We start from the raw sequence: 268,217 nt of genomic DNA, 5'->3' as shown, positions 1-268,217 counted from the left end.
TCTTTTAGTTATCTATTAATATATTATCTTTATTTTATTTTATTTTACTTTTTTTCTTTCTTTCTTTTTCTGCTTACCCGATTGGGATTAAGATTATGAACAACTGAAATTCTGGTGTGAATTTGGGGCTGATAGAGTTGGGATTGGATTCAAAGATTGAATCCAAATCTCAAAGGGAATTAGGATTGATTAGAAACTCTTCTAATCAATCCCTATAAATAGGTGCTGGAATAGAACAGAAAACACACTGACGGAGAGAGGGAGAGCAAAAGAGAAGAAAAAAAGGCGTTCAGAAAGGTCAGAAGCAATTTTAGGATTTTTTTTAAAAAAATTGGAGAATTTTAAGCGAATTTTTTCTTAAAATTTTTAAAAAATTTCCAAATTTTGGTTGAATTTTTCGGTGACTTTTTCGGCACCGATTGAATTTTCGGCTAGCTACCCAGTTTTCGATAACTATTTCTAGAAATCGATCAATTTTTCGACGAACTTTCGATGAAAAACCCAGATTTCGATGATATTTTTCAGAATCCGATGAAATTCAATCGGAGTTCTTGGTTTGGGTAGAGAGAGGGAGGAGGAAAGGAAGGGAAAAGAGAGAGAATGAAGGGGAGATCTGTTGAAAAATAGAGGTTAGAGTTTTTTATACCTATTGAAAACAACATCGTTTTGGTGTTACTATTCCCAGAAGATTTGCGCATTTTGAAATCGGACGACCCGACCCGAGCTCCAACCCGCGTTTGACCCACGTGTGACCCGAGTGCTACCTGTTTTCAAAGTCGAGCCGAGCCGAGCCGCATACTCCCGAGTCGCGTCTTCGAGCCGCATACTCCCGAGTCGCGTCTTCGAGCCGCATACTCCCGAGTCGCGTCTTCGAGCCGTTTCATTCCTCAAGCCGAGCTGAGCTGAGCCGCTAAGCCGAGCCGTTCCAAGGTTTTTTTTTTCCATATATTTATTTATTTATTATTATTATTATTTATTGATTAGATTAGAATTATTAAGTATTTCTTATTTTATTTTATTTTTATTTTTATTTTTATTTTTATTTTATTTTTTTATTTTCTTTAAATAAAAATTCTAAAAACTATATTTTTGAGGAGAAGTTGAAAGTATCAATTTTCCTTGAAAATAAGTTTTTTAAAAAATATTTTTGAGGAAAAGTTGAAAGTATCAATTTTCCTTGAAATTAAAGTTTCAAAAAAAATATATTTTTGGGGAAAAGTTGAAAGTATCAATTTTTCTTGTACAAAAGCAATGAGTTTTTGAAGAGAAAAAGATTTATACCTAAAGCTGAATCATTTTTTTCTTTTTTTTTTCATTTTATTTCTTTTCCTTTTTGTTCTCTTGAATTTTCTTTAATGTTAAATAATCCAACGATAGAGCCTCTGCAAGTGAAACAATAGTCTCCTTGAATACTCTTGAGGTGAAAATTTTTTTTTAATTTTCTGCTAAAAGTATTAGAGACAATTGAGAATAATTTTTAATAGTTAATTACTTAGTAAATTTTTAAGGCTTATTGGATAACACAAAATTAAGTCGGTACCATCTTTCGATAGGCATTGTGAGGGTGCTATAACCTTCTTCACACGTAACCGAACTCTCGAACCTTGTTTTGGTTAGTAGACCTGAACCTATTCTTTTAGGGACTCTTAAGCTTAGGTGTTCTTTAAAAGGATAGATTCTTTAGGTGACTAATCGCACCTAGATAAAAAAGATTGGTGGCGACTCCTTAAGTCAATGTGTAGCGATAGATCCCTGGATCTAGATGTTATGACAGTTTGGTAACTCCATTGGGGACGTCTGAGAGTCAGGCCAGCAAATAAATTTGTGTTATCCAAAAGCCTAATAAAATTAAACCTTTTTGTATAGATTTTTTTATTCATTCATGTTTATTTACTTTATTAATTATGTCATTCATATGCATATACGTAACATAAGCTCTATACCCGAGCTCCATCCCTCTAGGAGGGAGTAAAGTACCTATTGCTTTTGTGAGGTTTAATGCCTCCGTAGTGGCTAGCGAAATACTCCCACTCAAATTGAACATTTTTCGCTTGTAGCCTATAATAGGTGAGGATTATGGTGTCTTACTAGTCTGTGATGGACAATGATGTAAGGAGCAATTTGGGAACCTTTAGACTTTAACCTCAAACCACATATAATGAACCTTAAGAATGCCTAACCTATAGATAGAACCATCATTCTTCCCTTTTAAAATTGACCAAAAGCATAGGGTTCATTCCTCTTATTCTGTATGATGTTTTAATTTACTTAGTTATTTATTTATTTTTTTGGGTATACTAACCTTTTCTCTCATTCTTTTGCATTACTTCATGCTCATATCATAAAGTTGCATAAAGAACATTTGCTTGAAAAACAGTTTTCAACAAAAATTTTTCATGGATTCCACAGAATGACTAGTTTGTTCTTCATCTGTATTAGCTCCTTACGAGTCACCCAAAGAAGTAATGGTCTAGTTAGAAAAGATTCAACTGAAGATGGGGGATTGTTTACCAATCGAATATGATTCTACCTTGTCTCAAGAAACATCTATCCTCCTTAAACAAAATAATCTATAGGGTTTGGTTGATATATGGAAGAAGATGAGTTCGTCAAGACAAGAGCAGTTTTGCCAAAGGCACAGGCATATAGCACACATTTTCGTAGTAGTTGTCGACGATCATCTAATCAGAGCTACAACATAATTTTGAGATCTAGCATACAAGTGTTTCATCTTTAATGAAGTTGATATGACTCTAACCATCAAAAAATATTTGACTTTGTTGGGTTTGCATCTCAAGGCTCCTGATAAGATATATGTCAAAAAACACAAGTCAGAATTTCGTAAGGGTTTGGCTCAACTCATGGGGATAGATAAAGAAGTTGTGGATTCTCATACAAAAAAGAAACAAAAATAGGTTTGCCTACATTGGAAGTTCTTTCATAAGTTTCTAGTGTAACATGTCAACAAAAAATAAGGGTTAGATGTATTTGCCTTAGCTATATATGGAATAGTGATATTTTCAAAGGTTTTGGGTTATATTAAGATAGCGGTGGTTGACTTCTTCAAGAGTGTGATCAATGGTTATAACCCTTCAACGGTAATATTAGCAGAGACTATTAGATCTTTGAGTTACTATCATCGAAATAGAGGGCGCTTTATAGGCTACATACAGTTATTATACTTATGGATGAAAAACCATTTCGAATGGAGAAAAGGTGCTTTCTCGAAGCTTTATGTCTGTAATCGAGCTTCGATCAAGAAATTCTGTGAAAGTGGGTGGTCAGAACAAAAGTCTAAAAAAGAATGGAAACTTTCTTACAAAAATTGACCAGTGCCGAAGTAAGATGGTTGGCCCCGTGGATGAATCGTGAACCTATGTTGTATCAGTGTGGGGATAATACAATGGTCCCACTTTTGGGTTTATGGGGAGCGACAAATTATGCAACACTCCTAGTGAGAAGGCAGTTTAGGGCAGAATAGTTCATTCCTATGATGCATAGGCTTCATCAGTTAGATTTCTCTTATAGTGAACCAAAAGCATTTTAAAGGATGAATGAGATGATTAAAGCATGAAAAAATCCCCAAATAGTGAGTCCTGAACCATTTACTGATAAAGCCACCTTAGGGTATTTACCTTGGAGAACAAGATGACGATAGGAAATGATATTCACTTATGAAAGCTTTCAACTGCCAACAGGAGGAAAGCTTGAAGAGACACCATCAGAATTAGAGCTTACGACAAAAGAGTTTGAGTCTGAAAAGGATAAGTTAAAGCAAAAAATTCAGAAGCTTCGAGAAGAAAAAGATCAGTGGAAAGATAGAGCTGAAAGTCATGAAGCCAAAGTTTGCAAGATTGCTAGAGAACGTGATATAGCTATTGAAGACTTAGCAAAGCTACACCAAGAACATAAAAGGTTATGTGTGAGAGAAAGTGCCAAAGAGATAACAATTGTTGAGCTGATTGAAGAAAATGCAAGATTGAAACAAGAATATGCTGAATTGAAAGAAGAAAGTACCCAAGTACAGACAGAGAATAACATGTTGAATAGCTATCTAAGTAGGCTGAGATAAAAGTTGAATGAACAAGAAGACCATATTTCTGTATTGGTTAGAGAGCATAGAGAGTTATCATACTAAGTTTGGTGTGGTAAAAGAGAGAACTTAGGAAGACAGAAATACATTGAGCACCTAGCAACCCAAATTTATAAAGGGGTATGCAAGGCAAGAGAGATGGTAGAAGAGGCAGAGGCATTGAAACAAGTAGTAGCCCTAGTAAGAGAGCATTGACAGCATCTATTAAACTTCATCGAAAAAGTCAAGGCCCAATATAAGCAGATCAAATGATTTTATGGTTATAACTCTAGGATGATAAACTCAATGTAAATAAAAGTTTTTTGGAATAAATGAAATCTTTTAGTTAAATACCGTCTTAAGGCAAATGTTCTTTGTATATATGCATTTTCATTCATTGCATTCTCACTCATTACACTTAACAAAGTAACCATGAGATAGTCATATAAATTTGCTAATTCTAAGATATGATATTCAAGGTTCAAGGATAGCTCAATCTAGCAAGAACCTTGTCCATCGATATAACATAAGAGCCAAAGCCAGACAAATAGAGCAAAAAAATTTTCATAGATTTGAAAAGTTGGAGAAAGCACAGGAGAAGATTGAGAATGAGTTGAGCAAGATTTTAGATGCTCTCAATAAGCTGAACTAAGGAAAAAATAAAAGAAAACACAAGTCAACAAGGCCTCCCATCACAAGAAGTGGCCGACCCTTTGTATCCTCGAGGTTTCGATCCACAATAAGCCCAGCCTACATAAGATATTCCGCCAAAATAATTCTCACATCCTGTATACCCTGAAATACCATCAACTTCGAATCCAGGGCATTACCATAGCTATGTAAATCCTGTATTTATTGAAAAGGTAGTAGAACTAATTTCTAATCTAGATGACTTGAAAAAAAAAAAAAGAGGAAAAAACAAAGGTGATAGAGTCTTAGGAAGATCCAAAGATTAGTATGCTTGAACAAAAGTTACAGGCTATAAAAGGGATTGGATTTTATGGTTCTATCAATGTTGTTGGGCTGTGCTTAGTTTCGGATGTAGTCATTTTACCAAAGTTTAAAGTACCAAAATTTGAGAAATATGATAGTACGAAGTACCCAAAAACTTATATCACCATGTATTGTCGGAAGATGGCAGCCCATGCCCATATTGAAAGAAAAATTATTAATGCATGTTTTTCATGATAGCCTTACAGGCTCCGCTGCCAGGTGGTATATCCAGCTGGATAGAACCCGTATTTATTCTTGAAGCGATATGGCTCATGACTTTATCCATCAATATTGACATATTATCGATTTGGCTCTTGATCGTTTGTCTTTACAGAACCTAGAGAAAAAGGCAAATGAGTCTTTTAAAGAATACGCCCAAAGATAAAGGGATATAACTTCTTAGGTAAAACCCCCTCTGACTGAGAAAGAGACTACAGTGCTGTTTGTTAGCACTTTGAAACCTCCTTATTATGAAAAGATGATAGGAAATGCAACCAAAAATTTTGTTGACATGGTAATTTTGAGAGAAATTATTAAGAGTGCCATCAAGCATGGTAAGCTAGAAGGAAGTGAAGCATCCACTAAAAGGGCCTCGAAGAAAAAAAAATTGAATCTCAAGCTGTGAGCTTTGACAGGTAACAATTCAGGGGTTATCAACCCTACCCATCACAAGGATACCCTTCATACTATCCTAATGTGAATAGCACCTCTCTTTATCCATACCAACCCATCCCACAGCCATCCTACCCCCAAACATATCAACCTTTCTTTCGACCTTAGAATGTCACATACAGTCCTAACACTCAACCTACCTCAAGGCCTCAGACCCGTCCAGCTAGCCCAATGGTTGGTTCATGGGAGCAACGAACTACTCATAAAAAATCTGTATTTGACCTAATCCCAATGACCTATATAGAATTATATCGTGAGCTTTACAACAATCATCTGATTGCTCTTAGTAAATTAGAGCGCCTCAAACCACCTTACCCTAAGTGGCATGATCCCACAGCTCATTGTGACTATCATTATTGGATTGTCGATCACTCCACTGAAAATTACATCGCCTTGAAACACAAAATGCAACGGTTGATCAAGGATGGAATGATTAGCTTTGATATAGGAGGGGTGACTACACCAAATGTTAGTGGCAATCTTTTGCCTAATCATAATGTGAATGTTTTGAGTGAAGAACAGAAGTGCCATTTGAAGAAAGATGTGGCAGATATTAAGACACCTCTTAGTCAACTATTTAATATTTTATGAAAAGCTGACATGATACAACCAGTGAGTCGTACAGCTATAATGGAATATATATATATATATAGCATGCACTAGTTGTAAATATCATAGTGGGGCAATGGGTCACTCTATCAAAACTTGTGAGCAGTCTCACCAAGAGGTGCAAAAACTCTTGGATTTATACTAGATTGAGGTCTATGAAAAGGGAAAAAACTTAAAAAGTGTTGAAGTATCCATGACTGATAAGCTTGCAAAGCTGTTTCCAAAGTCGATGATGATTCATTGTGGGAATAAGCCAAAGTCAGTCATAGATAAACTCATTCCCAAGTCGATAACTTTTAAGGTTCCAGCTTCATTCCCATATAAGGATGATAAAGCTGTACCTTGAAAATATGGCTGCGATACAATAGTTCAAGGGTAAAAAAGGGATGTCTCTAAAGCTGACGCTTTCAATATAACTGGTGTATGAGGCATTACCAAAGTGGAAAATGCTACACTCTAAAAATATTAGAGAAGGCTAGAAGAGAGAAAGTCAAGGTGGGAAAAGAATGAAATAACCTTGAAGTAGAACCTGAGGAAGATCACCTGAAGTCGGTGTAAAAAAAAAAGGCTTGTGAATTCTTGAAATTGGTAAAACATAGTGAATATTCAGTTGTTGAATAGTTGAACAAGATGCCAGCATGAATCTCATTATTATCACTGCTATTGAATTCAGAACCACATCGAAATGTCCTGCTGAAAGTATTGAACCAAGCATATGTGACACATAATGTATCGGTTGAATACGTGAACCACTTGGCTGAAAATCTAGTTATGCCGAATTATATTTCATTCAGCGATGATGAGATTCCCTCGAAGGGAAAGAGAAATGCCAAGGCTTTGCATATCACAGTCAAGTGCAAAAGCCATATCATAGCTAAGGTCCTTATTGATAATGGCTCCACTATCAATGTCATGCCTATGTCAACTTTGACAAGGTTACCCATTGACTACTCTCATATGAAAGGTAGTCAAATGATCATGAGAATTTTTAATGGGACCAGAAGAAAAGTCTTGAGAGATATCGAGATGCCCTTGCAAATTGGGTCGTGCATTTTTAATGTAAAGTTTCAAGTGATGGATATCTCTCAATCTTACAGCTGTCTACTGAGAAAGCCATGGATTCACATGACAGGTGCTGTGCCTTCTACCTTACACTAAAAGATCAAGTTTAATATAGAGGGTCAATTGGAGTGGTAGTTGGAGAGGAAGACATGCTAGTGACCCAATCGTTCAATGCTCCGTATGTAGAGGCTATCGAAGAAGTAGTAGAATGCTTCTATCGATCTTTTGAACTAGTTAATTTTGTAGGTGAAAGACTTAAAAATTAGCTTTTTTCAAGAATAGTGATGAGTCAAGTCATCAATAAGGGTTGGGCTCCCGAATTAGGCCTGGGCAAGAACTTACAAAGAATAAGGGAGCCCCCGACAGTGGTAGATAATAGTGAAAGGCTAGGCCTAGGCTATGAAGTAGCAAAATGGGAAATCAAGAGAAAGCCAGCAGGTAAAACAGTAAGACTAATGGTTATTCCACACCTATATGAGACTTTCAGACCTGAAGGATTCATGTACCCGGATACAAAAAAAAGCATAGAAAGAGCTTTTGCTCAGTTAACCATTCATGCTATTAAAGATAAAGTGGGGCTTAATCAAGAGGGGTGGGTCTGTCTTTATCCGCCAGATTATGAGCTGAATAATTAGAGTGCCATTGAAGTGCCTTTGACCTTTGAAAGTAATTTAATGTAATTGTAACATCCCAATAGCTATTGCCTAAGGCATTGGGGTGATATTTCTTGTTTGGGCCATTTATCTTTTATTATTTTAATAAAGATTAGGAATGATGCATTTTCATTCATTTCTTCTTGTGTCTTCATTATTGTCATTTTTTCAAACATATCTTGCCAACATATCCCATTTCATTCAATTATGGGTCTTTAAATGAACATGAAGATAATTATGATAACAATTAAGAGGTTAGTTTTTAGAATTCAATTAATACTGATAAACTTGACAATGAAGAGAATTTTGAGAAATATGTTATGCCTCTGGACCTAATGAGATTGATTGAATAAGAAAATAAGCCAATTAAGCCTCATCAGGAGATAGTTGACTTAGTGAATCTGGAAGATGAAGAGAATAAGAAAGATATCAAAATTTGCACTTCACTTTCATCAGGAGATAGGTAATGTTTGGCAGATCTACTTCGAGAATTCATAGATGTGTTTGCTTGGTCTTACCAAGATATGTCAGGGTTGAGCACGGAGATAGTAGAGCACAGATTGCCCCTAAAGCCAGAATGTAAGCCAATCTAACAGAAACTGAGGTGAATGAAGCTTGAAATGCTACTAAAGATTAAAGAAGAGGTGAAGAAACAATTTGATGCAGGTTTTCTACAAATGGCTAAGTATCCAGAGTGGGTAGCCAATATAGTACCAGTTTCTAAAAAAAATGGAAATGTACGAATGTGTATAGACTATCGTGATTTGAATAAGGCTAGTCCAAAGGATAACTTTTCTTTACCTCATATCGACACATTGGTAGATAACACGACCAAACATTCAATTTTTTCCTTTATGAATGAGTTTTCAGGGTCTAATAAGATAAAAATGACTGCAAATGATATGGAAAAGACCATTTTCATGACCATATGGGGAACTTTTTGTTACAAAATCATGCCTTTTGGGTTAAAAAATACTGGGGTAACATATCAAAGGGCTATAGTAACACTCTTTCATGACATGATGCACAAAGAGATTGAGGTGTATGCAGACGATATGATTACAAAATTTTGTCAGAATGAAGATCATGTAACTAGCCTCAAAAAGTTATTTGAGAGATTGAAAAGGTTTCGGCTCAAGTTAAACCCAGTCAAGTGCACCTTTGGGGTAAAGTTAGGAAAGTTACTAGGTTTTTGTGGTCAGTGAAAGAGGAATTGAAGTCGATCCAGACAAGATAAGGGCCATTCAAAATTTGTCACCTCCGAGTACACCAAAAGAAGTTTGAGATTTTCTGGGAAGATTGAATTACATTTCTTGGTTCATCTCTTAGCTTACCTATAAATGTGATCCCATATTTAAGCTTCTCCGTAAGAATAATCCTGAAAAATGGAATGAGGAATGTCAAGTGGCTTTTGCTAAAATTAAACAATACTTGTTAAACCCTTTAGTGTTGGTGCCACCTGTTCCAGGAAAACCTTTAATCTATACTTGACAGTGTGTGAAAATTCAATGGGATGTGTGCTGGGATAACAAGATGAGTCTAGCTGAAAGGAGAGAGCTATTTACTATCTGAGTAAAAAGTTCACAGAATATGAATCCAAGTATTCATCATTAAAGAAAATGTGTTGTGCATTAGCGTGGACTGCCAAAAGACTCAGATAGTATATGCTCTATCATACCACATGACTTATAGCAAAACTGGATCCAATTAAATAGATCTTTGAGAAGCCTTCTTTTTCTGAAAGAATAGCTAGATGGCAAGTAATGCTCTCGAAATATGTTATTATATATGTAAGCCAAAAGGTAATAAAATGAGGCGCTATAACGGAGTTCCTTACAGATCGTGCTACTAAAGAATATGAACCAATGAGGTTAAAACTCCTTGATGAAGATTTAATGACTATTTCCCAACTGGAGAAGGAAAAGCATAAAGAAAAGTGTTGGAGAATGTATTTTTTAATGGAGTGGCCAATGCCTTGAGACATGGAATTTGGGCAATTTTGATCTCTCCAGATGAACAATATTGTCTTGTAACAGCGAGGTTAAATTTCAATTACACAAATAACATCATTGAATATGAGGCATGTGTCATAGGCTTACAAGCTGCTATAGATAGAAGAGTGAAAGCATTAAAAGTGTTTGGGGACTCAGCTCTAGTTATATATCAGTTGAAAGAAGAATGGGAGACGAGAGATTCAAAACTCATTCCATATCATAAGTACATTTTAGAGTTGATAAAATAATTTGAAAATATCCAGTTTAACCATTTACCTCGAGAAGAGAATCGAATTATCGATGCATTGACTACTTTGACTGTAATGATTCGAATTAATGACAATACTGACATTCAGCCCATCAGGTTAGATGTTAAGGATATGCTAGTTCATTGCTCCAATGTAGAAGAAGAAAAAGATGGGAAGCCCTGATATTATGATATCTTACAGTATATTAAGGATTAGTAATACCCAGTTCAAGCAATAAAAAATGATAAAAGGGTCATTCGAAGATTGGCTATAAGCTTTTTCTTGGATGGGGATGTTCTGTACAAAAGAAGCTGTGATCAAGTATTACTAAGATGCATAAGTAAGGTTGAAGCAAGAAAAATCATTAAAGAGGTACATGATAGAATATGTGGGGCACATGCTAGTGGACATATGATAGTGAGACAGATCATGAGAGTAGGATACTACTGGTTGACAATAGAGAGTGATTGCATTGACTATGCTCATAAATGCCATAAATATCATATATATGCTAATAAGATCCATGCTCTGCCATCTGCTTTACATGTTTTGGCACCACCTTGGCCATTCTCAATGTGGGGCATGGATGTCATTGGTCCTATCACCCTAAAGGCTTCTAATGGGCATAGATTTATTTTTATGATGATAGATTACTTCACAAAATGGGTGGAGGCAGCATCATATGCAAGTGTAACACGATCTATGGTTTATAAGTTCATAAAGAGAGAGATCATCCGTAGATATGAACTTTCAGAGAGAATTATTTCAGACAATACCAAGAATTTAAATAGTAAGATAATGCAAGAAATACGTGCTCAATACAAGATCAAGCATCATAACTTGACACCATACCATTCGAAAATGAATGGGGCAGTTGAGGCAGCCAACAAGAACATAAAAAGAATTCTTGAGAAGATGATCGAGACTTATAAAGATTGGCATGAGAAGTTGCTATTTGCACTGTATGCATATCAAACGTCAGTGCGCACCTTAAATGGGCCAACCCTATTTTTTTTTTATTTATAGGATGAAAGTTGTACTACTAGTAGAAGTAGAGATCCCATCCTTGAGGGTTCTAAAAAAAGTTGAATTGGAAAAAGCTGAATGGATTCGAGAACGTTATGAATAGTTAAATTTCATAGAAGAAAAGAGATTGACTGCATTGTGCCATGGTCAGCTATATCAAAGAAGAATGATGAGGGCTCATGATAAAAAGATTCAACCCTATTGCTTTCGAGAAGGAGAGTTGGTCTTGAAAAGAATCCTTCCAACCCAGCACGATAATAAAAAAAAATGGACTCCGAATTAGAAAGGGCCGTATATGGTGAAATGGGCTTTCTCGGGTGGAGCACTAATACTGACTAAGATTGATGGAAATGATCTATCTCATCCTATAAATTCTGATGCTGTGAAAAAAATACTATGCTTGAAAAAAAAAGAAAAAATGAAATGAAAAAAATGAAAAATGAAAAAAAAATGAAAAGAAAAAAAAAAGTGAATGAAAAAGGAGGACTCAAGGCAAAAACCCTAAAATGGCAGTTTGAGTCATAGGGGGTTTATCTAAGTTGAAAACCTAAAAAGACAGCTTAGATAAGGAGAATACAACATCAAATGTGAAAATTCGTTGGCATGGAGACTAGCAAATTTGGAGGAGCTCTAAGTTGTTAATGCATCAGATGGTTGAGTTTTCAAAAATCCTTGAGATATGTTATCATGATTGTCCGATTGTTCATTTTTTAGCATTGTCTCTCCATACTTATCCTTGTATTTCTTTCTTGGCCAAAGTTTGCCAACATTCTGCTAATAAAAGACATTTTATTTCACTTTTTGTGTGCCTCTTCTGTTGACTGTTTCTCAACTTATTCTTTTCTTCTTAATACCTTACAATAGAAGAAATGTGCAAATGCATTCTTACTTTTTGAGTTTGGAATAATGATTGATAAATGAATAATGGCATGAAAGATTTTTACATTACATTGAAGAAGTCAAGAGTGATAAAGGCAGAATCGAGATGTTCAGTTCTTGATAAGGATATTGAATTTGGAAAGAGATTTCTTACAAGAAGGATGTAAGAATTGAACGGAAGAGATGATTGAGAGTTACACTGGCTTGATCTTAGAAGAGCAACGTAACTTGGTCTTTGAAAAATCAAGGGTTTGAGGCCCAAAAAAAGAGCTTGAGAAACTTGAGTACCACAATTGAATAGGAATCAATTAGCCAACATTTGTATAGCATGCATTGAATTTCACATGCATTGCATAGCATATACTACATTCAAGAAAATATAGTGCATAAATTCAAGAAGCAGGGGTATTCCAACATCCCACATAGAGAAGACAGATGTGAAAATATTTTCAAATTTGAGAAAAAGCTTGTCAGGTAAGTTTCTAATCGTTGAAATAGGATATCTTCGGTATCAGGGTTGATTTGTAAGACCTTTGGGCATAATCTCCTAAAATTCCTTCAAACATGATTTTCAACTCCTTTGGACATGATTTTTAAGGATCAATTTATTTTTCAAAGTTGTGATGCCTCTGATTAGAGGAGCAATTTACTTTTCAAAAGCTGTTGAACCTCTGATTAGAGGAGCCTTTTATTTTTAAAAGTCGTTGAGCCTCTGATTAGAAGAGCCTTTTATTTTTAAAAGTCGTTAAGCCTTTGTTTAGAAGAGCTTTGTTTACTTTCCAAAAGTCATTGAGCCTCTGATTAGAAGAGCCTTTTATTTTTAAAAGTCGTTAAGCCTCTATTTAGAGGAGCTTTGTTTATCTTTTTAAAAGTCGTTGAGCCTCTGTTTAGAGAAGCTTTATTTATTTTTTCAAAGTCCTTGAGCCTCTGTTTAGAGAAGCTTTGTTTATTTTTTTGAAATTGTTGAGCCTCTATTTAGAAGAGCAATTTATTTTTTCAAAGTCATTGAGCCTCTGCTTAGAGGAATCTTCGTTTATTTTTCCAAAACTATTGAGTATCTGTCATTGAGCCTCTACTTAGAGGAGCTTTGATCAAAATTAAAAAAAAAAAAAAGAAAGGAAAAAAAAGTAAAAAAAAAGTATCAAGTTGAGTCTTGAATGGGTGTCTACGTCTTTGCACAATTCTTGTTTCACAAAAAATGTACAAAGAGGGGCAGCTGTAGATACCCAATTTGGTCCAGGCCTGGATCAATTAGGCCTGGTCCAAATGGGTAAGCCCATTTCATTTTATTTTATTTTTTATTTTGTATTTTTATTTTTTGTATCTTATTTATTTATTTATTATTTATGTATTTATTATTACTATTTATTAATATATATTATTATTATTATTTATCTGTTAATATATATATACTTTATTATTATTTATCTATTATTATTATTTATCTATTAATATTTTTTAATTATTTTTTTTAGTTATCTATTAATATATTATCTTTATTTTTTTTATTTTTTTTCTTTCTTTCTTTTTTTTGCTTACCCGATTGAGATTAGGATTAGGAACAACTAAAATTCTAGCGTGAATTTAGGGTTGGCAGAGTTGGGATTGGATTCAAAGATTGAATCCAAATCCCAAAAGGAATTGGGATTGATTAGAAACTCTTCTGATCAATCCCTATAAATAGGTGTTGGAATAGAACAGAAAACACACTGACGAAGAGAGGGAGAGCAGAAGAGAAGAAAAAAAAAAGCGTTCAGAAAGGTCATAAGCAATTTCAGGATATTTTTAAAAAATTTTGGAAAATTTTAGGTGAATTTTTTTTGGAAATTTTTGAAAAATTTTTAGATTTCGGTTGAATTTTCTCGCAAAGTTTGAATTTTTTGGTGACTTTTTCGGCATCGGTTGAATTTTTCAGCCAGTTACCCAGTTTTCGGCAACTATTTCCAAAAACCAACCAACTTTTCGGTGAACTTTCGATGAAAAACTCAGATTCCGATGATATTCCAGAATATGGCGAGATTCAACCGGAGTTCTTGGTTCGGGTAGAGAGAGGGAGGAAGAAAAGAAGGGAAGAGAGAGAGAGGGAAGGGGAGATCTACTAAAAAACAGAGGTTAGAGCCTTTTATATATGTTGAAAACGATGTCGTTTTGGCGTTACTATTCCCAGAAAATCCGCACGTTTTGAAATCGAACGACCTAATCTGAATGTCAACCCACGTTTGATCCGCGTGTGACCCGAGTGGAGTCGTTTTTGAAGCTGAGCCGAGTCGAGCCGCATCTCCGAGCCATTTCCTTCCTCAAGTCGAGCCGAGCCGTTTCATGGTTTTTTTTTTCTTTTCCATTTTTTTTTCTTTTTATTTATTTATTATTATTATTATTATTATTATTATTTATTGATTAGATTAGAATTATTTAGTATTTCTTATTTTATTTTATTTTATTTTTTTGATTTTCTTTAAATAAAAATTCTAAAAATATATTTTTGAGGAGAAGTTGAAAGTATCAATTTTCCTTGAAAATAAGTTTTCTAAAAAATATTTTTGGAAAAAGTTGAAAGTATCAATTTCCTTGAAAATAAGTTCTAAAAATATTTTTGAGAAAAAGTTGAAAGTATCAATTTTTCTTGAAAATAAGTTTTCTAAAAAATATTTTCGAGGAAAAGTTGAAAGTATCAATTTTCTTTGAAAATAATTTTCTAAAAAAGGTTTTTTTTTAGGAAAAGTTGAAAGTATCAATTTTCCTTGAAATTAAAGTTTTAGAAAAAAACATTTTTGGGGAAAGGTTGAAAGTATCAATTTTTCTTGTACAAAAGCAATGAGTTTTTGAAGAGAAAAAGATTTAAACCTAAAGCTGAATCATTTTTTTCTTTTTTTTTTTCATTTTATTTCTTTTCCTTTTTGTTCTCTTGAATTTTCTTTAATGTTAAATAATCCGATGATAGAGCCTTTGCAAGTGAAGTGTCATAACGTCTAGATCCGGGGATCTATCGCTAGACATTGACTTTCAGGGAGTCGCCACCAATCTTTTTTTATCCAGGTGTGATTGGCCACCTAAAGAATCTGCCCTTTTAGGGAACACCTAAGTTTAAGGGTCCCTAAAAGAATAGGTTCGGGTCTGCTTAACCAGAACAGAGTTCGGGAGTTCGGTTACGTGTGAGGAAGGTTATAGCACCCTCACAACGCCCATCAAAAGATGGTACCAGCTTGAATTTGTGTTATCCAAAAGCCTTAAAATTTTACCAAGTAGTTAGTTGTTGAAAATTATTCTCAATTGACTCTAATACTTTTAGCAGAAAATTGAGAAAATTCCCTCACCTCAAGAGTATGCAAGAAAAACTACTGTTTCACTTGCAGAGGCTCCGTCGTCGGATTATTTAAAGAAAAATCAAGATCAACCAATTAATTAATTATCGAAAATTATTCTCAATTGACTCTAATACTTTTAGCAGAAAATTGAGAAAATTCCCTCACCTCAGGAGTATGCAAGAAAAACTACTGTTTCACTTGCAGAGGCTCCGTCGTCGGATTAATAAAAAAAAAAATCAAAATCAAAGTCAAAAAAAAAAAAAAAAAAAAAACCTGGAGCGGCTCGGCTATCGGCGCGACTCGGCTCGGCTCGGCTCAAGGAAGAAAAACCGGCTCAGGGGAGCGGCTTGGAGGCTCGGCTCGGCTCGGCTCGGCTTGGAGGAGGGACGCACGCGCGGGTCAGAAAGCGGGTCGACGCTTCGGGTCGGGTCGGGTTCGGCAAAACGCGCGGATCCTCTTATTAACTTAAAGCCAAAACGACGTCGTTTTGGGAGGGTATAAAAGGCACCTTCCTCCGTTTTTCAGCAGACCGTTCCTCCCCTCTCTCTCTCTTCTTCCCTTCTTCTCTGCCTTCTCTCTAGAAAACCGAAGAACTCCGGTTGAAGATTCACCGGATTCTGGAAATGTTCGCCGGAATCTGGGTTTTTTCGCCGGAAGTTGGCCGGAAGTTGGCCGGATGGTCGCCGGTTTCTGGGATTCTCCGCCAGAAACTGGGTCTGTCGCCGGAAACTTCAAAGTTCGCCGAAATTGTCGCCGGAAAATTCAAAAGTCGCCGGAATTTTCGCCGGAATCTGGAAATTTCCCAGAAATTTCCAGAAAAATTTTTCGCCAAATTTTTCTAAAAAATTTTTCTCACTGCCAGAACACTCCTAAACTTTTCCTTAGCTCTCTAAACACCCCTATTCTCTCAATCAGTAGCTTTTGCTTCTGTTTTCTGTCTGTTTGACTGTTCCAGGGGGGTCCCTTTTATAGGGATTGATCAGGAGTTTCTGATCAATCCCAATTCCTCTTTGGACGGGAATTCAGTCTTTGAATCCAATTGGACTCTTCTGATTGAATTCCCCTTCAGAGTGGGAGTCTTCAACTTTGAATCCTAGCCCTCCAAAATAAAAATTAAAATAAAATTAAAAAAAAAAATCTAGATAATTGGAAAGATAAATCAAAAGATAAAAAATTTTCAAATAATATCTGAAAATCAGAAAAAATCAGAACAGATAATTAAAAAAAAAAGATAAGAATAATAATATAATAATAATAAATATATAACTATATACATATAAATCTATTCTAATGAAAAAAAAAATATATATATATACATATATTAATACATAATAATAAATAATAAAATACACAAGAGAGAAAAGAAAAAAAATAAAATAAAAATAAAAAATAAAAAATACGGGTAAAAATTCAATTGGGCCTTGCCCATTTGGGCTAGGCCCAAATGATCTGGGTCAGGCCCAATTGATCCGGGCCCGGACCTGATTGGGTGTCTACAGCTGCCCCTCTTTGCGTATTTTCTGTGAGACAGAAATTGCGCAAAGACGTAGACACCCAGTCAAGACCCGACTCGACATTTTCATTTTTTTTTTTTTTTTTTTAGCTCCTCTTGACAGAGGCTCTACGACTTTGAAAAATAAATTGCTCCTCTAAACAGAGGCACCACGACTTTGGAAAGATAAATTGCTCCTCTAAACAGAGGTACCACAACTTTGGAAAAATAAATTGCTCCTCTAAACAGAGGCAACGAACTTTGAAAAGTAAATTGCTCCTCTAAATAGAGGTACCACGACTTTTGGAAAGTAAATTGCTCCTCTCAACAGAGGTACCACGACTTTGGAAAGTAAATTGCTCCTCTAAACAGAGGCAACGAACTTTGAAAAGTAAATTGCTCCTCTAAACAGAGGCAACGGAACTTTGAAAAATAAATTGCTCCTCTAAACAGAGGCAACGAACTTTGAAAAAGTAAATTGCTCCTCTAAACAGAGGCACCACGACTTTTGAAAAGTAAATTGCTCCTCTAAACAGAGGCACCACGACTTTTGAAAAGTAAATTGCTCCTCTAAACAGAGGCAACGAACTTGGAAAAGTAAATACTCCTAGACAATCATGTCCGAAGGAGTTGAAAGTTGTGTTTGAAGGGATTTCAGGAGATTATGCCCAAAGGTCTTATAAATCAACCCTGATACCAAGAGACATCCTATTTCAAGGATTAGGAACTTACCTGACAAGTTTCTTCTCAAACTTGCAAAGTCTTTTCATATCTGTCTTTTTCATGTGGGATGTTGGAACACCCCTGCTTCTTGAATTTGTACACTATACTTTCCTGAAAGTAATGTATGCTATGCAAATGCATATGAATTTCAATGCATGCTATGCAAATGTTGGCCAATTAATTCCTGTTCAATGTATGGTACTCAAGTTTCTCAAGCTCTTTTTTTTTTTTTTTTTTTTTTTTTTTTTTGGGTGTCAAGCCCTTTGATTCCTCAAGGATCCAATTGCACTGCTCTTCTAAGATCGAACCAGTGTAGCTCTCAATTGTCCTTTCCACTCACATTCTTTCCTTGTTCTGTTTTTCAATACTCTGGAATAAGCTTCATCAATCGATCATCCCTTGACCATCATTCAATGAATTTCTCAGCACTAGCAAATTTTAAAACAAATTTCATCCACCATCACTGGGTCCTTGTCTCAGCATCAACCATTCCAAAACAGACTTTGTCTACTGATTGTCTTCATCATTCAATCATATCTTGCAAGTCATATCGATCAATTCATCACTTTTCAAGATTTGCCCCATCATCTCTTTTAGGTTTCTACCATTTCTTCATCATCTTAGATTTCTTTTCAAATGAATGTAAGATTCTTTTAAGCACATATTCATTCATTCATTATCATTTCAAATTTTGACAAATACAATGCAATCAAGCATTTTCTCAATTCATTCTAAGGGTGTAACAATAAGAGGACAGAAAGTGAATTATGGTAAAGATAATCAATGGAGATCTATTTTGGTAGAAAATAAATGGGAAAGGAAATAAATTGGATGTCATTGAGGTAAATGGTATGTCTAAATGATGAATATTCAGACAATTTTCAACATTAATTTATGATTCTTTTTCAAAAACTCATTCATTTACTGTTGAAGTCATCTTGAGCTTGGCGAACTCTGCCCCAGTCTTTGAGGAATCTTCAGATGTCTTTGATCTTTCATTCATGTGAGCCATTTGACCTGGATCTTTTTTTTTTTTTTTTTTTTTTGGGTACCAAAATCACCCTTTCAGGTTTTCAATTTGGATCTCTTTTTTCATTTTTTCATTTTCTCATTTTTTCTTCTTTCTTTCTTTTTCTTTTTCTTTTTTTTTTCATCATCTTTTTTTTTTCATTCTTCCCCTATTATTGATATCCTTCATACATCAAACTTTTAAGGTAATGTAGCATGATTCCATCGCTTCACCATGAGTATGCCTTCGCTCAACAATATGATCATTCAAGTTGAGTATTCACACTTGATCCAAATGGACTTTTCAAGGTTGTAATGTAGGTCAAGGTGAAGGGTCATAAAAAAAATGGATATAATAGGCTCAAAATTTGTATTAAAAAGGTTCAAGACCGAAGGATCATTTGATGCAGCTTGGCATTTTGCCCCACATCGTTTCACTATTTTTTCTTTCCTCACACAAAGGATTCTCATTACTTTGCCCCAAGTCATGTGTGGCATTTATTTTTTTCTTTTGCTTTTCTTTTCATCTTTGAGACCTTTTGTGGTTTTTTTTCCTTTTTTTTTTTTTTTTTTTTCAAAATTTACCCTCCAGTGTAGAGGGTGATCCTTGGTTGGGGTTCTTCAAAAAAATGATAAGCTCAAAGGGGTAGCAATAAATGGTTTTTCCAATGGTAAAAGAAAGATGGCCATTTTTCATCTCAATTGTGAATACCTTTCTTGAACATCATCTATTGAACAAAGCTCATGAACTTGTATAAAATATTGCACCCCTTCAAGATATATCTCTTTCATCTCTGGTGATGGCTTACCCTCTTTATTTTCGCTCAAATCATCTCCTCTGTGAATGAGTTCTCAAAATTAAATTCCAGAATTATTGTTATCATTGTCTAAATATTCATCATCTGAAATTTAGGAATGGGAATGTGAAGTTATGGAAGGTAACAAAGCATAGAGTAATGGTCAAGTGAAAGAGAAAAATGTAATGAAATGCACTGACTTGCCTTTATTAAAATGATAACAAGTGAAGTCATATTGCAAAAAAAATCTAACATTGTTTGAAAAGAAATCCCAAAATGACAGAAGAAACCTTCAACCAGCCTTATCTCCATTGATATCTTGCCCCTCAATTCATTGTGAATCTCCGGATCCTTTCTGTTCTTGACTTTCACTCAGTACACTAACATTAGGTGCTGTTGCTTTTCCTTGATCAAAACTTACCATTCCATCATTGATCAATCGTTGCACCTTATACTTTAAAGCAGTGCAATTTTCAGTAGAATGGCCAGTAATTCCATAATGATAGTCACAACGGGCTGTAGGATCATACCACTTTGGATAGGGTGGTTTAAGTGGTTCCACATGGCTGGGGGCAATCAAATGGCTATTATAAAGCTCTCGATATAACTCTGTATAAGTCATAGGGATTGGATCAAATACAGGTTTTTCTCGAGTAGTCCGTTGTTCTCGCGAGCCACTGGCTGGGTTAGTAGGGCGGATTTGGGTTCTTACAGGAGCTTGAATGTTAAGGCGATAAGTGGATGAATAAGATGGTTGGGGAGCTAGCTGGTATGGGTGGGATGAGGCATTATTCACAGCGGGATAGTATGGAGAGTAACCTTGAGATGGATAGGGTTGATAACCCCTGAATTGTTGTCTATCAAAGCTCACAGCTTGAGCTTCAGTTTCTTTCTTTTCTGATGCCTTCTTGGTTTCTCCTCCTCTCAACTTGCCATTTTTTATGGCACTTTCAATAATTTCTCCAGAGATCACCATGTCAGCAAAATTCTTTGTTGCATTCCCTATCATCTTTTCATAATAAGGAGGTTTCAAAGTGCTAACAAACAGCACTGTGGTCTCTTTTTCTGTCAGAGGAGGTTGTACCTGTGAAGCTATATCTCTCCATCTTTGGGCGTACTCTTTAAAAGACTCGTTTGACTTTTTCTCCAGATTCTGCAAAGACAAACGATCAGGAGCCAAATCGATAATGTGTCGATATTGACTGATGAAGTCATGTGCCATATCACTCCAAGAGCGAATACGAGTCCTATCCAACTGAACATACCATCTGGCGGCAGAGCCAGTAAGACTGTCCTGAAAAACATGCATCAAGAGTTTTTCATCATGTGCATGAGCTGCCATCTTTCTGCAATACATGGTGATGTGGGTTTTGGGACACTTTATACCGTCATATTTTTCAAACTTCGGTACTTTGAACTTATAGGGGATAACCACATCAGGGACTAGGCAGAGCCCAGCAGCATCTACTGACCCATAACAGCTAAATCCTTCCACAGCCCTTAGCCTCTGCTCTAGCATGCTAATCTTGGAACTTTCTTCAGCCTCTACTCTCATCTTTTCCTTCTCCTTCTCTTTTAAATCATCTAGATCAGGAATTGGTTCTGCTGCCTTTTCAGTGAAGACAGGATTTATATAGCTGTTATACTGTCCTGGGTTGAAAGCTGATGGCATTCCAGGATAGGCGAAATGTTGTGGCGGGACCTCTTGGGCAGACTGGGCTTGAGGTGGGCCAAAACCTGGAGGGTACAATGGGTCAGCCACTTCTTGCTGGCTTGTACTTCCTTCAACTCCTTTTCCTTTATTCATATTATTGAGGGCCTCCAGAATTTTGCTAAGTTCATTTTCAATCTTCTCCTGAGCTTTTTCTAGCTTTTCAAATCTATGAGAACTTTCCTCCTCCATTTGCCTTGCTCTGGATCTTGTGTTGTATGGATGAGCAAGATTTTCGCTAGATGGAGCTATCCTGGGACCTTGAGTACCATACTTATGATTAGAAATGTTACGCTGTGCCTTATGTATGATGCTTTGATACACAAATGAAATGTACATTTTTCTGAATGAAATCTAGTATGAAATGAATGCAAATGATTGTGTTAAAACAATGATCATGAAAATAATACAGATGCATACAATCAGACAAACAACATAGTTAGTTCCATGGATGAGATGAAAGTGATGCTGATGCATAATATTACATATAATAATACACAAAGTTAAACAATCAAAATGATTAGATAACCACCATTTTTTGTGTCCTAATTGCAGGGTATATCTGTCATTGGGCAGAAAGGACTCTATCCTAGGGTTAGGCACTCTTAAGGTTCACTACATGTGGTTTTAAAGTCAGAGTCTAAAGGTCCTCAAATTGTTCCTTACATCCTTGTCCATCACAGACTAGTAAGGCACCCTAATCCTCACCCATTACAGGCTATAAGCGGAAAAGGTTCAATTTGAGTGGGAGTATTTCGCTAGCCACTACGGAGGCATTAGACCTCACGAAAGCAATAGGTACTTTACTCCCTCCTAGAGGGACGGAGCTCGGGTATAGAGCTCATGTTATGCACATGCACATGAATGACATAATTAACAAGGTAAATAAACATGAATGAATAATAACACACATATACAAAAATGGTTCAATTTTATTAGGCTTTTGGATAACACAAATTATTTGCTGGCCTGACTCTCAAATTCCCCAGCGAAGTCGCCAAGCTGTCATAACGTCTAGATCCGGGGATCTATCGCTAGACATTGACTTTCAGGGAGTCGCCACCAATCTTTTTTTATCCAGGTGTGATTGGCCACCTAAAGAATCTGCCCTTTTAGGGAACACCTAAGTTTAAGGGTCCCTAAAAGAATAGGTTCGGGTCTGCTTAACCAGAACAGAGTTCGGGAGTTCGGTTACGTGTGAGGAAGGTTATAGCACCCTCACAACGCCCATCAAAAGATGGTACCAGCTTGAATTTGTGTTATCCAAAAGCCTTAAAATTTTACCAAGTAGTTAGTTGTTGAAAATTATTCTCAATTGACTCTAATACTTTTAGCAGAAAATTGAGAAAATTCCCTCACCTCAAGAGTATGCAAGAAAAACTACTGTTTCACTTGCAGAGGCTCCGTCGTCGGATTATTTAAAGAAAAATCAAGATCAACCAATTAATTAATTATCGAAAATTATTCTCAATTGACTCTAATACTTTTAGCAGAAAATTGAGAAAATTCCCTCACCTCAGGAGTATGCAAGAAAAACTACTGTTTCACTTGCAGAGGCTCCGTCGTCGGATTAATAAAAAAAAAATCAAAATCAAAGTCAAAAAAAAAATTCAAAAAAAATTCAAAAAAAATTTGAAAAAAAAAAAAAAAAAAAAAACCTGGAGCGGCTCGGCTATCGGCGCGGCTCGGCTCGGCTCGGCTCAAGGAAGAAAAACCGGCTCAGGGGAGCGGCTTGGAGGCTCGGCTCGGCTCGGCTCGGCTTGGAGGAGGGACGCACGCGCGGGTCAGAAAGCGGGTCGACGCTTCGGGTCGGGTCGGGTTCGGCAAAACGCGCGGATCCTCTTATTAACTTAAAGCCAAAACGACGTCGTTTTGGGAGGGTATAAAAGGCACCTTCCTCCGTTTTTCAGCAGACCGTTCCTCCCCTCTCTCTCTCTTCTTCCCTTCTTCTCTGCCTTCTCTCTAGAAAACCGAAGAACTCCGGTTGAAGATTCACCGGATTCTGGAAATGTTCGCCGGAATCTGGGTTTTTTCGCCGGAAGTTGGCCGGATGGTCGCCGGTTTCTGGGATTCTCCGCCGGAAACTGGGTCTGTCGCCGGAAACTTCAAAGTTCGCCGGAATTGTCGCCGGAAAATTCAAAAGTCGCCGGAATTTTCGCCGGAATCTGGAAATTTCCCAGAAATTTCCAGAAAAATTTTTCGCCAAATTTTTCTAAAAAATTTTTCTCACTGCCAGAACACTCCTAAACTTTTCCTTAGCTCTCTAAACACCCCTATTCTCTCAATCAGTAGCTTTTGCTTCTGTTTTCTGTCTGTTTGACTGTTCCAGGGGGGTCCCTTTTATAGGGATTGATCAGGAGTTTCTGATCAATCCCAATTCCTCTTTGGACGGGAATTCAGTCTTTGAATCCAATTGGACTCTTCTGATTGAATTCCCCTTCAGAGTGGGAGTCTTCAACTTTGAATCCTAGCCCTCCAAAATAAAAATTAAAATAAAATTAAAAAAAAAAATCTAGATAATTGGAAAGATAAATCAAAAGATAAAAAATTTTCAAATAATATCTGAAAATCAGAAAAAATCAGAACAGATAATTAAAAAAAAAAGATAAGAATAATAATATAATAATAATAAATATATAACTATATACATATAAATCTATTCTAATGAAAAAAAAAATATATATATATATATACATATATTAATACATAATAATAAATAATAAAATACACAAGAGAGAAAAGAAAAAAAAATAAAATAAAAATAAAAAATAAAAAATACGGGTAAAAATTCAATTGGGCCTTGCCCATTTGGGCTAGGCCCAAATGATCTGGGTCAGGCCCAATTGATCCGGGTCAGGCCCAATTGATCCGGGCCCGGACCTGATTGGGTGTCTACATGAAGCAATAGTTTCCTTGCATACTCTTGAGGTGAGAGAATTTTCTCAATTTTTTGCTAAAAGTATTAGAGTCAATTGAGAATAATTTTCAATAGTTAATTACTTGGTAAATTTTTAAGGCTTATTGGATAACACAAAATTAAGCTGGTACCATCTTTCAATGGGCGTTGTGAGGGTGCTATAACCTTTTTCACACGTAACCGAACTCCCGAACCCTGTTCTGGTTAGTAGACCTGAACTTTTTCTTTTAGGGACTCTTAAGCTTAGGTGTTCTTTAAAATGATAGATTCCTTAGGTAGCCAATCGCATCTAGATAAAAAAGATTGATGGTGACTCCTTAAGTCAATGTCTAGCGATAGATCCCCGGATCTAGACGTTATGACATTTACTATTAAGTTATCATTGATTAACTATTATGTTATCAATGATTTACTATAAACTTATACTATTTTACTTTAATAACTACTAGATTATCAAATATTTACTACTAATTTATAATTGATTTAAAACTAAGTTATTTATTATTTACTACTATTAATTATTTACTATTAAACTGAAACTGATTTACTATTAAATTATCATTAATTTACTATTAAGTTATAATAAATTTATTACTAAATTATCAATAATTAACTATTAAGTTATCACTTTTTTTTATTAAGTTATCCTTAATTTAGTACTATGCTTTAATGCATTTATAATTATATTATAAAGTTTTATGCGTTTATTATTGTATTCTTATTGATTTACTAAAAAATTATCAACTTTGAGTACTAAATTATCAACTATTTACTACTGAGTTATTTATTATTTATTACTATTAATTAAATACAATTAATTTAAAATTGATTTACTATTAAATTATTACTAATTTACTATTAAGTTATTACTTTTTTTGTTAAGTTATCCTTAATTTAGTACTACACTATTATACATTTATAATTATATTTTAATTTATTTACCATTAAAGTATTTTGCATTTATTATTGTATTATTACTGATTTACTAAAAAATTATTAACTTTGACTACTAAATTATCATTCATTTACTATTAAGTAATCACTAATTTATTACTAAGTTATTGATGATTACTACTAAGTTATACTAATTACATTTAAGTTTTTAATAATTAATTACTAAGTTATTGATTATTCACTATAATGTTATCATTGATTTATGTATATCAAAAAAGAAAGTGATCACAATATATATTAGATAATGTAATTTGTAAGGTAGAGAAAAAAGAAGAAAAAGTTCAAATATAAATGACTTGAAAGGCAAGAGCAAATACTTTTAATTTAATATTAGTAGTTTAATACGCAATAATAAGTTAAATAATAACTTTTTATACTAATACAAGTATTTAAAATTAAATTAAATTAATAGATACAATATATATTAAGCCAACATTTCTAAGATATTCTTCAAATTTTTTACTTCATGGTAAATTAGTATATATTAAAATAAGATTTATTAATGATTTGATTGAATTTTTAGTGTATATGTTTTCATACTTATTAGCGAAGTACAATTACATATAAAAGATTGAAAATTTGAAAGTATTCTATCATCAATGAAAATAATAAATTTTGCCTTATAATTCTATCTTTAAGTATATAATTTTAAGTAAAAATTTTACTATATATGTGATAAAAGTAACGAGAACAAATTTACTAAGTAAATTTTATAAAAATTAAATATATCACAAATTTAAAAAATATTAAATCACAATAATTATTTTTTGCATTATCCAAAAAAAAATTTCTTCTACTAAACAAAAAAATGGTATATTTTTAATTATTACTTTATTGTTATTACTATCATTTAAAATTATTTTTTTAATATTTTGATGTCAACCAACTTTTTCATTTCGAAAGAGTAAAAAATATTATAAGAGGTCATAACAACTCAAATAATATTTAACTCTATGGTATCTTCTTGAATGAGTATGAACTAAGAGATCTCTTTCAAATGTTACATTTGAATTATTTCCCTAAACCTATATAACAGCAACTTGGTTAATAAATGAATAATTATAAACTCGTTGATTTATATTAACATTTTTGCAGTATTCAAAATCTTCAAAAGAAGATTTATTTTTTAATCTTTGCAAGATTTGGACATAAAGATTTTTTTTTAGAATTATTATTAGTATTTTCATTATTTTTGCACTTAAATTTTAATTGTGTTGTGTTCTCATTCAATTTTGAAATTTATTATCAGTGTAATAAAAGTATGGCTAAAATAAAAAAGATTAATCAACTCAAACTTGAAACAATTTAAAACTCAAATTGAGTATAAATAAAATTTTTAGTCATTTTAAATTTTAATTTAATTAAAAATAATATAATACACATAATTATAAATATGAACCACTTGACTCGATTTCAATTGATTTTAAAAGTTAACAATTTAGTAGTTATTTAAAACTTGAAATAATTGAACATAACCAAAATCAGAATTGAAATAGTAACTCAATCAAATTCTAATATTTCTTATTTATCTTTTGTAACAATTTAAAAGTTTTTTATTTAAGTTTTTTTTCTTTCATCTTCAATGTTTTATTTTTATTGTCTTTGTGGCTGAATTAGTTAATTAATTTTAAAAGTATTTGTAAAATGAAATTGCAAAGATAAGTAATTGAGTATTTTTTATTTGGATTTAAAATGATATAAATATAGTTTTTTAAGTAAAGAAAATTATGCACCAATTATTGAGTCAATTTTAGTCAGATGTATAAGTGAATTATTTAGTATACTATGAATAAAAGTATATGGTAAAACTTGACCTAACAAAATTAATTGCTAATCTTAAGTCTAAAATCCAACTCAAAACTATGAAAAGTTAAAATTCAAAAAGATTGAAATCTAAATACACAATTAAATAAAGATTTATCAAATGAATTTTGCTAATGAATGCATTCAAATCACTTTTAAGTTTAGTTAAATTATAATTAATAATAGTATGCTTATATTAAATGTAATAGTGATAATTAATTCGATGAATTTTTCATTTATTTGAACAAATATTACCTAATATGGCTACCTTAAAAATTTTGATATAACAATAACTATTCTTAATTGACATAAAAGAGAAAATGAAGAAGTATATAATGTCTTTCCAAATAAAAAAGTTTCATACTAATCCTAAAGAAATTTGAAACCAATATATTTGTATATTTTTTATTGAACATCATATAAAACTAACATTCTTTATCATATGCAAAAAAATGGAGTAATCAATTTTTTGTCTCATTTTTTTGCTTAGGATAATATTCCATTGATACTTTCATCAACTGAATGTAATTGTACATTCTATCAATTAAAAACATTAATTTTTTTATTTAAAAAAATTATTATACATAATTTTTATTATATAAAAATATTAAAATACATAATTTTCAAAAATAAAATAAAATAAATTGCTAACTTTGGTACTTGTCATGTTTTATAAAGAAAATTTCAATTCTAAAAATAGCAAACTAGTTATGTAATACTTATAAAATTTATCATGATTTCATTTTTAGCATTAACAATATAAAATTTTGAATGTAACTTTGGCATAAACTCATTTAAAAGACAATTCCAATGAATTTTGTTACACCTTAAAAGAATTCACCAAAAATAATTAATTTTAGTTTACTTGATATTTTTTACTTCAAATAATTTATGTTAGGTCGTTCAACCACCTAGATACAAAAAAAAAAAAAAGTAAGCAATTTAATATAATTGAGAAAGATTAAATAATCTTAAGATATAAATTAATCATAAATAAGTATATTACGATAAAAGTTAAGAAAAAATTAAATTAATTATTGTTCAATCAAAGTAAATAATTCTTATGACAATTTGACAAGAACCAATCCTAAGTTATTGATAACTCCACCATCTCCTAAATTATCTAATTGTACAAGTGGAATATCTAATTAAAGTTTTTAATGAATCACATAATACTAATTATTGGTGAGGCGAATGCAATTAATTTGCATTTGATTTGATATTTGTTTTCGTTCATGTGAATAATAATTATAAAATTCTAAAGGAAAAAAAATACAAAAGAGAAATTAATTTTAAGGTACATACTAATGTGTAAAAATTATATATTAAAAAATTATTTCAAGAAACTAAAAAAAAATTTTAATTATATTATCAATGATTAAATGATTAACTCATAAAACATATAAATAATAAAATCATTATCATATATATATTGTTAATATATTAAAACAAAAAATAAAAAGGCAAAAAATAGAAAAAAAATACTTAAATGACTTAATTATGATTATTTTTAATGAATTCATTTATGAACATAAATTGTATATACAATTGTTTTTACAACAATTAAAGAAACAAATTTTATATAATTGTTTTATTTTTATGCAGATTAAGTTTTGATATCATTCTATTTGTATTTTCATTTAATGTGAAAAATTATTCTACTTAAAAAAAAAAAGAGTTTAACAATAAAAAAAGTCATTTAAATTAAAATTTATAAAAAATTACAAATGATATTTTAATAAATCACTTTAATTTTTTTGGAATTAAAATTTTATTAAAGGTTAGTCAATCTTTTTTAACACTTTTTAGTATAATTATTAAAAAAGAGTTTAATAATAAAAATTTTATTTAAATTAAAATTTATAAAAAAAATTTACTAAAGATATTTTCATCAATCACTTTTAACACTTTTAGAATTAACATTTTAAAATTTAAAATAGTTTAATTTCTTATAAACTCTATTTTTTAATTCTAGTTGGTTAAAATTAAATTCAAATAAATAAATAAAAATTATATATTTAAAGATAAATTTATTAATTTAAAAATTTATAAACATATTTAAGTTAATCATTATTAATACTTTTTTGGAATGCACTTTTTTATATATAAAAAATATTAGACACAAAATGTACAGGAAAACTTTTTTAAAGAATGAATTCACCATCATTAGGCTTCCAATTTTGACCATTTTGAAATCTATGCTCTTTTTGACTTGGTATAGGAAAAAAATAATGGAATTTGAATGCATTTTTGTGACACACAAGCTACTTTGCTCGTAACTTTACCTGCAAATAATCATCCACCTTTTGAATTTTTGACAAAATGCTGATATAGAAACATTAAAATGTGGAATATGAACAGCAAAGGAACTTGAGGCAATTTAGAATTAATAAAAAACATAAAGCAAGTCATCATAATTAAATCATGTTCTTTTGCATGATTCTTGGTTTATGAATATTAGAATTGTTTAGAGTAGAGATCTAGAGCTGATGACTTTGCAACTTTATGTCTGATCATCGATCTCTTAAGGTGGATTTCAATGGCTTCGGATTTGAAGCTAAACCCAAAGGTCAGGCAGGCAGATGGGTAGAGGGAAAGCTTTGAAGTCTTGTCCATCCTTTTCTACTAAAACTGCTTTAGCTATACCAATAAGACTCCATTTGCCTTTGCAATGATTATGTCCATCCTTTCCCTTTAAAATTGCTTTAGCTATACCAATAAGACTCCATTTGCTTTTGGAAAATAAGTGCCGAATCTAGGCTTCATATCCGCTATATATTTTTACTATTTCTAGAGAGAACCCATAATCTCTACCATTTATACAGGGTGCTTTGCAAATGGATGATTTTGATATATAAATTATACCGAGAATCAACCAACGTAGCCCAGGTAATAATGAAATTAATAAGATTATGGATCATGAATAATAATTTGATCAATTGCCAATTAGTTAAAACTTTAAGTATAATGGCACAAAATATATATTAGTAAAAAAATGTATTTTCATAAAAAATTATTTAATTGTCAAATTTTGAGATCACAAAGTAAACAAAAAGAAAAAAAAAACATGAATTTGACATTTATCCTCTGAACAGTCAATTAGTTGCATATTTAAAAAATATAATTTTGTATATGCTTATTTTTTCCTTTAATTGTTGTATATAATTAAGGGTTCAAGTTGTAAGACCAAGACTTCCTTTAATTCATAATTCATATTAATTATTGAACCAGGTCAGTCAATAAGTTTATTTAGAAGCAACGATAATGAAGAATTTAGCAATAGCCAATTAGTTTATGGGATAGTGCGAGGAGTAGATCTTGAGACTTGAAAACTTAGGTTAAAGTTCCAATAATAATGGATTAATTCAATTTTATTTTGAATTTTTCTAATTATATTTTGATTAGTTTGGTTATTTATTTAGTTTAATAGATAATTTCTTATATGTATAGGGTTTGTTTGGCTCAATTGTGAGTTTTATAAAAAAAAATGTCGTTCAAGTTGTGTTGTTCTAAACACGTTGTAAGGAGTTAAAATAATTTTTGGTAAATTTTATGCAGAAGTGTTGTAAAACATTAAAAACAATTTTATAGTATTTTATGTAGAATTGTTGAAAAAAAAAAAATGAGCATGTGGCGCCAATAACGCACTACTCATGTCCTTGGCCAGGTGTTGGAAATTGAAGGGAAAATTATAAGCCATTGATCAAAACTCAAACCTCCAAAATGGAATCTGCTCTTTGTTGTCTTTCTTGTGATTTAAATTATAAGATTATAATAAAAAAATTATAGATAAAATACTCCCTTTTTTTCATACGATATTGGTTTTTGCACGTACATAACCTTTTTTCTTTTAGAAAGTTCAAGTCTCCGGTACACTCTTTATATAAACATATGCCCAAAATCTGTTTTTACCACTCCAAATCATCACCTCAAATCTAAAACAAAAACCAAATGTCGAATTTGTTTTTAATTTAAATCCATGTTATCTTCTTGTACAATGTCGAATAAAAGAACTAAAGCTCACTCAGTTTTGTTCATGTTCATGTTTGTTTTACTGATTAATTTTAACTTGTCTCAGGGAGACGACGTTGAGCTACTATTGTCCTTCAAGTCTTCAATCAATGATCCATTCGGTTTCCTTTCCAACTGGAATTCCTCAACTTTTTTCTGCCTGTGGCATGGCATCACTTGCAACAATTTGTCTAGCGTTAAGGCAATTGAGCTCTCTGATAAGAACATTACTGGGACAATTTCCTCCTCAATCTTTCATTTGCCAGACATCGAGACTATCAATCTTTCGCGCAACCAACTTTCTGGTGAAATTCCATGTGACCTGGTTTCTTCTGTTTCACTTCGATATCTTTATCTTAGTGACAATAATTTATCCGGTCCAATTCCAAATTGTTCAATTTTTCTGGAGAAATTATATCTCTGGAATAACCAGCTTTCTGGGAAAATTCCACCGGAGATTGGGGTGTGCTCAAATCTAAAAGAACTTGATCTTGGTTTCAATTATTTGGTGGGGAGAATTCCAAGCTCCGTATCAAATATTAGCAGTTTACAAATCTTGACTCTCGCCGGAAACAATTTAATTGGCCAAATTCCATGTGAATTAAGCCAAATGAAGAGCTTGAAGTGGATTTACCTTGGTTATAACAACCTTTCGGGCGAAATTCCACAAGAACTTGGTGATTTGGTTTCTTTGAATCTTCTTAATCTTGTCTGCAACAATCTTATCGGACAAATTCCATTCTCGCTAGGAAACCTCACCAATGTTCAATATCTATACCTCTATCAAAACAACCTTCAAGGTTTGCTTCCTAGATCCATTTTTGGCCTCAAAAAGCTTGTTGAACTTGATTTTAATGATAATTACTTATTTGGTGAGATCCCAGAACTCGTTATTGAGTGGCAGAGCTTGGAGATTCTTCATCTTTTCAGCAATGCCTTTACCGGTAAAATTCCAAATAGTCTAGCATCTTTGCCTCGTCTTCAACTCCTTGATCTTTCAGAAAACAGCTTGACTGGAGAAATTCCTTCTTTGATCTGCAATGTCAGTTCCATTGAAGTTCTGGACTTATATGATAATAACTTAAGTGGACCCATTCCTCAATGTCTAGGGAACTTCAGCAAACATCTTTCAGTCTTAGATTTGGGGTTTAATAAGTTTCATGGAACCATCATTGAGACTTTTGATGAGAACTGTGGATTGAAGAATCTCAACTTAAATAGCAATAAATTGGAAGGGTCGTTACCAGGATCCTTGGCCAATTGTAAAAATCTAGATTTGCTGGATATTGGTAACAACAAGCTAAATGGTACGTTCTCCTATTGGCTGTATACTTTGCCAGAATTACAAGTTCTTGTTTTACAGTCAAACAAATTGCATGGAACCTTAGAAAATTCCAAGGCCATCCGTCCCTTTCGTAAGTTACGGATTCTCGACCTATCTAACAATGAATTCACTGGTCCTTTACCGAAAAGTATAATAGAAAACTTGAAGGCCGTGATGAATCTCAATGAACAACAGAGTTCTTTGCAATATATGCAAGGAAGATATTATCTTTATGGTGTCAATTTGACAGTGAAAGGTCTTAATACTGGCCTTATTAAAATCTCGACAATCTTCACCAGCATTGACCTTTCAAACAATAACTTTCATGGAGAGATTCCAAGTGTTATTGGAAAGCTCAGTTCACTCAGAGGGCTCAACCTTTCTCATAACAACCTTACTGGTCATATCCCTACGTCAATCAGAAATATGATCGGTCTGGAATGGTTAGACCTCTCTTCAAACAAGCTTATGGGGCAAATTCCTAACGAATTGACAGAGCTGACATTTCTTGAAATCTTAAATCTTTCTCATAACCAACTCACAGGACCAATTCCTCAAGGCAAACAATTCAGTACATTTGAAAATGTCTCATATGAAGGAAACTTGGCACTATGCGGCTTTCCATTGTCAAAAGCTTGCAACAATGATGGGAGAAAACAATCACCTCCATCATTTTTTAAAGAGGCAGATGACTCAGAGACCAGCATCAGTTTTGGCTGGAAAGTTGTGTTGATGGGCTACGGATGCGGACTGATATTTGGAGCCCTCGTTGGATATGTTACATTCAGAAACGGTGATCCAAAATGGTTTATAACATTGTTTCGAGTCAAATATCATCGGAGGCAAGAAGATAATCGCGGAACCAGTCAATGCGGATGACTTTGGAAGTTATTGTAACCTGCGTTTCTCTGTTCTAAGTTCCAGTTGTATTGATTTCACACCCAAGAATTCATGGACATGTCTTTGTCTTTGTCTTTGCTCTAGAAATTAGTAATTCGTGTAATAAAATGGCCATGTATTTCGTAAGCAAATACGTATGGAGCTGGAGTGTGATAGCTGCATTTGCTTAATGAATGGCTTCTGTTGATATTTCCTTTTGATCTTTTTATTGTTACCTGCATCTGTACAAAGAATCTCATTCTTTCACTAATTTGAAAAACTAAAAAAGCTACTTTTCGTAAACATTTATAAACAAATGCAGATTAATTTTTTTTTTTTTATAAAATAACCCACAGTTTAAGAATAAGATAATAGATTATAAATACTGAGATTCAAACCCTACAAATTATCATGTGAATTAAGAATGAAACAAATGATAAAGGATAAAATTAATTTAATTAATAAGTATAAACCCCTATTTAGTTTAAATGCAATTTAACAATTATAAATAGGAAACATCATAATCCCCAAACAAACCATATAAAGTACATAGGTTTTAATTTTTTTCATAAAATTAAAAGCTAACTCTATAAATAAAGGGCTCATTTGATTTATTGGTTTTACTTCTAAAAAATTAAATTACTTACATTTATTATAATAAACTACTTTAAAATGAATATTGCTATTATTCTATTATAATTAATAATTCATTATTTGTTTATTAATAGAATAATAAAATTAAGAGAATATATAAAAAAAAAAATTAATTATCTTGTTTTACAATACCATCCCATCTAAAATAATGATGAAAGAACACATTTCTAATTTGATATAATCTTACCGCCTTAAATTTAGGGTGGAAGGAGAAGTTTTAAGCAACAGCAATTCAATATTTTACCCCATTGACCAGGCCAAAAAAGCACGATGTATTGAAAAAAAACCCTGGCTGTCAAAGTGTATTGAAAAGTAAAATTTTCTTTGTTTCAATCTTAGCAAGTAGCCAAGCCATGGATCTCAATGTACGGTTGTTGTTGAAGTCTTTAATTTGATGTAACATTTTTTAACTTAAAATCTTGTGCCTAGTACCATTAAAATATTCAAACTTATGTCTTACCTTGAGATTTAGACGATTGATGATTTTTTAAGGAATTGTTGGTTATGTTTTTGTTTATGATTTTAAAATATGAGTTTTTTATCATTAAATAATTGAGATGAACGTTGGTGTGTGGGTGGGTAATGTCATGATGCATGGGATCAATCTTTTGCTAGAGATAGATTTAGGAAGACCACATAAGAATTTGAAATATGAAGCGTATTTGTATTCTTCATTGTTTTGGAAGCCCTAGTTTATAATGATGAACAATAATGTAATAGTCTCAAATAAATTAAATTTAGAATTATTGAGAGATATTATAGAACTTTTGAATTTTGTAATGTTAAATCATTGTTCACATCTTTATTTTTTTCTAAGTGATCATTTGACGAATGAAGCTAATATCTAATGTTGTAAGAATGGAGGCGTTCTTGGTTAATTTTTTTGAATTATAATTATGATTATGCATTCTAATTAAATATTAATCTAGAATTATAGAGGGATATTGTAGAACTTTTGAATTTTATAGCATTAAATCACTATTCTTAATTTTTATTTTTTCTAAGTGATGATTTGGCAAATGAAAGTAATATCTAATGTTGTAATGAAAGTGTTCTTAGTTAATTTTTATGAATTATGAGTATGATTATGCATTTTAATTAAATATTAATTACTTCTTAAGTACAAAATGGTTAACATTTTATATATTGATGAAGTTTTTGACAAAGTCAAGTGATGTACAACATGATGCTCTTCGTATTGTAGATAAGTCTCAAACTGCTCATGTGTTTAATCAACTACTTAATACTCTAGTTGAAAATTCAAATACCGAGATAAATCTAGAAAAATAAGTTGTTGCTTCCACGTAAACAAGTGATTTCGAAAATTATATGCAGTAATGTTTTATTTAGGTTATGTAATAAATATGATTGTATATGTTTTCTTTCTAATTGTAAATTTTTTTAATGGGAAATGGAACTAGAATCATATTTTATTTTGAAACAATTTTTTGGTGACTATTTTGTAATCACAAGTGTATTTTTTGTGACAATTTGATTTTTATAGTCACTAATGCTATTCTTTTTATAAATTGACAAATTTAATTGTGACAATAACTAATGCACTAGTGACAAGAATTATTGTAAAAAATAATTTTAATAGTTACGATATAATTCATGCAACACTATTTTAGCGAACATTAGTGAGAAAAAATTTGTCACTAATAAAATAACAATAATAACGATTTTTTTGTAACTATTGCAATATTTGTAGAATCAAAATTGTCATCACAAAAAAAAGTTATGTTATTATGACAAGCAGCTTCCAATAGCCCTAACAACCTTTTCAAAATTATACCCATGTACAATTAGGTGAAGGATTTTTATTGACATCTTGCCCCTCTGATTTGTCGAAGCTCACTAAGCCTTTTCTGGATCAAACTTTGCACTTTGTGTTTGAAAGCAGGGCAAGTTTCAATAGAATGACCTACGTTTTCACTATGATAATCACACGTTGCATTAGCATCATACCGTTTTGGATAAGGTGGTTTCAATGGTTCTAGTATAACTGGAGATACCAAATTATTCTTGACCAGTTTTAGGAATAACTCAGTGTAAGTCATAGGAATAGGGTCAATATGTGCCCTTTCTTGATTATCCTGAGATCTTCTTGAACCACTCGCTTGGTTGTTAGGCTTTGAAACTGTTGTAGTGATATGACTAGAATCATATGCAGGTACTTGAAAGGCTGATTAGTAAGTTAGTAAGTAAGCTGGTTGTGGATATGGTTGGTAAGGGTGAGGTCAAATATTGTTTATAGCAGGATAGTATGGGGCATAACCTTGTGGTGGATAGGGTTGATATCCCTTGAACTGTCTATCAAGGCTCGCGGCTTGAGCTTCAAGGTCTTTCTTTTCTGGCATCTTTTTGGTTTCTCCTCCTTTCAACTTGTCATTTTTAATAGCGTTCTCAATGATTTCGCTTAAGATTACCATGTCGACGAAATTCTTCATGGCATTCCCTATCATCTTTTCATAATAAAGAGATTTTAAAGTGCTGACGAATAATACTGTGGTCTCTTTCTCAGTTAACGGAGGCTGCACCTGAGAAGCTATGTCCCTTAATCTCTGAGCATATTCCTTGAATGATTCAATTGCTTTCTTTTTCATATTCTGTAAAGAAAGGCGATCAATGGCCAAATCTATAATATGCCAGTACTGACTAATGAAGGCATGGGCCATATCGCTCCAAGAACAAATGTGGGTCCTATTCAATTGGATATACCATCTAGCAGCAAAGCCCGTGAGGCTGTCTTGGAACACATGCATTAATAACTTTTCATTATTAGCATGGGTAGCCATTTTTCAATAGTACATGGTAATGTCAGTCTTTGAACATTTTGTACCATCGTATTTTTCAAACTCTGGTACTTTGAACTTCGAAAAAATAACAGCATCCGAGACTAAACAGAACCTAACTGCATCCACTGAACCATAAAAACCAACTCCTTCCACTGCTCCCAGCCTTTTTTGTAGCATACTAATCTTCTGGTTAGCTTTCGAATCCACCCCCTTTTGATTTTAACTTTTCATTCTCTTTGGGATCATCTAAATCTGGGACCTGAACTAGTTCTACTGCCTTTTCTGTAAAGACAAGATTTACATAACTCTGATACTATCTAGGATTTGAAGCTGATAGCACTTCAGGGTATATGTACCTTACAAGATAGGTGAACTGCTGCGGTGATGGACCTTGTACGGGTTGGACTTGATATGGCCCAAAATCAAAAGGGTACAGTGGGTCATCCTCCTCTTGTGATGGATGGTCTTGTTGGCTGATATTCTCCTTTACACTCTTTCCTTTATTTAACTTGTTCAAAGCCTCAAAAATACTATTCAACTCTCCTTCTAGCTTTTCTTGATCTTTCTCCATCCTTTCGAGACGATTGGAATTTTCTTGTTCCATTTGTCTAGCTCGAGCTCTCGTATTGTATTGGTGAGTGAGGTTGCTTGGTGGAGCTATCCTTAAACTTTTAACACCACGATTATAATTAAAAATGTCATGCTATGCTTTATGTATGATATATTGATGCACGAATGAAATGTACATTTTCATAGATGAAATCTAATATGAAAATGATGTAGATGCAAAATGTTACATATGAAAATAAAAATAATGCATGACATAATAATGCGCATGCACAAAGACAAACAATCAAAACAGTTAGATCAACATAACTTATTCCTTCTTGTGTCCTAGTTTTGGGGTATATCTATCACTGGGTAAGAAGGGCTTTATCTTAGGGTTAGGCACTTCTAAGGTTCACTATATGCTGGGTTAGACGATTTTGACCACTAAAGGTTCCAAAAATTTTTCTTACATCATTGTCCATTACAAACTAGTAAGGCAACCCAATCCTCACCCATTACAGGCTATAAGCAAAAAAGATTCAATTTTAGTGGGAGTATTTGGCTAGCCATTGCGGAGACATTAACAATAGGTACTTTACTCCCTCCTAAAAGGACAAAGCTCGGGTATAGAGCTCATGTTATGCACATGCATATGAATGACAGAACTAATAAAGTAAATAAATATGAATGAATAAAAAATCTATACAAAAGGTTCAATTTTATTAGGCTTTTGGATAACACAAATTTATTTGCTGGCTTGACTCTCTGTTGTCCCTAGTTGAGTCACCAAACTGTCATAACGTCTAGATCCAGGGATATATCGCTAGACATTGACTTAAGGGGTCACCACCAATCTTTGTTTGTTTAGGTACGATTGGCCACCTAAGAAATCTATCCTTTCAAGAAACACTTAAGCTTGACTAAAGGTCCTTAAAAGAATAGGTTCGGGTCTATTAACCAGAATAGGGTTCGGGAGTTTGGTTACAAGTGAGGAAGGTTATAGCACCCTCACAATGCCCATCGAAAGATGGTATCAGCTCAATTTCATGTTATCCAATAAGCCTTAAAAATTTTACTAAGTAATTAATTATTGAAAATTATTCTTAATTAACTCTAATACTTTTGGCAGAAAATTAAGAAAAATTCTCTCACCTCAAGAGTATACAAGAAAACTATTGTTTCACTTGCAGAAACTCCATCGTCGGATTATTTAACATTAAAAAATTTTCCAAGAAAAGAAAGGAGAAATAGAATAAAAAAATAAAAAAAGGAATAATGATTCAACTTTTGATATAAATCCATTTCTTTTTATTTACAAAATCTCATTGCTTTTATGCAAGGAAAATTGATACTTTCAACTTTTCCTCAAAAATGTTTTTCTTGATAATTTTAATTTCAAGAAAAATTCATACTTTCAACTTTTTCTCAAAATACTTTTTCGAAATTTTTATTTTTAAGGAAAATTGGCACTTCCAACTTTTCATCAAAATGTTTTTTTTTTCTGAAATTTTAATTTCAAGTAAAATTGATACTTTCAACTTTTCTTCAAAATACTTTTTGAACATTTTTATTTTTAAGAAAAATTGGTACATCCAACTTTTCCTCAAAATGTTTTTCTTTTAATTTTAATTTCAAGGAAAATTGATACTTTCAAACTTCAACTTTTCCCCAAAATACTTTTTGAGATTTTTTATATTTAAAGAAAATTGATACTTTCAACTTTTCCTTAAAAATATTTTTCTTGAAAATTTTATTTTATATTTTTTTCTATTCTTTTTTTTTTAAATTTATTCATGCAAAAAAAATACTTTTTTAAAAAATAAACAAACACATAAATAAAAAATAAAAAAATACCAAAAAATATATACCAAAAAATATATATACAAAAAAAACATCGAAACGGCTCGGCTGAAGGGTTGGCGCGGCTCAGCTCCAGGCACAGACAACGGCTTGGATGATGCAGTTTGGTGGCTCAACTCAGTTGGAGAGATTGGCTGAGGTGCGGGTCAAACTCGGGTCAAAAGTGGGTCGGGTCACCCGAATGGAAAACACCCGGATCCTAGGTCTTCTTTAAACTCAAAACAACGTCGTTTTGGTAAGGCTATAAAAGTCCAAGTTTTAGCCTTTTTGCTTCAGATCTCCCTTCTTCTTTCTCTCTCTTCTTCTTTCTCTCTCTTTTCCTTTCTCTTCTCTCCCTCTCTCTAGCCGAATGAACACCAATTAAATATCAACCGGATTCTGAAAATTATCATCGAAATCTGGGTTGGGTCACCGAAAGTTCGCCAAAAAATTTAACATTTGTCAAAATCTTCACTGAATTTTGGAAACCTTGCTGAAAAATTCAAACGACACCAAAAAATTCAACCGACGTCGAAACAATTCGTTGGAATCTGGAAATTTTCTAGAAAATTTCCAGAAAAAAATGCCAAAATTTTTGAAAAATTCTTAAAAAATCCTAAAATTGCTTCTGACTTCTTCTAAAATTTTTTTGATTCTTGCTTTCTATTTTTTTGCCCTTTGTTTCGTGTTGTGTCTAAGGCTGTATTTATAGAACTAGATCAGAAGAGTTTCTGATCAATTAGGAATCCCCCTTCGATTGGGTTTCCACATTATCAGAAAATCTAAGAATTATCCCAGGGAGATTGAAATTAATTGCAATTTTGCTAGTGCCTATGCATGGTAAAATTTGCAATTTTTCCTTTTTTTTTATTAATATCCTATTATCTAAAAATAAAATAAATAATAATAATAATAAATCAAAAATAAAAACCAGAATAAAAATAAAATAAAAAATAAAAAACAAATAGTTGGGCCTATCACTTGGACCCCATTGAATTGGGCCCAATGGGTTTAGGCTTGGGCCCTATTGAACCAGGTCCAATGGGCTTCGATCCGGATCAATTAGGGTGTCTACATTTACTACTAATTGATAATTGATTTAAAACTAAGTTATTTATTATTTACTACCATTAATTATTTACTATTAAATTATCATTAATTTACTATTAAGTTATCATCAATTTATTACTAAACTATCAATAATTAACTATTAAGTTATCACTTATTTTTTATTAAATTATCCTTAATTTAGTACTATGCTTTAATGCATTTATAATTATATTATAAAGTTTTATGCATTTATTATTGTATTCTTACTAATTTACTAAAAAATTATCAACTTTGAGTACTAAATTATCAATTATTTACTACTAATTTATAATTTATTTACTACTAAGTTATTTATTATTTATTACTATTAATTAATTACAATTAATCTTAAATTGATTTACTATTAAATTATTACTAATTTACTATTAAGTTATCACTTTTTTTGTTAAGTTATCCTTAATTTACTACTAAGTTATTGATGATTACTACTAAGTTATACTAATTACATTTAAGTTTTTAATAATTAATTACTAAGTTATTAATTATCCACTATTATATTACCATTGATTTATGTATATCAAAAAAGAAAGTGATCACAATGTATATTAGATTATGTAATTCATAAGGCAGAGAAAAAAGAAAAAAAAGTTCAAATGTAAATGACTTGAAAAGCATGAGCAAATACTTTTAATTTACTATTAGTAGTTTAATATGTAATAATAAGTTAAAATAATAACTTTTTACACTAATGCAAGTATTTAAAATGAAATTAAATTAATATATACAATATATAGTAAGCCAACATTTCTAAGATATTCTTCAAAATTTTTACTTCATGGTAAATTAGTATATATTAAAATAAGATTTATTAATGATTTGATTGAATTTTTAGTGTATATGTTTTCATACTTGTTAGCGAAGTACAATTACATATAAAAGATTGAAAATTTTAAAATATTCTATCATCAATGAAAATAATAAATTTTGCCCTATGATTCTATCTTTAAGTATAAAATTTTGAGTAAAAATTTTATTATATGAGTGATAAAAGTAATGAGAACAAATTTACTAAGTAAAATTTATAAAAATTAAATATATCACAAATTTAAAAAATATTAAATTCACAATAATTATTTTTTGCATTATCCAAAAAAATTTCTTCTACTAAACAAAAGAAAGGTATATTTGTAATTATTACTTTATTGTTATTACCATCATTCAAAATTATTTTTTTAATGTTTTGATGCCAATCAACATTTTCATTTGGAAAGAGTAAAAAATATTATAAGAGATCATAACAACTCAAATAATATTTAATTGTATGGTGTCTTCCTGAATGAGTATGAACTATGAGATCTCTTTCAAATGTTATATTTGAATTGTTTCTCTCAACCCATATAATAGCAACTTGATTAATAAATGATAATTATAAACTCGTTGATTTATATTAACATTTTTACAGTATTCAAATTCCTCAAAAGAAGATTTATCTTTTAATCTTTGCAAGATTTAGATATAAAGATTTTTTTTCTAGAATTATTATTAGTATTTTCATTATTTTTGCACTTAAATTTTCATTGTGTTGTGTTCTCATTCAATTTTGAAATTTATTATCATTGTAATAAAAGAATAGCTAAAATAACAAAGATTAGTCAAGTCAAACTTAAAACAATTTAAAACTCAAATTGAGTATAAATAAAATTTTTAGTCATTTAAAAATTTAATTTAATTAAAAATAATATAATACACATAATTATAAATATGAACCACTTGACTCGATTTCAATTGATTTTAAAAGTTAACAATTTAGTAGTTATTTAAAACCTGAAATAATTGAACACAACCAAAATCCAAATTGAAATAGTAACTCAATCAAATTCTAATAGTTCTTATTTATCTTTTGTAACAATTTAAAATTTTTTTATTTAAGTTTTTTTTCTTTCATCTTCAATGTTTTATTTTTATTGTCTTTGTGGTTGAATTAGTTAATCAATTTTAAAAGTATTTTTAAAATGAAATTGCAAAGATAAGTAATTGAGTATTTTTTTATTTGGATTTAAAATGATATGAATTCAGTTTTTTAAATAAAGAAAAATATGCACCAGTTATTAAGTCAAATTTGTTCAGATGTATAAGTGAATTATTTAGTATACTATGAATAAAAGTAGATGGCAAAACATGACCTAACAAAATTGATCACTAATCTTAAATCTAAAAGCTAACTCAAAATTATGAAAAGTCAAAATTTTAAAAAATTGAAATCTAAATACACAATTAAATAAAGATTTATCAAATGAATTTTGCTAAAGAATGCATTTAAATCACTTTTAAGTTTAGTTAAATTATGATTTGTAATAGTTTGCCTATATTAAATGTAATAATGATAATTAATTCAATTAATTTCAATTCATTTGAACAAATATTACCTAATATGGAAACCTTAAAAATTTTGATATAATAGTGAATATTCTTGACTAACATAAAAGAGAAAATGAAGAAGCGTATAATGTTTTTCCAAATAAAAAAGTTTCATACTAATCCTAAAGAAATTTGAAACCAATATATTTGTATTTTTTTTTTATTGAACATCATATAAAACTAACATTCCTTATCGTATGCAAAAAAATGGAGTAATCAATTTTTCGTCTCATTTTTTTGCTTAGGATAATATTCCTTTGATACTTCCATCAATTAAATGTAATTGTATATTCTATCAATTAAAAAAATTAATTTTCTTTTATTTAAAAAAATTATTATACATAATTTTTATTATATAAAAATATTAAAATACATAATTTTCAAAAATAAAATAAAATAAATTGCTAACTTTGGTACTTGTCATGTTTTATAAAGAAAATTTCAATTCTAAAAATAGCAAACTAGTTATGTAATACTTATACAATTTATCATGATTTCACTTTCAGCATTAACAATATAAAATTTTGAATGTAACTTTGGCATAAACTCATTTAAAAGACAATTCCAATGAATTTCGTTGCACCTTAAAAGAATTCACCAAAAATAATTAATTTTATTTTACTTGATATTTTTTACTTGAAATAGTTTATGTTACGTCATTCAACCACCTAGATACCAAAAAAGTGAGCAATTTAATATAATTGAGAAAGATGAAATAATCTTAAGACATAAATTAATCATATATAAGTATATTACAATAAAAGTTAAGAGAAAATTAAATTAATTATTATTCAATTAAAGTAAATAATTTTTATGGCAATTTGATGGAAACAAATCTTGAGTTATTGATAACTCCACCATCTCCTAAATTATCTAATTCTACAAGTGGAATGTCTAATTAAAGTTTTTAATGAATCACATAATGTTAATTGTTGGTGAAGGGAATGCAATTAATTTGCATTTGATTTGATATTTGTTTTTGTTCATGTGAATAACAATTATAAAATTGTAAAAAAAAATACAAAAGAGAAATTAATTTTAAGGGACATACTAATGTGTAAAAATTATATATTAAAAAATTATTTCAAGAAACTAAAAAAAAAATAATTATATTTTCAATGCTTAAATGATTAACTCATAAAACATATAAATAATAAAATCATTATCATATATATATATATAGTTAATATATTAAAACAAAAAATAAAAAGGCAAAAAATAGAAAAAAAATACTTAAATGACTTAATTATGATTATTTTTAATGAATTCATTTATGAACATAAATTGCATATACATTGTTTTTACAACAATTAAAGAAACAATTTTTATATAATTGTTTTATTTTTATGCACATTAAATTTTGATATCGTTCTATTTGTATTTTCATTTAATGTGAAAAATTATTCTACTTAAAATAAAAGAGTTTAACAATAAAAAAAAAGTCATTTAAATTAAAATTTATAAAAAATTACTAATGATATTTTAATCAATCATTTTAATTTTTTTGGAATTAAAATTTTATTAAAGGTTAGTCAATCTTTTTTAACACTTTTTAGTCTAATTATTAAAAAAGAGTTTAATAATAAAAAATTTTATTTAAATTAAAATTTATAAAAAAAATTTACTAAAGATATTTTCATCAATCACTTTTAACACTTTTAGAATTAACATTTTAAAATTTTAAATAGTTTAATTTCTCATAAACTCTATTTTTTAATTCTAGTTGATTAAAATTAAATTCAAATAATAAATAAAAATTATATATTTAAAGATAAATTTATTAATTTAAAATTTTATAAAGATATTTAAGTTAATCATTATTAATATTTTTTGGAATGTACTTTTTTATATATAAAAAATATTAGACACAAAGTATACAGGAAAACTTGTTTAAAGAATGAATTTACCATCATTAGGCTTCCAATTTTGACCATTTTGAAATCTATGCTCTTTTTGACTTGGTATAGGAAAAAAAATAATGGAATTTGAATGCATTTTTGTCAGACACAAGCTACTTTGCCCGTAACTTTAGCTGGAAATAATCGTCCACTTTTTGAATTTTTGACAAAATGCTGATATAGAAACGTTAAAATGTGGAATATTAACAGAAAGGAACTTGAGGCAATTTAGAATTAATAAAAAACATAAAGCAAGTCATCATAATTAAATCATGTTCTTTTGCGTGATTCTTGGTTTATGACTATTAGAATTGTTTAGAGTGGAGATCTAGAGCTGATGACTTTGCAACTTTATGTCTGATCATCAATCTCTTACAGTGGATTTCAATGGGTTTGGATTTCAAGCCAAACCCAAAGGTCAGGCATGCAGATGGGTAGAGGGAAAACTTCTAAGTCTTGTCCATCCTTTTCTACTAAAACTGCTTTAGCTATACCAATAAGACTCCGTTTGCTTTTGCAATGATTATGTCCATCCTTTCCCTTTAAAACTGCTTTAGCCATACCAATAAGACTCCATTTGCTTTTGGAAATTACGTGCCGAATCTAGGCTTCATATCTGCTATATATTTTTACTATTTCTAGAGAGAACCCATAATCTCTACCGTTTGTTCTTCTCTATTTAAGAATTAAGCTTGGCATTGGACATCCTCCTTGTATATTTTCTTAAATTTTCTATATATGTGGTAGTATAAATATTTTCTTTTACCTTCAAAATATCCTTCATTTTTTTTCTAACACGTTCAAATATATGGTCTTTTAGTTTACTTATTCAAACCAGTGCTTCTTAGAGGGTGATTTGCATGTAGATGATACGTAAATTATAATTTTAATAATGAAATTAATATGATTATGGATCATGAATGATAAATTGATCAATTGCCAATTAGTTAATACTTTAAGTATAAGGACATGAAATATATGTTAGTAAAAAAATGTATTTTCATGAAAAAGTTTTTGTTTAAAATAAAATTTTCTTTATGGAAAATAATATACCATAAACTTAATTATTAAATTTTGAGTTCTCAAAATAAAACAAAGAAAATACTTGAATTTAACATTTATCCTTTGAATAATCAATTAATTACATATTTGAATTTCGAAGAAAATTCACTCTCCGTCTCCAACCTTCTAGTGCTATTAATAAAGAGTTCAAAAAATTAATAAGGAAATAGATAGATTAAAATTAATTATTAGTTAATATTTAGTTTAATCAGAATATTATCAATTAAAGACTTATTTAATAAGAATATTAGTCAATATTTTAATTTAATAAAAAATTAATAATTAAGTATTAATAGTAATTTGATAAATTGTAAAAGAGTATATATATGGTTTACTATTTGTATTAATTTTGACATAGTGGAAAATGAGATTATGAATTTGGTATGTAACTTTTAATTAGATAGGATGAAGGATGAATAGAATATGATAGGCCGTGATTAAGGGTTCAAGTTAGAAGACCAAGACCAACTTTTATTCATATTTCATGATGATTTATTGAATGGTCAATAAAACTGTGTAAAATCATTCATACTTCATAGTGATATATTGAATGGTCAATAAAGCTGTGTAAAATCAACTAGACAACAAAGAATTTAGCAATAGCCAAAGTCGGTCTTGGCTTACGGCAATATGAAATTCTAACTTTATATTAAATTTTAGTTATATTTCGATTAGTTGATTTATTTATTTGGTTTAATTTAATAATTTTTATATGAATGTAGGTCTTTTTGGTTTGATATTTGTTAAAATAAATCAAAAGTTTTTAATTAGATAAAAATATATATAAAAGCAAATAAAATTTTAAATGGGTTTCTCACATAAACAAAAATTTTAAAAATTGGGGAATTAAATATCTGACTTCTGCTTTTGAAATAAAGAAACTCTTTTATAAGTTGAGCCAAATACTTACATAACGTGGAACATGAACAAAAAAAAGAAGAAATTTCAATTTAATAAAAACATGAAGCACGTCATCATAATTAGATCAAGTTGTTTTGCGTGATTCTTGGTTTATGAATATTAGAATTGTTTGGATTAGAGGTCTAGAGCTGATGACTTCGCAACTTTATGTCTGATCATCAATCTCATACAGTGGATTTTCAATGGTTTTGGGATTTCAAGCCAAACCCAAAGATCAGGGAGATGAGTAGAGGGAAATTTTTGAAGTCTTGTGCAATGATTATGTCCATCCTTTCCCTCTAAAACTGCTTTAGCTATACCAATAATACTCCATTTGCTTTTGGAAAGTAAGTGCCAAATCTAGACTTCATATCTGCTATATATTTTTACTATTTCTATAGAGAACCCATAATCTCTAACCATTTTTTCTTCTCAATTTAAGAATTAAGCTTTGCATTGGACATCCTCCTTGTATATTTCTTAAACTTTCTATATATCTTGTAGTATAAATATTTTTTTTTACCTTCAAAATATCCTTTCATTTTTATCTAACACCTTCAAGTATCTGGTTTTTTGTTTACTTATTCAAATCAATGTTTCTTTTCAGGGTGCTTTGTGTCACGGGTCGAGACTCAAGCTTCGAACCCACGCGACTTCGGGACCTGGGCATTCACCCTTCTGGCGTCCCGAATCAGCCTGACTGCCACGGTTCACACCCTTGTGAGGTATTGTCCGCTCTGATCCCCCCTGGCCTCACGGTTTTGTCCTACAAATTTGCCTCACAAGGCGGAGATGGTGTGAACCCTTTTATACCCCAGTGACCTTCCTATTATGTTCGATGTGGGATTCAGGACTCTTTCTTAGATCCATGACATTCTCTCGCACCCAACCTCGTGACGCCCTCGTCACGGAGGCTGGCCACCCTGCCTACCTCCCTCGAGGTGCTCGGCGTGGATCGAATGGTTTAGGGCTGGCTCTGATACCACTCGTCACGGGTCGATACTCAAGCTCTGAACCCACACGGCTCCGAGACCCAGGTATTCACCCTTCCGGCGTCCCTGATCAGCCTTTCTGCCATGGTTCACACCCTTGTAAGGTATTGTCCGCTTTGGCCCCCCTGGCCTCACGGTTTTGTCCTACAAAATGTGCCTCACAAAGCGGAGATAGTGTGAACCCTTTTATACCCCAGGGACCCTCCTATTATGTTTGATGTGAGATTCAGGACTCTCTCTTAGGTCCGTGACACTTTGCACGTGGATGATTTTGATACATAAATTATATCGAGAATCAACCAACCGACAAATTCGTAGCCCAGGTAATAATGAAATTAATAAGATTATGAATCATGAATAATAATTTGATCAATTGCCAATTAGTTAAAACTTTAAGTATAAGGGCACAAAATATATATTAGTAAAACAAATATATTTTCATAAAAAGATTATTTAATTAACAAATTTTGAGATCACAAAGTAAAAAAAACACATGAATTTGACATTTATCCTTTGAACAATCAATTAGTTGCATATTTAAAAAATATAATTTCTGTATATGCTTATTTTTTGCTTTAATTTTTGCATATAATTAAGGGTTCAAGTTATAAGACCAAGACTTCCTTTAATTCATAATTCATATTAATTATTGAACCAGGTAAGTCAATATGGTTAATTAGAAGCAATGACAATGAAGAATTTAGCAATAGCCAATTAGTTTATGGGACAGTGCGAGGAGGAGATCTTGAGACTTGAAAACTTAGATTCAAGTTCCATTAGTATATGGGTTAATTCAATTTTATGTTAAATTTATTTAATTATATTTTGATTAGTTTGGTTGTTTATACGTTTAATAGATGATTTCTTATACGTATAAATTTTGTTTGACTCGATTGTAAGTTTTACAAAATTTGTTGTTTAAGTTGAGTTGTTCTAGAAATATTGTAAGAAAGAATTAAAATAATTTTTGGTAAATTTTATGCAAAAGTGTTATGAAATATTAAAAACAATTTTATAGTATTTTAGTATTTTTTTTAAAAATGAAAAAAAAGAAATGCACGATTTTATTAAAATATGTAAATCACAAGTTTTATGTAATTATGAAATAAATAAATAAAATAAAGAGATGTTTTTATTAATTAAGAATGAAAAAAAATAAAATTAATAGAAAAATTAGATGAATTAAAAATTATGAATATAGAATAATATGACAACCTTATAATTTTATGAATTATTAAAAGGTAAGGGGAGAATATAAAAATTCACTAAATATTTGTTAGTAAATATTAGCACTTTTTGAAAAAAAAATTTATTTATAATTTATTTAAAAACTGAAATATGCTTGTAACTTAAAAATGTCTAACAACCTGCAATTGGGAAAAATGAGCATCTAAAATCTTAACAACCTGCAATTGGGAAAAATGAGCATGTAACGCACTACTCATGTCCTTGGTCAGGTATTGGAAATTGAAATGGAAAAATTCTAAGCCATTGATCAAAACTCAAACCTCCAAACCGTACTCTGCTTTTTGTGGTCTCTGTTGTGATTAAAATTATAAGATTGTAATAAAAAATAAATAAATAAAATATTTTGTCATAGATATTATTTTTTGCACTTACGTAACCTTTTCTTTTTTAAATGCTCAAGTCTCCAGCACATTCTCTATATAAACGTATGCTTAAAATCTGTTTCTACCACTCCAAATCATCGCCTCAAATCCCCCATAAAAAAATTTGTCTAAGTTGTTTTTAATTTAAATCCATGTTATCTTCTTGTACAATGTTGAATAAAAGAGCTAAAGCACACTCGGTTTTGTTCATGTTCATGTTTTTATTACTGATTAATTTTAACTTGTCTCAGGGTAATGAGGTTGAGTTACTCTTGTCCTTCAAGTCTTCAATCAATGATCCGTCCGGTTTCCTCTCCAATTGGAATTCCTCAACGTCTTTCTGCCTATGGCATGGCATCACTTGCAACAATTTTTCTAGCGTCAAGGCAATTGAGCTCATTGATAAAAACATTACTGGGACAATTTCCTCCTCAATCTTTCATTTGCCAGAGATTGAGACCATCAATCTTACAACCAACCAACTCTCTGGTGAAATTCCTTATGATCTGGTTTCTTCTGCTTCACTTCGATATCTTGATCTTAGTCGCAATAAATTGACCGGTCCAACTCCAAACTGTTCAATTTTTCTGGAAATATTACATCTCTGGGATAACCTGCTTTCTGGGAAAATTCCACCGGAAATTGGACTCTGCTCAAATCTAAAAGAACTTGATCTTGGTAGCAATTATTTGGTGGGGAGAATTCCAAGTTCCATATCAAATATCAGCAGTTTGCAAATCTTGACTCTTGCTGGAAATTACTTAATTGACCAAATTCCACGTGAATTAAGCCAAATGAAGAGCTTGAAGTGGATTTACTTTGGTTATAACAACCTTGCGGGCGAAATTCCGCAAGAATTTGGTCATTTGGTTTCTTTGAATCATCTTGATCTTGTTTACAACTATCTCAGCGGACAAATTCCATCCTCGCTGGGAAACCTCAGCAATCTTCAATATCTATACCTCTTTCAAAACAACCTTAAAGGTTTGTTTCCTAGATCCATTTTTGGCCTCAAAAAGCTTATTGAACTTGATGTTAGTGATAATTACATATTTGGTGAGATCCCAGAACTCGTTATTGAGTGGCAGAGCTTGGAGATTCTTCATCTTTTCGACAATGCCTTTACTGGTAAAATTCCAAATAGTCTAGCATCTTTGCCTTGCCTTCAACTCCTTGATCTTTCACAAAACGGCTTGACTGGAGAAATTCCTTCTTTGATCTGCAATGTCAGTTCCATTGAAGTTCTGGACTTACAAGATAATAACTTAAGTGGACCCATTCCACAATGTCTAGGGAACTTCAGCAAACATCTTTCAGTCTTAGATTTGGGGTTGAATAAGTTTCATGGAACCATCATTGAGACTTTTGATGAGAACTGTGGATTGAAGAATCTCAACTTAAATAGCAATAAATTGGAAGGGTCGTTACCAGGATCCTTGGCCAATTGTAACAATCTAGATTTTCTGGATATTGGTAACAACAAGCTAAATGGTACGTTCCCCTATTGGCTGTATACTCTGCCAGAATTACAAGTTCTTGTTTTACAGTCAAACAAATTGCATGGAACCTTAGAAAATTCCAAGGCCATCCGTCCCTTTCGTAAGTTACGGATTCTCGACCTATCTAACAATGAATTCACTGGTCCTTTGCCGAAAGGTATAATAGAAAACTTGAAGGCCGTGATGAATCTCAACGAACAACAAAGTTCTTCTTTGCAATATATGCAGGGAAGATATTATCTTTATGGTGTCAATTTGACAGTGAAAGGTTTTAATACTGAACTTATTAAAATCTCGACAATCTTCACCAGCATTGACCTTTCAGACAATAACTTTCATGGAGAGATTCCAAGTGTTATTGGAAAGCTCAGTTCACTCAGAGGGCTCAACCTTTCTCATAACAACCTTTCTGGTCATATCCCTACGTCAATGAGAAATATGATCGGTCTGGAATGGTTAGACCTCTCTTCAAACAAGCTTATGGGGCAAATTCCTAACGAATTGACAGGGCTGACATTTCTTGAAATCTTAAATCTTTCTCATAACCAACTCACAGGACCAATTCCTCAAGGCAAACAATTCAGTACATTTGAAAATGTCTCATATGAAGGAAACTTGGCACTATGCGGCTTTCCATTGTCAAAAGCTTGTAACAATGATGGGAGAAAACAATCACCTCCATCATTTTTTAAAGAGGCAGATGACTCTGAGACCAGCATCAATTTTGGCTGGAAAGTTGTGTTGATGGGCTACGGATGCGGACTGATATTTGGAGCCCTCGTTGGATATGTTGCATTCAGAAACGGTGATCCAAAATGGTTTATAATATTGTTTCGAGTCAAATATCATCGAAAGGCAAGAAGATAACCGCGGAACCAGTCAATGCGGATGACTTTGGAAGTTATTGTAATCTGTGTTTCTCTGTTCTAAGTTCCAGTTGTTTTGATTTCACTCCCAAGAATTCATGGATATGTCTTTGTCTCTGTCTTTGCTTTTGCTTTACGAATTAGTAATTCGTGTAATAAAATGGCCATGTATTTCGTAAGCAAATACATATGGAGCTGGAGAGTGGTTGCTGCTTTTGCTTAATGCATGGTTTCTCTTGATATTTCCTTCTGATCTTTTTATTCTTACCCGCATCTGTACTAAAGAATCTCATTCTGTTATGTTTAAAACATATATCTCTAAACAAAAACTTGAAAATTTTGACACAAAAATTGCTGGGAATAATTTAACAGTCACAAAAATTTAATTGGTTTTGCACTTCAATTCTAAAGAAGTGCAATAGCGTATCACTGGAAGCACCATTTTTTCTCCTAATTATTGAATTTTATGATGAACAAAAAATTTGTTTTCTGAAAATCTTCGGGCTGATCTGTTCCATCTATTCGACAGCCAAGCTTTGGGGTAAACCAAAGACTACAGATGAATTTATGACATTTGATTCAGTTCGAGGAAAGGAATAGATCGATAAGGTGATGACCCCCTGTGAAATTGAAGTAACCAGGAACAAAAAGCAAGTCATGATACATTTCGAATAACGTTTTCCATAAAAGAAGGCCCTAACTCGGACAATGTTAACTCTGAGATTGAATGAGACCATATATCTGACTAAACTAAAAGAGTGAATAAAGAACTATATGATTTCCTGCTTAGTCGAAAAACTGCTTGTCTTCAGCTCACCATTTTTTGTGCAGTTGCTGTTAAGATTCCTCTGCAAACCTTAGAAAAGCATAGAGACAAAGAATCTGTGATCCATAGGAAAGCTTGAAAGAATCTTAATCTAATCAGTCCAATATTAACTAATAAGTCAAACTAGCTAGGAAGCAAAAGAACGAATTTGTAAAATACAGAGATTAGTCTTTGAATAGAATTTTGAGTCAAAGAGACAGTTTGTAGAATTAATTTTTGACACGTGAGTTACATAATTTTATCAATAAAAATTTATTTCAATAAATAATTTTTTTGATTTTATGATAATAATGATAAATACTTTATAATTTAATTTTAATTTTGATATAATATAAATAAAATTTAATAACTTTTGATATAATTTTAATTTTGATAATTTTTGGTAAAATTTTGATAACACTTGATACAATTTTGGTAACATATGACATAATTTTAGTAACCATTGATACAATTTTGGTAATTTTTGATAAACTTTTAATAATCTCTTCTTGTTATTTCATAATCTTATGATACACTTTAGGTAATTATTAATAAAATTTATGTTATCATATATTTAACAATGAACTTTTGTAAGAAAGAGCGGGTTTAGTTTAGTATAAGATAATTTTCTTTATATAATAACATTATTATTTAATTCAAATATAAAATTTCTTCACTAAATTTTTTTATTGAATAGGTTTATGGTAGGTTTTTCCTAATCTCCTAAGACAAAATTTCTAACTCATTTACGCTAATAACCAAAATTTAATTCCTAACAACTTCAAGTATAAAAAAATTTATCAATAATTGACGATTAAGTTATTATTGATTTATTATTATATTATCAGCGATTTACAATTAAGCTATTAATGATACACTGCTAAATTATCAATGATTTATTACTAAAATAGCATTGGTTTAGTACTAATTTATGAATGATTTACTACTAAGTTATGATTTATTTACTACTAAATTGTTGATGATTTACTATTAAGTTACTAATGATTTATTATAAAATTATAATTGATTTACTATTAATTTATCGATAATTTACTACAAAATTATTAATTATTAACTAATTTACTACTAAACTATCACTGATTTATAACTAAATTATTAATGATTTACTACTAAGTTATCAATAATTTACATCTAAGTTATCAAAATTTACTATTATGTTATTATGCATTTACTATTATATTATCATTGATTTAATACATAGTTTTTAATTATTTACTGCAAAATCATCATAGATTTATTACAAAATTAACTATGACTCATTATTAAGTTATTGCTTATTTATATTAAAATTTATAAAAAAAAAAAATTACCAATGATATTTTAATCAATCACTTTTAATATTTTTGAAATTAAAATTTTATTAAGGCTTTAATCAATCACTTTTAACACTTTGTAATCTAATTATAAAAAAAATTCTAATAATAAAAAAATTCATTTAAATTAAAATTTATAAAAAAAACTACTAAAGATATTTAGTTAATCACTTTTAACACTTGTAGAATTAACATTTTAAAATTTTAAATAATTTAATTTCTCATAAACTTTATTTTTTTAATTCTAGTTTATTTAAATTAAGTTTAAATAAATTAATAAAAATTATATATTTAAGGATAAATTTATTAATTTAAAATTTTATAAGAATATTAAAGTCTATTACAATTAACACTTTTAAAATTTATATTTTTATATATAGATGACAAGACACAGAATTTACAGGAAAACTTTTATGAAGAATGAATTCACCATCATTAGATTAGACTTTTGATTGTGAAATTTTCGAAATATATGCTCTTTTTGACTTGGTATAGAAAAAAAATATAATAGAATTTAAATGCGTTTTTGTCAGAGAAACAACTTTGCTGATAACTTTACCTGGAAATAGTCATCCACTTTTTGAATTTTTGACAAAATATTGATATAGAAACATAAAAATGTGGCATACAAACAGAAAAGGAACTTGAGGCAATTTAGAATTAATAAAAAACATGAAGCAAGTCATCATAATTAGATCATATTCTTTTCCGTGATTCTTGGTTTATGAATATTAGAATTGTTTAGAGTAGAGATGATCTAGAGCTGATAACTTTGCAACTTCATGTCTGATCATCAAGGTCATACCATGGATTTTCAACGGGTTTGAATTTCAAGCCAAACCCAAAGGTTAAAGCTTCACATTGGACATCCCCTTGTATATTTCTTAAATTTTCTATACATGTTGTTGTATAAATATTTTATTTCACGTTCAAAATTATCCTTTCATTATTGTTTAACACCTTCAAATATCTTTTTTTTTTCTAAATCTACTTAATCAAACTATTGTTTCTTACACATGCTTTGCAAGTGGATGATTTTGACACGTAAATTATAATTTTACTAATGAAATTAATAAGATTATGGATCATGAATGATAATTTGATCAATTGCCAATTAGTTAATACTTTAAGTATAACGACATGAAATATATGTTAGCAAAAAAATGCATTTTCATGAAAAATTTTATGTTTAAAATAAAATTTTCTTTATAGAAAAGAACATACTATAAATTTAATTATTAAATTTTGAGATCTCAAAGTAAAACGAAGAAAATACTTGAATTTAACATTTATCCTTTGAATAATCAATTAGTTACATATTTGAATTATAAAGAAAATCCAGTCCCCACACTCTAACCTTCCAAGGTTGTTGATAAATAGTTTAAAAAATTAACAAGGAAATAGATAGATTAAAATTAATTATTAGTTAATATTTAGTTTAATAAGAATATTATCAATTAAGGACTTATTTAATAAGAATATTAGTCACTATTTTAATTTAATAAAAAAATTAATAATTAGGTATCAATATTAATTTGATAAATTGTAAAAGAGTATATATATGGTTTACTATTTGTACTAATTTTGACATAGAATGCAACTTTTAATTACATAGTATAAGGGATAAATGGAATGTGATAGGCCGTGATTAAGGGTTCAAGTTAGAAGACCAAGACCACCTTTTATTCATATTTTATAGTGATTTAATGAATGGTCAATAAAGCTGTGTAAAATCAACAAGACAACGAAGAATTTAGCAATAGCCATGGTAGGTCTTGGCTTAGTGGCAATAGGCAATGGATTGGTCTAATACACTTAAATATGTTTAGTTATATTTCGATTAGTTGATTTATTTATTTAGTTTAATTTAATAATTTTGTATATGAATGTAGGTCTTTTTGTTTCGATATTCATTAAAATAAATCATGAGTTTTTAATTAGTAAAAATATATAAATAAAACAAATAAAACCAATGGAACAATTAGACCAAATAAAATAAATGAATGTGAAATAATATGATCTTTTTATAATTTCATGAAATCTTAAAGGGTAGAGGGAGAATGTAAAAAAAATCACTAAATATTAGTTACTAAAATTAGATTTTTTTTTTTTTTTGGAAGAGTTTTAGTTTTAACTTTGTCTAAAAGATTAAATGTTTTTCGCACATAAACAAAAAAAAAATCTTAAAAATTGGAGAATTAAACATCTGACTTCTTCTTTTGGAATTAAAAAAAAAAAAAAAAAACTCTTTTATAAGTTGAGCCAAACACCTACATAATATTTTGATTATGATGATAGCTTGTAACTTCATTTTAAAAAAATCTAAAAAAATTGAAAGTAAAAGTACCTTTTTTTTTTTTTTCACAAGATATTATTAGGTTCCAGCATGTGCATAATCTTTGTTTCCTATATTTGTTTTTTCTTCTCTATTTAAGAATTAAAGCTTTCACATTGGACATCCTCCTTGTATGTTTCTTAAATTTTCTATATATATATTGTAGTATAAATATTTTCTTTTACCTTCAAAATTTCCTTTCACTTTTATCTAACACCTTCAAATATATGATATTTTGTTTACTTATTTAAGCCAATGTTTCTTACAGGGTACTTTGTAGGTGGACGATTTTGATACATAATTTATAATTTTAATAATGAAATTAACAAGATTATGGATCATGAATGATAATTTGATCAATTGCCAATTAGTTAATACTTTATGTATAAGGACACGAGATATATATTAGTAAAAAAATGCATTTTCATTAAAAAAAATTAGTTTAAAATAAAATTTTCTTTGTAGAAAAGAATATATTATAAATTTTGAGATCAAAAAATAAAACGAAGACAACACATGAATTTGACATTTATCCTTTAAACAATTAGTTAGTTACATATTAAAAAAATATAATTTTTTATAGGCTTTTTTTTCTTTAAATTTTTGTATATAATTATGAGTTCAAGTCAGAAGACCAAGACTTGCTTTAATTCATGTTTCATATTAATCTATTGAATCAGATCAGTGAATAAAGTTATCTAAAAGCAATGATAATCAAGAATTTAGCAATTGCCAATGAGTTTCGGGGATAGTGCGAGGAGGATCCGGGATACCTAACCATTTTTTTTAAATGGTTAAGTCTCCAGCACACTCCATATAAATGTATGCTCAAAATCTGTTTCTCCCACTCCAAATCACCGCCTCAAATCCAAAAAAAAAAAAAAAAGCAATTTGTCTAAATTGTTTTAATTTAAATCCATGTTATCTTCTTGTACAATGTTGAATAAAAGAGCTAAAGCACACTCAGTTTTCTTCATGTTCATGTTTTTATTACTGATTAATTTTAACTTGTCTCAGGGTAATGAGGTTGAGTTACTCTTGTCCTTCAAGTCTTCAATCAATGATCCGTCCGGTTTCCTCTCCAATTGGAATTCCTCAACGTCTTTCTGCCTATGGCATGGCATCACTTGCAACAATTTTTCTAGCGTCAAGGCAATTGAGCTCATTGATAAAAACATTACTGGAACAATTTCCTCCTCAATCTTTCATTTGCCAGAGATTGAGACCATCAATCTTACAACCAACCAACTCTCTGGTGAAATTCCTTATGATCTGGTTTCTTCTGCTTCACTTCGATATCTTGATCTTAGTCGCAATAAATTGACCGGTCCAACTCCAAACTGTTCAATTTCTCTGGAAATATTACATCTCTGGGATAACCTGCTTTCTGGGAAAATTCCACCGGAAATTGGACTCTGCTCAAATCTAAAAGAACTTGATCTTGGTAGCAATTATTTGGTGGGGAGAATTCCAAGCTCCATATCAAATATCACCAGTTTACAAATCTTGACTCTTGCTGGAAATGACTTAATTGGCCAAATTCCACGTGAATTAAGCCAAATGAAGAGCTTGAAGTGGATTTACTTTGGTTATAACAACCTTGCGGGCGAAATTCCGCAAGAATTTGGTCATTTGGTTTCTTTGAATCATCTTGATCTTGTTTACAACAATCTCAGCGGACAAATTCCATCCTCGCTGGGAAACCTCAGCAATCTTCAATATCTCTTCCTCTTTCAAAACAACCTAACAGGTTTTCTTCCTAGATCCATTTTTGGCCTCAAAAAGCTTATTGGACTTGATCTTAGTAAGAATTACTTTTTTGGTGACATCCCAGAACTCATAATTGAGTGGCAGAGCTTGGAGTTTCTTAATCTTTGGGACAATGACTTTACCGGTGAAATTCCAAATACTCTAGCATCTTTGCCTCGTCTTCAAATCCTTTCTCTTTCAAAAAACAGCTTGACTGGAGAAATTCCTCCTTTGATCTGCAATGTAAGTTCCATTGAAGTTCTGCACTTATATGATAATAACTTAAGTGGACTCGTTCCACAGTGTCTAGGGAACTTCAGCAAAAATCTTTCAGTCTTAGATTTGGGGATGAATAACTTTCATGGAACCATCATTGAGACATTTGATGAGAATTGTGGTTTGAGGAATCTCAACTTAAATAGCAATAAATTGGAAGGGTCGTTACCAGGATCCTTGGCCAATTGTAAAAATCTAGATTTGCTGGATATTGGTAACAACAAGCTAAATGGTACGTTCCCCTATTGGCTGTATACTCTGCCAGAATTACAAGTTCTTGATTTACGGTCAAACAAATTGCATGGTATCTTACAAAGTTCCAAGGCCAACCATCCCCTTTCTAAGTTACGGATTCTCGACCTATCTAACAATGAATTCACTGGTCCTTTGCCGAAAGGCATAATAGAAAACTTGAAGGCGGTGATGAATCTCAATGAACAACAAAGTTCTTTGCAATATATGTGGGAAAGAGATTACATTTATGCTGTCAATTTGACAGTGAAAGGTTTTAATATAGACCTTAGTAAAATCTCGACAATCTTCACCAGCATTGACCTCTCAAATAATAACTTTCATGGAGAGATTCCAAGTGTTATTGGAAAGCTTAGTTCACTTAGAGGGCTCAACCTTTCTCATAACAGCCTTACTGGTCATATCCCTACGTCAATGGGAAATATGACTAGTTTGGAATGGTTAGACCTTTCTTCAAACAGGCTTATGGGGAAAATTCCTAACGAATTGACAGATCTGACATTTCTTGCCTTCTTAAATCTTTCACACAACCAACTCACGGGACCAATTCCTCAAGGCAAACAATTCAGTACATTTGAAAATGTCTCATACGAAGGAAACTTGGCACTATGCGGCTTTCCATTGTCAAAAGCTTGCAACAATGATGGGAGAAAACAATCATCTCCATCTGTTGACTCAGAGACCAACATCAGTTTTGGCTGGAAAGTTGTGTTGATGGGCTACGGATGTGGACTGATATTTGGAGTCCTTGTTGGATATGTTGCATTCAGAAACGGTGATCCAAAATGGTTTATAACGTTATTTCGAGTCAAATATCATCGAAGGGCAAGAAGGCGGTCGCGGAACTAGTCAATGCGGATGACTTTGGAAGTATTGTAACCTTTGTTTTTCTGTTCTAAGTCCCTGTTGTTTTTATTTCACTCCCAAGAATTCATGGATATGTCTTTGTCTGTCTTTGCTTTTGCGCTACAAATTAGTAATTCGTGTAATAAAATAGCCATGTATTTCATAAGCGAATACATATGGAGCTGGAGTGTGGTTGCTGCTTTTGCTTAATGCATGGCTTCTCTTGATATTTCCTCCTGATCTTTTTATTCTTACCTCCATTTGTACCAAAGAATCTCATTCTTCTAAACTGGATGCCAAGATAATGCTTGTAGGATTATTTGCAGCAAAAGATAATCATTAAGGTGTTAATGCAATGCAGCAAATGCTGGCAATAATATGCAACAAAAACTCGAAAGCATATTGAACATGGCCAACGTTTTGGCAATTGGTCACACCATTTTCTAAACAAAAACTTGAAAATTATGACACAAATTGCTGGCAATAATTTAACTGTCACAAAAATTTAATTTGTTTTGCACTTCAATTCTAAAGCAGTGCGATTGCGTACCACTAGAAGCACAAATTTTTCTCCTAATTATTGAATTTTATGATGAACAAAAAATTTGTTTCCTTAAAATCTTCGGCCTGATCTGTTCCATCTATTCTACAGCCAAGCTTTGAGGTAAACCAGCGACTACAGATAAATTTATGACATTTGATTCACGTCAAGGAAAGGTGATGACCCCCTACGGAATTGAAGTAATCAGACAACAAAAAACAAAAAAAAAAAAAAAAAAAAAAGCAAGTCATGATAAATTTCGAGTACTGTTTTCCATAAAAAGAAGGCCCTAACTCGGACGCTGTTAACTCTGAGATTGAATGAAACCATACATGTGACCAAAACTAAAAGAGTGAATAAAGAACCATATTGTTTCACGTTTACTCGAAAAACTGCTTGTCTCCAGTTAAAATCGATTAAATATATATCCCAAATGCAAGGAGCAATAGTTATACTTAAGCTCAAGAGGACTTGATGAAGTTTAGCAACTTCTCAAACAATTACCTGCATATCATGCATTTTGCTGGACTTGCCTATGTATTTGCATTATCCAATCAACATAACCACTGGTACCGCCCATCTGGTCCTCAAGAAGATTTACAAGAAGCAGCAAACCTTCCCTGGGTTGCTCACCTTGTCTTACGAGATAAGAAAGTTGATAATATGAAGGGTCACTCTCTCTTAGTTTCTTTAACATCCCCATCAGCCTTCTTGACATTTCATTATCATGCTGGTGAAGGGTAACCTGATTTTAAAAGAGAACATATAGAACAAGGTGAGTTAAGCACATGCAGCCAGAAAAGGAAAGGTCAAATGAACAGATTAACTTCAAACAACATTATCATGGAGAAAAAATGTGCATGCAAATAAGGTTCCAAAATACAAAAAAACCATCAAAACAAGCAAAGAATGTTCCATAGCATGATTACAATGCCACAGTCATTGGTTGCAATTGACATTCAGTTATAAATATTTAGAAATGTATAATAAGACCGATTCAAATTTTTACTTATTAATCATTTCAGACACTTTCTACTCAAAGCAGAGTTCATATAACAATAAAGGCCAGCATCTGAGGCAAATCTTATGTATGTTGAATACCAACAACAATATCAGTTTCCTTTATGCATAAAATGGTTACTAAAGCAGATGAAACATATACTATTCAACAATCTTGTCACCATAAGAATAGCTTCATCAACAAGAGATCTTACCCTTGACAATTCTGCAGCAAAGTCTGGCCCAAGTAAATTTCCAGCTATATCAGGCGATAGCATTCTACCAAACCATATAATAAAGCGGAAGCCATCATCATATATATAAAGGCCTCTTGAATCTAGGCTTTCTGCAACCAAAGGCAATCTCTTCATAATGTTTTTGAAATCATCAGCTTGAGCAGAGGGCTGCAAATATGAGACAGAGTTATGTTCAGTTTGCAAAATCTACATCTTTATTGGAATATATTTAAAGGGTCAAAATCTTTCACCTTCAAAAGAGACTCATCAATTCGAATCAAGCTAGGATATAACAGCTTCAACAACTTTTTAACAGGTAATGCCATCATGGTGAAACCTGCTGCACAGCGTTCATCAAGCTGAGCATCTGCGTATCCTCCTTTTAGAGGTACTGATTTAGAGAGTGCTAATCCATACAAACACAAGAACTTTAGAGACTCTGGATAAATCATCCTAGCTCCCAACCGATGCTGCACAGCATAGAGATTGCGGTATTCTCTGAGTGCTTTAACAATCCTTACTTGCAAAGAATTTCTAGCATCATCAAGTTTATTGGTCAAAGTTTTCTCAATTGCTGCAAAATATCGGTTAATTAGAAAAATATATGACCCCCCAGATCCAATGAAACAAATAGCATCCCTCACAGAGGGGCTTTTGTTCAACTTTACCTAATCTACAAAACAAAGAAACAATGGCACCAGTGTCAGCCTGGCGGTACATCTCTCCCAGATCTGTAACAATAGCTGCAGCTGCCGTATGTACTCTGATACGTCTCTCTCCGCAGGATGCAGTGTATCTTTAAATCATTAAAGAAACATCAATAACCCATATCCTTTTCCACTACTAAAACAAACCCAGCCAGTTCCAGCAAACAAGGTAATAACCCAATAAATTAAAATTGATAGAGTAAAATGACCCACTTAAAGGATACAGTAAAGCAACTTGGAAGTATACTGTCTGAGTTGTCAGCAGTGTCTCCTCGAGGGATAACTGCATTGCATATGCTTTATCACAATCTACAGCCGGTAGTGCTAATAAATCTGTGGACCTCAGCATAAAGTTCCCATGATAAGATGTAAATCGAATCCCTGGTACAAGTACCGAATGACATGAATCAACAGCTTTGTTATCACAAAATCATAGGGGAAAAGAACAAAAATAAATAAATAGCATTTTCTATAAGCATTAGCCCATGTCAGCATATATATTGAAGGAAAAAAAATTTTGTAGCTAACCAACTATATCGGGATTATGGCTTAATAACATTGAGTTACAAGTGGATTCAACAATAAATAAAAAGAATCAGCAGACCTTTTCCACATCTTATGCGCATAACTGCTTCCCAGGCCGTTTCCCTAGTGAGATCTCTGGCTAATTCATGCCTCAACTTCTCTCCATGAATGCCTGATTGGAAGCTTGGATAATAATATACTTGACCTCCAGTATATTTTGCCAAGGTTCCTACATCGAAATTCATAAAAGAGACATCAAGTATCATTAAAAGCTCTTCTAAACCTCAATATCATTTTTAACCCGAAAGTCAAAAAGGGCAGTGATTTTGTACCTAAGGAAGCTATATCAGTATATTTGTCACTGAAGGCATAAACATTAACCCCTATCTGGTACTTGGTAAGATCAGCAGCCATTTGCTTGTAGAAGGGATCTTCTGGTAATCTCAATATATGTTCCTTATCAGTTCCATAGACACGAAGATCATCTCCACGCAACTTCAAGCGGCCAACTCCCAGGGAAGGCAATGTGTTCTGGAAAATTAGCAACTTTCCCCCAAGTTGACTCTGCGGTAAATAGGTGGTCAAACAACCATTATTCAATACAATTAACAGCAAGAAACTAAAAGGAATCTCATCATTGGTAAAAGCTCGTAGTAGCAATGGTGGAGAAAAAAACATACCATAACCATGAATGCTGCCTTAAGTGCCGGACCAAAAGCAGATTCCACATTCACATTGTCCTGAAACATAGAGGGCAAGCTATCCAGGAATGTTTCAACCACATTTCTAGATTCAGACAAGTTGACAAGGAGATCATCTGGCAATGGGACAAATATATCATCCAGATCTGAAACTACCATCATTTGAGGCTGCATAAGAGATGACTGCAAGACAAAAACCCAAAAGTTATTTTGGAAGTACTTGAGCTGAAATGGAGAAAATCTGAGGCATCTCATAAAACTTTTCCACTGATCTCATAAGTCACTTGCCTTCATATTGTAAAAATGAATTGTGCTATCAAAAGTAATGAAACCAATCTGTGTTCTGGGGAAGCCAGGCAGCTCATCCAAACATGAACGTACAGTTTGAGCAACAACCTGACAGATATGTTATAAGCAGCAAAAACCATTAACATGCATATAGAATAAGGAGAAATAAAGAAAAGAGATAGAATAGCAGCAAGGCCTATCAAGGTACATGTTATCACCAAAAGGCCAGAGCAGAAAGTATGCAGACCTAAAACTTACTTATTTAATCAACTAGAGTATGCAGACCTAAAACTTACTTATTATGCAGACCTAAAACCTACTTATTTAATCAACTATGATCAGACAATGTTGACAACAACCTGGATAAATAATCAGCTAAACAGGTTTTAAAGTGTCCAACAAACCGTGTAATAGTAGCAGCAAGGTTAACCCATACTTTTTTCCCTACACTGATTCCATAGCAAGGCAAAAGACTCTTGCAAGCCTTATTACAACACACTATGAGATGATGAACAATTAACTGCTTAAAAGGAAGTGCTTACCTCAATCATACCACTTCTTACTGCAGATATTGAAACGTCAATAAGAAAAAAATATAGTGGTGGCATTGGAGGCCGCACCATGTATTCAGTTGGTGCAACAAATTCCACACTGCCTTTTATAAGCTCAGGCCGCTGATCCAAATCAATTCTTCTGCCAGTGGCATCCAAGTTGGCAAAATACTCACCAGGAACTGAACATAGAAGTTGAATCAAATAAGCATATATGCTTTGTAATTCCAACTATTAAAGAGATCTACCAGGAAAAAAAAAAATCAGTCTGCCACACAATATGACCAATTGGATACAACTGAAAAAAAAACAAAAATTACATTACCAATAAAGAACAGTTAGTTAACATGCTATCTGAAACTCCATACCACACCCATCATTAACTCAATTTAAAATATGTATTTTGCATTTTGCACTTTACCAATGAATTGAGATAGTTAAAAGTAAAGTTAATGGAAGATGCCCATAACAAGCAAGCTTGCAGAAAACTGATATACATGTTAATGCAAGTCTGTGTAAGTGAGTGATAAGCTCATTGCCCCCCAATAATGTTTGACGGTCCAAAGACAACAGATAATGCATATAACAGATAAAAGAATGTACAGCATGGAAAAGGATTCCATACACCACAGTCATAACTAAAACCACTTGACGTGACTCATTGCACTTTCAACCATTGAATTATATCTTTGCTTCCTAAGTCAGCTGTGTTTACCATCATTTAGTAAAGAACAGATGTTGCAACGCCACTTTCTTCCAGCATCTGTAAATGTGACATAGGGATTCACATAAGTGCGACATCTTCTACAACGAATAATACCAGTTGACGCGAAATTAATTACTGGCACTTCCTCCTGAATCGCAAAAAACAGAAATTGGCAGGACAAACATGAGTCTTCAACAGAATAAAGTTATTGTATACCTAAAAGTAAATTATTATTGATTCTCGAGACACTTACCCCCTCAGGAGCCTCTGCAAGAGGGCAAACAACTGCTCCAAGAGGCAAATGCCATCTAGAAACTAAAGACTGGGAATTTGGTATAGCACTGGTAGTAAGCCGGAGATATCTAGGATCACAATTCATAGGATACATCTCAACAAAAGAACTTGGCTCCACATCCCCATCTAACGGCCTAGGAAGTGTTCTATAATCAAGTCCGGGCTCAATTGATCCAGGCATAGAAGCAAGAGAGAGTGAACTAAAATCTTCTGTCAAGGTTTGGATGCCACCAATAGGAGGTGCAGAGCCTGGATGTTGCATTTGGTCCCTTGACTGGTAGCCCAAGGGAGCAGCTATTGGTGGCGGAGGAACATAACTTCCTTGCTGACTAGAAAAGGGAGAAGATGATGCTGGTGGAGGAGGCATAAAACTTCCTTGCTGAGCAGGAAAAGGTGATGGTACTTGAGAAACTGCAGGCTGCTTGCTTGGATATGCAGGAAAAGGTGGCTGGAAAGTGGATTTGGTAGTAGAATAAGACAAATCTGGAGGGGGCAAAGTCGGCTGAAAATTGGGTCTAGGCCCTGAAAACAATGACTCTGATGGAGGTTGAGGAACATTCAAACTGGATGGAGGAAAATTTACAGTTTGTGGTGCAGACACCATTGGCACTGGCGGTACTTGTGACTGCGGCCGGAAAGAAACAGGTGGAGCTGATATTTGATTTGCGGGAGGTTGAAATGGTGGCTGCCCCACAGGTGGTGCACGAGTAGGGGTAGTTTGAACTGTTGAAGGAAATGGCGGTGTTGGATATTGCTGAAAAGGTCCCCCAGCAGACGGGACAGATGTTATGGGTGGAGATGGAACTGACGGATCACTAAAACGAGTAGGCGGGCTAGATCCAGCTGATGAGAAAGGTGTCATAGTTGGGGGAGCACCTGGTGGAATAGGTCTAATATTGCTGGCTTCTGATCCCACCATTGGACCACGTGATGAAAAAGGTGTCATAGTCGGAAGAGCAGAAGCAAAAGGGGTAGAGGAAGGTCTCATAGGAAAATTCGGACGCCCAGGGTTTTCAGTCCCCATGTTTTCAATAATATAACTAAGTCTACTACTTAATAGACAATCTCTCACAACTAAACCTGCCAGAACAAGTAATATCAAAGCAGTGAGCATTTATAAAAGCAAATTAATTGAACACCAGTACATTTTAGCCGAACCAAGACCCACAAAAAGCAAGAATTTCCCACAAACATTATCAATGATTTTCATCGGGAATCAAACCCCAGTAAACACACCAAGAAAGAGCTAACTAAATATTTCAAAATTTTCACTTTTTTCAATATTATTGTGCTCATTAATTCCATGCATCCTGCAACTGACAATATCATCTGTCGCTGATTCAACTTCCACCCGCAATGATTAACTTCCATGCCACCCGTAATTTAAAATAAAATTAAAACCACATCCTTGAACTAATGCAAATGCATTACCTAAAACCATAACCTACGTGTATCAATTAACTTCTAACTCGCAAACAGCTATACTATGAAGATTGAAAGATCACACATAACATAATTAAACTTGAAAAAACTCCAATTTCTTCCTTTTTATCAAATTGTATACGGTTTTAAGCATTAAACCTTTGCATCATAACTCTAATACCCAGTTTAACAATCAAAAGAAGCTTCCAGAACACTCTAGAACAATCAAAATTCAATTCAATTCCAACTAATTTCCGTAAAATCCAACTCTTTTAATTCACTACCAATCTAAATTCCAACTAAAACAGTTCAGATTCAAATATATAATCACTCAGCAACTCAATTTCAATCATCTAATTCAAAATTCAATTCCTTTACACTAGTTCAGCTTCAGTCAAAACTTATTCTTTTTTTTAAAACCCAAAACTACCCTTCCCAAAAAAAATGACTAACCGGCGTCGTATTGAGCGGCGAACAGCTTCAGTGGCCGGTCATAGGAGATCTACCCTAGGATTCCGAAGAACCTGGCGATTTTGTCGAAGTCGAGAGATCCAAAGAGAAGAGGATATGTTAAGAAATTGCAGATCGAGAGACGAGGAAATTCAAAACAAAGTAGAAGAACGGAAAGCGTTGCTCTGAACAATTTGGTTTTTTTTTTTTTTGGTCAATTTTTTTTATGAGTAATTGAATTTTATTTGGGCTTTTTGAAGGTAAATTAAGGCCCAATTAGAAAAGTGCAAGTGAGTCAATGTTCTATGACTAATTGGAATTGGGCCAGATTGTCCGTAGGCCCATGTAAGACCAATTAAAATCTGGTATTGACCCAAAGTTTAGGGTATCTTAAATTTTTTAGGGTTGGGAAGTCTATAAGAGTCCCCAAGAAGTTGGGCTTACATGCAAGTCTTTTGATAATCCAATTTAAGAAATACCAAAAACTAACAAGTTCAAAAAAAAAAACAATAATACCAAAACTATTAAAATTAGGGATGCAATTTGGGTTGGGTTTATGTGGTTGGATTGGGCTAGACCCAATCCAAGTGGCCCCATTAGAGTTGAGAAAAAATTAAAAAAAAAAAACCAAAAATCTATTCCAAATCAATTCAGTTCAAATTTTATTTTTTATTTGATTTAAAAATTTTGGATAATAAATGTATATACTAAATTTGAATTAGATTTCGAATCGAAATATGAAAAATAAAAAAAAACCAAACGAATGAAATTATATATTTTTATTAGTTTTTATAATTTTTAATTAGTTTTTATACATTTTTTAATTTTTTATAAAATAAAAATAATGTTTTATATCTAAATTTATTTAAGTATATTAAAAATTATATTAAAATAATATATAAAAATAAAAAATTAATTTTTAAAAATTGATTAACCAAACTAAACTAGTAGAATTCAAATCGGATTGGATCGGTTTAAAAAAAAATCAATTCGAATTTAGATTGGATTTTAAAATTTTATAATATTATGTATTACTCAAAAAAATTAAACCAAATTTGATCCATTTTAAATCGTTATCACCTTAACTTAAATTAACATAGATTGAGCTATATAATAGATATATCAACATTTGAACCCGACTCAATTTGATTCATATGTAATCAACTCAAGACATTGACAACCTAATTACAGAAGAAAAGATTTTCAATTTTGAACATCCCAAGTTAGGGTGAAGGCTAACCACTAGAAGTCGAGAAGAAAACATTGTCTTCATCAAAATGAACAACTACACTTCACACCATATCAACATCAGACATAGTCAATAGATCAGCCGACCATATTCATGGGGTCCCAATTGTATTGAACAATAAGAATAGATCATTGGATATATTTACAAGCCTTGATAATGACCGTACATCCTTATAGTTCTATGTTTGATGTTGATAAGGTTCGCCCATCCATTGGTTGTAAGAATTCTCCTCTCAATGTATGAACATGTAATAGTTGGATAACATGAGTTCAAAGTTAAAAGACACTTTTTATTGTCTTTGTTTTTGGATAAATTACCCCGTTAGTCCCTTAATTTTGAGAATATTCTCATTTTATTCTCAAAGTTAAAATGAGTTTGCTTAGAAATGATTAGCGTTAGTATGAGTGTAAATAACATATAAATACTCGTAAGTTATTTGGTTTCAACTTAAATAAAATTTGAATTCAGTTCGATAATTATCAAGTTCGAACTCGAATAGTTTGACTTATCGATCGAGCTAAGTTTTAACATTTTTATATCTAGCTAGAGTAACTCACAAGTCTAATCAAGTTTTATTTTTTAATATATTTTTATTATTTTAATTAATAAAATATCTCAAAACTCGAATTTGGGCATAAATAACTGAGTTTTTATCAAATTTAAGAATCAAATTTATTTTTACATGTTAATCAAACTTAATTAAACAAATTCGAGTAATTTGATTTCTATCTCGAATCGAGCTCAAACTAAAAAAATAAAATTCGATTAAGTGCGAAAAGAGTTTGAAACCTTGAATTTCAAGGTGAGTTTGAATTCAAACTTAATATTATATTGACTCAAATTCGATTAATTACACCCCTAGACACTGGGCACTAAAGTGGAAGTCTTAAAATTCTTTAATACCTAAAATGATGTACTATTTAAGGGATGGATTGCATAATTTATCCAATTTAATTAACCTTAAATTTAAGGTTTAATTCAATTAATTTATATAATTACTCTTAAATGACATCTAACAAATTCAAATACAGCCTTCTTTAATATTAAAAAATAATAACAATAAACGACATAGACTTACTCGCTATCATAGTCGCAAGAAAAAATAGGCACATGACAAATTAGGTACAAATCACACCTAAATTATCTTCTAACATAGGAATTAGTCATTTTAGTTAGCCATTTTAGTGTTTTCTAAGGCAATGGAATGTTGCAAAAGAATTTTGTTGGGCCTTTTGTCCAATTCCAATATGTAGTGATTAGCTAGATTGCCTTCTTTATTATCTAAGACAAGTCGTGATGATACTACCTCATTTAAAAATTGTGGTATTGTTCACTTAAAATTGTTTTGTTTTCTCTTGTTTTTGGAGACAATTGTTGAGGAATTTTCATGGTTTGAACATGTTGGAGTTGGACAGACCTAAAAACATTGCCAATTCTATTATAAGGATGAATATTTAATTATTGAACCAAAGATTTGATATGATCATACTATGTTCATTTATTTTGCCTACAATACAATCCTTATAGACTTGTGTTGATAATTGACTGTGAAACCGATTCCACAATTGTCTTAATCTTTCCTTTCCTTGTCTTGATGATTAATTAATTAATTAGGTTAGGGAATGGATGATAACAGTCAACCTTTCCCTTTCCACCCCATCCTATGTTAGAATTCAATTTCAAATGTTTACCATAACTAAAAAGGTTATTATCCACAAGGGTTAGTCTAACTGCTAAGAAGAGTAATCTCCTTTTCTTATCAATCAGGTTCGATCCTTGTCGAAAGTGTTATAAAAGTAAAATCATAAATGCATAAGTCGATATAGGAAAATGTGCCTTTAAAATCATCAAAGGATATATCAGATACGAGCCAAACTTAAAGATACCCTAATCATGTTATCAAAAAAATTTTAAAAGGACGTTACATATTTATTTTAATCATTTACTTTAAGTAAATGCTTTGTTTGTAAGAAAACATGTAATTTCTTCATAAACTTGTAATTAACCATTTAGAAATAGTTACTAAATGAGAGGAGAAAAGGGCATTTCCCACTATTGCTTTTACTCACATTTAAGCTAGTAGGAATGCCAATAAAAATCCCATGAATTAGGTCTCTTTATCATAATTTGAGGTAGACCTATGGCAGAACCAACCCATTTATTGCACAAGCTTTACAATTGGGACCAAGCCACACAAGTTGAACAAAGATTAATTGTGACTCCCCCTGTCTGCCCTGTTGTGGGACTAACATTTTAAAACCTAACATGGCAATTGGGGTCACTTTCTTTTCAGGTCAACAAACCCTTTTGCAATGACTTTGGGGCATCCAATGGCTCAAATTAAACAACAAATAGATTGACATAAAAGAGAGAGATTTGATGAATTCTATAACTTATTAAATTAATGTAATCATCATTAAAAAATGATATCTACCAAATTTAAGATTTAAATATTAATATTTATAATAATTTTCTTATTTTGACTATGCCTCTTTTATTAAAAAAATTTTTTTGATGCATTTGGATAAAAAAATTGGGTTCCCTCCCTTCTCCTTTTGGATGGCTTTTCCATCCTTTTGGCCTTGGGTTTTCAAATATGAACCATATGTGGCCTAGAAAGTTAGCAATGATTAGGTGAAAACATGTGAAGTAGCTAAGCAAAAGAGAAAAGAGACATTGCTCCTTATCATGCAAAAGGAGCTCTTAGCCATGTTAAAGTTTGACTAGCTTGAAATGCAGGTATCAATTTGGTTTTAAATGATTTTCCACTTTGAAATATCTCAAAATTTTGTACTTGATCCCGCCTTAGATTGCATGTATTTTTCAAACTTTACAGGCTACCTTTATAATTACACCTACCTACCTATATATATATATGACACAACAATAATAGTCCAAATTGCATCAACCTTAAAAATATTAGTACATACAAAAATAATAATTTTAAAAAGTACGTATCCAAAATATTTATTTTAATGATTGCATACTTATATAACTTTATTTTTATAAATAATTTTAATTAATAATCTCGTCACATATCATGATATTATATTTATATCGAGTTAATTACATGTCAATTGATAAAGATTTAAAAATTATATTTAGATCTTAATTTGTATCATAAAATCATTTTTATCCCCCATTTAATTAGTCAAGAATCAGATAATTTCTACCATCACCATCTTTCGATAGTTATAAACCAGGGATTTCTTGTCAACTTGTTTAAATTGAAAAAGATAAGTGTCTAAAAGTGGATGGAATTATACATGTAAACCGGCCATTGGAAAGGGTCTGATTTATAGTAGGGCCAAAACAAAGACAAAGCAAAACCATGAGATTTTTTAATTATTTTTTCATGAATTATGGTGGGAGGAACAAACAAAAGTTGGTGCCATCAATTGCCAATGAGATTTTGATTTATTGATAAAAAAATGCTATCATTTTTAGGTTTTAGATTTAAATTTTACTGTATGTAAATTTGATTATATTTTAATTTATTAATTAATTATGATATAATAATTGATTATTCAATTGATTTTAAAAAAAAAGGTGCATTCAATTCATTTATTATTTACTTTTAATTTTTTTTCAACTATTAATAAAAAATTTAAAATATATAGTTGATAATTAAAGAACATCTCATTATTACTCCAAATTGAAAATTTTAAAATATTTTTGTTTTAGAAAGTTATTGTATTGTATTATTTACTTAAAAAATCATCATTAATTTCTATCATATTCTGCATTAGAGACAAGACATCTATTTGCATTTTTGTTCATATAGAAAAAAACATTTATTCTAAAATGAAAAATGGGAGGCCTAGAAGAGGCCAAATGCATGACATGAGGATCTTATTAATATTATTAAAATGAAAATGTGTCAATTGACATTATCTCAATTGTTTTTTTTTTTTTTTTCTTTTTCAGTCTCTCTTTCTTTTATTGTTTATAATTGTCTGAATTATAAATATATATAATTACCTAAATTATAGATTAATTATTAATAATTGAAACTAAAGTTCGATATTTTATTAGACAATTTGAAATATTTTACTCTTATTTCTTACCTATTGTACTTGAAAGTATAAACTCAAATTTAAAGTAATAAATTATATGTCATAGGTCCATAGAGTAGACCAAAATAAAATTATTAAAGGTTTTAAAGTAAAGTCTGCCCCTAGCTAATTTAAATCACAAATTTTGTTAACTAGGAAGGAGATATAATTGTAAATTAAATTGTTTATATTATTAGTAAATTATAGGATGGAAATTTTAATTGATGACCTTTGAGTTAAAAATTAAAGAAAAAAGTACTTACTTTATATAAATATAAGTATTGAAAGAGAGGTTATTTCATTTTAAGATTAATATATATCACAGATAAACATATTATAATGAGAATTAAATTTAGATCTTATAAGTGAAGTGTTCAATTCTCATGAACTCAATCATCTTATATCTTATATTATATATATATATATATTATATATTTATATATATATATATATAAGCCAAAGCTGTTGGTAAAAGAGAGAATATTTTAATATGGATGACTTATATTATTGACATATAGATAATCTTAAGAATCGCTATGTCTTATATTTTGTTTTATTTGAATTATTTTTTAAAAATTAATTAATTAAATTTATTTTTTATTATTATTTATCTTAAATCACTCTTAATTAAATTTATATTAAATGTAATAAAAATTTAATTACCATCATAATAAAATAATTTTGTGTTCTTTTTTTTAATTATAATATTCAACTACTAAATTACACTTATGTAAAAAAAAAATTCACTTTCTAATTTTTTTAATCTATAGTTTATTTACTAGCAGAAAAGAGTTAAGCATACATAATTAAATTATTAGGTTTATATATATTGAGACTGATAGGTTTAATTTTTATGAGAATACTAATAAAATATTTTACCATTAAAAATATTTTTGTCAAAATTATAAATATAACATTTCTTAAAATAAAACAAGTTGATATTTTTATGATAAATCATATTTTAATTTTTAAATAGTAGTATATATATTACAAAATTATCTAATTTTATGGTTGATCTATTTTTTTACATGTGATAGTCTAATTTATCCAATGCTTTTTTATTATTACATATTCAAATTGATTTACTTGATAATATTTTACTTTCAATAATATTATAAATTTTGGCTTGATAAAAATTTTTAATTATTAATCCCAAAAAACTATATAAATGAAAAATCAATTATAAATTCAAATAAAAAAGGAATTTGCTCTTCATATATTCAAATATTTATATATATAATCATCTCTCAATCAAAATTTTTATTGATTCTATATTATTACCTTTTTATTTTAAGGTGTTTATAAATTAAATGAATATTATTACTAATTTGAATCTTTTTTGTGTAATTACTTCTAATCTATTATTATTGTTAGTCAACTATTAATATTTAAAATTTTATTTTACTTTATTTAAAATTTATTATAAATTAAAATTATCATTCATGCATAGCATGAACTTAAATCTAGTTATCATTATTTTAAATGCTAAAAAGGTAACAAAAACATTAACAAAAGTATTTATTTTGATTAAATACAAAAAATATTAACAAAACTACTTTATTTTGATTAAAACTAATTAATCAACATGAATGAGTTTCTAAGATGGCATATTATTTGGTACCACAAGTTTCTTTCTTTGTTGGAATAGATAAAATCAAGCTTTGCTAAATCAATGGGCTATCTTAAAATGATGGAGATAATGACCCAACAACTAAGACTACCAATCATTTCATATCTGCATCTTTTCTATATCTTCTTGATCACATCAAACCCTATTAAAACACCTACCTTATTTTTTTAAAATTTTTTAATTGAGCGAGTTGTTCGAAGGGCACTAGGTTTTTCTTCAACATTTTTTTTTTTGAATGATTTTAAAATTATATTTTTATTTAAAATTTTATTTTCAACAAAAAATTTTTTTTTCTCTTTACCAACATTGTAGATAATTTGAACACTGTTAACCATCATGAATTTTTTCTTAAAGCAAAGCTTGCTCTACCTAAAGAATAAAGAGTGAAGTAATGGGTACCATATAATTAACCTTTTCTTTACCCTTTCATCATGAATGTTCATAGCTTTTTCTTGCATGAATGATCTTGAGAGTGATTATTAAAAAATGGATTCAACTATCTTGTAAAACAATCACTAAGCAAATGTTTCCATATATATATATTGATTAAATAAATGGTTCAAACCCTTAATATATGTATTTTTTTTATAACAAGTAATTACTAATAATCTTATACAAATTTATTCGGAGTTCATGATCTGAAATACCAATATATCAATACAACTCAATAAAATAATATATATATATATATATATATATTAGTTTAATCGTAATTGATTCATACTATTATTTATAAAAATAATATTTGATAAATTTAAATTTTAAACATCAATATTTATGGTCTTTCTTTTGTTTTCAAAATGTGATATCTTTAATTTATACATGGTGAAAACATTGATTCAAATTTTTGAATTTCATTGAAAAATAACGTTTTTTTACTAGAATAATGATAATCATAATATTTAATTTAAATATTGAAAATTTAAGATTTGGGTTTTTTTTTTACCAAAAATTTAAAAATTAATAATGAAAATTAAATACAATAAACCATGTATCTTAGTAATAATATTCTATGATTTTGACTGACGTATATTTTAATTTAAAAATAGCTAAATGATAAAGTCAAAGGCCATAAGCAAATAGAGCCGGAGAATAATGATGATGACAACAGAAAAGCCCGCTTCTCTCTAATCATATCTTAATTTCTTATTTAAATATTAAATAATGATAAAAATTAATTATTAATTATTAATTAATTAATTTTTTATTTACTAAAAAAATAAAATCTCTCTTCAAAATACTTTTTTTCTTTTTACCTGTGAGCCCCACTTATCCAGCCTTAAGACTTGGTCACCTCCTTCATGATTAAGCTCCTTTTGATTTTCCTATAGAATCTACCTCACCATCTTCCTTAATTACCAATCTATCCTCATTATTAATCATTTTCTCTCTCTAATTTCTTTTTTATTTCCTACCTTTTTTTTGAAACAAAAAAACCCCAAGGAAAAAAATTGTAAATAAATTACTTCTTAAAAAAAAAAAAAAGCTTTTAAAGTGTACAAATGCTCTCTCTTGTAGTCAATCTCACCCTAATAATCTCAAATATTACTTAATCGTATAATAAAATTAGAAACTTTAGTTAACCCTCAATATTCAAAGAATATCTTCATCTTCGCATTTAGAAACTTTTCACTATCATGAATAATTAACATCTAAAGTCCTGTTTAATGGAAATTCATTCTCATTGTATAGAAATTTTATTTGGGATTAAAATGATATTACACGTTGTTAAATATTAAAATTGTTTTGATTTCAAACAAAATTTTTAATACCATGAAAATATATTTTTATTGAATAAAGTAATTTTTTAATTTATTGAATAAGTAAAACAAATCTTAAATGAGATAATTCATTAATCTTGCGTTATATTATTAATGTATGCATAATATCCACGTATATTTATAAAACTGATGCATATAAGAAATGTACTAAAAGTAAAATTGAATTAGCACAATTATTTTTTAAAAAAAGAGTTGATTTTTTAGTATATATAATAAAAATTATTATCCTTAAACATGTATTTTTAGGTGATTTTATTCATTACCTCAATTAGAGTCCCCTCTAATGTTACATTCAAACAAGGCAACATACATTAATTTGCATATTATACTCAGGTGCATGTCTTCTCCATGGTCCTCAACAATCTACACCATTGATTCATATAATCATCGACGATCCAACGGTACATTTGAAGGAAGATTATCTCCTCAAAAGACAAAAATAAAATCGACGTTTGTGCCACTCAAGAGATTCATTTTGCCGACATGTGAAGTGGGAAATCTAAATTTAGCACATTGGAATTTCCGAAAATTATTATTTTAATTACCAATTTTTTTATCAAATAAATTAATTAATTAAAAAAATTTCATGGGGTTTTGAGTTTTTGAATTTATAAACAAAGGTCAATTATGTAATTTACATAGTCTAATCTGTTAGAATCAAAATCGAAATTCAAGGAAATTTCATTGGCTTAATTCTCTGTAACTCGTTTATAAAATCTAGCTGTAAAGATTTACATTTTTTCGAAGTATTTCTAAATATTATAAATAAATTCGTTAATGATTGATAAAAAAAATTAAGGTGAATTTTCTTTATATAAAGTTATCTTTGTGTCAGTTAAAATGAAGTTCAAACACTGAAGACAGTAGCCTTAGCCAGTTTTCCATGTCTCTTGTTCATAGAGTTGAAGAAACAGGAAATCATTGTACAGTTAGAGAAAAGACATGAAAAGACATGAGACATAAAGGGTGCTAAACATGTTGCTGTTAGAAGAAGAACGGCTTCTTCACTCTACTTTCTGGTACAAGTAACTGGTTTTGCAAGTTGAAACTCAAAAAATTTTGGTTGGTAAGTTTGTTTAATGAATCTTTGCTGTTGTTTTTTTTTCTTTGGTTGTGTTTTTGTATGGAGTATATTTATCTTTATCATGAGTTTTTTAAAGGGTTGCTTTTATTTTTATTGAGAGATTATCTTAAAGGTGTTGTTTTTTTTTTTTTTTTAATTTAAAATTCTGTGTTCTTATCTCTTTTTTTTTTTTTTTTTTTCAATTGGATTACTTTAAACTATGAGAAAATTCTGGGTTTTGAGTTGTGAAAATTTTGGACTCTTAAAAATGTGTGTGTGTGTGTTTTTTTTAATGCTTGAAACGAAGTTCAAGTTCTCTTCGGCCACAAAGAAAAGGTTCAAGTTCTCAAAATTTCTCAAAATTTCTGGTTTTTTCCCCTCTTGTATATAAATTCTCTCTAAGGAAAAAATATTTTCTGTTTATGATTTTATTTGTTTACCATGTTTGGTTTGTTTGAAACATGTGATTTCTTTCATTCTTTTTCTTTTTGTTTCCATATTTAGGAAAAAAGTCCATTTCTGGTTCTGATAATATTCTAGGCTTCTACCATTCCTACTTCCTAGCAGCTTTTGTAGGGGTAGCACTCAGATTTCCTTTCTTTTAACATGGAAATTTTTTTTTAAAGACTGAAGACTGAAGAGTAATTCTGAAAGGTTTTTCTTTTTTTTTTTTGTGTGTGTTAATGACACATTAGATTTCCAGAAATAGATACCCTTTTTTTCTCCTTAGACTCTGACATGGAAAAAGGAAAAGAAAACCCTAGAATTTGTAGAGTATTTATATGTATTTTCCTGCTGGTTTTTACTGGATCTGCAATTTGTACTTTTTTTCTCTGAAGACATAGATTCTATGCTTTTGACCTATTAGTCTCTTTGTTCTATAATTCTTTACAGGTAAACATTGTTTTCTTGGTTTGTACTTTGTTTTTATGAGTAGGTTAGATACCATGGCTATGGTCTGGGATGCACTAATAATATGTGTTTTTTTTGCCTTTTTGTCTGCAGTGATTGAAAAGATAAACTAGATGCAAGATGGAATTTTCTGACTATACCCAAATTTTGTTCAATAGGATCAAGAAAATTGAACCTGAAAATGTCTCAAAGATTATAGGGTATCTTCTTTTGCAAGATCATGGTGACCAAGAAATTGTTCAGTTGGCTATGTGTCCTGATATGGTTATTCAGGAAGTAGTTTACAAAGCCAAGGTTGAACTGCAACAGCTAGCGCTTAAATCTGGATCACCTCCTATATCGCCTTCGATGAACTCGGCCCCTGGTTCTGAATTGCCCTCACAGTTCGCTTCTTTTTCACCACCTGTCTCCTCCAGGCCTTTCTTGTCTCCCAGAAGCCTCCAGGTCACATCTCCCTACTGGGAGCAACAACTAGCTGCCAAGCATAACTCCGATTTTATGCCTTCGGGTTACTTGGATTCTGTATCTGATCTGCAGACTCAAAGTCAGTTCTTGAGCCTGGAGGACCAAATGGAGTCTGTGAACTTGGGAAATGGTGGATTTTCAAATGATTATTGTTACTCAGATGCTGCATTGGGTAATCTTGGTGTAAGAGCAGGACGTCGACATCAGAACCTGCCTGACTTTCCAGTTAAGACTTGTCATTATTTCAACAAAGGGTACTGTAAGCATGGAAGTAATTGTAGGTACTTCCATGGTCAAGTCTCGGATACCTTCCCTCAAATGTTTGGCCACAATTCAATGGATGCTGTTAATGAAGATCCTGTTATGTCACTTGAGAAGTTAGAGCTGGAATTAGTAGAGCTCTTGAAAACAAGGAGAGGGGAGCCCGTTTCAATTGCATCTCTCCCTTTGTTATACTATGAGAAATATGGTAAAGTTCTGCAGGCAGATGGTTATCTCACTGAGAGTCAGAGGCATGGCAAAGCAGGCTACAGTTTAACAAAGCTTCTCGCTAGATTGAAAAATAGTATTCGAGTAATTGACAGGTATGATTTATGATTTATGAATTATGATGTTTTATGTTCTCAGTGGAATAAAAGATTAAGCATGAGGATTCAACTGATGGACTTTTGGTGATTGAATCACAGACCTCACGGACAGCATTCAGTCATTTTGGCTGAAGATGCCCACAAGTACATGGAAAATCGAAATGATAGAAATGATCCTGGTCCAATTGTCAGTGGATCACGTCAGATATATCTTACATTCCCAGCTGAGAGTACCTTTAGTGAAGACGATGTGTCCAACTATTTCAGGTAACATGATCTTGAAGCCTTTTGTTGGCTTATTTGCAGTTATATATTCAGTGTCCCAAAGGTTTCTAATTTTCTTGTTTCTAATTGCAGCAATTATGGACAAGTTGAAGATGTAAGGATCCCCTGCCAACAGAAACGGATGTTTGGGTTCGTAACCTTTGTCAGTGCAGATACGGTGAAGATGATTTTGGCAAAAGGAAATCCACATTATGTATGTGGGGCTCGAGTTCTTGTGAAACCTTACAGGGAAAAATCAAAGCTGGTTGACAGGTAAATATAATTGTTTCTTCGTTTTCATTTCTACATTTGGAAATTGGAAACAATGATTTGTGTACGAAGCCTACTCCATGAATTGAATGAAGAATACGATAATCACTGATCTATTGCTGCAGCTATGGTTTTGCATTTGCTCTAGCATTGGACTCTTATATTTTGATATCATTTCTTTCAAAAGCTGGACTTTTTTTGCCTACTGAAATATATTTTTTTTTATCTGATTGTTGGTGCTAGACTGATTATGTATCACTCACTGTAATTCTCAGTATAAAATCAGCAAATTCTATAGGCTTTCTAGCTTGTTTGCTTCGTTTCTTACAGTTTCAGATAAGTTTAATTAAAAAATTCATGTTTGTTGTGTTGCATTATAAATTAGCATAATCTTTCAGTAAGCAAGTGATCATCATTTATAAAGGCTTTTTTTTTTTTTTCCAATGCAGTCTAATGTTAAGGTTTGATTTTCATGCAGGAAGTACCAGGACAGAATTGAGTCTCCAATGTATTATTCTCCACACTATATAGAGATGGAACCTGAGCTTCACTCAAGTAAGTAGCTTCTTTTTATAACTTTGATGGAAACTTCAGGCGAACAGCCGGACACTTGAAATCAATGTGTCTATTGAATATGACAATTCATACTGACTAATTTTAGAGTAGGCATATTTGATGCCATTTCATATTTTGGCAATGATTTAATTCCATCTGAGTAAAATAACTCTTACTCATCTGATGTATGATTTTCTCAGTTCCAAGGGGTTATGCAACGTCTAGGTTGTTCAGGAAGCAGTTTATAGAAGATCCAGAACAAATCTTTCAACTCGAGAGGAGGCGCCCTACGGAGATGCATTTGGCACAGAAGCCTCTGTCCCATCAGTCCTTCTTTGGCTACAACATGGATGGGTTAAAAGTCCCAGAAGGTCTCAAACTTCTTGGTTTCATGTAAATTCTTTAATTTTGTCCTCTTCTTCAATTCTCTCCCTGACAATGCCTTCATTTCCACCTTGCAGATCAACTCAATTTCCCCTCAACTGAATTCAATTATCTGTTGGAAGCTCTCAACACCAGCACTGCATCTGATGAAAAAATCAAGCATATAGAGACTAAAAACAATGACCAGGACAGGTATAGAATTACTTTGTCGTAAAGTTTCCCTTTCCATAGGCTTCCTGTTGTGTGATAGCTCATATTTTAGAACCTGAAACTACACACTTTCTTTCCCTTATCCATCATTGCTTTCTAATGATTGTTTCGAATGTTCATGCATTTGCAGTGAAGGACTTAATCTGCCAGATAGCCCATTTGCTTCTGCTATAGCTAGCGGCATTTCTACAGTCATTTAGGCCGAGCGAATACACAGAATAGAGTTACTTAAAGTACCAGTTCGATGCTGACGTCTCCAAATACATAAACAAGCTCTTTTTCATTTTCCCTTGTTCGTTTTTTCAAGTCTCCTGCAAGTACATACTACCCTAAGAAATCCTGATGGAAGGATCTCCCCTCTGTTACTTGATTTGAAGCCAAAAAACAAGACGATATGATACATAGAAGTATATATAAGGTTCTACACTTTTTTGATGTTAATCACAGGAAGAAGGCAAGAGGTATGGATCTTTAGAAGAGGATGTAATATAGGTCTTTTTAGGTGAACAAAGAAATAGAACAGTGTTCAGAGAATTTCAAATCACTGTAACACTGAGCAATAGATTGAAATAACGTTAACCAAAGTTAGAACTTGACAATCTATACTAAGTGTGTCTCTAGTTTCATCCTGGTTCATTTTATACATACATCATTTTCGTCTCTCATTCTCTTCTATGCAGCATCTGCAGTAAAAATCCGGCATTTTATCATCAGATCATGTACTGATGGCACACAGGACTTAATATTTCAATTTGCATGGTGTTATTTGGTGAACAATCATGCGTGAAAATGAAAATTGCTAGGAAATGAATTTTTTTAACTTCTCCAAGATGCAAATTGCCTTTCAATTGTTGTATATGGAAGGGAACCATGACATTGATGCGCTCAACTAGTATAGTAAAAAATTCATTCTTTCCCCCTCAAATTTTCTTGTTTCTTTAATGGTTTTACTGTTCCAAGTTTGTCGTTGGTGGGAAGAAACTTAACTTTGAATTGATTTGCTGTAACCAAACCATTTGACATGGTTTGCAATAGTCGAGGGAGTCAATTGACTCCCCTAGGAGACACAGTATCATGCATGGGATATTGTGTTCCATGCAATTTGTTGCTGAGAGATCCAACAGTCAAGTTCCAGTCTAGAGTTGGTAATTTTGATTCAAACTCGAAAATTTTGTTTGAATTTGAGTAATCCAATTTAATAAAAAAAATCAATAAATTCAATTCGAAATAAACAAGATTTTAAATTAAAAATAATTTAAATTTGAATGATTCAAAAGATTAGACAAAATGATTCAAAATCATACTAATTTAATTTTAAAATTTTAAACTTTAAATTTGAAACAATCTGATTACTCAAATTTAAAAAGATTTAAAATTTTTTTACTTGAAATAATAATACTTAAAATCTCTCCATAATTTGAGCTGATCCACTCAAACTGTTTAGATTGAATTAGGAACGAAAAAAAATAAAAAAAATTAAAAATTAATTAAAATTATTGTGTGCAATTCGTTTTTTTTTAGTTCAGATTAAATTCGAATATTAAATAAATAAATATATATATATTATGATTGAATCGGATTTTAAATTAAAAAATGAAAAAAAAAGACTAAATTAGATTATATATATTTTTTAACTTATATATTTTTTAAATTTTTATAAAATAAAAATAATTATTTTATATCTAAATTTATTTTAATATATTAAAAATCATATTAAAATAATATATAAAAATAAAAAAATTAAAATTTTAAAACTGAACCAAATTAAACTAATAAAATTTGATTTGAATCTAATTGTATAAAAATTTAGTAAATATTTAAATCAAAATTTAAAATTTCATAATATTATGTATTATAAAAATAATCGAATTAAATTTGATATAAACTATTATCATCCTTGGATTGAACGATCTAGCAAAAAACGGAATGGTACGTCAGAAGTAAGGCTAGGATTTTTAATTGGTTTTCAATCCAATTCATAAAGGGAGCACCATCTTGACCTCTCAGATTTGCAGTTCATCTTCATAAGTGACATCCAGGTAAGATAAAAAGAAGCATTTCAGAAGATCTTGACATTAAATTAATGCAAGTCACTATTTAATAAGATGACAAATTAACTTTGGAAAAAGATGGAGAGCAGCCGGTTGTGAAATGACAAACCAGCATCGTTGATGTCTATCTCATTCTTTATCTTCATCTGTTTTAGCCGAATAATTTGTGAAGTTGACACCACAACTTGCTGGGGTCCTAGTAATAATATTTCTTAGTTCAAAATCAACCTGCTAGTCTCGTCTGGAAACATAATTTAACTCCGCCGTTCACGCAAGAATAATTACCTTTAAACAAAGCCGATGAGCGTGTACATATTTTTACGAAAGTGTTCATGTTTGACACATATTTAATCATACTTGATTTACAAAAGTATTCATGTTCCACACATATTCAACAAGTATAAAAATCTAATTCTTCAAATATATGAAAATTTTTTAAAATATAACGTACTTATACCATAAATATGCTCAGATCCTGCATTGACATCCGGTTCGGGTAACAAAATTAGGTAAAAATGTTCAGGACTTACAGGTAACATTTACGAAGACAAGAAAAAAGATTTCACGTTAGATCTGTAAAAATGTACTGTGATAGAACGTATTTAGAATGTGACCTCTGCTAACCTCAATTTCATGAGATCAAATTGTAATCCAGGGCAAAAGGGAATAGCTGAAAAAAATCTTGCCCACAGGCCCCAACAATCGATTTTTATTTCTTAGCAAATCATGCAAATTTTGTAGTACGATCATTACAGGGATTTAAAATGTGTCAAGATGACAACAACTAGTAGAATAAGGCCTTGAGCTTGAACTGATAATATCCTAACCAATCTTATACGTGATTGGCGCATTCTGAGGTAGCCATCAATGACAAAGGATAATGCGACGCAAAAGCAGCTAGAGCTGTACTCTACTTGCTGCTGGCCCCAGCAACCATTAGCCCATTACCGCATGTCTACAGGTGCTTGACATAATATCTTTATTCATCCACTCGATATAATGTGGTGAAGATTCATTCTCACCGCAATAAACCCATTTTTGGGGCCAAAATGCCACTGATACTTTAAAAGTGCCAGTGACGTTTTGGCTGAAACATGACTCCATTGCAGTGAGAATGAATCTCCACCACCATTCACAAGAAGAAATATAAATCCTCTCCTCGAGCGATCTTGAGTTCATTCAATTGCTAATGAGTAATGAATATGTAGTTTTAGTTTTATTAATCCTTTCTTGGTTATGGAGGAAAGGTCAAAAACAGTTGTATGAATTTGCAGTGTACTTAGCCAATGAGCCACTTCCCAAATCCAGCCCACTAAACCCACATTAGACTGAATCTTAGGCATAATATGATATTAAGCAAGTTGAAATAAAAATATCCAACTCGTACATAAAGGGGACAAATAAGAAAAGAAAATGAAGTTCTACAAGATTTGGTAAGAAAAGAAATGATTGGTATATATGTTCTACAATTACCCCATTTGCTCGGATTGCATCACAGTGGCATCCACCGGTATAGACGACTGTGATAAGATGAGCACAAGGGGTTGAGTGGAAATGGCAAGTGTATCATTCATAAAATGTAAAACAAAAAGGAAAATCTGTAGAAATACTAGTTGAATAACTGCAACTTGTTTCAGGAGTTCTCTTGATTACAGTCAGGATGTCAGCCTTCATTCAGATTAACATATCATGTGAAAGCATAAAGAGTACCATAAAAATAACTGCTAACAAGAATTCACAACCAGATAATGGAGTGATAAATACATTGCTTATATGTAAATACATTGCTTATATGTATGTCTGGAGTAAAGACAATTTAGTGCACAATGATACAGGCATCACAATTTTATTGAGAAGACGTGAATGAGGAGTTGCTATACCTATCAGTCGCCACTAGTTAGTATAATACTCTCATCTACACGCCTTGGACTAGATGAAACTGCTGCAGGGATTTCGGAGGGTACACTGTCACAAAACAATTAAATGCAAAACAAGCTAACAAATCGATTTAAAATTACTGAGGTACCATATCTAGCTTACCCTAGCCTTGTAGAAAATTATAATCTGAATTTCACTCCAATACCTCGTTTTCAGATATAAAGCCCTTGCGGAGCAACTAAGGCTTATGCTAAATAGTAGTCAGTGTATCACTCCAAAACCGCCTAGTAGTTTCAGAGAACTAGGATATTAGACTGCTTGAAGTGGATGAGAGACCAATCTGCTACAGGAATTCCACTACCGAGAAGTTTTTGAAGCATGTTATCATTGCTTTTCATATTTCTTTGCGAACTCAGTGAGTAGCAACCTTTGACGAAAAGCCAAATATTTATCTAAACTAGTTCCAGCCCACTGCTGGCAAAAGCGTTCATCACTTGGAATCAATGAACTAAGAGGAAATGGCCCCTTTGGAGCTTTCTTTAGGGAAACCAAGAATCGGTGGCGGGGTCGAATTCTCTGATTCAATGACACGCTCAAGTACATAGGATATTTAGTCAACGAGTGCACCTCATTATTAAGTTCATTGATCAAGTACATGTACTTAGGCTTTAGATTGTCCTCCAGAGAGAGAGATAACACCTAGAAACATATTCAAAATGTAAGAGAGAAGATTATCAGCATTTTCATGCACTTACAAGAAAGAGAACTAACCTGGGTAAGACTAGTCAAGATTTTCAAGATATCAGAGTTACACATCCCAATGCTCCTTAGGAAATTTATCTTGGGCAGTAATCCATCATCAATGCTGTAATGAAGAAGCTGGGGATGTCTCTTTACCATTTTCACAACACTATCTCTGGGGGCTCCTAACTCCTCTGAGAGAAACATATAGCGAGTATTCCAGGATATGTCAATCCGTTGAAGTAGAATCTGAGGGCTCAGCTGTACAACTTTACCTAAATCACTTTCTTTAATACCAACCTCCTCAATCAAGTATCTCACTGTGGGTTTTAATGATTTTTCAACACTATATGAAAACACAGCAGGCGAGTAAGCAATTATGTGCCCTATTCTGGAATTAGGAATCCCCAGACCCAGTAAGAAAGCCACATGGGACTTTAAGTTGTTCTCCACTGTGTATTCTAGAATTTGTGGTTGTCTCAAAAGTATTCTTCTAATGTCTCTCTGCTTCACACCAACACTCAACAAGTAGTCCAACCTTTCCCGGGCAGAACACACATTCTTTCGAAGACAAGGCATGTATTTTGCATACATTCGGATAAAATCTGATTCTTTAAGCCCAAAATTACTTAGGTAATCAAGAAGAGGGAACCATTTCTCATCCAGATCGATTTCATCTGACAACCGTGGATATCTGTTCTCTTTAGAGGTCCTTGACACCAGCTGCAATAGAAGAAAAGACATAAAGCTCCTCTACACCATTGGTACAGGTAACAGCAAAATTTGACAGTTTATCTTACCTTCCTCCCTCCATCAATACCAAAGGAACCAACTTCCTTCGCTTTGTTAGAAGTTTGATAAAAGTTTCCTACACTACTCTTCTTTAGGACATCATTACCATTTCCAACATCCATTTGGTCTTCAGCAATGATAAGACCTTGTCTTGATTTTAATGCTTTTGAGCCCTTGTGTTGTTCTTGTGGTCTTCGGTTTCCTGCACAAACAAATAAATCCTCTTTGTTAAACTCCTCCTAAACTTATGTCAAATGTTGTGACAAGCTCAAACGCATACCTTCTTTAACAATTCCCTTCTGTGATTTAAATTTCTTCCCGTTAATGCCATATTCATAAGTTTCAGCAAAGTCATCCTGAAATAACACATCCCCATTTAACACCAGAAGCGATAGCATATCCTACTAAAACATAAGCTCAATTGTTCAACTACAAAAAATCAATGCACAAAATACTTTCTAATCAAGCTCAATCCTAAAATCAATGCAAATACAGTAAAAAGAGTGATGGGTCATTTTCTACAATCCTAAAAAGTTCATACCATGTAGCAAATCACAAGTTTTTAAAGCAAAGATTGCAACTTGAACAACCAATTACATATCTTTCTAACTATAGTTTCTACTTTTGCCGCGATTAAACATAAAACATTAGATAACATTAATGCAAATGCAGTAAAAAATACTGATGGGTCATTTTCTACAATCTTAAAACGCTCATAACATAAAGCAAAATCACATGTTTTTATTACAAATATTGCATCTTGAACAGCCAAGTACATATCTTTTTAACCATAGTTTCTACCAATTACATACGTTTGCAGCAATTAGACATAACATAAAAATTGCAGCTTTTCAATTAAGAAAAACTGACTGCAGAGTAAACTTACATTCATCAACCAATCATCTCCGAACATGTTATCATCATTTTCATCAAATTCTTCACCTTCTTCCTCATCCACCTCTTCCTCCTCCTCCTCATCAATATCGTAAGGAGTAATCTTTTGACCAAACCTTGACTTCTTATTAGACTTGAGAATTTTGGGATTAGAGTGACTTGATAATAATGCCACAAACTTCCCTTTCTTTAAGCTGACTCCATTGTTCAAAGCCAAACTCAAATTCCAAGGAGGAGGAGACGAGAAGGGAATTGAACTGAAATGATTCAAATTGCGAAGACACAAAGCTGCCATTTTTGAGACAAAGAGAAAGAGAATAAAATGAATAAACTTTAGCTACGGCTGTCAATGAAAGGTAGGGTTTTACTGGGGCTTTTAGTCAGAGCAGATTTTTGTTTTATCAAAAAAAAAAAATCGTTTTATGTGGTCAGAAACCTTGGCGTGACTCTAATAACTGCAAGAGGCCAACGTGGCCAAAGCTAAAACTAGTCGTTACGATTCCTTCTTGGCTATTAGCTTGAACAAAACAGCAGAGGCTGAAAATTCAACTACTCCACCATGGACGCTTCTCTTTGTACTGCTTATCCTTCGCTGACATCGCCAATCTCAGTACCCCAATCAAAACCCACGTTCACAAAGTATTCAAATCCAACGGTCAAGTTCACTTGTACACAAAACTGCAAAACTTTGATAGGAAACAAACATAGTCAACGGCTGACAACCAAGGTTGCTGCCAATATTCATGATGTTTCAGCCGTAGCTGATCCTGCCCGTGCTGATATTACATGGCAAATTGTTGTTGGAGCTATAGGTTTTTAAAATAAGATTATCTCTGCCGATTTTGATTATAGTTTTTTTTTTTTTGAGTTCAATGTAAGGTTTTTTGTTTATGCTTTTTTTCTTTTTGCAGCTGGGGTTACGCCTTTCGTTGTTGCAGGTATTGAATTCAGCAAAAGAATTGTAAGTAAAATTTAAATCATTAATTCCTTATTTGGCTAGTTCTTCCGTAGAAGTTAAAGACAAACCATCCCTTTAATGTACAATTAAATTTACAAGCTGTATTTTGGATGGATTAATAATGGTATCGGGGATATATATGTATGCTTGTATGTATGAATGTATGAATGTTCTGATGCATGAATGTGTATGTACATCATAAATGCTTTGGAAAATTTTCTGTGTGTGTTCAACCTTGTGTTTGAATCTTGTTTGTTTTTATTTTATTGATTGTAGATTGCACAAAAAAGGTGTGAAGAATGTGGGGGCTCAGGACTTGTTTTCAGGAACAATGATTATTTTAAATGCCCTGAATGTGGTACGCCTTCTTAATTACTTTAATTTTATACTTTCTTGATCATCAAATTTCTGCCTCATTCTATATTCTATGCTGGCAGGTGGGTTTCTTCCATGGCAGTCATGGAAAAGATTCTTCACTGGTTAATACTCTCTTGAATTGATCTTTCAATGTTATAAGATTTCCCATAAGTTAGTTCACACTTTCCATTTTATGGTTCAGGAATGTAGTTTCAGCGCATAAAGAAGTTGAAACTTGAAGGGAAAGCTGTAAAAACTTTCCGGCATGTTAACTCTTATATGGTTTTGGATTCAAATATACAACCTTTTTGTTAACAAAAAACAGTGTTTGATTGTTACCTGTGGTCAAGTTTGTACAGGTCAGATTATTCCTGAACTACATATATGATACTTCAAAGTAGACATGGATATAGCATCTCGAATCTTGACCTTCCGAATATAAGCCTGAACACGCCCGTGCCTATATTTGACACGAACTTGTATCAGACACTTACTCCTAGCTTCGAGCAATGGTTTTTACAAAGAATAATAAATCACTTTTTATTTTCATAACTTCATGCTTGATGAACAATTTTTTTATACTGTTTAGTTTCGGAATAGGTGTTCAATTAAGCAGAGAAACATGTTTTTGGCTGCTCAAGTACTTGTGAACTGCAAAAGCTAGTTTAAAGATGTTTCCTTCACAAACGCGAGTGCAGATGGAGAAAAAACCAGACAAAAGGATCTAGAGGACAAGAGCATGCAACTTCAGACTCCAATGCTTTTGAATGATGACATTATTAGCATTTAAGGACCGAGATTCTTTCCTTTTCTTTCCCAAATTACTTTGCCTACACCCAAAACTGACCTTAAGACTGGCTGACACATAGGCAATAACCTGGCAAAAGAACAAGCAATGTAAGCAACACCTGGGGCAGATTCCAGGTCTCATTTCAACTATATATCAAAGATGTAACGCAGAAGAGAGCTGCATAGAAACATCCACTCTCCTGTCTTGCTTGTCCATAACTATCAAAGTCGATTTCCAGGCTCTCCTCATCAAAGGAGAAATGGCTGTTTATTTATCTTGTTGGTCTGAACTTCCAACGGAACTCCTCTCTTCCATTGCTGCATGCCTGGACACTCGCTTGGATGTTCTTCATTTTTGAACTGCATGCAACTCCTGGAGAAGTTCTGTTCGTGTGCCACCAAAATCTCCTGCTTTGCCGGTGGTAGTCCACTTCATTGTCAACCATCCCTCGAAGCCTCTTGCTTCCTTTCTCATATCACAGACAACAGTTTACCGCATTGCTCGACCAGGCTTTGAAACTCATTCTAATCACAAAAGTTGGTTCATCAAGCTCGAAGAAACCAAGCAAGACAACAAGTTTCGTGTGTTGAACCCTTTTTCACAGCGTCCGTTCAAGAACATGCCTGCCTACTTTCCTAAGGAGCTGAACCATCTTCAGGGTTATGGAGACGGAAAGGGCTTTCAATATTTGACAGATAAGGGAAGATGGTGATGCTGAGTTCAATGAGGCCAATCCCTGGATTCGTAAGATCAAGCTTGGTTCGAATTTTGATTCAAGTTCTGTGGTTGTTGCTATCAAAAGAGGAGACTTGTGTCGCATGAGAGTTGATAATGATATTCAATGGTGTTTGCTTGATTCTGATGTTCAGTGTCGAGACATCACCAACTTCAATAGGAAGTTCTTTACTGTTGATCTTTATGGAGTTATTTTGGGGCTTGACGAGAACTCTTTTACCCTGGACGAGATATACTCACCTCTGGAACAAAAGGTCTCGGAGGGTGAAAGATATTTTCTGGAGTCATGTGGCCATCTTTATATGGTTGTTCGAGACTTCTATACTTGCCCTGGTCAAGTTCATTATTGTTGTTATTTTTGAAGCAAAGAAAACTTTACTCACTATTGCATTTCTTAACATCAAAAACATTACAATTTAAAGCCTAATTAATAACTACCCACTAAAATCATAATCCTAAGAGTAAGCCATGACCACCAGCATGAATAACAAAAAAAATAACCAACACCAGAAAAACAGGAACAACATGAAACATTCAATGAATACACATTAGCAGTCCTAAACACATCTTCTAACACTCCTCCTTGCTTTAGGAGCTGCAAACACCAAGTTTTGTCCTCAGAAATTCAAACTTGCTAACTAGCAGTGGCTTGGTGAAAATATTTGCAACCTGATCTTCTGTTTTGCAATAGACAAGAACAACATCTCCATCTTTCTGTACTTCCCTTAAGAAGAATAATTTAATATTAAAATGTTTAGTTTTCCCGTGAAACACAGGATTTTGAGAGATAGCAATGGCAGCTTGATTGTCAACAAGAATCTTCGTGCTTTCCTCCTACTCTAAGTTAAGATCGATTAAAATCTTTCTTAGCCACAGAGCTTGATTAACAGCAGCTGTTGCAGCAATAAACTCTGCTTCAGCTGTGGATTGAGCTACAATTTCTTGTTTTTTTGAGCTCCATGAGAAAACACCAGAACCAAGTGTGAAACAATAGCCTGAAGTGCTCTTCATATCATCAATGGAACCTCTTCAATCACTGTCTGAGAAATCAACCAGCTTGAACTCTTTGCTCTTTGTGTATTTAATGCCAAAATCACTTGTGCCTTTCACATATCTAAGCACCCTCTTTGCAGCCTTGAGATGCCATTCACTTGCATAATGCATAAACCGAGACAAAATGCTTACAGCATTCAAAATGTCAGGCCGAGTTGCTGTGAGAAACATTAAGCAACCAATCAAGCTTCTGAAATATGCCTGATCAATATTCTCTGTTCCATCTTCTTTACAGAGCTTTTCTTTTGAGTTCATTGGTGTCTTCATTTCTTTACATTCTTCGAGTTTAAACTTTTTCAAAATCTCTTTGGCATATTTCTTTTGACAAATGAAGACTTCATGTTCATTCTGTTTGATTTCCATTCCAAGAAAAAAGTTCATTAATCCAAGATCTGTTATTTCAAAAAACTCCATCATCTCTTGCTTAAATTTCTTCACAATACTTATGTTGTTTCCTGTCACAAGTAAGTCATCCACATATAGTGAGATGATAAGAATGTCAGCTCCATTGTGCTTGACATATAATGTTGATTCAGATAAGCTTTTGATAAATCTCAAGTTCTGTAAATGTTCATCAATCTTGCTGTACCAAGCTCTTGGAGCTTGCTTCAATCCATAAAGTGCCTTTTTAAGAAGATAAACCTTGTCTTCTTCTCCTTCCTTGACATAGCCTTTTGGTTGTTCTACATAAATCTCCTCTTACAGAAAACCATTCAAGAATGCTGACTTGACATCTAATTGGTGCACTTTCCAATTCTTTTATGCTGCAACGGCAAGTAAAAGCCTGATAGTGTCGAGTCTAGCGACTGATACGAAGGTATCTGAGTAGTCCACACCGAGTATTTGAGCATATCCTTTGACCACGAGTCTAGCTTTATACTTGTTGATTGAGCCATCAACATTAAGCTTGGTTCTGTACACCCATTTGACTCCAATTACTTTTCTGTTTTGGGGTCGATCAACCAACTCCCATGTTTCATTCCTTTCAATCATGAATAACTCCTCTTTCATTGCAGCAATCTAATTTTGATCCGTCTTGGCCTCTTCATAATTTGTAGGTTCACACACAGCAATATTGCATCTTTGATAAACATCATAAAGTTGTCTTGTACCTCTGATAGGACTGTCATCCACCATTTCATTCTCTCAATCTCCAATGCTAGGAAACTTGAACTTGTGCTCTTTTAAGGTTGGATCCATCTTTTTTGCATCATCCTAGTTTCACTCTTCATCTTTCATAAAGTGCACATCCCTTCTTATAATAATTTTTTCAGTTTGTGGCTGAAAAACTTTATAAGCTTTTGCAACTGAGCTGTAGCCAATGAAGATGCCTGGAAGTGCTCTTTTATCTAATTTATCTTTTTTGGTCTATGGAACATAAGTGAAGCACAAACATCTAAATATTTTAAGGAAATTCAGAGATGGTTTATAACCATACCATGCCTCAAAGGGTGTTTGATCCTTCACTGCTCTTGTGGGAAGCCTGTTTTGCAAAAAAAAGTAGTATTTACTGTTTCAGCCCAAAATTGCTTTGGCAGGTTCTTCTCATGTAGCATACATCGTGTCATCTCCAATATGAATATATTCCGTCTCTCACTTACTCCATTTTGTTGTGAAGTGTATGGAGCGGTTAATTGATGTTGGATGCCTGCCTCTTCATAAAAATGAGTGAATGCTTCAGAGGTGTACTCTTTGCCATTGTTTGATCTGAGAGTTTGAATTCTATAATCACTCTCATTCTCAACTCTGGCTTTAAAGTTCCAGAAGACTTGAGCCACCTCTGACTTGTACTTTAAAAAGAAGATCCAACACATACGGGTGAAATCATCAATTAATGCAACATAATAAAGACTACTTTTCAGAGAAGGCATTTTTTGTGGGCCTACAATGTCAATATGAATTAATTGTAATTTGTTTGATGCTCTCCATGTTGCCTTGGGAAATGGTTTCCTACTTTGCTTTCCAAACTGACATACTTTGCAGTTTGGAATATGATTATCAAGTTTTGAAAAATCATTTACCATCTTCTTAGATTTCATATGCAGCAGCCCTTGATGATGATAGTGCCCGAGCCTTTTGTGCCATACTTCAGTGATTTTTTTTTTAATTGGGAATGCAGTTTGCTCCTCCTCCAATAGATTTATAGCAAAGCTTTTCCCTTTCATTTTTACTTTGAACATATCTTGGCCAACTGCATCTTTAATCAAGTAATTTTTATCTTCGAACACAACTTTATAACCCTTTTCAATTAGTTGTCCAACACTTAACAAGTTTTGATCAATTTTAGGGACATATAATACATAAAAAATGAACTTTGTACCTGAACAAGTTGAAATTACAACTGTTCCTTTTCCCTTCACAATTATGTACTTGCCATTACCAACTCAAACTTTCGATGAGTTTACGTTGCTTAGTTCCCTGAATAGATCCTTGTCATGTGTCATGTGGTTAGTACAACCACTATCTATAAGCCAACTCTCATTTGATTCGATGTCGGAGAAACATGTAGCTACGAACAGGTGATCTTCCTCCTCTTGATCAGCAATCTTTGCATCTTCACCATGTTGCAGAATTTTGTTTTTACAAATAACAGCTTCATGCCCCATCTGACTACATTTAGTGCATTTAGCATCAGGCCTTCTCCAACATCTAAATGGAGGATGACCCTTCTTTCCACAATGTTGGCAAGGTGAATATGATTTCTTCTGATTTTCATTCTTTCCTTTTGCATTGGCTGATGCAGTACTTGCCCCATTTCCTTCAAAATCGTTTTTCTTCTTTCTTTTGCTTTTGGCCACATTTTGATGCTTGACTACCAAAGCTCCTTCAATTGTTGTATCTTCCCTCATCAGTCTTTTTTGTTCTTGTGCTTGCAAAGCGTTAAGCAATTCTGTTAAGAAAATTTTTGACAGATCCTTTGTATTCTCCAAGGCAGTGATGGTTGCTTCATATCTTTCAGGTATTGTAACAAGAATTTTTTTTACAATTCTTAAGTCAGTAATTTCATATCCAAGAAGCCTTACTTTGTTTGCGATACTCAGAAGCTTATCGGAGTAATCTTTAATCGTCTCGGAGTCTTTCATTCTTTGAAGTTCAAATTTCCTAATCAAGTTAAGGACTTGCATCCCTTTAATTCTTTCATCTCCTTCATATTCATTCTTGAGATAATCCCATATCTCTTTTGCTGACTTCAGAGACATAATACGAGTGAAGATGATGGATGAGACTGCAGCAAACAAGCAGGCCTTTGCCTTTGATTTCTTTGTCTTCTTTTCTTTCTGTGCTTTAATCTATGCCATGGTGGGATTGTTTGGAAGTGCAGGAATTTCATAGTCTTCTTTCACTGCTTCCCAAAGATCTAAAGCTTCCAAGTATGTCTCCATACGTACTGCCCAAATCTGGTAGTTGTCTCCGTCGAACACCGCTGGAGCAATTGCGGAGAAACTGGCTTCAGCTTCCATGACGCGTCAATTTCACACATAGATCCCTTAAGAAGAAAGCTCTGATACCAAATGTTGTTATTTTTGAAGCAAAGAAAACTCTACTCACTGTTGCATTTCTTAACATGAGAAACATTACAATTTAAAGCCTAATTAATAACTACCCACTAAAATCATAATCCTAAGATTAAGCCATGACCACCAGCATGAATAACAAAAAAAATAACCAACACCAGCAAAACAGAAACAACATGAAACATTCAATGAATCCACATTAGCAGTCCTAAACACATCTTCTAACAATTATGATTGAAGAATTTATGGTTTTGTTATGGAAACTGGAGTTGATGATGTCCATGTGTCTGTTAAGTTCAAAGTTTACAAACGGATCTCTAGTCAACATCAGCAGAATAGGTATGATTGGGTGGAGGTGAATGATTTGGGTGATCAAGTGTTCTTCGTGAGTACTGATTGCTCATTTTCCTTTTCAACTGGAGACTATGATGGGTGCCATGGGAACTGCATTATCTATGTTGATGAAATAGACAAAATTCAGCATCTTAATAATGAAGAAAGTGATGAAGAAGACAAAGACATTGATGGACTTAGGCAACTAAGGAATGGAAAGGTCGTATTGTTCAACTTAGCAGATCGCTCCTGTGCACCTCTTGCATTTTTCCCACAATATTTGGCTATGTTCTGGCCTCCTCCAACATGGCTGATGTGGAATCAGGGTCATCTAGTTCCTGAATACTGTAAGTTCAGAGTACTTATATTAGTTCCATTTTAGTAGAAACCTCGAATGGTGATTGTTAGCTTAACCTTGTTTTGACAGATGATGTGCTTGTTGATGTTTTTTACTTCATTCATGCAAACTTCTCCACATAATGAGATAATGTTGCTTGCATAATTCATTGCTAGTTATCTTTCTTCAAGGTTGATAGTAGTGATTTTTCGTGTTGCCAAGTAATATTTCTGCTGACTACGACCAGGATTAGGCATTGTTAGCATTAACGTATGTTGATTTTCTTTACCTTTTGTGCACTATGAAAATTTGCATGAATCTGCTAGTAGCAGAATAATATTAAAGATTCCCTCATGAATTCAACTTTCATTGGATAGCTATGTTATTTAGGTTGTCAGTTCTGTCATGCTTTAACATGTGCCCGGTGCTTGAGGTAGTTGTTCTGTATTGCTTTAAAGCAACCAGACAGCTTAACGACAATAAAGCAATCACCAAATGTTATGCTTTCAGCTGAAATTTTATTGAGTTCATACGTTATAGTCTAACATATCTAGGACATAATCAGACAAGAAAAAATCGTAGGATGATCACTTGTTGGAGTCTTTTTTACGGGTGTCATTCCTTAAATTGATCGATTCTTGTACTAATTTAGGTAGTTGAGATGGAAAAATCCTGTTCTTGTGGAGGCCAATTGAACTTCCACTTATTAAGTGGTTAAATTAAGAAGCTATGTATTAACACTTGAATAATTTGCCTTTTCTGAATAACAAGTTAACCATATGTAAATGTCCAAGTCAATGATGATTCAAATGGATACATCATTACTAAAGAGTCATGGCTAGATTAGAGTCTGCAGAATATCTGAGGCTATAGATTTTAAGTAAGTCTGCTCATTAATCATAATTCTATTGAACTGCAATGTAGCAGTCCTAGGTTGTGTCGCTTGCTTCCTGCTTTAACATGTGACACAGTTTCACTGAATAACCTACATTGCCATGAGTGCAAACAAACAGCTTTGCTGATGATGTTACAATCACAGGTCCGGTAATTGAGCTGAAACGTGTATGTGTAACATATAGCTAAACCCTATCACCCAATCAGCGAAGTTTATAGCACAAGGCTCTCAGATATTATATCTTTTTGACAAGTATCATTGGTAATTGAGATGGTTCTTGTGCTGGTACTCTTAACTGATATTGAAGAATCTTCTGACACTTAGGAGGTCGATTAATTGCTGCATTTCTACGAGACTATAAACTAGCCGCTCATTTTCTATATAGTTTCAGAGCATTTACTTCTCATTTTTTGTTATAAACAAGTAGTGTCTCAATCCAATACCATCATGTTAAAGACTGATGGCTTTTTTATGTTTGTTTTCCTGGCCTAACATTCCTGAAAGAGTGAAGAAGTCTGAGGCTTATCAAATCTTCTCAGATTTGACTGATTGATTATTTATTAAGCATTCTATTTGCAGTGTCAAACATTAAATTCAGTTTGATGTCATGCATCAGCAGATCAATTACATGAGGAGATAGTCATAGTACCAAAGCATTAATATATCAGATTTCCTAGTTTGGATTTCAATTTAATGCCATCTTCCTATTAACTTGTATCGGTTCTATTCTTTTGACGCAGATGTTCCAAAGACGACTATCTGCTTGAAGCAGGCTGCAGCACAAGCGCAATAAATCTCTAGTATCTACTTCCTTCTCTAAGATCCTGGAAGAAGGAATAAATAAATTAGCTGTTGTTGTTAGTTTCATCGTCTTTTATCTGAACAATGCAAGGTGGGAGCTGTTTCACCACCATACTGTTGTGTCTTGTTGTTTTTAATCTGTAATAAGGTATGTTAGACTGCTGTTTCCTATCTGTCTGGTTAAAGGTAAGAGACTTTTCCAAACTCATGGTAATGTTTTGTTGTTTCCAATATGAAATCCAGACGGTTTGATTTTGATGTTCGTTATCTCTAAATATTTAAGCGGTTCTTATGTCTGAATTTAGCATAACACCAAGCAAATATCATGTTTCCAACATAATATGTCAGTTTATAGATTTGATTTCTTGAATAGGCAATGTCATTTAAACAGCTGCTTAGAGATTTTAGCTTGTTACCAGCTATAAAACTTGCTTGCAGTTTTAAAATGAAGACCAATATCTGTTTTAGTAGGAATCAGTTCAGGAAAATGACTGCCTCTGAACTGTTCTAGATACTAAACATAAAAACTGTATTTTTAACAAGTTTCCCATCTCAGTTTAAAGAATCCTGAGATTTTACCAATGCTTAATTGCCGAAACTGAATACCCTTTTCCAAGTTCAATTTTTATGGTCTAATTTTTATTCCATATTCTGCCATTTCCTTTTATGCATATCAGAAATATCTGAAATGATTTTAACTATGCTTACCTTTCCCCTTGAATCAAATGGCTTGAACCTGTCATCCTATTTCTGTTGAATTATGTACATTTAAGTTTTGTGAGAGGTGAGTATCAGATTCGGGTACAAGCCCAACACGGGTAAATTCATTTTTTTCTAGGTTTTCCATATATTTGGAGGGTCAGACCTCCGTATAAAAATGAAAAGTTGGAGCAACATGGCATTTAAGTTTTCTCTAGCTCATATCTTGCCTTTGAAATTTATTCCTTCTGAAAAAAAAAATTTTCATTACTGTCACTACCTTAACTTGCAGTCCAAGCATATTTAAAGCCTGTTTATAGCATGTTTTTCACCATATCAGCACTGTATCGACAACAGCCTCTCATCTGTTTAAATCTGATGATATAATCCGGATGACTTTATAATCTTCGACGCGTCATTCCTTATGTAAATCACCATTACCATGATAAACAAAATTCCTTGTCAACTTCACATGGTTATTGATGTGTTTGATTGCATTTGTTAGTCAAACTTCCTCATATAAACCAAATAAATCAAACGCCATGTTTTCATTTGCACTCAGAAGTCTTGTAAATGATTTCCTTTGAAAATCGAATCAAATCAAACCACCTTGAAAGAATCCAGGTTGATTTTTTGCATTAGACATTTGCTGTCAAGGATTGATGTTGTGTTTTTTGGCTCTTGTCTAGATGTAGACAATGCAGAAAGGTCCTACTACACATATTTCTCCTTTGAGATTGATATAATTACCACAAGAAAGTCACTTCCTACATAGATTTGATTGGCTAGATATATTTTTATTTGGACTTGAAAAATTCCCTTTTCATAATAAAGGATAGAAGATTTCAACATTGACTTGTGAAGTATAAGGACAAGCTGCTGATGGATGTATATATTTTAAAAGCAATAATTTCAAAGAGAAAGACCTTAATTTATTACACAACATTATTTGTTTCATAAAAAAAAATTACATTTTTATAACGCGATTACGGGTATTGATCATTTTGAATCAAATTGAAAGATATAAACTCAACATTGATGCAAATAAAAGAAGTGAAATTAAGCCAGAAAATTTGGTAAAAATAAATGTGAAATATTGCATCAACGTGACATAGTGCTGATGAAAATTCTTACAAATTGGAAACCATATGTATTACGCAATTATTTTGGACTAGTTGGGAGGAAATATTGAGCAAATTGCAAGGAGTTCCACAAGTTTTCTTCACTGATGCAGCCTTTCCATAAAGCTTAGTGTTTTCTATTGGACACTGACATTGCAAAAGACTACAAATTAAGACAAAAGGGAAGAACAGCAATTTTGTTAACAGGTTTGGAACACAACAAGGCTTATCTCTCCTATGTAGGGTCCCTTACTGGTCGGCAGAAATCATGGGGTGACATTGAAAGTCAACCATTCTAGTGTGTTTTCATGTTTGATATGTATTTAACAAATTTGGTTAATTCTCAGCATATAAAACTTTGATAATATATCAGAACATACCTAACGGTTTTGTCTTGAACAACATTTTTTTGTGGTCTTCAAGACATCTACGAGGTCTAATATAAGTACGTGTTTTTCTTAATAACGCTAAACCTATTAACACCAAAATTGATATGTGTCGGACATGATTACTTTTTAATACAAAATCATAAAATATATTACTTCATTTGATCTACAAATACCTTGCCACCTTCCCCAATTTTAATTTGATTGATATTAATAAATAAAGAACATAATGTTAGTTGTGGATTAGTATAATGCACTAATGCTTTTTTTTTTTTTTTTAAGATTCAAAGAGACTATTTTAGAAGGCAAGGAGGTAGGTTATATAATAATTCTCCCATCCCCTCAGATTCTGTTTTTCATTGTACATGTGCATAAGTAGTCAAAGGTATTTTAGACTTTTAGACCCCACATGAAAAGTTTGATTAATTGGATTCTAACATTGGTTTTTTTTTTATGAGAAATCTAAAATTAAATAGATTTTTCAATTCTCATATTAAAATAAAATATATCATACAATTTTAAAATAATGATTGAAAATCGTAGATAATTTGAATAAAAATTCACTTATTAAAATCAAATCTAAAATTTTTGTGTCCTAATTAACGATATTTTTCAATTGAATCAATTTTTATTGATGATTTTAATATTGATTTTATCGTAAAATTATAACTGTAAAACATCATTTAAAATTATTATCACCGTGTTGAAATATCGTTTTAGACATTTAAACACTATAAAACATCACTCAACAATATTTTAAGCTTGATTAAAGGATATGGATCCTTGTCATTGTGTGACAAAATTTCATCCCATTATAAATTGTGCAAGGAATTCATCTTTACCATGGAGAAGTTAAGCATATGACAAGTTGTTGGAGACCGAAGGAGAGGAAGAAAGAGAGGAACTTCGTTTCTGTGTGTTACAATGGGGCAGGCTTAAACCGTGTGGGTCCTGTTATATTGCATGATGGAAGGGCCTAAAGCCTAAAGCAATCCTATCCATTTACCATGAACAAATCTGTTTTATCTTTTACTTCCTCATCAGACTAACTTTCTCAAAGTGTCTCCTGAGGAAACAACACTCAGACCAAAATACCCTTGTCCCCATTACAGCTAAAATTATACTTTCTTGGCCATTTTGATTTTTTTTGAGACAGTTTACTTGAATTACATACAAAGAAAGAAGAAAGTTTGCAACATTGAAAAATTGATGCATCTAACATTTTTGTTCTCTTACATATAAAAATCAAGAACTTCTAGAATTAGCTTCAAATCCTTCAAACGTGTTTTATGAACATTTGATTATCTATGTAATTATTATAATCATGAAGGAATGATTTCTCATTATCTAACAGTAACAGCACATGGTTTTTCATTAATTTAAATAAATTATTGATTGACAGTAACAGCATCTCTTGGTATAATTTTAACAAATTATTGATTAACCCCCCAATCATTCGTACAATACATGGTACATACTACTCATTACCTAAAAACAAAATTATAAAAGACTCTTTTTTGACATTTTCAATTATACATGGAGGGTAAATCATTTGACTATAATTTGAAGGCTCTAAGCTAACATTCCAATAAACCAGAATTAAAATTTTCAAACTTTTGCTTAATTAAATGTTGATTAGCTTACCTAATCACCAAAGAGATAAGGCTCAAGGATCAATAATAATAGTTTGGACCCACATTGATTAGTTTAATTTTCTTTAGCTATATTGAGAGTAATTTAAAAGTAAAATTTTAAATGTATCTATATAAAATTAGTTTTTTAAATTATTTGAAAATTTTTAATTTTAATAAAATTTGAAATGTCTTTGATCATATTATAAAAAAATATTTTTATGTATAAATATAAGTTTGGTGCATACTTTGTTGGTTGAAAGGAGGAATTTTGGTCTTTTTAAATACTAAAAAAATGGGAGGCAGAGCCCACAGAAGAACTAATGAAAGAGACACAATACTGAATCTGAAGATGGGCGGATGACATTTGGTTAATGTCTTAGGTAAGGATTATTACATTAATCAACTTTCTGTCATTTTGTCAGTGGCAGTCATGTAATTTTCATAACAAAGCACGTCATTTGTGGGGGCAACTTTCCTATAAAGTGAAGGGTGATACACCTTGCAGGTTGGGGACACCATGTACTTGCCTGTTCTAGTTTTGGATTCTCCTTTGATCCTTGTCCTTTGAAACCCAAACTGAGCACCAAAAATCTGAGGTTGGAAGGGGAATCAAACAAGGTATGTTAGAAAAATCTTAGTTGTATTTTGTATTGAAATTGACAAGAGTCTTTGTTATGTTCTTTGATTTCTTGAAGCTTTTCTTTTGGTGAGTTTGGTTTATAGTTTGTTGCTTTGTTCTGTTTTTTTTTTTTTTTTTGCTTCTTCTATAATAAAAATGGTATGTTTCAGGTCTGAAACGAGTTTGTTTTGCTGATAAAATGATGATGATGACGACCAAGCAGCTTTTTAGCTAAATTTTAATGTCAAATTTCTGCTTTTTTTTTTAGCTAATATATAGTAGTTTGAAAAAGGTATAATCTTTATGTTCATGCATATTTGGAAGTAATTGACTTTTCTTCTTTCAGCCTTGCTTTATTGGTTTTGTAAAAGATTTTATCATGGCTTTAAACATCATGTCTGAGCATGTCCACGAAAATCTAAAACAAATTATATAGCTTCATTCTATATGATGAATGCTCACTTGGTTTTCTTTTTCTTTTTTTTTTCATTTTTTCCCGTTGTTTTGATCCTCAATTTCAAAAGGCAATAAGGTTTGCATACCTATGTTAATGTAGAACTGATTGAAAACAGATTCTGCAGAACTTTTACCTTGTTTTTACAGGAAAAGCTTGGTTGCATGAAGCTGTGATGATTTCTGTATTTTCCATGAATAAACTGCATTTTTTTCTTTGAAGTTCCTATATAAACCTTTTTCATGTTAATTGCTTGCTGATATTTGGTCTTTGTGCTATTTTGTTTGCTAAAAGACACGTTTACGAAACGTATTAATAAAGTTTATTTTATCTGAAGATTTTCTGTGGTTTGAACTGATGGTGGGTTCTCGTTAGTATCATGCTTTAGCTTTTCCTATTTTGGTGGAAGATGTTTTTATATCTGCCACCATCCTTGCATACCACCAAACTACCTAACTTTTCATTCATAAAATCTTCAGTGCTGACTGTGTTAGATGTTGGCTATGAAACTGAAGTGCCTTTGTCATAAAGCAATAGCTTGTCAAGTATGATCTATATTTAGGACATAAAATTTTTACTGTTGTCCATCTTATATGTGGCACACGTGCTAGATTGTTGGCACATTTAGCATCTGCCTGGTCTTGTGCTTTTGTACCCGATGGTTGTCATCACTATTAGTCAGATTCTTTTGGGAAGATTCGAACTTCCTATGTTCCTTCCCTTTTACTTTTTCTTTTTTATTTATTTATTTATTTTTTTTGCATCTTTTTTCTCTTTTGATGCAAAGGAACTATAAAGGTATGGCTGTGAATTGTTTCCATGACATCCTGTTAGCGATCCACATTTCCGCTGGTATAAATGAAAAGATGGTGTTACTTTTTGGGATAAATTAGTATTATCTGCTTTTTCTATTATAAAATACACCTAATGTTTTTGTCAACCTTCTATGCAGAATACATCATCTCATTGATGTGTTATCCATGCCAAGCAGCAATTCTGGAAAATGTCTGGGTGATGTAACTTAGACATAACAAGCGCCCGCAATTAAATTTAAAGGCGTTTTTATCGGAAAGGCTTTCTGTTGCTGTCTGTCAATTGGTAGCATTAGACCAAAGAAAATTGTCCAATGAAAGCGTCTCAGAAACATAAAATTACAGGCAAGTACTTTGACCAGGGTTTAGATATGTACCAGTCATGCTCTGATGATTGCGGCAATGGTGTGCAACATTCGGTCCAAAATTTGGAACAATACTGTACCCTTGAATCGTCGTCTGGTATGCAGAATTCTTCTACAGCCAGTTTCTCACCCAATGGCAGTCCTGCTTCACAGCAAAACTACTCTTACCCGTCAGACCTGCATCATTCCCCAGACAATACATGTGGTTCACCAGTAACTGGTTCTCGTGTAACAGACAATGAGCATGACTTGAGGCACATGATAAGACATCTGGAAACTGCTATGCTAGGAATCGATTCAGATAATTTTGACATTCATACTATCACCGCTTCTGGTGAAGCCACTGAAGTCTCCATTGAAGCAGGGAGGTGGAAATACATGATGGAGATGATCACCAGAGGGGACCTGAAAGAACTGCTTTATGCTTGTGCAAAAGCTGTAGAAAATAAGGATATGTATACGGCTGACTGCTTGATGACACAGTTACGTCAAATGGTGTCAGTTTCGGGTGAACCAATACAACGTATAGGAGCCTACATGTTGGAAGGGCTTGTTGCAAGGCTGGCCTCTTCAGGAAGTTCTATCTACAAAGCCTTAAGATGCAAAGAGCCTGCCAGTGCTGAACTGCCTTCATACATGCACATACTCTATGAAATCTGCCCATATTTCAAGTTTGGGTATATGTCAGCGAATGGTGCAATTGCTGAAGCCATGAAAGAAGAAAGTAGAGTCCATATAATTGATTTTCGGATTGCACAAGGAAGCCAATGGTTGACCCTAATTCATGCACTTGCTAATCGTCCAGGAGGACCTCCAAGTATACGTATTACAGGCATTGATGATCCTACATCAGCTTATGCCAAAGGAGGAGGACTTGAAATAGTGGGGCAGAGACTATGCAAGCTTGCTGAGTCATGTAAGGTACCCTTTGAATTCCATGCTGCTGCTATTTCTGGTACCGAGGTTCAACTTGAAAACCTTGGAATTCAACCTGGTGAAGCTATTGCTGTAAATTTTGCGATGATGCTGCATCACATGCCAGATGAAAGTGTGGGAACTCAGAATCATCGGGACAGGCTGTTGAGGTTGGTGAGGAGTTTGTCTCCAAAGGTGGTGACTCTTGTTGAGCAAGAAGCCAATACAAACACTGCCCCGTTCCTTCCCCGTTTCCTAGAGACAATGAATCATTATTTAGCAATCTTTGAATCAATTGATGTTAGTCTGCCAAGGGAAAACAAGGAGCGGATCAATGTTGAACAGCACCGTCTGGCCTGGGAGATTGTCAATATTATAGCATGTGAGGGGCCTGAGAGAGTAGAACGTCATGAACTATTGGGAAAGTGGAGATCAAGGTTTACCATGGCTGGCTTTACACCCTGTCCATTAAGCTCATTTGTCAATGCTACCATCAAAGTTCTTCTGCAACGCTATTGTGATAAGTATACACTTGAAGAGAGAGATGGAGTTCTTTATCTCGGCTGGATGAATCGAGCTATAATTGCTTCTTGTGCATGGAGATGCTAACCAAACAATAGTTATTGTTACTTTGTCGATAGAACCTTTATTTGAAAAACATTTCTTTACTTTTTCCTCTTAGGCATACACAAGATTAGCCCTTATTTGATAAGAACATCCTTTTCGGGGATGCAATGAAAACAAGGCCTTTGTACAACTGAATGTTAGTTGATTAATTCCATTGGTTAGCTGTCAGTATTGCAGCTTGTCTTGCATATGCTTTTTCGACTCACTAGCGTTTACATTGGTGGACATGCCAGCAAAACTTTCTCGTTTTTCATTTTTGGTTAGTCGTTTGCCTTTTATGGAAATATAACAGATGTGGTGCTGGCTTGTTCAGTTGGGGCCATTTGCCAGAAAATGTTCACATTTCAGTTGAAAACTATGACAAAACAGGGAAGTATAGCACAAGGATTTTGTACAGTCAAATATTCTAAGTTGGACTGAGGTCCTTCACGTCCAATCGAATCAAATTCTTCATATACCCCATCAATGGTATTGGCAATCCTCCCAGCAATAACCCTGCAAACTATTACGGCCCTCTTCAAATTCTTCAACTTGAAAGAAACCATACTGTCACTCACTTCCTCACTACATGTACTCAATCTAATCCCATTTTTCCTGGTAAATTCCATGTCAAATCTCGAATGAATTATCCGGCAGGCTCGACAACTGGGATCTTTACAAAGCTCAGACACTTGCTTCAGCTTTCTGCTGCAGCAGGCCATTGTAGTGCCATAGAATAGTAACAGCTCATTTCCATCTACCATGCTTCTTGGATGTCTTCTATGTTGCTCATAGGCTTTTTTCATAACTTTTTCCCTGTACTCCTCGAACCTTTCCAGAACTTCTATCGAGTTCTTCACTCTTAAAACCCTTTTGATCTTCCATGGTGGTTTTGAGGGATTCATTGCCGCTTTTTGAAAGATTAACTCAATGATGTTTCTTGATGGATCACCATTGTTGAGCTCTGATTAAAAATAGCAGGGTTAGATTGCATGCAAAAAGGTACAAAATCCCATTACATTGGACAAACATAGCCTACATAGATGATAATGTTGAGCCCTAATTTAAGATTTCATGAAACTCCTAACTCAACTATGAACTGTTCAACTAGCAGCAATCATTTCGAAGACTTAGACTAACTATGGAAGCCTTAAAGAAACATATGTTGAAGGAAATGTCAGCAAAGACATACCATAAAACTGTGTTTTCGGATAGTTTGGTCTGAAAAGCGATTCGCGAAATGGATTTCTCAGTTGATGAACAAGCTCTTTCTCCAAGTTCTCATTTCTAGAATCATACGCTTTTTTCCTACAGTTGTTTCCTGGCCTTCCAACCACATCAGTCAGCTTACTAACACAGTTCACATTCTCCTTCAAAGACACCCAAACTGCCTGCATTTCTCTTCTTTTCCTCCCTCTTTCTGACTTTGATTCTTCGCAAGTTGTGAACTTGAGAATGGAAGGGAAAATGCAGTGTTTAGGGGAATCCTACACTGGCTAATTATAGCATACAATGGAATGTTACCAGTCAATGACAAAACTATAGCTTTCCTTTCAGTTTCATATTTGTTTTGAGAAGGTAAAATTTGTGAGGTTCAAGTGGAGATATGGGCCACAACGTGGCTGCATGCTTCTACAATCCCTGCCAAAACAAAGACAAAACTGGTGAATTTAAAGGGTTTTGGATTCTATCAACAGTGCATTTATAATGTCTACCCTACTAAAAATTGAAAAAAAAAAATAAAACACTCGAACGTTACATAAGCTTCTGGATTTACTACAAGCCAAGAGTGGGAAAGAAACAGGAATTTCATTCTTCAAGGAATCTTTTTCTGGTACTGATTTGGATGGATTTTCACCATTTCTTTACCCTTCTCTAGTTCTGCTGGCATCTTTAATTGGATCCTGAAAGGCAACCTAATGTAAAAACTAGAAAAATCTGTGGTTGATTGGAGATATATATATATATTAAAAAAAGCAAATGAAGAATGGCCAGCAACACAGGCCAACTTAATGACTTGGATTTCAATCTATGCACATAATGAAGTGTACTATAAGACACTTTGAAAGAAAAAAATTTACCCACGTAAGTAAGATCTGGGGTTGAAAAGGAAAAACAATGTCATTTAAACACTCACATAAATACTTAACAGATTTGAAAATGTGAAACTAAATCTATTTTTCTGTTATAAAATGTTCTTCCAAGATGGTTCACAATTCACATGCGACAAAAACAAGCAGCTGTTAATGCATTCCCGAACAAGAGAAATTATAGCTTCTTTTGTCCTTTTTATCTCAGGACCGGGAACAAGTTGTCTGCACTTGAACCTCACCCTTGAATCAACAATCAGGACATACATGGTCCATCTTCTTGGCCTTGGATCCTTCACATGTTTGGTCAATCATCTGGACATCTCAAGTTCTCAAACAAGCCTCTAGCAATTCTTTTTTTTAGGTAATTTTATGAGAATCATCCATCAAAATGTGTAACCAAAGCTTTGATTTCAGGTACATTATCTGAGAGGCAATGGTCAAGAAAAATACAGGTATACACTGTAGTAATCACAAGCTCTCCAAGTTAAGACAAGCTGGAAACATATTCCTTACAAATTCCATTTCAAGAACTTGTTTTACAACACCTTCCTGTAATAATACGTGTATCAGTTCCACTTTTGTACAAACTACAAAGTTAATACAAACAATGATTGGCAACAGAAGGAAGCTTGTAGTTCCAATTAACAAGATCAGATCAAATAGTAAACTAATATATATATATATATATATATATATGTAGAACAATCCATATTTCAGAATACAATTCTACCCTTTTCTTCTTTTACCAGCCAAAAAGATGGAAAAAAAAAAAAGAAATCATGTCCATGTTTTATTTCTTGTCACCTTCATTGTCAACAGATTTAAGGACCTGTTAGTATTCTTCCAATGCTCTATGGAAATGCGTAAGAGTGATTTAGGGGTGTAATTTCAACACCGCGACCTTCACTTGGATTTTCATTAGATCTATTAGTGTGTTAGTGGTTGAAGTAATTAGGTATGACATTTCTACTGGTACTGTTGTAATAAGTTCTGCCATCTGATCAGTTTAGATAACATGATGGATCTGTGCATGGTGATCCATACTGTTAGGCAAACAACTTTTATAATAGTTAAACAAACTTTTGTATTTTTTAAGCCTATAAATTAATGAAATGAAGCTTATGATCTGATGAGCTAATTTACTTCAAGTGACAGATTAGTTTTTTCTGTTTTTTTTTTTCTTTGTTCTTCCTTTGCTCTAAATCCTTCAATTGGTATCAATGCATTCTTTGAGGTCTTAGAGGACCTGTGACCTCCAAAAATTGAGTGAAAAGCCATCAAACACTTACCAGCCAGCTTTTGTCAACCTTAAATAGCCTCAAGCAATTGCTTCTTACCTCTACCTCTTATTTTTTTTGGTGAGAACTATCAGATATGGGCTGTCAAAATGAAGACTTATTTGAGTGTTTTTGATTTATGAGAAATAGTGAAAAATAAGAAGGAACCACCACAACTTCTTGCAAATCTAACAGTAACTCAAATGAAAAATTATAGTGAAGAAAAAGCGAAGAGGTACAAGGCTAAAAGCTATATTGAGTCTTCAATTTCTAATGACATATTCATCAGAATCATGACTTGTGAAACTACAAAACAAGCTTGGGACGTGTTCAAGGAAGAATTTCAAGGTAGTGACAAGACAAGACAAATGCAAGTGTTGAATCTTAGAAGAGAGTTTGAAGTCTTAAAGATAAAGGAGTCTGAAAATTTAAAAGAGTACAATGACAGATTCATGAAGATAGTAAACAAGATTAGATTACTTGGTGAGAAGCTGTCAGACAAAAAAATTGTAGAGAAGGTTCTTGTTAGTTTACTAGAGAGGTTTGAGTCAAAAATCTCATCCCTTAAAGACTCCAAGGACCTAACCAAGATAACTCCAGTAGAATTGTTCAATGCTTTACAAGATAACTCCAGCAAATAAGGGCTATCAGATAAAAGGATTCAACAGAAGATATTTTTACAGCCAAAAAGAAAGGCAAGATGCAAACAGAAAGCAAAGGCAGAAAACAAGGAGATCAAAGAAACAAAGGTTTTAGAAACAATGAAAAGAAAGGAAAATTTTCACCTTGCTCTCACTGTAAAAAAACCACTCACTTGGAGAAATATTGCTGGTACAGACCTGACATACAATATAAGTACTATAAACAGCTTGGTCACATAGAGAAGGTATGGAAAAACAAAAAAAAAAAAGTAGCCAGATCAATAAGCCAGAGTTGCTGACAATCAACAACAGCTAGAAGAGCAAGTTTTTGTTGCAACTTGCTATGGAACCAGAACCTCCTCAAGTGCATGGCTCGTTGACAATGGCTGCACACACCATATGGCATCTGATATCAATATTTTCAAAGAACTGGACATACTTGTACCTTTAAAGTCAGAATAGATAATGGTGATTTCATAGAAGTCAAAGGAAAAGGAGTAGTGGCAGTTGAGAAACCAACAGATACCAAACTCATTTCAGATGTGTTATTTGTGCCTAAAATAGATCAAAACCTATTAAGTGTAGGACAGTTGCTAGAAAATAACTACTCTTTAGTTTTCAAAGACAAGGCATGCATAATTCATGATCTCACTAGCCATGAACTTTTTATTGTTAATATGAAAGGAAAATATTTTTCCTTAAATTGGCATGAAGCAAACTCCTCTATATATGCTAGTTCATATGATGAATCTTTTTTATGGCATAAAAGGATGGGACATTTCAACTACAATGCATTGAATTTCATGCATAAAAATGATCTTGTATTAAACATGCCTACTGTTGAAGTCAATGCTGGAGTGTGTAAAGTCTGTCAGCTAGAAAAACAAAGTAAGTTGCCATTTGCAATTAACAAAGCATGGAGGGCAACTGAAAAACTACAACTTATTCATACTGATGCTTGTGGTCCTATGAGAACCTTGTCCTTGAATGGCAGTAGATATTTCATTGCTTTTATAGATGATTTTACCAGAATGTGTTAGATTTACTTCATGAAACAAAAGTCTGAAGTTATATATGTTTTTTGAAAGTTCAAAGCTTGGATTGAAAATCAAAATGGCTACAAAATCAAGATCATAAGGTCAGACAATGGTACTGAATACACATCTGACAGATTTAATGAGTTTTGTGAAGTTGCAAGAATTGAACACCAACTGACAGCAACTAACACTCCACAACAAAATGGAGTCAGTGAAAAGAAGAATAGAAGAATCATGGAGATGGCAAGATGCATGCTGTTTGAAAAGAATCTTTCTAAAAAATTTTGGGCAGAGGCAGTCAATACCTCTATCTACTTGTTCAACAGGCTGCCAACAAAAGCTTTGAAGGGAAAAACCCATTTCGAAGCCTGGTATGGAAGCAAACCATTAGTGTACCACCTCAGAGTTTTCGACAACATTTGTTATGTGTTCGTTCCTGATATTAAAAGGGACAAGCTTGATCAAAAAGCAGAAATATGTATTTTTCTGGGCTATAGCAACATCACCAAAGGCTATAGGACTTATAATCCACTTACAAGCAAGATGATTATAAGTAAGAATGTGAGATTTAATGAGCAAGCTGCCTGAAATTGAGAAAAGTCAAATGGAAAATCAGTCAAGCAAACTGCTGCAAACATGATAAGCTTTCAAGATCAAGAAGATTATATATTTGAAAATGAAATCATTGATCATGAACCAGTGAGAGGAATCAGATCACTCATAAATATTTATCAAAGATCAAATGTTGCCATTCTTGAACCAGCAAGCTTTGAAAAAGCTGTCAAATTTTTAGAGTGGAGGAATGTCATGAAGGAGGAGATTCATATGATTGAAAAAAATCAAACATGGATGCTAGTTGACAGACCAAGCAACAAAAACATCATTAGTGTTAAATGGATTTTCAGAACAAAGTTGAATGCTAATGGTTCCATCAACAAACTTAAAGCTAGATTGGTAGCTAAAGGCTACTCCTAACAGCTTGGTGTTGATTTTTCAGAGACATTTGCTTCAGTTGTAAGGTTGGACACCATAAAGCTGCTATTAGCCTTAGCAACTCAGCAAAGTTGGAAAATATACCAACTTGATGTCAAATATGCCTTCTTGAATGGTTATATTGAGGAGGAGATTTACATTGAACAACTTGATGGTTTTGTTACCAAGGGACATGAAGGCAAAGTTTATCTACTTAAGAAGGCTTTGTTTGGATTAAAACAAGCTCCAAGAATGTGGAATTCCAGAATTAATGATCATTTACTGAAGTTAGGATTCAAGAAAAGCCTTAGTGAAGCAACATTGTACATTAAAAATTTTAATATTAGTGATCTGTTGATTGTTTCTTTGTATGTTAATGATCTTTTGGTGATAGATAACAAATCAGCTCTTGTGAAAGATTTTAAGCTCCAAATGTAGGAAGTTTTTTAGATGACAGATATGGGAAAAATGTCTTATTTTTTTGAAATGGAGATTCATCAAGACCAGCAAGGAATCTTCATTTGTCAAAGAAAATATGCAAATGAAACCCTGAATAAGTTTGGGATGAAAAATTGCAAACCAGTCAACACTCATTTGGCTCAAAATGAGAAACTTATTAAGGAAGATGGAGCTAACAAAGTTGATGGTTCTATTTATAGAAGCTTGGTTGGTTGCTTATTGTATTTGACACCAACAAGGTTAGACACCATGTATGCTGCAAGTTTACTCTCTAGGTTCATACAAAATCCTAGTGAGTTGCATTTTAAAGCTGCAAAAAGAGTGTTGAGATATGTTAAAGGAACCAATGAACTTGAAATTTGGTTCAAGAAGAATGAAAGTTCAAGATTGGTTGGATTCACAGATAGTGATTGGGCTGGCTCTCATGAAGACATGAAAAGCACTTCAAGCTATGTGTTTTTCATTGGATTAAATGTGTTCAGCTGGAATTCAAAGAAACAAGGAACTATGGCTCAATCAATAGCAAAAGCAGAGTATATAGCTGCTACAGCTGCTGTTAATCAAGAAATTTGGCTAAGAAAAATTTTGATGGATTTGAGTCAAAAGTAAGATGATCCAACATAAATTTTTTGTGATAATCAGTCAGCAGTTGCAATGGTCAAGAACCCTGTGTTTCATGGGAAAACTAAGCATATTAAGATCAAGTATCACTTTATTAGAGAAGTTGAAGCTGAGAATGAAGTGAAACTGGAGCATTGCAAGTCAGAAGATCAAATTTTAGACATTCTGATAAAGGCCTTACCAAAGGCAAGGTTTGAAACATTAAAGAAAAGTCTTGGTGTTTCCAGTAGAAATGCCAAGGATGAGTGTTAGTGTGTTAGTGGTTAAAGCAACTAGGTATGGCATTTTTACTGGCACTTTTATAACAAGTTCTGTCATCTGATCAGTTTAGGTAACATGATGGATCTATGCATGATGATCCATACTGTTAGGCAAATAACTTTTGTAGTAGTTAAACAATTTTTTGTATTTTTGAAACTTATAAATTAATGAAATGAAGCTCATGATTTGATGAGCTAATTTACTTCAAATGACAGATTAATTTCTTTTGTTTTTTTTTTCTTTGTTCTTCCTCTGCTCTAAATCCTTCAAGATCCATACTGATTCATGCCACCATTTAGAACACCATAATATGCTGTCATTGGAGTTGCTTGAACCAATTTGAAACTAGAACCACCAGTCATGACTACTGGTCCTTGCAGTAGGTACATCATGATTGTGTTTTCCCTCATATGTGGTTACAACGGCTTTGGACCATGAGATGCTCTCTCAACGTGTTTTCTAACAGGGCAACCGGCATTTGTGCACTTATAATAACTCCTACATAAAAAGAAAGCAGAAAATAAAATATTATCGAATAATGTAAGAAACCAGAATAAAAGAATATGGTCAAGACGCACACATGACACTAAAGTATGTGCCTTGAAGTCTGCATGCAATGAATTTATAGCAAAACAACAAAATCCAAATAACGCTGGAAATAAACTGAATAGAAGATTCTACAAACATTCAGTTGTCCTCTCTAATTTATGACAACGCACAAAGGTCAGCATGCTTCCTATGGAGATTTATGCCCACCAATGTTGCGTTTGAGAAGCTATATGTCGAAACAGATGAGCTTATTAAGATGTGACTTGCAATTTATGATTCTAATTCTATCATCATTGATTTAATGATATGTACCTAGGATTAGGATTTCCTCTCACTACTTTTTGCCCATATTTGCGCCATCGATACCCATCATCCAGTATATCAACTTCACTCAGAGTCTGAACAACAACACGTGGTTCCCGGATTGGCCTCACCACAGGAGCGATATCAATCCCACCCTCCATCTTCCTGCTCATAGTTTGATAATATCACTGAGCAAGACAAATCCACTGAGGAAAAAGTTAAAGCCTCTATCGAACAATAACAATACCTTCGCTTTGAGAATGGATCATCATCGTCAACCTCATCTACATTATCATCATTAGCTGTGACAGGAGATAGATCGGCAGTACCATTCGGCTCAATATTATGAACCATCTGGTCAAACATGCTGGATGGCTTGTCTAAAATACGAAAAAAGAAAAGATTAATTCACAAGCAAAAAAGTACCCTTAACACATAAAACTGAATGTGTAGCCTTTTCCCTTACCATCTCTACCGGTCAAAGATGAGACCTTGTCAGATCTTCTTGGCCAGACATGATATTACCAGAAGAATATCGGCGGCTAGGTTGAGGTTTAGGATGATCATGTGTACCTTTGTATATTATCTCTGTGATCTGTCCATCATGAGATCGCTCAAATAGCTTTTTACTTCACAATTAGGATGTGTACATTTGTAATAACTGCGTGGAAATTCACTTCCTTTAACATGTTTCTGTCCATACTTTCTCCAGTTGTATCCATCATCAGATGGCACTGATGGACCACCTCCTCTAGGATCAGGCTGCCCTGACTGGCGTCCCACTATTTGGGTTCCCTATCTGGTTTAATTCGTCTACATCAATTTCAGCCGGAGCACTAGCCATAGAAGTAGCTGTCTGCACTTGAACCTCACCCTTGAATCAACAATCAGGACATACAAGGTCCATCTTCTTGGCCTTGGAATCTTCACATGTTTGGTCGATCATCTGGACATCTCAAGTTCTCAAACAAGCCTCTAGCAATTTCTTTTTTGGATAATTTTATGAGAATCATACATCAAAATGTGTAACCAAAGCTTTGAATTCAGGCACATTATCTGAGAGGCAATGGTCAAGAAAAATACAGGTATACACTGTAGTAATCACAAATTCTCCAAGTTAAGACAAGATGGAAACATATTCCTTACAAATTCCATTTCAAGAACTTGTTTACAACACCTTCCTGTAATAATACGTGTATCAGTTCCACTTTTGTACAAACTACAAAGTTAATACAAACAGTGATTGGCAACAGAAGGAAGCTTTTAGTCCAGTTAACAAGATCAGATCAAATAAAAACTAATATATATATGTAGAACAATCCATATTTAAGAATACAATTCTAGCCTTTTCTTCTTTTACCAGCCAAAAAGATGGGGGAAAAAAAAAAGAAATCCTATCCACATTTTATTTCTTGTCAACTACATTGTCAACAGATTTAAGGACCTGTTAGTATTCTTCCCATGCTCTGTGGAAATGCATAAGAGTGATTTAGGGGTGTAATTTCAACACCGCGACCTTCACTTGGATTTTCACTAGATCCATACTGATTCATGCCACCATTTAGAACACCATAATATGCTGTCATTGGAGTTGCTTGAACCAATTTGAAACTAGAACCACCAGTCTGTGGGTCGCTTTTGACCAGTTCAGAAGGCAATTGATGATGCTCGTTTGAACTATTTTCAGGAGTAGAACTGATTCCAACACCAAGATCAAGGCTAATGGCATCAATTTCTTCTGATCTAATCCTTGATGGCCCATTCATAGCTACTGATCCTGCTGTATCATGACTACTGGACCTTGCAGTAGGTACATCATGATTGTGTTTTCCCTCATATGTGGTTATAACGGCTTTTGGATCATGAGATGCCCTCTCAACGTGTTTTCTAACAGGGCAACCAGCATTTGTGCACTTATAATAACTCCTACATAAAAAGTAAGCAGAAAATAAAACATTATAGAATAATGTAATAAACCAGAATAAAAGAATATCGTCAAGTCACACACATGACACTAAAGTATGTGCCTTGAAGTCTGCATGCAATGAATTTATAGCAAAACAACAAAATTCAAATAACGCTGGACATAAACTGAATAGAAGATTCTACAAACATTCAGTTGTCCTCTCTAATTTATGACAAAGCACAAAAGTCAGCATGCTTCCTAAGGAGATTTATGCCCACCAATATTGCATTTGAGGAGCTATATGTCGAAACAGACGAGCTTATTAAGATATGACTTCCAATTTATTATGATTCTAATTCTATCATCATTGATTTAATGATATGTACCTAGGATTAGGATTTCCTCTCACTACTTTTTGCCCATATTTGCGCCATCGATACCCATCATCCAGTATATCAACTTCACTCAGAGTCTGAACAACAACACGTGGTTCCCGTATTGGCTTCACCACAGGAGTGATATCAATCCCACCCTCCATCTTCCTGCTCATAGTTTGATAATATCACTTAGCAAGACAAATCCACTGAGGAAAAAGTTAAAGCCTCTATCGAACAATAACAATACCTTCGCTTTGAGAATGGATCATCATCGTCAACCTCATCTACATTATCATCATTAGCTGTGACAGGAGATAGATCTGCAGTACTATTCGGCTCAATATTATGAACCATATGGCCAAACATGCTGGATGGCTTGTCTAAAATACAGAAAAAGAAAAGATTAATTCACAAGCAAAAAAGTACTCTAACACCTAAAACTGAATGTGTAGCTTTTTCCCTTACCATCTCTACCAGTCAAAGATGAGACCTTGTCAGATCTTTCTTCTTGGCCAGACATGATATTACCAGAAGAATATCGGCGGCTAGGTTGAGGTTTAGGATGATCATGTGTACCTTTGTATATTATCTCTGTGATCTGTCCATCATGAGATCGCTCAAATAGCTTTTTTACTTCACAATTAGGATGTGTACATTTGTAATAACTGCGTGGAAATTCACTTCCTTTAACATGTTTCTGTCCATACTTTCTCCAGTTGTATCCATCATCAGATGGCACTGCTGGGCCACCTCCTCTAGGATCAGACTGCCCTGACTGCATCCCACTATTTGGGTTCCCTATCTGGTTTAATTCGTCTACATCAATTTCAGCCGGAGCACTAGCCATAGAAGTAGCTGTATGGGCAGGTACTGAGAGACTCAACTCATTTGAGGAGCCTATCATCTCACTCTTAACCGAAGCCGATGAATTGAATGATAGAGTCTGGTATTGACCTTGGATTTGCAGAGATTGTTCACTTCTCTGATGGTTTAAATCTGCAGGTGCCTTGAATAAGCAAAAAACGTTAGACAACTATATAATTCAACCAACATAACACAATGAACTTAGATAAGGATGTCAGTATTGAAAAATTTTGAGGAGAGAGAAGAGATAGCACGCTGCTAAGTTTACGTGCGCCAATGATGCCTTCTGACATGATGCCTCTGCTGGTTATCTAAAACATCAGTTACCTATTGCAGAATCTATGGCAGGGTAGAAAATGATGCAGAAGAGAATTCAAATGAAATCAGGATTATAGATGACCACCTAATCATATAGCTATGGCTATGGTGAAATATAAAATGATTGTACATTAATAAGACTAGCTACAGGGGCAAAAGACACAAAAGAGGAAAATATTATTTAAATTTCAATCTCAAAATATTCATTAACATTTGTCAGGAAATTACCATATTTGATCCAGGATGGGGTCTAAACTCAAAGCAACAGGGATTTCTTTCATCAAAAGCATTAGAACACACAGCAGATGCCGAATATGTACTAGAAGCAACAGAGGCATGAACTGCTTGAGGCTTAATGAGAGAACCAGTAGTTGGTGAAGGCTCTGCCTGGAAGAACAAGAAGACAGAACAACAAATTACTCCATATAGTTCTATAAAACCGTTGTGGTTCCGTTCACCAACAAGTAACAACTGGTAAACTTCCAGATATTATTCTCATCAACATGAATAAGTACATAATGTTCAAACTCGGCTAGCGATCTAAGATTAAACAAACTAATTCTATCAAATTTATTTAGTGCCAAAAATAACATACAATAAAGGAAGGAAAGACAAGATTACAGAACAAACCAACTAAAGGTGAATAAAAGCAAAATCCATTCAATAAATATTCATGTAATTCTGGTTAACCCTACACTTGATGTGGAAAACAAGTCTGTAAAACCTACTACTCAACTCCTTTGGCTTCACTACTAATTCCCTTTTGCAAATTCAACTCTATGTGATGTCATATCCTCCATTAAATCACAGGCAATCATGTCTCTTCTCTTCACCTTGACCCACCTACTTTCTATTTTCCACCCATTCATTTCATTGCCTCCTAGCACAACACACTTAAACAAACATCCATTCTTTGATCTAAATCAAACAAATGCCTTTAAAGAAGCATCAGTCCATCCATCCACTCCATCTCACCATGGGCATCTGTTCCATATTATTCCATATTCTACAGCACACCGTTAAAACAAGGACAAACACCAAAACTATGAAAAGCTACAATTCCCACAATCAAAAGGGGGTGATTCATTATGTGAAAAAACAACATTGACATTAAAAAATAAATCAAAACTATAAAAAAAAGGTTCCATCAAAATTTTATACTTCAAAACATTAAAAAAAATAGAAAAGCCTTATTCCTCCTTCCACAATATACAAATCCATGGAGGCTAAGGAACCATATTTCATAATTTATCTAATAATTGCAATAATAAAGCATCAGAATCTTTTTTCTCTTTAAAGTCCCCAACACCATGAACCGGTTCAAATATAAAATCAAGCATTTTAAAGAACCTCAAAATCAAAGCAAACAAATATAGAAACCCATTACTTTTATCCCTTGAGCATCTCTTTCCCTGAAAATTAAATCCAAATCACATCATTCAAAAACCTAGCCAACCAAACCCAGAAAAAAAAAAGGAAAAAGAAAAAAGAAAAATTCCCCACTAAAAGCTACTTTAGGAAATAACAATCAAAACTTTGAATCTCACATTGCTGAATTCTTTAGTCAATTAAAAAAATTGGGTTTTTCTTAAAAAGAAAAAAGAACTAAATTTTACCAGTGAATTCTCAGAAAGTAGCCAACTTTCCTCCATTTTCTCAGGAAACAAACATAACCCAGAACCGATCCAACCCCAAAAAACATAAAAAAACAGCTCTAACCTTAAAATCTGAAAGAAGAACAGGTGACTCCAAGAAAGAAGAAGGACTAAGCCCAGGTGGGATCGTAATACAAGCCGACCTTGAGATCGGTAGCTTAGCTGGAGCCACCAGCTTGTACCGAGCTCCACCAGAACCAGCCGAACCCAATAGATCGGGCTGAGTTGTAGCAGCTGCAGCTGATGAAGAAGAAGCTAATATTTGTTCCTCCATTATCATTAGCCAAAGAAAAAAAAGAAGACAAGACAGTGAAGAGAAGAGAGTCAAAAAGGAGTTGATATTTATGTCTGTAAAAGAAAAAGGAGGGAGGGGTATATAAGTAAATTCAAGTGAAATTTTTTTTTTTTTTTAATTTTCTTTGGTTTGCCTTAAATTAAAATAAAAATAAAAACTTTAATATTTCAAAAGAAAAATTAGAACTTTAAAATTGTTGGGAGTGAGATCGGTTTGGTGTGTTGGAGAAGGTTGTCAGAAGAGAGGGACAGAGTTTAACTTGTTACATTGGATCTGGGTCTGGGGTTTGTGTCATTGCCTTGCCTTGTCACTTTTTTTTTTCAATTTTAATTTTAATTTTAATTTTAAGTTTTTAATAATGGTTTTTCTGTGGTTTTTATTTTTGGAAGGTGGTTAAAAACTTCAAAAGGTAACCCATTTTGTCAAGGCAATATCACACTTTTTCTTTCTCTATTATTTTCTTTTAAACCAAAAAAAAAAAAAAAAAACAAATCTTTGTCTATGTTTTGGTTTTGAGTTATCTGTCTATATGTAAGCTGAGCTTATGTACTAATGAATTTGGATTGGATTCACATAAATTTGTACTATAATTGGTATGGAAAAAGGAAAAGATAAGGGGGAAATTTTGCTTTATTTATGATTTTTAAGTAAAAAAATAAAAATCAATTTAATCAAAGTTGTCAAAGAATAAATTATGATTATTATTTATTAAAATTAGAACTTTAATATTTTATCAAAAAATTAAATAGTTAACTGGTTAACTTGATTAACCACCGAAATCCTAACAAAGAACTAATCTTTCCATTAGGTTTTATTTATTTATTTATTTACTTTTTTCTTAGCCTCTATAATTCAATACAAAAACCTTCTAAAACTAGAGATATGACAGCTCCCTTTAATAAGTGAGGGAGAGAAATTTAAGCTTCAAAACCTGCTTTAGCTTTTTGACAGATGAGTTATAATTACTTGTATTATGCTCTTAGATCAGTCATTAGCAAAAGATGACTTTTTAATTATAGCCCCAAAGTTGAAAAATGAAAATCTATGTCAATTTATGTTCTTGTTTGTATGTAATAAAACAACATTGCTATAAACATTATAAAGGACACATAATCATGATTATGGGACCAAAGCAAGAATTTGCTCAAACTGTCCCAAAATGGTTTTAAATGAACATTGTAAGTACTTACAAACTTTATTTCTGCAAATGGTTATAAACTTTCATGATTGTTGCTTGAAGAATTATAGAATGAGACAAATGGATTTGAGTAAAAATTGGTGTATATACAAATAAAGGTATAGTTAGGGCTCAGCTTCATGTCAATTTGTCACTAAAAGCTTTTGAAATTTAAGCTTTGGGTACTTTCACAAGCAATGTCTTACCAAAGCTAAAAATGGGTTAACATGAAATGTAATGAAACAGCACTTTAGAACAGTGAACCATTTTTACTAGGCTAACAAATGTGTTCTAAGTTAACGCTTTGGGTAAAAAAAAATTTTTAAGTTAAACCTTATTTTGATTTATTTGATTCAAGCAATCATATCAGAACTAATGTCGGCTTTTATTACCAAGTGTTAGCATTAATCAATGAGAGACAGGAAAGCTACCAGTTTAGGTAGTGTCCCTCCCTTGAACTGCTTTCTGCAAAGCAAAGTTTCATAAATGAGCAATCTTGTAACTGTGTCTGCGTCTCAGAACTTGCCGTCAGGCAACCGATAAGATCATAATGATACCAAGGAAAGAGACATATCACAATATCACAATCACTTTAACAACCAAACCTTTCCCTTATTCACTCCGACATTAACCACCTAGAACCATAAAAACCTACTGACTTTAACACCATGATGAGAAAATAACAGTTATCAGACATTACATGTATAAAGGCATCTCATTAAATCCTAGTTCTTAAGCAATAAATTCTACAAATCATCCTGGAAGCAAAAACTGTAGCAAAAAAGAGGTAAAAAAAATAAAACTCCGACAGGCAAACTCAGTGATAAAGAGAAAACGAGGTTGGATGGGCTAACCCCATTGTCCAGAGCAGCTAGTGGCCTCAACTGTGGAAAAAGAAGGAATATATTGAATTAGTACAACAAAAAATGATTTCTAAGCAATGTTGTCGGTCTGGTTTTATTCATAAAAACAAGACAGAGTACTATAATGAACAGAAAATGGCTAGGTGGTTGTGTTTGTGACTTCTACATTGAAAATTAATGTCATCTCATAAAAGAAAATCATCATGTACATAAATCTTCTGATCAATTTGCAAAATTATCAATAAATAAAACACTATGTAGCCTCAACCATCAGAAAGTCAGTCACCAAATCTAGTTTATGCAATGCTACCCACTTATCAAAAAAACAGGAGTGCTTTACAACAACCAGTGCATCAATGCCAGGCCAATGTGCTAGCGTCCAAAAGCATACGACGGGCAATAACAGCTACAGTGGACGGTAAGATGGTTGGTACTGTGGTGGTAAACCATATGGACCGTAAGTAGGCAGCCTGTCATAAGAATATAAATGGGATGCAGCAGGGTTTGGATTCACAGAGAAACCCATGGGGGCTCCTGCCAAACCATATAATGCAGCTGATGAGCCTACATAAGGATTAACAGCAGAAGTGGAGCCTGCCAAACCATAAGGACCGACTGGCGACCTCAAATATGCAGCAGAATGATCTGGCAATAAACTTGCTGGCCGAAGATGAGATTGCTGGAATGGGGGAACCGCTGAACTTGAACCGCTAACACCCAATGAGGCTGCTATAGGAACAACAGATGCAGTTATTTTAGGACGCTTGTTGCCACTCTGCTGCAGCTTTCCCAGTGCCTGCTTCTTCTTCTTCTTCTTTGCCTGCTGACTTGCCACCTGATTGGCCCGCTGAATAGCCTGCTGCTGCAGAGGCTTGGGAGCAGGCGGTGTTGCAGGAGGTCTCCTGTCTGCCTGCTGCTTCTCAAGCTGCTCAATACGCTTCTGAAGGCACTCTTGTGAATACTCAGTTGCTAGTTTGTTCTCTTCAATTATTTTAATTACAGCTTTCAAGGCAGCAATTTCTTTGGCTGTGGCCTCATTCTGCATGGGATAATGTGATTAAAATATATATAAATATTGAATGCTAGAGTATCATCTGAAAAGTTTGCAGGAAATGAAACTTTACCTGTGACTTAAGAGAGTTCTTTCCATCCTTGCAAACTTGGTTAGCAAGCTTCTTTGTCTCCTTCAGATAGTCATCCAAAAGTGGCACCGGTGGGAATTTTTCTGCTAGCCCAAACTCAAATATAAATCTCACAGCAAGTAGTTGTTTGCCACTATCTAACAGTTTTCGAATCAAATCTGCAACACATAAGGCAAGGCTGTTATCAGAAGCTACTTCTTAAGTTACAAGATCAATACTGGCATGAGGGAGGGAAATCTAAATCTCAAAAGGGGCAGAAAATTATGTAAATTCTATGCCCGAAATACATGAAATCACCCTGAATTACAACTTGAGCTGATTTTTTAAAAGAGAAAACAATATGCTACACCATTACATGTGCGCACAATGATTTGATGCAACAAAAAGATCTCCCCATGCTTTTCTTATTTATTTTTTGATCCATGAAACATTTTTTGTCTTTTGGGAGGTCACCGTGCTTATGTTTCACTTGCGTCTTGCCAGTGACAATCGAGTAAGCTATTCTAGCCATAAAACTTTTAATCAAGGTGAGTCTCCCATCTAAACTTTTTTGTTCAAAACAAGATATAAATTTCTTTTTAATATAGCAAAAAAGTATCTTCATTTCCTAGGTAAGCAATTACATCAAAATTCAAGGCATTCAACATATGCATTACAAAAGATCATAAAACCCCCCAAGGATTGCAGGCATTCAATTAAGTCAAGTTACAGTAGGTGTATATTTCCAATACAATGCAGAAATTTGATGACTGAAACTCATCTTACCATTCTCGGATATGCAGCAAACTATCTCATAAAAGAACTTTTTCTTATTGCATGGAATAAAAGAACTTTAAATGCACATGAACAGTTGAAAAAAAAAGCATAAACACCAACCATAAAATCAAATAAACCAAAATGCACGACAAGAATCACATTCAACCAACTTGAACCAAGACCTTTGACATATCAATCCATACATGAAAGCTTCAATTCTCAAAACTCTATCACACCTAATAATCAAAATCAAGCATTCATGATAAAACTCATCATCCATGAATGAAAGACATTTAAATGCGCATAAAACATAGGAAAACAAGCATAACACCATTCCAAAATAAAATAAATCAAAATCCACATGATAAGAACCGCGTTGAATCAAGAAACCAATAACCTTACCATGAACTTTCTCCCCTAAACCAATTGACCTACACAACATTGTAGCTTGCCGGAACCTAGCAGCCATAAAAAAGTAACCAACAAGCTCCTCTTTATCAACCACATCTCCCAAATTATAAGTTGCCATTAAATGCAACAACGCCAATGTCTCCAAAGAGTTATCTTTGCTCAACCTGACCTTGCCTTTCCACTCTAAAGCTAACTTCTTTGCTCTCTCCCTCACTTCTTCACTAAAACTTACACCAGTTTCCATCAACTGCTCCAACAAAAACACGCAAACCCTCCTCAACCCGAACAATTCTGGGTCTTTATCGCCTTTAGACTGTGAATTCTCCGCATAAAACCCCTCCATTGCATCTAAAACCATCGCCCCAGGATCCGGAGCACTCTTTAGAGCACCTGGAAGCTCCATTCGGATAGCTTCCCGTTCCTTTACACGGTCATTTATGTACTTCCTCAACCCCTTCCCATCCATTCCCTCACATAACTCCTTCAGCTCTGGCCGAGTCACCACCGAGTCAATACGGCCTGACGCTGGAGCTGAACCATCAGACTGCAGTCCCATTGAATTTGACGACGAGGGTTGGTCACCATTTAACGGTTCGATCTGATTTAATGGCCGATTCGCCGCCACCGGCTCAGTGGCTGCGTCAACTCGGTCGTTTCTCGATAACGGTTTCGGTGCAGATGGGTCTCCCTGTTTTGACAATAACGATTGCGTCGAGCACCGAGCGAGCCCCGAAGCGGGGACGGCATCAACTGGGTGGTGACCGGACTCGCGAGACTCGAGGAGTCGGAATCGTTGAGTCACCGAGTTCTGGATAGCGGTAAAGTGAGAGTCGAGGTCGGACCAGGGAAAAGAGAAAGAAGAGAGGTGCAAAGAGTTGGCTTGGAGATCATCGAACGCTTTCTTGAGTTCGTCCTTTTTGACGTCTATGAGTTTGATCGCCGATTCTATTGATTTCAGCGACGGTGATGTCGTCGCTAAACGATTTTCCGATGACATTCTTTTAAGAAATTAACTGAACTATGAAAAAGGACAATTAATAAAAATAAATCCCGAACAAATAAATAGCAGAGTTTTTTTTTTTTTATATATCATAAAAATAAACATATTCATGGGCTGGACTTCATGTAACACTTAAAATTGTTGGCCCAATCCGGCCCAAGACAATAAGCTTCAAATTTTACTTTTTTTTTTTCACATAATTTTTCAATAGTAATTAAATTATCTGATTGTGTAATTAGTTTTAAACAAATTAACTACATTAGAATTTGGATCACAATAATGGGCCACATGAAGTTCTCTGGTAATGGTTGCTTTTTTCTCCATTTCCGTCCAAATATACCCACAATCGAAGTGGGCATGCTTTAGAATGTGCTGCAAACTCCATCATTTTGTGCCTTTCCCTATAATTGTTGTCCCCATGAGAGAAACAGAAAAGACAACCCAAGTTGTTGGAAACAGCAAATAGGGCTTTAAAGTTTTTTTTTTTTTTTTCACATTCTTTGCAACTTTGTTTCTTTAAGAAGCTCTAAACACTTGACTGTCTTAAACGTCGGAGCACTTCCTAAAGAATTAACTCCAATTCTCTTTGATCGTACTTTCTTATAGTAGGTACAGACAATTCCCAGCATAACCTTCAAATCATTGTCTAACTCACTTATACCCAAAACACCATCATCAACTTGTAATTTTTCTATTATTATCATATTACGACTTCTTTCATATAAAAAAGAAATTGAACATGAAGCATTTCCATTTGATAAAAAGGGATTGTTTAGTACATTATTTTCTTTCCCTTTTTTTGTTTGCTTAAATGCAAATGTATATGCTACAAAGGTTATTAATAAAAATAATAGTCTCATAACATTTATATCCTTTTTAATGTTGATATCCCATATAAATAAGATGCGTATAAAACCTTTTAATTTCAGTTGTCCTACCGCATGCTTGCACTACTCATAGAGCAATAAAGTTCCTTCCCATAAATTTTGGGCCCCCCAAACAATTTAGTTCCATTATCATGGAAATAGCAACCAAGAAAAAGAAGTGGATAATCATGACAAGCAAACATTCTGATAAAGGAATGGACAATGTTATGATCAAATATATATACTTTTTTCAACAAAGTGAAAAAAAAAAAAAAGAAGATATATTTCACTCAATTGATTCACTGGATTATGCAAAATTAGCCTTAATTTCAATAGTTTGCTCTCATTTTCTTTGCAGTACTATTGTGCCTTTTACAGCCACAGTTGCCCCTCTTCTGTTGCCCTATGAGTAGAGCAATAGACCAATTTAGAACCATAAACACTTCATATGGGGACCATGGGTCTTGCTTGCATGAGATTTTTTTTTTTTTAATTTGGGGAAGAGATTAATTCAATTGGATCATGCATTAATCAACTTAATTAAGTAATTTAAACACATAAAACGGCATATTATTATTTTTTAAAGGAAGTTGAGAATTTAAATTTAATTTTTATGTATAACATATATGTATTTATCATTAAACCAAATATTCTGTTGCAAAAATATTACTTTATTTAATGGGATTAAGTTGAAAATAAAAGCTAAGGTGCATTTAAATATTATAATATCTTGCTTCACTAACACTTTGCAATTTGCTTACCCAAATTAAATTCACTTGTTCTACAAAAATAGTCATATAATATTTGATCAATTATAAACACGTGATTCGTTGGTAAAATATTTTATTTTTAATTTCAATAACCGAAATTTAATTTTTAACAATCTTGCCAAAGAAGATATATACAATATTTTAAGATTTGACTAGAATTTTGCTAATTTTGTTAGTTTTGAAACTTAGCAATATTGTCAAAGAAATTGATTATTGAAGCATGCATTAATGGCTATCATATGCAATTCACATCACATTATTGTATGCTAAGATTGGAGAAAACAAATTGGACTATGAAATCACATGTTCCTTCACGTTTTAATAATTTAGATAGCAAAAGCCTAGGATGTCACGAGAAAATGCCAACCTCAAAAACTATGGATCCTAGCTTCTATAATTCTTTTGATATATACCATATTTTATAAGTTTTGAGATATGCATATATTAAAATTAATTATAATTATAAATATTGATATTCGAGAACCAAGATTATGATTTAATAATAACTCTTGAAGGTTACGAGTTTAAAAGAATTTAGTCGTTAATGTTTTCTTTTGATAAATTAAAAAGATAAGGATTAAAGTATTAAGGGTAGATTAAAAATTAAAAAAAAAAAATTTGCAACACAACATTAAGGAAAAAAAACTAAAAATGTTATTTAATTTAGGCTATTATTAGGTTACTTTTTGAAGAACCAATAAGCATGTGCTGCCACCAAATTCTTAGGTACAAAAGTTTGTTTATCACTATTTGTTGTTACATAAATCTTGACATTACATTAAAAAAAAAATCATAATATTCGACATTCTACTTAATTAATTAATTATATCTTCATTTGGTGCTTGATTCCAATATGCTATAAACTTCATGGAAATCTTTAAATATTAGTTTCATAATTTCATAATTAAAGAGTACCGAGATGTTTACAGATAAGTTATTATTTTAATAGTATTTGAATAGGTCTAAAATTAAGAGTTTCGAATTCAAATTTCAATCGTAATTTTAAAAAAATAAAAAAATAAATGATCAAATAATTATGAATTAATTGATTAATGATATGTATTAATATAGATCCTAAATTTGAGATAATAATGGATATAGTATAGTTTAATATTGCTTTTGTTAAGATAATTAAGTTCAAAATTGATATATAATAAAAAAGTTAGCAATTGATTTGTTTCTTGAAAAAGAATCTGACAATCAATATATATACATCTTTATGATCATGTTCCATTCCATAATTTTAATCTTTTTAGTTTGGAAAAGAGGGATTTTAATTCTATTTTTTGAACATTCAATCGTGTTCTACTCATTGAATCAAATACTCTAATATTTATCTGATAATTTTATCTTAATTTCTAATAATTTTTAATAAAAAAAAACTCTAAATTCAAATAAGATCAAATAAGATCTCACTTCATGTTGATTTCTTTTTTTTTTTTGCTTTTTGGAGAATCTAATCCTACCTTTTAGTAAGTTCCAGTTGATATATTTGGTAACCCCATAATTCCTGCTTTACCAAATTGGATTTTCTTTCAACAACTTTCTTGCAAGCCAAACACACTCCAACTAGACCAATGCAAAATGAAAAAGATGGAAAATTCAAAGTCATAGACTTGAAATTAGACTTGTTCTTCCCCTCAATCACTAGAGCTCTCTAGTTTCATCTAGACCGTCCAACTGATCCACAACCAACTCAAAAAGCACCCACATGCTTACATGGACGGTTATCATTCAATATAAAAAAGGTCCAAAGTCAACTTCTTTATTACTTACAACATACAAGAAACAAAACCTCAAAAAAAAAAAAATGCAATTAAAATTAAAATATTTTCAAATTTTTTATTTTTTATTTTTTCGAAATTTTTAACTCGATTCATATTTGCTTAATTCATATACGCGTTTTAATATACTTAAATCTGATTGTATCATTTATAAATCTGATCATTATACATATCATTTTAATCGACATTAGCCTTAATTAAAATCATAATTTAAAAAAAAAAATCAAAATTCCTTAATCCAACCTATATAGGTTGATGTAAATGTAAATTAACCATAGTTAATTCCACCTAATTTTTTAACCTAAAATACTTCTACTATAAATACTACTCTTCAAAACCCTTTAGCTTTTCCATGCTTCGTGTTCCGTTACGCTTTTTTTCTGGTTCAAAGTCTTTGCTTCTCATATCTCTTTAATGGTGAGTTCTCCATAAACCCTTTTTTTTATTTTCTTTTTTGTTTTTTTTTGGCTTGAAACCTTAGTTTTTTATGATATAATTGTCTTATGTTTTATGGGTTATCGGTGGTTTTTAAGATTCTTCTCTTCATGTTAAGATCTTTTGCAAAGTCTAATAATTTTAAGGGTTTTCTTTTATTTTTGTTCAAGTTTTCTTGTTTTTCATTGGTTTAGGCCTTAAACTTTGGTCCCAAAAGGAAAAAAAAATTGTTGGTTTTTTTTTTTTTTTGTTCTTTTTCACTCATGTTTTTGCATGATTTCCATAAGCAGATGCCTAGCGTCAATCCAGACCAGTCCGACAAGGATTCCGAGCCCTTTGTCGAGATCGATCCGACGGGTCGTTATGGTCGTTACACTGAGCTTCTAGGATCTGGAGCAGTAAAAAAGGTTTACCGAGCATTTGATCAAGAAGAAGGCATTGAAGTTGCATGGAACCAAGTCAAACTAAGAAACTTCTCCAACGATCCAACCATGATCGATAGGCTTTATTCGGAGGTTCGTTTATTAAGATCATTAACCAACAAAAACATAATCTCATTGTACAATGTTTGGCGAGACGAGGAACATAGCACGTTGAATTTCATAACTGAAGTGTGTACTTCTGGGAATCTGAGGGAGTACAGGAAAAAACATAGACAAGTTTCAATGAAGGCATTGAAGAAATGGTCAAAGCAGATTTTGAAAGGCTTGGATTATTTGCATACTCATGAGCCTTGCATTATTCACAGAGATCTTAATTGCAGCAATGTTTTTGTCAATGGAAACACTGGTCAGGTATGCTTTTGTTTTGTTTTTTTTTTACATGTTTGGTAACTAAGATAGGAAAAGCAAAGAAAATAAGAGTAGAGAATATGATTTATGATGGCTACTTTGGATGCAACCTTTAGTGATATTAATCTTAACAATTTGATTTTCAATAGGTTAAGATTGGTGATTTGGGATTGGCTGCCATTGTTGGGAAGAACCATTCAGCACATTCAATCCTTGGGACACCGGAATTTATGGCACCGGAGTTATATGAGGAACATTACACAGAACTTGTTGATATATACTCATTTGGCATGTGTGTGCTTGAGATGGTGACCTTGGAAATTCCCTATAGTGAGTGTGACAATGTGGCCAAAATTTACAAGAAAGTTTCTAGTGGGGTGAGGCCTCAAGCCTTGAGCAAGGTTAGAGATCCCGATGTAAAAGCATTCATTGAGAGATGCCTTGCTCAGCCTAGGGCAAGACCGTCAGCGGCGGACCTGCTCAAGGATCCATTTTTTTATGAAGTTGATGATGATGAAAATGATGATGGAGTCTCTTCTTGACTAAGGCTTATCAATATGTAGTATGAACTCAAATAGGCATAGATTTTTGTATAATTTTTAATTAATTGCTTTTTAATCTTTGTAATTAGGATTGATTTGGATGCAAATCCAAATTAATGATTGCTTTTTCCCCTCAAATCTCTCTTTCAAGTAGGTTAATTGGATATATATAACTTGGGAGAGACTTTTGGGGATTGGTTTGTACATAGTGGTTTCAAAAACAGACAATTTTCAAGTTTGAATGGAAAGAAGATTGTGTGTGTAAAGCCTTGAATTCCTCTATCTTTTAATCATTTTTTGAAGTTCAAATTGCAAAACTTATCAGATAAAGATCAATTGAGATTAGGGTTGCATTTGAAGTAAAGTCAAAGCAAAATATAATTTGATTCAAAGGGTTGAATGGAGCTGTAAAGAACATGCCATGTTTTGATGAGGAGCTGGCCTACCTACAGAGATTATGACATTCAAGCCAATGACCTTTCAAAATAATTTAAAGTTGCTCTCTTGGCTTGGAACATAGGACATATTTTTTTATAGGAATTAGTTGGGTGACAAAGAAGCCTTTTTGGTATTGCTGTCACACTCAAATTTGTTGGGAAATTATTGATATAGCCTGTCCATGATCTGCCCTGACTAGTTTTCCATTTCCAAAAGAAATAAAAAAAAAAAAAAACAAATATTGCAGAATTTGGCATCAAAGTTTGTAAGTGCAATGCTGACCTTACACATTTCCTTTAAACAAATCTAAATTCATAGAGAGAAAAAATCCCATATTCCAAATTTAAACAATTAAACGAAAGAAAAATTATTTTTCATTAGAAACACAGAATCATTTAATATTTAATTATACTTTTATAAAAAGGTAAAAAAAAAAATTATAGGTGTTACTCTTTAAATCTAAAACTTGTTAAATATCATTTTTTAAGAATAATTGTATGAATCAATTAGACTAAATTTCGGATTTATATTGCAGTATTAGAAGGTGGGGTAATTTAAAATATTTGATAGGGATGAGAAATGTTAATTTGAATAGGAAATGAAATTTTAGTTACTCTGTATATTATTATCTACTAGAATCAGAATATATATAGTTTTAATATGCCTCTGATGAGTGGTTTGGGAGAAACTTTCATGAGGCTGACTTTTGAGGCAAAAAGCAAAATCTAAAGGTAGAAACATGGCTTCCATTTTCCAAATTCTATCTTAAAAAAAATAATCTTTTAATTTTGTTTTGGAATCTTTTAATAATTTTATATTAACAAACAACTTAAAAAAAAACATGACTAGTATATTAAATAAAAGAAAGACAAGAAAATCATGTTGTTCGTATATGGCCTCTGAAGCTTTATCTTAGCTTCCTGTTTCTGGGACAGCCTAGAAGTTAGAACTGATAAAATTAAAGTTGTTAAATAAAACATGGAACCCTGTTTTTTTTTTTTTTTTTTTTTTTAATTCTCTAAAGTGTACATTTTTATATTTTGCAATATGATTTTCCCTGATAATTGAACAGTGATGCTTGAATGTAATAGGCTAATAGTACCAACCATGCATATAAATGGAAATTGCTTGCTTTTTATAATTGAATTGACAGAGTCATGCATGATAAAGAAATGGGAGAAAGGACCAGAATTTTTGCAAGTTGCAAGGGAAACAGAAGCCTTTGATTATTACAGGGAAAAAAAAAAAAAAAACTGAAGTTAACTTGTGTATGTCTGATTGCCTGTTACATTGTGCTTGTCAATGTATGTTTGCTGCTTCTTGGCTTCACAGCACATGGTTTTCATGGTGAAAAAAAAAAAAAGAAAAGCCAAATTAGGCCAACAAATAACAGCTTCTAAGCTGCCAGGTTTCAGTTAATTAGGATGTTCCAAAACACAGACATTGTTTTTGTCCAAATATCTTGTCACTTACTCCTTGATTATTGTGTTGGTCACCAATTTCCTCAACTGTTATGACATAGTGTTATCAGAAGAGACTGTGACAGCTCAAACTGTTATCAGCAACCAAAGGATTGTGAGCAAGATGTTGAAGATGTCTTAGTAATATTCTAGTATGAGTCTACTATCTCATTGAAGATGACGGATTACGTAAAGTTCATTAATGTTGCTAGTATAAATTATTGGAAAAATGCAGATAGGAAGCTTTGGAAGCTATGACTGAAAATGTCCTTATCTGTTATATCAAAACAAGGAGGAACAATGATGTATTGTGATTCTATCAAGGTGCCTTATGAAGTACCCTTTAAGCAAGTTTCGGTTGACCAAAGAAAATAGTCCAACGATGCAGAGAAGAGGAGGTTTTGACATGTTTCTGAAGGGGCTAATATGCATTGCAATTGTTCCTCTATTAACCACAGTCTGCATTGGAGGTGAGTTAAATGAATCGAAATCTTTCTTTAGCTTCATTAGATCAGTTGATCCCCAAAATAAGCTAGGTACTCAATGGAATGAATTATCACAAAATCCTTGCTTGTATAAGTTTGAAGGTGTAAAGTGTAATCTGCAGGCTACCTCCATACTAGAAATAAGGCTTGAAAATCTGAATCTTAGTGGGGTAATAGATGCAGATGCCCTCTGCAAGCTCCAAAACCTTCAAGTTCTTAGCTTAGCGAGAAATCTTATACATGGAACAATACCAAGATCGATATCATCCTGCACAAGGCTTAGGTATCTAAACCTAAGCAGCAATTCTTTAAGTGGGAGAGTTCCTTGGACTCTAACCAAGTTAAAATATCTCAAAAGCTTGGACATCTCTAACAATCATTTGACTCCCATCAGTCCACATATCAAACACGAATTCAAGCATGTTTATACGTATTCCAAGGAACCAATTGCACTAAAAAGAGATAGTCATTTAAACACAACAGGACAGGTTCATGAACAACCTGCAGCAAACCCAAATGACTCTAGTGATTCAAACAACCTATTGTCCACTATACTGCCCATATTTCTTAGCATTGGCTTCCTCTTCGTGTTCTTATACTATATGAGAAGGAGGGATGATAGAAAGAAGAAAGAGAAGGAGATGCTAACGGCTCTCAAAGAATCGCCTCTCAAACTTCCTTCTGTTAATGCTATAGAGGAAGTGAAGCCGGAGGATAAACACCAAGAGCTTGTGTTCTTTGTTGAAGACCATGAAAGCTTTACACTAGATGATCTCCTAGAAGCCTCAGCTGATTTACAAAACCAGAGCCTATGCAGCAACCTTTACAAGGTAATACTTAAGAACAATACAACTTATGCTGTCAAAAGATTGAAGAAATTGCAGGTGTCTTTTGAAGAGTTTGGCCAAACAATGAGGCAGATAGGGAACTTGAAGCATCGAAATATCCTACCCCTTGTTGGCTACAATTGTACTGAAGAAGAAAAGCTTCTGTTCTACAAGTATCAGAACAATGGGAGCCTCTTAAACTTTTTACAAGGTTTGTTGAGAATCTTAAGATCAATGAGGCTGGTCATCCCGTGATCAAACCTATTTAGACTTTCCAGCAAGCACAATTGTGCTCAGTCACCTCACTCATGCACAGTGAGAGGTGCTCAAACATTACAAAACTGCATTATTCTTTCATATAAACACGAGAAAAATAAGACAATGTTTTGGACTGCAAAAGTGTTTCCATTTGGTTACTTTATTGAAATTTGAACTGTTCTCTCTGCTTGATCTTGTTATTCCTTCATGTAAATCATTGAAAATAATGCATCTTCATTTGTATTTAATGAACAATTTTGTGACTGCAATTAGCTGTCATGTCAAAATGTCTTCTATCCTGCATCTAATAAAACTGTCTTGTTAACCTGTAGAATACATTGAGGGTAAAAGAGACTTTCCATGGAGACTTAGACTGACTATAGCAAGTGGAATTGCTAGGGGTTTGGCATTCATATATCAGAGTTCCAAGGATGAGGAGAGCATTCCTCATGGAAATCTAAAGCTCTCAAATATATTGTTGGGTGAAAACATGGAACCATTAATAAGTGAATATGGGATTTCAAGGCTTTTAGACCCCAAAAAGAATTGCCTCTTCGCCTTCAATGGTTATATTGCACCTGAGAAATGTTTATCAGAACAAGGCGATGTTTTCAGCTTCGGAGTTATCCTATTGGAGTTACTAACTGGCAAAACTGTGGAAAAAACAGGAGTAGACCTTCCTAAGTGGGTCAGGTCAATGGTGAGGGAAGAATGGACTGGAGAGGTCTTTGACAAGGAGGTCACCAAAACTGCATTGCAGTGGGCATTTCCTTTGCTAAATGTTGCTCTTAAATGTGTATCTCATTCACCACAAGATAGACCAACTGCATCAGAAGTCTTAGAGAAGATAGATGAGGCTTTGTTTGCACACGAGGATCGTTCAGTTTCTTCTATGTCTTCTTGGGAATCAGGCCACCCGGAATGCTGTATACTTCACAGTGTCATACCTGAGACTTGGGACACTCCAGGATCAAATTATTAGTGGCTACTTCAATATGTTTCGTATTCCCTTTTCCCTTCAGCACCAGAAATTCAGTACCGTTCGTTTGTTTAGCAGATAGGACTTCCATGTTAAGTTCAATAAGACATCCATCTGGGCCTTTTTACAGGGAAGGCAGAAGCCAATGTACATAATGAGGGAGAGTGACTCCAATTATAAGTCATGTTATTATCATAATAGACTTTACAAGTACCTGCCTCTTGTTTGCTTGTCTCGTTTTCTTCTTCCTGAAAGCTACCTTTTAACCCTTATTAATCGAAATACATCTCGGGCCTTGACAGAAGCAGAAAACATCGCATGATAATCCTCTTTTTGTTTAATCCAAGCAAAGAAAGTTTGGGCTAAACTAAGCAAGTTTATTCATTTTTACTAATACTAAGCAAGCCAAATACCATAAAAGCCGGTAAGCAGTCATTACAGTATAAAGAAAATCAAATGAAAGTACAAAGCTTAAACATGGCAATCTAGATAAAGTACATATCTAGAGTAGCTGTGGTTTACCAATGACATTTCCTATGTACAGCTCTTTCAGGCTGAAAACTGTGTTTATCAGACTACACTTTCCTGTTCTTCCACTTTCCATTTCTGTCTAACCTGTTTATCAGGCAATAAACATGAATTATATAGTCTTGAAATAAGCTTAAAATGACATGTGAAACATGCTCAAGCAATAGTTTTTTCTGCTGAAACTTTACATTCCCAATTTTTTTTCTGTCAAAAACAATGGGGTTTGGCCGTTTGGAATCTTCAATTGTAATGCTTGGTTTGGAACTGAATGACTGTTGTGGCCTACATTATATTTGAATTTCCTATATGATTTTATTTGGATCTTGGCCAAATGGAGGAAAACATTGTTTATCTTGCATAGTTTCTTAGATTGGTTGTTCTCTTATAGTATGCTTAAAAATTGCAGGCCAAATCATTAAACATACTAAAATATCTTCACCACAAACCAATCTCTCTTTTAAACTAAATTAATCAATGGACCTTGCTTTCTGCTTACACCAAATAAAATATATGCCAGTCTAACTGCAAAAAGTTGTTCTACCAATATTAGAAAATTAGAAAAAAAAATCAATGCATCCAAGAACACTCATTGAACATATCGAAACACGTAGTTTAACATTGAAATTAAGGTTTAGATCAAAGGTTAAGAAATCGATTTTGCATCATTGAGCTGGCTTATCTGTTGTTGTTCTTTTACACCACTAATTTAATAGCAACAAGTTTTAGGCTTTATGGGGGAGAGTTGAGAAGAAATGAAGTCAATGGCAGATCAAGATTTAATTACCTTTTAATCCTTTTAGTTGTTGATTTTGGTATCTGTCTAATCAAAGCTTAACTTGTGAATGCATCAAATCTGACAAAACAAAACAAAACAAAACATAGGATTGTACTTGGATTTTAGAACTCAATCCTCAATGTTGTTTCAAGAGTTTTAAGAGAGAACTTTTTAGAGACTTCAATTAAACAATCCAGAACCAGACATGACGATTGTCATGAAATTGTAATAGTTTGACGATGTTGCGTTATCCCATTTTAGTGTTTTTTGAGAGTAAAAAAAGGAAAAGCAGAAAAATAAAATAAGCATTGATGATTGAACTAACCTGTAGGTTGTAACTCCACTAGTTTTATGTGTGGTCTCAAGCCAGCCAGACTCATTCTAAACCGTAAGGTTAACTGTAACATGAACTCTTGGACAACAACAGCATGCCAAAAATTTGAACCAGCCTGTCTGAAAATATATTTCCTATAAAAAAAGTACCCAAAAAATTAATAATTGATATAATTTGTCATAAAATAATGCAAATTTAAGGTCTAAAAAAGTGGTCCAAAAGTCTGTTTCATGATTAAAAATGTAAAAGTTGAAACATAATTTGGTTCTGACATGCAATCCAAGCAAGGAATAGGTATGTGATATGCTCGTTTTTTTGTTTTTTGGTTGATTTAAACATTACAAAAAAATTTTCAAAAAATCAAAATAAAGTTTTTTACTATTAATTTTCTTTGAAAAACAAGCATCACCATCTCCTGCCATTACTCCTTAGGCTACTCCAAATATTCTTACACCGGACGATTGCCAATCTTAATCTATCTCTCTCTCCATATATTCTCTCTCTTCTCTATCTGCCTCTCTCTCCTCCAATTCCTTTTCTTTTGATTTAATTAAGAGGAGTGGAATAACCAAGAAAGATAGAAAAGAAACAGAGGAGGAGAGAGAGGGGAAGAGAGAAAAAGCCTTTTTAAAGAGAAAAAGGATAATAAAAAAATGAACAATACCTCCTCTTCTGTTTCCATTGTCATCATATCTCATCTCAGATCTTAATTTCCTTCCCATTTTCTAATCTGGGTCATTTCCAAGATGGTAAAGTTTCAATCTTTTTTCTTCTTCTTCCTCCTCTCTGTTTTTCTCTGCTTCCTGATCTTTCTGAAGACTTTTCCTCTGTCTTGATCCACATAATTTGGTCTCAATTTCCAATTTTTTTTATTGTCAGGAATTTTGGGTTGTTTTTTGATTGGTGCATGAAATTTTCAGATGATCCTAGATTAGATTTGAGAACTACCCACTGTGTCTTTGATCAGATTCTGTCTATAATTCATATCAAAGGGTATGTTGTTTCTTGTAACCTTCCTGTTTGATTGTTTTATTGTTCACATTTTGATCTGTTTTGGTTTGTTTTTCTATATAAAGATGGATCCTTTTTAGCAGCTGCTGATGATAATTGGGTAATTCAGGATTGGCTTTTTGTGAAAGAGTTTCATTTGGTGAATTGGTGATATAATTCTGTTTGAACTTGAAAATTTAATCTTTTAATCCAATTGTGCTACTTTTTTATGAGAAAAGTTGAGATTTTTCATTTTGGGATTGAAATTTGGTGGTTGATGATGGTGACTGCAGATAAGATGGAATCAGATCTTGGTAAACTCTTCATTGGTGGGATATCTTGGGACACTGATGAGGAACGTCTCAAGGAGTATTTCAGGAAGTATGGAGAAGTGGTGGAAGCAATGATCATGAGAGATCGTGTCACAGGTCGTGCCCGTGGCTTTGGTTTCGTTGTCTTTGCTGATCCTGCTGTCGCTGAGAGGGTAATTATGGATAAGCATATGATTGATGGTCGCACGGTGAGAGCCTTGATTATGATTATCCTTTATACGTTACGGATTTAATTGGGAATTTATATTTTCCTTCTGTCTAAAGTACTACTAGAAAATGCCTATAGAGGAGGGATGTTGTTTATCCTCAATTAATTTGAGTTTTGTGATAATCACAGTGAGTTAAAGTTTGCCGACATTTCTTCTTTCTGTGGACACAAAGTGATGAGTTTGAACTATTTTGTGGCATTGACTTAATATGATTTTGTTTCAGTGCATTTCTATCCAATTGTTAGGTTGGGACAGAAAATGTGATGCAATTGTTTGATTAAACTTGCTGACTGCTCAATTTTCAGGTTGAGGCGAAGAAGGCTGTTCCTAGGGAAGATCAACACATTCTAAACAGGAGCATGAGTGTCATCACTCGATCTCCCGGCCCTGGACGCACAAAAAAGATTTTTGTTGGAGGTTTAGCATCTACAGTCACTGAGGGTGACTTTAAGAACTACTTTGATCAGTTTGGTACAATTACTGATGTTGTGGTGATGTATGATCATAACACCCAGAGGCCGAGAGGGTTCGGCTTCATCACTTATGATTCAGAGGAAGCAGTAGATCGAGTCCTGCATAAAACATTTCACGAACTCAATGGGAAATTGGTTGAGGTCAAGAGGGCAGTTCCTAAAGAACTATCTCCAGGCCCCAGCCGCAGCCCTGTGATTGGATATAATTATGGTTTGAGTAGGGCTGCCAACTTTCTCAATAATTATGCTCAGGGATATAATCTAAGCCCACTTGGAGGCTTTGGAGTCAGGATGGATGGTAGGTTTAATCCTCTTGCTAGTAGTCGAAGCGGGTTTCCTCCATTTAGTACAACTGGCTATGGAATAGGTATGAATATGGAACCAGGAATGAGCCCAAGCTATGGTGGAAGTTCCAACTTTGGTAACAATCTTGGATATGGGCGGATATTTAGCCCCTATTACAGTGGGAATTCAAACAGGTATAACACTCCTATTGGATATGGTGTCGGAAGTGGAAGAAATGATTCTATTTTGAACTCTGCTACTCGAAATGTCTGGGGAAATGGAGGCCTTAGCAATGCCACAAATGCTTCCAGCCCTAGTGGTTACTTGGGGACAGGAAGTGGGAGTTTTGGTTCTTTAGGAAATAGTGGGGCTAATTGGAGCCCTTCTCCTCCGGTGCAAAGCAGAGGGAATGCTTCTGTCTATACTGGTGGGAGTGCTGATGACAACTATGGTTTGGGAGGGGGAGGATATGGAAGAAACGTTGGTACTGTTGCAGCTCCAACATCATCATTTGCTGGGTCAACTGGTAATTTTGAAGGGTCCTATGGGGATCTTTACCGCAGTGGTTCAGTATATGGTGACTCTACTTGGCGGTCTGCAAATCCTGACTTGATTGGTTCTAGCTCGTTCACTTATGGGCTTGGCAATATATCCTCAGATGTTACTGCAAGGACCTCTGAGGATTATGTTGGAAGTTACAGTGTTGCAAGCGGACAGACCAATAGAGGTAATGTTCTATTTAGTTTCATTAAATGGACCTTAAGAAATAGCTTCTGAATTTAGGTTAGGTTTACTCAAGATTCACTAGGATGGGAATAACTACTTTCAACTTGAAGGTTTCAGTTGAACTTTCTTGATTCTAGATGAAAATATCCTTGTGCTGGAATTTAATTGCGGTCATAGTTCATTGATACTAGAAATTTTCCTTAGTTTTTGCATCTACGAGATTAGGTACCCTAACATAAACTTGTCTGTGGCATCTGATTAGCAGAGGGAATCAATATAAAGCAATTAGTATAAGGCGGAACTAATTTGTTTTAAGTTCATGGAGTTTGAATTTAAAAGGGAGGTCATATTTGTTTTGCCTATTTAACAATTGTTTTTGGAATGGACTCTGAATCTACTGTTTACTTTACTTGTGGTACCATGATAGAATCCATGAGTGTCAATTATTTTATCCAACCTCCCCACATTTATGCTTGCTTTTTTAACACTTTGCATCAATGAATATTCATCTGAACTTTTCTTTGGGGCCTGTATGAACTTGATGTCAGCATAAATAACTCAGAACAAATCAGTAGGGAAATTTAACTTTAAAATCAAACTTAATCTGTACCGCATAGGACTGAATCACTGAAGGAAAATTTTTTTACATCCGGATACCTGAGCTTGATTCTGAGCATTTATTTATGGAAGCTTGCTGTATTTGTTAATACAACCGTTTTTTTGTTTCTTATTCAGGAATTGCTGCCTAGGAGACCTGTTATTTGAATATCAGAAGTTATAATGTAGGGTGAATGAATTTGTGCAAACAGGTGAATGATTTGTGAATCTGATACGACTGCCTCATTACTATATCAGCTTACAAGGAAATTGATCTTATAGCACTAACGAGGGTTATTGATTTGAAATATACACATTCAGAGTGAGCAGTTACAAGGGATTTTCTGTAAGGTTTGAGATTTGACCTTTTTTAATTTTATTTTAATAGTGAAAATTTAGGTTCCTTTCTTGGCATTTGAGTGAGGTGTACAATCTGATTGCGGGATATATACTCTGGAAGATTGGTTCCAATTAATGTACCATGCATCTCCAGCAAGGCATGCCAGTAGTGGTACATCAAACAATAGGGTATTAATTTTTTTCCCTTTCTCTTTTTAAATTTTTTTCAGCTGCTGTAATGCCTTGCAGAGTTGCCAGTTCTTGTCCTTATATTATCATGTTATCTGGGATTGTTTTTCTCTCAGATTGTAAGGAGTTTCTGTTCAATTTACTAGTGTGAAACAGTAGAGAGATATCCCATATAAAATCCCAATCAAATAAGTTACATTACATTCTGATTCATTTTTTTTATTAAACACTACATCAAACAACTTTACTCATAGTATATGTAATAACTGTCTGATTTTGCTGCTAAGCTCTCCATCAGTTGCGAGCTTGCATTCAACATATCTCCTTTTCTTGATACTGTTATATAAAGAACATGAAGATAATCTGCAAGCTATTAGATTATGAGAAACTTGATTCCTATGGTTGACATACCGATATGATTGAAATTTGGACTGTTCTCTTTGTCTGGAAAGCTAAAATGCTGCATTAATTTCCATTCTACTTGTATTCTTCAGAGGTTTCCATCTGCTGATATAACTTTCAGTTATTTGTTCTCAATGGCCAATCTGTGGCCATACTGAGCTCTTATCCATACTTTCCTTAGAAAACTGGATATGTCTTGCTTGGGGTTTTCAAATCACTTTCATTTGAATTTTTATAGTGGCACCCAAAAATAGATACTACCATGCTTGTGGTCCTCTTTTACCATTATGTGAAGTTTTATGGCATTTTGTCCTCTGATAATGAACCTGAACTTGTTGGAAGGTTTTTTGTTACGTGGATTTTAGGAGGCTGCCACTAGCCCAAATCACTTTTTGTGGGTTTCCATTTTCCACTTAAAGCTAATAGAATCATAACATCAGCTTAAAAATTTTTTGGTGGGGTATGGCCCAAGGCCATTTGGGTCCAGTTGTTTGGGGCTGAGTGAGAGAACAGAATCTTTCATGATGAAAAAAGGAGGAAATCTTTTCCCGTTTGCGTTCTTTTCTTTGTCCATCTACTTTTGTTCATAAATATCTGTCCAAAAAAAAAAAAGTGCAGGTGCCCATGAATGACCAAACATGGATGATGGATCTTGAATGATGACTTCACCATACAAACTCATACTGCCAGAAAGTCGGCAAAACCTGATATAATATCTAGAATTGGATATTTCTGTAAAATAATTAATGCAAAAACATCAGCTGTTTAATTATATATATATATATATACATATATATATATATATAAAGTCTCAAGAAAATGGTAGCAAGTTGCTTGTGTCAAATTATTCAGATCATCAAGAACATTAATTGGTAGTCATACTTGTTCAATTTTCAGCATTTACAATTCTACTTTCTCAGTTTTCCCTAAGAAAAGCAAAATCATCCATGGGAATAGTGGGGATAATTCTGTTTTTCCCCATGAATATGACATTTACTGGTGTCCAAGCTCAGCAGAAAATTTTCTATGGCGCTGATTGCACCGCAAATTCACATGTTGGCCATTTGCACATCCCTCGAGGCATGTGGTAATAATTCATAAAATTTTACAAGTTGCTGCCAGGAAATATATATTGGCTCAGGAGGAGCATGATTAACCAGGACAAAGTGGGGTATGTTTGGTCGCTGGATAAAACTATAATTAATCTTTAAGAGACTTTTAAACCTCATTAAAAAATTTCTAGAGAATGTCCAAACATGTCTTAAGTGACAAAAAAATCAAACTTCAATGGGATTGTCTGCTGCCCTGTTGGGATAATGAAAATCCCTTAAAAACAGGTTAATTTGTCCTATGCTCAACTGCCTTTTTATTCATTGCTTTATTGGATTCTTTATTCTCTTACAACGAGAAAGAAGAAAGAGTAAGAAAGTTAGAACAAAGCTAAAAAAAAGTCAAAAGATTGTAGGCCTCCATTTACACCTGCAAGAAAGTGCCACCTTTTATCTTATTTAAAACTTTACTTAAACCAAGGAAATTACTTAATTAATGAACCACGATCAAGTGAAACACATGGATTAGAAAAAAATGTAAAGATATTTTGTTAGCAATATTATCAATCTAAGTCAAGCTTTGCTGAGACTTAATCTCTTTTAATGACATATACACTCTTTCTGTACTGTTTAACCCTACCTGACAAAGAAAGAAAATCTTTTCTTGCCAACTAGACTAATAGTATACTTTTGAACCATATTGTTGCAAAGAATAACTTTGGAATGAAGGAGAGAATATGACAGAAAATTGCATCAAAATTCAAAATACACTGTAGCATATGAACAAGAATGTCAATATCATGAGACCAGCTTCAACATTATGGGAGATTTTATAAAGTTTTTCTGAAGAAAACAAGTTTTGCTTCCTTTGTTGGGGGAGTTTGAGAGTGAAACATGGCATCAAACCAGAAGTTCAGAGATCTTCAATGGGTTCTGCAGGCTTTTGAATCTGAAAGCCTTAACCTACACAGCATTTCCTTCTACCTTTCTCAACCTGTTTCTGGCTGTTATCAAGAAACAGAAAATTCCATGAACATAAACATTTCCACAGATTGCCTTGAATACTTCTCCCTCATTCTTATAATGCTAGGACCAGCCCAAAACACCTTGTTGTCTCTTAGAAATTTGGAGTTTCACAGTGTTGAATGGGAATTACAACAAGTTCAGAATCTTGGAGAGTTGTTAGACAGTAACTTGAACATCAAGCAACTCATGTTCCGGAGGAACAGATTCAATGCAGATTGCTTATCAGAGTTTTCTGATATTTTGAAGAGAAATGGAGCTATCAAAGAGGTTATGTTTTCTGAATCACATATTGGGACTATAGGTGCTACATTTCTTGCTTCAGCTCTTAAGGTGAATGATAGCTTGGAAGAGTTACAGATATGGGAAGACTCAATTGGATCAAAAGGTGCTGAGGAGCTTTCAAAGATGATTGAAGCAAACTCAATGCTGAAGCTTTTGACAATTTTCGACTCAAGCTCGATCACAGCGACCCCCCTTATATCTGCTGTTTTAGCAAGGAATAGAGCCGTGGAAGTCCATGTATGGAGTGGAGAAAGTGGAGATAAAAGTTCCAAGGTGGTTGAGTTTGTGCCTGACAATAGCACACTTAGAATTTACAGGATCGATGTTTCGGGTGCTTGCCGGGTTGCTTGTGCTCTTGGTTTGAATTCAACTGTTACATCATTTGATATGAGTGGAGTACGGCTGAAATCCCGGTGGGCTAAGGAATTTCGGTGGGTTTTGGAGCAGAATCAAAGCCTGAAAGAGGTAACCTTGTCAAAAACTTGCCTTAAAGACAAGGGAGTTGTGTATGTAGCAGCTGGACTATTCAAGAACAGGCATTTGGAACGCTTGCATCTTGATGGAAACTGGTTCAGTGGGGTAGGTGTGGAGCATCTACTCTGCCCTTTGAGCAGGTTCTCAGCTTTGCAATTCCAAGCCAACATTACACTAAGGTCTCTGACCTTTGGAGGTAGTAGAACAAAAATAGGAAGAGATGGTCTTGCAGCCATTTTGCAGATGTTAACAACAAATGAAACTTTAACTCGGCTAGCAATTGTTGATGATCAGAGTATGAGACCAGATGATTTTTTCAGAATCTTCAAGAGTTTAGAGAAGAATGCCAGTTTGAGGTGCTTGTCTTTACAAGGTTGCAAAGGTGTTAGAGGGGAGAGGGTGTTGCAGGCAATAATGGAGACAGTACAAATAAATCCTTGGATCGAAGATATTGATCTTGCTAGAACACCACTGCATAGTACTGGGAAGGCAGATGCAATTTATCAAAGGTTGGGTCAGAATGGGAAGACTGAACCTGAACCTGAAAATGATTTGCTCAAGGATATGCCACTTACTGAGCCAAAGAGCTGCAGGGTATTCTTCTGTGGCCAAGAGTATGCCGGTGAGTTTAACCAAACTTGACCTTTCTGCTTTAAGAACTCAAATGCTGAGATCAAAGATAATCATTTCCTTTAATTGTTCTTTGCAGGTAAGACAACACTTTGCAATTCAATATCACAGAATTTCTCTACTTCAAAGCTTCCCTACATTGAACAAGTGAGGACCCTAGTAAATCCAGTTGAACAAGCTGTTAGAACGGTTGGGATGAAGATAAAGACTTTCAAAGATGAAGACACAAAGATATCAATATGGAATCTTGCCGGTCAGCATGAGTTCTATTCTCTTCATGATCTCATGTTTCCGGGGCATGGGAGTGCATCATTTTTCCTCATCATATCGAGTTTATTCAGGAAACCAAGCAACAGAGAACAAAAGACTCCAATGGAGATTGAAGAGGACCTTCAATATTGGCTCAGGTTTATTGTTTCCAACTCAAAAAGGGCGGTCCAGCAGTGCATGCTACCGAATGTAGCAGTAGTCCTCACACACTATGACAAAGTCAATCAAACATCCCAGAACTTGCAGGCCACGGTGAATTCAATACAAAAATTAAGAGACAAGTTTAATGGCTATGTTGATTTCTATCCAACTGTGTTTACTGTTGATGCAAGATCATCTGCTTCAGTCAGTAAACTCACCCATCACATTCAAAAAACAAGCAAGACTGTTCTACAAAGAGTTCCTCGGGTTTATCAGCTTTGCAATGATCTTATACAAATTTTATCTGATTGGAGATCAGAGAACTATAACAAGCCAGCTATGAAGTGGAAAGAGTTTGCTGAGCTATGCCAGGTTAAAGTCCCACCTCTTAGGATTCGCTCTCGACATGATAATAAGGAGAAAATCGAAATGAGGAGGAGGGCTGTTGCTACTTGTCTTCACCATATTGGTGAGGTGATATATTTTGATGAATTAGGCTTCCTAATTTTGGATTGTGAGTGGTTTTGTGGTGAAGTGCTCAGTCAACTGATAAAATTAGAGGTTAGAAGGCAAACCTCAGCAGAGAATGGATTCATCAGCAGGAAAGAGTTGGAGAAGATTCTAAGAGGAAGTTTACAAAGCCATATTCCAGGAATGGGTTCTAAGGTGTTTGAGAACTTAGAGGCCAATGACCTTGTAAAAATGATGATGAAGCTTGAACTATGCTATGAACAAGACCCATCTGATCCAAATTCTCTGCTATTGATTCCCTCGATTCTTGAAGAAGGCAGAGGAAAACCGCAGAGATGGCAGTTAAGCAGTGCTGATTGCCTTTATGCAGGGAGACATCTTCAGTGTGATGATTCAAGCCATATGTTTCTTACACCAGGCTTCTTTCCACGTTTACAGGCAAGAGTTTTACCTTATCTCACTTTTCTGCCTTTTTTTTCTTTGCTCTTTCGCATATTAAGCTTTTTGTTTAGAATCTATTCCATCTAATAGCGTTATTATCTAGAATTTGAATAAGACTACAGAATCAGGCTTTAGTATTTAGCTGTGCTTTTGATGCTAGCCGTAATAAACAATTAATGAATGAACAGAACAGATATATGTACACCATGAGAATATGTGTTTAAGGAAGATTTTTTTAATGATAATGCCTGAGGGAGAACTGGTCCTAGAATTATGTCAGTCTTAATTTTCCACCCAATTTAACTGTTTGCAAATACAGGTGCACCTTCATAATAGATTCATGGCATTGAAGAACCAGCATGGAGCTACTTATAGCCTTGAGAAATACCTCATTTCTATAAATATCAATGGTATCCATATCAGAGTAGAGCTTGGAGGACAGTTGGGTTACTACATTGACATCCTTGCCTGCTCCACCAAGAACCTGACAGAAACACTCAGGCTTATCCAACAGCTCATAGTTCCAGCAATTCAAAGCCTCTGCCATGGTGTAACTTTGATTGAAAATATCATGAGGCCAGAATGTGTGCAAAACCTGATTCCTCCAAGGTACAGGAAATCCCAATTTGTGACTCTTCAACAGCTTAAACAAGCATTACTTTCAGTTCCAGCTGAAAGCATGTACGATTATCAGCACACCTGGGATTCAGTGTCAGATTCAGGCAGATCAATTCTTAGAGCTGGTTTTGATTTAGCTCGAGACCTACTATCAGATGATGATTTCCGGGAAGTACTGCACCGAAGATATCATGACCTGTACAACCTTGCCGTGGAACTGCAAGTTCCTCCAGAAAATAATCCAGATGAAGCAGAGAATTCTTTGTCCAATGCTGTTGAAAATGACAAAGTTGATCCATCTTTTGGCGGAATAGCCAAGGGAGTGGAAACAGTGTTGCAGAGATTAAAGATCATTGAACAAGAAATAAGAGATCTGAAACAGGAGATTCAGGGACTGAGATATTATGAGCAGAGACTTCTAATTGAGCTTCATCGCAAAGTGAACTACCTCGTGAACTTTAATGTTCAAATCGAAGGGCGGAGAGTACCCAACATGTTCTATTTTGTGAGAACAGAAAACTACTCGAGGAGATTGGTAACCACCATCATTTCTGGCATGACTGCTCTTCGGCTGCACATGTTGTGTGAATTCAGGAGAGAAATGCATGTTGTTGAAGATCAGGTTGGTTGTGAAGTAATGCACATTGATAACACAACTGTAAAGTGCTTAGCTCCATACATGACAAAGTTCATGAAACTAGTAACATTTGCCCTCAAAATTGGTGCACATTTAGCAGCCGGGATGGGAAATATGATACCAGATTTAAGCAGGGAAGTTGCCCATCTCGCTGACTCTTCCCTAATGTATGGAGCAGCAGGAGCAGTTGCTGCTGGAGCTGCTGGAACTGCAGCAATGGGACGAATAAATGGAATCCGAAACAGAAACAAGACTGGAGATATTCAGCAAGATCTAAGATCAGCACAACAATGGGTAGTGGACTTTTTAAGGGACAGGAGGTGCTCAACTGGAAAGGATATTGCTGATAAATTTGGGCTATGGAGGGTGAGATATAGGGATGATGGACATATTGCATGGATCTGCAGAAGGCACATGACCATCAGAGCAAATGAAATCATTGAAGTACCTATTTAAAATTTGCTCATGTACATGGAATAAAATGGTTTCTTATTTTTTATCTAGTTATCCCTCAACTTCTTTTCTGATTGTTCTGAAAAACTAGTTTTCTCTCACTTTGAGGATTGAGTCAATAAATTGTAATCCCTTGTTTAAGCTATAATAACTTCAATGTTACACAGCACTTCAGCATATTAGAATGACAAAACTGATTAGCTTCCTTAAATTTCAAAGAAACCTGTAAGCACATTTTATGATGGAAAATGTAAAGCAAATTTAAGTTCAGTGATATCTTGAATCTAATTATACAGAACAGGCAAAAGCAAAATTTTGGATGGTTTGCCCTTTTTGCCTCCAATCACCATGTGAAAGTGGGACCAATTATCAATCTGATTACATGCATAATCAGACTGTCGTTAGATAGATGGAATGTGATTTGCAATTATTGGAAGTTGAAATCAGCAGAAGGAAGACATGATATAAAAGGAAAGGTTCATATATACTAACAGAAGTTGCAATGGAACATAGCTAGTAACAGTACAAGTCATGATTTTACCCCTCATCTAAAGCATGTCGATGTACAAAGGAAAACAACACATTACATGATACATTATTACACTCAACTACTAGTATTAGTCTCCAGTCTCCACTCTAAAATCTAAAGTCACCTGTGTGTCTTCCTTTGAACAGAGGAACAAGGAGCTTAGAAAAAAGCCCTACTTCCATAGAACACCCGAGAGCCCGTGTTTTTTGATGCCTGTATTTTCTGATCAGTTGTAGTACTTGAATTCTCTGATTTAGTTGGTCCACTGTCAATGTCCAGAGGCAGTTTCATCTTAGCCAATGACTCGGTAAATTGCTGCATGCTTTTCATGTACATGTCCACTATCTCCTGCTGCACCACCTTCTGCTCAGGCTCAATATTGACAGAAACAACAGGTTTTGCAATGGAATCACTTTGTGCCCCAGAGGAATCACTGTCAGCATCTCCAGCATCCACAGTTTTCTCTTTTGGGGCTGATATGTCTTCCTGAGTAGAAGCTTTTGAAGCAGCTGGACCATCAGAGGACTCAGAGCTTGCAGCAGCTGATGGAGATGAAACCCCATTAGTTGACACGCTGCTTGGAGGAGAATCAATCTTTGGAACTTGGATGGAATTGACTACATCAACACCCATCTCTGAATTAACTTGATTCTCAGCATCAGAGGTGATCAAACTTTCAGAACTTTCAGAGTCCATATTGGAACATGGGATCCCAAAATACTCAGAAACCATCATCTGGTTCTCATTCACAATTTTTGGATCTGGAAACTCAATCTTTTCTAACTCACACTCGCTTGTTTCTGAATCTTTCACGATCTCATCAGCAACCAAATCTGCAGGCATTGCAGGGATAGCCATTACTTCAGGAGATGATCCAGCATATGCAAGAGACAGTTGGACAAAACCAGCAGGTGAATGTAACAGATCAGTTGAAGAAAGAGAGAATTCCTTCTCCAATTTCCCATTCTTGAGGAGTACTTCAGACAGTGGCACCAATGCAAACCCCAGCAACTGGTCTTCAAGATAGTTCCTCACTCTACTCATCATGAATATCTCGATTTTGAGAGAGGAATCAACAGTTCGAACATTGAGACGAAGATCTTCATTGAACACTGGATTCCTCCCACCACCATTAATGATCTTGGTGGAAACTGTGCTTTCAGGATCACTGGTGAGACAAAGCTTAGCATAGACATCCTGCTTGTGGTAAATGCAGATGTTATGGATGTCTCTTGCCTGATGAACATAAACCTCAAGAACACCAATGAAGTTATCTTGGTTGGACACAACAGTTTCGTTTCTGTTAGTTTCGGAACCATTTGATAAGCCACCAGAGTTCCTAGTGAAAAATTCGGAAATCTGCTTCTCAGGCTCAGCTACAACAGAGCTCTTGAATGGTGAGACAACTGACTGTGGTGAATCCATGAAAACACCAAGAAATTGAACCTGGCAAAGGAAAACAAAGTAACCTTCTTGAAATATCGAGTCACCCAAAAATCAAAAGATAGAATACTTAAATTTTCCCCAAACCAATTCCAAGAACAGAAAGCTTCCAAAGCCCAAAGAACTCAAGCTGACACAAACAAACAATTCCCAAATCAAAAACCTAATTAGAATCTTAAACCCCAACTCTTCAAGCAAAATCCTAGTACACGATAATTTGAAATTGAAGCTAAATTATTAACTTAAGAACCCAAGCACAAACCTAAACCCTTCCCTAAGCTGAAACAAGTATACTAGAGCTAAAACCTAACACAGCTTACAATTAAGAAACTGAAATTCTCAAAATCCAGTGGCCAAAGACTAAAAGATATAAATTTTTTTAAGCTGACAACTTCAAATCACACCCAACCTGCAAAAACTGAAGCAAAGACAAAGCTAAGAGATAAGCCCCCAATCCAAAACCTTTCTAAACCTTACTTTTAACACAAAAATTCTTCAAGGTTAAAACCAAGAAACCAACAAAGCAACAACCCCAAAGCTGAACCCTCTCACTAAATAGCATCAAAAGCATTACCCCAACAAAACCCAGAATTTAAAACCAAACTGACAAACCCAACACTCAGCTTGAACTGAAAGAACCAGAGAAATCCTTAACACCCAGAAACCAAAACCCCCTCAAAAATTGAAAACTTGAGTGAGCTACTTTGAAAACACCTGAGACTTCAGACTTTAATATTAAGCAGAGACCCATAAACAGTTAAGCGCAGATTCCAAAAAAGCAACGAACTTTTCTTCATAAAAACCGGAATCCAAGGTAGAGTAAAAACAGAAAAAGATAATAAATAATAAAAAAACCGATGAAAATTTCGAACTTTGCTCTCAACTTAAAAAATTCAAAGCAATTAAAATAAGAAGAAAATATGAATTATATTCACCTTGGGCTTTGGCTTTATAACTTCAAAGTCAAAAAATAAAAAGAAATGATATTTTTGTTGGAATCTGTGGCTCTAATCCAAGATCTGAACACAACCTAGTTCCAAAATCGAGGTGCTTTTTAGGTTTTTTTGTTAAGAACTGAACTTTTTTTCTTTTTGGTTTTTTTGGGGCCTTTAACAAGTGAACTGGTTGTACACGGAACAACGACTGGGCTATAACAAAAAAAAAAAAAGACAGAACAAAATCTTGCAACAAAAAATGAAAAGCACAGAGGATTATCAGGGGCGCGTATGAAAACTTGTCTGAGAGAGTGTTGTGTCTGTTGGGTCGGTATGTTAAAGACTCGGGAAAATTTATTATTAGTCTTATACTATTTCTTCTCACCGTTACCACCTCAAGTGTACCCTGTCGCAGACAAAGTCATTTGAATTTCTTTTTGTTCGTACAGTCATTTGAATTTGTGCTTCCATAATAGTTGCATGCATTATGTAATAACTAGATTATAATTTATGCGTACATAAAATAATTTTATTTATTTAATATAAATATATATAAATATATAAATTAATTTTTTAAATTATATTTAAAATTTTAAAACTCATAATATATATAAAATTTATATATATTATTTTGTTATTAAAAAATATTTTTTAAAAAACAATAAAAAAAATTATGTTTTTGAATATTTTTATTTACAATAATATTTATATACTTATAAGATTATATCAAATAAAAATAAAATATGTATTTTTTAAAAAATAAAAATATATATTATTAAATGATAAATTAAATAATAAAAAAGTATTAACATACTTTAATTTTAATAATATTGACTAAATTATTATGCAAGATATGAAAAATATTAAAAAAATATGTGAAAAAAACTAAAAAAATATTATTTTTCATAAGAATGAAATTATGATAACGATAAAATATATCTTGAAAAAAGTTATAAATAAAAAAATTATATTAATAGAATATACCTTGAAAAAAAGTTATAAACAAAAAAAAATAAATTGTAATAGTAATATAATATATCTTAAAAAAATTATTAAAAAAATAAAAAAATTAACGTATAACACATTACATTTATAGTCTTAAATTTGTAAATAAAAAATCTTTGGTAGTAATTAGGATTAAATAGATAATTTTAAATTTGTTTTTAAAATTTAAAATAAATATAATAAATGATAAAGATAATATTAAAATTTTGGCATTTATTTGAACTATAATTTTGATAATTAGAGTTTAAATAGATATAATAGTTTTGATTATCTTATTATTTAAAAATTTAAGATGAAAATTTTTTAAATTTTTAAAATCTTACATAAAATTACTTGAATTTTTAATGCTTTACGTTAATTTTTTAAAAAGATAATTTTTTTTTAAATTAAGATACAAAAATTATTAAAAATTTTGGATAAACTTAATTTTTATAATTTTTAAACATGCTTGAAAATTTTTTATAATTAAATAATTTTTAAATAAGGTTATTTGATTAAAATTATTTATAAAAAATAAAATACATATTTCATATTTTTTATTTTACAAAATATATCTCTAAATTGATTTTATTTTTAATTATAATTTAAATAATTTTGATATTTGAAAAAATTTTAAAATTATCTAATTTATAATTAAAAAAATTATTTTTTTAAAATACTATCTTATGTGTCATTTAAGAAAATTATTCACATAAATATATATGTAGTAACTTGTTTATATAATTTTTATATAATATATATATTGGATTATACTCATAAAAAATAAACAAAAAATTAACTTAATTGATAAAATATTTTTTATAACTAATTTATATTTAAATTTAATCAATAATTTTAAATACATAATTTATAATTATTATTTTTTAAGTTATTGGATATCGTGCATTTTAATTTAACTTTAAAAATTAAACCATTTATGTATTTTTGAATTTTTTTTACAAAAAAATTATATTCGTAAAAATATTATATTATCTAATAAAGTTAGTAGTAATAATTTATTAGATATGGGTGAGTGCGTTTTTTTTTTTTTTTTTCTTTTCTTTGTATAAGAATCGGAACACCGGCCCACGTGGTGAGGACTGAGAATGCAGCGGCAGGCCACTGAGGTGTGGGGACATTTGGACGGACACCAGTCATGTTCATGATGTGTCACTGTTTCAACTGTGCAGCTTGTCATGTTCTGTCTCTGCTCTGCCTTAGGTTTTCCGTGGGCCTTTTTTTTTTCTTTTGCCGTTATGTTAACGGTTCAAACTTCAAACTTTCTCATTTGCAGTTTGGGATTTCAAACTGGGAATTCTTCAATCATGTCTGCATACTTTTCATTTCTAAGTTTCCCTCTTATCTTTCCCTTCAGGGTACAAATCGAAAAAATAAAAAATTATTTAAAATTATGATATTAAATTTGATTCAGATTAATTTTTTTATTTGATTTCAATTAAATTCAGATATTAAATATATATTTTAAATATGAATCAAATTTTAAATTAAAATATAAAAAATAAAAAAATTTAATTGAATTATATATTTTTATTAATTTATATATATTTTTAAAAATTTTATAAAATAAAAATAATTATTTTATATATAAATCTATTTAAATATTTTAAAATTTTTACTAAAATAATGTATAAAAAAAACCAAAATATTTAAAATTTAAAAATTAATAAATCGAATCAAATTAAACTAATGAAATTCAATTCGAATTGAATCAATTTAAAAATAATCAATTCAAATTTAAATTAAATTTTAAAATTTTATAATATTATTTATTATTTAAAAAATTAAATCAAATTTAATTCGATTCAAATTGTTATTATCTCTAAAACTTAAAGGATATCAACAAAATTGGAATGACACCCTGTATTTTATCGCAATTTACTGCTTTGATGATGGTATTTTTTTACCATGTTTTCACTTCCCCTTTTCTACTATCGTGTCATTGATTTTATCAGAGATTTACATATTTACATGTTTACCGTTGTGACTTCATTCTTCATTTGATTCATTGATGTAATGAATTTAACAAAAAGAGTACATCAAAGTGACTAAATACAATGTCCAAGGATTTTTCACTTACTCTCTTTCACTCTTTTGAATATGATTTTTTTTTATTTCATTATGATTAAATGAAATCACGAGAAAGTATGACATTATAATTAAGTATAGGTTTGAAATATTAGACTCACATGAACTAACCGAATCGGTAAAAAAGTGTCGTTTTGATCAATATTTGATTGATACAAGAAAATGTACCTTTGAAATTATTTAGAAAAAATTTAATTTTAAATTAGATCTAATAATTCGTATATTTGTATCATATAAAATATTAAAAATTTATATATTCGTGTCGTGTTTTATATAAAAATTATTTATTATAATTCGTATTAATATGAAAATATGAAATATTTTTTTTATTTTGTTAAATCTATTTATAGTTTTCACTAAAACTTTAAACTGTATTATTTTTTTATTTTTATTCGTATCATTTTAATATCGTATTATCTTGTCATATTTGAAAATTGTCTAAATTTGCTTTAAACAAAATTTGTAAATATCACTTTTTAAAAATTTAAATATTGTCAAATTCGAATTTAAAATTTAATCGAAACATTACACTTTTCAAAAATTAATTTTTTTATAAAATTGAGATTCAATTTCTAATACTTATATATATATTTAATTCTTCTCTAAACCTTGCCTCCTTTTAAAAAAAAAAAGTAAAAAGATATGGTAAAAAGTAAAAATGGCATTAGAAAAATCTAATTTGTGAAAGTTGGAGGCTAAATATCATAGCAGGCCTTTATGAAATTTGATTCTGTATGGTTCCTTTTATCTTTCACTTTTTGTTTATACATGATAAAGGGCCATTATAACTAGCTTTACTATTTGAGATTTGTTTTTTCTATGCTGCAATTTTGGCCATTTTTGCATGCTTGAAAACAAAATGGATTGGACTTGTTCTTCATGTTTCTGCATCCTTTTGAGTATGCAAAAAAAAAGTAAATACGTTAGAATCTGAAATTTAATTCATTTGATTGATATAATTATTTTTAAAAAGATAATATTTAATAAATTTAAATTTAAATTTTATTAATTACAATCCTTTCTCATTTATCAAATTACGACTTTTTTTATTAAAAAAATTTGATATGTTAAATTCAAAGTTGCATAACTATTTGCCCTTTTCATTCCTTTATATTGACAACTTATGTTCTGAATTTGACATCCCAAAGAAAATTTGCTGGCAATTGAAGCAACCCTTAATTATTCCAATCTTCTTTTTTCCTGATCAGTGAGATTAATTAAATAAATAAAATCTTTGTCCAATCCAAGAAAATTCAACTGAAATATGTATCCGACAATCATGCATGATTGTCTGGTAGTCGTATTTTTCTTTAAAGGAATTTCATTTATTTTCTTAATAATAAATCTATTTCATAATTACAAGTTACCTCAAAATTATGTAAATGGGAAAAACTCAATTGATTGAGAAATATTTTCTTTATCATCTCTCTTGATTTTTTTTTTTATAAAAAAGATGGTAACTTAATTAAAAATAAAAAATAATTATAGATATTTATTGATGATTTTATAAATTAATTAATCTAAATCTTAGATTTATTATCTCTATTAAATCCGAAAAATACTAAAATGACTTTGAATTAATCCTAAACTTAATTTAATTCGACTGTGAAATTAATTCAAAATTAAAATAATTTGAATCCGATATTAACCAAAATGATCGAATTAACACTATCTAGATGCTTCTTGATTCATAATTATAGCTCACACCCTCCTAAAAAAAAATTTGATGATAATTGGTATTTGAATTTGTGTATGACTGACATTCATCATAGCAAGGGTTCAAGTCCTACCTTATTGGTTCAGTAGGGCTGACACAAAACTTTATGAATGGTACTTGGCATGATTCCCTGATATAGGAAACTGAAAGATTAGTTGTGTTTTCAGGAATCAGGACCATACTGATCAGTCTCCCACGTGATCTTGGAAGCCCTGTTATAAAAACCACAGCCATGGCTGCAATATTATAAATGCCTTTAAAGAGCCCTTCTTCAACGGCAGCTTCAAACTATTCAACTATGATATGTTATGTCAATAAGGGTCGGCACAAGTGATTAAAGTTTAGAATCAACATATAAAATATTCGAATTCGAATTTTTATAAATTTTTATTAGTAAATAATTTAAAAATTTTAAAAATTTTTCATTAATGAAAGTTTAAAAAATATAAATAAATTTATAAATTTTCTTATAAATTGATAATTTATCTTAATTTTAAAAATAAGGTAACTTCCACTATTCTTAAATTTTTTTCTGAAAAAAAAAAATGATACGTTTGCAGTCAAAATGTTGCAGTCTAGACAATTAATTTTAGCCCCACACATATGCAAAGGGGGTTTTAATTTTTGGGTGTTTTGAGTTTAAAAAAAATGTACTTTTTAATTGAGATGCATGTCTAGAAGGAGTCAATTTTTAGGTGGATTTAGACTATTGTAACTTTGTTTAAAATGTAAAAGAAGTCAAATGCAACCCCTGTATCCAACTAACAGAAGCCTCTATTTGGAGGGATAGAATAAAAATAGTAGCAAAAGAACAAGTCAATCAATGTTTTGTGGGATGACTCCTCTATTATTACATATATGGAATCAAGAACACTAATTTATCATAATTCTTTATTGAGTTTTGATTTCCTGAATTAGGTTTCATAAAAATTATCAAGGAATCTTAACATGATTTAATCATAATCATAAAATCTTAACTCGTAATAAATAAGAGACATGGATTTTTTAGTTTGTGGTCCAAATATCAAATTAAAACTCGTTTTAAATAGATAATGAGATTGATTTTAATAAAATTAAATATAATAAATATAATTAAAAATTTTATATTAACTAAATTTTATTAAAATTAATATTTAAATTAAATTGATGAATTCAATTGCATTGCACTAAAGTTACGTTACAATCCAAACTTCTCAGAGACATGAAACTCTTTGGTAAGGATCAAATTTTTTGACTATTTCTTTCTTTTTAAAAGCAAAAGTAAAGAAAGATAACAGAAAGTCTTTTTTGAAGTATAAAAAATTGCAGATGCTAAATCAATCAAGACTAAGCAAAAAAGTAAAAGAATGTGTAAGAATTTAGGAGAATTATTATTACTTTAGGGGCAAAAATCCTCCACTAAAAGAAGAGAGATAGAGCACTAACGTTATTTAATGGGGGCCCTATGAACATGCTCCTCCCAAAGTCTTGTGCTGTATTATTCAAACTAAAACCCCTATTGCAAGGCCAAAATGGTAGAAATTATCAAAGGGAATTTTAATATGGTGGGGTCATTTTTTTTTTGTTTCTTGTGATTGAAATGACTTGATGAAGTATATACTATTCAAGCATCCTTAACTATCCCTTTGAAAAATACATCTAATCCAAATATCAAAAGTAGACTTTTGATGAGGATGGCCTACTAAACCCTCTAACCCAAAAGGCAAATTGTCATTTTCCCTTTCATCAAGGTGATTCCTGGCCAAGAAAAGGGTCTCCCATGATAGGGATAAAAATGGAGCTTTCCTCCTTTCCTCCTTTCTTCCTTTCTTCCTTTCTCTTTTTCTTTTTCCTTTTTAAAGAGTGATTGAGATAGATTAGACCAATATGAGTATTAATTTCATGAATTAAAATTCTTCTTATTGTCATATTTTTTTCTCCTTTTTCATACAAAAGGCAATAAAAACTTGTAAATTTCACTATCATCAAGAAACAAAACGAGGGTATCTTGTAATTTTACCATTAAGGCAATTTTTTTGGTTTTGAAGAACATTGCTCTATCATTTTTGTGTTGCTCTTTGATTTGATCCTTTGAAGGTGGGAAAAAAACCAAAAGAAAAAAGTGCTTTCTGGTAAGAATATTATTAATTGTCAATCTTTGAGGCTCCACTTGGGGTGCAATAAAAGTAAAGATTAGTCATTGCTTAAATGGGGTTTGCTAATATTCTCACTAATTTCCATTGGTCACATTGAAAAACTGAACTTTGTGAAAAGATAAGATGATTTTGGCCTAAAAAAAAGAAAAAAAAAAAAGAAAAGAAAGGATCAGCAGATGCTCACAATTTTCTTTTCTTTGTTTTTCTTTATTGCAATGTCAGCAAATCTTGACTCTTATTGAAAATATCATAGATAACTTAATAAAACATTGCTTAGTTTGAAATTTGATACAACCCCTTGGCCTTTTAATGACTGTTAGATGCTTTTCTAGGTGTTGTTTTAAGTCCATGTCCTTGACTTTGGTAACATTGAGCCCAGTCATAAAAAACAATTAAATATTAAAAATTATTAAACTAATTATAGAACGTTCCGGTTGTCTTTTCTGCATTATATATGCCCTTATCATTGACAATAAGCTAGGTTATGTTCATCTATTCAATTTTTTTGATCTAATTTTCTTAAGAATGCTTTCAAGAAAGTATTGCATTCAAAATTTTATTTTTGGAGTGTTTTCATGAAAATCGAACCGAGCCCGAATCAACTAAGAAAAAAGTTGTTTTTTTTTTTTTAACAAATAAACTATGGTACACTTGAAATGTTTAAAGTTTTCAAATTATAATGCACTCAACTACTTAAATTAAGCACATTATTCATTGTTGACTCAGTCATATTTTGTTTGGCAATTCTGGGTTTCAGGTCATGGGGCATTTTCACACTGATAGCTATGAGGAAAATTGCATACTATTTTTACATAATCTGGTAAAAGAATGAGGTTAAGAGGCAGTGAAATTTGCTTTCTTTTGCATTTTGAATGCAAATTTTTGTTGTTATTGCATTGGGACCTAAAACATATGGAAGCTGAAAAGGGAATTAACTTGTACCTCAAGGAAGAAAGAGTGAAGACTAGGAAAAAAAGAATGGGATAAGTACAAATTATGAGCACATTAGAATCCAAATCACCCCATCAATGAACTGAGGTAAATCAAATTTGTAAACTAAAACAAACTTGAATGTGAAATTCCATTGTCCATAAATAAAAACATTTCAATCAATTTCCATTGACATTAAGAAACTTTAGATTATGAAAAACCAGGAAATTTTGAAGCTGGAAAATCAACAATCGTTAACAATTTTCACTTAGATCATTTTTTTGTTTTCAGATTTCAGGTTCTGCAGCCTCTGAATGGAATTGAGAAACTCTGAAATGTTCTAATAAGAATTGAACATTGGTTAACAAGTTAACTGAACTAACTCCAGTGACTTTTATCTCCAAGAAATATGATAGACTATGATTGTTACTGAGTTACTGATTGAAAGGATGATTTGAACAAGACAAGCTTGCAATCTGTAACACTACCCCAGTAAGATAGCCAACACTTTTTTTTTTCTTTCATGACATGGTCACCTGATGTTAAGAAAAAAAATGCATTATTGTCTTTCTGACAAACTCTAAGGTGTGGCCATGGCAGGTTTTGGTACTCTTGGCAGGCACAGGTTTTGAAGCTGGATAGGCTGAACAATGCATGATTGGATGAACTGCATTAATGCTCTTCAAGGAACAAGGGTCCCATACAGGATCACCCTATTGGCCTACTCTCAAATTGTTTTAAAAGTGGGCATTAATATCAAAGGTTTTGTTGGGATTATATTATGGTCTAAAACTTTACTTCTTTTAGATAGCAAACCCATCTTGGTCAGATTCATAGGGCCCTGCCCTTCATCAATTCTCTTGAATTATCACCCTCAGTTTACATTTGGTTGTTGTGAAAATTTTAGTGGCTAATGTTGATGATGGCTACTTTGAACAATTAGGATTGGAATCCTTTGTATTTCTTTGAAGCCTCTCGATGGGATATATGTTTGTACTATGTAGTTAGGGCTTTCCTTTGCCATGGTGAATTTTTTATTCAAATGGGCTAGTAGGCTTGCCTAATGGCCCATCCAAGCTATCCTTCAATCAAAAAATCATGTAACAATTAGTGAGTTAACAGTTTTAGAAGATTATTTGATGACCTAATATAATCAACAATCCAAATTTTGGTTAAAGATCCTTTCAAAAAGGAGTTTTTGTTTTTGTGTGTTTTTTTTTTCTTTTGGCCAGTTGAGAAGAGATTCATGGTCAACATCTAAATTACAATTTGAATTTCACTCAAAATTTTTATCAATTTTAATTTAAAATAAATTTGACGATTCATATATTTATATGATATAAAACATTAAAATTTATATATTTGTATTATGTTTTATATGAAATTTTTAAGACGATATGAAAATATAAAATATATATTTTTAATTTTATTAAATTTATATATAGTTATATTTATTTAATATTCATACCATATTTTATATTGTATTTTAAATTATTAAATTTAATTTAAAATATTTTAAGCTAAAATTTTCATAAAAAAATAATAAAAAAACCCACCCAAATTAGCCTTCATTGTTTAACAAGGAGCTTTATTTTTCAACTATAAGCTCCAAGCTTTTGCTTGCGCCGACCATAACGGCTATATTTTTTAATTTGATCGGTTAATCCAATTATCTTAAAGGAGCGCTTTTTGAGTTTAAAATAAAAAGTATTTGCATATTTTTTTCAAAACAACTAGTTAATAAATTGGTAGGACCTATCTTTTTTGTTTTCATGAAAATAAATTTTGATTAATGCCTCTTGCTTGTGTAACAGAGACCAAAATTTATATAAATGAAAGAAATAATTTTAAAATTGCATTTTCATCTCTAATGAAAAATATAAATTTTGTCAACGATTATATAATTTATTGATAAAATACAAGATTCATAATCTCAAATAAAAAAATAAAATTTTTAGCTTAAAAATAAGTTAAATTAAATTTTTTCTTGATTAAGACGGGAAATATATGAGAATGAGTGAAATTTATATCTAATTAAGTTTGATTTATTTATAAATTAATTGAATTTTAATTAAGCCTAAGTTTGACATTTAATACATGAAGAATTAGAATAAGTGAACAAAATGATTAAAACTTATCTACAAATTAAATTAACAAAAAAAATTTCTAAATAAATGAAGATAAACACACAATTAGCAAGCAAGCTTTTTTTTTTCCCAAATGAGAAAAAAAAAAGAAAAAGGAAAAAAATAAAAGAGGAAAAGGAAAGAGTTGAAAGGAAATTATGGTCATTTCATACCAATAACATTCAAAAATCTCCAACGGTCATCTCCTTCCCCTGCTTTCAACAACTAAAAACCTCACCTTTCCCCTTTCTCTGTCTCTCCACATTCAAATTCAAACCCTCACTCTCTCTCTCCCAGAGACCACAAATCTCTTCTCTTCTTCTCTCTCCCATTCTCGAACAATGAAATCAACCACTGAAACTACCGTCGCCGCCGAGAATGGCCGTTTCTTGGGGAGCATTTCGAGGTCTTCGTTTCGAAATCTGCTTCCAAAATCAAAGCTTAAGAAAAGCGCTAACAAACCCAACTCTGAAAACACGCCTCCACTAGATCCCAACATTATTCAAGTTAACAACTCCGCCCAGTTTTCCCTCAAATCTCCACCGTCCAAATCGCTTACTTCTGACTCCTTGATCAACCCATCGGACGGTTTCCGTCAAACGTTGCCTCCCATGGACTCTTCCACCAAGGTAGGTGAAACTTAACAAAGATCCCTCCTTTTTATTTAAATTTTTAATTTTGATATTTATTTCGAATACTTTTGTGGAATTTAAGCAGAAGGAGGCTGTTGAATCTGAGGAACGGAAAGGAGAATTGGGGGATTTAGATCCATCAGTGAAGGTAAATTTAGAAACTTGATTATTAATTTTTTCTGGGTTTTTTTTAAATCTTTAGCAAAGTAGAAAGTTGGATGATTAATTGAAACTTGGTTTTTAGTGAAATTTAATTTTCATAATTTTTTTTTTTGGGATAAAAAGGTGGTAGTGAGAATTAGACCCATAAATGCTCAAGAAAAAGAAGTAGATCGGACAGTGAGGAAGGTTTCTTCAGATTCCTTAACCGTTGGTGACCGCAAATTCACATTTGATTCTGTTCTTGATTCAAATTCCAATCAGGTTAGTGAGTAGTCAGTACGTAATTGAAAATTTTTAAATCTTTTTATAAAGGGTGTTTTGACATCATAAACTATTTGTTTTTGGTGGCTGCCAGGAGGATGTTTTTCAGCTAATTGGTGTTCCTTTGGTTAAAAATGCATTAGCTGGTTACAACACTTCAATATTGTCATATGGACAGGTAGTTTCTAGAACATATTCTAAGCTCTCAATCTCTTAGGTGAGTACTTGTGTCAAGAAAAATTTTGATGGTCATGATTCATCAATAGACTGGAAGTGGAAAGACTTACACAATGTGGGGTCCACCAAGCGCTATGGTTGAGGATCCTTCACCTAGAAGCCACCAGGGGATTGTTCCTCGTATCTTCCAAATGTTGTTCTCTGAGATTCAAAGAGTACGCTATTCTCTTTTCCCTTTTTTTGAATTTTAGGAGTTTGGAAGTATAGTTCATTGATTCATATATCTTAAATTTATAGGAGCAAGAGAACCATGATGGGAAGCTGATAAATTATCAGTGCCGTTGCTCCTTTCTCGAGGTATGTACAGGTTTCCGAAGGCTTATATAAAACCAATGTCTGTACAGTTTGCTTCACATAATTGTAACGCGTTCTGCACGATTGATTTACAGATTTACAATGAGCAAATTGGGGATTTACTTGATCCAACTCAACGGAACCTTGAGGTAAATGTTTGCTATTCTTTTTTTCCCCTTCTAACAGTTTCTCAGGGCTTATTGCTTCATGTTGTATGATTGGTTTATTGGATATTGTATTTCAGATAAAGGATGATCCAAAGAATGGATTGTATGTTGAGAATTTGACTGAAGAATATGTTTCTAGCTATGAGGATGTAACTCAAATCTTGATTAAGGTGGGCGTGCAACATTTGTTATATGACAAGGTTTCTAAATAATGCTTTGAATGCATATTTATCTAGCTTGCTTTATCCTTATATGATATTGACATGCGAATTTGGGTCCATGCATGTATTGATTACTCTTTTATATATTTGTGTTACAGGGGCTTTCAAGTAAGAAGGTTGGAGCAACAACTGTAAATTCTAAGAGCTCTCGGTCTCACATTGTGTTTACTTTCGTCATCGAATCTTGGTGCAAGGTACAGCTAAATCTTGATTTTCTACCACTACGGTCAAGACAAGATTTAGTTCTACTAATCTTTTCTTTTGGGTGTCAGCCAGTCTGGTTTAGTTTCATGGCGTTTACTTTTATGGTGGATGTTGTTCAGTTCCATGATCAATGTGGCCAAATGTAATTATGCGCATCTAGGTTATAAGAGTTGCCACTCATAAAATAATGAGCTTATCATCATGGAGTTAACTCATTGTGTCAAAGCCTTCTTAGTTTCTTACATTGGAATGATCTTTGATTCTCGTACCACAGGGAGCCTCATCAAAATGTTTCAGCAGTTCAAAAACAAGCAGAATCAGCCTGATTGACCTTGCAGGCCTGGATAGAAACAAACTCGAAGATGTGGGTAGACAAAGTGTACAGGAAGGCAAAAATGTCAAGAAGTCCCTATCACATCTTGGGTATGTCTATCAGACCTTCACATAATCTGGAAGTCACTATGATGGTGTTGGTGTTTAGTTGTCAACATGTTTTAAGAATTGCAATGTAAATCTGTCATTATTGGGTATAGCTAGAGCTTCTTTATAATCTTTGTTTGTTTCATTGGTGTAGATATTTGGTGAACACTCTTGCAAAAGAAACTCAACCTGAAAAACCTGAAGATGCTCCTTATGGAGGTTCTTGTTTAACACGTATACTGAGAGAATCCCTTGGTGGCAACGCCAAGCTCACCGTTATTTGCAACATTTCTGCAGACAACAGGTATTCCAGTCTAATTACATTTTTTGACTTTGTTCATTATGGAATGTGAGCAGCAATAATGTTAAACCTTTAATAACATTAACCTTATTTTCTTTATGTACATAACCTTGTTAATAAACTGTTCTTGTTTTCAAAGGTCCATTGTTTGAGCGAAGCTCATTGTTTTTGACTGCAGAAATAGTAGTGAAATACTAAGCACTCTCAGATTTGGGCAAAGGATTAAATCTATAAGAAATGAGCCAGTAATTAATGAAATCTCCGAAGATGATGTCAATGACTTGAGTGATCAGATTCGTCAACTAAAGGTAGAAAAGTTTCTTCAAGAGTTACCCCTATTAACTTAATTTTTGTATCTTATCATGACCTGACTTGCTGTTATCAATTACAGGAAGAGCTTATAAGAGCAAAATCTGATGTATATAGCTCAGTTGGGAGTAAAAGTGGATATTTTGAAGGGTGGACTGCACGTGATAGCTTGAACCAATTAAGGGTAAGTCTTAACCGCTCTTTGATCCTCCCACGCATAGAAGATGATTATGAGGAAGAGATTAATATTGGTGAGGAAGATGTAAAGGAACTACGTCATCAGCTAGATTATCATAGCTCTTGTGACACAAACTTAAGAGATCCATCTGACAAGAGAGGTTCCATTCAGTCTTCTTCTGTAAAAGAAAGTTGTGAGACAGACTTGCTGAGTGAAGATGACGTTCATTGCCCAAAAGACACAGAGATAGAAGAAATTGATGTAGAAGGACTTCCCCCCATGGCCATTCCTGCATCAGCTGATGACCTTTCAATTACATCAAAAACCTTCAAGGCTGTTGATCCTTCAATTAGAAATAGCATCGCCATTAGCTCATGCCATCGGTCATCAATCCTCCAAGAGCCTACTTTGTCAGAGTCTCCCAAAATTGGAAATAATCCAAGGAAAAGCATAGCTGTCTCATCAGCACTTTTGGCTAGTCAGAACAATGTATCAGAGAGCTCAGAGTCGGAGGTATTACAACAGTCACTCAAACATAATGAGCACATCAGGTCCTCATTACGTTCAAGCAAGATATTTTCAGGAGCTACAGAGTCTTTGGCTGCCAGCCTTCAAAGAGGCCTGCAGATTATTGATTATCACCAGAGTAGTTCAGCCTCCAACAGATCTTCAGTTGCCTTCTCTTTTGAACACTTAATGCTGAAGCGTAGTCCTGCAGCAGACAAGGCCAATGCTTCTGTTCAAACATTATCAGATGACAAACAATCTTCAGATGAACCATCTACTCCATTGCTTTGTTCATCTTGCCAAAGGAAGTTTGACAATAATAACCCTAACGGGGTTCAGGATAGCTTGAAGACATGGATTGTAGCCGTTGATCAACAGAAAGATGGAAAGACCACAGTATGTTCAGACTGGCTCTTGTTTTATGTTCTCTTTTATGTTTTCCTTGTTCTATAGTCATTAGTTTTGTTGTTTTGTTGCTTCTATTTCAGGCTGTAGCAAGGGATTTGGCAGAGGCCACCAAAAGAGAGAAAGCCCTCGAAAGTGTTTGTATGGAGCAAGCAGCCAAAATTGAGCAGTTAAACCATCTGGTAATAATTTTATTCAACTTTTTAATAACAAGATGCCCAATACTTGGGTTATATTTGACAGTCTGAACTTCTACAGGTAGAGCAATACAAACATGCGAGAGAAAATTCCACGATTGAAGATGCTCCTGAGTCTCGGAAGAATGAAATAATACCATTTGAGCGGTCCAACAATGGTGAAAATGGAAAAGAAAGTTTTGATCAGAATGAAAAGGAAGCACTGCTTCAGGAAATTCAAACATTAAAGAGCAAATTGCAGTCATATACTGCATCTCCAAACAAGTCTACTGAAAAACTGAGATCCTCTTTGTTGTCATGTTCCATTCAATTGCGAAAAAGTGTAGACTGTCGTGATAACAGTGAGGAAGAACTTGAGAAGGAAAGACAGAGATGGATGGAAATGGAAAGTGATTGGATATCATTAACTGATGAACTCAGGATGGACCTTGAATCCAACCGCTGCCGTGCAGAGAAAGTAGAGATGGAACTGAAATTGGAGAAGAAGTGCACTGAGGAGTTGGATGATGCTCTTAGTAGAGCTGTCCTTGGGCATGCTAGAATGGTTGAACACTATGCTGAACTACAAGAAAAATACAATGATCTGGTTGCTAAGCACCGGGCAATAATGGAAGGGATAGCAGAGGTAAAGAGGGCAGCAGCAAAGGCAGGAGCCAAAGGTCATGGCACACGTTTTGCAAAATCCTTGGCTGCTGAGCTTTCAGCTCTTAGAGTGGAGAGGGAAAGGGAGAAAGAATTCTTGAAAAAGGAGAACAAAAGTCTCAGAATCCAGCTTAGAGACACTGCAGAAGCTGTTCATGCTGCTGGAGAACTCCTTGTTAGGCTGAGAGAGGCTGAGCAAGCTGCCTCTGTAGCAGAGGTAAATTGAGTGAAAATTTACATATTTTCATGACAAGAACTTTATTATTGATCCAAACTTGAGTGCCATTTTTGCGTTGCGTTACAGGAGAACTTTAGTAATGTTCAGCAAGAGAATGAAAAGTTAAAGAAGCAAGTGGAGAAGCTGAAAAGAAAACACAAGATGGAGATGATCACCATGAAGCAGTACCTTGCAGAGAGCAGATTGCCTGAATCTGCACTGCAACCTCTATATCGTGATGATTCAGCACACAACAGCAGTGCAATTCCAGATGATGATCAGGCATGGAGAGCAGAATTTGGAGCAATATATCAAGAACATTACTAATTCATCCAAGGAAATCAGATCCTACTTGGGTCAAAATGAATATAATAATACTACTTTTCTTGTATAACATCTAATCATTATATGCTTTCAATTTCATATATGTTGAATACTTGAATGTGTCTAGTGTTGAAATTTGTTGGAGTTAATTTCATTACATGAACTTTGTGTGTAATGTGATTAAAAAAAGGTGGGGTTTGACTTTTTTATTAACTTGATTTTAATGTATTTGGTGATTTTTGTGTTTATATCATATAAAATATTTAAATTTATGTATTTATATCATGTTTTATTAAAAATTACAATTACGAAAATATAAAATAATTATAATAATTATTAAAATTTTAACTCATATTTTTTATTTATATTATATTACGTATCGTATCATTTTTTTTTTTTTTTGCCAATATACTTCACTTAAAAACTTCTTAAACCTTGCCGTTTGATTTAAGGTCAAAATGTTTAAAAAAATATATAGATACAAATAAAATCCCGTTCATGAAAAAATCTAGATAAAACGACGTCGTATGCAGATAAGCAAAATATATTGGGTGCTTTCTTTTTCCCAAGCGATAGCTACACGGAGAAAAGTGAGAAAAAAAAAAAAAAAAACCCAGATTGTTTTGAACAAAAATGGCTACTTTGGATTCTTCGAACTCTTCACCTGAAAAAACTGATCTTGAAACTAACCCTAATTCTAGTTCTTCAAAAGCTGTAATCCCAATTCCTCCCAATTCCAATTCCCCTGCCGTGTGCCTCTTCCAATTCGCAGGAGACTCCGTCGCTGGTGCCTTCATGGGCTCCATCTTTGGCTACGGTATCTTTTTTTCTCTTTTCTTTTGAAAATATTTGATGCCTCATATCTCTGTTCTTTTGAAAAAAGTTAGGCTTTTCTCGTTCTGGGTTTTCTTGGGGGGTAAAAGAACAAATTTTTGGGAATTTTCATTAAATTTCCTGGTAAGTTTAGTTTGATGCTGTTTATTAATCTGCGGTTTTGAGGATTTTGAATAAAGATCAAAACTTTTTTTTTCTTTTTAAATTTGGTTTTGTTATAGGAATGTTGAGTTGAAACTTGAAAGCGTTATAATAATTTGCTTATGGACTAATGGTATTGTTTGAGTGGATAATATGGTCATAATGTTGAACAGTGGATTTTTCAGCATCTTGAATTGTAATTTAGATTGAAAATTTTCTTCTCTTGGAATTGTTAAAGTGGTATTATCCCAAATCTAATTTCTTGTAATCTTATATTCAAGTTGGACTTTTTCACTAACAAATAATTTTAAGTTGGATGCTTAATGTGGTATTAAAGTCAGAATTTTCTTCTGTTACCCTTTTCAAATCTTTTACATGATAGGCATTTTACATCTCAGTCTACATGGGACGAGGGTCTATTAAAGTGATGTTATCTCACGTCTAATAAATATCTAATTTCTCTTTTCACATACTGCTAATTGGTTTTAAGTTGGATACTTAACAAGAATAATGGTGCTTTTGCTGCACTATGTCTTTAAGCTTGAACATTACCCTTATGGGAACTTTGGACCTTTAAGAGACCGAGCTATTATGTGTGTGAGCTTGTGACGATTGAGAAGTAGGATTCTATGCTTTCTTTCAGGATATAGGTTGCCGTAAATTGCATGTTAAATGCCCTGAATTTTATTAATTTGTGTGGTACTTCAAGGTTAGAGTTGCCACTGAGCAATTTTTTGCGTGGAATATTCTACTAAACAATCTGAACTTGGATTCTTAATTAGCATCTGAACTTGGATTCTTAATTAACATTTGTTGTGGGTCATCTGTTTGTTTGAAATCAAGTCTATGCTTTCTTTAATTTTCTCTTTCCACATTTGTTTCAGGTTCCGGATTGATTAAAAAGAAAGGCTTTAAAGGATCCTTTGTGGAGGCGGGATCTTATGCAAAGGTATGAGAATCTCATGATTCTAGAATAATGTGATTAACTTGTAATTTTAACCCCTTGAGTGAACAAATGTCTACGGTCTCTTATATATTTTCCATTTATAGACATTTGCAGTTTTGTCGGGTGTACACTGTTTGGTTGTTTGCTTTTTGAAGAGGCTGCGGGGAAAAGATGATGGTATGCCTTGTAAAAATCAGAGAAATGTCTCTTTTTTTTTGTGCATGGTTTGTTGATATATGGTAATGCTGTCTTTCTCTGCAGTTATTAATGCTGGTGTAGCTGGATGTTGCACTGGACTTGCTCTAAGTTTCCCAGGTATGGGAATCTGGGGTTCATTCTTTTGCTATAAAATACAGGTTTCAGTTTGAAGCTTATTTTTTCTTGCAATGAAATGGTTATATGCAGGTGCACCCCAGGCACTTCTACAGAGCTGTCTAACATTTGGGGCATTCTCATTTGTCATGGACGGGTTTAACAAGCAGCAGCCAGCACTGGCACATTCATTGTCTGTGAGAAACAAGAGCGGGTCCTACAACGGACCTCGTCCTTTAGCACTCCCTCTTTCACTCCCTATTCCAGATGAGCTGAAAGGAGCTTTTTCTTCTTTCTGGAAGTCGTTGGTAAAACCAAATAAAGGCAGGTTTCCTCCAGCTAACTGATGGGGGGCCATTGTTATTTTTCTGTTATTTGTAGATTGTTGCAAGTGGTGAAAATGTATGCTGAAGTTTTTGTTGAGATTTTGAAGCTTTTGCAAGTAGAAATTTGAAATTGTTTCTTTCTTATGTTGCATTCGATTTCTCAGCTCTTGATTCAGTTATATGGTATATAGGACGATGTGCTGTATGCAAAGCTTGCTTCAAGCATGCATGGATTAACGTGTGATCCATTTGTTCAGAATTAAATTCCTTGATTGATTGATACTAATCATAGACCCATATCTCGACTCTAATAATCAAATCTAATGAATTGGCCACAATCATCAATTCAAATAACTACTCTAGTATAAGAATGGAATTCATTTCCATATTCTAAAACGCTATCACTCTATGTTATCTGCCATCTTCTTATATAGCGGAAGGAAATCCAAACCCCAGCATGTAAAGGTGACAAATAGGTGGGATCGGGACATTTCAGATTTGGGTGAGCTCAGATTTGAGTTTTCTTGGTCGGGATTTTGGATTCGGGTTCATTTAATACATATCTTTGGGGAAAGGAAAGTGGTCTGTTTTATACGGCAAACATCCTATGGTAAGATTCTTACAAAGTGATTTTATTACCATAAGTTGGTCTTAATTTTAAAAAATATTCCAAAACATTCCTTTTTTGAATCCCAAATCTTTGATTTACTAAAAAAGCTATTTATATAAACCAACTCAGCTAATCATCTCTTCCCCCAAAACTTGTTAAACCATCCTCTCTTTCATATCCGGTCAAGAAATCTCCCTTTGTTCCTTTCATTTTTATCCAACAAAATCCAATGGACTCCGGATCATCTTCATGCACAGTTATATTAGTTATTTTTTTCTTTGTTATCTCTTTTGAAGTGTTTGGTACTTTTGTTTATTACTGTTTTTTTTGGTTGATTTCAGACATTCATCCTTAGAGTGGATACTCAGACTCCAGGCTGGGAAAAATCCATGATCAAAGTCTTGTAGGGAATTCCAGGTATTCATTTGAAAACTTAGTGAAAATATATATTTTTTTTGTTTTGTCTAGTCTAATCATTCATTTTCTTTGTTGCTCTTCTATCAGGTGCTACTTTCTCCACTGATACAAATGGTTTGGCTCGTGTTTCTGGTAACATAGACCCTGGCAAAACTCTTAAACTGCTAGCAAAAGCAGGGAAACATGCTCAGTTGTACTCGATTGACTCTGGAACCAATCAACCTTCTGAAAGAAGAGGTCATCACCATCACTTTTTCGATGATTCCCGTGGAAGATATTGGCAAATTAACCATCAATATTACCAGTAGCCTTATCCATTTCCCCCTCCTCGGTTTCTTCCCCAACCTCCAATGCGTCCGTAACACTTTTATGCCAGTGAACCAGTTAGTGCATGATTATGTGAATATGATTATCAGACAACATTGTCATGTTTGACTTGTTTTACAAGTCAATTAGGATCTTGGTACTTATTATTATTACTAGGACTTGAATTATCCCAGGTGGTGAAGGTTTTTTTATACTTAACTATTTTGTTTGAAATGGAAATATATTGTATTCTTCTCATGATTTTAATGAAATGAAGAACATGAAGTTGTTTTCATGTTTGCAGATTGAATGAATTCTAAAGTTCTATTTCATTCACCAATAATTAGAACATCATTAATCCTAAAGATACACCCTTTAACTCGTTAGAAACAATTTTATGCAGCAATCTTTCATGAAAGAGACTAAGCAAATTCCTGCCTCATATCCGATAGAAGCATCATTTAATCTCCATAGGAAAATTTCTTGCCAATTAACTTAATATCTGACGGATCAATCTCTTCGATTCTTGATGACTTTTTTTTTTTTTTTTGATTTAGGTGCAAATATAGGAGAACTTGTAATATTTCTGTAACACAAGAACTTTGGAATATCTTCGGTTACATAATCTATCAAAACATTCTTAATTTGCAAGCTAATCAGGGAAGTTCAACATAGGAGTAAGAAACTAGAATTTCTCAACCCTGATTTTCAGCAATGGATAGTAACTTTCAGTTTCAGGAAAACCTTGATTCCAGCCCTTTGGAAATCTACAATTAAACTTGTAACTGTGGAAACTTTAAATTTACTATTAAACTGATCTAATTAAACCATGAAAACTCCTTTTAGCCGCGTGGGAAGATTCACGAGGAAATCATAACTTTGTTTTAATAGCTTTGTTTCCCTCTAAACAGTTGAAAAAAGATATACCTAAAGATTCTATAAATTCTTTGCCTCTCATGGTCTCTTAACTCCACTTAATCCCTCTATCAAGGCACCATCAAGAAAATCTTCCCTTCTGCCAAGAAAAACACAAAAACAAAGACATTCTTCTCTATTTCATCAACATGTTTTCATCTGATTCATCATCAGAACAATACTTGGTTAGTGTCATCTTCTTTTAATTCTTAATTTTGATGCAACATAGTACTTGAATCAGCTTGATTAATGAACGGTCTTTCTTTTTGGTAATGGCTATGTAGACTTTGGGTCTAAGAGTTAACCCCCAATCTCCAGGATGGTATGAAAGTCTGACCAAAGTTTTGAAGAATATCAAAGGTATTTTTATCCCTCTCCTGCTCCTTATCCATGTTTGATGGAAAACAAAGTTCTTTAGACGTTGATTACAATGCTTGTGTAGGAGCAGCATACACCGTAGATGGAGAACAAGGTATGGCTCTTGTTCCTGGTAGTGCAAACTCCAAATCAATTCTGATGAAGCCGAGAAAATCAGGTTCTGATGTTGTCTCGATCGAGACCGGAAAGCCAAATACTTATGGCAGCCGTGGATGCTATGAAACTGATCCATATCTTCAGTACCCTTATCAGTATGGTCAGCAGCCTGGTTACCATTACAGCAGCTATCATGATCCCTATGTTCCTAATCCACCACATTTTGAACCTTACAGCTCTTGGTCCACTCGCTACTATTAGAGTTGTTGATCATAGACAATTGGAACTTTCTTTTATCCATTTGTCTAATGATTTTCATTTGATTTTTTCGGATAAACCCCTTTTTTTGTTTTGTTTTTATGAATGAATCCGTCTATTATTAGGATTCATATGGATGCAACAGAAGTTCTAATGATATTTTAACTCTTTTGTTTACATGATTAATATAAAGACTTGACTTTGTTTATACTTTGTTTTTATTTTCTTCTTTCAGTTTATGTTGAAAGTACTTTGCTTGATATCTACTGTGGGATTTAGAGCATTAGTTTTTCCTCAGTTCTACCACCACAAATAGAGCAGTACTTGGATTAATTTGCACTATAATCAATAAGTGAAATTTCAATCTTGATGCAATATGTTAGTCTTAACTATGAAAAGAAATGAAGATATGTATGATTCGTTTAGATGAACGGTGTGGCAAAACCACAGCTTGGTCCATCCAAATGAAGCATTAATCTTGCTAAAGCCACAATTAAGCAAAGTTTGATTATGAAATTGCAATTTGCAACCTTTGTTGATTGAATCTTTATGGTTGATATTCTGACCACATTTTTCCTATATCTCTCATTGTCATTGGGGCATTAATACTTAACATTAATTTTTCCACCATTACAAATCTTTTTTTTTTCCTTTATAATCGCGACTTCAGAGATTGAACTTAGCATTAAAACTAAAAGTCTAGTATTCTATTAACAGATTGCATGACAGTTGACGACATTGCGTTACAAATCTCCAATCAAATTAATATAACCTATTAGAAGCTTTTACTGTTAGTGTGTGTGTGTGTGTGTATAAAGCATAGCCAGTCAGTCCAAAGGTATTTTATAACAGAGTTCATATTATATCACACAGTTTTTGCTAAGTTTGATGTATATCATGCAAGTTATCATTACTACATCACAGAAAATATTTTTGATATCATCTTCATTAAAGCAGAGGGAAAAAATTTTAGCACTCCAAAAGGCATTGACTTATTCATTTTCTCAACTTTTCGTTTTTACATATTCAAGAACAAGATCCTTTTTCTGTCTTCTATCAATGGCTGGAGAACCTTCAGGCGTGGTAATTGAACTACTTCTTTATTGAATTCATGTTTTTCTTTTTCATTATTTTTTGCCTTTTATGAGCTCAAAATTTTCTTGTAGACTTGTATTTTGGAATTGGATACTGATGCTCCTGGCTGGCACATGACAATGATTAAATTATTCAAGTCTATCTGAGGTTTTTGTCTTCTTTTTCTCTGCTTTTTGTTTATTTAGTTTCTTTTCTGATGCCAATTAATATTTAATTTTTTTTATCAGATGTATCTTACTCCATTGATGCACAATTATCTTACTCCATTGATGCACAAGCAAAGTTAGCACATGTTTCTGGTAAAATTGACAAAGAACTACTATTAAAGTTGCTAGCAAAAGCAAAAACACATGCTCGTGCTATCAAATAAACTATGGAATTGATCTTCTGAAACCGGCATCAGAGCCTATGATGGTAACTAAACTATGAATTTCTTTACCTTCCACTAATTTTCTTCATTGAAAATACTTGAAAAAGGGCACAATTTTCTTGCAGAAATGTGTTTTGCTAGTGGATACTGATATTCCTGGTTGGCACAAGACAATGTGTCTATTGTTCAAGTCTATGCAAGGTGTGCTTTCCCTTTTTTTCTTCTTCATTCAACTTCATATTCTTTTCCTTTTCGTGTCGAATTAATGTTGAGTACTATAATTCTATCAGGTGTAACATTCAACATTAATGCATTTACAAAGCAAGCATATATTTCTGGAAAAATAAGTCCTCAGCTACAATTAAAGTTGCTAGCAAAAGCTGAAGCAAAAGCAGCTAGACTTTGCTGGTTACAATTTGGATATGGACATGATCCATATAGAAGACCTGTCCATAAAGAATCTGAGGCTAATGATCAGACCAGCAAGAATCCAACTCCCAGCTCCAAACCCAAAAATTCTTTTTCTTGTCTGATGCAAAATAATCTTGGGATCTTAATTTTGTTTTCTTAACTAGCTAGAACTAGTGTTTTTCTCCCTTTTTTAATGGAGGAAAACATTATCTGTTATGGTTTTTTATTTCTTGAAAAGCTGACTTTAAAGAAGTTTTATGTAAGTATTCATCAATATGTTTTGTTTGGTGTCTTGCTTCCAATAATGAACTTTCATGAAGAAAATTCATTTAGTGTTATTTATGTTAGTTTTTTTTATCGATTATAAGGCTGCAAATTGAGTTACTATTTGTATTTGCATATATACATACATGTATATATATATATATATATATATATATATATATAGAACATAGGAATTTCAATGCTTAGTTACTCCTGGTTGTTGGTTTAAACTAATTTTCACTTGCAAAACTTTACAATGTACTTCACAATTTTGACAAAAAAAAAAAAAAGAGATTAGGCTGACGTTCCAAAAGATGGAAAAATTCAATATAAAACATTATTCATAATAATGACAATCACATATATTTAATGGTAACCAATTTTGAAATGGCAAGTTTGGCCAGAGCTCCCAAATCCTTAGACCCCAAGGTATCCAATTATTCATTGCAATAATTGTGAGCTTTTACATACCAAAAACCAGTAGTAAGATTTCTTGGGATTTACCAAAAACTTTTATGATTTCTAAAATATTACATGGTGAAGGTGGAAATTAAAGATTATTGAGAATCATGTTCATTGAAAATGGAGAAATTTTCTTAAAAATCCCACCTTCATTTTGTGATCTCCCTTGATACATTTTGATTAAGCCACTTAATTGCCTTATCATTTTTAATCCACATTCTTAAAACTTTCTTCGTATAACTGGTAGTTCATATCTCAAAGAAACTTGGTCCAAGTTAAACCAAGTGATTCTCCTTTTGATTCATTTCACCTTACTTGTTTTTGTTTCCTATTGCATATCAGGAAATCTCTCATCATCTTTTAGAAGAGGAAGAACCTCATGGATTATCCAGCTGAACACGTGGTTACATGAAACAGCTCTTCATTTCTCATTAGTTATGAACATTTTTCTATGAAATATTAATGTTAGTCTGATGTTTTTGTGGATTCTTTTTTCTTCAGAACTGTATTCTAAGAGTTGATACTCGGTTCATTGGATGGCATGTGATGCTTGTTAGAGTCTTGAACGGCATTGATGGTTCTTCATTTTCTATTTTTCTACCTGTTAGTTTCTTGAGGAGCAAGTCATTTATGGTTTCCTTTTGTTTTGATTTGTATTTGTATTAGTTTAAAATATACTTTTGTTGCTTGGTGATTTGCGTTGGTTTGTTTCCTACAGGATTCACTTATAACATAGATGGTGAAAAAGGAATTGTCCAGATAACAGGAAGAATAAACCCTAGACAACTTATGAAGACGCTCGCAGAAGTCGGGTTACATGCAGATCTTTTGCCGGTGGATTCTGGATACCAAGAGAGGAACATTCCTCCGAGACATGGCTATGATAACTAGTATCAAGGCAGCTATGGATATACTCCCTATGGAAGACCAGAGTATTATTATGGCTATCCTCCTCAAGAAAGAAATTGGACCCCATATATTAAAACTACCCACATCACTCACAGTATTATCAAGATTATCCTTACTATGAGCCACAGGCTCAATACTTTTCCCAGCTGCCGCCACAAACAGTAGGTTTTCGTAATGGTGATCCTGAGTGGTACAGCATAATGTGAAGAAACCTTCATTGTTGAACTAGGAATTTGAGGGATTTTAATCATTCCCTTATCCAAATTTTTATAGGATATAGGGGTTTTAAAGTTGCACTTGAGTATTCAATCATGTTTGTTGTTCTGTGGGATTTCAGACAGCTTGAACTTTGTTCTGTTCTTAATGAATTTTTTTTTCTTCTTTACCTTTTAGTGTTCAATGCCTTTGTTCGTTTGCTTGACCAAATCTACATCATGATCACATCCAGAGATCCTTTAACTTGACTGCAAATGGAACCATGTAATGCATGGTGTTAATTTTGAGTTTGATTGAATGATAATGCTAAGTACAACAGTAAACCAACTGCTGCGGGCACTTTGATGAAAACCAGAAGTACAACTCAGCATTCTTGTTACAGTGGATGTATACATAAAATCAACTAACTGCAAACTTAATCACCTATTTTCTGAAACATAACAAGGACAGAGTCACCAAATGATGCCAAGATTAGTTCACACATCTCTGAGGAATTCATGTCTAGCTTATACTTGTGAAATTTGTCAGAGTTAGTATTCTATTGGATTCAAATTCTGAACACATCAATTTCTGGATTTGACAATGAATACTAGCATACAAAACCTTCTATATCCATCCCCTTGCCGGCTTCTCAATTCTGTTTCATGCTAGCCTTTATCAGGAAAAGGCAGATCATAAAACTCTGCCAAGTAAGCTAAAGCATCTGAATTAGTGTCACAGATCTTCCACAATGATGAAACCTCTCCCTTGGAGACAGTACCCCATTCCTCACATTCGTCAAGAAAGTCTAACAGTTTTGCGTAAAATGCGTCATAGTTCATTAAGATGAAGGGAACCGGAAACTCTGATCCAATCCTTTCAAGCTGAATCAATGCCAATATCTCAAACATCTCATCAACGGTACCAACACCACCTGGAAGAGCAACTACGGCTGTCTTATCAGAGTTAGAACTCCGAACTGCAGCATCAACCAACCCATGCTTTCTAGCAGAGAAAAACCTGCAGTTCATCTTAAAAATCATTCAAATGCATAGATTTAAAATGGTGTTCGTAAACCTTTAGAAACGGAAATGTTCACCTGCATGTAAGATAAGTTTCTGAAGGCAGGTATGGATGAAAATTTGAGGTAGTCCATTCTCCAGCTTCCCTACCTATCTTAAACCCACCAACAGGCTTTCCTGCTTGCAGAGCACCCTTAATAGCAGCATCCATGAGGCCAGGACCAGCTCCTGTCCATGTGGTACAGTCCAAAAGGTTTGCTATCTGCTAAGCAGGAAAATTGAACTCATTAAAAGGACGGGGAGAAAAGAACTAAAATGAAGAAAATCCTAAGCATTGGGAAAATTGTTCCAAAGTAAACTTATGTTAGCTAAAACTATTTAAAGAGAAATGATGCTCTATAAATTAACTTGCCTCTCTACCCAGCTCCATTGTTAGTGAGTAATGATGATGGCCAGGTCCCATCCTCGAAGAACCCAAGTACACAACTCCCCTCCCAAGTCTGTGTATGAGTTCATAGCATTGTTCTATCTCTTTTCTGACCTTTCAAATGGGAAAACAAAATTAGCAAATAAGCTTCTCAGTTCACAGAAAACCTGCGAAATGCCAATAAATCCCAAAAAAATATATAACCAGCACCAGAACATGACATCCATAAGCTTAATTGAAATCAAACATCCATGCAAAAAATGGCAGCAATTAAAGTTGTATCTCCAAGAGATTTTGCCATGACCTTGGGCCAACAAGAATTGATGGCATTCCACACTCAGGATAGTGTATCAGCTAAGCATGTTCAAATTTCCTAACTATCAAAAGAAGAGAAAAGCCAAAATATACCCAACATAGATCTTTGCTCAGAGATTTTTCTAGATTAATATAAAATCAAGTATAGTTCTATAAAGCACTATTCAAATCAAAATCTATTCAATACAATCAGCATTCTCCAGGCTATAACATGACAGATAAATCTACGAAAAAAAATGAATTGTTATTAAGAATCAGAAGTGAATCCCAAAAGAGACCGAAAGTTTGAGGAGCACTGAAGATTGGAATTACCTCATTGGGGCTTGTTCTTACTTCACAGTCAATAAATTCACTCTTGCAAAGTGAAACTCTTCCCAGTTTATAAGCCTTGAAATTGTTAACCAACTTGAAGCCAACACCATACCTCTCTTTCAAACTGAAAGATTGAGACCTGACATTCCAGTGATGGAAATCTCTCACTGAAACGTAAGAACTCGATGAACCCAAAACTACAAACCCCATTACAACACCCTCCAAATGTATCAAAGACAGGTTTTTTGCACACACTGATTGATTCAAGGAAATGGGTTATAAGTTATAACAACAAAAAAAGGAGTGGATGAATACTTGTTGTCTTAAGATTTGCAAGTTGTGAGGGAGCTTTGGAAAGATAAAAGAATAATTTGGTCCCAATTTGCTTTGCTTGTTGGCATTGTTGAGCAAAATTGGGTTCTCTAGTTATTTCCAACCTACTTGGACAATATTTTAGTTTCTACAAAAATACAAACGTTATAATATAAGCAAAGCATGAACCAAACATGTTATTGGGCCAAAAGCAAAATCTCCCATTGACTACTTTACCCTACCTAATATAAATCCAGCCCAAATTCCCATGAGGAGATAAAAGTAATTTCACAAAAGCTAGGGTTTTGTGTATAACCAAGCTTCAAATCTCCGCCTGTCACTTCCTCTCAAAGCCTTGCTTATTTCTCTTCCGGGATTTGCTTCAACACAAAAAAAGAACACCAAGAGGCTTGAACTTTTCCCTCAGCCAAAATGGGTATTTCTCAAATTCCTCTAATTTTTTTTTTATTAATCTCTTCTAAAGCATTTAATTGTGTTCTTAATTTTATTGCCGAATGAGTTTAATTTCTTTTTTTTTATAGGTATTTCTCGTGATTCAATGCACAAGAGGCGTGCCACTGGTGGCAAAAAGAAGGCTTGGAGGAAGAAGAGAAAGTAATCTGCAAAACCCTTTTTTTCCTTTTTTTTTTTTCTTGATTTTTTTTTTGCCCTTTTTTTTTTTAAACAAAATTGACTTAGAATTATTTAAAAATGGGTTTTTTGTTCTTGTAATTTACTTGAACTAAGATTCTAGTTTCAGCCTTTAGTTTTAGATTTAGCTTCATTTTATTGTCATATGAAAATTTTGGAGCATTTTTATTGAGATTTATTGGGATTTGTTTGTTTAGGTGTGTAAAAGTTGATCCTTTCTAGTTTGTTTAGATGCCAGAGATCTTGTCTAGTTTCCTTTATTATTGAGTTGTTTCACTTGATGTTTTCAATCTTAGTTTATCTAGTTTTCTAAATTTGGTGGTTTACGTTTGAAGGTATGAGCTTGGAAGGCAACCTGCAAACACAAAGCTGTCAAGCAACAAGACAGTCAGGAGGATTAGGGTTCGCGGTGGAAACGTTAAGTGGCGTGCTTTGAGGCTCGACACTGGAAACTACTCATGGGGAAGTGAGGCTGTGACTCGTAAGACCAGAATTTTGGATGTGGTGTACAATGCTTCCAACAATGAGCTGGTTCGTACTCAAACTCTGGTGAAGAGTGCTATTGTTCAAGTTGATGCTGCTCCGTTCAAGCAGTGGTATCTACAGCACTATGGTGTTGACATTGGTCGCAAGAAGAAAACAGCAGCAGCCAAGAAAGAAGGAGAGGTAGGGGGATGGTTTTTTATGTTTTGGTCACATTGATACTGTTTCGATGGATCACTTCCTATGTTGATGAGTTAATCATTTTAAAAGATGTGGTAGTCATTGTGGTTTATGTTCTTTTTTAATGTTTTGGTGTCATATGGAAATTGAATCTTGATATGGTCCACATTAGCATAAATCTGTTTTACATAGGATGGAATGATGTCTTTATTTTGTCTAGTGGGTAGCTGATTTTTATTTTTCTCTTTCTCCTTTTACTGCAAGTGACTATTGTTGTCTTTGCGCTGTTCTACTTGTCTTGCCTGATTTTACTCTGGCTATTAAGTTGTCTGTGCATATGAGAGGATATTCCTATCATGTTAGCATATGAATATCAGTTTGGTTTCTGCACCTTCTCCAACTAGGGTCCCTAGAAATATAAATTATGTAGCAATCCAGGTTATATTGTAGGCAAGACTTCAGGTTAAGCATAAAGATGTGTCAGTGGTTTTTTTCCTTTCATCTTTGACTGAGGGTATTGCAGTTTTCAGTATTACATTGTTTCACTTAATTTGTGTATAGGAAGGTGAAACTGCTACTGAGGAGGTGAAGAAGAGCAACCATGTCTTGAGGAAGCTGGAGAAGCGTCAGCAGAATCGGAAGCTTGACCCACATATTGAGGAGCAATTTGGTAGTGGGCGTTTGTTGGCTTCCATCTCTTCACGGCCTGGTCAATGTGGCCGTGCTGATGGGTATGTTTTGTATAGAAGACTCAACCTCTCTTTTCTTTCTCCAAGGCATCTAAATTTGTTTTGCAAGAAAAGGAATCATTTTTGGACAGCTAATAATTAGGCTAGATAATAGCACTACTGTTCACTAAACTTTTTGATGATAAGCAGGACAAATATTTGCTTATTCTTACTAACTACTATCATTCTCATTCGAATATGATGTCAAATGGGTTTGACAGGTATATCTTGGAGGGCAAAGAGCTGGAGTTCTACATGAAAAAGATTCAGAGAAAGAAGGGGAAGGGAGCTGCGTAAAATTTTGCTACTTGAGATTTCATCTTTCAGATCAGAATGTCCTTTTTTGCCTTACTTTCACCTTTTCAGAACATTTAAGATTGTGTTAGTGTTGAACTTTTAGTTTGAATGTCAAGTGGTGGGTTGTGTCCTATTCAACAGTATTATTATATACCTTCAGTTGCATGTTATTTTTGTACTTGGAAGTTAGTTGATCTTGCACTTTATAAATGCAGCCTATTTTAGTTGGTATTTTTCAGATTCTGTATGTTCCAACGATCAACATCTAGATAAAATTGTTGGGAACGGAATTATTGTGGTAAGGGCTGGGACATAATGGAGTTAAATCTGATTAATTTGCTCTTGGCATGCATGACCCCTGCAATTGAAGTTCAAGGATCATCCTTTTGCTCAAATTGGTGGCATGAGTGGGATCTTTCAAATACCTGTGGTTTGAATCTATAAATTGTCCATTTTACTCGAAGCTTCATGAAATAAAATTACTTCTCCCAGGTCACCATGCTCGAGTCCTTTGGCTTAGTCGTCTAGCTTGTGGTATTATGAACAATAGTTCAAAAAAAATCTATGATTTCTGCCAGATGGTATAAAATTTTGAATCAAAAAGGTTTCAGATTTGTTCAAATAGAGGTTATCATATTTATGATTGTAAATCCCAAATCCATGATCAAACCAAACGGACAAAGAAAATTGTTATATCTTGCTCGGTAAGTAGTGGTTCCAAGATACAAAGGTGCCAGGGTTACCCCAGCTAGTGCCATAGCTGACGCCAAGGTTACACCAGCCAATCCAAAAAGCACTCTTGTATATCACTTTCATTTGACAATGTTAATCGTCAATTCATCGCAAGATACACTTGTTATCATTGAATACAACATACAATCATCTAAAAAAACCCATCTCACATTCGAGTAAGATGAGGAAAGAAAATAATAATGTGCCCAGAAAATGTTTCAAAGAAAACAATTGAACTTAAACCTGTAAGCTTACATTTAATGACGACAACATATCAGACCCAAAATTTTGTATCTTTGAATGAATGAATGAATAATGCCTATATCCATCACCAACCAGAATGACTTTGTCATCTCCTTTATCATTGTTGGTATAACAGATTTCGTTCTGTTAGCTATGAATCAATCTCTTCAAAGGAACCAAAATCCTGTAAAGTGTAAAGATTCTCTTCTATGTTTCTTCAGTAAGTGCCAGATGAAAATCTGGAAATTTATGGTTCCAAGCTCAGATAAGGTTACTTGAAATTTCCGTTAGAACCAAAACTTTTTTAGCATCCAAGACTCCTCATTATCTTGTTAAGCCTATCAATGACAACTCCAGGATTGGCATGTGACCCATCAAGGTTAATGGCATGATATTCCAATCCTTTCCACTGAGCAATCAATTGAAAGTGTGGCCGCCTGAAAAAGCTGCTAATAATCTCGAGAATCACTGTGTTTGGTATTGCAGATACTATGTGCGTGAGACCAGCACCATGAGCACCAATGATAACTGAAGCATCCTGAATGGCTCGGACCTGTTCCTTCATGGACATGTGTGCAAACAACCCATTGATGAGGTTTACTTTGCATTCCAGATGATTAGATGCCCACCCCTGTAATGAATCAAATATTTCTTGTTCATTGCTAAGTCTCGATTCAACCTTACCTTTATGGCGTGGATGGGCTAAATAATCTTCACGACGAACAAAGAGAACATTATGAACTGAGGCTGCCTTATCAGCATGATGTCTGTTTACCGGCAACCCAAAAGCAGCTCCGATCATTTCTCCAAACTCAGATAATCGAGCCGTATTTTGGTCATCAGGGCTTTGCCATAGATCATGTGCAGAAGCTCCATGACAATTTATTTTCTCAGTAAGCCCTTTAAATAATGGAGTCTCATATCCCAAAGGCGAGAAAATAGCATGGCGGAAACAGACTGGACCACTAAAGTTTTTAGCATATCTAAGGCTTGAAAACAATGCTTTCCATGTTTCTTCTAATTGTGTCTGGAAAAATTCAGCCAAGAAAAAAAAAAAAAAAATCAGCTATTGTGGGATAATAAAGGATTTAGTAGGCAAGCAATATCCGATCCCAGAGTTATGGGATATAAGACTTAGTTTGTTGTTTTAGTAGACAAGCAGTATAAACTCAAATCAAGCTTAAATGTATCCAACTTGAAGAATTTTAACAGAATCATATCTATATCACATGTTTTTCCAGTTTGTGGGAATGATTGCAGAACTTATAGAACGGTGCATTGGGAAGGCGAGAAATTAAACCTCGAGCAAAATTACAGTCAAGTATACGAGTACAGGAATGATTTAAATAGGTAATATAATTCTCTTCTTGGTTCATAATTCACTAACCTAGCATTCCTCCCAATTCCTATCTACAAACCCTCTTCCTCACTCCATTCTGGCAAGAAAAGAAACCTTTCCCTGGCTCAAAACATTAATATTTTTCTCATTAATTCTTGTACATTAAGAACCGATAACATGGTGGAAAAGGAATGATAATATGCTAAAGAGAACAAAGATGACATTAGAAACTGAATATGGAATACTGAGCATGCATACCTCACAATGACCATCCACAAAGACCAAATGCGGCCGATTAGGCAAGCCAGTTACCCTAGAAGACACATATGCACTGTACCAATCCGTCTCAGTGTGGAAAAGGTTTGCATACTCATATCTTGTTACCAGAAGTGTAGGCTCCTCTACCCACTGTAATCAGAGCTTTCCAAGTCAGAATCCATGAAAGCAGAACTAACAATCAACAAATTGAATTGAATTAGAAGAGGAATTCAATTCATTGTAATCTGGAAATTAATGATTTACATCGGCCAGAGAACTCAGAGTCAGTATCAGTATCAGTCAACAACATCAAAGCACCACTGCCTATTAATCCAGAAATCAACTATCTAAAAAACAACTATCAGACCTATTAAAATAACTAATCCGGCAAAGACAGGCTAATTTTCCCTCAACTATAGACAAACAGATTAGCCTAAACATCTGTTTGACATATAGAAATGCATTAAATTATAATCCATATCTGCATTAAGCATTACTTCCAACTAATCAGAAATTTAGCAAACCATCATTATTACTATCATTAACATCAATTTAAATCAAACATTACCCAGAATTAGCAATTCCGTCAAAAATCAAGATCAATGAACAGAAATCAAAACTCTGAAAAGAAAATTCAGAAATCTAATCTAACCTCTTGACAAGTGAAGTCATTTTCACCAACAACAACAACAGACCTAATCAATTCCCTCATAGTATGTCTAAAAACATTCCCAACAGGTAAAAACTCATCCAAAAACTCCTCCCCAACAAGCTTTTTCTTCTTTAACATTGCTCCTCCTTCACCTTGAACCTCAAAAGCTCCATCTTCAAACTCAGGCAACTCTTCTTCTTCCTTTCTCCCAATAACATCCTCTAACTTTTCACCTCCTCTCGACATCTTAATCTTCTTGGGATCTATCCTTACCTTCCCACCTTCACAAATTGAACTCCTCAAAGTCCCAGAGTAATGACACCTAAACCAACTTGACCCGGATCTCACAGCGGCTTTTGCTGACAAAATATCAGCTACCCTAGTAAACCCATTTCCAAAATAAGCTTCACAAGACTTTAAAACTACGTTCGGGGTCAAAGACCAGGGCAGATATGATGGGATGATTGGCCAGGGCTTCGATAAATGAGGTCCACGACGTGGGATAATTCCGGGAAAGCTCTCCTCCGTCGTATCACGGTGGTTCTCCACCAAATGCTGATGGTTGCTGTGGTGGCTGGCGGAGAAGTAAAGGTAAAGAGAGATGGAGTTTAAAGCAAAGAGAGCTAAGAGAATCTTGAGAAGAGTTGAATGTTTCTTGTTCATGGGTGTCTGTTTTTTCTTCTTCTTTTTTTTTTTTTTTAATTTTTTGGGTTCTGAGATTTAAAGATTTTGGGTTTTTTTTTACGACTTTGTTTGACGAAAAAAAGCAGCCGAGAGAGTTGAGTTTGAGTTTACGTTTTGTGTGTTCTTCCGTGAAGTTTCGGTTGTTTCTGTTACGAAGTTAAAGTGTTACGAAGTTAAAGTCTTTGTTACCTTAACTTTTGTCTTTTGAATATATTCTTAATTTTTCTTTTTACCAAACAAAATACAAAATTAGGAAAAAAAAATCAATATTCCCGTTATTAGGGCGATAACATATAATTCTAAATTTTTAAAATTCAAATTCGAATAAAATTTTATCGATTTTATTTGATTTAATAATTTTTTTAATTTAAAATTTTTTATATATTTTTTATTATTATTATTTAAAGTAAAAAGTTTTGAATATTATTTATTTATCTTTTAACAAGAATGGACGAAAGAGAGTTTTAATTTGTATTAAAGTTTTTTTTTATTTGAAATAAATTATTTGAATTCAATTTTAAGTTAAATTTTTATGGTAGGATTTGAATAGAAAAGATTTTCGTGAGCATACTAAATTAATTAATTAGTTAATTTAGATATGCATTTAGTTATGAATTTGAATTTTTTTTGGGTAAATAATTTATTTATTAAAATTATTTCTTCAAATCTTCCTTATTTTTCCCTTCCTTATTAATCTCTCAATCCCTAACAAAAGGGTTTTTTTTTTTTTTGTCAAATACTTTCCCAAATCAATAAATTCATTTAAATATTGAACTTAATTCAAATGATTTTTTGATATTTTTACATACATTTTAGAAGATGAATTTCAATAAAATTGACGTTCGATTAAAAGGATTTGATTCAAATAAAAAATTATGTTTCTTTTTTTTTTAATTTAAAAAAAAAATAACGTCTTATTATATAGAAAGAGGAAGAGAGACGCGTGATTTAAACTCAAATTTTAATATTTTTCTTAAAGCTTCTTTTACCATTAGCTCAAAAAGTAAAAAATTTTTAAGTAAAAATAATGTCTCGATTATTAAATTAAATATTTTCGTAATGATAAACAAAGACTTTAAAGTAAAAATAATGTACATAATTTCAAATTAATCGATGTATACAGAATAAAAATTACATCACAATTGTCAATTAAAAATGAAATAGACAATAGCCTGCCTAAAAATTTACTAGCCTTTAACTGTTCTTTGTCCAAAGCCTGCCTAATTTTGTAAAATAATCATTTAAATATCTTTTTTTGCCTTCAAAATTCAACCCCAAATTTTCTTACCCCTTTTATAAGGCAAAAACTTAGCTGATTAAAATCAAATTCCAAATCTTATCTTAACCAATAATTTCATTACTTCAACAACAATTTCTTTAGAGAGTTGTTAATTTTTGAATTCAAAACGTGTTATAAATCAATTTTATTAAATTTTAGTTTGTTTTTCTTTATTTATGATTAAAAATTAGAGGTAGAATAAAAATAATTCTTTCTGCATTTTGACTTTTTAAGAATCCTAAAATTATGTTCTTACAAGAATCAGTTCATGAAATTAAGGATATCTTCAATTTGATGTTTCGTATTGTTATTAGTGTTTGAATAAAGGTCACTTAGGTTTTATATTGGTGGCCAAGTTCTTGACTACCAAAGCTGCCCTTGTTTGACTACCAATTACAGCCGGGCCTGGCTTGAAATCTGATGGAAATCTCCCCCATTTTTCTCAGCTTCTTTCATTGATCTTAAGAAAAGGTAAATTATGGAAAATCACAAGTTAAATCCCATTAAACAAATATTTTATTTGATTTTTCTGATAAAAAAATTATCAAAAATTAAACTCTGATCATTATCTATTGAATGATCATTGACATTTTTATCACTTGCTTCAGTTTTTATTCTTTTCCTAGTGGTAATCAAGACTATTGGATGTAGCATGATAAAAAGGTGCATAAAATTGAACAAATTACTGAAACTTACTTGACTAACCATAATATCTAATGTACATATTTTGATTATTAAAATATCAATGACTTTTTTGTTTCTTTTTCCTTAGACAAAAAAAGAATCAGAAATCCAGGGAAAGACCAGATTCAGATCTCCAGTGCCTTGCTTTCTCAAATCCGTTGGTGTAGTTCTCGAAATCATCGATTGTTTGATCAATCTCTTCTTGCGTGTTCATCACAAAAGGTCCAAATTGCACCAAAGGTTCACACAATGGTTCACCTCCAACTAGAATAAACCTTAGCAACTTAGAGGACTTGTTCCATGCCTCTAAACCATCCCCAGGTCCTAGCAGAAGCAGATGGTGAGCATTCACCGGAGAAGATTTCGACCTGCCAAAGATACCCTCTCCTTCCAAGACATAAACAAAGGCATTCCATGATTCCGGTATCGGCTGTTGTAGGTGAGCTCCAGGTTCCAGGGTAAAATCCAGGTACATTGTTGGGGTTCTAGTATAGATTGGAGACTTTGTTCCCAAGGCCTCACCAGCTATAACTCTAACCTTGATTCCATCCTTTGTTGCTTCTCCAATGTCCTTACTTGATATTTCTTGGTACCTTGGTTCAATCCTGAACATAAAAGATTAAACAAATGAGGCCATGAAAGGGTTGTAAAGTTACCAAGAACTTTTGACAGTATGTCCAGTTAGTGGAACAAGCATTAACCCAATTCATCATTAAAGATTCCTTCTTCAAAGCTGACAATATCGAGCAAGATATGCACAGACAAAGGTAATTCAATGTGTAAACCACTTTCAAGAAAGATCAATAATGGCAAATCATTTTAGTCATACTTAGTCTGATTATATCTGTGAATTGAACTTACATTTTATTCTTGGAGGAGAGATTGATCCATAGCTGTAAACCCTTTTGGGTTCCTTGTGCTGCAGGCATCTCCGAGTGGACAATACCTCTTCCTGCAGTCATCCATTGTACATCACCAGGTCCAATAGTCCCCTTATGCCCATCAAAGTCTTCATGTGTAACTGCCCCCTAATGTATCAACCAATTGCATGCAGCCAAGGTAAGTTTATAGCTTCAAAACCGCATAAAAAATGTCCACACCTCAACAAATACAAACAAATAAAGCAATCCAGACAAAACTTGGGAATAGCTTGTAAATGTACATAAATATAAAATTTTTTATTTATTTTCAAGGAAAAAAAAATCAAGAGACAGATGACTATACTAGTTTTCCAAGTTCTTGATTAAAAAAATAATAAATTTGGAAAATTTTTAACATGAAAAATTTATTCCTTGGATGATCATTTCTGTACCTGTAGCATGTAGGTGACCGTCTCAAATCCTGTTAATAAAAAACAGAGAGGATAAGAAAAAATATTTTTTGCATCTGCATAAACAGAGTCCGAAAATCGAATATGAGCAAAAGAATCAAACCTCTGTGCGGATGATCAGGAAATCCAGCAGGTGCTGTAACTGCAATATCCAAAATCAAAATGTTATCAGAAATGAAAAAAAAAAAAAAAAAAACCCTCCAGGAAACAGAGCAAAAACAGAGACACCCTGCCTGAAAATTCATCCAAAACAAGGAAAGGATCAAAGTATCTCAACTCAAATCTGCAAAAACAGAGATACCGTTTAATCTAAACACCTCAAATTCATCAAAACTTCATTCATTTCAATGAAAAAAACACACCAAATTCATCATATTTTCTCGCTGACTTACCTGCCTATGCTTCTTCTTACTATTGCTCCAACTCCTTCATGTTGTGGCCTAGCCAAAAACTTCCTCATCACCAATTTTGGCTCATTCAAACCAACACAACAATTCTCTTTCTCAAGCATTCTGTCTGTCTGTTTTCAGTTTCAAACTACAATTATCTTTGTTACAAGTTTGTGAAGAAAGCTCAAGAATTTGAATGAATATATAAAGAGAAAAAAAAAGTTGTTAAAATGGAAATATTTTGGAAGGTCAAATGGGGAGTGTTGGCGGCCAAATAAGACCCACATGGGAGTTTCCTTAAGTTGAAGGGATGTGTTTTGAAAAACGTCAGTAATACGTTGCTATGATGTGGGATGAAGAAATTTTGATCACATCATTTGATTGACACGTGTCAAATTGGTGTCCATTTGATGTTATTACTTGACCCATGTCGACTCCAGATGCTGGGGGGAGTGGGGGTCCATTTATTTTGGTGGACAATTTAAAAGTTTAAAGCATGATTATTGGTCCACCAATATGATGGGAGCATATTCTATTCCATATTGGTTTTTTAAAGCATAGGTATTGGGCAAGTTTTGTTTCTTTACCTTATTCCCTTACATATAATAATTCGTATATTTATATTATATAAAATATTAAAATTTATATATTTATATCATATTTTATATAAAAATTATATGTTATAATTTGTATAAATATAAAAATATAAATTTTTTTTTATTATTTTATTAAATTTATATATAATTATTATTAAAATTTTAAATCATGTTATTTTCGTATTTCATTTTTATATTATGCTCATATCATATCACTATATTATATTTAGATTATCAAATTTAACCAAAAAGAATAAGTTGGCCCCAATTATTTTGTCATTTTTTAGCTTTTCAAATTTTGATACCCTTTAACTTTGTGAATCATTTTATTAGGATTTTTTTTGGTATATTGGATTTTTTAAAAAAATTTTAATTTATCTCACCACTTTTATCTTAAATATTTATATTTCCTTATATGATATATAACTATTGGTTTGATTATAATATCTCATTTATGAATTAGTTCACTTTACAATAAATTTGTAGCTCCCATTTTTTAAATTTATGCAATAATTATATATCATGTCAAGAAATACAAAAACTTTAAAATAAAATTGATGAGAAAAACAACATTACTCTGATTTAAATTACATAAAAAATTTTTCAATTTGTATAATTTCTATGATCTTTTTAGTATTTAAAGTTATTAAAAATTGAATTTTAATTATTAAAATAAAAAAATTCAATATTATATAATCAAATCACACAAATATCGACAAAAAATTTTATAGGATGAAGTCTTTACATTCTCTATTGAAATTAAAAAGATAAATAAATAAATGAAAAGAAGGAGAAAAATTTTTATATGAGTTATTCTCAACTTAATATACATCCTTTCAAACTGGACCAAACATTTTTTTTGTTTATTTTAATAAAAATATTTGCATTAGTCTCAAAAAAAATAATGGGTTTTTTTTTTTTTTATCTTAATATTGAGTTCATCATGTGATTCAATTTGAATACAAACAAGACTTTTGTCATGCTAGCTGTTTGCTGCATTATAAAAAAAGAAACAAGTGTGCTCATTATTAATCCCCTTTCTTCCTCATTTCAATGTTTAAAGTGTAAAATTGTCCTTGTCAAGCTTCAAGGTTTATTACAACAACTTGCAACACACAATAATTATTATTTTTTTACTATAAATAGAATATTTGTAATTTTGTTTGATTATAAGCAATAGTCTTATGACATCTACATATGATGAAGACAACCTATTCCCTACAAGAAAAGAAAATTAATTTCAAAATTTTAATTATATGCACACATTCATATTGTAATCTTTCTCTTCTAAAATTTTAATATATATATATATATATACTTATATATTCTAATTGTATTACCAAAATAATAAGATCTATTTACTTTTTAAAAAAATTATATTATTTTTTAGAGAATTCCTAAATTTTGTTTCGTATATTTTTTTCCTAGGTTAGTTAAACAAGTATATTCATGTAAAATTTAAAGAATTTATGAGAAATTAGCTTCTTACATCGTTTTAATAATTTATCTTCAATTATATCAAAACATTTTGGAAACATTTTGATTGTATTTGTTTTAATGAACGTAGATTGCGGATGTGGGAGAATATGATAGTTAGCTAGCCAAAATATCAAGCTAATCACATCAATATTCATCATCAACTGCTTTTGTGTGGCATAAAAGGAGCTGAAAAATCTTCCGAAGGCCAATAATTCAGATGAGCCAACGACAAATTTGCATTAAGACCAAGTTTAATGAGAAAATAGGAAACTTCCCATGCCCTTCTTCACTCTTTTGGGACCAAAAATCTAAAGCAAAGAAATAAGTTTTCATTCGGGGTATTGTCAAATTTTTCTCCCACATGTACACCCCACAATCACTTGATCATAGGGTTTTTAGTCTAGCTTGTTTTTCAATCAAACTATTATTTACGTCAATTTGAATCACAATCAACGTGGTGAGATATTAATTATGATATAAGAATTAAAAATCGATGAAATTTTGATTGATCCTTAATGATAAAGATACGCGTTTTTTTAACAAATTGATGCAATTTATGCAATAGAAATTGAAAACGACTGATAACATATGCTTCCTAGAAGGAAAGAAAGGGTTCCTTGTTTGTTAAATCTTTGATTATCTATCAAGGGCACATGACCTAAAATACAACCAAAATCCATCTAATTAATGGCTATTAAATGTTAAATTAATTGCATGATCATGATTAACCATGAAAGTTAAGCTCATGATAGTTCATGACCGAGGCATGGTGACCAGTGGATTCGGTGGAATTGGTGGGTCCATTTAGTCTTAGATTGAAAATCTAATGACATCATTAGCACAAAAGCATGACGCAAGGACAAATCTATTTTGGGTTTTTTTTTTTTTTTTTTTTGGATAATTAAAAGAAAACAAAAGTAAAGTCAAAGGCCTATTGTTATTACCTTGTTGTAAACCTTAAGTATAATGTCTGTCAAGCAACTTAACAACGTGTAGACTTTAAAATCATTGATTTTTCAAACAGCTGGAAAACGGCATGTTTCACAATGGTGATTTGGGATTACAATATGATGATGTTATTATCTTTTGTTCAAGTAAATAATTTAGTATATATAAATTAATAAATCTCCTTTTCTTTCTTTTTTTTTTTTAATTTCTTTTAATAAGATTCAAAACATATAAGTATCTCAGCAGTACCAATCCGACCACCATAATATTTTAATTCATTATCTTTAAGAAAAATTACGGCTAAATATTATTAAAACAGGTAATGAGATATAAAAAAAAGATTTTTTTATCATAAAATTTTTAATTAGACTAATGAATTAATAAGACAATACATACTTTTTATTTAATAATTCTGTTATCGAATAGGAACTATGGTAAAATTATAAGCATATATTATATATTAAGTTGATAGAATTTTGGATTGGATCAAATTTAATTTTATTTTTTTAGATAATGTATAGTATTATCAATTTTTAAAATTCGATCTGAACTCGAATTGATTCTTTTTTTAAATCGATCCGATTCAAATAAAATTCTACCGGTTCGGTTTATCGGTTTTTAAATTTTAAACTTTAAATTTTTATATATTATTTTAATTATATTTTTAATATATTTAAATAAATTTATATTTAAAATAATTATTTTTTATAAAAATTTAAAAATATATATAATTCGATTCAATTTAATTTTTTTAATTTTTCACATCTCGATTCAAAACTTAATATATATATTTAATATCCAACCTTAATTCAAATTAAATAAAACAATTAATACAAACCGAATCAAATATTATAATTTCGAACCAATTTTCAATTTTTTTAATTTTTTTCTCACCTCTAATTATACATTACAGCTCCAACCCTTCGTTTTTTTTTTTTAATATTTTGTTTGGGACACGTATATATGATAAAGAAAAAAAGCTAATAGCAAACAGGTTTAATGAGCGAATCACTAGCTTGTTCATATTATGCCTTACCCATCATGAAACCCAGAAAAAAAAAAATTGAATTCATTAATCAGCTTTTCATCTATACAAAATCTCCTAGCTTGTGTACAAGGAAGCCACGTAGCAGTCACTATATTTGCCAAAGCCAATGGTCCTGAAATTGTTCTGTGAAGTCGAAATTTGTTGGCGGCCACCAATTTTTTCTTCAATATTATCTCCATATCTACAAAAACTCCTTGCAAGACAAAAAATCAAGTAACTTCCCATGTAGGATTTGCACGACTCATATGATTATAAAACAATTCGTGCATCAAACCCGAGATGACATATGTCATCAACACTGCTGGCAATGAAGCCCATCCATCTCCAATATATTATACGTATAAAAATACTACTATTACGTATAGGGTTGTATACGGTTGCTTGTAGAAGATCTGAGGCCCTCAGGTTCCACCTATTGCCCCAAAATCTTGTAGCGAAGTTGAAAGCATGGTGAATTGAACTGCGACTCCAGTTCAACTCCAGGAAGGACTTGACCAGGGACTGCACCCAAGGCTAGAAGAAGTTGTACTTCATGGAAAACGAAGAAAACATAAACCAATATTTCATGTTTGTGAAAGTAATGTTTATAGTTAATATAAGTATAAAGCAATATTGTTAAAAGGGTGGCTCTAATTGCAGCCTCTAAGATTGGATTCGGCACAAATTTTGAGTCATTTTTATGATCAGTCGTAGTAGTTTTTGGTTTGATTTTGAATGGGAAACAAGCGAAGAGGAAGAAACAAAGAACATCTTGTTCAGGTAATGATGCTAAAAGACCTTGATCGAAGGCGAATAAGAGGAGCTTGAAGTTGCCAAAGAAAGCAAGGAAACACGACGTCGGGACACCTGCATGCAACGTGCTGTGGCTGAAAGAGAGGATAGAGAGGAGAGTGATGACAGGGAATAAGGAGAGGAGCCTTGAAAACCCTTTGGGATCTTTGCTGCAATGAAGTAAGAATAGAGTAAAGATGCCATGGTCAAAACACATAACCTGATAAAATTCTTGAGCTCGCCCTCCATTTCTTCACTCATTGATGTGTTCTTGTGTTCGTTACCCACCAAAAAAATATAGCTTATGACATTATATATATAGGATTGGAAAAAGTGACATTCTTGTTAGGTTTTATTTAAAGATTTTGGTTTTATGGAGTCATTAATTTGTATATTTTTCATCCCATTAAAAGTTGAAGTGGTAAAAAATTTTATTTTTTCGGGTTCAATTAGAGTATTTCAAAAGTAAAATTTTAAATATATCAATTTAATGTAAGAGAGTATGCTCTTAAAATTGTTTGAACCGAACAAAATTTACGGATATTCTTGATCATTATAAAAAAAAAAAAAAAATCAATGGTTTTCCACCCTAAAAAATTAAATAGCATATTTAATAAAGAAGATTTAAAAAAGAGAAAAAGAATTTTTCTAAAGAAGATTGCGGTTTTTTCTCTAAATTTCAATTTTACTTTCTTAAATCAGGAGTTGGCTTTTTATAGAGGGAATGTATTTCAATGAAAATTATCATCAATAAACAAGATAAAATCTTTCTAAATAATAACAAATAATAAAGATAAAATCCTAATAAATCTTCCTAAATAAACATAATGCCATAACAACTAATCAAAAAACATAGACGTAGACACCGGATTTTATCCGGGTCTACCATTTCCAACTTTTGTTTAATAATAATAATAATAATAATAATAACATTGATTTAATTAAATTTAATTAATAAAAAAAAAAGATGATAACTGATACAAAAAAAAAAGAAAAAAAATTAAGATGACAGTGGTGCCTTACACGGCACCATTGGCCACCCATCCTACTACCATCACCATCTCTAGTTCCATCAGAATCCCTGCACCTCACCTACCCTAACTACCCAGAATCACCACCCACACCTTGCCAGGTGCATGCTCTACCGGCCACCACCATTCCCAACCCTATAAAACACCTAACCTTTCCCCTTCCAGGCTCTCTCGGACACTTAGACAAACACAGAAACATCAATCTCTCCCTTACCCAAAAAACTCAAAACTCCCCACACCCAAACACTTCCCCATCCCCACCTATCAAAAAACAAAAAAAAACTCAAAACAGATCCATAAAAACAAAAACCCATAACACAGTCCTCCCCGTAGCGAGGAACCTCAGTGCCAAAGCCATCCTGCAACAAAAAAAAAGAAATCATCAGTTCAAGTTTCAAAAAAAAAAAGAATCCAAAAACTTCATAGCCCTGATTTGTTACTATCGAGGTTGTTTCTAGTAAAAAGGAGATTGAATTCAACAAAAAGACGTCGAGGAGAATTTTTGGTGGTTTTTCGACTTTTTTCGATCACTAGCAACCACCGCCGACGGCGATTTAAGGTAGCAACCGACGCGGTAATCCAGCACCAAACTCTGGCAAAGCCAGAGAGAATTTTAGGCTGGAAGGACCCTTTTTTTTTTTTTTTTTTGGGAGCAGAAGAAGAAATGAGCAAAATTTTTTTGTTGAAGCTTATATAGAAAAATAAACAAACCAAAATGATGCCTTTTAGCAAAGAAGGATCTGCGCATGGACTGAACCCGACCTGAGATCTGCGTAACCCGACCCGTTGACCTAGCTCCTCCAATAGCTCTGAACCGATTTAATTAGACCAGATTGAACCGCGCGTCAAACTGATCCTTTTTCGATCCAGTCGAACCGTCGTTGACTGATCCGGTTCATGTAAAAAAAAAAATTTTTTTGTGATTTTTTTTATATATTATTTATGCTATTTTTAAAATTTTCTATTAATGTTTATACATGATAAAATGTTTAAATATGTTAAAATAAATTTTGCTTTTTTAATAATAGTAATAATAAAAATAAACCATGAATTCAAAGTTTTGAACAATAAATAAAAAAAAATAAAAGTGCTTAAAAAAATTAATAATAATCTAATAAAAAATAGAATAAGGTAATATATTTGTTATTTTGCCTGCCTAGATGTTGGAGGGAATAAAAATCTCAAACTCTAAAATATAATTCCGCCTAGATGTTAGGGAATTATATTAAAAAGTATAATGATAATAATAAGATTAATAACAAAAACTACTACTAATAATAATAAAATTTCATTAAAATATATGTATAAAGTATAAAAATTTTTAATTAATTTTCAAAAGTCATAAAAATCAAACTTGCTTCGAAAGTCCACCTAGATGTTGAAAATTTTTAGAGATATTCACTTTTTTTTAATAATAAATAATAATAAATAAAATAAAAATAAAGATATTAAATAATAATAAATAATAAAATCATTAAACCCTAAAACTAATTCCGAAATTAAATCCTAAAACCAAAACACCAAACCTTAAACCTTAAAATCCAATTCCTCAAAACCTTTAAAATCCAAAATCCAAAAATTTCAAAATCCCTCAAGCCAAAATCCTTAAACCAAAAAAAATTCTTTAAAATCCAAAATTTTAAAAATCTCGAATTTGATACTCATTCCCGAATCATCATCCAAAAGTCATCAAATCTTTAAAACCTCGACCCCAAGCTCTAACCAAGATCATCTCAAAATTCTAAGGATACGTGTGAAAATCTCAAGTAGAGTAATTTGCTCCTGAATGCCGCATAGATAATGGGTATTTAGGAAACTTTATTCCACAAAGTTTTTCAAACGGGTCCTTAATTCACTTCAACAATGGAGTTAATAACTGATTAATAAAAAAGTATAATAATAAAATGAGATCTTAAATATAAATAGTCGCATATAAACTCTGCCTAGATGTTGAAGAGTCAAGGTGGTTTCATTATATTTAAAAATCCAATTTCAAAATTGCATTTCATCATTTCACACAACATCTATTAATGCATCTATTTATTATTGATTGCACTCAATTCTCATATTTGTGCTTTTACTTATCATTCGTTGTCTAATAATACCATCGTTGACATTTTCACATAAAAAATGTGTTTAATTTAAAAATGTGAAATAAAACAAAAATAACATCCTGAGGGAAATAATTCTTGATACTCTGCCTAGATGTTAAAAAGTTATCAACAATTATCTTTCCCAAAGAATGTTGTTTTTATTTTTAAGGGATATCATGGTAAAAAGTTCTACCTAGACGTTGGAGAATTTTGAGATAATTCTTTAACTTAAATATTTCATCGATATTACTAAATAAAGAATTTTGATAAAATTAATTTTCTTTCTTTTAAAATAATAAAAAGAGATTATTATTAAATTTCAAATCAAAATCATTTCATCCAACATCAGAAATAGCGCATGATTAAATGGTACCAATTTATGGGAGCTACAGGGGTGTTAATCATTCCCCACACCTAGACCAAAATTTATCTTTTTGATGAACTTTAAACTCACTTTTATGATTTTATTAAAAAGATAAACTTTTAGGTGACCAATCATACCTTAAAAAATATTGGTGGCGACTCTCTCATTTTCTTTGATTTTTAAAATTCTTTACGTCTAGCCGTTTCAAAACCGTTACGACAGCTTAGCGACTCCATTGGGGATTTTTGAGAGTCAAGCCAAAACTTTTAATTATGCGCTATTAAAAATTGTTGGATTTAATCGGTCTTGCTTGACATTTGATTTAATCCCCTTTAGCTTAATTTCTCAAAAAATATATATAAGTTAATAAATGTAATAAAGTGTATGTTAGTAATTATTTTGTTTTGATTTTGTGTTTATTTATGATATTTTGATTAATATGTTACATTGTACACTTTTGTATATCCACTTACATGCATAAGCTCTAGACCCGGGCTTTATTCTTTTAGGAGAAAGTGAAGTAGCTATGCTCTCATAAGGTGATAACCTCCGTATTTACTAGTGAAACACTTTCGCTCATATTAAACCCTTTCCGTTAATAGCCTATAATGAGTAAAAATTGGGGAGCCTTACTAGTCTATAATAGACGATAATATAAGGAATAGTCTGGGAACCTTAGATAAATAAATTCTAACTTGGTATATTGAAAGCCATAGAAAGCCTGTCTAAGATAGAGCCATGCTACCTTTTTAAAAAATTACCAAAAGTTAGGACATTATACATTGTATTATTTTGTTGTATGGTTGTTATATTATTTCTCTTACTTGTTTGTTTTGAATTCTTGAGTTATTTTATTTTTTTTATATATTCTTTGATTGTGTGTATTATATTTTAAGATGTGGTATTTATTTTAGGTCAGTCATTGAAAAAGAAAAAAAAGAAAAAAAAAAAAGCAAAGAAAAAAGAGTTCTCATGGAGCCATTAGTGGTGTCAACTTTTTGTAAAAATCATTTAGAAGTCCAAAGCCGTGCTATTTTTCTTTCTTTCTCTTTCATAAGAATTATCCAAATTAAGATATGTGGGGAATTTAGATACAGTTTGTGTTTAAGAATAATAGTATAAATAAAGTTAGGAAAAACAAAAAAAGATGAAAAAAAAAAAGAAAAAAAAAGTAAAAAGTAAAAAAAAAGGGATTTGGATAGGTAAGAAGTTTTGTTTTCTTTTTGGAATTTAGTCATTCCCTTCATCATTAGGTTGGTTTGTATATTTTTGGGTTATTCCATCTTTGTATATATCTTTGTATCATTATCATATTCAAGCATTCACAAACATGTTACATACAAATTAGGAATTGTACCATTCATTCAGTAAGAATAATAATATAAGCATTGTTGGTGTTAAACTTTTGAAATAATATTTTTGTTAGTGAGTATAAGAAGCCAAAAATATGAAAGATCACTCGAAAGCTCAAATTAGTGCATTAGGACGAAATCAAGAGAAGTTTGGTCATGATATCCAAGAAGTGACAAAATAGCTTATTGAGTTGATGAAAACTATGGATAGATTTAAGAAATTTATTTTGACACCTTTTTAAAAAAGTCCGTACCAATTTCAGCTCAAGTGAGTCCTATGAATTCATAGAGTCATGATCAACCGATTTTTACTGGGCTTAGTACACTTTTAAAGCATGCTATATCATTCAATGGTTTGAGCAATAATGAAGGTCTCGACAAGATCATGAGAGGGATGAGTGATCTAACCATTCAAAGGTTTGAGCTTTAGAATTTGATTTTCAAGACGGGATTACCAAGTTTCGTGCAATTTTCGCTATATGTTCCAACTTCAAACTTGCATGCAAATCCTTCTCATGACTGTTTTCAACCTTCTTTCCAAACATCTCTGATTAGACCTCAAGAATTCATACAATCTCCAAGAAGTCCATATCTAAACTAAAATCTTCGGGTTTTCCTTCCCCAACCACCTGTTCAGCCAATTGCTCAAGTCCGAACCTTTGCACCACTATCAAATCCTAAGACTTCTAATCAACCTGTTAGGCAAAAATTACCCAAGGAAAAAATACAGCGAGGCCCTCTCCCCATTTCAAAAAAAAAAAAAATTTCCCATCTGTTTGAGAGACACCTTACTGTCCATGTGCCTTCAAAGCCTTTAAAGCCTCTGTACCCAAAATAATTTGACCCAAATGCAAGATGTGAATACCATAGTGGAAATATAGGACATTCTATTGAGAATTGAAACCATTTCAAGCATAAAATACAATCATTCATAGATGTGAAATGGTATGATCTAACTATAATAGGGGATTAAAAGATCTAAGAATAATGGGAAAAAGATTGCAAGATGATAAACATGGATGAGACTTTTGTTTAAAGAAGGTCTTCAAGTGATAAGCTATTTGAAAAATAAAATGCCTTATGAATTTTTTCTATTTGAAATTTTTTTATGTTGACATGACATTGTTTGTTGAACTTAGATATGTGAATTATAGTTCATCTTTCATTTTTGCCCTTTTGCCAATTTTCATAGTTTTCACTAAAGAGTTTTGTGAGTTATGCATTCACTCATTCATTCATTCATTCATTCATTCATTCATTCATTTGTGCATTCATTTATTCTTTCATCCATTTATGTATTCATTCAATATAATACAATTCTTATGTGCTTTAAAAGAAAAAAAATTTTAAGAATAATCTCTTTAATTTCTTCTAAGGATCTAGAGAATATTGATCGATTTAGGAAAGATGAAAAAGATCAACGATAAACAATGTGCTTAGGGAAATAATCATCCAAAAAGACCTGGCTTAAGACTCATAAGGGAAAAACCAGAGAATCTAAATAAATAGAGAAGGTACAATCTCTTTGAAGAAAGAGTTCGAGCTATTGAGGGTAAGGATGAATCTTCAGATGTAAAAGAATTTTAGCTAGTTCCAGATTTGATTATCCTACTCAAGTTGAAGGTTCCGACGTTTGAAAAGTATAATAAAACTGGATGTCCTAAAATACATTTGGCTCAATACTGTCACAAAATGGTTTTGTATGTTGGTGATGAAAAGCTACTTATTCATGTATTTCAAGAAAGTTTGACTAGGGCAGCATCTAATTGGTATTATAATCTCAAGACCAATCAAATTTGTACTCGGAGAGATTTATCATAGCATTCTTAAGGCAATACCAATATATGTTAAAATTGGCTCCAGACCGATTAACCCTTCAAAATATGAGAAAGAGGCCCAATGAGAGCTATAAAGAATATGCTATTAGATGAAAGGAAATGGCATCATAAGTGCAACCACCTCTTACCAATAGGGAGCTGAACTCTTTGTTTATTAATACCCTTCCTTCTCCCTATTATGATAAGTTGATTAACAATACTTCGTCAGAGTTTGTGGATTTATTGTTTGCTGTGGGCAGAATTGAAGATAGGATAAAAAGAAAATGAATTATAGATGTTAGTGATGAAAAGAGGGGAGATATTTTTGCAGAACAAGTTCAAGAAACAATTGTTAAAGGGCAAAATGAGAGAAACTTCACCATAATACAAGAAGATTTAATGGATAACTATTCACAATGGTCACAATATTATCCTCAATTGATATTTCAAGTCGGTAATTTTTCCCAACCACTTCATCTGTGTGCTTCAATTCCTTCACCACAAATAATTACCGAACCAAATATCAACTCAAGCCATTCACGGAGTCGTAAAAGAAAAAGAGTTAAAATATATCATTCACTTTTAATACCTTACGTTGAGCTTTTTACCTTACTGATCAAGAATCATATGATCTCTGTTGTTCTTGTAAAACCCAAGAAGCCTTCGTACCTAAAGTGGTATGATCCTAATGCTAAATATGAATTTCATGATGGAGTTAAAGGGTATTCCATAAAAGATTGTATTACTTTCAAGGATACAATTTAAGCTTTGATCGATGCGAATATTGTAAAGTTTAAAGAACTGGTTGGTAGTCTTGATGATTGATGGTAGTAGAGTTGCAAATTAGTGATGCTAAAGTTAGAACTTCAATGAGGGAAGCTTTTGTTTATGTAACTTTGAATGTCATCTCAAGAGTACATCAGAATGGTAATTTTTTTTTTGTCAGGTTTGAAGGTTTGCATTGCATGAGTGAACATTGTACATCATAGTGTTTTGTGGTTATATTATCATTTGAGGTCTTTTACTTCATATAAGTTTTCGATATATGGTTGGTTTTTAAAAAAAAAAAATTAGTTAAAAGGGGGAAGACGTTAGATATGAATAAAGCTCCTATGTGGTTAAGTACCGAGGCTATAGTAATGTCTTAAAAAAAAAGTTTTGAGTCTAAGATGAATTGGTGATCATTATTAAAAATTTTTCAAATACCTAAACACTAATTTGCTTTAATCATTCAGTTGACCCCATTCATCAACCATGACCCCTTGACAGTCTTAAATTTGAATTTATGGACTTTGCTTTCACCTGACACTGTCATTATATCAAAACAGCAAAATTATTTTTTAAAGCAATGAACAATGAAACAACCATTGAAAAAATGTGTGGTTCCTAGAAAATCAAGTGTATAAGATATTTTTTAAGAATTCAAATGCGATAATTTGATGTGTCAAGATTATGCTGCAATTTTAAAATTTTCAAACCCAAGTTTTGTAAAATGAACTCAAACATACTATTCTTTTAGCTTTTTACCCTAAAATTGACCTGATCCTTTGTCCTAAGGTATGGTTGTCAGAAAAAAAAAAAAACTTCATTACCTTTACGGTAACTTAAGTTATGATCAACCAATTTGTTCTCTTTTTGTGGAATAACTTAGATCATCTGATACGTTAAACTTTCCCCCACATAATCTTTTTCTCATTCATTCCATATGATCCTTCTCTTGTAAATTACTTTCATTATAGGTGGTTTGTTAAAATGGGACATCTTCCATGAAACGTATTACAGGCAAAATAAATGTAAGTGTGAGCTATAGAGGCATGTAAAAAAAAAAGCAAAAAAATAAAGAAAAATAAAAAATGATTATGATATCATGCACTTAAAAATTTTTTTTGAGCAAATCCAAATAAAGTCCTAACAAATTCAAAGTTTTAAAAAAGGGACGAAAGAAAAAACCAAAATAAAAAAAAAATCGATAAAAAAAACCAAAAAAACTTTTGAAATAAAAACTCTTCTTCAAGTTCATTTTCCTAAAGAGAACTACTCTTCAATTTAAGTATTTATGCTTGAAATGACAAATGACCATCTTTCATTATCCCTTCACAAAAATAAAAATTTATTCTTTGTTCCCTTTTTGAGCCTGATTGAATTCTTCCAAAATAAACCCTGATTAAGGATTACCTTCCATATTGGGGGGCAAAAAAGAATTCGCTTGAGGGTTAAAAATATGGATGTCTAATGGAATCTCATGTGGTGGAGGGTAAAAGCCTAATATAAAAGTTCACAAAAGTTTTAAATTCACTCACTGAAAGAATGCAAAAGAAAAAAAGAAAAGTGAAAGGAATAGAAAAAAAAAAAAAAAGAAATGGATGGGTGGAAAGCATAAAAGGGAATATACCTTAGAGTGTGTCCTTCAAATGAAAAATGATCCTTAGTTTCAAATACCCTTAAATACTTGTTTTGGACCTTTCTATCCTTTTCTTTGGCAACCATGAACCTTAACTTACGTTACAACCTTTGAAAAGTCTATATTGGATCAAGTATAAAGGTTTAAACTTGAAGAGTTTCTCTTAAAAAATGAACATAAATATTTTGAGTTCCTCTTTATTACCTAATTTCTTATTTGAACCGTTAAACCCTTTTAAAAAAAAAATTTTCCTCTTTCAGATTAGGTTTAAATTTTTTTAAGTGCATGGTATGTGTAAAAAAAAAATCAAATAAAAAAAAATAATAATAAATGTGACTCTAGGGTAAAAACCCTCAAAAGAGCAGTCTAGAGTAAACCTTGAAAGGCCAGTCCTGATGCTGAATATGGTGAGTGCTGAACAAAGGTAAAGCCAAACCTTTTTGAAAGATATGAATATCAAAGCCACAGAAGTCTGAGATGGGTTGATTTTGAAAATCTCTACTATTGTGCATTCCCAAATAACCTTTTAAAATCTCAAGCCCTTATTACTATTCTTGACATATATCGAAATATCACATTTAGAGACTAAAAATTTTTTTTGAATATGTTTGATTTTCAAGGAATTCATGTTTTAGAAAAGCTAATGTTTCATCTGTGAGCTTGCATGAAAAATTATATGCCTCTTTCACTCCTTTCAAGTGTTGAAACCTTTTGAATAAACAAAAATCTCTATCAATAGAACCATTACATCTATTTGAAAAAAAAATTCTTACCTCTTTCATTTTTGATAGGGATTGCCAAATTCTAAACAAATTTTAAGCCCAGTTTAACTGACACCAATGAAGTCTTAAGCCCAAATGATCTAGCATCAATGAAGTTTTAAGCCCAATTTAACTGGCACGTAAACCCAGATTATTTGGCACCAATGAAATTTAAGCCCAGTTTATATGGCACTAATGAAGTTTTAAGCCCAGTTTAGTTGGCCCTTAATAAAATTTAAGCTCAGTTTATCTAGCCATCAATGAAGTTTCAAGCCCAGTTTAACTGGCCCCTAAGGAAATCTTAAGCCTAGTTTACCTGGCCATTAACAAAGTTTTAAGCCTAGTTTATCTAGCACCAATGAAGTTTTAAGCCCAGTTTAGCTAGCCTTCAATGAAATTTAAGCATAGTTTATTTGGCCCTAAAAAAGTTTTAGAGTTTCAAGGTTCTATCCAAAATAAAAAATTCTCGATGCAAAACCTTTTGAAAGATCTTGCATTTGCATCACTTGTATTATGAAAAAGACATTTAACCTGCAAACAAAAAAAAATAAAAAAGAGATATTCATAGTTATATCACCCGTCTGTGCATCATGAAGGGGACATTTACATTTGCATCACTTGCATCTGTACCACAAAAAAGACATTCACATTTGCATCACTTTCATTTGCACTTGTGTAAGATATTTGCATTTGCACTATAAGAAAAATTTGCATTTACATCATGGCATCTGTATCCTAAAAAAAGGTATTTATAGAAGATTTACATAAAAAAAAAACATTGTCATTGTTATTGTCAAATGTATTTGCATCAAGCATTCACATTCTTGTAGTTGTATTGACATTTGTGTTCACATCAACATTTTCATTAGCATCATTTGATGAGGATAGATTTATATCATGATTGCATTTTACCAACTCTGATCAGGGGAAAGCCATTTTCACTTTTCAACATTTTAAAGTTTATGGCCTCTTATTAGAGGAGCATTCAAAAATTTTACGATTTGTAAGACCTTTGGGTATAATCTTTAAGACCTCCGAATATAATTTCGATTCATGGTGTTGTCCCGATCGACTATTTATTTTTCGACTTGTGGTGTTGTCTTAGTCAATTCTGTAAAACTCCAGGCATGATCTTTAAGACCTCCAGGCTTAATTTTGACCTACGATGTTGTCCCGGTCAATTCTTTACTTCTTGACTCGCAGTGTTATCCTGGTCATTTTCTTACTTTTTGACTTGCGGTGTTGTTCTAGTCGATTATTTACTTCTCGACTCACGATGTTGTCCCGATCATTCTTTATTTCTCGACTCGCGATGTTATCCCTATCATTTTCTTTACTTTTTGACTCATGGTGCTATCCCATTCATTTTCATTTTCCTGACTTGCGATTTAATCCCAGTCACTTTTATTTTTCAGACTCGCGGTTCAGTGCCAATCGTCGTTAATTTTTGACTCGTGGTTTAATCTCAGTCATTTTTATAATTTCCTGACTTACGGTTTAATCTCAATTACTTTTATTTTTTGACTTGCGATTCAATCCCGATTGTCATTAATCTCTAACTTACGGTTTAATCCCGGTCATTTCTATTTTTTTGATTTGTGGTTTAATCCCAATCACTTTTATTTTCTAACTTGCGGTTCAATCTCAATCGTCATTAATCTCTGACTTGCAGTTTGATCTCGGTTATTTCAATTTTTTTATTTACGGTTTAATCCCAATCACTTTTATTTTTTGACTTGCGGTTCAATCCCGATCATCGTTAATTTTTGACTTGCGATTTAATTTCAATCATTTCTATTTTCCTAACTCGTAGTTTAAGCCCAATCACTTTTATCTTTTGACTTGCGGTTCAATCTCGATCGTCGTTAATCTCTGACTCGCGATTTAATTTCAGTCATTTTTCTAACTTGCGGTTCAATCCCGATTGTCATTAATCTCTGACTTGTGGTTTAATCTCGATCATTTTTATTTTTTTGATTTACGGTTTAATCTCAATTTTTAACTTGCGGTTCAATCCCAGTCATCATTAATCTCTAACTCGTGGTTTAATCTCAATCATTTCTATTTTCTTGATTTACGGCTTAATCCCAATCACTTTTATTTTATGACTTACGGTTCAATCTCAATCATCGTTAATCTCTGACTTGCGATTTAATTCCAATCATTTCTATTTTTTTAACTTGCGGTTTAATCTCAGTCACTTTTATTTTTCTAACTTGCGATTCAGTCTCAATCATCATTAATCTTTGACTCGTGATTTAATCACTGTCATTTCTATAGTTTCCTTACTTACAATTTAATCCCAGTCACTTTTATTTTTTTGACTTACGGTTCAATCCCAGTCGTCGTTAATTTTTGACTCATGGTTTAATCCCAATCATTTCTATAGTATCCTGACTTGCAGTTTAATTTCATTCACTTTTATTTTTCTGACTTGTGGTTCAGTCCCAATTATCGTTAATCTGTCACTCGTATTTTAATCTCAGTCATTCTTATGTTCCTGACTTACAGTTTAATCTCAATTGTTTTTATTTAGTTAGCTTCGGACAAAATCGTTATTTTTATTTTTGCCCTATTATCGATTCTCAGTAATGTACAAAGAGGGACAGCTATGGACATCGAATTTTGTTCGGGTCTACCATTTTCAAATTTTGTTTGATAATAATAATAATAATAATAATAATAATAATAATAACATTGATTTAATTATATTTAATTAATAAAAAAAATAAAAAATGGTAATTGATACAAAAAAAAGAAGAAAAAAAAATCAAGATGGCAGTGCTGCCGTGTAAGGCACCACTGGCCACCCACCCTATTGCCATCACCATCCCGAGTCCCATCAGAATTTCTACACCTCACCGGTCTTAACTACCCAGAACCACCACCCATACATTGCCAGGCGCATACTCTATCGGCCACCACCATTCCTAGCCCTATAAAGCACATAACATTTTCCCTTTCGGGCTCTCTCAGACACCCAGACAGACACAAAAACATCAAGCTCTCCCTTACCCAAAAAGCGTAAAACTCCCCACACCTAAACACTTCCTCATCCTCACTTATCAAAAAAAAAAAAAAACCCAAAACAGACCCACAAAAACAAAAACCCACAACATAGTCCTCCCCGTATGGAGGAACCTCAGCAGCAAAGCCATTCTGCAACAAAAAAAAAAAAATCATCAGTTCAAGTTTCAAAAAAAAAAAAGAATCCAGAAACTTTACAGCCTCGATTTGCTACTATCGAGGTGTTTCTTGTAAAAAAGATATCGGATTCGAAAAAAAGACGTCAATGAGAATTTCTAGTGGTTTTTTTACGTTTTTCGATCACCGGCAACCTCTGTCGGCGATCGATGCGACGATCCGACACCAGACTTTGGCAAAGCCAAAGAGAATTTTAAGTTGGAAAGACCTTTTTTTTTTTTTTGAAGCAAAAAAAGAAATGAGCAAAAAAAAATTTTGAAGCTTATATAGAAAAATAAACAAATCAAAACGACACTGTTTTAGCAAAGAATGATCCGCGCGAGGATCGAACCCGACCCGGGATTCGTTCAACTCGACCCACTGACCCGGCTCATTCAACAACTCTGAACCGATTTAATCAAATCGAATTGAATCTCTCTTCAGTCAGCTCAATCGAACCGTGTGCCAAATCGACCCCTTTTCGGTTTAGCTGAATCGTCATGACCAGTCTTATTCAGGTACAAAGAAAAAAAAAATTTTTGATTTTTTTTATATATTATTTTTGTTGTTTTTAAAATTTGCTATTAATGTTTATACATGATAAAATGTTTAAATGTATTAAAATAAATTTTGTTTTTTTATAATAGTAATAATAAAATTAAACCATGAATTCAAACTTTTGAATAATAAAATAAAAATAAAAATGCTTAAAAAAATTATTAATAATCTAATAAAAAATAGAATATGGTAGTATATTCGTTATTTTCCCTGCCTAAATGTTGGAGAGAATAAAAACCTCAAACTCTAAAATATAATTTCGCCTAGATGTTGGGAAATTATATTAAAAAGTATAATGATAATAATAAGATTAATAACAAAAACTACTAATAATAATAATAAATTTTCATTAAAATATATGTATAAAGTATAAAAATTTTTAATTAATTTTCAAAAGTCATAAAAATCGAACTTGCTCCGAAAGTCTGCCTAGATGTTGGAGATTTTTAGAGATGTTCGTATTTTTTTAATAAAAAATAAAAATAAATAAAATAAAATAAAGATATTAAATAATAATAAATAATAAAATCTTTAAACCCTAAAACTAATTTCGAAATTAAATCCTAAAACCAAAACACCAAACCTCAAACCTTAAAATCCAATTCCTCAAAACCTTTAAAATCCAAAATCCAAAAATCTCAAAATCTCCAAAGCCAAAACCTCTAAACCAAAAAAAATTCCTTAAAATCTAAAATTCTAAAAATCCCGAATTTGATACTCATTCCCGAATCATCATCCAAAAGTCACCAAATTTTTAAAACCTCGACCCTAAGCTCTAACCAAGACCATCTCAAAATTCTAAGGATACGTGTGAAAATCTCAAGTGAAGTAATTTACTCCCGAATGTCGCCTAGATAATGGGTATTTAGGAAACTTTACTCCATAAAGTTTTTCAAATAGGTCCTTAATTCGCTTTAACAATGGAGTTAATAACTGATTAATAAAAATGTATAATAATAAAATAGGATCTTAAATATAAATAGTCGCACATAAACTCTACTTAGATGTTGAAGAGTTAAGGTGGTCTCATCATATTTAAAAATCCAATTTCAAAATTGCATTTCATCATTACACACAACATCTATTAATGCATTTATTTATTATTGATTACACTCAATTCCCATGTTTGTGCTTTTACTTATCATTCGTTGTCTAATAATACCATCGTTGGCATTTTCGCATAAAAAATGTGTTTAATTTCCAAATGTGAAATAAAACAAAAATAACATTCTGAGGGAAATATTTTTTGATACTCTACCTAAATATTAGAGAGTTATCAATAATTATCTTTCCCAAAAAATGTTGTTTTTATTTTTAAGGGATATCATGATAAATATCAGTTAAAAGCATTATTTTCAAAGTTTTGCCTAGACGTTGAAGAATTTTGAGATAATTCTTTAACTTAAATATTTCATTGATATTCCTAAATAAAGAATTTTGATAAAATTAATTTTTTTTCTTTTAAAATAACAAAAAGATATTATTATTAAATTTCAAATCAAAACGATTTCATCTAACATCAGAAATAGCGCAGGATCAAATGGTACCAATTTATGGGCGTTGTAGGGATGCTAATTTTTTCCCACACGTAATTGACTTCCGAGCCTAACCTAATTTTTCGTAGACTAAAATTTATCTTTTTGATAAACTTTAAACCCACTTTAATGGTTTTATTAAAAAGATAAACTTTTGGATGATCAATTATACCTTAAAAAAGATTGGTGATGGCTCTCTTATTTTCTTCGATTTTTAAATTTTTTACGTTTGATGATCCCAAAATTATTACGATAATAGAAAAACAAAAATAACAATGAAATAATCCATTTATTCTCTCTTAATCAAAGAGGTAGGTAACACATAGAAAAGTCTACTATGTTAGGTGAAAAATTTTGCAAAAGGGTCACTGGATTATGAAATTTTGAATAATTACATTTTACTTTTAGCAGGAAAAATATATATCCAAATTAGTTAATTTTTCGTGGGCTTATTTTTTCCACTAAACCACGACCGGAACCATAGACACTAATGATGCATTTAATATATAATATTATAATAAGATAAGATAAAATAATATTATGAGTAAAATTAAATTAAATAATATTATTTTATATTATATTTGATTTATATAAAGATTAGAATAAGATAATTTATTTATTGATCAAAATTATTTTTTAAAATTTATATAATTTAAATTATTAATATAATTTTTAAATGTATAATAAAATTAAAAATAATCTTCTCTATTTTGTAAGAATCGAATCATTTTATGCTAAAAATATAATTAATTTTTCTTACAATTTTATCATTTTTTTTAGATATAAACTAAATATGATATAAAATAATTATTATTTTATCCCATCGATTATCAAATTATATATCAAACATGACCTAAAATTACTCATATATATATATATATATATATATATATATAAGCTCAGTATACAAAGTTCACAATTTTCATTTTCTTTTTATTTATATTGGGATATTGGAACCATAAATACTAAATTACTCCTAATCTGTATGGTTGGCGTCAGCAAATTAAGTTTTTCCCAGATATGCAAGAGGGAGGATGTTGTTGTCCATAAGCTACACCTTGAACATTAGAGCATGATGAGGTTGCTGCTCCTCCGCCACCATGTTACTCTATGTTTATGTCCCTAAGCTCAATCTTTTCACATGGTGTGCTTCTGCTAGATTGGAGTCTAACCACGATTTTCGAGCTTGAAGTTCCCCGTATGTTTCTGAACCTAGCTCCCTCAATCTTAACCTTTGAGTTTCCCTGTAAATATATATGTCGAAGTCACAGGATTTAATTCCTGACAATCTCAAATATTAATATATATATATATATAGCTAGGAATGGACAGAGAGAATACCTGATGGCCACATTTGTTAGATGGACAATAGCTTTGATCAATGAGAATTGGGTAGTTGACATTGTTGACATTTATATGCTCAAAGGTAAGATTACAACAAGTGCTTGAATATGCGATTGCCCATGTTTTGATCCTCAAACCACTAACAGTTCCTGTCAAGGTGCAGTTCCTCACAATTACACCAGTCAAATCTTTTTCATTGGGGGATCCTCCAAGGCTCCCAATGCTGAAACCATGGCCTGGACCACAATGAACATTCGCAATGTTGATGTGTTTGGATCCTGGGCCTATTGATAGCAGAATCGTCTCCGGTGGCTATGTCTGAATCCAAAATATGGATGTTGGTTGACTCAGCGATGTGGATTCCATAAGTGTTGGGGCTGTCACCAGGTGCTGATATTTTGACATGTTCGATTCTAATGTGCCTGGATGCGAAAATATTAAAGTGGAAATTCTTGCTGTTGGTCGATGTTATGTCATTAATCGATGAATTGGTGATGAAATCAAATCTTTTTGTCTGATACAAACCAAACAAAGCAGAAAACCATTAGATCTTTGCATTTGCTTCTTGAAGCATTGTTCATAAAATTATTGATAAATCTCAGCCAAATAAATGGTTTGGAATGACAAAATCTGCAATTAATGAAAAGAGAACAAAATGGAACAACTTACAACAGGAAGAGGAGGGCAATTGGGATCCTTAAGGCAATTATTGTAAGGCCAAGCTGAGCCACCTTGGCCATCAAAAGATCCACCACCAGTGATTGTCAATCTATCAATGTATCTGAAGGAAAACCAATGGTCAACGTGAAGTGATGAAGCCGCATCAGCAGGAGCCTTTACAACCCCCTTCACCTGAAATTCAATGGCACCGTTGCATGGACCCTGCCATACAATTGGTCGCACCAAGTATGTCCCTGGCGGGATCAAAATCACATTGTTTCCTCTACTCTGGCAACCTTCTTTCCTTGCATTGCTAAAGGCCTAACAATGGAAAAACAGAAAATGAATACATAATCTTTTTCTCTTCCTTCTGTTTTCCCACTTTGGAAGGCCAAAAATTACTATTCCATCTTAATTGTTGTAGGTTATATTGCTCTCATACTCTTCATTTACCTTAAAACATCCATGTCTGACACATATCCAACGGACATGGATACGAAGGTATGACCCTCCATATATATATATATATATATATATATATATATATATATATATATATATATAACTTGCAAAAATATTTGAGCATATATCCATGGTGGAAACATGCTTTTCACTGACAATCATCCCGAATCCGAGTAACATATATCTTGTAGGTAGAAAGCCAATAGTTTTGTGCTTAAATGAATAAATAAGTTACAGGTATAACCTAATATTGAACTTGAAATCATCAATTTAAATGAAATTGATATATATTACCTTAGAATTGTCTGCTTTTCCATCAGCAGAGGCACCTTATTTTAGCACGTTAAAAAGATTTGTAGCTGCTTGGACTTGGTTTCCATACAAGAATATCAACATTAAGAAGATGAAACTTTGAAAAACTGAATTGGAAGAACCCATTTTCTGATCTTTTTGTTTCCCCTTGACTTGATATACAGACTAAACTGGTCTTTTATCTTTGTTTTTTATAGCATGTTATCATATGGAAATACATATGGAAAATAATCAATAATTAAACCAAGTCAATCTATTTCACTTAAATTCATATCATCTATATATAAATGTAAATTCCAAATGTCTAATAGTAATCGACTTAAATATTTTTATAAATTTTTAAATTAATAAATTAATCATTAACTATATAACTTTCATTAATTTATTTAAGTTTAATTTAAATCATCAAAGTGTTAATAGTAATCGACATAAATGTTCTTATAAAATTTTAAATTAATAAATTTATCTTTAAATATTTAACTTTTATTAATTTATTTAAATTTAATTTAAATAAACTAGATTTTAAAATAGAGTTTAGAAGAAATTAAACTACTTAAATTTTTAAAATTTTAATTTTAAAAGTGTTAAAAGTGATTAACTAAATCCTTAATAAAATTTTAATTTCAAGTAGTAAATTAATTAATCATAGATTATTTTTTAGTAAATAATCGATAAATGAATAGTAAATTGGTTATAAATTTATAATAAATCATGAATAACTTAATTAATCATAGATTATATTGTGTTTTTTTATTTGATTTACATAAATTAATGATAACATAATAGTGGATAATTAATAACTTAATAATTAATTAATCATTGAAAATTTAAATGTAATCAATATAACTTAGTAATACTCATAAATAATTTAATAATAAATTACTAATAACTTAATAGTAAATGAGTGATAATTTAATTGTTAATAGTTGATAATTTTTTAATAAATCTATAATAATATAATAATAAATGCATAGTACTTTAATGGTAAATCAATTATAATATAATTATAAATGCATAACAATATAGTACTAAATCAAAGATAACTTAACAAAAAATGAATAATAACTTACTAGTTAATTATTGATAATTTAGTAATAAATCAATGATAACTTAATAGTAAATTTGTGATAATTTAATAGTAAATCAGTTTTAGTTTAATAGTAATTAATTTATAGTAGTAGATAATAAATAACTTAACAATAAATCAATTCTAAATTAATAGTAAATAATTGATGATTTAATAGTTATTTATTGAAAACTTAAAAGTAATCACTATAACTTAATAGTAAATCATCAATAACATAATAGTTAATCATTGATAACTTAATAGTAAATTATGCATAATTTTATATAAAGTAGTAATAACTTAATAATGATTCATAGATAATTTAGTGATAAATTAGTAATAATTGTGTGATAAATAATTAAAAATTAAGTAGTAAATCAATGATAACATACTAATAAATATATAAAAATATAACATAAATCATTGATAAATTAGTCGTAAATTGATAATTTAGCAATAAATTACTGGTAATATAATAGCAAATTACTAATAACTTAATTGTAAATTAGTGATAATTTAATAATAAATTAGTTAATCATTGATAATTTTTTAGTAAATTATTAATAAAGTAATAGTAAATTAGTTATAAATAAATTAGTAAATCATTGATAATAATGGTTGGTAAATCGTTTATATATGACAAATCATTAATAAATTAGTAGCACATCATTGCTAGCTTTGTAGTAAATAATTGATAATTTAATTGTTAATTATTGATAACTTTTATTATACTTAAAGTTATTAGAGATTAAACCTTGAGTACTAGCATAAAAGAAGTCAAAACTTTCATTTTAGGAATTAGGATAAAACTACCATGAATATATTTAATAAAAAATTAGTGAAAAAAATTATAAACTTATATAAAACAATAATGTTATTATATAAAAAAAATTATCTCATATATTATTAGTGGACTTTTAAACTTCATATTTTAAATACATAACAACATATTAGTAAATCAATTATAGGTTAATAAAAACTTAGTAATTAATAATTGATAACTTAATAATAAATCAATAATAATTTAATAGTAAATTAGTGATAACTTAATAGTAAATCAATTTTAATTTAAAAGTAATTAGTTGATAAATTTAGTAGTAAATTATAAATAACTTAATAGTAAATCAATGACAATTTAGTAATTAATCATTAGAAACTTAAAAATAAATCAATATAACTTAAAAGTCATTAATCATCAATAACTTAATAGTTAATCAATAATAACTTAAGAGTAAATTATGGATAATTTAATATAAATCAATGATAACTTAATAATAAATTATGGTTAATTCTATAATAAATCTATTATGATTTTGTAGTAAATAATAAAAAATTAAGTAGTAAATCAATGACAATAGTAGTAAATGCATAATAACATAATAGTAAATTATTAATAATTTAGATATAAATTATTGATAACTTAGTAGTAAATCATTAATGATTTAGTTGTAAATAACTAGTAATTTAATAGCAAATTAATTAATCATTGATAACTTTGTACTAAATCATTGATAAATTAATAGTAAATTAGTTATAACTTTATAATAAATCATTAGCAATTTAATAATAAATCATCAACAATTTGATAGTAAATCAATCATAATTTAATAACAAATCATTCATAAATTAGTAGTAAATTAATATTGATATTTTAGTGGTATATCATTGATATCTTAATAGTAAATCGCTAATAATATAATAGTAAATCAATAATAACTAAATTGTCAATCATTAATAGATTTTTTTAAACTTGAAGTTATCAAGAATTGAATCTTGGTTACTAGCATAAATTGAGCTAAATTTTTTTTTTTTTTTGAGAGACTAGGATAAACCTATTATAAACTTATGCAATAAAAAGATTTAGTGAAAAATTTATAAGTTTGAATGAAACAATAATATTATTGTATAAAATAAAAATTATCTTATACTAAATTTGAACTTGCACTTTTCTATAGAAATTCATTGTTAAATATATGATGACACAAATTTTATCAATAATTATCAAAAGTATATCAGAAGTTATCAAAAGATTACTAAAATTATATCAAGAGGTTATTAAAATTTTATCAGAAATTACCAAAATTGTATCCATTGTATCAAAATTATATCATAAGTCACCAAAATAGATCGAAAGTTACCAAAATTTTATCAAAAGTTATTAAAATCAAAATTATATAAAAAATTATCAAATTTTACTTATATTATACAAAAATCAAAATTAAATTATTAGCATTTATCATTATTATCATAATATTAAAAAATTTATTTATTGAAATAAATTTTTAGAGATAAAAATTACACATACCAAAAATTAGTATATAATTACCAATTAAAAGATGCAAAATACATTAATTCACTCTTTAAAAAAGATGAAATGCATATTGAATATTAGTGGATTTCACACTAATTAGTTTTGAACTTAATTGCAAAATAACATTTTAATATATCATGTTTAAACTCACCAAAATCAAAATGATATATAATTATATGAGTTTTGATTTCATTAATTCGATTTGTAAGAATTAAGTCATATCAATATTTCGGGATTACTCGTACGGGATTGAATCATTGATCAGAATCTTTTAGTTCAAAACTTGTAATTATATACCTTTCAATGCATAATATTTTTTTTACCATTTTCTCAGTGGGAGCAAATTCCTGATTTAATTCCTTAATTAGCTCCTATGATAAGCCAATTAAGTTCCTGTTGTAAATTGTGACGAGGGATTTGACTGTTTGGAAATAAAGAAAAAATAAATCCCAAGTGGACCTAAGATTTTTAAAGAGAAATCCGAATTTGGTCAATGGAAACACTTAACAATATCAGAAATTTTAAGCTTTTGAAACAAAGAAGAACTCCTACTCAATGCGTTACAGTAGAGCAAATTAAAATACATAGTTTGCCTTCTCAGATTATGTCAAACAAACAACCAAATTATTATATAATAATTAATATTAACAGATTAAAAGCAAAACTTTTTTTATTTTATTTTATCAAATTTATATAATTTTTATTAAAATTTTAAACTATCACTTCCATTTCATTTGATTTGTCATATCTTTATCGTTTTGTCATATGAATTTTATATTGAGACATTATATCGTACTTAAAATTATCGAATCTATTTCAAAATAGTTAGATAATTATATTTGCTGGTATTTAAAAATCTTATTCATACTTTGAACATTCGATCCATAAACAATGATTCACTCAAAAGAATAATCACAGGACATCTTACAGCAACCAAATAGGGAAAGGATCCATCAATCAAAGACATGTATCTTTCAAGAATTTGTGCTATTCAAAAGTACAAGTGAGAAGAATGAATATACCTACAAAAGTAAAAGGTAAAAGAATTGGCTGCTAGTTGATGTCTACGCAATGAGATTAAAAAAGGAAAAAAGCAAGGGGGAAAACTGGTTAAGAGCATGCCGGCTCTTCTGCGGTTTTAAAACAGTGAAAAAATGGCGAGAAGCACAGCCATGAGGGGCACAATGATAGAAGTAGCAAATTTAGGCTGTCCATTTGGTGATGTTGGGGCTGCTGGAGTACCGGGCGGACTGGAAGTTGGGGATTTTGCTGCAACAGGAGGCAGAGGGGGCTCGACAACATCTGCTTCAGTCAGGTAGGGGTTTGGAGCTTCAGCTGGTGGCAAGTAGGCAGGTGTGATTAGTTGATAAAGGCTGCCAGGCTGAACCGGGCTCATGTAACCAGGTGTACTATTGCCTTTGTTCAAGCATCGGTTCCCTACAAACAGATTATCACATCAGTAGCATATTCGTATTCCAATTAACATAAAAGCAAAAGGTTGGTGGTCCAATGCCATGAAAATTTTATAGTTTCAGCATATAGAAGTGCCAAAATTCAACCGGAAAGCACTTACTTCGGTATCTATCAGATGTCTTTGGGAAATCTGTAATGACACCATTAATACTGCCTCCGACATGGTAGGAATTGATCTCAACAGTTGCATCAGAGAAGAAGTCCCATGCTTGAGATGTGAACTCATTACTGAAGGTTTGAACATATACAGAGAGATTAGCTGCTTGTAGCCTTGGTACAACAGTGGTAACACCAGTGACGTATGCTGTATTTTCAGGAAAGACAGAGTCCTTGCTAATGACTACAGCGCTAGCAAATCTCTTAATGTCGTCAATTGTTGCATTCTGAGCACCACCGATATCTTCATCAACCTTGAAGACAAGCTTATAGTTGGTTTTGCTCTTCAACTTCACTAGAACAGAGCTATTACTGGATTGTATCATAACTGTCTGAGCCGTCTGTTTATCATAGCCAGCTTCGCTCAAGGCATTAAGCACTGCATCAGTTACATCAAATCCCTGCTCTAAAAGGAAGGGAGCATTCTGAAAGGAATAAACAAGTCAAAAATGTAAAAATTCTTCACAACAAAATGTTGGCGTTATGTAATCAAGGAAGAAATCATTTGGAATACAAATATACATCATTTATAGCTAACTCACAATCATTGTTAATGAAGATTTTAAGCAGATAAGAGTTCAGGAGAAAAGAGGATTGGAAATTTTGTTACAGAATGTTAAGAAAATATATGGACACACGTAGATACCCAAGAAGATTTTGCTACCCCTATAGGGGAATAATCATGGTGATTACTCTTTTCAGTATCCATGAAGTTAGAAGATGCCTTTCTGTCTCTATTAACATTATTTTGGATGTAAGTTCAAACCAAATTCGTTAGCGTAAATACAAGAAAAGCCATCTTATGAGATGGGTGTATTGCATTTCAGCATTTGGAAAACAAAGGAATGGTCTTTAAATCTGAGATACATTTAATTATGATAAGCATTATTAGTGAACTTAGAGTGATTTAGCAATGTATCTACAGATGTCAAGTTCATAATGGTGGCAGCTTCTTATTAAACCATTTTTCTTTGACCGTTTGGCTCAACATTTTTCCACATGGAATACACCACAGCCACCATAGTTAGGATTATGACTCAATCTGATATGTTTCTTGGAATAAGATACCATGCTGACAGTACCCCCTGGCATACAGATAACCATAGCTACCATTCACAGTGCCTAACCTCTTTAAAATCCATTATTAGGTTCAATAATGTGAGTAGAAAATAAAAGTTACATAAGTAAACTCCAATGCAAGAAACTTGAAACTTGAAAAGGAATAAAGAATAGCAAGAACTGACCTCTATGCTGATTAAGACACCTTGAAGAGAGCTAGCATTCTTTGCTGTGGCTAAAAACTCAGATAACGTTAAGAAGTTTCCAGCATTTCTGAACCTTGGATTTCGAAACAATCGGTAAGCTGACTGTGGGCTTGATATAACAGCTACAGTGAAGTAATGACAGGATAAGACAGGGATGTTGACAAAAAGTTAGTGCCAATTATATCTATTTAAGAAACAACAGGCCAGCTAAATCTCAGCAACTACAACACAGATTTAGATGATACGGCAAAGTAAATAAAACTGACATAAGTGCTGTATGCAAGGAAACATTATCTCTCAAAGCAGGGTTTTGTTCATGCTCCATCGACACGGTTATGGGTAACAGCCTTCCAAGCACAGAAAAAGAAAATGAACAGCATCCACAAAGCATCACAAATTTTATAAACCCACTCAATGTAATGCACAAACCTCAATCTATACTGAGTTAGACCACTTCTATTTTCAAGATGTTATGTTTCTTAAAAGATTACAGAGTCTAGATGACATCCCACCCACCCCCGGCCCCAAACACTCATAAGAAAAATAAAAACCAAAAGTTCAGTACAATAAAGAACAAGCAATGAGAACTAAATTCAACTTACATGTTAAGTTTCGAATATCACTCCATGACAGGTTAAAGGTAAATATTCCACTGCCTTGCATAATCTCTGGAATTGTTGTTGTAAGATTGCTAAAACTTGATTGAGCAACTGTTGTACTATCTATCAGATTTATAGAGCTCAAGCAAATAGCTGTTCCATCCTTTGTCATTTGAACAGGACAGTCAAGAATATCTACGCCGTCTTCAATTGCTTTTGAATATGCCAAGTCAGTACAACCAGGAAAGTCTCCACTTGCTCCATTCATTGAGATGACCAAAAGGTCCACTGCTGTATCCCAACGAAAGAAAATAGGTCAAGAAGAACCTTAAAATAATTGTTGGTGCCATAAAACACACAATCTCATGACCACTAACGCTAACTCTCAGCAAGAAATTATAAGATCTTTCAATCATAAGCATCGTATAGCGGCATACCTTGTTTTGAAGCATTTTTGCTTAGGTGAGCAAAGCAATCTGTAGTATGAAACAAAAATTAGCATCTCAACAAAAAAGGTTCTTATCCATTAGCAGCAAAAGATCCCAAAAAAAAGATAATGGTATCTAGTAAAAATAAGACAACCTTTCCGTCAATAATGAGAATATGTCATTGTATAGGACATGTCAGGCCAAGACTGTAAAGAAAGAAAAGGTAGAGATAGTCTCACTTCACCCTCTTATTCATATGATGCAATTATAGCATGAGGCTATCATAGAGAAAAGATCCAACAAAGTGCATTCTTTGGTGCATCCTTTTAGTCATAAAACAGGATATGCTCCCTAATTTGTGAAAACTACAAAATTTTGGAAGACATTCGCATGATGGCAGCACAAGTCACTTAGACATGTAAGGATTCTAGTGTAATTTGAATTTGACCATAATTTAAGTTAAAAAGTAAATATAAGTGTACGAGATGCAAAAACGAATTCAAGAAATCAATGAGAAGTCACATTGCATACACAAGCCGGTACGTAACTTACCTATAGCAGCTGATGGAGTTATCGGGAAGTCGGATATCACCCCATCAACAGCAAAGTTACCATTGTCAACAAACTTAAGATACTCAGCAACTGGATCGTAGGAGTAATTGAAGCTAAATGGAACATCATTATAAAATTCTGATGCAAAAACTTCTAGCCCTTCTTTGTGAGCATCTAAAACAACAGAAGTAGAAGGTAGCAAGTAAAGATTTGCATCTACAGGCCATATATAAGACTTGGGTACAATGATTCCAGAGGCAAATGTCTTGATAAATGTGAGATTTTTTAAGAGAGAATCATAAGTCTGGTTGGTTGACAGCTCCACATCGTTCTGACCTAGAAACCGGAAGACAAGCTTTGTTGTGCTGTTTTGAAAACGTGGTGCAATACTTTGCAAGAAAGCCACCTCCGGTGATGAGATATAGTCAACAGTTACATTCACATTTCTAGTTACAGAAAGTACAAAGTTTCTCATACTCAAGTTATGTTGTGCATAGAATGCATCATGCTGCAAAATAGAAAGACAGTCAATTAAATTCAAAAACAGGAAGATGAAGTTCTACTAATTTAACAAGGGGGTAACAAGAGACGAGAGGGGAAAAATAAGAAGGCATTATTAAGCATTGATCAATCATTTACCTGAATATTCAACCAAAAACCAGGTGGCTTGAATTGAGTATAGGTATCCTGAACGGTCATAATTGGGTAATTATTACCATCTAACCTACTAGGACGAGAATAGACACCTTGATTTACTGTCCAGATAACAAAAAACACATTAGAATGTGACACAAAAAACAAATAGCAGAAAGCAGAGAAGATTTTACTACTCGTACATTTTAGTGCAAGTCAAGCCAAACATACTTATTAAAAAAACATGCTGATTGCTGAACCTCATACAGGTAATAATGTTGACACAACATCTAGCACAAGCATATCAAAATTCAGGATTAATTACCTGATTGCTTGTAAAATTGGTTGAACTGGGTTCTTAGTTGTTAGGAAATAAGTTAGTGTTTGATAATTCAAAACTAAAAACTTATTTTGACACCATTAAGATGACTTGGCGCTCATAACTTCATTAACTATCCATCAAGCAACGTTTGTGAAAATAATGATAATAATGAGAATGGCAACAAGCACAACAGTAATGAATGATAGTAAGAACATTGATGATAACATGAAAAAAAAAGACAAAAAGGATATATTGTCAGCTGAACTTACAGATGACATTTCCGAGATCCTTGAGAGTGTAATCAATGGAAAACCATCCCTTGGTAGAGACCCCATTAACAAGGTAAGCCTTCTCTTGACCCTGGTAAATAGTTGCAATGTCAGAATTATTATCTAGCTTAACATCAGGGAAGCAAATCCCAGCCGCATCTTTTGTTAATTGCACATCACACCAGAAGATCACATTAGGTACACTAGTTAGTAAAGCCAAACTATAAGCTCCAAAACTAGAGCCTGCAAATATTCCTGAAAATCCACCATGTGCTATGACAAAGGGCGCATTCCCTGCAACATGAATCAAACAGTTTAAGTTTATTGAACAATAGAAGATTAAAAAGTGAGATGAACTTTACAAAACTTTTGTCCGTTATGAATGCTACTGTTAAATGCGTTTATGTATTTACAGACTCAAATGTTGTAGCTCAATATGATGCTGGGTGAGGATATCAGAATTTTAACCTGCCTGAAGAATGTCTATTTCTTATATTGTTAAATGTTGTAACATATTGTATTTGCTTTTCATCAATGTTCTTCACAACCAAACAAAGTATAGCAATTTTTTTAGTTAATTATCCTATTAAATAGAGGAAGAACCACCATAATAAGTTTTTTTATATAGAAAGAAACTTTTTTAAATTTGTTTATTGATTCTTTTATAAGAAACAAAAGATAAATTCTAAGAAAAACCACTCTAATTTAAGAAGAAAAAAATCAAAATAGCAAGCAAAAATAGTCAAAGAAGTAAATCAAGAAAGACTTGAAGCGGCATTCTCCATCAATTTGTTCCATCTTCTCATCAACAAAAATCAAAAGCATCAACTAGTGATATAATGAAATAAATTTAAGTCTCAAAAACAGGCTTCCATTCCAAGGAAAGCTGAATTCATAAACGTTAAAAAGACACCCCCAAAAAAAAATTACTTGCAATTGACTTTGGCTGAGAAGAAAAACCGAATTTTTATCTTCATTTCTAATTCATCCATTTCTCAGAAACCAAATAGAAAATACTTTAATTTCAAATAAAGGATCATAAATCTATAAAGAGAAAGTGAATTTTTTTTTAAGTAAAGAAAAAAGATTTCAACTTTTGAGAAGCTTCGAAGTTGGAAATCATGAAGACATGCCATTTCGCATAAAGAAAGAGAAATTAGACAAAATTTTCTTTCTTTAAGGAAAAAGGAGAAAACTTGAAAAGCTTTCTTTATTTTGGAAGGATCGTGAAACTTTCTTTTTATCTTTCCTCCGTTTTCTTTGCAAACAAACAGGAAAAACTTGAGAAAAAGAAAAGTCCAGCTTAAAATAGTTTAGTTTGAACAATTTTAGGTTCTTTGAAACCAAATAGAAGCTAACAAACATTCAAACAGCTCAAGCAGCTCGAAGTAAGCTTAGGTTGAGCAATTTCTCATCATTTCCTTCACTTTCGAGGGAACCAAACAAAAACTAACTAAAAATTAAGCGAAACACAGGAAAAGTTTAAAATGCTTCCAGCTCAAAAAGCTATATGTTTTCTCGAAAGCTTTCAAACATTTCCTTCTCTTTCTCAACAACCAAACAGAAAACTAGCAATAAATAAATAAATAACAAAAACGCACCACTAAGAGTCTGCCAACGAGAACCATTAGTAGATCCCTGAGCAGAAACCAAAGCTACCGAAGCTAACAAGGCTTGAACTGCAAAAATGGCAACCGAAATGCCACGTAAGCTTCCCATTACCGGAAATATCCCCTCCAACTGACAACTCAGCTCAGCTCCGCCACTGATCGCCGACGCCGGTTTTTTTTGCCTTGGTAAACCGCGCAAGATTAGAGAGAGAAAAGAGGAAAATACTGAACCTTCAGGCTGGCTTGTTTTGTTGGCTTCAATATTTATATTATTCAATTTAATTAATTAAATTATTTTTTTTGTTTTTTCTCGACCGAATTGCGCGTTGTCCTATGGCTCGGCTCGAGCTGGTCTAGGGAAGCTTCTTGGCTTTCTGGAGGTTTTTGTCCTAAGCTGTGGGATAATGATTGACTGTTATCGCTTCCACTTGATTATCATGAGCCCTAAGATTTTTTTCTAATTTTGAGTTTTTCTTTTCTTTTTTTTTTTCACTTTATTTAGATATTTAGAGGTGAATTTATATTTAGGGAAATCAAAATAAAATAATTAGATGGATAAATTCAAAGTTTCATGTGATTTTTTTTTGGGTCCTTTTTTTTTCCTTGGTAGTTGGATGTAATTAAAAAAGTAATTGGAAGTCTTGATGAAAAAAAAGACTTTTAATGTTAATTTAATAATAAAAAAGTCGTTGGAAGTCTTGTTAAAAAGGACTTTTAATATTAATTTAATAATAAAAAAGTTAAACTTGTTGGGGAAGAAAATGAAATATTTCATAAAAAATTAATTTTTTTGTAAATTTAAAATCTTGCACACGGTAATGTCGTGCAAAAATGTAATGAATGATATAACGAATTAATTACTTTAAACCTAACAAACGCAAAGACTAACGAAAAACGTATATGGTCATACTCGTCGATAAATGTGAGAAAAAAATTAAAATTAATTTAAAATTATAATATTTGGATCAATTTTTTATTTAATTTAAATTAAATTTACATATTAAATATTTATTAGGTTTTGATTGAAATTTTGAATAAAAATAAAAAATAAAAAAATAAATTGAATTAAACCAAAATATATTTTTTATTAACTTTTATATATTTTTTATATTGTTATAAAAAAAATAATTATTTTATATTTAAATTTATTTAAGTATATAAAAAAACATATTAAAATATATATAAAAAACAAAAAATAAATAAATTAAAAAACGGATGAAATGAATCAAATCAATAAAATTTGATTCAAATCACATTGATTTCAATAAAAAATAATTTAAAATCAAATTAAATTTTAAAATTTTATAATATTATATACTATTTAAAAAATTGAATCAAATCAAATTAAACCTTAATAGTATCTATCAAAATTTAGATCACATTGTGATGCTTTTTCTTTTATACAAAGATTCTAAATTTAATGCTAATAAAAAGGATAGCTTAACCATGGAACAAATTTAATGCTAGTAAAAAGTATTACCTCTAATTAAAGAACTAGTGAACTATTAGATTATTAAAACTATTTTACTCAATTTGGCAAGATTATTAATTGTCTTTCTTATTTTTTTTTTTAAGTTTTCTCTTATTAAATCTATTAAGTACAAAATTATTTTTTATATAATGCACTCTAAGCTCTATTTGGATATAATCTCTCTTTTTAAAAATTAAAAAAATATACTATGCAATGTTATTTTCATAATTTTTTTTATAAATATCAACCCTAACCGATAAAGAAATGTGCTCTTTTTTATCAATTAGCATTTACAAATAATTTTTTCTTTATATGTAAAAATGAAAAATAATGAAATTATGTATAGTAATTATGATGAATATTGTTTGAAATTTCGTGAAATCAAAACCAATAATATAATAACTACAAATGTACAGTTAAACCAATTACAGGGCCAATCCATCTCTACCATAGATTTAATAATTCATGTATTTATATTACGTAAAATATTAAATTTTAATTAATATTTATTAGTATGAGTGATTAAAAAGTTAGGTTTTTTCTAAATATGATTTGAATTTTGAGTTTTGTGAATGAAAAAAAAAAAACTTTAAAAGAACTTATTCTTTTATGAAATTTGATTCAATGTTCAATTCTGGATTATCATCGAAATTTAAAGTGATTAATCAATATCAAAAAAATTAAATTTTATATATTTATATTATATTTTATATAAAAATTATATGATATAATTTATATTAATATAAAAATATAAAATATATTTTTTAAATTTATTAAATTTTTATATGATAATTATTAAAATTTTAAATTATGACACTTTTATATATTTTATTTATGTTATATTATATTATCTAAGTGTTTGAGATTGTAAATTGCAACAGTCAGCCACTGGATGACTCAACCGCTGAACTAAACCAGTCTAAAACCTATTCCAAAATTTTTTATTTCCAGCTCGAGCCTCCAACTGAAGCCAACAACCGGATGAGGTGAGGCCTGAGGGTGGGCCAAGCCAGCGAGTTTCCAATTGTAGGACAGCTAGATGGGGTCCACAAAATGGGAATTGCCATCCTGGCATGTTCCCACGTGGAAAAAGCCGATTGGTCTCCCACCACCGTAAGGTTACCGAAATGCGCAAAATAGTCAAGTTCCAAGTTGGATCCCACCGGCACCAAGGTTTGTTGCAAAATGAAACATTTAGCATATAATTTTGATGGTGAAATTAAAAATGTATGGCACATTGTTTTTAGACTATGGATTTTGTAGGGTAGAGTCAATGGGTAACCAACAATTTTTTTTTTTTTAATTGATGGATACTTTTTTCTTTTTTCTAAATATAAAAAATATATTTTTGAATTTTATTTAAATTCAAATTTCCTCCTCTAATATATTAAGATCAAATTTTTTTATAAATTTAATACGTTAAAATTTTATTTTAAAAATATATTTTATAAAAGTCAAACTTTAATTAACATAAAAAACTACTTGCATTATCAATTTGATTAAACTTTTATAAATATTTTAAGGATGATTTTTCTTTTACAAAATTGATAATGTTTCTTATAAAATCAGATTCTAAATGACGTAGAAAAAGAACTACTTGCATTATTAATTAGATTAAACTTTTGTACGTCTTTTTTTATTGATGTTGGCCTTGATATTATAAGAATCTATGTAGAAATTATAGATTACTAGGGGCATGGTTTTTGTTATTCTAATGCAAGTGGAAAAGCCATTTGCACTATTATATCAACTTAATTTGGGTTTTTCCTAGAGGGTGTTGATAGAGAAGTAACCAACTAACTTAATTTTATAAATATTATTATTTGAAAATAGAAAAAGTGTTACAAAAAAAATTATTGAATTATTCAAACAACAAAAAAAATTTACTTTTTCAAAAAAAATTTTTTATAAGCTAATTTTTCGTAAAACAAATAGAGCCTAGGATACAAAATAAGGATATATATATATATTTTTTTTTTTTTTTTATTTATAACTTTGAATGACTTTTAGTGATAATTATTATCCCATGCATTAATCAATACATTGATTACAAAAGGAAAAAGGAAATTTTAAATTTGGCTAGTTTATATATAAAAAAAAAAAAAAGAAATAATTGTACCATGCTTCCTTTGTTCATTACTATAAAATAAGTTAAATCATATTACCAAATCATCTAAACTAAACACAATGAGGAGCCAAGAGGCATTGGAAAAGGTCAAACTTTCACATAAATTACATTAAATTTTCAAAAAAAAAAAAAAAAAAAAAAAAGGGTTTCTTGACATATGCTTACTTTCAAAACTATGATGCCATTGCCACAACCTTTATAGTAACTTTCATATGTGGGAAAAAGTTTTGGCTCTATTCTAATATTGTTGAATTAAAAAATGACATTGATATTTTGAAATAAAAAAATTTAATTGATTCGTTCAATCATAGATAAAAAATATATTCAATAAATTTAAATTTTAATTCTTATAACTCATTCTCGTATTTTTAAATTTATAGGATATGAAGTTTGCTTCATTAGAAGACTTTACCTTAAGGCGTTTGGAATTTTTTTTATTGTTTTTTTTTTATATTATATATGGTTAATTGCCCAATTGGTCTTCCCTGGTGATGCATACCAAGTCAACTTTATTGCAAGTCTTTTCTATTTACCTAATTAAATATATTCAAATTGTATTACAACTTTGAGTCTTTTAACATAGAGTGAATAAACATTGACATTAATCATTAAAATAATAAATAATTTAATGGATAAATAGTAGCATTGGATGTTATAGTTAACATAGAGTGAATAAACATTGACATTAATCATTAAAATAATAAATAATTTAATGGATAAATAGTAATATAACAAGTCTTTTGCCGATTATGTATTCAAAGGATGTATGTATTCTTTTGTTAATTTACTAAGATGTTTACCTTTTCAATGGTGTTGGTAAATGGAACCAATAATGGCTCATACAATTGCTAAAAACATTTTATTAATAGTTAGTTGTTAAAAAATATAATCTTATGCTAAGATAACAACTATAAAACAACAAAAAAATTATCAATCTATGGCTTAATTAATTTCTTTATATATAATTATTTTTAAAAGATAATATTTGTCTGAAATTTAAATTCGAGCACTTATCATTTTTTTCTTTATCCTACAGTTGTGATATTCTTTATAAAAAAAATTATTAATATGATTATTAATTTATAATCTCGCATAAGAGCGTAAATAAATGAGACTTTTGATGAATCTTTTGTAAATATGTTCGGTTTTTATTTGTTTATATTCATTTATTAAGTTTAATAAATAATTTTGAATAAAATTTTTATATTCATTTATTAAAATAAAATTGAATACAAATATATATCTATTTAACAAGTCACAAATATGTATTTATTTATTTATATTCGATTCATTTATAGCCCCAATCTCTCAACCAAATTATAATATAGTTTATAGACTTTAAAAAATAAAAAAAATAAAAAAAGAAAGCCTGGAAACCCAATTAATTAAATTAACATATAATTACAGCTCTATAAAACTAGATATTACACTCCTGTCCCAAAATTATTGTCATGTAGTAATTTTCACGGAATTAAAAAAAGTTTTAACTTTAATGTATTTAATATTAAATTTTAAATTTTTTTATAAAATTAAAGTTTTATGATTTTTAATGTTAAAAAATAAAAATATAAGATAATATAATTTTAAAATATAAAAAAGAGTTTTAAAGTTTGAGATATCTAAAAAAAAAATGGACAAAGAAAATAAAATAAAAGAAGTAAAATATTTAAAATTTATGATAATTTACATGTTAATCAAAACAATTATCACCCATAATATCTTAGTGGACTTAGTATAACTAGATTTTGCACTTTAAATATAAAATATTCAGATTTAATTTCTAACAATTTCAAATATCAAAATATATGAAAGATTCGTAATGCCTAGCATTACGAAGTAGCTTCCTTTGTATGACATAATTCCTTTATTCCTCTACCTAATTATAATTAACGACATAATTAAATAAACAAAAAATAATTCATAGTCAAAGTCTCAAAGGAATTGCTAATTAAAAATACAGCAACACAGATTGTAAAATAAATATTCTGATATATATTATTGAGAAAGGAAGTTTCTCCGATCTGTCACCACATGGGATATAAAAAATATTTAGAAAAAAAAATTATATATAAATAAAAGAAGCAAAACTATGATGACATGGAAGGGAATGATTGGTCCACATCAGCAGAATGATTGTGAAAGAGGTTGGTTCTCAATAAGTGGACTCCACGACAAATTGGTTGTAGAAGGTGGGGGTCCTTAAGTACAAAAGAATTGTTGAAGGAAAGGGACACTATCCCTAATTCGGAAGAATATGTTTGCCGGCAGCCACCCTTTTTTTTCTATATATATATTCCATTGTTTTGAATCATTCAAAAGAGCCAAACAAATTTGATTGAAACGTTTCTCTAACGTTGAATCAAGCCAAATCGTGGAGACCACTTACATTTATTGAATATATTTGATTTTGACAACATGATGTTGGAAATATAATTTATCGAATAAATAATTAGATTTATTTTTTAAAAAATTACAATAATAAATAGGTTTATTAAGGCAACTTATGCTCATTAATGAGTTTCGAATTCAAATATTTCATGTGAAATTCGAATTTAACGTTCATTATATAATAAAAAATCTAATGTTTTGATTTTTTAAGATATTCACTTTTTTTAAAATAAAAAGCTATAGTTTAAGAATAAAAAAAATAATTATAAATGTTTGGACTGAAATTTTAGAACAAATTTTTTTATTAAATTTAGATCAAATTTAAATATTAAATATATATATTAGATTTAAATCAAAAGATAAAACACGAAAAAAATAAAATAAAATTGAGTTATATATATTTTAAATTTTTATAAAATCAAAATAATAAATTTATATCAAAATTTACTTAAATATATTAAAATAATATATAAAAATTTAAAATTTAAAATTTGATAAACTCAATCAAATTAATAAAAAATTTGATTCAATAAAATTTTATATAAAAAATTTGATTAAATTCAATTTAAATTAAATTTTAAAAATTTATAATATTATATAATATTTAAAAAAATTAAATTAAATTTGATTCGATATAAATCGATATCATAAAAAAATTATTTCATAGACCGATTGATTTAAATTTTGAAAATTTTAAAACCATCGCTTTACGATTAAAGGCTAAGGTCACTTTACAACACTAGGCTTTTGAATGATACAGAACAGATAAAAACACTTGGTAGGGATTGTGTTAGTCATCTCTATGTATTAAATAATGTCGTCATGTTTTGGGTACATGCAGACATAATCGCCTTCTCTGCCCGCCTATCTTTGTACCCAAACTCAATTCCTTTTTACTAGTTTTGGAAGAAATGGGATGGCCTAGTATGGGATGACCTTGAGTGGGATAAAGTTTATTCGAATTCGAAAATTTTATTCAATCCAATTTGCTTAAACCCTCGATTTGATAAAAAAATAAATAATTTATATCTAAATATATGAATTTGAATTAATTTAAAATGATTCAAATTTAAATAATTCCAAAAATTAACTAGTTTAATTTGACTTTAAAACTCAAATATTTGAATTGAAAATGACTTGAATTGGATGATTCAATCCCGGAATCATCCAAATTTTTTTCATACAAAATGATGCAACCAGTCCGGATCAGCCAGCAAAATCCTTTCAACGGGTGCCCAAAGCTTTTTGATGGATATCCAGAGAAGGCCCAGGCAGGACGTTTCAACTGGGCCTGACCCTGCAATCTAATAGCAAATCCTAGAACAGTTTGCTAAAACATGATCCATTTTTGAGTTTTACACGGGAGGTTACATAACTCATGGTCATGTTGACACCTGGCAATATCCATGCAAGTGAAACCCTACGTGTCATTGCCAACTGCCAACACTCATTATCAGGACAAACTCATCACTCTTGTTTCTCTAGTTTTCCATCTTATAATCATTCAATGTTAATTAGTTGATCACCATCTAATAACAAAAGTAAGCAGAATTAATGGGGATGTTTGAGTTTATAAGAAACCTGGCAGATCAGCAGCATGAAAGGGTGGTACCTATTTCAGTTTTTGTGGCAATTCTCTGCCTATGTTTAGTTATAGGTCACCTGCTTGAAGACAACCGTTGGGTCAATGAATCAATCGCTGCCATCTTAATTGTTAACTTCTATCTTTCTCTCATTTTTTTGGATTTCTTTTCTCTATCTGTTATTGTTCTTTTTACCCACCAAGGACTGTGATTTTCATGCTCTTTTTGCAATATATATATATATATATATTGTGTTTTCCTGTGCTAAAATTTCCAGACTGATTTCTTATGTTAAACTATTCCCACCCAGGAAGGAAATAATATAATTTCATGTATATGTGTATTTTGTCTTCAAGGCAATTGGGTGGTTGATAGAAAAAGATTACTTTGGTAAATCTGTGATGCCTGTATGTGAAGTTCATTGAATGGTCACCTTGGAAACTGCTTTAAAACTGAATAAGAGAGGTAATATGTGTCTTAGGAGAAGTTGCAATATATATCAGAGGATTACAATTAACATACATTCTGAGTATGTGTCTGGGATAGTTGAATGTATATGCTTGTGGATCTTCGAATCGATACATGTCATTAACTAGCTCAACATTCAAGCTGAGAAACTTATTAAGACATTTGGATTCTGCTTGTTATTTAGTGCCTTTATCAGGCTTGTCCTGTAACCCTTTTGCCTTTGCAGACCTTGTTTAATTATTTGGATCTTACCAAATATCGAGAATCTTGTCAAACCTTTTAAATTAACATATGGAAGTCTTACTGATTTAAAGTCTAATTGTCATCTTCTTGGTCAGGGATGTATAGCTGGAGCAGTAATCTTGTTCTTGAGCAAAGGAAAAAGCTCTCACATCCTAAGATTCAGTGAAGAACTATTCTTCATATATCTCCTTCCACCTATTATATTCAATGCAGGGAAAGGTCAGTTTTTTCATGTCATGCACATTTTTGTCTGTTGAATTAACTTGTCTTTTGAAATTAGCTAACTTCTTTATTAGCTGATTCACTTGCAGATTTCAGGTGAAGAAGAAACAGTTCTTTCAGAACTTTATAACCATCATGCTTTTTGGAGTAATCGGGGTTTTCATCTCAGCATCAATTATTACAGTCGGTAAGTTTGATTCCGTCTAGGCTTTGTTTTTTTCACTATTAATTTGTCAGGTGTAATTCTAAATTCATGGATGGTATTTTTGTCCTAGGCAGTTGGTGGCTGTTTCCCAAGCTAGGATTTGTTGGTTTGACTGCACGAGACTATCTCGGTGAGATCCTTGGTCAACTAATATTCCAATTATTCCAATGCAGGGTTAATTTCTTATGTTTTGATAGCTTCTACTAGTATTGTGTGTGAATTTCATGGTGTTTTGTTACAGCCGTAGGAACTATTTTCTCATCAACAGATACAGTGTGCACATTGCAGGTTGGTCAGTTTGCAATTTTTCTCTTGTTTTGAGCAGCTGCTTTTATTATTTCACAGGGAATTTTTATCAGATTTCATGGCTTCCTTATAGGTTCTTCATCAAGATGAAACCCCTATATTATACAGCCTAGTCTTTGGTGAAGGAGTAGTGAATGATGCAACATCAGTTGTCCTCTTCAACGCAATCCAAAAGATTGATGTTACAAGAGTTAACAGCCGAACAATTCTTCAGTTGATTGGAGATTTCTTTTACCTGTTCTCAACAAGTACTGCTCTTGGAGTAACTGTAAGCTACTGCTCTTGATCTTGTCTCTGACAGTACATGTCAAATGTTATAATATTAGGCTTCGATCTTGTCTTGGTGCTTCTTAATCCTGGCATGTTTATGTCTTGTTCTCTTGCAGTTTGGACTTGTAACAGCATATTCACTTAAAACCTTATACTTCGGAAGGTTAGAGGCTTCTTCAAATAAAAAATCATTGGAAAATGCCACAATGCTCATTGTTTTACTTTCTTTATAGTGGAGACGTCCTAGTAAAATCTGCATTCTATCTGTTTGCAGACATTCGACTGTTCGTGAACTTGCTATTATGGTTTTAATGGCGTATTTGTCTTACATGTTAGCTGAGGTAACACCTAGTAAAATCTTGAAACTTGATGATGTTTTATAATTCTAAACAAATTGAAAATGCTGCAGGATTGGCTTGAGCATTCAAGCAATGCTATTATCATTAACTGAAATAACCTTTTGTTTCATTCTTATTTATCATAGAGTTTCTACAATTTCTTTGTGCAGCTGTTAGACCTTAGCGGAATTCTCACTGTTTTCTTCTGTGGAATTCTGATGTCACACTATGCATGGCATAACGTGACTGAAAGTTCAAGAATCACAACAAGGCATGTGCTTGGATATTAGTGACTGATGTTTTTTCTTGGTTCATAGCAAGGCTTCACATTCCACAGACTTCTTATAATCATCGTTATTTTCTTTTGCAGGCATATATTTGCAATGATGTCATTTGTTGCAGAAACCTTCATATTTCTCTATGTAGGAATGGATGCTCTTGACATGGAAAAGTGGAAGATGACTAGAGTGAGGTTTTATGCTTACCTTTCTTCGTTTTTGAACCAGTTTACTTCTGTTCACCTTACAGCTTCTGGCATTGGTTCTGTGTTATTGGTAATTGAGAAAAGTAATAGCATGTCACCAATACTTTTGCATAGTCAATCGGACTGCTCTTTATGGTAATTGTCCTGCAATTTTTACTGTTATAACTCAGGTTATTCATCGAACACAGAACTGAACTGATTTACCTATAGCTGAAGTTCTTTTTTTCGATAGACGAGCAGTAATGCCCTCACTTGTTGTTGGTTTCAGTTTTGGGACTTTAATGAGCAGCTTTGGCACCATAGTTCTTCTAATTCTGCTCGGACGTGCTGCATCTGTGTTCCCTCTCTCTGCTTTCTCCAATTATATGAACAGGCGTCCCCAGAGATCACCATCATTAACTTTTAAACACCAGGTTACTAATTCAATTTTTCCATGCTAACCTTCTTGTAACAAATTTCCTATGTGATTAGCAGAATAGATGTTTATGAACATTTTACTTATCCAGGCAATTATCTGGTGGGCTGGGCTAATGAGAGGGGCAGTTTCAATTGCTTTGGCTTTTAAGCAGGTGTTTTTTCATCTCAATTGTATTAGCTGTTCTATATGCTTAAAATAATGTGTTGAATCACAACTTGTGCTCAATAAGATTCCATATTCCTACTGATGTTCTTGCTTCATTATTACAGTTCACATATTCCGGAGTTACATGGGATCCAGTCAATGCCGCAATGATAACCAACACCATAATTGTTGTCTTGTTCACAACGCTGGTATGTGACTAAATTTTACTATAAATTTAAAGATTTGGAATCTGAGAAGCAAGTGTGTATTTGGAAGTAATGTTTTCTTCATTAACGTCATCTTAATGTTTGATGACATTCTAAGAAATCATTTTGTTTCAGGTGTTTGGCTTCCTAACAAAGCCCCTTATATCCTACATGCTTCCTCACCGCGTAATTGACAAGAATGACAGCAGTGTAGGATCAAAATCCCCAAAGGAGGACATGGCCCTTCCTTTGCTCTCCTTTGAAGAATCTGTCTCGACCAATATCCTTCGTGCAAAGGATAGTTTGACCATGTTAATCGAAAGGCCTGTTTACACAGTACATTTCTACTGGAGAAAGTTTGATGACACCTATATGAGGCCAATATTTGGTGGCCCTCTTAGCAGTCCACCAGAATGTTAGATAGCCGACATCGCATATGCTAATTTCATGAAATTGTTCTAGCCAGTTGTAAGTTCAGACTGAAAATTGGCAAGTCCTCAGCTAATGACAGTAAGTTTGCCCCTTTTCTGAAGCATGGTTGCTTTGCAGTCCTATATAGCAGTATGCTAGAGGGCTTGAATGAGTCTGATTTAGACTTCTAGCCTTCCATGTTTGTCCAAAAAGACATTGCTGGTAACAGCAGTCTTGCACATATGAGACATTGCAGTGAAATGATTCACATAAGTTTCATGTTTTTCTCTTTGTTTCTTGCTGGTGCTTCTAGTTAATGTCACCATCTATGTATAATGGTTGATGATTGCCTTAAAAGGCTTCAACTCAGTTGCCAACTCGTATTTTTCAATCTTTGAAATCAAAACAAGGGATTGATGTGATTGAAACAAGAAGAAAAAGATAGTACAAATTGGATAAAACACAAATTTAGCAGCACTTCCAATACAAATACTGTCTCAACATGATTCAAAATCTACAGCAGATGGTCCAAAGGAAAATGACAAACTTGAAGTGCTTCAGGCTGGAAACAACAAAATGTATCAGTCAGAAAGCAACTAAGAACAATAAATTGTAATGCAATTTTGATGTTACCATTTGATTAGTCAGAAACTGTTTTGTTTGGAACTTACCCTTGCACTGTGGTGGTATGGGAGCATTAGATTTGCATTTCTTAGGCAATGCAAATGCATTGGCAGGGTCAATATTCAAGGCAGGAAGAGCATCCTTGAAGTTGCAGAGACAAGTCAAGCTAGCGTGTTTGATCAAACTACAGCATTCCTTGGTTGGTGCCGGAGGATTTTTCCCTGTCACCGCCGGACGACACAGGTTGAGCTTGGCCATGGGAATATCACAAATGGTTGGCTCATTGGCTCCTTCTACGAACACAATGAGCAATACTGCTACCAAGCAATGCACCAAAAGTTTCCCACTAGCCATAGCCATTTGCTTGCCTCAAAACAATCCCAAATCCAAATGCCAAGTTAAAACTATTGGTCTAGACTAAATTTATAGCAAGGGTTTTGAAGTTTGTGGATTCAAAAAAATCTCTCATAGTCATGTATGACATGTGAATCCAGTGAGTAGGAGAGTCACGAGAGAGCTCAAAGAGCAGAAAATACAAAGCCATTGAGTCAGACTATGGTGTTTGATTGGTAACCAACAAAGATCTATGAAGAATATTTCCATGGTTCCATAAAAAAAAATAATAATAAAAATAAAGAATGTCAGTTTGATCTTTCATTTGTTCTTCCCTGGTTATCACATCGATGGGAATCTTTTCACATGGTATTTCAATTTCATAGTTTGTCAATTTAAACTTTTTATACAGACTATAATCAAAGCATGTAGGGATTATATTTCAAAAAGATTGGATCTTCACTTAGATAGTGTTTGATATCATTTTTAAATTATCACGATGATCTAATTGTAATGTTGATAAGATAATATTTGATCACTAGTGATTTTAGATTATTATACTTGATATGATATTATATATCATTGATATTTTTAAATTATTGTATTTAATATTATATGAAAAATAAATTATATAGTACAAAATATCTAAAATAATTTTATAAAAAAAGTAAAATATTTAATACTTATTCAATCAACAATTTATAAAATAATTAAACATTAATTTATAAGAATCTACAAAAATAAATCAATTTTGATAAAAATATTTTTTTTTAAAATTATTAAATAAATTCATTATCTTTTTTCTAATCAATATAAATTTATATTATAAAATTTTTAGAATAAGTAATTAAAAATTATTTTCTAAAAATTTTTAGTGACTAGTTTCTTTAGTAATGTTAATTGTATTTTTTGTAAGGATAAAGTAATTAAAAAATAATATTAAAAATTACTTCTTCATATTGATAAAAATTTTTTCATCTTTTAAATTAAAAATTGATTCACTTCTCGAGACAATGATTTTATTATTTCAATAATTTAAAATTACTATCATATAAAAATTTTAAATTGTTATCAAATAAAGTAATATAATTATTGAATGTAAATTATCATAATTTCTAAAAAAAAATCTCATACCTAATACTTTTTTATTTTTCAATCAAATCCCACATTTTGGCAGCTATATTTTCACCAATAAATTAAACCATATTGTTGAATCTTAATCAAAAATATATTTTGCATATAACTTTTTGACAATACCAATGTAATCACAATAAAGTATTTGGCTTGACATTCATTGTCTTTGGTCCACTCCACAGCCTATATTTAATTGAAAAAAGTAAGCTATTTTTTTTTATCAATAATAGTTTTGTAATTTTTATATGCTTGACTATAAAAATTCCTCTATTCATATGTTTACATGCAAACCTAAAAATTAGAACATATTAAATAATATTTCTTTATAATATCCATTTAGTTGGAATTATATTAATTTATTCATTTTCTTTAAGTAAAATTTAAATTTTATTTTTATATATAGTGAGTGAAAATTTTAAATTTCATAAAAGGTTAATGAATATCATATACTTTTCTTTATTTTACTATTATTTTTTAATATATCGTAAACCAATGATAAAATTGACTATGTATGAAATAATTTTTTTAAAAAATTTAATGAAAAATGTCTTAAATTAGTTACCCATTTTTCTTTTATTGACATGATAATAGGTTTACCACAAATTTTTCTTAAGATAAATATTTTTTGTATGATAATTAGAGGTGTTCATGGATCAGTTTAGATTGAATTAGAGCCGGATTTATATTTATGTTAATAGTTTATATATTTACCTAAATTTAATCTAGCTCGATATTTCGAATCTTAAAATTTTTTTAAAATTGTTCAATTGAAAAAATAAATCATATTAAATTTAATTTATATAATAAAAAATTTTTAATCATTTAAAAATAAAAATAAAAATTCATATATATTTATATAATTATAATATTTTAATTATATATTTTATTCAAATCCTCTCAGACTAAATTTTAATTTTAATTTTTTTTATCTTATACCAAACATGAAACTTAAACGAGCCTAAATATTATTTTTAAAATTATTTAATGAGTTTTAATTTTTTATTCAAATTTGCTTAAAATATAAGTGAACTTTCAAAATTAAACAAATAATCTAATTTTTAAACAAGTCTAATGATAATCTCCTAAACCTCGATTAATTAAATATAGATGTTAATTTTTCATTTATTGTTTACTAATTATTATTATCTTCATTACCTCAAATTATTTTGTTCAGTCAATTTGACAACTCTTGAAGTTTAATTATATCTAATAATATCTCTCAATTTTATTTTTATTTATTTTATTTGTAGGACAGGTAGTTGTTAAGTACAATAAAATCCATCCAAAAGTAGTTGCACGAGATCCCAAACTCCACCCCCTTTACCCCACAAATACACGTGTGCACACAAATCATCTGACGTGTCAAACAACCAAAGCGAGTGCATTCTCTTACAATACTCTCATAAACACCCAATTCTTAACAGAATAAAATCTGTTTCGAGGCCTGTCTTTCTCTTTGCTGTCTTTAAGGTGAGAAAAAACTTAAAACAGTTTTTCTTTTCCTTTTTTTTCCTCTATTTTTCACTTTGCTCTTCTTAGAAGAAAAATCGATCCTTTCTCTCTCTACAACCCCATTTCGCTCTATATATAATCAATCATATAAATATACATTTGTTAATTTTTTAAAGTGATTATTTTTGTTGTGTAAATTTTGATGTAAAGCCAAAAACTTTGAAAGGAACTGAATTGGTTCATTGAAAAACCAGAAAGTCTTTGCTTTTTTACAGGTAAATGTTTCTGGGTTTGCTCTGTTTTTGTGTTTTCTTTGTTGGGTTATTGTGCTTTTGAGTTTTCTTTGTGTTTCTTTTTTCTTCTATAATTGGTTGTTCCTGTTGAATTATCTTCGCTTGCAGTTTGGTTATCGAGGTGTTACAGGCTGAATTATCTTTATTCCTTTAAAGTTGTTTTTTTTTTTTTTTCTGTTTCATTTTGAAACTAAATAATGGAAAATGAATTATCTTGGTAGTTGTTTATTGGATTTCCAGTTTTTGTTAATCTTTAAAAGCAATCTTTAGGATGGTTTCAACATGACTTCTTGTTAATCTTTATGTTTATGGGATCTAAAGTTGAGTTCTGGATTTGAATTTTTTATTTTTAGATTTTTTTTATTAGTTTGTATCTTTTAGGGGATTAAGGTATTGGATTTTCATGATTTATATAAGTTAAAAGCAATAAATAGGGAATGTTTCATGAAGGGTCCTTGTTGTTAATATGTTTATAGGATCTAAAGCTGAGTCATTGATTTGGTTTTCTGATTTTCAGATTCTGGAGCTAAAGGAATCTTGTTGGAAAGTTTGGCTACTTGGGTAGTTTGGAGTGTTATTTGAGTCCTGCATTGATCATTGAATTCTGGATTCTGGATTTAGTTGGTGTAATTTGGAGAAGGAATTTTAGGTGGACTTTTCTTTTCTCGGCTCGGGTAATCTGTAGATATGTCTAGTTTTGTGGGCGTTGTTGTCTCTGATCAATGGCTTCATAGCCAATTCACACAAGTTGAGCTTCGCAGCCTTAAATCCAAGGTAGGCATACTTTGTTCCCTGTTCAACTTATTTGTTGCATTATCATTCAATTTTATTGTAAGCTTTTGTGTTTGTAATTGGATAGAACTTTAACTGTCTGTTTTTTTTATATATATGATTTCTAGTTTGTTGGATTAAAGAACCAAAACGGTAAAGTTACAGTTGAAGATTTGCCGCCCTTGATGGTGAAATTGAAGGCTTTTAGTACTATGCTTACTGAGGAAGAGATTAGACAGATATTGTGCGAATCCTATAGTGACATGAGCAATGAGATTGATTTTGAAACATTCCTCAGGGTGAGTCATATATATAACAGCTTGTTTATGCTCTTAGTTGTATTTTATTTACTGTTATTAATGGTGTAGTATTGTAACATATGGAAAAAAGGAATCATTGCTTCAGTTAAACTTATGTGGCTGCTTAGATTCTATTAAGTTGCATGCAAGTGGGAATTATAGACTTCAACTTCGGTTGATGCTGGAATTAGTTAAAGGGGGCTAACATTATGATTGGATGCATGGAATGAGCAGGTGTATTTAAATTTGCAAGGTCAGGCTACAGGAAAATTGGGTGGTCCAAAGAATTCATCATCGTTCCTAAAGGCCTCCACAACCACTCTTCTTCACACAATCAGTGAATCAGAAAAGGCCTCTTATGTTACACACATAAACATTTATCTTGGGGATGATCCATTTTTAAAGCAGTTTCTTCCGCTGGATCCAGCTACGAATGATCTTTTCAATCTTGCAAAAGATGGAGTACTTTTATGGTATTTTTATGGGGTGTGCTCCATTATGCATTTTCCTTTTTTATTTTTTCAATAAAAGCTTGTACAGAGCGTTGACACTGCTTCTGTTATCTCTTGTATTTTGCAGTAAGCTTATCAATGTTGCTGTGCCTGGAACAATAGATGAACGAGCTATCAACACAAAACGGGTACTTAACCCATGGGAGCGCAATGAAAACCATACCCTTTGTCTCAACTCTGCAAAGGCTATTGGCTGCACTGTGGTAAACATTGGCACCCAGGACTTGGTTGAAGGAAGGGTTAGTACAGCTAAACAGATTCCTATGTGAGTTAGAATGAAATATTCTGATAATCTGATGTTTTTCATCTTGATTATTTTTATGGCAGCCTCATCTTTTACTTGGGTTGATATCTCAAATTATAAAGGTATGCTTTTAAATTTAATTCTACTATTTATGTGCAATCCCTTGTGTAAGCTTTAAACTGTCTTGATAGACTGAGAAAAGTAGTCTGTTAACTTAAGACAAGTTGGTTTCAGGTACTCTTTTTCTCATCCTTGTTTACTATCTGTGACAATTGCAGATTCAACTGTTAGCAGATCTCAACCTTAAGAAGACACCTCAGCTTGTGGAATTGGTGGAGGATAGCAATTCGGTAATATATCTCTTTATCAAGTGATTGATGTTTAACTACGAATAAATTCATTAAATAAACATGTTTTAAACAAACGGACTGATTCTTTCCCTTTGAATTATTGTAACTTGCAGGATATTGAGGAACTTATGGGGCTATCTCCTGAGAAGGTTCTACTAAAATGGATGAATTTCCATTTAAATAAAGGGGGCTATGAGAAAACCGTCACAAATTTTTCTTCAGATTTGAAGGTATTTGACTGTGTTAATAATTCATTTATTGGCAAGGGTAGGATAAACTGATAAAGTGGATTGCTATACATCTATTAGATGCATTACTCAATTTTGCTTGCATTGATAATTCTATATTTTTTACTCATTCTCTCACACATGCAGGATGCAAAAGCTTACGCTTACCTGCTTAATGTTCTGGCACCAGAGCACTGTAATCCATTGACCCTAGATGCTGAGGATGCTGCCGAAAGGGCAAAACTGGTACTTGACCATGCAGAGAGAATGGGCTGCAAACGGTATTTGAGCCCAAAAGACATTGTTGAGGGCTCAGCAAACTTAAATCTTGCGTTTGTGGCTCAAATCTTTCATCAAAGGTGAGAAACAACAAACATTGCAGTTGTAACACGGACTTTTTCATTTTTTTTTAAAAATAATCCTTTTAGTTTAGTAGTATTAATCATAGGAACTGTTTTCTGATCAATCTGGAGCTAACTCCGCTGTAAGAGGTTTCAGGAATAGGCTGTGGTCTTGTGCCTTACAAAACTGTTAATATGAAATTAATTGGACTCAAGGTGCATGGATTTTTTCTCATGTACTTTAGGTCATGAATGGCTTTGTTGTAACTTCTTGTACATTACTATTGGTTCTATGCCATCCATATGTTTTATTAGAAAGATTGGGAGAAAGTGCTATGATTTGATTTTAAAGGGTTTGGCTGTGGCGTTTTTCAGATGGTTTGCCCGTTCCTTCAATCTTTTTATCTTGCTGGTGTTTTAGGTTGTTTAGTTAGTAACATTAAGTCTGCTCTTTGCTCTTTATACGATGTCTCTAGTTTTGTAGTTGAGTAAGAAAAACATGTTTTCTTTTGCAGGAATGGCCTGAGTATAGATAGCAGAAAGATTTCTTTCGCAGAAAGGATGACCGATGATGTGCAAATATCCAGAGAAGAGAGATGTTTTCGACTATGGATCAACAGTCTTGGAATTGCGAGTTATGTTAATAACGTCTTTGAGGATGTTAGAAATGGGTAAGTCTTCCTCTTCTCTGATATGCTTGAGTTCTGTGCATTATCCTTACTGTAGATTTTAGCAAACACTACAAAGAAAGAGGTTATTTTAATTGCTTGTCCTTTCTCTTAGGGCGAGGGTATGCATGCATTTTTCATGTCCAAGCTGGCACTTTTTTGCATATGTTTCAACAATTTCAACTTCATTTTGTTTCTGTCATATAATTTATGTTGATCTTTGAAGGAAGGTATCATATTTTTGTAATTCCAATATTTCAACTATCAACATAAAAAGCTTAATTTTGATGCAGATGGATACTTTTAGAGGTGCTTGATAAGGTTAGTCCTGGATCAGTCAACTGGAAGCATGCATCGAAACCTCCAATTAAGTTTCCATTTAGAAAAGTGGAAAATTGCAATCAAGTAGTAAAGATCGGGAAGCACTTGAAATTTTCTGTTGTGAATCTTGGTGGAAATGATATAGTGCAAGGAAATAAAAAACTCATTGTTGGTAATCTCCTGTCTTGTTTTTCTTGATATTATATGATTTCGTTCACAGCTTGGCACTTTTTGTCGTTTAATATTGGCAAAATTTTGATCCTTGTTGAGTGTCAAATGCTAAAAAAGGATTACATGTGTTACAGCTTTCCTATGGCAATTGATGAGGTTTAATATGCTTCAACTTCTGAAGAGTTTGAGATCCCGCTCCCGAGGAAAGGAGATAACTGATGCTGATATCATAAATTGGGCGAACAGGAAAGTCAAAAGTACAGGAAGAACCACTCAAATTGAAAGCTTCAAGGTTTTACAATGATTGGCATTTTTCTTATATATTAAACATTGTACGATTTAGGAGTTAAGACTAATGATATATACGTACGTCATGCTAATCCGCAGGATAAGAGCCTATCCACTGGACTGTTCTTCCTTGAACTTTTAAGTGCTGTGGAGCCAAGACTGGTCAACTGGAACCTTGTAACCAAGGGTGAAAGTGGTAAGACTACTTGCTAACTGGAATCATTCTTTGACTGGATTATTAGTGACATTATTTATACTTAGAATGAAGCTTACCTCTGTCTGAGAACGTGCCGATACTGAGCTGAACTTATTGTGCCTGTTGGAATTATAGATGACGAGAAGAGATTGAATGCAACATATATCATAAGCGTGGCTCGAAAACTTGGATGCTCCATTTTCTTGTTGCCTGAAGACATCATGGAGGTAAGGCTGCAAATTTTCTATGTTACTCGTTACTTCATTGCACTGTCAGATTGATGCATCAGTCTCTGCAACTTTAGCAAGTTATTTAAATAGAATCAGCACACTTCCATAGGCACGCAAGCCCTGTTGTGAATCTCAATTTCACATCTCCACAGCTAAATGGAATTAGAAAATGGATTGAGATCTCTTCTCTTATCAGTTTTAGATATTGCAAGCTTTTCTTGAGTAAATTGAATAGTTGGAGGTTAAAATGGCTGCTCTCATGTTATGACAGGTAAACCAGAAAATGATCCTCACTTTAACAGCCAGCATAATGTACTGGTACCTTCAACACGCAGCGGAAGAGGGTGAGATGAATGGCAACGGTAGTACTTACACATCAGATGCATCTCCGGCACCATCCATTAGTGGCGAAGATGAAAGCTCCTCACTGTGTGGTGAAATCTCAAGCTTCACCATCGATGATGCTGCGTCGGACATTACAGTCTCGTCATCTCAATTTGAGAATGAAGATGCTACTCTCGAATAGGTGACATTGAATGGCAACTGTGTACCTCCATACATGATCAGATCAAGTAGAACGGAAAAGAGTGAATATGGTTGCAGTTAGGTAGGGGTCTCATACTCATGCAACTAGACCCTGAACTGAAAGAATTGTCTACTTTTTTTTTTTTTTTTTTTTTTTTTTCTATTTCTTTTCAGAATTAAAAGCTAGGAAAGAGCAAAATTCTTCCCCGAAACACAGTAAAAAGAGAAAAAAAAAATCCAACCGGCTACATTTTGAAAAAAGAAAAAGTGCCGGAATATACGTTTATATATGTATTATTTTATTAATTCCGTTGTTAGAATCTAAAAATTTTACGGATGAATAATATTCTTTGACAATAATAGCGTAAATATCATAAATTGTACAATCTACTATGAAAATTGTTGACAAATGTTTGTTGACAAGTGCATATGAATGAGGCAATTTTTTTTCATTGATTTGCCAATCTGTGTGTTGCATAGTTAACTTGAGTCACTTTGGTGCAAGTTTCCTTAATTTATAACAATTTGGGTTATAAATTTGCATTTTTCCTTTTTTCTTTGAGCATTCTAAGGTCAAGAATCAAATCCATGCACATATCAATTGATAATTTAAAATACGATATAATAATATAATATGAATATGATATAATTAAAATATACAAAAATAATATACGAAAATAATATAATTTAAAATTTTAATTATAATTACATATAAATTTAATAAAATAAAAAAATATTTCATGTTTTGTATCTATACTAATTATAATACATAATTTTTATATAAAATATAATATTAATACATAAATTTTAATATTTTATGTGATACAAATATATAAATTATCACATCCAAAATAATGATATAACGGAATTATTCCCATGTTCTTAGCACAAGGCACGAATTTAGCATGGAATTAAATCCAACGGCTACATTTAATTTAAGCCCAAGATCAATTAACTTTGATTAAAAAAAATTACTCATTTAATCCTGCTACGAAGTAAAAAAATTTCATTTTATTTTTATACTATTTAGGAATTTATTTTTTATTTTTTATTATCATAACATAAAAATACTTAGCAATAATAAAATATTTTAAAATTTTCAAGTTTTAACTTTTAGAAGAAGAGAGAGAAAGAAAATACATCAATTTTTAAAGGTTAAAAAATAAAAATTGGAGAATTCGTTTAAAATATTATACGTCGTCGTCTGGCGCCCTTTCGTTCGCATACGGTTTGTCTACAAAACCCAATCGCCAAAATCTCTTATTCTTTTGTTCTTTATTTCGCAAATATCAATTCCCGAAGGAAGTTCGAAACTGAAAGCGCGAAAACTAGGGTTTTGGCTTTTAATTATTCTCTGGTAATAATTATTTTTTGTTCTTTTCTCTCGTTTTAATATATTGATTGATATTACAATGCGTTTGTTTCCCGAGAAAATTGACAGCAAAAAGAAAGGGAAAGACTTTTTGGTTTGTTTTTTCTTTTAAAAGTTTGTTTTTTTCCTCTATCGTCCTAGTTAAAGTAATCTCCTTAAGTTTCTTTTCCTTTAGTTATTGATATTTTTTTGTAATATGATCAGTGTATTGTGATTAGTTTTTTTAATAGTAATTATTATTGTAGCGATTTCGTTTACTGTTAATTACAGAATTCTTAATAGACTCTTGTTTTTTTTTTTTTTTTGTTTTTAATATTATCATTTGTGGTAATGGATGATAAAGATGAAGAGGCTTCACAAATGATTGTTGTTGTAATTTTTCGGACTTAATTGTGTTATTCTTAATAAAATCGAGTTAATTATTTTCTTTATTGTTTTATCAATATGAACAGAGCGGTGATGGCGTTTTCTGATGATGAAGAAGAAGAGGCATTACTCCATTCGGTGTCGAACTACTATTTTCATGATGAAAAAGACGAGGCGGTTTGCTTTTCTGAGTTGCCACTTCAATTGGGGGGAAAGGAAAGTTTAATTAATGGGGGTGAAAAGAAAATATTTTTGAGAGGAGCAGCAGATGATGGGCTCTTAACAATTTGCAAGCATGTCACGGCTTGGAAATTCGATCTTTGTAACATTGGGAAGCCAGAGATTTTTGTTTTAAGTAAAGAAAATGGGTGGCTTAAGCTACAAAAGCCGAGGAAGAGCTACGAACCTGAGATTAGGAGTGTTTTGATATCGGTTCATTGCTTGCATCTTCTTAGTAAGAATCCAGATTTGTCAGGGAAATCGTTGTGGGAACAGTTAGCTAAAACTTTTAGGTAGGTCACCGCTCTTTTGGGTGTTTTTTTTTTTTTTTATCCTCAGATTAAGCTATTTTTAAAGTATGAAAATTGTTGGGTGTCTTTCTTTTGTTTTTTTTTTTAACTTTCTTTGGTTGTTTGCAGCTTGTATGATGTGAAGCCTTCACTGAATGATTTGGTGGATCACATGGAGTTGATTTCTGAGGCTGTTAAAAGTGATGATTCCTTAGCAAAATCCAAGGTTTGTGTGCAATTTGGTAAAATTCTTTTGGTGCATTCAGCTGTTATTTGTTACTGGATAATGTGGGAGTTGTGTTTAGCATGTCGTAATGTGCAATGAATTTTATATCATGATTCTTTGATTTGTAAAACATGAGAGGAAAGTATTAAGAATGGTAGTTAATTAAAATGATGCTGCTATCTTTCTGGTTCTTCATGCAATTGAATTCAATGGGAGGTTTATGTTTTGCACAGTTTTTGTGCACATTTTTGGAGGAGAAGCCCAGAAAGAGGAAACTTGCTGATGAGGTTAGACATTTCAACTTATATGTTTACTCTTTCTTGGATTATTTCTTCTTCAAATCTGATTATTTCCTTTTATGCTTTTTTTCCTCAAAATTTTATTTTATTTTAAGCACGTGTACTTATTGATCATTTAGAATGTTCGAGCCACATCAATTTCTGGATTTATAGTTGATGATGTAGATGATGCAGTTGATTGCCCTGAGCTAGATGATTCTGCTGATGATGATGATGAAGATGAAGATGAACTGTTTGATTCAGTTTGTGCTTTTTGTGACAATGGGGGTGATCTTCTCTGTTGTGAAGGAAGATGCATGAGAACATTTCATGCAACTGTAGAGGCTGGTGAAGAATCTGTCTGCGAATCTCTTGGCTTTACTAAGAAGCAAGTTGAAGTAAGCTAGTGACCCATTTTTACTTTATGGGCTTTTTAATTTGGTGCTGTAATGTTCTAATTATTAAGCTATACTAAATGGCAGGCAATGCAGACTTTCTTATGCAAGAATTGTGAATATAATCAGCATCAGTGCTTTTCTTGTGGGAAGTTAGGCTCTTCTGATAAGTCTTCTGGTGCAGAGGTATAATACCAACGATAAATATTGATTGGAACTTTATTTTTTTGTGGCATTGGTCTGTTTGTTTTCTCATTGGCCTATTTGTTTTAATTGTATTTTATCTATCAGATTGTTTAGCTAAAATTGAGCTTCTTTTTTATTTTTTTTGGATAAATTTTCTTATGTAAATTCTCTTGGTCTTTTAGTTAATAGATTTTGATTTCTTTTTGTTGTAAACTCAAAAAATTTTGATTACTTTGCCAGGTCTTTCGCTGCAGTAATGCAACTTGTGGCCGCTTTTATCACCCACATTGTGTGGCAAAATTGCTCTATAAGGGGGATAAAGTTGCTGAGGAAGAGCATGGGCGTAAAATTTCTGCAGGGGAATTTTTTACATGCCCCATTCATAAATGTTGTGTTTGTCAACAAGGAGAAAACAAGAAGGTTCCAGAGCTGCAGTTTGCATTGTGTAGACGTTGCCCCACATCATACCACAGGAAATGCTTACCAAGGTACACCTAAGATTTTTTGTCTTTTTATTTACGTTTTAAGCACATTTTATCAGAATATGTCCCATGTTTAATGAAGTAATTGATTTCTTTTTGCTTCTACCAGAGAGATTGCATTTGATGATAAAGATGAAGGAGGAATTGTAACAAGGGCTTGGGATGGTCTACTTGTCAATCGTGTACTTATATATTGCTTGTAAGTGTTCTAATTGTGTTGTTTTCATTCTTTTGTTTGCTTTAATGGTTTGCTAAATTGTTTGTCCTGTTGTTTTGGCTAGAAAACATAAGATCAATGATGACATTGGGACTCCAGAAAGGGACCATATAAAATTCCCCTTTGTTGAAGACAAGAAGAGTGCTTTTGATGGAAGGAAGAAAAGAAAGGCGTCAGATTTGCTCAGAAGTCATGAAAAAGTTGGTTTGAAGAAGAAAAGTCTTGCATTAAAAGACACTTCACAGGAAAGAACTGCCATGAAAGCTGTGAAGCAGTTGTCTTCTGTTGTTAAAGATGGTCTAACTAGCAAAAAGAGTGAAAAAGTTACTCCTGGTACAAATTCTCTAAAGAAAGACAAAGCCATCGGTGCATTCAAAAAGCCTTTGAGGCAGAATTTGAAGTCTGTGCCAATGGAGGTGAGCGAATCCTTTGCAGCTGATGGAACCAAGACCTCCCTGGGGGAGAGACTATTCGACTTTATGACTCATGAGAGTGAGCAGGTTAGGCCTGGAAGACAGGATACGCTTAAAGGTGGTTGTAGTAAGACTGTAATGGTCAAGTCTACTGCAAAAAAATTAAGCTCTGGAATGGCTTCATTAGATGCTGATTCTGAGAGAAGGTGGACCTTTTATTTCTGCTTTAGTTAGTCGTATTTTTCTTGTTTCCTAACAATTAATAACATAGGGGCACACTGATATGTTTTGATGTTTTAGTTTATGCATAAAATGTTTCTTGGTCTTAGACTTATTCTTTGCAATGTAGATTACTGACTTTAATGAAAGAGGCTGAATCATCGGTAACTTTGGAAGATGTCATAGCAAAGCAAAAAGTGCCATCTACGCATGCATATTCATCAAAAAGTGTTGTAGACAGGACAATTACTCTTGGAAAGATAGAGGGTTCAGTTGAGGTATTTCATAACTCCAAATAAGTTTGCTTTATAGCTTTAAGCAAAGGTATGATTTTGCTGTGGGTGTGTTCGTTTTATTTGAGTCTTTATTCAACTGTGCAGGCTGTTCGAATGGCTTTAGCAAAACTAGAGGATGGCTGTAGCATAGAAGATGCTCAAGCTGTGTGTGAGCCAGGAGTTTTGAACCAAATATTTAAGTGGCAGGTTGTTACCCTTAATTTTTTTTTAATTATGCTATCCCTAGTTACTTTAATAAAGAGTTTTAATCAGTATATACGATTTCATTTCTGAAGGAGTTTGCATTCTTAGATTTTCATTTGTTTATGTCTCATTGCAAGACTAATACTTGGTTAGGGACGCACCAATTCCTATTTATCCTATTTCTTAAAAGAAGTTGATATGAAATTTTTATAACCGGCCTGTTTACTTCTTCCAAGTTTCCCTGGACATATGCACTGCAAGTTTATTTCAGATGCATGTTTTTACAGAGGTGCCATTTATTACTTTGTCTCATTCTCTATTGTTCTTGGTCTTGAATTTGTTAAAATTATTATTTTCAGAACAAACTCAAAGTATATCTGTCACCTTTTCTATATGGCATGCGCTACACGTCTTTTGGTCGCCATTTTACTAAAGTGGATAAACTTAAAGAGGTAAGTTGCATTTTTTCTCTTATGCTTCAGTTCTAATATCTGCTAATTGAATTTTAGCTATCTGTTATCTTATTATTATAATTTCCTTGATGCTTTTGTTATGTTGATGCATGCAAAATTGTGGTTCAATTGCTTGTTTTATGATACAAGTTTGTCTGATATACTGCCTATGGTAATTTTTAGATAAATGGTTTTTGGGTATCTGTTATGGGTTTACAATGAGTTATTTATGTAGAACCTAAGGAACTTGAAATAGAGGTAAGGAGGGGTTGGATGCCGCTGTTTTTATTTGTGGGACCATGTTTTTGTCCATCTAACACATATTTTAGTTTCATGATGTTACATATGAGGTGGAATAAGGTAGGGAGAGAGGTACACGAGGGGAAAACAGAGAATATAGAGAGAAAATATAGGGAAAGGGGAAGAGACAAGGAGAAATGGGAGAAATTTCAGACAGAACTTGGCTTCAATATTCAAACAGACAAATTCATACTGAAACAAATAACAGCAATTGTTATTAAACAATAGTCACAGTTCTTAGAAACCTTGTCCTAACGAATAGGGAATTCCAAAATGCCTCTACTTACAAATAAAATCTCGTATTCACAAATAAATATCTGTTATTAGTTTGTCAATAATTTCATTTTTGTTCCCTCATGATATGGTTACATTTGGTACTGATTTGAGTCATTTGTAGGTTTTAAATGTTCTATTATGGTCTGTTGTTTTGATAATGCTTGTGAAATGTAAAGCATGGTTTCTAATGTGCAGATTTCCGTACATTCCTTTAGTATTGGTCCAAGTCATTAGTACCTTTTACATTTTCTATTATGGTGTGATGCATCTAGACTTGCTTTGATAATGCTTGTGAAATGCTAAAGCCGGTTTTTAAATGTGCAGATTGTTGATAGACTTCATTGGTATGTGCAAGATGGTGATACAGTAAGGGTTTCTGTGCTTCCTCCACCTTCCCCCTTTTATTCCTCTCTTCTTGACAGCATTTTATTATTTTTCTTTTTACAATTTAGGCACTCAAGTCTATGTGATTATACATGATGTTTGCTTCATAGTGAAATATTTCTTGTGCATTTTTAAGTAAAAAAGATCATGAAAGAAAAAGAAAAGAAAAATTTTGGTTATAAAATTCTCTGTACTTGGATATATACTATAAGAAAAGTCCTAAGGAAACTATGTACTTGGATATATACTATAAGAAAACTCCTAAGGAAACTATGTTCAGTAATTATTCCAAATTCATGATATACCATACATGGCTGGCCATGTTTATATCCTTGTCAGGAGCTGCAAAAAGCTCAAAGATGTTATTTGTTTACAGTTCTTTCCTTCATCTTGTAAGTAGAGCACTATAACAAAAAAGATGAGAAGGAACTTGATCTGGATGTCTGATTGTTAATTATTTCCATTGACAGATTGTCGACTTTTGTTGTGGTGCTAATGATTTTAGTTTACTAATGAAAAAAAAGCTTGAAGAGACGGGGAAGAAGTGCTCATACAAAAACTATGATATTTTCCAAGCAAAGGTATGTTTTAGTTTCCTGGATTTTAATGGTCTTTTCTAAATCATTTTATGCATTATGAATGTACATTATGGCTGCCCTAGAGGTCAAGATCGATGCCTCGTGCGTCACTGTTTGAAAATGGTATTTACTGTTCTTGCTGCATGGAAGAGGACCTGACTGTTTGAATACATCTGTGATTCTGTAGAGAATCCAGAATTCTTATTTTTAGTTATAAACATTTCCTTATTTTTTGGTGGCTGATATCCGTGTCTTTGGCAGAATGATATGAATTTTGAGAGGAGGGATTGGATGACAGTGCGTCCGAAGGAGTTGCCAACAGGGTCACAATTGGTAAGGAATTTTTTCTCATGTATGAAATAACGCATGTATGCCGGTTGGCATATTTTACATATTTTTTATTAACTTTTTGTTTAGATAATGGGGCTAAATCCTCCTTTTGGAGTTAAAGCTGCTTTGGCAAACAAGTTTATTGATAAGGCCCTTGAGTTCAACCCAAAACTTTTGATCCTTATTGTTCCACCGGAAACAGAAAGGTAGTACTCTCTCTCTCTCTCTCTCCCTCTCTCCCTCTCTCCCTCTCTCTCTCAAACGTTCACATTTCTTTGCCTTTGACCAGGTTGGATAAAAAGAAGTTTGTGAAATATCCATATGAACTAGTTTGGGAGGATACTCAATTTTTATCTGGAAAGGTAAAAAGACGTTTTGTCCAATTGCTTTGTAGATGAATTACTTTTTATGTTCTTATTACAGTCTTATGGTATTGTGGTTAACTTTGGTTTCTCGTTTTCCAGTCATTTTACCTGCCTGGCTCTATTGATGCAAAGGACAAACAAATGGATCAGTGGAATGTGATGGCTCCACCTCTCTATCTTTGGAGTCGTTCTGATTTTTCAGCTAAGCACAAGAGCATAGCTGAAAACCATGGTCACCTACCTAGGGAACCGGAGAGTTTAAATCAGGAAATTAATATCGATGAAACACACAAATCTGAACTGCCATTGGAGGATGACGGTCATTGTAACGATGCTTCTGAGTTGAAAGATGATATGCAAAACCATAAAGTTGAGGAATGCAAACAAGAGACATCTGTGACAGTGGCTCCAAAAGAGTGCTCTCCTCACCAGCAGTGTGAGACAAAAGGCAGAGACAATCATGGCCACGTGAAGAACCAATCGAAGGAAACCTTGAGTAAGAAGAAGAAGCACGGCGAGGAAAATCATGGAAGGCGAGCAGATGGACGGAGTGGAGGGAGGACTCCTATAAATGAGATGTACAGTGGAATTCCTCGCTCTTCTCCTCCCAATGTCATGAGTGGTAGATCCTCGATGGAAGGTGCCTCCTCCAAATCTCCTATGTTGGCAACAGTTACTGGGTTTGGTGAGAATGTTAACCAGCATCCAAATCCTACCAGGCGTGGTTCACGCCATGGAACTTCATATGGTGACACTAGGACCGGCATTGCGGATGATATGGGAAGAAGATACGGTATAAACGACCCTTACCCAGTTGGAGCTCACAACCTTGATTATGGACCTTACACCAATGAAGTAGGGAGAGAATCTAATATACGGTCACAAGTTCGCCGCTATGGGCAAGATCCTGATGCTACTCAAAGAAGTTACCTGGCCGGGTTGAATCCTGCGTACGGTCCAGTAAGATCCCTGTCAAATCCCACTTATAGACAACACCTTGGTGCCACAGTTGATCCATCCTACAGGATGAATACATCTGCAATGCAGCGATACGCACCTCGTCTAGATGAATTGAACTACACAAGGATGGGTACTCCAGGGCCTGAGCCACCCATGATAAATAGAAATGCCTTTTATGATCCCGGACCACCTCCCATTCCCATTCCTGATCCTCGAGCACCCCGTCCTCCACCGTACTCAATGGCGTTCGCCCCTGGTCCATACCACCCCTATTCCTATCAGAATTCAGCTGGTTGGCTCAATGAATAGGTAGTTACTCATTATCCATTGACTCTTACCATATCAATTTTCACAAAAACTTGCTTGTTCAAACCCTTATGTAAAGGAAAAGCTTAAAAAAATCAAGTGAAAGCAGTGTCTGTGACAAATGAAATAAGAGTGTTTTGCGTCCACCTCCTAGGAAACCATATCTGTATCGTGTGGGGTTTATTATTTAAAATCTGCATTAATTACCCAAACTTTGGTTATGATGTACGATTGAAAGGGACGTCCATAGCCGTCCTAAATCTGCCCAATTTAAATGAACTAGACATCTTTTTTTACACTACTTTGAAGTTTAAATCTGTGGGAAAAATATTAAAAAAAAAATCTCTTTATTAAACATATTTAAAAGAATCTGTAAACGGGCGCCTATAAGTTATATGTTCAACGATAGTTAGAATATTTTTTTTATTAAATTCGAAAGAAGACAAAAACATTGATTATATCGATTAAAATTATATTTTAAAAAAATTTCATGAAAAATAGTTTTTCGTTAAATTTGATAAAAGCAATGCACTAAATGTGTCTGCCCAAACATTTGTTAATTTTCTAATGTGCCAGCTGTCGTGGCGGCATTTTTATATCACATGGCGTTTGTGTTGCTATTGAGGTGGCGGTGAAGAGGGTAACTGCGATTGGCAGGTGGCGTTTCATTCCGCGATTTCAATGCGATTGACGGAGCGGTTCATGGTGGTAACCGGCTTTTGGCTGTTTTTTTTTCTTTCTTATGATAAGTATCTAAACTAAAAATGATTGATATTAACGGAAGAGATTTAATTTAAATATAAAATTTTAAAAATTAAATAGTTACCAAATGTAAGATAATATCATGTTAACAGAATTTATCATGGTAAAAATTAAAAAAAAATTATTACTAGATAAATTTTTTAAAAAATTGATTATAATATCATATTAAATATTCAACTTAAAATTAATTGATTATAAGTAAAAGGATTTAAGTTAAATATAAGATTATAAAAATAAATATTTATTAAATATAAAATAATACTATTTTAACAGCACAAATTGTGAGATATTATATAGATAAGCAGCTAATCAAAGAATGCTTAATGTCTTTAAATTTTGTGAAGGAAATATTACTATTGCTATTGCATAAATAGCACAAGTCCCACATGCATTGGACGTATAATTAAATTGCAAGTTGTAATTGTATCTTTTGAGACGAACTAAAAACTTTTCTCCCATTTGATTACCTCTAAGCCTAATGCTTTGTTTGGATGTGTGGTCCCGTCATGATTAGACCAGCATTTAAGGGGCTTAAACTAACATGTTCAAATGTACTTTTATTATTGAGAATTGAAAAAAAAAATTAACATTTAAGTTGAAATAAAACAACTTATCTTATTTGAATTGGGTATCTACATTTGCATTATCTTATTGTTATAGTCAATCTCATAATAGTAGTTGCTAATAAACTATTTTTTATTGTTTCAAGATCTGATTTACACTTTGTTTTCTGCTCTACATTATTGGCTCTTTTTTTTTTTTTTTGTTTTTTCTGCTATCTTTGTAATGAGAAATAATTTTGAAACCTTTAAGTTTGAAATTCAAACAAACATAGAAGAAATTAAGCAAAGGATTTGCAAGAGAAAGGAGCAAAAAAAATGGGAGTTGAACTTGAAAACTTCATCAAGGTATGGAGCTTGGCTATAATATCATTTTCCTATTGCTTCTATATATCAGCAAAACTCCCAAAGGGCCTCTTTAGGCTTATTTCCTTGCTCCCAATCTTCTTCCTTCTCATCATCCTCCCTTTGAATCTCTCCTCCTTCCATCTTTGTGGCCCAACTGCTTTCTTCCTTGCTTGGCTTGCCAATTTCAAGCTCCTTCTCTTTTGCTTTGACCAAGGCCCCCTCTCACCCCTCCCACCTAATGTTTTCCATTTCATTTCCATGGCTTCTCTCCCTATTAAAACCAAACAAAATCACCAAAACATAAAGAAAAATGAAAACCCATGTCAGAACGAAGCTATACCATCCGAAAAATCACCTGGTTTTGCTAAAACAAGGCAAAGCATGTCACATGTGCCCAAGCCATTTTTGCTAGCTGTGAAAGCTTCACTATTGGCTATTTTTTTTCATTCTTACAACTACAAACAACACTTGAACAAAAATGTAATACTAGCCATGTACTGTCTCCATACCTACCTTGAGCTAGAAATTGTCCTAGCCTTAGCTGCACTTCCTACTCGAGCCATTTTTGGCTTTGAAATAGAGCCACAGTTCAACGACCCCTACCTTGCCACCTCTTTACAGGACTTTTGGGGTCACAGATGGAACCTTATGGTTCCAAGTATTCTACGCCCTACCGTATATCATCCTATACGCCGTATGTCTACTCGTATAGTTGGAGCAAATTGGGTCTCGTTGCCAGCTGTCATTGCTGTATTTGTTGTCTCGGGTTTGATGCATGAGTTGATTTATTATTATTTGACTCGTGCGTATCCTACATGGGAGGTGACATGGTTTTTCATCTTACAAGGAGTTGCTTTGGCCGTGGAGGTGGCGGTGAAGAAGGTGGTGCCGGAGAAATGGAGGTTACATCGAGCAGTTTCCGGGCCGTTGGCTTTGGGATTTGTGGCGGTGACCGGTGTTTGGTTGTTTTTCCCACAACTTTTAAGGAGTAGAGCAGATGAGAAGGTCATAGGGGAATACAATATGTTGGTGGACTTTGTCAAGGATGTGCTTTCATTATAATTGCATCTTATTTATTTTTGCTTATTATTTAAATAATAAATTCCCTTGATTGCACCAATAATCATCGTAAATGGCATAAAGAAAGTTATAAATTCAAATTTTAATTTAATTAATTTATATAATCACTTTTAAAAAATATCATTTAACAAGTTTGATTTCAATATTTGTAATCCTTTTTTACTCTAGATTAGGATTTTTTTTATAAAAAAAAAGAATATGATAGATTTAGTTTATTTAATTTAATCTAAGTTAATTAGTTTGGATTAGGAATTTTAAAAAAATAATACAAAATAAAAAATAATATAAAAAATGATATAATTTAAAATTTTAATAAAAATCATAAATATATTTAATAAAATAAAAAATATATAACATAATTTTTATATATCATATAAAAAATTGAATTACGAATATTTTAAACGATAAAATATAAGAATTATTATGTCTAATTAAATCATCCCGAGCTAATGTGAAAAAAAAAGTGTGTGACAGATTAATAAATATTTTAATTGTTAATTATTATGTCTAGTTAAATCATCCTGAGCTAATGTGAAAAAAAAGTGTGTGACAGATTAATGAATATTTTAATGGTTTTGTTTATTTTTTCTACATTTTTTAGAAATGTAAACAGATAGATAGCCCAAATTATTAAAAAAAACAAAAAAAACAAAAAAAACAAAAAAAAACAATAGCAAAAGAATAGGCCCAAAACAAGGAAATAGAAGAAAAGGCCAGAAGTTTTGAATCAAAGCAAAATAGCTAGAGGTCTAAGAAAGAGAAATAGAAGAATCAGGTTGGGCCAAAAAAAAAAAAGCCTTGCAATATTAACAAAAGGGAGCTTCAAACAGGAAGAATAGTATTATGCCCAAAAGTTCAGAAACAAAGCAAATTAGTTGGGCCTAATTGGCCCAAAACTACAAAATTTCCTAGCTACGAGAGATAAAAAAAAAAATTTTGAAAAGAGTCCGAAATTTATTTTGATTGGTATTTAATAAATTTGAAATTTAATATTCATAAATTTTTTATTCTTAAATTACGGTCTTATTTTAAAAAATTACGGTCTCATTTGTAATTTGCAAATTCAAAGTTAACATAAAGATTGATTCTTTGTTAATATATATTATATATTATATACTATATATAATATATAATACTCTTTCTATCTCATTTTTTTTATATTTAAAGTTCTTTTTTTATATATTTTAAAATTATTTTTATGATATTTTTTTTATTTTTAGACGTTAAAAATCATAAAATTATAATTTTTATAAAAAAATTAATTTTCATATTAAATATATTAAAATCAAACTTTAAAAAAAATATATTCTATAAAAATCAATACTATTCAAATGAGGGAGTAGTTGGTAGCTGGACTAACTTGAATGTCCTAAGTCTGATCAAGAAAGGAAATATAAGGTGGACAAATAGCGTTAATTTAATACCGACTGGATATCCAACTCCCAACCGTCCATTTCAATTGCCTGAAAACCTTGGTGCTAAGCAACGTCAACCCAGCATTCATGTCCTGCCTCGAGAAATGGAACCACCGGCACGTCAATGCCGTAGAATAAACGGGGACCAAACAGTTACGTCCTGGTGGTCCTGGTACGTTCTTGCCGTAAGTGGCAGTAAAGGTATGATGAGGGATTTTCAATTAGGGTTTTAGGGTTCAATAGAAAAGACTTGGAGGTCTGATAGTTTGATTTTGAGAATTTTAGGTAAGGTTTGGTTTTAAAAAATAGAGATATTTTTTTAAAAAATAAAAGTGAAAATCTGTTAGGTAATTTAAAATAAAAATAAATTTTAAAAAAATAATAATAATAATGGACTCAAATATGAAAAAGATATTTTTAATTATGAAAATAAAGAATACACTTTTTTTTTTGGTATTTTGTAAGTTAAGAAATTGATCTATATTTAAATATTTTTGAAAGCTATTAATTAATAAATATAAATTATCTTTATAATTAGATGCTATTAATAATTATTATTTATTTTATATTTTTATATAATAAATTTTATTTTTATTTATCAAATACATTTTTAAAAAAAAAAAAAAAAAACTTTTTTCAGAAAAAAAATAAAAAATAAAAACAACAAATATTTTTTTAACCAAACAGAACTTTTTTTTTTTTCAGATTTGTATTTTTAAGTTTTCAGATTAATTTTTATAAACTAAATTTAAATAAATAATAATAAAGTGACTAAATTTCTGACATTTGACCCTTTATGTTCCAATCATAAATTTTTGACCCTTTATGCTCCAATCACTTTTCTCTTTCCCTTTCCCCATTTAATTTCTCATCTGTCATCTCATCCACCTCCCACCCATTTTTTTCTTGTTAAATGTCACCAATAACCTGTAAAACAAAATACCTCTCATGTACTAAAGGAACATAGCTGGCAGAGAAACAAAATTTGTGAATAGTAAATTTTGTACTTCATTTTCTATTTATAACGTCATATTGTGAATTTTGGATAAGGATTGATAAAGATTTAATTAATTATGTTTGAATCGATATAGTATTAAGTTTAAGTTCGATTCAAAATTTAAAATTTAAAATTTGACTTAAATTCGATCAAATTTTATTTTTTTAATTTAAATTTGATTCAAAATAAAAATTGAATTACTCGAACTCATTCGATTGAACTCGATTAACATGTAAAAATAAATTTGTATTTTATTTAGTTTTTTTTTAATAAAATGTTTTAATAGAACACCAAACTTCAATTCTCAAATTTTCATTTTCATTCTTTTAAAAGTATATTTAGTTTTTTTGTTTTAATAAAATGTTTAATGATTGATTTATTCATATTTTTTATTTCATTTTTAAATTGTAAAAAAAATTAAAAATTATGTGTAATTATTAATTTAACAATTAATTATAAATCATGTTATTATTAAAAGTATAATATTATCATAGTAATATAATTTTATACTCTTATTATGTTTTTATTAATATATTGTTTGTCTATATATATTAATAAATATAATAAAATACACCTTAAAAAAAATAAAATATACTATATATTATTAATTGGCCCCTCTATATTATATATTAAGATCTGCAACTTGACAGTTGCCCCACTGAGTTTATAAATTTCTTTTGGATTTATTATAAAAACTTTTCAAAAGTTTTGACAATTCAAAATTTTAACCCTATTGAAAATCTTTGTGATTATATTTGTCCCTACTAAATTAAGGCTCATACAAGAAAATTTTTATTTTTTATCTAGTAATTGAGTATTAACACTTTAAATGCTAAGCAATTTCATTATAATAAATATACTCATATATTTTTTTCAAATTTGTAAAAAAATGAAGTAAATTACTTTTAGAGAGTTTTAAATTTTTAAATTTTTAATTTTTCCTAATAATTTGTTTAGATTTATGGAAGATGATCTTATAGGGATAATGAGAAATAAAGCTTGCACTAATTAAATGGTTTAACTACTTTTTAACACAAAAAATAAAATATAAAATATGAAGTAATAAAAATAAACAATCTTCTTTAACTAAGAAAAATTTATGCCTTTATTCTTCTTTTCATTATATGCAAGAAAAAATCATTTTTTAATTTTCGAATTATAATGAATAAAAAATCAAATATATTTATTTATTAAAAATAAATGATAAAACTAGACATATTAAAAGTAAGTAATAAAATTAGACATGTTAATTTTTATTTCATTCTTTCACCTATTATATCTATCTCTAAGAATTTTGTAAGTAAAATTTTATTAAATTAATATATATATATATATATATGTGTTGTCTATTATGAAAGATGATTTATCTAAACAGTGTTTAGACTATATTCATCAAAACTATATAATTAATTATATAAATATTATTTATTTTGCCAAAAAGGTTTTTTTTTTCATATACAAAACTATTATACATGCTAATGTTATTTATAATACTTAAAATTAATTTGTATTTCAATAAAAAATTTTAAATTAACTTAAAATATTATTTATGCTATGGAATCAAGAAAAAGTCTTAATATGCATTAATAATTTGTCATTAATAACAAGCAACTAGAATTAGGGATAACAATTGTTTAGGTCGGGGTGAGTTTTCACTCTACTCAACACCTTAATACTTATAAGTGAATTGATTCGTTATTAAAATATTATTTTTCATATTTGACTCAATTTGTATATTTTAAATTCGTAATGAACCTAAAATTAATTTAATAAATTTAATTTAATATAATATTTATAAAATATTATTTTTTAATATAAATTATATTTTCATTATACATAAATATAATATTTTTATTAAGTTTATATCTTAAATTAAAATATTAATTAATAATTTTATTAATATAATACATATATATATATATATATAATATTAAATAAAATTTGATTTAGACCCAATCCCAATCTAAAATAAAAAAAAAAAACTTGACCCAATCTTCAATTTAAAAAAAAATTTTGATTCTATAAAATCAGAGTAGATCGAAACTCGTAAGATACAAGTTATTTTCTCATCCCTAACCTAAACTAATTATACATGCTTATTAAGATTTTTTGTTTGGTTCTCGCCTAGTCACATTTATTATATGTTTTATCTTTCTCTCTTTTTTTTTTTTTTGTTTTTCTTTTCATTTTTTTTACCATGCAACATTATAAATAAATTTATAAGCAAAACACAATAAAGAATATTGGGTTTAATTAATATTATAAAAAATATAATTTAATGTTAAAAATTAAATTGGAAACCATTTTCTAAAAACTTTATTTCATCACCATGTGAATTAATTTACAAATAAAAATATATTATTTATTTGAATCGAAGTTTAGTTTAATTAATTTATAACTTAAAAAGTAACATTCAATAAATATGAAATTCAAATTTTAGTAACTACCTTTTCTTCTATCCCCAATTTACGGCGGTTACCAAAAAAACATACAATGTCACTTGTTATAAATACGAATATTTTCATCGTAGAATGGCAAATCAAACAGGAGTGTATCTTGGGTGGGTTAAAAGACTAAAGAAGAGCGAAGAAAACAAGCTTTAGAAATGGAGGATGAACTGAAGAACTTCATCAGGCTATGGCTTTTGACAATACCATCCATATCCTATTCTTACTACATTGCAGCAAAGATCCCAAAAGGCTTGCCAAGGTTGCTCTCCCTCTTCCCTATCGTCACTCTCTTATCTGTTCTACCCTTTAACAATTACAGCTTCCATCTAGGAGCCCCCCTTGTATTTTGCCTTTCTTGGCTAACCAATTTCAAGCTTCTCTCATTTGCCTTTGATCAAGGCCCCTTATCACCACCACCTCAGAAGCTTCTTCTTTTCATCCTCACAGCTTGTTCTCCATTCAAAGTCAAACAAACCTCAGCTAAGATAAAAAATGGTGAAAACCCAAGTCAGGAAAATGACCTCAAAGTTCCTAGTATGATCCTAGAGGCTGCAGCTAAAGCTACATTGCTAGTTTTGCTGTTTCATTCTTATAACTATAAAAAATATTTTCACAAACATGTTTTGTTAACCCTTTACTTCTTCCATACTTATCTTACGATTCAGTTTTTATTAGCTGTGGCTGCAATTCCAGCTCAATTGATCCTTCTCGGGGTTGAACTCGAGCCACAGTTCAATGCACCCTTGCTTGCCACTTCGTTGCAAGACTTCTGGGGCCATAGGTGGAACCTTAGGGTCTCAGATGCGTTGCGTCCGACCATATACAACCCTCTACGAAGTGTTTCTGCACGTATAATTGGATCTAGATGGGCTTCATTACCGGCTGTGTTTGCTACATTTGTCATTTCGGGTTTAATGCATGAGTTGATTTATTATCATATAACTCGTGAAAATCCTACGTGGGAAGTGACTTGGTTTTTTGTTTTACAAGGAATTTTTGTAGATATGGAGATTGTATTGAAGAAAAAATTGGTGGCGACGGAGACATTTCGGCTTCACAGGACGATTTCGGGACCATTGGCGTTGGCAAATCTAGCAGTGACTGCTGGTTGGTTGTCTTATACACAACTCTTGAGAAACGGTATAGATGAAAAGCTAATCAAAGAATTCAATGTGTTTCTGGAGTTCTTGAAGGGATCAGCATAATTTTTTTTATATATATTCGAGCTTGTCGAGGTTGAAATTTGATCACTAGAACTAAAAATTCTATATTCTATCTACCTATCCTATGACTAATTGTATGAATCCAATGAAAATGCTTGTCCAGGAAAAAAAAAATTGTTTTAACTTTGTTTGAACATCGGTGGATGAGCCTCCAAAATGCAAATTGATTTTCCTCTTTTCTTACAGTTTCAATATATGAACAGTTTGACCAGAGGCGAAGGTAAAAAATTGATAAAGAAGGGACAAACAATAATTTTAAAAGGAAAGACGGCATTACAGTGGTAATTAGATGGGATTTATTATTATATAACAAAGGAGGTAAAATAATTTTGGGGGGACCGTGGTCTCTGCCTGTCCGCCTTTAGCGCCGCCTCTGAGTTTGGGCTAACTTAACAGCTGAGAAATAAAAAAAAATGCTGCATTTTTTTTTATTTCTCAGCTGTTAATTATAACTGACATTAGTGCTTTTGCCATGATCAGATTATATATATCCATTGACACCTTGTTGTGAGCTGTGACTCCAATCTATGTCACTCCCAATTGGCCATTTAATTTCTTCATATTTATCAGAATGTTCCTTCGTATCTTTGTCAATTGATTAAGACACCTGCTTGATTAAGCAATTGAAGCATGATTAATGAAGAAACCCGAACAATTTAATATCAAGTATTAAAGTTACTTAAACTGTTAAAATACTACAATAACAATAAATTTATATTTTTACCTAAATAAACATAAACAATAACTTTTTCATATATATCATCTGTGTCAATTAAGTTCAAAAGTTTCGATAAGTTTAATATCATGTATTGAAACTATCAAAACTATTAAAACAGAACAATAACTATTAATTTGTATATTAAACTTTTAATAACATAAAAAGTTCATTCATTGGAATAAGTTTAAAATCATAAACTTACTATTTCTTTTTGTTGCTTTCCACTACTAATCCCAATCTATTCTCTTTTCTGTCATAAAAAATAATTGCATATATGATAGAAATACAAATATTACTAACTTAAAGCATAAAATACTTTTATTATTTCATTCTACTATACAAAGTTATAAATTAGTACCTCTTCTTTTATTGAGAATCAAAATCTAACTAATTATTCATATTGTCATCTAATCACATTACGTGATAGATTTTTCATCGTCGCCTCTACAGTAGTATTTTGATCAAAATATTTATTTTTCAAATTATGTTTATAATCTTTTCATTTTTTTCAAGGACTTAAGCATAAATGAAGTTAGTATTTCAAGTATAAATTTTGACTGTAATAATACAACAAGAAAAGTTTGAATAAGTAAACAAAATGTAAAATAATTATATTTTTATATGTAATTAATTATACTAATACCTCAATAAAGTTTAAAGCATCGGTCTTAACTTCTACTGGAACTTTATGCCATGTTTCATAATGAATAAGCAATTTCATTCCATTATAAGCAAGCATGCCTAAAAATCCAGTCAACAATTGAGCATCTTCACTAATTGGTTGCCTATCAAAGTTTACAAACACTACAATACGATCGTTTGGAGGTAGTGCAACCAATTCCTTCAAAATTGTTTGGCTTCTGATCCCCCGTTAACCATTGTTATCAACTATAAAAAATAAAAAATAAATTTGTAAAATGGCAATACTTTTATCATTATAATCGAATTCTAAATATAGGGTATATGATACCTGCATTCAAATTTAAAGCATAATCAATTGACAGGATACTATTTAAACCTAGACCTCCTGTATTACCAGATCCAATATCAATTAAAGGGTTAGAAGTGATTGAGTTAGATCCGACAGTATGTCCATTCCCTTCCAAAGGATTCAGTCTATAGCCAATATCAATAGGTGCCGCAAACGGTTCTAAATTAATTTCTTTGATATGTATTCCTTTCAATCTACTCTTTCGTATTATAGCTTACCTGTATCATAAAAGCAAATATATAAAAGATATTAGTTTAGAACATATATAAAGACATTAAGAAGTTAAGAAATCATAATCTATGATCCATCATAGTTCATAAATGTCTTCAATAATATATTTACGGACCCACTGAGCATAGGTATTGGAGATATTTTCATTCAAGTTTTATTCAGCAAAAGGATAACATTCAGTTCATGTTCAACATCATCTCTGGTATCTAACGCCATATCAAATAAGTCTCTATGTATGTTTCGAAGAATAACAAATTAACCCAATTTTTTGGGTCTTCAAAATAAAAAACTTATTTGACTTGAGATGAAAAAAATATAAGGTTCATCGATAAGTTGTTGTCCAGTGTGAATTAATCGAGAAAAATTCACAAGTGTAAATCCATATTGATCTTTCTTAATACCCTTCGCATTATTCACATCAACCCAATCACACCGAAATAAGATAACTTTCCACTTGCCATAATAATCCAACTCAATGATGTCATTAATCATACCATAATAATCAGTATTTTCTTCTAAAGCGTTTGTGTCCCTAGCATTAGCATAGCTAGTGGTTGATGAAATAATAATATCTCTTGAATTTTGTGTACTTTTAAATCTTTTATGGGATTTAATGTGAAATCTAAATCCATTGATGATGAAACCTTTGTATCGTTTCACAATCCTGTTCGAACTTTGTGAAAGACACTTCACCTCTTCACTAACAAGCCTTCCACTCCAAACCTATAAAAGTGGAATAAATATATATGTTATTAATGTTAGTTATACCGTAAATATTCTATGTAGATTTCTCATAATAAAAAGTATGGCATTACTTACAATTGCTTCTAACTATTCATGAAAGTTTTCGACGAATAAATTATCAAGCTCTTGAGGGTTTGATCGTCAATAATGTGCAGGAGCTCTCAAATTATTTTTATACTCACTACAAAGCATCATGATAAAGTATTAACAATAAAAAAGACAATAAATTATGCTTAATATAATGAATAATTTCCTTGCTAAAAAACTTACTTGCAAAATTATTCAATTGAGTCATGGTGAAAAAGAACATATCGATATGCTTGTGCCCAAGATTTATCATCTAACTCTATCATTTCAAATTTGCCTATTGGTTATCCAAAATTTTGAAAAAGATAACTATAGGCAGAGTTAGTATGCTGGATGTCAACATTTCTCGATGGTCTATTAAATCTCATTTCAACATCTTCCAAATAATGAGAACAAAATGTCATACACTCTTCTGCTAAATATCCTTTAGCAATAAAACCTTTCGGATAGTGTTGTTGTGACAATAAGACTTTAACCTTCCCAAAAACCTATCGCATAAAACATTAGTCATATATCTTTTTAACTAGAGTGGCATGATCATCAATAAAAATCTAATCAATCTGTTAACAAATAATACCTTTTGATAGGATACATTCATTGATAATAAATCAACCCACCGATTTTTGCTTTATATGAAAGGTGGATAATCAAATGCATCATAATGTGAAGAAGTTAGAAGGAAAAATTTTCTCTAAATAGTATAAAGTAATCACTGCTCGATCTTGAAGTTTGTCAATCTCTTCCACATTTATACATTTCCCACATAAAGATTTAAATATGTTACTCAATTCAATTACCACAGAAGTGACTTACTTTGACATTGATGAACGTAAAATAATTGAAAGTAAGTTTTACATCAAAATGTGATAATCATTTGACTTCAATGAAAAAAAATTTTGCTCATTAAGATTTACACATCTCGATATATTTGATGCATAGCCATCCAAAACTTTGATATTTTTCAAAACTTTGCAAAACACATCTTTTTCAGCTTTAAAAATCCTAAAACAAGCAGCAAGCAATCGATATTTACCATTAAAAAGTAACTTCAGATGAAGGTTAAGGCGAATCCCTATATCAACTAGGTCAAACCAACTCTTGAAGTCATCCTTTGATCTTCTATTCACATTGAGAATTGTCTCGATAAAATTGTTGTAAACATTCTTCTTTATGTGCATCAAATCAAGGTTATGAGTAATAAATTATATTTTTAATAAGGTAACTCAAAAAATATACTTCTTTTTTTTCATAACTCAGACTCATTGGGGTCATTTTTTTCATTGTTATCTTCATCATTTTGAACATCAAGATCACCAACTTGAGTATTAGTATCACTAACGTGCATAATATAAGGCCAGACACATTCAAAGATATCCTTTATTTTTTTCCTTGATGGACATATTTTTCCATAAGTGAATTTGATATCTTTTAACTTTGATATGATATTAGACCCACTAATTGGTAAAGACAATCTTCTTAACTCTTCAGTTTCATCATAAAGATGTTTTTGGAATTTAAATCGATGATTATCATCTAACCATCGATGATATTCCATATAATAGAACTTTTTACCATTAGGTAACCACTTCGAACATGTCTGTGCAGCACAACATGGACAAGCATAATGACTTTTTGTACTTCAACCAAATAAATTCGCATAAACAAATAAATAATTGATAATCCATGATAAAGCAGCACGTATATTAAAGTTTTTTTTTTATGCATCATAGGTCTCAACTCATTCTCATAATTAGTTTAACTTTTTAATAAGAATTGTAAGTAGATGTCTATATCATTATCCAAATTTTTTTTTTGAGAATTATCATAGACAATATAAATGGTCGTTGCTTCATAGCAATTCATGGTGGTAAATTGTAAGGAATTAATACAACTGGCTAAGTACTATAAAAAATAGTCATCATTTTGAATGGGTTAAATCCATCAGATATTAGTCTAAGTATAACATTTTGAGGATCGGATGCAAAGTTAAAAAACCTAAAACAAAATGATTTTCATGCCAAAGAATCTTAGGATGCTTCAATGATCTATCATCCGTTCATTTCTTATGATGCCACCTCATTGAATTTACAGTTTTAAAAGACATGAAGAGTCATTAAAGTCTTGGTATTAATGAAAAATAGCGTAAAACCTTAATAGGCTTCTTTTTGACACAAACCTCATCACCATTCTCATTCAACCTTTCATGGGAGTTTTTGTCCACCCAACGAGAAATACCACACAAATGATAAGATTCTTGATTTTTTCTATCACCCCAATACAACATGCAATCATTGGGATAACTATAAATTTTTTCATATCTGATATCTAAATCTTTGATCATCTTCTTTAATTCCTTACAAGATTAAAAAAATTTTACAAAAGAAAATATTTCTTTCATAAATTCTAATAATAAAGTCAAAGAGTTTTTCATCCATCTACATAACCATTTCAAGTGAAAAAGATGAACATAGAAAGAGAACCTTGAATGCTCCGATCTCTTATAAAGTTTTTCATTCATATCTTTAAGCAACCTATAAAATTTTGATGCTTCTCCTCTAGGTGTTGGTCACCTACACCTATCTTAGGTTCATCAAATTCATTCATTTCAATACTGGATTGATTAAATCCATCATTTTGGGAAGAAAAATTATGAAAATGTTGGTTCTGAATGTTAAAAGCATCTCGCAACATGCCTTCAATATTTTCTGCTATAAAAGGATCATGTTGGTGTTAAGGAGTCCTTAAAATTAAAAGAACTCTAGTGGAAGACCTTGACGGTAGACTCTCTATGAAAATACCAATTAACATATCCTGAGAGAAATTTAATACAAATTAAATGTTCAAAAATAACTTCACGCATTTACCAATCGATATTAGCACACTTTACGTATGGGCATAATATCATATTATCTTCACTTGTATTCTCAAATGTAAAATTAAAAAAATTTTCACTCCATCTCTATACTCTTGACTTAATCTTGACTTTTGCATTCAATTCTTATCCATTTAGTACTTATTAGATTATCAAACCAAATGTATATAAATAATTTATATGAAAACAAACATGTAAAATACTTAAGTTTACTATATTTTAAACAAAAGATAATAACAAGACCAGTACTTACAGAATATCAGAACTCTTTATTGTGAAGTATGTTATCAACTACTTGATATTATAAATGTTAAAACTCTGCTGCTAACATAGACAGTATCCAAGAGTATTTGTAGTTGTGATTAAAATAAGGTAAAATAGGTACAAAAAAAACCTAAAAAAAAAAATGAAAGGGAAATGGAAGTGGATGATGGGTTACAAATGGGTATTTGATAAAAGTGGATTTTGGAGAAAATTGTTTAAATCAAAAAGAAAATCACAAATTACAAAAGCTAAAAGAATGGTTGAATGAAGTAAAAGCTAAAGTAAATAACTAACGAATAGTTAAAATAAAATTCTAAAAGACAATGCTCGAATACTAAAAGCTGAAGGAAAGGAAAAGTAAATTGTAGTTGATCTAGAAAGAGAAATAGTAAAATAATGAAGATGAAGCTTGAAGTTAGTGATTGATTGCATTAAGTTTGGGGATAATTTTATTAGACCAGATTATTGAAGGCATTTACTAAGAAAAACGCCTTCAATAATTTTCTCTTAAATATTTTTTAAATATTATAGGTATCTTCAACATAGTCATAGTATAATTGTTTAAGATTATTAAAGGCATTTACGTCCTAAAAATGCCTTTACTAATTTCATCTAATTTTTATAGTGTATTTATTGAAGGTATTTTTTACATAATACACCTTCAATAACTCCTTCATTTTTATCTATGAATATCAATGAAGGCAATTTTTTATTAAAAATACATTCAATAATTTTTTTTAAAAAATTATTTAGGATTATTAAAGGTATCTTCTATAGAAAACGTCTTTAATATTACACTACTAAAATTTTAAACGGTTGTTAAAGGCGTTTATTCTAGAAAAATACATTCACTAATTCGTTTTAATTTTTTAAAGAATTTATTGAAGATATTTTTTGCATTAACTCCTTCAATAATTTTAAGGGAATTATTGAAAGTATATTTTATTGAAAAACGCCTTCAATATTTCATTACTCAAATTTTTAGACAGTTAGTGAAGGCACTTATTCCAGAAAAATACCTTCAGTAATTTTTTTTTTTTTTAATTTTGAGATTATTAAAGGTATTTTCTAGCAAAAAATACCTTCGATATTTCACTACTCAAATTTTAAGACGATTAGTGAAAGCGTTTATTCTAAAAAAAATGCATTCATTAATTCCTTTTAATTTATGTACATAATTATTAAATGTATTTTTTTAGAACAAACGCCTTTAATAATTTTTTTAAAAAAAATTTTAAGATTATTAAAGGTATTTTTTAGTGAAAAACGCATTCAATATTTCACTACTCAAATTTTAAGATAGTTAGTAAAAGTGTTTATTTTAAAAAAATGTCCTCACTAATTCCTTTTAATTTTTGTACATAATTATTGAAGGCATTTGTTGAGAACAAATGCCTTTAATAATTTTCTTTTAAAAATTTTTGGAATTATTAAATGTGTCTTCTAGTGAAAAATGCATTCACTAATTTCTTTTAATTAAGCATCTTCTAGTGAAAAATGCCTTCAATATTTCACTACTTAAATTTTAAGATGGTTAGTGAAGGTGTTTATTCTAAAAAAATACCTTCAATAATTTTTTTTTTAAAAAATTTTGGGATTCTTAAAGGCATCTTTTAATATAAAATACCTTCAATAATTTTAAGAGAATTTTTTAAGGTGTTTTTTTTTAGAAAAATGCCTTCATTAATTTGCTATAATTTTTTGAAAGAATTTATTGAAGGAGTTTTTTGCATAATACACCTTCAATAATTCCCTCAATTCTTATCACGAAAATATCAGTGAATGTGATTTTTTACTAAAAACATTTTCAATAATTTTTGTTCAAAATTATCAAAGGCATTTTTTGAGAAAAAACGCTTTTAATAATTTCTTTTGAAAATTATTTTTTGGATTACTAAAGGCATTTTTTTAGTAAAAAACACATTTAATAATCTCCAACTAAAATTTTAAGAGGATTATTGAAAGTATTTTTCTAGAAAAATGCCTTCACTTATCATTTTTATATTCATTCCCCTGTCTTGAATATCGAAATCATAAACTATTAGTATAGAGAATGATTAAAAGCTGTATTAATCAACCAAACCAAACCCATAAACACATTTCTATCAAACCTTTAGTTTCTTTATCCTTATCGTCGCCACCGACCTTCAACAAATCAATGGCGCGCACATCTCTATTTACAGGTGTGATTTTATTTTTTTTTGTTTATAGCATTATTTATATTATTCAATAGAGGTATTTTTTTCGGTTCATTCTTATTTACATATGCATCCAAGCACCTTTCATTGCATATATGTTATTTCTGTGTAGTTTTCTTTAAATATTGTGATTTGTCGAATGGTATTATGTAATATTGTTTTGCTGAATGGTATTGTATAATATTGGTATGCTAAATCGTATGCTGAATGATTTACTGAATGGTGTTTCTAAATGATTTGTTGAAGGGTGTTTTTGAACATATTGTTAATTGGTTTGCTGAATGGTGTTTCTGTACGTAGTATGATATTGATTGTATTTAATTACGTATAGTGTTAAATTTAGACAATCATTTTATCTAATTCATATAATTATGATCAAAATCGTAAGTATTATAGACTTTGAAGAGCATAATTCTCTTTCTATTGAACATGCACAAGACACACCTATAGGCCAAAAAAGATAAAGAAGGGGCCTAAATAAATAAATTAAAGTGAGTGACGCAAAAATTCACGTTAACTTCAATATAAGTTGGTAGCCTATGTCTGAATTAGCTGCTAAGTTGGCTACTCATATTAGAGCCGTTGTTCGTAATAGGATTTCAATTACATACATTAATTGACGATGAGTTTCTGATGATATATGACAGTCGATTGTGGTATGTTTATTCAACTATTTTATAAAATTTGTTAAATGGTCATTTAATTGAAATTCAATGTATTCATACTAATTGTGTTAAATTATTTAAGAATGGTTCGACATCCCAATTGACTATAAAAAGATTGTGTTATAATCTGCTGGAAAAGCATTCAGAGACTTTAAAAGTAGACTGACAACCTAATATATTTTACCATTGACTGATCAAGGTGATGTATTGGCTATTTCACTTGCGTCATATGTAGTTGTAATAAGTGTTGAAGATTGGATAAATTTTGTTCGATATAGACTTTCAAAAGATTTTTCAGTACACAAACCCATTATCAAAAAAATTATTTATAAGTCTTTATGTAATATATCCTTTGATCTTCATATGTGATTGACATAATTTTTTTCTTTTGTAGAAAATCAAAGAAAACCAACAGAACATTTGGGCCAAACAACAATAACACCATTAGATAGCAAGAAAGGGATATATAAATATAAAGTATGAGCTTATATGTATTCGCACACTTATTTTATACTCATTAATGAATATTTATGAACATTCATTTCATATATTCTGATTCTTATATTACGAAAATTTAATAGGAATTAGCGAGCTCTATCACCAAAGTTTTTAAATGGGATGTCTGAAAATAAGAACATCTACGAAAAGATAGATCATTTACAAATTTGTCTTGCCATCAAAGTTTTTTAGTAATCAACCCAAAATCTCGTGAATGACAAATGCATAATATGAAGCAATCATTGAGCAACAACAATAACGACTTGATGATCATAAGTAATGCCTTAATTAGCAACAGCAAAGACTCGCTGCTTTTGAGGCCATATTGGTAGCAATGCAGCATAGCATGCCAGTAGGCTAGTTGGATAGCATCATCCACGTAAGATAAGCTTTCGTTGCAAGTCAGGCAGTGAACCTAACCTCCACTACCACTCATAAAGTATGATTTTGTTTATAAATGTATGATTTTGTTTATAAGTTTAATATTAATTTGTTTATTATATTTATTAATTTAATTTTAATACTTATATTTCATTAAATATTGTAGTAGGATGTTGAGACTCAAAGTATAACCCTTGCTCAGGCTACCATGGATGAGTTATCTAATTATTCAGTGGAGCATTTATTTAGAGAAAACTTCATAACCATTGAGTCTAAGGAAAGGTTATTTGATAAACCATAATTTCCTTTCAGTGATGTGGAAGAGGTTAAAAAATTTTGTGAACTGGATGAATTATCAGCCGTTGATATTGTTGCTTGTATGAGATTAGCTTATAAATACAATATGCACAATCAATGTGTATTAATCTATTATGGTGTAATACTAACTAGTATTGTTGATTGTTGTCATGCAGCTTCCTATATAGATAACTCAAAGGGGGACAGTTAACCATCATATTTAGATTGGTTAATCCCAACTTCATTAATGAGCAGAGTGACACAATCGCTTATCTTGCTAATCATGTGATTAAATACATGAAAAGATAGACTGATTATTATTTACTCCCATATAATACGCAGTAAGTTATATTCATACAAATAATTATTCTAACCTTACCCAAATCTAATACGATGCGTAATCTGAGTATATCATTGTTATTATTTTACAGTCGTCATTGGGTGCTTATTGTGATTGACATCAAATCTTTAATGTCATACTTACTGACTTCAGTTAATCCGACGGTAATGCCTAGCCCCAAAATTTAAACTTTTATAAAAAGGTATTATACTTTATTATATTATATATCTTATGTTTCTTCATAAGTAATTTTATTTATATATTAAGTAATTTTTTTTAATTTAGGGTAATATCTGCTTCGATAAGAAGGCAAAAAAATTGAAATGGGTGTCATTACCGATAAATGTGAAATTTATTCTTTTATGCTAAGTTTGTGTAGATAAATATTTTTTAAACCCACTCAATTTAATTTTCAGGTACCTCGTCAACCAAGTAATACTGAATGTGAATATTATGTCCTTTGTTTTATGCAAGAGATAGTTTTATAAGATTTTATGACCATACCATTCAAGGTTAGTACAAATTTCATAACCTTGTTATATCTTCAAAAAAATAAAAAGCTAAATTATGTTCTTATTTATTAACATTTACTTTTGATTTTTTTTTTTAGTAAAAGAGTAAAGAAAGCTTCACGGTAGAGGAACTGGATGAAGTCCGTAAAGAATGGTGTGAGTATGTATTATCATTTATCAATATTGATAAACTTTAAGGTTAGACATTGTTGGTTGAATGTAAATATATGATGAATAAATTTTTATAATGTTTTTAACATGTCATGTTGAATGAAAAATTTAAGTTTGTAGATTGGGGTATTGGTTTAATATTATCGGTATATATTTGTTTTAAATGAATACACTATGTGTACTTAATATATTATTGAGTACAATTATTTCAAAAAAGTATATTAATATGGCAACGTTATCAGTTTTAAATTCGGATGTGTGGTCAATTTATTGAAATACAATAATATTCATTATGTAAATTTCAAAATGTAATTCGTAGTATCACATATATAAATCAAATGTTTTCTAGGCATAAATATACAACTAACTTCAAATGTTTTCTGGGCATAAACCTACAACTAACTTGACATATACAATATCAAACATATTTTTTTGATGGGATTAATGAAGGTGTTTTTAGCAAGAAAATACCTTAAATCATCCCCAACAAAATGTTATTGAAGATATTTTTAACCAAAATCACATTCAATAATCCTACCTAAAAATATATTGTGTTGAATGTTAAAAGCATTTTAGGACAAAAACACCTTCAAGAATCCGTTTCAAATATTGTGTATGAATTATTTAAAGTATTCTTGACAAAAACCACTGTTATTGAAGTCATTTTTGACAAAAACCACTGTTATTGAAGGCATTTCAAGTTCTGACACTTTTTGATAGTTATGTAAGTAAGATTTGGGAAGCATGATTGGATTGATGATGATGATGCTAAAATCTGA

General features: G+C 31.9%; 28 protein-coding genes, 1 long non-coding RNA gene and 7 pseudogenes across 47 annotated transcripts; 21 read left to right on the top strand and 15 right to left on the bottom strand.

Moving 5' to 3' along the window:
* Positions 1-30,715: 30,715 nt before the first annotated feature.
* LOC111276108 (uncharacterized) lies at positions 30,716-33,425 on the top strand. The gene has a single exon (XM_089754518.1). It carries the CDS (start codon positions 30,898-30,900, stop codon positions 33,130-33,132), a length of 2,235 nt encoding a protein of 744 aa, XP_089610644.1. The 5' UTR covers positions 30,716-30,897; the 3' UTR covers positions 33,133-33,425.
* A 15,585-nt stretch (positions 33,426-49,010) lies between these two features.
* Positions 49,011-51,374, top strand: LOC111276109 (uncharacterized). The gene has a single exon (XM_089754506.1). It carries the CDS (start codon positions 49,055-49,057, stop codon positions 51,266-51,268), a length of 2,214 nt encoding a protein of 737 aa, XP_089610632.1. The 5' UTR covers positions 49,011-49,054; the 3' UTR covers positions 51,269-51,374.
* A 5,109-nt stretch (positions 51,375-56,483) lies between these two features.
* On the top strand, positions 56,484-59,150 carry LOC111275614 (uncharacterized). The gene has a single exon (XM_022861044.2). It carries the CDS (start codon positions 56,660-56,662, stop codon positions 58,865-58,867), a length of 2,208 nt encoding a protein of 735 aa, XP_022716779.2. The 5' UTR covers positions 56,484-56,659; the 3' UTR covers positions 58,868-59,150.
* A 61-nt stretch (positions 59,151-59,211) lies between these two features.
* On the bottom strand, positions 59,212-66,480 carry LOC111275612 (protein transport protein SEC24 A-like). 3 transcript variants are annotated; one of them, XM_089754065.1, is made up of 14 exons: positions 66,288-66,480; positions 64,372-65,492; positions 64,128-64,266; positions 63,404-63,594; positions 62,862-62,969; positions 62,553-62,756; positions 62,205-62,436; positions 61,952-62,101; positions 61,572-61,728; positions 61,309-61,436; positions 60,892-61,214; positions 60,620-60,808; positions 59,910-60,150; positions 59,212-59,592 (listed from the first exon to the last, which is right to left on the bottom strand). In XM_089754065.1, the coding sequence occupies exons 2-13, from the start codon at positions 65,434-65,436 to the stop codon at positions 59,917-59,919; spliced, it is 3,120 nt and encodes a 1,039-aa protein (XP_089610191.1). In that variant the 5' UTR covers positions 65,437-65,492; positions 66,288-66,480; the 3' UTR covers positions 59,212-59,592; positions 59,910-59,916. The 3 variants fall into 3 exon arrangements, with proteins under 3 accessions (XP_089610191.1, XP_089610192.1, XP_022716776.1); XM_089754066.1 differs by having other exon boundaries at positions 59,212-59,540; XM_022861041.2 differs by lacking the exon at positions 59,212-59,592 and having other exon boundaries at positions 59,656-60,150.
* A 9,215-nt stretch (positions 66,481-75,695) lies between these two features.
* LOC111276425 (zinc finger CCCH domain-containing protein 18-like) lies at positions 75,696-80,370 on the top strand. 2 transcript variants are annotated; one of them, XM_022862156.2, is made up of 8 exons: positions 75,696-76,065; positions 77,068-78,023; positions 78,126-78,293; positions 78,384-78,563; positions 79,039-79,115; positions 79,316-79,486; positions 79,577-79,691; positions 79,840-80,370. In XM_022862156.2, the coding sequence occupies exons 2-8, from the start codon at positions 77,095-77,097 to the stop codon at positions 79,907-79,909; spliced, it is 1,710 nt and encodes a 569-aa protein (XP_022717891.2). In that variant the 5' UTR covers positions 75,696-76,065; positions 77,068-77,094; the 3' UTR covers positions 79,910-80,370. The 2 variants fall into 2 exon arrangements, with proteins under 2 accessions (XP_022717891.2, XP_089610193.1); XM_089754067.1 differs by lacking the exon at positions 75,696-76,065 and adding an exon at positions 76,355-76,956.
* A 3,082-nt stretch (positions 80,371-83,452) lies between these two features.
* LOC111275616 (transcription termination factor MTERF9, chloroplastic) lies at positions 83,453-86,601 on the bottom strand (the record flags this gene model as incomplete). The annotated part of the gene is made up of 6 exons (XM_089754068.1): positions 83,453-84,337; positions 84,410-85,102; positions 85,180-85,373; positions 85,452-85,527; positions 86,058-86,353; positions 86,502-86,601. Coding segments are annotated over 6 exons (1,674 nt in total), but the record flags the coding sequence as incomplete, so codon positions are not given.
* On the top strand, positions 86,544-87,932 carry LOC111275617 (uncharacterized). 3 transcript variants are annotated; one of them, XM_089754069.1, is made up of 5 exons: positions 86,544-86,877; positions 86,977-87,026; positions 87,300-87,381; positions 87,461-87,502; positions 87,583-87,932. In XM_089754069.1, exons 1-5 carry the CDS (start codon positions 86,625-86,627, stop codon positions 87,588-87,590), a joined length of 435 nt encoding a protein of 144 aa, XP_089610195.1. In that variant the 5' UTR covers positions 86,544-86,624; the 3' UTR covers positions 87,591-87,932. The 3 variants fall into 3 exon arrangements, with proteins under 3 accessions (XP_089610195.1, XP_022716784.2, XP_022716783.2); XM_022861049.2 differs by lacking the exon at positions 87,461-87,502 and having other exon boundaries at positions 86,545-86,877; XM_022861048.2 differs by having other exon boundaries at positions 86,545-86,877; positions 87,461-87,932.
* Positions 87,933-88,072: 140 nt separating this feature from the next.
* LOC149511758 (uncharacterized) lies at positions 88,073-94,276 on the top strand (annotated as a pseudogene).
* Positions 94,277-100,105: 5,829 nt separating this feature from the next.
* On the top strand, positions 100,106-103,659 carry LOC111275618 (scarecrow-like transcription factor PAT1 pseudogene; annotated as a pseudogene). Its single transcript, XR_016333472.1, has 2 exons — positions 100,106-100,297; positions 101,705-103,659. The product of XR_016333472.1 is annotated as a scarecrow-like transcription factor PAT1 pseudogene (transcript).
* Positions 103,660-103,793: 134 nt separating this feature from the next.
* On the bottom strand, positions 103,794-104,955 carry LOC111276113 (uncharacterized). The gene is made up of 2 exons (XM_022861925.2): positions 104,643-104,955; positions 103,794-104,414 (listed from the first exon to the last, which is right to left on the bottom strand). The coding sequence occupies exons 1-2, from the start codon at positions 104,845-104,847 to the stop codon at positions 103,816-103,818; spliced, it is 804 nt and encodes a 267-aa protein (XP_022717660.2). The 5' UTR covers positions 104,848-104,955; the 3' UTR covers positions 103,794-103,815.
* Positions 104,956-110,930: 5,975 nt separating this feature from the next.
* On the bottom strand, positions 110,931-112,813 carry LOC111276115 (putative WRKY transcription factor 20; annotated as a pseudogene). The gene is made up of 4 exons (XR_016333474.1): positions 112,130-112,813; positions 111,911-112,043; positions 111,673-111,828; positions 110,931-111,309 (listed from the first exon to the last, which is right to left on the bottom strand). The product of XR_016333474.1 is annotated as a putative WRKY transcription factor 20 (transcript).
* A 136-nt stretch (positions 112,814-112,949) lies between these two features.
* On the bottom strand, positions 112,950-117,136 carry LOC111275619 (putative WRKY transcription factor 20). The gene is made up of 6 exons (XM_022861051.2): positions 116,848-117,136; positions 115,357-115,515; positions 114,412-114,952; positions 114,194-114,326; positions 113,956-114,111; positions 112,950-113,589 (listed from the first exon to the last, which is right to left on the bottom strand). Exons 1-6 carry the CDS (start codon positions 117,061-117,063, stop codon positions 113,100-113,102), a joined length of 1,695 nt encoding a protein of 564 aa, XP_022716786.1. The 5' UTR covers positions 117,064-117,136; the 3' UTR covers positions 112,950-113,099.
* Positions 117,137-119,306: 2,170 nt separating this feature from the next.
* On the bottom strand, positions 119,307-122,459 carry FRL1 (FRIGIDA like 1). Its single transcript, XM_022861053.2, has 3 exons — positions 121,419-122,459; positions 120,243-120,418; positions 119,307-120,157 (listed from the first exon to the last, which is right to left on the bottom strand). Exons 1-3 carry the CDS (start codon positions 122,422-122,424, stop codon positions 119,525-119,527), a joined length of 1,815 nt encoding a protein of 604 aa, XP_022716788.2. The 5' UTR covers positions 122,425-122,459; the 3' UTR covers positions 119,307-119,524.
* A 3,671-nt stretch (positions 122,460-126,130) lies between these two features.
* LOC111276426 (Protein kinase superfamily protein) lies at positions 126,131-127,895 on the top strand. Its single transcript, XM_022862157.2, has 3 exons — positions 126,131-126,264; positions 126,573-127,076; positions 127,223-127,895. The coding sequence occupies exons 1-3, from the start codon at positions 126,262-126,264 to the stop codon at positions 127,613-127,615; spliced, it is 900 nt and encodes a 299-aa protein (XP_022717892.1). The 5' UTR covers positions 126,131-126,261; the 3' UTR covers positions 127,616-127,895.
* A 2,000-nt stretch (positions 127,896-129,895) lies between these two features.
* On the top strand, positions 129,896-132,194 carry LOC111276116 (putative leucine-rich repeat receptor-like protein kinase At1g68400). Its single transcript, XM_022861929.2, has 2 exons — positions 129,896-131,036; positions 131,416-132,194. Exons 1-2 carry the CDS (start codon positions 129,896-129,898, stop codon positions 132,063-132,065), a joined length of 1,791 nt encoding a protein of 596 aa, XP_022717664.2. The 3' UTR covers positions 132,066-132,194.
* Positions 132,195-132,343: 149 nt separating this feature from the next.
* On the bottom strand, positions 132,344-134,153 carry LOC149511757 (uncharacterized). Its single transcript, XR_016333590.1, has 3 exons — positions 134,079-134,153; positions 133,691-133,833; positions 132,344-132,677 (listed from the first exon to the last, which is right to left on the bottom strand). It is a non-coding gene; the product is annotated as an uncharacterized LOC149511757 (long non-coding RNA).
* Positions 134,150-138,040, top strand: LOC111275622 (RNA-binding (RRM/RBD/RNP motifs) family protein). Of its 5 annotated transcripts, XM_022861061.2 has the most exons (6): positions 134,150-134,448; positions 134,620-134,692; positions 134,776-134,810; positions 134,983-135,209; positions 135,536-136,715; positions 137,450-138,040. In XM_022861061.2, the coding sequence occupies exons 4-6, from the start codon at positions 134,988-134,990 to the stop codon at positions 137,461-137,463; spliced, it is 1,416 nt and encodes a 471-aa protein (XP_022716796.1). In that variant the 5' UTR covers positions 134,150-134,448; positions 134,620-134,692; positions 134,776-134,810; positions 134,983-134,987; the 3' UTR covers positions 137,464-138,040. The 5 variants fall into 5 exon arrangements, with proteins under 5 accessions (XP_022716796.1, XP_089610450.1, XP_022716797.1 ...); XM_089754324.1 differs by lacking the exon at positions 134,776-134,810 and having other exon boundaries at positions 134,151-134,448; XM_022861062.2 differs by lacking the exons at positions 134,620-134,692; positions 134,776-134,810 and having other exon boundaries at positions 134,151-134,448.
* A 1,770-nt stretch (positions 138,041-139,810) lies between these two features.
* Positions 139,811-144,900, top strand: TRN1 (tornado 1). Its single transcript, XM_022861063.2, has 3 exons — positions 139,811-141,694; positions 141,782-143,022; positions 143,345-144,900. The coding sequence occupies exons 1-3, from the start codon at positions 140,185-140,187 to the stop codon at positions 144,734-144,736; spliced, it is 4,143 nt and encodes a 1,380-aa protein (XP_022716798.1). The 5' UTR covers positions 139,811-140,184; the 3' UTR covers positions 144,737-144,900.
* Positions 144,901-145,193: 293 nt separating this feature from the next.
* LOC111275624 (uncharacterized) lies at positions 145,194-148,063 on the bottom strand. 2 transcript variants are annotated; one of them, XM_022861064.2, is made up of 2 exons: positions 147,641-148,063; positions 145,194-146,708 (listed from the first exon to the last, which is right to left on the bottom strand). In XM_022861064.2, the coding sequence occupies exon 2, from the start codon at positions 146,685-146,687 to the stop codon at positions 145,422-145,424; it is 1,266 nt and encodes a 421-aa protein (XP_022716799.1). In that variant the 5' UTR covers positions 146,688-146,708; positions 147,641-148,063; the 3' UTR covers positions 145,194-145,421. The 2 variants fall into 2 exon arrangements, with proteins under 2 accessions (XP_022716799.1, XP_089610342.1); XM_089754216.1 differs by lacking the exon at positions 147,641-148,063 and adding an exon at positions 147,420-147,605.
* A 9,828-nt stretch (positions 148,064-157,891) lies between these two features.
* LOC111275625 (kinesin-like protein KIN-12F) lies at positions 157,892-163,529 on the top strand. The gene is made up of 16 exons (XM_022861065.2): positions 157,892-158,267; positions 158,356-158,418; positions 158,556-158,693; positions 158,788-158,871; positions 158,960-159,085; positions 159,168-159,227; positions 159,320-159,373; positions 159,469-159,561; positions 159,711-159,806; positions 160,091-160,239; positions 160,391-160,540; positions 160,716-160,845; positions 160,929-161,927; positions 162,020-162,118; positions 162,195-162,992; positions 163,080-163,529. Exons 1-16 carry the CDS (start codon positions 157,980-157,982, stop codon positions 163,317-163,319), a joined length of 3,567 nt encoding a protein of 1,188 aa, XP_022716800.2. The 5' UTR covers positions 157,892-157,979; the 3' UTR covers positions 163,320-163,529.
* Positions 163,530-163,876: 347 nt separating this feature from the next.
* On the top strand, positions 163,877-166,026 carry LOC111275627 (chloroplastic import inner membrane translocase subunit TIM22-2-like). Its single transcript, XM_022861067.2, has 5 exons — positions 163,877-164,133; positions 165,176-165,240; positions 165,342-165,414; positions 165,499-165,552; positions 165,643-166,026. The coding sequence occupies exons 1-5, from the start codon at positions 163,950-163,952 to the stop codon at positions 165,894-165,896; spliced, it is 630 nt and encodes a 209-aa protein (XP_022716802.2). The 5' UTR covers positions 163,877-163,949; the 3' UTR covers positions 165,897-166,026.
* A 283-nt stretch (positions 166,027-166,309) lies between these two features.
* Positions 166,310-169,063, top strand: LOC111275628 (uncharacterized). Of its 3 annotated transcripts, XM_089754550.1 has the most exons (5): positions 166,310-166,485; positions 166,827-166,902; positions 166,990-168,308; positions 168,408-168,483; positions 168,572-169,063. In XM_089754550.1, exons 3-5 carry the CDS (start codon positions 168,273-168,275, stop codon positions 168,856-168,858), a joined length of 399 nt encoding a protein of 132 aa, XP_089610676.1. In that variant the 5' UTR covers positions 166,310-166,485; positions 166,827-166,902; positions 166,990-168,272; the 3' UTR covers positions 168,859-169,063. The 3 variants fall into 3 exon arrangements, 2 of the variants coding, with proteins under 2 accessions (XP_089610676.1, XP_022716803.2); XR_016333715.1 differs by lacking the exons at positions 168,408-168,483; positions 168,572-169,063 and having other exon boundaries at positions 166,349-166,485; positions 167,044-167,182; XM_022861068.2 differs by lacking the exons at positions 166,310-166,485; positions 166,827-166,902 and having other exon boundaries at positions 168,156-168,308; positions 168,566-169,063.
* A 2,874-nt stretch (positions 169,064-171,937) lies between these two features.
* Positions 171,938-172,780, top strand: LOC149511756 (uncharacterized; annotated as a pseudogene).
* A 100-nt stretch (positions 172,781-172,880) lies between these two features.
* Positions 172,881-175,120, bottom strand: LOC111275631 (putative cytokinin riboside 5'-monophosphate phosphoribohydrolase LOGL10). The gene is made up of 4 exons (XM_022861072.2): positions 174,638-175,120; positions 173,996-174,124; positions 173,661-173,845; positions 172,881-173,581 (listed from the first exon to the last, which is right to left on the bottom strand). The coding sequence occupies exons 1-4, from the start codon at positions 174,845-174,847 to the stop codon at positions 173,230-173,232; spliced, it is 876 nt and encodes a 291-aa protein (XP_022716807.2). The 5' UTR covers positions 174,848-175,120; the 3' UTR covers positions 172,881-173,229.
* A 120-nt stretch (positions 175,121-175,240) lies between these two features.
* On the top strand, positions 175,241-177,526 carry LOC111275632 (small ribosomal subunit protein eS8). The gene is made up of 5 exons (XM_022861073.2): positions 175,241-175,385; positions 175,492-175,564; positions 175,936-176,266; positions 176,825-176,994; positions 177,213-177,526. Exons 1-5 carry the CDS (start codon positions 175,382-175,384, stop codon positions 177,286-177,288), a joined length of 654 nt encoding a protein of 217 aa, XP_022716808.1. The 5' UTR covers positions 175,241-175,381; the 3' UTR covers positions 177,289-177,526.
* A 547-nt stretch (positions 177,527-178,073) lies between these two features.
* On the bottom strand, positions 178,074-181,400 carry XYLT (beta-1,2-xylosyltransferase). Its single transcript, XM_022861069.2, has 3 exons — positions 180,513-181,400; positions 179,861-180,010; positions 178,074-179,290 (listed from the first exon to the last, which is right to left on the bottom strand). The coding sequence occupies exons 1-3, from the start codon at positions 181,173-181,175 to the stop codon at positions 178,568-178,570; spliced, it is 1,536 nt and encodes a 511-aa protein (XP_022716804.2). The 5' UTR covers positions 181,176-181,400; the 3' UTR covers positions 178,074-178,567.
* A 1,748-nt stretch (positions 181,401-183,148) lies between these two features.
* LOC111276427 (pirin-like protein) lies at positions 183,149-185,079 on the bottom strand. Its single transcript, XM_022862158.2, has 6 exons — positions 184,882-185,079; positions 184,723-184,772; positions 184,593-184,631; positions 184,472-184,500; positions 184,021-184,187; positions 183,149-183,764 (listed from the first exon to the last, which is right to left on the bottom strand). Exons 1-6 carry the CDS (start codon positions 184,998-185,000, stop codon positions 183,260-183,262), a joined length of 909 nt encoding a protein of 302 aa, XP_022717893.2. The 5' UTR covers positions 185,001-185,079; the 3' UTR covers positions 183,149-183,259.
* Positions 185,080-188,933: 3,854 nt separating this feature from the next.
* Positions 188,934-190,277, bottom strand: LOC111276428 (putative long-chain-alcohol O-fatty-acyltransferase 5; annotated as a pseudogene).
* A 697-nt stretch (positions 190,278-190,974) lies between these two features.
* Positions 190,975-207,310, bottom strand: LOC111276117 (exopolygalacturonase-like). The gene is made up of 7 exons (XM_089754399.1): positions 207,273-207,310; positions 206,829-207,132; positions 206,544-206,673; positions 206,157-206,395; positions 205,988-206,059; positions 191,062-191,110; positions 190,975-191,012 (listed from the first exon to the last, which is right to left on the bottom strand). Exons 1-7 carry the CDS (start codon positions 207,308-207,310, stop codon positions 190,975-190,977), a joined length of 870 nt encoding a protein of 289 aa, XP_089610525.1.
* Positions 207,311-211,908: 4,598 nt separating this feature from the next.
* On the bottom strand, positions 211,909-218,512 carry LOC111275633 (glycerophosphodiester phosphodiesterase GDPDL3-like). Of its 2 annotated transcripts, none has more exons than XM_022861074.2 (9): positions 218,269-218,512; positions 216,668-216,961; positions 216,083-216,198; positions 215,444-215,951; positions 214,901-214,939; positions 214,467-214,754; positions 213,844-213,986; positions 212,544-213,024; positions 211,909-212,407 (listed from the first exon to the last, which is right to left on the bottom strand). In XM_022861074.2, the coding sequence occupies exons 1-9, from the start codon at positions 218,384-218,386 to the stop codon at positions 212,109-212,111; spliced, it is 2,286 nt and encodes a 761-aa protein (XP_022716809.1). In that variant the 5' UTR covers positions 218,387-218,512; the 3' UTR covers positions 211,909-212,108. The 2 variants fall into 2 exon arrangements, with proteins under 2 accessions (XP_022716809.1, XP_022716810.1); XM_022861075.2 differs by having other exon boundaries at positions 214,467-214,751.
* Positions 218,513-225,727: 7,215 nt separating this feature from the next.
* NHX3 (Na+/H+ (sodium hydrogen) exchanger 3) lies at positions 225,728-229,849 on the top strand. Of its 4 annotated transcripts, none has more exons than XM_089754054.1 (14): positions 225,728-225,977; positions 226,654-226,777; positions 226,877-226,967; positions 227,060-227,115; positions 227,227-227,273; positions 227,365-227,559; positions 227,678-227,724; positions 227,836-227,902; positions 228,070-228,170; positions 228,270-228,371; positions 228,652-228,796; positions 228,890-228,952; positions 229,071-229,154; positions 229,287-229,849. In XM_089754054.1, the coding sequence occupies exons 1-14, from the start codon at positions 225,819-225,821 to the stop codon at positions 229,569-229,571; spliced, it is 1,566 nt and encodes a 521-aa protein (XP_089610180.1). In that variant the 5' UTR covers positions 225,728-225,818; the 3' UTR covers positions 229,572-229,849. The 4 variants fall into 4 exon arrangements, with proteins under 4 accessions (XP_089610180.1, XP_089610183.1, XP_089610181.1 ...); XM_089754057.1 differs by having other exon boundaries at positions 226,654-226,781; positions 226,870-226,967; positions 227,056-227,115; XM_089754055.1 differs by having other exon boundaries at positions 225,864-225,977; positions 226,870-226,967.
* A 253-nt stretch (positions 229,850-230,102) lies between these two features.
* Positions 230,103-230,630, bottom strand: LOC111276118 (putative lipid-transfer protein DIR1 pseudogene; annotated as a pseudogene).
* A 2,481-nt stretch (positions 230,631-233,111) lies between these two features.
* Positions 233,112-238,951, top strand: LOC111275635 (fimbrin-1-like). Its single transcript, XM_022861080.2, has 15 exons — positions 233,112-233,380; positions 233,916-234,172; positions 234,298-234,468; positions 234,703-234,941; positions 235,048-235,219; positions 235,308-235,346; positions 235,503-235,574; positions 235,688-235,804; positions 235,949-236,160; positions 236,658-236,813; positions 237,104-237,303; positions 237,437-237,594; positions 237,690-237,786; positions 237,922-238,013; positions 238,288-238,951. Exons 2-15 carry the CDS (start codon positions 234,086-234,088, stop codon positions 238,540-238,542), a joined length of 2,067 nt encoding a protein of 688 aa, XP_022716815.1. The 5' UTR covers positions 233,112-233,380; positions 233,916-234,085; the 3' UTR covers positions 238,543-238,951.
* An 860-nt stretch (positions 238,952-239,811) lies between these two features.
* EDM2 (ENHANCED DOWNY MILDEW 2) lies at positions 239,812-247,935 on the top strand. The gene is made up of 18 exons (XM_022861078.2): positions 239,812-239,898; positions 240,366-240,791; positions 240,918-241,014; positions 241,248-241,301; positions 241,433-241,690; positions 241,775-241,873; positions 242,114-242,361; positions 242,465-242,554; positions 242,637-243,191; positions 243,335-243,482; positions 243,585-243,686; positions 244,043-244,135; positions 245,036-245,077; positions 245,566-245,676; positions 245,935-246,006; positions 246,091-246,209; positions 246,293-246,365; positions 246,468-247,935. The coding sequence occupies exons 2-18, from the start codon at positions 240,373-240,375 to the stop codon at positions 247,635-247,637; spliced, it is 3,750 nt and encodes a 1,249-aa protein (XP_022716813.2). The 5' UTR covers positions 239,812-239,898; positions 240,366-240,372; the 3' UTR covers positions 247,638-247,935.
* A 1,265-nt stretch (positions 247,936-249,200) lies between these two features.
* On the top strand, positions 249,201-250,415 carry LOC111276431 (putative long-chain-alcohol O-fatty-acyltransferase 5). Its single transcript, XM_022862164.2, has one exon. The coding sequence runs from the start codon at positions 249,275-249,277 to the stop codon at positions 250,364-250,366; it is 1,092 nt and encodes a 363-aa protein (XP_022717899.1). The 5' UTR covers positions 249,201-249,274; the 3' UTR covers positions 250,367-250,415.
* A 4,986-nt stretch (positions 250,416-255,401) lies between these two features.
* LOC111276432 (putative long-chain-alcohol O-fatty-acyltransferase 5 pseudogene) lies at positions 255,402-256,605 on the top strand (annotated as a pseudogene).
* Positions 256,606-268,217: the final 11,612 nt, after the last annotated feature.

Source organism: Durio zibethinus, chromosome 25 (genome assembly GCF_047325235.1).
Source record: "Durio zibethinus cultivar Kanyao isolate XHJ-2024 chromosome 25, ASM4732523v1, whole genome shotgun sequence".
Lineage (NCBI taxonomy): Eukaryota > Viridiplantae > Streptophyta > Magnoliopsida > Malvales > Malvaceae > Durio > Durio zibethinus.
The sequence above is the reverse complement of the archived record's forward strand: the minus strand, read 5'-3'. Positions and strand labels throughout refer to the sequence as shown.

Excerpts from the sequence above, each read along its gene's own strand:
- LOC111275624 (XM_022861064.2), bottom strand. The coding sequence starts at position 146,687 with ATGGATTCACCACAGTCAGTTGTCTCACCATTCAAGAGCTCTGTTGTA.
- LOC111275635 (XM_022861080.2), top strand. The coding sequence starts at position 234,086 with ATGTCTAGTTTTGTGGGCGTTGTTGTCTCTGATCAATGGCTTCATAGC. Across the intron at positions 234,173-234,297 it reads TTCGCAGCCTTAAATCCAAG|TTTGTTGGATTAAAGAACCA; the intron begins GTAGGCATACTT and ends TATGATTTCTAG. Across the intron at positions 236,161-236,657 it reads GCTCAAATCTTTCATCAAAG|GAATGGCCTGAGTATAGATA; the intron begins GTGAGAAACAAC and ends TTTCTTTTGCAG.
- XYLT (XM_022861069.2), bottom strand. The coding sequence starts at position 181,175 with ATGAACAAGAAACATTCAACTCTTCTCAAGATTCTCTTAGCTCTCTTT. Across the intron at positions 180,011-180,512 it reads ATGACTTCACTTGTCAAGAG|TGGGTAGAGGAGCCTACACT; the intron begins GTTAGATTAGAT and ends CTCTGATTACAG. Across the intron at positions 179,291-179,860 it reads TTGTGGATGGTCATTGTGAG|ACACAATTAGAAGAAACATG; the intron begins GTATGCATGCTC and ends GAATTTTTCCAG.
- TRN1 (XM_022861063.2), top strand. The coding sequence starts at position 140,185 with ATGGCATCAAACCAGAAGTTCAGAGATCTTCAATGGGTTCTGCAGGCT. Across the intron at positions 141,695-141,781 it reads CTGTGGCCAAGAGTATGCCG|GTAAGACAACACTTTGCAAT; the intron begins GTGAGTTTAACC and ends TGTTCTTTGCAG. Across the intron at positions 143,023-143,344 it reads GCTTCTTTCCACGTTTACAG|GTGCACCTTCATAATAGATT; the intron begins GCAAGAGTTTTA and ends TTGCAAATACAG.
- LOC111275633 (XM_022861074.2), bottom strand. The coding sequence starts at position 218,386 with ATGGGAAGCTTACGTGGCATTTCGGTTGCCATTTTTGCAGTTCAAGCC. Across the intron at positions 214,940-215,443 it reads AACTCCATCAGCTGCTATAG|ATTGCTTTGCTCACCTAAGC; the intron begins GTAAGTTACGTA and ends TTCATACTACAG. Across the intron at positions 214,755-214,900 it reads CAAAAATGCTTCAAAACAAG|CAGTGGACCTTTTGGTCATC; the intron begins GTATGCCGCTAT and ends GTTGGGATACAG.
- LOC111276117 (XM_089754399.1), bottom strand. The coding sequence starts at position 207,310 with ATGTCCGTTGGATATGTGTCAGACATGGATGTTTTAAG. Across the intron at positions 206,674-206,828 it reads ATTGCCCTCCTCTTCCTGTT|ACAAAAAGATTTGATTTCAT; the intron begins GTAAGTTGTTCC and ends GGTTTGTATCAG. Across the intron at positions 206,060-206,156 it reads CTAACAAATGTGGCCATCAG|GGAAACTCAAAGGTTAAGAT; the intron begins GTATTCTCTCTG and ends ATATATTTACAG.
- LOC111276425 (XM_022862156.2), top strand. The coding sequence starts at position 77,095 with ATGGAATTTTCTGACTATACCCAAATTTTGTTCAATAGGATCAAGAAA. Across the intron at positions 79,116-79,315 it reads GGAACCTGAGCTTCACTCAA|TTCCAAGGGGTTATGCAACG; the intron begins GTAAGTAGCTTC and ends TGATTTTCTCAG. Across the intron at positions 79,487-79,576 it reads TGGGTTAAAAGTCCCAGAAG|ATCAACTCAATTTCCCCTCA; the intron begins GTCTCAAACTTC and ends TCCACCTTGCAG.
- LOC111275619 (XM_022861051.2), bottom strand. The coding sequence starts at position 117,063 with ATGATAATGGAGGAACAAATATTAGCTTCTTCTTCATCAGCTGCAGCT. Across the intron at positions 115,516-116,847 it reads TTCTTCTTTCAGATTTTAAG|GCAGAGCCTTCACCAACTAC; the intron begins GTTAGAGCTGTT and ends TTGTTCTTCCAG. Across the intron at positions 114,327-114,411 it reads ATCTTTGACTGGTAGAGATG|ACAAGCCATCCAGCATGTTT; the intron begins GTAAGGGAAAAA and ends TCTGTATTTTAG.
- LOC111275622 (XM_022861054.2), top strand. The coding sequence starts at position 134,919 with ATGAGAAAAGTTGAGATTTTTCATTTTGGGATTGAAATTTGGTGGTTG. Across the intron at positions 135,210-135,535 it reads ATATGATTGATGGTCGCACG|GTTGAGGCGAAGAAGGCTGT; the intron begins GTGAGAGCCTTG and ends CTCAATTTTCAG.
- LOC111276431 (XM_022862164.2), top strand. The coding sequence starts at position 249,275 with ATGGGAGTTGAACTTGAAAACTTCATCAAGGTATGGAGCTTGGCTATA.
- FRL1 (XM_022861053.2), bottom strand. The coding sequence starts at position 122,424 with ATGTCATCGGAAAATCGTTTAGCGACGACATCACCGTCGCTGAAATCA. Across the intron at positions 120,419-121,418 it reads TTTAGGGGAGAAAGTTCATG|ATTTGATTCGAAAACTGTTA; the intron begins GTAAGGTTATTG and ends TATGTGTTGCAG. Across the intron at positions 120,158-120,242 it reads AGAACTCTCTTAAGTCACAG|AATGAGGCCACAGCCAAAGA; the intron begins GTAAAGTTTCAT and ends TATCCCATGCAG.
- LOC111276116 (XM_022861929.2), top strand. The coding sequence starts at position 129,896 with ATGCAGAGAAGAGGAGGTTTTGACATGTTTCTGAAGGGGCTAATATGC. Across the intron at positions 131,037-131,415 it reads CCTCTTAAACTTTTTACAAG|AATACATTGAGGGTAAAAGA; the intron begins GTTTGTTGAGAA and ends GTTAACCTGTAG.
- LOC111276108 (XM_089754518.1), top strand. The coding sequence starts at position 30,898 with ATGTTATCTTCTTGTACAATGTCGAATAAAAGAACTAAAGCTCACTCA.
- LOC111275627 (XM_022861067.2), top strand. The coding sequence starts at position 163,950 with ATGGCTACTTTGGATTCTTCGAACTCTTCACCTGAAAAAACTGATCTT. Across the intron at positions 164,134-165,175 it reads GGGCTCCATCTTTGGCTACG|GTTCCGGATTGATTAAAAAG; the intron begins GTATCTTTTTTT and ends CATTTGTTTCAG. Across the intron at positions 165,415-165,498 it reads GCTGCGGGGAAAAGATGATG|TTATTAATGCTGGTGTAGCT; the intron begins GTATGCCTTGTA and ends CTTTCTCTGCAG.
- LOC111275617 (XM_089754069.1), top strand. The coding sequence starts at position 86,625 with ATGGACGCTTCTCTTTGTACTGCTTATCCTTCGCTGACATCGCCAATC. Across the intron at positions 86,878-86,976 it reads AATTGTTGTTGGAGCTATAG|CTGGGGTTACGCCTTTCGTT; the intron begins GTTTTTAAAATA and ends TTCTTTTTGCAG. Across the intron at positions 87,382-87,460 it reads TTTTAAATGCCCTGAATGTG|GTGGGTTTCTTCCATGGCAG; the intron begins GTACGCCTTCTT and ends CTATGCTGGCAG.
- LOC111275625 (XM_022861065.2), top strand. The coding sequence starts at position 157,980 with ATGAAATCAACCACTGAAACTACCGTCGCCGCCGAGAATGGCCGTTTC. Across the intron at positions 159,086-159,167 it reads TGTTCTCTGAGATTCAAAGA|GAGCAAGAGAACCATGATGG; the intron begins GTACGCTATTCT and ends TTAAATTTATAG. Across the intron at positions 159,562-159,710 it reads TAACTCAAATCTTGATTAAG|GGGCTTTCAAGTAAGAAGGT; the intron begins GTGGGCGTGCAA and ends TTTGTGTTACAG.
- LOC111276113 (XM_022861925.2), bottom strand. The coding sequence starts at position 104,847 with ATGCAGGCAGTTTGGGTGTCTTTGAAGGAGAATGTGAACTGTGTTAGT. Across the intron at positions 104,415-104,642 it reads TCCGAAAACACAGTTTTATG|AGCTCAACAATGGTGATCCA; the intron begins GTATGTCTTTGC and ends ATTTTTAATCAG.
- NHX3 (XM_089754057.1), top strand. The coding sequence starts at position 225,819 with ATGGGGATGTTTGAGTTTATAAGAAACCTGGCAGATCAGCAGCATGAA. Across the intron at positions 225,978-226,653 it reads CAATCGCTGCCATCTTAATT|GGATGTATAGCTGGAGCAGT; the intron begins GTTAACTTCTAT and ends CTTCTTGGTCAG. Across the intron at positions 228,372-228,651 it reads TGGAAGATGACTAGAGTGAG|TTTTGGGACTTTAATGAGCA; the intron begins GTTTTATGCTTA and ends TGTTGGTTTCAG.
- LOC111276109 (XM_089754506.1), top strand. The coding sequence starts at position 49,055 with ATGTTATCTTCTTGTACAATGTTGAATAAAAGAGCTAAAGCACACTCG.
- LOC111276426 (XM_022862157.2), top strand. Across the intron at positions 127,077-127,222 it reads TCAATGGAAACACTGGTCAG|GTTAAGATTGGTGATTTGGG; the intron begins GTATGCTTTTGT and ends GATTTTCAATAG.
- LOC111275631 (XM_022861072.2), bottom strand. The coding sequence starts at position 174,847 with ATGGGGTTTGTAGTTTTGGGTTCATCGAGTTCTTACGTTTCAGTGAGA. Across the intron at positions 174,125-174,637 it reads TAAGAACAAGCCCCAATGAG|GTCAGAAAAGAGATAGAACA; the intron begins GTAATTCCAATC and ends CCCATTTGAAAG. Across the intron at positions 173,582-173,660 it reads GAAACTTATCTTACATGCAG|GTTTTTCTCTGCTAGAAAGC; the intron begins GTGAACATTTCC and ends GATGAACTGCAG.
- LOC111276427 (XM_022862158.2), bottom strand. The coding sequence starts at position 185,000 with ATGCTTGAGAAAGAGAATTGTTGTGTTGGTTTGAATGAGCCAAAATTG. Across the intron at positions 184,188-184,471 it reads CGGTCACCTACATGCTACAG|GGGGCAGTTACACATGAAGA; the intron begins GTACAGAAATGA and ends TTGATACATTAG. Across the intron at positions 183,765-184,020 it reads CTCTCCTCCAAGAATAAAAT|GATTGAACCAAGGTACCAAG; the intron begins GTAAGTTCAATT and ends TTTTATGTTCAG.
- LOC111275628 (XM_022861068.2), top strand. The coding sequence starts at position 168,273 with ATGTTTTCATCTGATTCATCATCAGAACAATACTTG. Across the intron at positions 168,309-168,407 it reads CATCATCAGAACAATACTTG|ACTTTGGGTCTAAGAGTTAA; the intron begins GTTAGTGTCATC and ends ATGGCTATGTAG. Across the intron at positions 168,484-168,565 it reads AGTTTTGAAGAATATCAAAG|GAGCAGCATACACCGTAGAT; the intron begins GTATTTTTATCC and ends ATGCTTGTGTAG.
- LOC111275612 (XM_089754065.1), bottom strand. The coding sequence starts at position 65,436 with ATGGGGACTGAAAACCCTGGGCGTCCGAATTTTCCTATGAGACCTTCC. Across the intron at positions 62,757-62,861 it reads TTCATTTTTACAATATGAAG|TCATCTCTTATGCAGCCTCA; the intron begins GCAAGTGACTTA and ends TTTGTCTTGCAG. Across the intron at positions 61,215-61,308 it reads TTCTTTGTTTTGTAGATTAG|CAATTGAGAAAACTTTGACC; the intron begins GTAAAGTTGAAC and ends GATATTTTGCAG.
- LOC111275614 (XM_022861044.2), top strand. The coding sequence starts at position 56,660 with ATGTTATCTTCTTGTACAATGTTGAATAAAAGAGCTAAAGCACACTCA.
- LOC111275632 (XM_022861073.2), top strand. Across the intron at positions 176,267-176,824 it reads CAGCCAAGAAAGAAGGAGAG|GAAGGTGAAACTGCTACTGA; the intron begins GTAGGGGGATGG and ends ATTTGTGTATAG. Across the intron at positions 176,995-177,212 it reads CAATGTGGCCGTGCTGATGG|GTATATCTTGGAGGGCAAAG; the intron begins GTATGTTTTGTA and ends TGGGTTTGACAG.
- EDM2 (XM_022861078.2), top strand. The coding sequence starts at position 240,373 with ATGGCGTTTTCTGATGATGAAGAAGAAGAGGCATTACTCCATTCGGTG. Across the intron at positions 241,691-241,774 it reads TTACTAAGAAGCAAGTTGAA|GCAATGCAGACTTTCTTATG; the intron begins GTAAGCTAGTGA and ends ACTAAATGGCAG. Across the intron at positions 243,687-244,042 it reads ACCAAATATTTAAGTGGCAG|AACAAACTCAAAGTATATCT; the intron begins GTTGTTACCCTT and ends TATTATTTTCAG.